This window comes from Monodelphis domestica, chromosome 7 (genome assembly GCF_027887165.1).
Source record: "Monodelphis domestica isolate mMonDom1 chromosome 7, mMonDom1.pri, whole genome shotgun sequence".
Classification (NCBI taxonomy): domain Eukaryota; kingdom Metazoa; phylum Chordata; class Mammalia; order Didelphimorphia; family Didelphidae; genus Monodelphis; species Monodelphis domestica.
The window spans coordinates 25,566,023-25,854,380 of record NC_077233.1 but is presented as its reverse complement, the minus strand read 5'-3'; the positions used below and the strand labels follow the sequence as shown (position 1 = coordinate 25,854,380).

General features: G+C 43.1%; 5 protein-coding genes across 10 annotated transcripts in view; 3 read left to right on the top strand and 2 right to left on the bottom strand.

The window, feature by feature from the left end:
- Positions 1–55,010: 55,010 nt before the first annotated feature.
- On the top strand, positions 55,011–63,762 carry PSMD6 (proteasome 26S subunit, non-ATPase 6). The gene is made up of 8 exons (XM_001363365.4): positions 55,011–55,298; positions 56,466–56,671; positions 57,937–58,082; positions 58,536–58,755; positions 58,866–58,974; positions 60,539–60,707; positions 63,263–63,340; positions 63,497–63,762. The coding sequence occupies exons 1-8, from the start codon at positions 55,154–55,156 to the stop codon at positions 63,591–63,593; spliced, it is 1,170 nt and encodes a 389-aa protein (XP_001363402.1). The 5' UTR covers positions 55,011–55,153; the 3' UTR covers positions 63,594–63,762.
- Positions 63,763–69,390: 5,628 nt separating this feature from the next.
- Positions 69,391–168,363, bottom strand: ATXN7 (ataxin 7). 5 transcript variants are annotated; one of them, XR_008913353.1, is made up of 14 exons: positions 168,270–168,363; positions 138,789–139,050; positions 133,384–133,500; positions 131,919–132,332; positions 131,655–131,723; positions 115,799–115,903; positions 86,254–86,509; positions 84,759–85,021; positions 83,817–83,899; positions 79,258–79,538; positions 77,889–78,087; positions 77,293–77,414; positions 71,216–74,717; positions 69,391–70,661 (listed from the first exon to the last, which is right to left on the bottom strand). XR_008913353.1 is itself a non-coding variant. In XM_056804369.1 (14 exons), the coding sequence occupies exons 4-14, from the start codon at positions 132,319–132,321 to the stop codon at positions 73,102–73,104; spliced, it is 2,766 nt and encodes a 921-aa protein (XP_056660347.1). In that variant the 5' UTR covers positions 132,322–132,332; positions 133,384–133,500; positions 138,789–139,050; positions 168,270–168,363; the 3' UTR covers positions 69,391–73,101. The 5 variants fall into 5 exon arrangements, 4 of the variants coding, with proteins under 4 accessions (XP_056660347.1, XP_056660346.1, XP_016279915.1 ...); XM_056804369.1 differs by having other exon boundaries at positions 69,391–73,119; positions 73,751–74,717; XM_056804368.1 differs by having other exon boundaries at positions 69,391–74,717.
- Positions 168,364–168,383: 20 nt separating this feature from the next.
- On the top strand, positions 168,384–177,630 carry THOC7 (THO complex subunit 7). 2 transcript variants are annotated; one of them, XM_001371436.5, is made up of 8 exons: positions 168,384–168,599; positions 172,271–172,388; positions 173,214–173,341; positions 174,321–174,407; positions 175,247–175,304; positions 175,779–175,845; positions 176,522–176,591; positions 176,947–177,630. In XM_001371436.5, the coding sequence occupies exons 1-8, from the start codon at positions 168,581–168,583 to the stop codon at positions 177,012–177,014; spliced, it is 615 nt and encodes a 204-aa protein (XP_001371473.1). In that variant the 5' UTR covers positions 168,384–168,580; the 3' UTR covers positions 177,015–177,630. The 2 variants fall into 2 exon arrangements, with proteins under 2 accessions (XP_001371473.1, XP_007500083.1); XM_007500021.3 differs by having other exon boundaries at positions 168,549–169,379.
- A 16,594-nt stretch (positions 177,631–194,224) lies between these two features.
- On the bottom strand, positions 194,225–214,062 carry C7H3orf49 (chromosome 7 C3orf49 homolog). Its single transcript, XM_007500019.2, has 5 exons — positions 213,938–214,062; positions 209,383–209,705; positions 206,794–206,918; positions 200,106–200,219; positions 194,225–196,472 (listed from the first exon to the last, which is right to left on the bottom strand). The coding sequence occupies exons 1-5, from the start codon at positions 214,060–214,062 to the stop codon at positions 196,275–196,277; spliced, it is 885 nt and encodes a 294-aa protein (XP_007500081.1). The 3' UTR covers positions 194,225–196,274.
- A 22,787-nt stretch (positions 214,063–236,849) lies between these two features.
- Positions 236,850–288,358, top strand: part of LOC103096880 (cadherin-related family member 3) — a 100,359-nt gene continuing 48,850 nt past the window's right edge. Inside the window, exons 1-4 of the mRNA XM_056806262.1 lie at positions 236,850–236,922; positions 238,193–238,389; positions 255,582–255,753; positions 256,806–256,894. Of these exons, the coding sequence (XP_056662240.1) occupies positions 236,850–236,922; positions 238,193–238,389; positions 255,582–255,753; positions 256,806–256,894 (531 nt within the window). The remainder of the gene's footprint in view (positions 236,923–238,192; positions 238,390–255,581; positions 255,754–256,805; positions 256,895–288,358) is intronic.

Below are 288,358 nucleotides of genomic sequence, written 5' to 3'. Positions count from 1 at the left end.
TGCTCCTCTTCTGTCCTAGAATTGATACTTAGGCAAAAGGTAAAGGTTTTAAAAACAAGATAATATAGGAAACCAATTCTAGATGCAGCTAGGTAGCATGGTGGATTAAATAGCCAGCCTGGAGTCAAGAAGACTCATCTTTGTGAATCCAAAATCTTGCTCCAGATACTCCCTGTGTGACCTTGGGCAACACTCTTAACTCTATTTACCTCAGTTTCCTCATCTGAAAAATGATCTAGAGAAGGAAATGGCAGCCCATTCCAGTATCGCTGCCCAGAAAACCCCAAATGCAGTGACAGCTAGTCAAATATGACTGAAAATGACTAAAAAACGGATCTGAGAAGCATCTGCATGAAAAGATGAATTCACAGAAGCTGTTGAGATTCCAAAGTGAAATTATACCCAAGAAGAAAAGATGACGGTTCAGGCCTGAGCCTTGGGACACCTACCATTACCGGCAGTAACCTAGATGCAGATCCAGCAAAAGAGACTAAGGAGACACAGAGGAGAACTAGAAGAGAGCAATGTTCCCAAGGGAAAGAGAGAGATCAGTAACGGGAGAGACTGAAGAGAAGTCAAAGGGGAAGGAAATAAAGAAAAGGCCATTAGATTTGTCCATTAAGAGATCATTGGTTACTTTGGAGAAGCCAAATGGCGAGGCCAGAAGCTAGATTGCAGAGAGTTAAGAAGAAAGTGGCATGAGAGAAAGTGGAAGTACTGAGTGTAGACAGTCTCCCTAAGGAGTGTTCAGATCCAACCTCAAACCTGCGTTGGTTATGTAACTATGGCCAAGACTCAATGGCCCCAGGCAATTTTCCAAGATTCTAAATGGCAGATGAGCTACAAACCTGCATTAGTAGAGAGAATTTTTGGTAAGAAATCTTACACTGAAGAAGTTTCAGGCAAAATTCAAAGAAGCATCTTAGTCTACTAAATAACTCCATAATCCAGATATAGCTATTTGGTTAATTAAGACCAAAAAGAGGAGGGAAATAAAACACTTTAAATGTCTAAGCAGCTGAGAGAAAGAATTTATTTTCTGATGATGTTCTCTGCTGTAAATCCCATACTTTATTCTGCATGTCCCTCCATCACTGGTGAATCAACAAGTATTTATTACTTATTATGTGCCAGACACTGCATTTAGGAAAGGACATACAGCAAAGTACCTCTAAGTGACCAGGAATGGCAGACTTTTTAAAGAAATGAAGATGAAATCTTAAGTATGAAAATGTCTTCCTCTTATTGTCTCAACTATAGAATCACCCCTATTTATCCTGTGATTTGCATTGGCCTGGGCAGCTACTTTGCTCCAATACAGACCTGTAGCAAGTACCCCAGAGCTATACACTGGAAATGTCTTAGGGGGGGGAGGGTGCATAATCCAAGGGTGACCATCTGAGGAGCTTCCTAAGGATGGACAGAGTGGTTCATTGGAAGGGAAATACCTTGTGTCATTGATCACACCAATGATGCAACATGGCGGAAACAAGAACTTTAGTAGGAATAGCTTTGGTATAGGTACCCCCAAAGGATGATTAGGGATAGAGAAATGGCTTGGAGTTTCATTAATACAGAGAACTCCCAGGTGTGGAGACATCTTCTGTCAATGCACCTTTTCTGCAACTTATATGTAAAAGTTAGAGAGAGTTGCCTAGAGCCCTAAAGAATTAAGTGACTGGCCCAGGGTCACTCAGCCAATATGTTTCAGAGACAGGATTTGAATCTAAGTCTTCCTGGCTTGAAGGTTGGTTCTCTAGCTATTGTGCCATGCTAATCTTTCTTATAAATTTATGGAATAGAATACGTCACTCAAGATAGTTCATACTGCCTGATTATTCTACATTAATAATTAGTTTTTGGAACTCCTAGAGAACAAGATGAGGGGATGGTGGATTTAGAGCTGTAAGGGATATAAGGGGTAATTTTTCCTGGACTCTCACTTTCTAGATGAGCAAACTGAGATCCAGGAAAGTTATGATTCTTCCAAATGGAATTTAAACCCAAATCCATTGGTACCATTTGACTCTATGCAACATGGTTGATGCCCTGTAACAATCAACACAGGCCATCAAAAAGCAATGGTTAACCTACTTGCACAAAAATCTTTATAGAGTATTTTTTTTGCAGTGGCAAAGAACTGGAAACTAAGGTTGTCCATCAATGCTGGGATGGGATGGCTGAACAAGTTGTGCCATATGATGATAAAGGCATACTATTGTTGCCATAAGAAATGACAAACAAGGGGGCAGCTGGGTAGCTCAGTGGATTGAGAGCCAGGCCTAGAGATGGGAGGTCCTGGGTTCAAATCTGGCCTCAGCCACTTCCCAGCTGTGTGACCCTGGGCAAGTCACTTGACCCCCATTGCCTAGCCCTTACCACTCTTCTGCCTTGGAGCCAATATACAGTATTGACTCCAAGATGGAAGGTAAGGGTTTTAAAAAAAAAAAAGAAATGACAAACAAGACAATTGCAAAAGAAAAAAACAACCTGTGAAGACTTATATGAAGTGATGCAAAGTGAAGTGAGTAGAACCAGGAGAACATTGTATGCAATAACAGCAATAATGTATGATGATGAACTGTGAATGACTTAACAATGAAATGATCCTGAACAACCCCAATAGACTCTCCAAATAAAGCTCTCCATCACCATTGAAGGAACTTATGGGAGTCTGAAGGCAGGTTGAAGCACACCATTTTTTCACGTCATTTTTTCCATGAATTTTTTTCTAATTTGAGCAATATTTGTCTTTTTACACATGATGAACATAGAAATATTCATTGTATCACACATTTACAACATATATAATATTACCTGCCATCTTGGAGAGGGGAGAGGGATTGGAGGGAGGGAAAGAACATGAATTGCAAAATGTCAGAAAACAATCATTAAAAGTTTTAGAGATGTAAAAAAAGAAAAAAGAAGAAAAGTAAAAAAGAAAAGTAAAAAAAAGAATTAAATGAGATTTTTGGAATCAGCTAGAACTAATATGAATATGGACAACTGTGTAGTGGGTCCAGTGGAGAGAGTGTTGGACTTGGAGTAAGGAAAATCTGAGTTTGGATCATGACTCAGACACTAGCTATGTGACCTCGGGCAAATCAACTTCTTCCTAGGGTGGTAATGGGGAGAAAATGTTATGTGCATAAAGCACTTTATAAACACTATATAAATGTTAGCTGTTGTCATTATTATTACCTAGGCTCTCTGGGTTTCAATTTCCTCATCTGCAAAATGGAGAGAGTTATGATGCCTACTTTGGAGGGTTGTTTTGAGGACCAAAGGAAATAACAAATGTAAAGTACTTTGCAAACCTTAAAGTACTATATAAATTTTATTAATAATAAAAATTATACAAATAGAATCACGTAATATCCCACAGTAAAAGGTTTTTTTGAGCTAACTGGTAAATTGTTTCAGCCAAAGCTGAATACTCCATTTTAGCTCCAAGGATGAAAGATATTACATAAACGTTATGATTACTATGATGAAGATTATTAAAAATGCCTGGAGGAAAACACTTGGTTTATTAGCATGCAGCACCAACCTTGAATAAAATGAAGATAATAAGGATTACTGCAAGATACAGATCATACGTTCTTAGCTGTTTGAGTCAATGGCGATTCCGGAGTCCAGCCTTGGTAGATAAAATGAACAGAGAATGCAAGATGTGAAGACAGACAGATAACAATATATAACAGGAAAACTCAGTGATTCCAGCTGAAAGAGAAAGTCTTTAAAATTCTGAGCATTATCTCAAGACCCATAAAAAAAAGAAAAACTCCAGCTTTTGCTTCAAAGGAAGTACAATGGAAGATTTGCAAATCAGAAATGTGGAAAGTGTCAATAAAGAAAGCCAGTTTTGTGTTTGTGGGACAACAAGATTGATTTCTAATTAAGGAAAGAAGAGAGAATAAAAGGACTAGTTAAGGGGAAAATGCACAAATGGAAGAGAAAATAAGTCTGTCTGCATGCCTACTGAAGTTGTGAATTGATGGAGTAACCCAAATAATCTAAAAATAAACACTGCCTTCTTTCAGTTCCTCCATTGTGCCATGCCATCTCCCATGTCTGTGCATTTGCACCTGCTCTCACTCCCTCCTGGAATGCCTCACCTACTCACCTATTAGTTTTCCTGGCTTCCTTTAAGACTCAGTTCAAATCCCACCTTCTGCAAGAGACCTTTCCTGGTCTCTCAGATGCCAATGCACCATTGAGATTACCTACCACCTATTCTGTATATAGCTTGTCTGTAGTCGTAGTCATTTACACATTGTCTTCTCAGTTTGCAAGGGAGCTTCTTAAGGTCAGAGACTGGATTGGTTTTTTTTGTATCCCCACACTTAGATGGTATATGCATAGTAAATGCTTACTGATCAACTGACTATATAGTTATCTATTTATCAGTTTTATCTTTCTGAAACAAAATGAGGAGAAATGTTGTTATTCTGGACCTGGCTAACCAGCAAGAAAATAGGATCATAGACTTTGTACCTGGGAAGGGTCTGAGAAGTCATTTAGTCTATCTAATCATTTCACAGGAGAGAACACTGATCCTCAGAGAAGGTGAGTGATTTATCCAAGGTCTCACAGTAAGTGGGAGAGCTGGAGTTCAAAAGTAACCCCCTGATTCCAAAGCAAGAGCTTGAATTATGAGAACTTTGAGGTCTTAGGATCATAGAAGGGATCATAGAGGTCTAATCTCCTCCTTACAGTTTTGTTATTGTTCAGTCATTTCAGTCATGTCCTACTCTGTGACCCCATTTTGGGTTTTCTTGGCAAAGATGCTGGAGTGGTTTGTTGTTATCATCTGCAGCTCATTTTTCAGATGAGGACATTGAGGCAAGCAGGATTAAGTGACTTGTCCAGGATCCTACAGCTAGTAAGTATCTGAGGCTAGCTTTGAACTCATGTCTTTGTGACTCCAGGCTGTATTCTATCTATAGCATCACTTAGTTGTCCTTTATTTTTTAAAAAATGATTTCTTTATTTTCCCCTAACATTTGTAATCTACCTCCATTCCCCCCATAAACTGAAAGAGAAAAGAAAGAAAAAGAAAACTCTCCTCATAAACATGCACAGTTCAGCAAAACAAAGTCCCATTTTGACCACGGCCAGAATTGGGCATCTTTTTCTGCATTTGAAGTTCATCATTTCTCTGGCAGAAAGTGGCTGGAGTTTTCATCTTCACTCTTTGGAGCTCTTTTTTATCCCTCTTTTGATCAAAGTTCTAGACTGTTTTCATACATTCATTGCTTGAATTGTTTTCCTTGTTTTGCTCACTTTGTTCTGCACAATTCATAGATGACCCTCTTGTTTTCAGAGAAGGAGAAACTGAGACCCAGTGAGTTTGGGTGCTTTGTCCAAGGACACATAGGCAGTAAGTGGAAAAGCCGAAATTTGAAGGTTCTGGGTATGAAAGCAACACCCAATGTTATTCTCTCCTCCCCCATACTCCATATTGTCTTCATTGAACCTCTTGGGGATTTATGGCTGCTTTCCTTGAAGAACATGTTGTAAGGTCCTGATCCAGGCCAGTCTTCCAAGGGGGCAGGAAAAGGCACTGGATCTAACTTCTTAAATCCTCTGCCAGGTCCTAATTCTTCTCCAGTAATCCACAGAATGATCAGTTGAGCTCCATTCATGATAGTAGCTTGAGTAGTCTCATACTGGGTTGGAATGTGGTCTACACTACATCATGATGTGGCAATTTGGAAAAAAAAATCCTTAATCTTGTTTGCCTTGATTTCCTCACCTGTAAAATGAGCTTGAGAAGGAAATGGCAAACCACTGCAGGATCTCTATCTACCAAGGAAAACCCCAATGGCATCACAAAGAGTCAGACATGGCTGAAAAGACACAACAGAACAAGAGTGGTGAAATACTTTGTGAGAGACACGAAAAGGAATGTTGGAGATGACTGATGGTGCTCTTATAATTAAATTTTATGAAACAGACATGATAACAGAAATTGTGTCTCTATAAAGAGACAATGGGGGCCATGTTCAGAGGACAGGAGATCCTGGGTTTGAATTTGGCCTCAGATTCTTCTTAGCTGTGTGACCCTGGGCAACTTTCACTTAACGTCCATTGCCTAGCCTTCATTGCTCTTCTGCCTTGGAACCAATATACAGTATTAATTAATTCTAAGATGGAAGGTAAGAGTTCTGAGAGAGAGCGATTGAGTTTAATTTCTATTTCTGCTTATTTCTGAGCTATGTTGCTGCAGCCCCACAGATGTGGTCAGTTGAAAGATAACGCCGATTGCTGGATGATCAGAGAAAGAAGACAAGTAGTTATAGTTGGTGGCTTCCTGCTGAGGGGTGTTGAGGTAGTTATTTGTCATCCTTTTAATAATAACAGAGCTCTGCTCTCTTCTCTGGGAATGCATCCAAGATCTGACAGAACCTCGCAAGTTTTGTCAAATCAGATGAGTACTACCCACTTCTGGGGATTTGCATGGGCACAGATGATACTGCCAGAAGAAATCTAGAAATCATTCTACATATTACAGATTCTTGGTCAAGATCAGAGCATGGTAACATTTCACCACTTTTGTTGTTGTTTCATTTCAGTCATGTATGACTCTTTGTGACCCCATTTGGGGTTTTCTTGGCAGAGATACTGGAGTGGTTGGCCATTTCCTCCTCCAGTTAATTTTACAGGGGGAAACTGAGGCAAATAGGATTAAGAGTTGCCCAGCCAATAATTCAGAGCTTCCTGACTACCAGCTCAGCAGTCTATCTAGTATACCACCTACCTGCCCATTTCATCACTACTGCCAACCAAGGGCAAAGGCTTCAGAAGAGAAAGGCAGGTTTGAAAAGTAGACAATTGGTTGAAGATATGGTACCTGAGAGCAGATTTTAGATATATGGATTATGACTTAAAATGGAGAAATAATGGGTTGTTGGCCAGGGATGGAGTGTACCTAACAAGGCTAGATGAGATTTTATTTGTCAATTGTAAATATAATCAAACAATCTTTAAAATGAGGAGTATAACCCGATAACCTCTGAGAGGGTGGTGGTGGTGGTGTAGTATACATGCAGCCTCTTAGCAGCCCTCTAAAGCCATCGCCAACACCCAAGAATATGCTGAATGTCAATCATCTATTGGCTCTGCCCCTTGTATTTAATTCCCAGCCTCCATGTCACTCAGAATCTTGGTTCTACCTTCACCTAATAGCTATCTTTCCTTCGCTTCACAGCATATCATTATTCAAAACCCTTTATGCAAGCATTGCCATCTTAGTAAGTAGTTTAAGGATAGAATAAAAGATAATAAAAGCAGAAACATTATTTGCATGAACCGACTGTATCTTCCATAGACTCAGACCATCTTAAAGACAAGAACTTTTTTAGGTTAGAGTTTGTCTCCTCTCATTTCCCAGACACAACACCAGATAGGGGTTGAGAGCTAGTCTGGAAGTTCAGTGTCTTATTTTAGACTTCCTGTCGCCTCATGAAAGGAAGCCAGACACATGCAGTTTACTCACAACTAATTATCTAACTTGTGACTTGAGAGTGCTATGGAAGCTTTCAGTGATTCTCATGGTTGTAGCAGCATGGAAATTGAGAAACACAAGACCATTTCATGGGGTCCCAGGATGGCCTCTTCATGCCTTTGTCAGTCCTTGCAGTGTCCAGCACTGAAACAAACCATTTTGTCCCTGAAATAAAGGGCAAAACTGAAGCGTTACTAAAGGTTGACACCCATGTGGGTATCACAAATAGGAAGCTGATAATGGGAGAAGAGGGAAGGAGGAAGGAACAAATGTAGCTGTGTTGCCATGAAACCCTTATATATCGCATTCAAAAGCTGCTTACAGTCTTTTCCTCACATTACTGCTCTCCATCTGCTATCCATGTTGGTCCAGAAGGCCATAGGAGTAAATGATGGTGGGTCATCAGTGCATTATCAAAGAAACTAGACTATCCCCACTACAAAAGGAAACTATTAATATGGATATAATTCTCCCCAACCAGAGAGGGATTGATTATTAGGGTAAAGGATTGGGGGGAAAATCATCAATCCACTTTGGAATTTATAATAAAAAAGAGGAAAGTCAAGAATAACCAGATGTGCCCTCTAGATTTTGGTAAAACAGATTTTTGAAGAATCCAAGGAAAAATACATAGGATTCTGTGGATTAAAATTCTACTTAGGAGGACTGGGCATCCATCAAGAAGGAAATTCTGAATACACAAGGGAAACCATTCCAATAAGAAAGAAAAGACTTGTATAAAGAAATGGATGGCATTTATAGGAAAATGAACCCCAAATGTAGATTTTAAAGATCTGTACCCCCCCAAAAAAACCTCTACAGAAGATGGAAACAAGGGCTAGAAATAGAGAATGGATACAAAAACACATTACCATCCTGTAAGAACAGTGTCCACAGTGTTGCTGTTCAGATTGGGCCACACAAAAGGATGGTAATTTGTTTTGATGAGGTTTTGCTACATTCTGGGCTATTGCTTGAGACAAATGGGACAGTGATAACAGACAGACAATGAAGAAAAAGTAGTAGTGCTCAATTTTTCTTTGACTTCTTTTCTCTCAGCCAAGGAAAATGATCACAGGACTGGAAAGAACAGAGCCAAGATGGCAAATTAAGTGTTTATAGTCTAGAAATGAATAGGGAAACAGAAAGCACCGAACTGTCCTTGAAGGACTCGAGTCATCGAGCCCTCATGAAATTATTCTGAATTACTGAAAATATCCTTCTAGTACTGCCAGTACTGAAAGAATGAGTAGTTATGATTGTAGACCCATTGGCAGTGATCTTTGAAACACTATGAAGAGTAGGAGCAATACTATAAGACTAAAGAAGAATGAATGTCCCAGTTTTCAAAAATGCATCTGCAAGCCATCGATCAGTGAGCCTGACTTTGAGCCCTAGCAGAATTCAATAACAGAGTTTTAAAGATATGGTGAAGGAACATATGGAAAGGGAAATCTGAAAGAATTTACAGTTTCTATAACCAGTCATCCAAGGAAGATGGAAATATGGTTGCCATTGTCTCCAAATATGTGCCAGTTCAGTTGCCTTGGGGCATATCTCCAGAATGTGTAGAGTTGCATGTGCATGCATGACACACTGTCTATGAATAGAAGCAGCCTGGGTCTAATTGCCCATTTCTGTTATTTTATACTTTGCTATCTCCAAACCTCTCTTTTCCATCTCTGCTTTGGACTTTCTAGCATATTAGTGGGTGGGAAGAAAAGACATTGATTCTGTTATATTCAAAAAAGATTCTCCTCTCATATTCTAGAGATTTGCTTTGGGATTTTTCAGCTTTTTCATCATTCATAACCTTGTTTCTGGGATGGTCCCTTGGCATATAGCCTAGGCTTGTATGGCATTAACAAAACTTATATAATATAGAGGCCGAACAAAAATATGTCAGGAATGTTGCCAAGTAAGTGAGAGCTTCCCAGATTTACACACACATTTCTTTAGCTGGTTAGGGGGCAAGGGAAGCTCCCAAACTGGGGCATTGCCTTTGTAGTTGCATTGATCAAAGAAAAGCTCTCTTAACATGAAGTAAATAAACTATCTATAAAGTAAGTAGGAAGGAAGCAAGGGAACAAGCAGTGTTTTAATGCCTGTGATGTGCCAAGTACTATGCTAAGTGCTTTACAAATATTACTGCATTTGGTCCTCACATTAACTTCAAGAGCAATGGCTGCAACCGATGCAAACAGAGGTTGAATGAATTGCCCAGGGTCACACAGTAGTGTCTGAGGTCAGATTTGAACTCCTGTCTTCCTTATTCCAGGCCCAGCATTCTTTCCATTGTGCCACTTGTTTATAAGAATACTAAAAAAGAAGAAGGATTTCTTGAGCAAGGAAATTCATCTGTCATTATAAGCAAGCTATTAAAATATTTTATGATTCTTTTGGTTTTTAATTAGTCATCCCAAAACTCCGTTACAAAATTTGTAGAACTGAAGAATTTCATGTTCAAAGTTATGATGGAGGAGTAAAGGATGTTTCACTCATCCAAATCCTAAGGAAAGGAAAAAGGGAAGGGAAGGAAGGGAAGGGAAGGGAAGGGAAGGGAAGGGAAGGGAAGGGAAGGGAAGGGAAGGGAAGGGAAGGGAAGGGAAGGGAAGGGAAGGGAAGGGAAGGGAAGGGAAGGGAAGGGAAGGGAAGGGAAGGGAAGGGAAGGGAAGGGAAGGGAAGGGAAGGGAAGGGAAGGGAAGGGTTTGCCTCAAAAAAAAGGAAAAGCAGGAGGAACACATCTCCATGGAGTAAGAAGAGAGAGCAGCCCAAGGAGCACAGCATGCAAACACAGACCAGCCAAACATATTTCTATGTAGCCAGAGGCCTCAGAGGAGCCCAGCATGAGCCACTTGGCCCAGGTAATGAAGGCAGAGCACACTGGCAGTCAACTCACCTTCACATGACCTAAGGTAGTGAAGCTGCCAAAAGCAGCCAAGTGGCAGAGTAAAGACTAAAGAACCAACTAAGATTGGGCCACTTGGCAGTAGTTACAAAGAAGCAGATCAGGGACCTGCTCAGTCCACAAGACAACAGGGGAATAGATTGCATGGGGAATGGAATCTAGCTGGACAAAGCAGGGGGAAACCTCCTTACAGCAAGCCAGCATAATTAACCCCCAACAAACCCACTGTATGAAAGAAAAGTATCTTGGCTTGCCTCAAGTACCAGAGAAGGGTGCTCTAGAAGCTCCCTATCCTAGGGGGGAAATAATAAGGAAAATGAGTAAAAGACAAAGAAAAACCTGGCCTTAAAAAGTTACCTTAGTGATGGAGAAGATCAAAATATGAACTCAGAAGAGGACAATAATGCCCAAAGGAAATATATGAAGCCTCAAAAAAACACTGTGAAAGGATAATCTCAGACAAAGCAAAAATAAAAACTGAACTAATCAAAAGAGATAAGGAAGTAAATGATATCTTGATAAAAGGCACGATAGACAACGAAACAATACCAATACTAAACATATATGCACCAAATGTCACAGCATCCAAATTCTTAAAGGAGAAGTTTTAGAAGTTACAGAGGGAAATAGCCAGTAAAATGTTAATAGTCAAGGACCTTATCCTTCCCCGTCAGCCACAGATAAATCTAAACAAAACAAAAAAAGTTAAAGGGGTAAATAAAATTTTAGAAAAGTTTGATATAATAGACATCTGGAGAAATTGAATGAGAATAAAAAGGAATATACCTTTTCGCAGTGTATGTTGCACTTTAACAAAAATTGACAATATGAAAGGGAATAAAAAACTCACAAGGAAATGCAGAAAAGCAGAAATATTAAATGCATCCTTTTCATACCATAATGCAATAAAAATTATATTCAACAAAGGGCAGCAGAAAGACTAAAACATCATTGGAAACTAAATAGTTTTGTCCTAAGGAATGAATAAGTCAAAGAACAAATCATAGAAACAATCAACAATTGTTGACATAGAAAATACCAATGAGGAGACAATATAACAAAAGATGTGGGATGCAGCCAAAGCTATACTTAGGAGGAAATTAATATCTCTAAATGCTTATATCAATAAAATAGAGAGAGAGCAGATTAATAAGCTGGATAACTAAAAAAAGACTAGAAAAAGAACAAATTAAAAATACCCACTAAAGACCAAATGGAAAATCTTGAAAATGAAAGGAGAAATTAATAAAAATTGAAAGTAAAAAAGCCCATTGAACTAATAAATAAGACAAGGATCTGGGTTTATGGAAAATAAATAAGATAGATAACAATTTACTAATTTTATTTAAAAATTAAAGAAAAAATGAAATTACCAATATCCAAAAAAAAATTAAAAGGGTGAAATCACAACTGATAAAGAAGAAATTAAAATAATTATTAGAAGTTATTTTGCCCAAGGCACTTATCTAGAGAGTGTACCTTGTGGGCAGGGCTGTTCCAGGCCCAGAGCTTCAAAAACAGGTGGTGGGGAAGGAGCTGGAGAGGGAGTGAAAAGCAGACAGCCTGGCCACAGAGGCGGAGACCTCCATATTGCTCCAGCCTTCCAGGAGGTTTTGGCCTCAGGGCACATCCAGCCCAAAACAGCTGAACTTAATCTCATCAAAAGCCTTCAGAGGTCAGGGAAGCCCAAGCTCCAACACCCCTCCCCCACAGACTGCTGGACTTTAATCCAATCAAAAGCCTCCAGAGGACAGGGAAACTCAAACTCCAACACCCCTCCACCACAGACTGCACAGTGAGAGATCTTCTGTCAAAGCTCCAAGAGGGGAGACTGGCAGAAAACCCCATAACCAAAATAAAAGGGGGAGAGGAGCAAGAGCACAGACAAATACATGATGTAAAGAAGGGGTAAATGTGAGCAAACAACAGAAAAATAAGATAGAAATTAAAATAGACAGCTTCTATACAGGCAATAAACAAATGGAACAGAGGAGAAAGGACCATCAAACAATAAGTCAGCAATCCCAGCGAATTGAAAAACAGGCTTTGGAAGAACTCAAAATACAATTCAAAACACAATTAAGAGAGGCTGAAGACAATTGGGAAAAGAGCTTAAAAACTAAGATAAGTCATCTGGAAACAGAAAATAATGCCTTGAAAGCCAAAATCAACCAGCTTGAAAATGAGGCAAAGGAGATGAAAGATGAGGCAAAGGAGATGAGAGATGAGGTAAAGAGGATGAAAAATGACCTCCAAAGAAAATCAGACAAGAAGGAGAAGGATGACCAAAAAGCCAGGGATGAAATCAGTCTTTAAGAATCAGAATACAACAACTAGAATTAAGTGACCTCACAAGACAGCAGGACACTATAAAACAAAATCTAAAGAATTACAAAATTGAGGAAAATATGAAGAATCTCATTCACAAAACAGAAGACTTAGAAAATCGTTCAAGGAGAGACAATTTAAGAATCATTGGTCAACCAGAAGACCATGACAAAAGAAAAAGCCTGGACATAATACTACAGAAAATCATTCAAGAAAACTGCCCCGATATTCTAGAACAAGAGGGAAAAGTGGAGATTGAAAGAATCCATAGATCACCTCCTTAACTTACTCCCCAAATGACAACACTCAGGAATGTTATAGCCAAATTCAAGAACTATCAGACTAAAGAAAAAATATTATAGGCTGCAAAGAAGTCATTCAGATACCATGGAACCACAGTGAAGATAACACAGGATCTGGCTGTATCTACACTGAAGGACCAAAAGTCATGGAATATGATATTCTGGAAAGCAAGGAAACTGTAGCTCTCTCAGAGGGGAGAGAAGCCTCAAGGTAGGAAGATAGAGACAGGATAAAAATTTTAGATACCACGAGGGGGATGATGGAGTCAAATTAGAGATATGAGGTGGTCAGAATGAGTCTTTATTAATTATCAATGAGCCACAGCTAAGCTCTGATCAAAGGACCCTTCCGAAGGCTTTTACCAGTCCAGAGATCCATATTTAATACCACACAGGTCAGAGAGATGAATAGAGAAAGATTAAAGATGGAGCTTGGCCAGAGGCCAAGCTCCTGCAAGGACAGCCATCAGCTAGCCTGAAAGAGAAGGAGAGAGAGAGAGGCGGAGCTTGCTGGGCTACTTATACCCTCTGATACACAGTACATAGGGATGATCCTCATTGGTTAATGACAAGGTATAGGTGTGGTTTCTCTTAACCAGGCGAGAACAAAGAAACCTGTTTTCCCGCCTAACCTGGGAGAAGCTGGGTTCAAAGGTCAGAGGCCTTCCCAGCCATGAGCAATACTGAGCATGCTCAAGACTGAGCATGCTCTCTTCTAAGGCAATCTGCACATACCAGCCGTTCCCCTTGCCCATAGCTAGGGGTGGACTGCTACAGAAACTAAGTCTACAACCAAGAATCAACTCCCCAGCAAAACTGACTATATTCTTACAGGGGAAAGTATGGTCATTCAATAAAATAGAAGTATTCCAAGAATTTATAAAGAAAAGACCAGACCTAAATGGAAAATTTGATGTCCAAGTATAGAACTCAAGAGAATCATCAAAAGGTAATTAAAAAAGATGGAATAAAGACAAAAAAAACCCAACTTTTTTTAAGAGACTCAATTAGTTAAAATGATATGTATCCGTATAAGAAAAGAGGTCATTGGTAACTCTTCAAAACTGTTGTTATCACCTGGGCAGCTAGAAGAATTACACTTAGAGGGAACAGTGACAAAATGTATAGGATGAAATAACAAGACATAAATAGGTATATAGATACATATGCATAAATACATATACAACTAGAGCTAATAAAAGAGGTTAATACAAAAAGAAATGGGAAAAGAAATAAAATGGGATCACAAATATATATATATTTATGTGATATTTATTTATTATGATATTATGATATTATATATATTATGTGATATTTATGTGATATATATATTATGTGATATATAAATTTATATATCACAAAGAAGCTCATGGAGGGAGGGGGAGAACATCAGTACACTGGAAGAGTAAAGAGGTTGGAGACAGGAAATACTCAACTCTTATGTGCATTGAAATTGACCCAAAGAGGGAAGAACAATCCAATCCATTGGGGCAGAGAATAAATTTGCGCCCTATAGGGAAGTATAAGGGTAACAAATGAACTGGTGGGGAGGGAAGCAGTATAAGGGAGGGAGAGGGTGGGGGTACATTTAAAAAGACTGCAAAGAAAATAAGGGGGAATAAGAAGGGAAGGAGGTAGAAAGGGAAGTAAAATAAGGGGGGGGGACTAGGAGGACTGATTAAAAACAAATATTGGTTTAGAAGGAAATAGTGAAAGAAGAAAAGGCAGGAATAGGGGTAGAAATCAAAATGCTGGGGAATACACAGCTGGTAATCATAACTCTGAATGTGAATGGAAAGAACTCACCCATAAAACACAAGCAAATACCAGAGTGGGTTAGAATCCAAAACCCTACCATACGCTGTCTACAAGAAACACACGTGAGGAAGGTAGATACGCATAAGGTGAAAGTAGGAGTCTGGAGCCAAATCTATTGGGCATCAAGTGATAAAAAGAAGGCAGGAGTCACAATCATGATATCTGATAAACCCCATATCAGAAAAAGAAATTGAACAAAGAACTCCCTAAGAAAAAATCAACAGGTCCTGATGGATTTACAAATGAATTCTATCAAACCTTCAAAGAACAACTAATCCCAATATTATACAAACTATTTGACAGAATAAGCAAAGAAGGAATTCTACCAAATTCATTTTACAACACAAATATGGTACTGATCCCAAAACCAGGCAGATCAAAAACAGAGAAAGAAAACTATAGACCAATCTCCCTAATGAATATAGATGCAAAAATCTTAAATAGGATACTAGCAAAAAGACTCCAGCAAGTCATCACAAGGGTTATTCACTATGACCAGGTAGGATTCATACCAGGAATACAAGGATGGTTCAATATTAGGAAAACCATCCACATAATTGACCATATCAACAAGCAAACCAACAAAAATCACATGATTATCTCAATAGATGTAGAAAAAGCCTTTGATAAAATACAACACTCATTCATATTGAAAACACTAGAAAGTATAGGAATAGAAGGTCCTTTTCTAAAAAAAAAAATAAACAACATATATCTAAAACCATCAGCAAACATCATCTGCAATGGGGATAAACTAGAAGCCTTCCCAATAAGATCAGGAGTAAAACAAGGATGCCCATTATCACTATTATTTAACATAACATACTAGAAACACTAGCAGTAGCAATTAGAGAAGAAAAAGAAATTGAAGGTATCCAAATTGGCAATGAGGAGACCAAGCTATCACTCTTTGTGGATGATATGATGGTCTACTTAAAGAATCCTAGAGGAATCATCCAAAATACTAGTCAAAATAATCAACAACTTTAGCAAACTTGCAGGATACAAAATAAACCCACATAAGTCATCAACATTTCTATATATCTCCAATCCATTTCAGCAGCAAGAATTAGAAAGAGAAATTCCATTTAAAATCACCCTAGACAATATAAATACTTGGGAATCTATCTGCCAAGACAAACACAGGAACTATATGAACACAACTACAAAACACTCTCCACACAATTAAAACTAGATCTAAACAATTGGAAAAACTTTGATTGCTCATTGATAGGATGAGTTAACATAATAAAAATGACAATCCTGCCCAAATTAATTTACTTATTTCACGTCATACCCATTGAACTTCCAAAAAACTCTTTTACTGAATTAGGAAAAAATAACAAAGTTCATTTGGAAGAACACAAGATCAAGGATATCCAGGGAAATCATGAAAAAAAATGCGAAGGAAAGTGGTCTTGCAGTACCAGATCTCAAACTATACTATAAAATAGTGGTCATCAAAACAATTTGGTACTGGCTAAGAGACAGGAAAGAGGATCAGTGGAATAGGCTTGGGTCAAGTGACCTCAGCAAGACAGTGTATGATAAGCCCAAAGATCCCAGCTTTGGGGACCAAAATCCACTATTTGATAAAAACTGCTGGGAAAATTGGAAGACAGTATGGGAGAGATTAAGTTTCGAGCAACATCTCACACCCTACTACTCCAAGATAAACTCAGAATGGGTGAATGACCTGAATATAAAGAAGGAAACTATAAGTAAATGAAGTGAACACAGAATAGTATACATGTAAGATCTTTGGGAAAGGAAAGATTTTAAAACCAAGCAAGAGCTAGAAAAAGTCACAAAATGTAAAATCAATCATTTTGATTACATCAAATTAAAAAGTTTTTGTACAAACAAAACTAATGCATCCAAAATTAGAAGGGAAGCAACAAATTGGGAAACAATCTTCATTACAAAAACCTCTGACAAAGGTCTAATTACCCAAATTTATAAAGAACTAAATCAATTGCACAAAAAATCAAGCCATTCTCCAATTGATAAATGGGCAAGGGACATGAATAGGCAATTTTCAGTTAAAGAAATCAAAACTATTAATAAACACATGAAAAAATGTTCTAAATCTCTTATAATCAGAGAGATGTAAATCAAAACAACTCTGAGGTATCAACTCATACCTAGCAGATTGGCTAACATGACAGCAAAGGAAAGTAATGAATGCTGCAGAATTGGGACATTAATGCATTGCTGGTGGAGTTGTGAACTGATCCAACCATTCTGGAGGGCAATTTGGAACTATGCCCAAAGGGTGCTAAAAGACTGTCTGCCCTTTGATCCAGCCATAGCACTGCTGGGTTTGTACCCCAAAGAGATAATAAGGAAAAATACATGTACAAAAATATTCATTGCTGTGCTCTTTGTGGTGGTAAAAAATTGGAAAACAATTCAATTGGAGAATGGCTGAACAAATTGTGGTATATATTAGTGATGGAATACTATTGTGCTCAAAGGAATAATAAAGTGGAGGAATTCTATGGGGACTGGAACAAACTCCAGGAATTTATGCAGAGTGAGAGGAGAAGAACCAGGAGAACATTGTACACAGAGACTGATACACTGTGGTACAACCGAATGTGATGGACTTCTCCATTAGGGGCAATGCAGTGAACCTGAAAAACCTGGAGGAATCTACGAGAAAAAACACTATCCACATTCAGAGGAAACACAGTGGAAGTAAAAACACCGAAGAAAAGCAACTGCTTGAAAAATGGGTCGAAGGAATATGATTGGGGATGTAGACTTTAAATCAACACCCTAGTGCAAACAACAACATGGAAACAGGTTCTGATCAAGGACACAAGTAATACCCAATGAAATTGCATGTAGGCTGCGGAAAGGGTGGGTGGAAGGGAGGGAGGGAAATAAATTGATTATTGTAACAAAAAAATAACAACAAAAAAGAAAAATAGGGGGCAGCTGGGTAGCTCAGTGGATTAAGAGCCAGTCCTAGAGACGGGAGGTCCTAGGTTCAAATCTGGCCTCAGCCACTTCCTAGCTGTGTGACCCTGGGCAAGTCACTTGACCCCCATTGCCTAGCCCTTACCACTCTTCTGCCTTGGAGCCAATACACAGTATTGACTCCAAGACGGAAGGTAAGGGTTTAAAAAAAAATTAAAAAAAAAAAGAAAAATAAAATAAATGAATAAATAAAAAAGAAGTTATTTTGCCCCACTATATGCCAATAAATCTGAAAATTTAAGTGAAATAGATTAATGTCTTTACAAAAATATAAACTACCCATATTAACAAAAGAAGAAGTAGTATACTAAACATCATCAAAGAAAAATACATTGAAAAAACTTTAAAGAATTCCTTAAGATAAAGCCCTTAGGGCCAGATGAAGTCACAAGTAAATTCTACCAAACATTCCAACAACAATTAACTCCAATATTATATAAAGTATTTGGAAAACTAAAGGAAGAAAGAATCCTTTCAAATTCCTTTTATGACATAAATATGATGTTTATAACTAAACCAGGGAGAGTTAAAAACAAAGGAAAAAAAACTACAGACCAATCTCTCAAATGATCATCAATGCAAAAAATTTTAAACAAAATACTGGCAAGAAATACAGCATTATATCACAACGATTATACACCATGACCCTGTGGATTTTATATCAGGAATACAAGGATGGCTCAATATCAGGAAAGCTGTTAGGTAACTGACCCTATCAATAATAAATGGACAGAAACCATATGATTATCTCAATAGATGCGGGAAAAGCCTTTGACAAAATACAACATCCATTCCTTGTAAAAACATTAGAAAACAGTGGAATAAATGGAACTTTCCTTAAAGTGATAAATGACAGCTATCTAAAACCATCAGCAAGCATTATCTGTAATGAGAATAAACTAGAACCCTTCCCAAAAAGATCAGGGAGTGAAGCAAGAATGCCCATTATCACTACTACTTTTAATATTATATTAGAAATACTAGCTAGAGCAATAAGAGCAGAAAAATAAATGGAAGGAATTAGAATAGGCAATGAGGAAACAAAGTTATAACTCTTTGCAGAAGTATAATGGTATATATAGGGCATCCCAGACAATCAATTTAAAAACTAATGGAACTAATTAACAATTTTAATAAAGTCACAGGAAACAAAATAAACTCACACAAATCATCAACATTTCTATTTACCACCAACAAAATCCCACAAAAAAGATATAAAAAAGGAAATTTCATCCAAAATAACCACAGGGGGGTATACCTACCAAAACAAACTATTTGAACACAATTACAAAAGACTTTTGACACAAATAAAATCAGGCCTAAACAATTGGAAAAACATTGTTCATGCTTTGACTGAGCCTATATAATAAAAATTACAATCCTACCTAAGTTAATTTAAATATTCCATGTCATGCCAATCAAACTGTTTCCCTGTTAGACTTACATATAAAGTAACCAAACAAAACATAGAGAACATAATGAAAAATAAAATGGATAATTTTGATTACATTGAATTAAAAAATTTCTATACAAACACAATGCAACCAAGATTAGAAGGGAAACAATAAACTAGGGGGAAATTTTTTATAGCAATTGTCTCTGACAAAGGTTTCATTTCTCAGACATATAGAAAACAGACTCAAATTTATAAGACTAAAAAAGCATTCCTCAAATAATAAGTGGTCAAAGGATATGACAGGTAGTTCTCAGAGGAAGAAACTTAAAAAGAAACATATAGTCATATAAAAAATGCTCCAAGTCACTAATGATTAGAAAAGTATAAATTAAAACAACTCAGAGATACAACTTTACTCTATCAAATTGACTAATATAACCAAAATGAAAAATGGAGGGGATGTGGGAAAATTGGGATACTAATATATTGTTGGTGTAACTATGAACTGATACAATCATTCTACAATATGGAATCATGCCCAAAAGGGCCATAAAAGTATATATACCAACTTCCAGATAAACATGGTGGCAGTCTAGATGCAGAACACTTCTTCTCCTCACCTCACTGATACAGACGACCTCAAAAAGCCAAAAAAAACCAAACTCATATGAACGAAGGGACTCTACAGTAGGATGCAGCATTGAAGGTACATGGGATTTGGGCATTTCCACACCATAAGGGGGTGGAAAAGCTTCCACCAAAATATGAGCAGATCCACCCTCCCCCATCCCACCTATAGAACCAGAGCCAGAGCCAGAGCCAGCGTGCACTAGAATCAGTGAGTGAGTAAGGGGTATCTCAGGAGCAAGTGAGGGGCACCTCTGGGTCCTTGGCAGATGACTGAGACCACTGAGGACATACCCCTGAGAGCAGCTAGACCTGAGGCCCTAGCAGGCTGAGGAGCACAGACTGTGGGTGGCAGCAGGGAGATAGCACAGAGTTGGGCAGCAAGCAGCAGAAGCTGCAGAAACTCAAGAGCTGGCCTCAGCCAAAATCCTTGCTCTTTAGCTCCATACACAGAGAACTTGCCCTCCTCACTCAGATTTCTAACTGGAAAGGGAAGGAAAAACCACCACAATAATGGCAAACAGTGCCCAGGAATAACAACTTCCCAGAACCAAGAAAAACAAGAAGGTGGATAACTTTTATGTAGGAAAAATCCAGGCTACAGAGGAAATAGAAATAAATGAACCAAATCCTTCCCCAAAAATGGAAATTGTCCACAAGCTCTTGAAGAATTTAAACTGGAGCTTCTCAAAAAGATGGAAGCCTTCTGGCAAGAAAAGTGGGAAATAGTTTAAAAAGAAAATAACAGTTTAAAGGAAAAGAACTCCCAATTGGAGAAACAACTGGAAGCCACAAAAAAGCAGGATAGACCAAACTGAAAATGAAAGCCAGTCCTTAAAAGCAAGAATTAGGCAATTGGAATCCAATGATCTTGCAAAACAGCAGGAATTAATAAAGCAAAGTCAAAAGACTGACAAAATAGAAGAAAATATAAAATATCTGACTGAAAAGATGATGGATCAGGAAAACAGAGCACAAAGAGACAATCTGAGAATCATTTGTCTACCTGAAAACCCAGAAATAAACAGAAATTTTGGCATCATACCATAAGAAATTATCCAAGAAAACTGCCCTGATGTTCTTGAACAAGGGGGCAAAATAGACATTGAAAGAGTTCATAGAACACCCTCTACACTCCTCAAACGACAGCTCCCAGGAATGTAATTGCCAAATTCAAGAGCTTCCAAGCTAAGGAGAAAATTTTACAAGAAGCCAAAAAGAGACAATTCAGATATAAAGGAGCACCAATCAGGATTATACACGATCTGGCAGCTTCCACACTAAAGGACCACAAGGCTTGGAATATGATATTCAGAAAGGCAAGAGAATTGGGTCTTCAACAAAGGTTTACCTGTCCATCAAAACTGACTATATACTTCCAGGGGGAAAGTATGGGCATTCAACAAAATAGAAGATTTCCAAGTATTTATAAAGAAAAGACCAGAACTAAGTGGAAAGTTTGATATCCAAACACAACGATCAAGAGAAACATGAACAGGTAAATAAGAAAGAGAGGGAAAAGATAAAAAAAGTTTTTTATTCAAACTTTCTTCTTTATTTTTTTTATAGTATTTTATTTGATCATTTCCATGCATTTTTCATTAAAGACAAAGATCATTTTCTTTTCCTCCCTCCCACCCCCCGTGGCCGACGTGTGATTCCACTGGTATCATATGTGTTCTTGACTTGAACCCATTGCCATGTTGTTAGTATTTGCATCAGAGTGTTCACTCCGAGTCTTTCCTCTGTCATGTCCCCTCAGCCATTGTAGTCAGGCAGTTGCTTTTCCTTGGTGTTTCTATTCCCTCAGTTTGTCCTCTGCTTTTGGATAGTGTCAAACTTTCTTCTTTAAAGGCTTCAATAATATCAAATAATTTATATTAGTATATGGGGAAAATGATATTTGTAACTCTCAAAAATTATATTCACTATTATAGTAATTAGAGGAATCATTCACAGGAAGAGATTGAGGTAATAAGTACTATAAGATGATATGCAAAAAAAAAAAGAAAGACAAAGGGAGGGGGAAATCAAAGATGGCACCAAGAGATACTTGAAGAAATAAAATAAATAGGATAATCTTTATCACACGAAGACACACGTGGGAAAGGGAAGGGAAAGAATACTCTTATAAGAAGGAGAGGAAGAGAGTGCTAATAGGTAATACTTAAACCTTACTCTCAGTGAAATTAATTCTGAGAGGAAAAAGTATCTAAATTCATTGGGGTATTGGATTCTATCTTACCCTACAGGGAAAGTAAGAAGGGAAACCTAAAGGGGGTTGGGGGCAGGGAGTACAAAAAGGGAGGAAAAGAGAGGGCAAAGGGAACTTAACAGACCCTAAAAATATAAGAAGGGAACAAAAAGGGAGGAAGCAGAAAGGGAAGCTTATTAAGGGTGGGGATTAGGGGGATTGATTTAAAAAAGCAAACCATTGGTTTAAAAGGGTATTGCAAAAGAAGAAAGGACAGAACTAGGAGAGAATATCAAAATGCTGGAGAATACACAATTGGCAATCATAACTTTGACCGTGAATGGGATGAACTAACCCATAAAATGAAAACAAATAGGAGAGTAGATTAGAAATCAAAATCCTACCATATATTGTCTGCAAGAAACACACTTGAGGCGGGTAGACACTCACAAGGTTAGAATTAAAGGTTGGAGCAAAAACCTATTGGGCCTCAACTGATAGAAAGAAGGCAGGAGTTGCAATCATGATATCTGACAAAGCCAAAGTAAAAATAGATCTGATTAAAAGGGATAGGAAAGGTAACTACTTCCTGATAAAAGGCAGTAGAGACAATGAGGAAATATCAGTAATCAACATCTATGCACCAAATGGTATAGCATCCAAATTTCTAAAGGAGAAACTAGTGGAGTTGAAGGAGGAAATAGATAGTAAAACTATACTAGTGGAAGAACTAGACTTACCACTATCGAATTTAGATAACTCAAATCGAAAATTAAATAAGTAAGAGGTAATATATGTGAACGAAATCTTAGAAAAATTAGAGTTAATAGATATATAGAGAAAAAGAAATAGGGACAAAAAGGAATGTACCTTCTTTTCAGCAACACATGGTACATTCACAAAGATTGACCATGTACTATGGCATAAAAACATGGCAAACAAATGCAGAAAAGCAGAAATAATAAATGCAACCTTTTCAGATTATAAGTCAATAAAAATAATAATCAGTAAGGGTACATGAAGAGGCAAACCAAAAATTAATTGGAAATTAAATAATATGATTCTCCAAAATCAGTGTTAGAGAACAAATCATAGAAAAAATTAATAATTTCACTGAAGAAAATGACATTGATGAGACATCCTTTAAAAATCTATGGGATGCAGCCAAAACAGTACTCAGGGGGAAATTTATATCCTTGAGTGCATATATTATCAAATTAGGGAGGGCAAATGTCAGTGAATTGGGCATGCAAATCAAAAAACATGAAAGCGAACAAATTTAAAATCCCCAGATGAAAACTAAATGAGAGATCCTAAAAATTAAGGGAGAAATTAATAAAATTGAAAGTAAAAGAATTGGTGAACTAATAAATAAGACTAGAAGCTAATATTTTGAAAAAACAAATAAAATAGACAAAGTACTGGTCAATCTAATTTTAAAAAAAGAAAGAAGAAAACCAAATTAACAGTATCATAGATGAAAAGTGAGACCTCACGTACAATGAAGAGGAAATTAAGGCAATCATTAAAAACTATTTTGCCCAATTATACGGCAACAAATATGGCAGTCTAGGCGATATGGATGAATATTTACAAAAATATAAATTGCCTAGATTAATGGAAGAAGAAATAGAATTCTTAAATAATCCCATATCAGAAAAAGAAATTGAACATGCCATCAAAGAACTCCCTAAGAAAAAATCACCAGGGCCTGATGGATTCACAAGTCAAAGGACAACTAGTCCCAATATTATACAAACTATTTGACAGAATAAACAAAGAAGGAGTTCTACCAAATTCATTTTACGACACAAATATGGTACTGATCCCAAAACCAGGCAGGTCAAAAACAGAGAAAGAAAGCTATAAACCAATCTCCCTAATGAATATAAATGCAAAAATCTTCAATAGATTACTAGCAAAAAGACTCCAGCAAGTCATCACGAGGGTTATTCATTATGATCAGATGGGATTTATACCAGGAATGCAAGGATGGTTCAATATTAGGAAAACCATCCACATAATTGACCATATCAACAAGCAAACCAACAAAAATCACATGATTATCTCAATAGATGCAGAAAAAGCCTTTGACAAAATACAACACTCATTCCTATTGAAAACACTAGAAAGTATAGGAATAGAAGGTCCTTTCCTAAAAATAAAAGACAGTATTCATCTAAGACCATCAGTAAACATCATCTACAATGGGGATAAACTAGAAGACTTCCCAATAAGATTAGGAGTGAAACAAGGATGCCCGTTATCACCTCTATTATTTACCATTGTGCTAGAAACACTAGCAGTAGAAATTAGAGAAGAAAAAGAAATTGAAAGTATTAAAATTGGCAATGAGGAAACCAAGCTATCACTCTTTGCAGATGACATGATGTTCTACTTAAAGAATCCTAGAGAATCAACTAAAAATCTAGTGGAAATACTCAACAACTTTAGCAAAGTTGCAGGATACAAAATAAACCCATAAAGGTCATCAGCATTTCTATATATTTCCAACACATCTCAGCAGCAAGATTAGAAAGAGAAATTCCATTTAAAATTACCCTAGACAATATAAAATACTTAGGAATCTATCTGCCAAGACAAACACAGGAACTAAATGAACACAACTACAAAACACTTTCCACGCAATTAAAACTAGATCTAAACAATTGAAAAAACATTAACTGCTCATGAGTAAAACAAGCTAACATAATAAAATGACCATCCTACCCAAACTTATTTACTTATTTAGTGCCATACCCATTGAACTAACAAAAAACTTTTTTACTGAATTAGAAAAAAACATAACAAAGTTCATTTGGAAGAACAAAAGATCAAGGATATCCAGGGAAATCATGAAGAAAAAAGTGAAGGAAGGTGGCCTTGCAGTATCAGACCTCAAACTATACTATAGAGCAGTGGTCATCAAAACAATGTGGTACTATCTAAGAGACAGAAAGTAGGATCAGTGAAATAGACTTGGGGTAAGTGACCTCAGCAAGACAGTCTATGATAAGCCCAAAGATCCCAGCTTTGGGGACCAAAATCCACTATTTGATAAAAACTGCTGGGAAAATTGGAAGACAGTATGGAAGAGATTAGGTTTGGATCAACACCTGTAACAGTTAAATTAGTTTCTCTACTAAAAAATATTATATTTTATGAGATTCATTAAAGATTATTAGAAATCAAGGAATAAGAAAATACAAAATAAAAGCATGTGCCTAGGGCTGAATAGCCCATTCATAGCCACTTACTCTACGTCTTGCATGCCAGGTAGAGAGATGCGTGTGTTTAGAAGTGGAAGAAGAGGCTCTTGGGAGGCAGAGAGTCCTTTAAATAAAAATTGTGTTCTTGCACTCAGGTGAGATTATAGGGAATTCTGGGAAGTACCAAGGACTTCTGGGGATTGAAGTCTGGGGTTCAAATCTCCAATTTTACCTTCTCCCATTTGATCATTATTGGGAAACCAGTTTCCCCAAAAGGATCATGAAAGCATAATCAGTTTAAAGATTACAATAATTTGAGGATAAGAGGAAAAAAGAACAAAATCATTAATTGCTAGATGCATTGACATAAAGCCAGTTAGGGGGCAGTCCCCTTTGGCATGAAAGTATACCTACAAATAAATGTTCAATCAACCACACCCAAAGTTCATTCCTGATCTTCTTATGCAGCTTGTGGTCTGGAGGCATCTTTGTGGTGTCTTCTCCAAACAGTTCAGTTTCTGGATTCAGAGAGGTAGCATGTTTCTTAACCTAAAATTCTTCTCAAAAGGAATTTAAACTTTGCAATTTAAAATAATAATATTTTTACATTCCCCCCTTGAAGAGGGGGATTGAAAAACACAGGGATCTTTTAGGGATGCATGGCTGAGTTATGAGGTATAGTAGCTCTTTTTTGTATTGGCCAAGAAGTGGAAATTTAGGGGTTGTACATCTCTTGGGGGAATGGATGAACAAGTTGTGATATATAGTTGTAATGGAATATTATTATGCCATAAAAACTGACTAACAAGATGAATTCAGAAAAACCTGGAAAGACTTATGTGAACTGATACAAAGTGAAGTAAGCAGAGCTAGGAGAACAAAATATACAGTGACAGAAATATTATACGATGACCAACTGTGAAGGACTAAAACTATTATCAGCAAAGCAAATTTCTATGATATCCCCAAGGGAATCATGATGAATAATGCTGCTCAAAGCAAAAAAGGGACTGTTGGGGTCTTGTTGCATATCTAAGCATGCCATCTTTCACTTTATTTGCTTCATGAGTTTTTTTCTTCTATGTGTGATATGTGTCTTCTGTCATGGCATGAGCAATATGGAAATATGTATTGCATGAAAGCACTGGTATAACCTACATCAGATGATTTTCTGCTCCAAGGTGGGAAAGTAGGGAATAGGGAGGGAGGGAGAGAATCTTAATCATAAAATATCAAAAACAATTGTCAAAAATTGTTTATATGTGTAATTGAAAAAATAAAACTAGGAGAATTGACACATTAAATGAGATGGTATAGATCCATTAAGATGAGGACAGGCTGGACCACTGGGATAATCTTCTGCTCTGGTCCAAAAAATCAACCATTTAAGTGTTAAATGAGAGAAACGGGGCTAACTCATAGTATCTATGACAGGAGTTTTAGTAGATTACAAACTCAGAATGTGGTAATAGTGTGATGTGGTCATCTTTGGCTAGAGAGATAATAGCATCCCAGTTCTCTGTCCTGGTCAGCTCATATCTGGAGTTTTATGTTCAGTTTTTGTGACACATGAGGCCAAGAGTATCTAGAAGATTGGAAACTACCTCAAGGTCATGCCACACAGAAATTGGTGGAATGAGTAGGAACATAGGATGCTTTTCCTAATTTTGACAAAATATTGAAGCCACCAGAGCTCCTTCAAGTATTTGATGGGCTTCATGTGAAAGGATTGGTCTTATTCTATTTGACCCTGGTATATAGGAGCTACTTGTTGGATTTTGGGCATAAGTTATATCATGTTTCAACAAGTTCTAACTTAAATTCTAATTCTTATATGTAAGAGTCGTATTAGATCATAGAACCATAGATTTTTGCCTGAATGCTCTAAATCGGATCCAATCCCTTCATTTTACAGTGAGGGAAACTAAGACCCAAAGAAGTTGTGATTTGTCCAGGTAATAAAGACCTAAGGCAGGAATCAAATTCATGCCTTCCTGACTCCAACTCTAGCACTCTATGTAAGGGAAATTTTTCTAGTACTTAGAACTATGCAAAAAATGAAATGGTAATATTTGAGATGTTGTAGTTTGCCTCTCCTTCCCTAGAAATCTTCTAGCAGAAGTTGCATAACCATTTAGCAGGAAGGGAGTGGAAGGGATTGTTTTCTAGGCCCCAGTTGTGCTAAATGCCCTCTGAGGTTCCTAGAATCTAGTCTAGCACTTGGCACAGTCTAATTAGGAGATTTAACGATTCTCTTTTTCATCCTGTATAATTTCTCATCTGTTTTTCTGAAATATTGACATAAAGGCCCACTGTAAGGGCTGGAGAGTGTTAAATTTTATTTGTGGTTGAGACTGAAATATATTAATTAGGTGGTCGCCAGGGATTTAATTTCTAAATCCCAAAATGAATTACTGAAGTAAATGGAATTTATGGTAGTTTATTTACAATAGAACAGAGGGAAGATATTAAGGAATGAGAGAGAGAGAGGAAACTCTGTCTTCCTCTGATACCAGTTAGAAATTCTAAGACCCTAATCAGGAAAAGAGTCTCAAGCCATTTGTCCTTTCTCAGAGGTTTAGACCTCCAAGAAAGGCAGGGTAACTAAGTCAGCCCTTCACTAACCAACTGTGACCATCTAAAATGGAAAAGCAGTCTGAATGAAGTCTCCTGCACAAGTTCCTCCAGGGGTCCAGTTCCTCCAGTCCAACCCTGAGTCAGAGAATCCTCCATCCAATTATAATCTCAAATCGAATAGATCTTCTTCTGGCCTCTGGTCCTCTTTCAAAGATCTTTTTCTTTTGTGTCACCTACCCTAAATCTCACATCTACCAATCACAACAGATGCTCCTTTCCAGGACTTCCCACTCTTTTAGTTCATGACTTCTTTGGTTACTTAACACCTTTTTTTTGTTAGTTCACCTTTTATAGTTAGTTAACACCTTTTTGTAGTTAAAATGAGTAGATATACTTCAAATACTGAGTTACCACCTTTTTGTAGATGAAAATCTAAAATAGATTATGTATTACAATTCAATCTTCCCAACAAAGGAAGAGCTAAGTACCTTCATTGTTACAATCAGGGGGTTACAATTTAATCTTCACAATAAAGGAAGAGCTAAGTATCTTCATTGTTTTATCAGGAGATAGCTAAATCCAATCTTCACAGGAGCCTTCTCACTCAATCAATAAAATAATCAACAAATATTTGTTAAGCACATATTATATGCTAGGCATTGTGCTAACCCTGGAGATTGAAAAAGTGGCAAAAGGCAGTCCCTACCCTTAAAAAGCTTGCAGTCTAATTGGAGAGACAATGAATGGGCAAGCAAATGTATACACGCAATCAAAATGCAGGATGAATAGGAAATAATTAATGGAGGGAAAGCACTGAATTAAGAGGTTTCAGAGAAGTTTTCTTGCAGTAGGTGGGATGTTAGGTGGGAGTTAAATTAAGCCAGGGAGCACTCTAGGTATATTCCAGGCATGAGAGACAGCAAGAGAGGATGCCCAGGTCCCAAGATAACACACAAGATATGTCTTCTCCTTTCTCTAACACTGACTGACCCATCTCCTTTTTCTGATCACACAAGTCCTTGATTGGTCTTGATGTGTCCTTGACACACTAAAATTCAGCACAACAAAGGGAGAACATGGGTCCCTAATCTTTTTGAAATTGCACCAGAAAACTGTTTGTCTAATTTCCAGATGCCTGACATCTTGATATTTCTGTATATCACCATTTGATTTTTTTTTCAGCTCTTTATTGCAGTGGAGATTGGCAGTGCCTGAGGCACTCAGAGGTTAAGAGGATGGCCCAGGCTCATAAAGTTTGTCAGAACTGGTATTAAAATCCAGGTCTTCCTGACTCTAAAAAGAGCCCTCAGCCAACTATTCCACAATGCTTCCATTTAAACTTTTTGTTTTTTTAAGTTCAGAACTGAGGTTTTCCTGGTGTGGATACTTTTTTTACTGACCCAGATCTGAGACTTCTCTCTATGTTTTAGTCCTGGGGAATCTCCTGGGACATTAAAAAGTTAAGTGACTTGTCCATAGTCCTATACCAGTGTGGATCAGGGCTTTACTTGAACCAAAGTCTTACTGACCCCAAGTCCAGCTGTGTAACTAGTTAAGTGTAGTATTGTCTCTTGAGCCATTATGAGCTATTGTCACTTTCCTTGCCTCTTAGAGTAATTTTAAAAGATTTGGGAGGGTAAAAGGCTGGACAACTGATTTTTTTTTTTCCTTAGGGAACTTCCAGGTTGAAATTTCCTCTATCATTACATCTCAGCACCTTCTTTCCAATGTAGCTTAGCCTGGAATCTTGGATACTTAAATGACTTGCCCAGGGTCACATAGCCAAAGTGTGATAGCAACAAAGACTCAAACCTAGGTTCTTCTGACTACAAAGTCACCTTTTGTTTCCTAGGCTACTGCCTCTTAATTTGAAAGAAATTATTTCCATTTTTTCTCCGAAGTGCTTGTTTCCCAATTTTAAAATTCAAGTACTGACAAATACCTGCCCTCCCTCACCATTTTTTTCTAAAAGGGAGAGAAAACCCTTAAAACTTCACCTTCAAGAAGACATTCCAGGTCCCCCTTAATGTTAGTGCCTTCCTTCTGAGAGGATATCCATTTTGTCTTGAATGTAATAAAATTCATATACTGTATATATGTTTGTGTATATATAGATATAATTATAAATATAGATATAGTTATAGATGTAGATGTAGATGTAGATATAGATACAGATATAGATATGGATAGATAAAGATATAGATAAAGATATAGATAAAGATATAGATATAGATATAGATATAGATATAGATATAGATATAGATATAGATATAGATAGATATAGATATAGGGCAGCTAGGTGGCACACTGGATAAATACCAGGACTGTAGTCAGAAAGATATGAGTCCAAATCCAGCCTCAGACACTTACTATGACCCTAAGCAAGTCACTTAAACCTGTTTGCCTCAGTTTCCTCATCTGTAAAATGAGCTGGAAAAGGAAATGGCAAACCACTCCAGTATCTTTGCCAAGAAAATCCCCATGAAGAGTTGGACATGACTGATACAGCTGAACAACAATAGCAACAGATAGATGATAAATAGATGGATGGATAGAGATGATAGATAGATAGATAGATAGATAGATAGATAGATAGATAGATAGATAGATAGATAGATAGATGGATGGATGGATGGATAGATAGATAGATAGATAGATAGATAGATAGATAGATAGATAGATAGATAGATAGATGGATAGATAGATGGATGGATGGATAGATAGATACATGGATGGATGGATGGATGGATGGATGGATGGATGGATGGATGGATAGGTGGATGGATGGGTAGGGAGGGAGGGAGGTACTTGTGTACTGGTTCCCTCAATAGATCATGAGTTCCTTGAGAGTTGGGACTGTCTTTTGCTTTCCTTTGAACCCCCAGTGCTTAGCACCGTGCTTGGCACACATTGGGTTCTTATTAAATGCTTGTTGACTTTTTAACAACACCAACTTTAGAGAAATTAAGTAAGTTAAAATGAATTCATTCTAGGTATCTTGAGACATCCTTTCCCCACTCCAGAGATCTCCCCAAGCTGGGCTATAAATCATTGATGAAGGCAATCAGAGCTTTGCTTAACATTTAAGACTTCCCAGCAAGATCAAGGGCACTGGTAGCAGTTCCAAACCAAACAGGTTCCCAAACTAGGGTTCACTAAAGTAGAATGTAGATTTCTGTCCAGTCGGGGAGCTACTGCTGAGGCAAGAATGGCTGGGGGCTTTGTTCTACACATTCTGTATCTTCAGACTCAAGACATCTCATGTGACAAAAAAACAAAAAAAAATCAAAAAGCAACTGCTGTACAGTAAGTGGAGCGTGACTTCAGACAGATTCGACTGGTACAAACTTTCTTAAAATAAAGCAGAATGTGTGGCATTAGTGTTCTCCCTTTAAAAAAGAGAGAGAAGGAATTCTAAAAATTCCCAAGCAGTTGGCTGAGCTGCATGGTCCAGGAAATCTACCAGCAAGCTTGCCTTGGAAAAAAGAGGGGGGGGGGGGGGAGAATGAAGAGACCCTCAGCCCATTGTATGAAGGTCCAGAGCAGTCATTACTTGTCCTAAAAAAACATTCAACAAGAGACTATCTTATTAGAAAATAGACGCCATGAAATAAATTTGTCTTGCCACATTTTGCACGCTCTTACAAGGCTTGCATTTAGTGAAAGGAGAGAAATATGTAGCCCTTTAGGGAATGCTCACATAAACCTATGCCAGAAAAGCAATAAAAGCCACGGGGGACATTTTTTATTTTAAGATGCTGGTGGATCAGCAGGAGGACATAGGGACTCCTGTAAGCTAGAAGTCTAGAAATAGCTTCAGGGGAAAACGTCCCAGGTTTGCTGACCACTAGAAAATGGACCTGTAGCCAACATGGGCCTCATCATTTTGCAAAGGATGTGAGTCTCCTGAGAGGCAGCTTGGTGGAGTGGAGAGAGTGTTCGGGTTGGAGTCAGTGAAGACTTGGGTTCAAATCGGACCTCAGACACTTCCAAGCTATGAGATCATGAATGAGTCACTTAACCCAATTTGCCTCAGTTTCCTCATCTGTAAGAATAAATACCAACAAAGAGTCTCTAACTAGGTTGGAAGAGTCAAATGAGAGAATCTATGTAAAGCGTTTTGTGAACCTAAAAGCGCTTTGCAAATGTCAACTTTTACTCTCTAGAGGTAGGTGGTGGCTGGCCTCTATATTTGTTTAAGGTTCAATTTGAATGAAAAAGGAGACTCCTCAGAGGTGGGCACTGGGGGAGTGGCCTCCCTGCAGCCCGACTTGAAGGAAGCAAGTTCCTGAAAATAGACAGTGAGGAGAGCATACATCGCCGGCGTCCAATTTAGATACAGAAATGGAAACACACACTGGGCTTGTGCCTCCATCTCCTAATCCCCACCAAAAGCACGTGTCTACATTCCCGAATCAAAGTGCGCATTACTTCATCTGAGCTGCAGCTACTTTACTGCTTTTTCCATTAAATGTGCACTGAATCTTGCCTGAAGTCATGATTGCTGGATAATTTAAATTGGGCTAATTTTGGCTTCTCCCTGGGAGTCTGAACGGATTTTTTTATGAGCTACAGTCAACAAGCAGACATTTTATGCCCCTCTCAGTATTGTTTTATTTATCTCAAATAGATGTTCTGGGCAATGTAAAGACATATAGGAGGGCATGTGTGTATATACACATACCTGCACATACATGCAATTTAAACACACGCATGTGTATATACTTATATCAGTAACCAGGTTAGTATGTCTTGCACATAGTAGGTCCTCAATAAATGGTTGGTTGATTGATTGATTGATTGATTGATTGATTGAATTACATTGAATAAACCCTTTCCAAGTCTCTACACAATCCCACCTTCACCAGGAAGCCTTTCCCTCTTGATGATCTTAATTCTAGCACCTTCCCGGGGTTGATTATTTCCTGTTTATTCTGTAGGTAGCCTGTTTGCCCATGGTGGTGCGGGCTGTCTCCCCATAGACTGTGAGCCCTCCTGAGGGCAGCGCTGGAGCCTGGACAAAGTGCCGCCTCCAGTCAGCGTCACTTCATCCTTTTTATAGCGGCAGACACTAAGGTTCCCCGAAAGGTGAAGGGACTCCCTCTGATTACCCAGTTAATGCGGATTGGATCTGGGACTTCACTACAGCTCGGGGCTCATTCGCGCGGGACCTTGCTGCAGTCTTCCTCCCACTCTCCTCCAAGGGTGTGAATTCTGTCATTTTCCCAAGTAAACAGGAAAGGTAAAATCACAAAATCAAAGCATTGTTCACACCTCTGCCCCGCCGGATGTTTTGTCCTCTTGAGCAATTCCCACCTGTTAATTACAGTTTCCGTTTGAACCATTAACTGTGCTGGGTTTGGACCCCGCAGTCCCAGAAACTCCTTTTTTTTTTTTTTAACAGCTACAGTTTCCTCTATTAGACTGTAAACTCCTAGGAGACAGGAGCCAAGTCTTTGTACAGGTCACAGAGCCTAGGCTTTAAAAACAAAAATGCTCCCAGAATGAAGAAGGGAAAGAGGAATGAGAGGGAGGGAGAGAGGGAGGGAGGGAGAGAGGGAGGGAGGGAGAGAGGGAGGGAGGGAGGGAGGAATGGAGGGAGGGAGGGAGGGAGGGAGGGAGGAAGGAAGGAAGGAAGGAAGGAAGGAAGGAAGGAAGGAAGGAAGGAAGGAAGGAAGGAAGGAAGGAAGGAAGGAAGGAAGGAAGGAAGGAAGGAAGGAAGGAAGGAAGGAAGGAAGGAAGGAAGGAAGGAAGACATGGAGAAAAGAAGGAAGGAAGGGAGGGAGGGAGAGAGGGAGGGAGGGAGACTTTCGTGTTTTCAGGAACCCTAGGGTAGATGAAAAGGAAGATCTGAGTTCAAATATGACTTCAAACACTTACTAGTTTTTGTGCAACTCTAGATAAGTCACTTAATTTCTGTTTGCGTCAGTTTCCTCATCTGTAAAATGGGAATAATAACAGCTTATATATCCCAGGGTTGTTGTGAGAATCAAATGAGATAATATTTGTAAAGAGCTTAGCACAGGACCTATCATTATTAGCTATAATGAGGAGGAAGAAGAGGGTGTCCAAAGGTCCACAATAAGCCTTAGGACCCAAGAGTGTCTATCCACAAAGCCCCCTGTAGGCAGGAATTAAGCAGTGGGAGGCAGCTCCAGGGTACCATCTTCCTCCAAGGTTTCCTATTATCTTGGGTGTCTCTATTTAACCAATGCTGGCTGGACCACTGGTGATTTAATTGTATTTTGCAAGCCTTCTACAGATTTTTGTTCCCCTGCTGTTGGTCCACTCTGAGAATCTGACTGCTTCTCTCTTCCCCAGCTGGACAGGTTGGCTGGCCTCTAACCACTTCTGACGACTATTTGTGGGTGACCTACTGTCCGTTGCTGCCCTCTACTGGTGGTCATAAGAGACGCCAAACTCAAGGCTTGTGTAAATGCAAAACATTCTTAAAACGGGGCAAATATCATTTATAGGATCATAGATTAGAACTGGAAAGGACCTTAGAGACCATGGACCATAGCCTTCGCTTTTTACAGATGAGGAAACTGAGGCACGGGCATGTTAAGAGGCTTGTCCAAGATGGAATGTTGTCACTTGAACTTTTCAGAGGAAAAGCGGTCTAAATTAAGAAAATCATATTGATAATGAATATATTTCTAAAACTCCAGTATTAATCTCACCTCAGAAAATGTCTTGTTTCCTAAACATGCTGGTCTGTGCACATTAGAGAATTTTTAGCTCCTAGACCTCAGAAAGGGTTTCATCTTGGTTTTGGTATCCCTGGTGCCTAGTAAAATACAGTACTCAGTACATGGAAAGAACTTAATGCACAATTGTTTATTGATGGCTTTAGGACAGTAAAAACGTCACCAAGCACCAGCATCTCAGTCGGGCACAGTCCAGTTAAATAGCAGGCAAAACTATGGCTAGTGATTATATACAAGGGTTGGATTACTTGTTTGGTTTTCACAGGAACATACCTACCCGGGGTTCTTCCCTGGGCTCAGCCTGGACCCTAGGCAAGCGACAACCTCTTTGTACTCAGTTTCCTCATCTGTAGAATGAGATGGTTGGACTCGACCAGAGATTCTTAACTTGGGGTCTTGCAAATTTGATTTTCAAAATGTTTTGTCAACTGTATTTCAGTGTAATTGGATTCCTTTGTAACTGCATGTACTTTATTTTATTTATTTAAAAACATTCTGAGATGGGTACATGGACTTGTCCCAGGAGTCTAGCACACAGAAAAGCTTCAGAACCCCCCAGTCCCTTCCAGTTTGAGATATGATGATGATGATGGTCCCTTAGCATGGCATGGCAACCATGCTGTTTGGTGCCACTTCATTCATGACGCAGAGCAACATGGCAGCAGCGATCATCAACTCCCCACGATCGGTGAGATGATCTGTCTGGGATGCATTGATGTTTCCATGGAAGACCAACGAGGCAGACAGATCAGCTCTCAGTTCCCATGTGTGTTTGCCAACGCCGAAGACACTGGCTCGGAGCAATGTTAATATGGTCTTATTGGAGAACTCATTGGCCATTAGTAGAAAGAAGTCTCTAACATTTGGAAGGGGAAAGTAACAAATCAATAGCTTCATTTATACTGCTAAGAGATGGTTAAAAGTAAATTCAGTGAGTGAAGGAGGTAGTAACAATGGCCTTTCTTCTACTCTCAGGATATTTTATGTGGATTTTTATGTGCTGCTTCTCCTATTAGGATGCATGCTCCTCCAGGGCAGAGACCAGATATTTGTCTTTCTCTTAGCCCAATGCCTTGCACTTGGGAAATACTTAATAAATGTTTGCTGATTGAATCGTTGTGCTTTATATTTCCTTACTTTGCTGCCTAAAAGTTGAGTATTTCAAATGTAAAAGTTCTCATTTTACAGACCGGGAGATTGAGCTTCAGAGATGAAAAGTGACTTACCCACAGTCTTACAGTTAGAAAATATCGATGTTCTAATGAGAACATACCTCTACCTCTTCTGGATGCATCTTTGAATATTAAGAGATAGATGAACGAAACAGAACCACATATGTCAAAAGATATTTACTGTGCTGTAAGTTGATAATAAAAAAGCCGTTAGATAGCATAATGGATAGACCCTTGGGCTTGGAGTCAGAAAGACCTGGGTTCAAATCCAGCCTGAGATATTTACTAGCTGTGTGACCCTGGGAAAGTCATTTGAACTCTGTTTACCTTAGTCTACCAGAGAAGGAAATGGAAAGCCATTCCAGTGTCTTTTCCAAGAAAACTCAATGGGCAGCATTAACATGCCATGGGGACACAAAGAGTCAGATATGACTAAACAACAAATATTAATATTATTATTTATATGATACATATTAATATAATATATTAATTATTTATTTTACTTTACAATTTGCAAAATTTTGTACTAAAATTATCACATTTATCCTCAAAACAACTATGGGAGATAGATTATTATCCCCGCCTTTTGTTGTTCAGCTGTTTCAATGTTGGACTTTTTGTGACCCCTTTTGGGGTTTCCTTGACAGAGTTACTAGAGTAATTTGGCATTTCCTTCTCCAGCTCATGTTACAGAAGAGGAAACTGAGGCAAACAAGATTAAGTGACTTGTCCAGGATCCCACAACTAGTATGTGTCTGAGGCCAAATTTGAACTCCAGGCTTGGCACTCTATCCACCATCCTACCTAGCTGTGTTGGATGTGACTGCTTTGATTCTAGCAAATATCTTTCCTGAGTTGTGAGTATTGAACCAGATGTCTGGGAATGATCTTTGTGAATGATCCAGCACGGGTGGCCCCTATGGTAGAGAAACCTTATCTCTATGCACATATCTGGATGCTCTTACACGCATGCATCCCTGTACATGTATGCGTAGAGTGCCACACACTCCATATTTTATGTCATCCCCCAAAGTGAAACGGAGTATAAATGTGTGGCTCCATCATAAGGCAGAATCCAGTCTAATTCTCCCTCCCTCAGTAGGGTTGTTTGATAACCTGGGTTCTAACTCTCTTGGAAGAATCCAATGAGCTCCCAATTGTTGAGGTAGAGGATTGTCCCCCTTCTGACTGGGCTGCTGTCCATGGTCTGGAGAGCAAAGAAGCCAGGAAGACCTCCAGGTTGTGAACTTGGGTGACTGAAGGATGGGTGGTGATGCCAACAGAAAGAGGGAGGTGCCGAGGTGGGATGGGACATAGAGGGAAAGCTACTGAATTCTGTTTTGGACAATTGAGTCTGAGATCTTGGCAGAGATGTCCAGTAGGTGGTTGGAGATTCAAAGGATAAAAAAGACAAAAAGCTTAAGAGAGATGAGGCAAGTGGTGTAGACTAGGACTCAGCTAAGGGTCTAACAGGTAGCCCATAATATTCCCACATGAGGCCAAACCAGATGAAAATGTAATTGGGAAAAATTTAACAAAATAAATTAAAACACAATAAAATGTTGTATTATAACATCGTAAGACTAAGTTGATATTAGGTCTCTTTCCCCTAACCATCATGGACTGTTTCTTAAATTTTATATTTTAAAATTCCATTCTTTGTGGCCTTCAGGGATTCTTAGTACCAATTAGTGACTCCACTTCCATTTGAATTTGAAACCATTACTGAAGTGGATAGAGATGGAAACTGGAAAGGGGAAGACATGAGTTCAAGTCCTGCCATAGACATTTACTAGTTTTATTAATCTGAGCAAATCCCTTGATCTTGATCAACCTCAATTTCCTCATCCACAAAATGGGGATGATAAACCTATCTTAGAGGGTTATTGTGAGGGTCAAATGAGATGCCATACATAAAGTGTTTTATAAACCTACAGGTGAAATGGATAGGAACTATTGGGCCCTATTAGGCCTTTTAACATCTGCTTTGGTGTTCCTGAAAACACACAAGCAAGTCATTCTTTCCCTCATCCATCCATAACTTAAGACACAATATAAATGTTGTTATTATTATTAACATTTTCATTTTGCATCTAGAGGATAGTTGAACCTTTAGGAACTGATGAGATTGCCAAGAGAAGAGAGCTCAGGACAGAAAGTTACCAAAAGTTACCGGCACATCACAAGAGATTGGTGACCCAGGAAAACAAACGAAGAAGCAGTCGGATTGGTAAGGGGAGAACCAGAAGACAGCCATGTCAGGAAAACCTCGGAATCGGATACGCAAGCAAAACCTCGAGTGGCTCTTGGGCGATATTTAGCTTTAAGTATTTAAAGATATGGGGTGTATGGGGTGCTCAGGGAGGGGTAGTATCTCTGGTATGGAGGGCTTGTCGTGCCTTCCTAGGGCAGCTCTCCAGCCTCTGACCCCGCACCTGACACCCAGCTCTCACTTGTGGCTCCCAGTAGCTGCTAGCATGTGGCAGCGGCCACACCCTGGGCAACGGCTTCAACAGGCCGGCTAAACCTTGTGAGGGTAGCCATCGGGTCATGGACCCCTGGTGAACCAGGGCTTTGCTCACCCAGCATGTGAAGACTGCTTCGGCGGAACAGGCGGAAGAAACCAATAAGAAGGTTCAACGGCTGAGAGGGCGACGCAGCAAAGGACTGTGGAGTGCTCAGGGCGTGTTGGAGCACAAAGGACAACACAGCCATCCAATGCAGCTGAGGAAGTCTCCAGGTGTAATGACTTTTCGTGCCACTGGACCCAGGCTTCCAACGCCGAGAGAGTGGGACTGTCTCTGTGCATCGGCTTTTCCACTTAAATCTCTTTCACGCACAAGTATCTTTGTGCACACTCATCTATCCTGACCCCGTCCACCCTCTTCAAGACCTGCGGCGATGAGGGAGTGGCGACGCAACAGGTGGAGGTGACCACTGGCAGTTGTAGTCACGATCCTGCATGTAGGTGGACCACGGACCAGTGGTCGCTCTGCCCTGTGGGCAGCAGGGACGTTCGGCAGCATCCTGGGCGACTGAGCAGCCCTCTCTAGGACAGCACTGCTCACCCTAATCAAGGGAGGGGACTAGAAAAGGTGTCCCAAACATTGCCTGCCCTACAAACACCCAGTCAGCACACTGCGGCTGGCGGGTCATCCCTTTAAGCAGCCGAAACCAAAGGAAAAAAAAAACACAAAGAAACTCCTACTAGGAGCATGGAACATCAGGACATTACTTGACAGAGAGAATACCCCAACACCTGAGAGAAGAACAGCTCTAATCAGTAAAGAACTGGCACGATATAACATCGACATCACAGCCCTAAGCAAAACACACTTACCAGAAGAGGGATCACTCAGCGAACCCACCACTGGATACACCTTCTTCTGGAAAGGTAGAGACTCAAATGAAGACAGAATCCACGGTGTTGGCCTGGCTATCAAGACCAGTTTGCTCAAACAGCTGCCAGACTTGCCTGTGGGCATCAGCGAGAGGCTCATGAAGATCCGTTTACCTCAGCAAAGACTGGTATGCCACAATCATCAGCGCATATGCCCCAACACTGACCAGCACAGAGGAGACCATCGAGCAGTTCTACTCTGACCTGAGTGCCGTCCTGCACTCAGTGCCCACAAATGACAAGCTGATACTACTGGGAGACTTCAACGCCCGCGTTGGCCAGGACCATGAAAGATGGAAAGGAGTGGTTGGCAAACACGGCGTGGGCAAAATGAACAACAACAGCCTACTGCTACTCAGCAAATGCTCAGAGTTCGAACTCACCATCACGAACACTATGTTCAGAATGGCAAACAAATATAAAACAACATGGATGCACCCACGATCAAAACAGTGGCATCTCATTGACTACATCATTGTATGCCGGCGAGACATCCAGGATGTAAAGATCACCAGAGCCATGAGAGGAACTGAATGCTGGACAGACCACCGATTGGTTAGAGTGACTCTTCAAATGTGCATTGCGCCTCGCCATCCAAAACGCACCCAGACAGTTCGCGCATTTTACAACGTGAGTCGTCTTAGAGATCCATCTTATTTGCAAACATTCCAGTCCTGCCTGGACGACAAGCTGTCTGCCAAGGGACCACTCATTGGAAGCTCAACCGAGAAATGGAAACAGTTCAGAGACGCAGTGAAGGAAACATCAAAGGCAGTCCTAGGCCCAAAACAATGAACCACCAGGACTGGTTTGACGAGAACAACACTGCTATTGAAGACCTGTTGAGCAAAAAGAACAAAGCCTTTATAGAGTGGCAAAATAACCCAAACTCTGCTCCTAAAAAGGACAGATTCAAATCTCTCCAAGCCATGGCGCAGTGCGAGATCAGGAAGATGTAAGACCAATGGTGGGAAAAAAAGGCAGAAGAAATCCAGCGCTTTGCTGATACAAAAAGCTACAAACAATTTTTCAGTGCCCTCAAGACTGTCTATGGGCCATTAAAACCCACCACCACTCCCTCTGACGGTGACACTCTCATAAAAGATAAAAAAGGCCTCAGCAACAGGTGGAAAGAACACTTCAGTCAGCTTCTCAACCGACCCTCTTCAGTCGGCCAAAGAGCCCTTGACCAGATCCCCCAAAACCGCACCATTGAACAACTTGACATCCCTCCTTCAATAGAGGAAGTCCAAAAAGCCATCAACAAATGAGTGCAGGCAAGGCACCCGGTAAAGACGGGATCCCAACCGAGGTGTACAAGACCTTAAATGGAAAGGCGCTCCAGGCATTCCATATAGTGCTGACCAGCATATGGGAAGAGGAAGACATGCCCCCAGAACTCAGAGATGCCTCCATTGTAGCCTTTTACAAGGACAAAGGCTCACAAGCAGCCTGTGACAACTACAGAGGCATCTCACTCTCTCCACTGCTGGAGAGTTATACTCAACAGACTCCTGTCATCTGTTTCAGAGCAGAACCTGCCTGAATCACAATGTGGCTTCCGACCAGATTGCAGCACCATCGACATGGTCTTCATGGTGAGGCAAATGCAGGAAAAATGCCTTGAGCAGAACCTAAGCCTCTACATTGTCTTCATAGACCTGACAAAGGCGTTCGACACAGTGAACAGGGATGCATTGTGGGTGATCCTCAGCAAGCTCGGTTGTCCAGCAAAATTCGTCAAACTGATCCAGCTCTTTCATGTCAACATGACAGGGGAAGTCCTATCTGGGGGAGAGACTTCCAATCGCTTCAACATCTCCAATGGCATGAAACAAGGCTGTGTCCTCGCTCCGGTACTATTCAACCTACTTTTCACCCAAGTATTACGACATTCTGTGATGGATCTAGACCTGGGCATCTACATCAAATACCAACTGGATGGCTCACTATTCGACTTTCACCGCCTGACTACAAAAACAAAGACAACAGAGAGACTCATCCTGGAAGTTCTCTTTGCAGATGACTGTGCTCTCATGGCCCACCAAGAAAATCATCTCCAAACCATTGTGGACAGGTTCGCCACCACAACAAAACTGTTTGGCCTGACTATCAGCCTCAGCAAAACAGAGGTGCTGTTCCAACCTGCACCAGGGAGGCCAACGAACCAACCGTGCATTACAATCGACAGCACGCAGCTTTCTAACATCAACACTTTCAAGTACCTGGGCAGCACCATCGCCAACGACGGGTCCCTAGACCACGAGATCAATGCCAGGATCCAAAAGGCCAGCCAGGCACTCGGGTGGCTGCACTGCAAAGTCCTCCAACACAGCGGTGTAAGCACTGCGGCGAAGCTCAAAGTGTACAACGCGGTGGTCCTCAGCTCGCTCCTGTACAGTTGTGAGACAGGGACACTGTCCCGGAAGCCCATGAAACAGCTGGAGCAATTCCACCAACGCTCCCTCCGGTCAATCATGAGGATCCGATGGCAGGACCGAATCACCAACCAGGAAGTCCTCGACAGAGCCAACTCCACCAGCATCAAAGTCCTGGTCCTCCAAACCCAGCTACGATGGTCTGGACACGTCATCCGCAGGGACCCACAGCGAACACCAAGACAGCTATTCTATGGTGAACTGTCAGCTGGACTCAGGAAACAAGGCCGACCAAAGAAAAGATTCAAGGATCAGCTAAAGTCCAACTTGAAGTGGGCTGGCATGACACCAAAGCAACTAGAACTCGCTGCCTCTGACAGAAGCAGCTGGCGAACCCACATTAACCAGGCCGCCACCACCTTTGAAGATGAACGACGTTAATGTCTTGCCGCTGCGCGTGAACACCGACACCAGGCCACAGCCGCACCTCCGTAACAACTGGCGTCCCATGCCCCGTGTGCCACAAACTGTGCACCTCAGCCTTTGGACTCCAAAGCCACATGAGGGTACACCGTAGATGAAACTGCACAAAGACAATAGTCATTCTTGATCACTGAGAGACTACCACTACTATTTAAAGATATGATAGAAATCGTGGAGGCTGATCAAAACTTCTTGCTCAGCTGAAAAAAAAATAATAACAAACCTAAAGACATTTCCCTTTCTGGAAAAATCTTACTTTATTCACTAAGAAACTATAAGTCAAAAATATGTCAATGTTTTGGTTTGCTTTTATGCAAAGGACCTGCCAGCCCATAATTTAAATCAATGAAGATCATGGCTACAGAAAACAGCTCTCCCTCCCTCTCCTGAGTCAAGGTTTCATTCCAGATTCCAGTTAATGCTTGAAGATGTACGTGCTCCGTTGCCATATGGTGCTGGTTTCCAGCTTAGCCATAGATATGTGTCCATGGATAGATGAAATGATTTTAAAATGGGAAGAAAGTAGGGGGCTGTAAGACTTCTCTACTAATCACCCATCAGTAGACTATTAATAGAACTCAAGGATGAAGGATTCCAGTGCTTTGTAAAGAACTGAGACCACAAGATCATACCAAACCTTTATTAAATAGATGACTTAATGTTGTCCTCCTTCATCCTCCTCCTCCTCCTCGTAGCTAACATTTATTTGATGCTTTAACATTTACAAAGTGTTTTACAATTATTATCTCATTTGATCTTCACAGCAATACCAGGAGGGAGGTACTATTATTATCCCCATTTTGTAGACGAGAAAACAGAAGCAGAGGGAGGTGAAGAGATTTGCCTAGGTCACACCACTAGAGTTTGTTGTAGGATTTGAACTCAATTGCTCTTGAACACAAGTCCAACATTCTCTCCCGTGTGGACGCTTAGATGACTCCAGTTATTTATGGCAATTAACAAGGGCCACCTGGCAAGAGAAACCGAGCCCAAAGAGGGTAAAAGTAGTCATGTCTGATCTGGAGATCTCTCTCCAAGTACTTGAACCTCCTAGCGTGTGCCAATGGGAAAAGATTTCTTGAGTACCATTTATCACTCCAGAGCGTTCCTTTGGAAAGGCATCATTGAGGGGAAGGGGGGAAATGAGCGTGGTAAGCCAATTGATCATTATGCTACAATAACACTGAAAGTCTGTGAATTCCAAGCAGATGTTCTATTTAAAGATCCCATTCTATGTGGTATAATCAATAACTGCCTAACAGGAAGGGTGCTGAAGTGAACAGAGATAACCATGCACACAAAACATTCTTGGACGTATGCAAGGAAACTGTAATCACTGCCTCTCACATAAAGTCTTAGAAATTCAATGAAAAAGCTGAAAGTGCATGTAATTAAAAGTGTGCATCACCATAGCAAGGCTGATAAAGTTAATTATACAGTAAGAAGAACTTTTTTTTTTATGCAAGGAATGTGGTGGTAATCACAGGCAACAGCCCAAAGGTCCAGCATGAGGAAGTCGGCTACATAGGGAACACAGTGAAAGAAAGCCATTTTTTGGAACAGTGTATCCTTTTCAACCCAAATTACCTAAAGCAAAGAGAAAATAGGAAGGCTTAAAAGAAGGGGGAGGCATGATCTGCTTGCAAGGATATCTAAATAAAACCAGGTTCAAGTGGAAATTGGCTTGTAACACTGCAAAAGAAGGAACAAAGCCCAATTTTAAATAGACCCTAGAATCAAGGACACTTGAACCGCCAAGAGCTTTAAAGCAGACAAATGCTTGCACTCGGTTAACCCTTGGCCTTTGAGGATAAACACATTTCCATTTCCCTGGGACTGTCTCAGAGAAAGAAGATGCTCCGTATTTTCCTAGAGCCTAGAATTCATTTCCTCTTAAGAGAAGGAGACTGAATCCTTCAGCTGGGTTTCTAGCTTTGAGAACAGTCTCTGTAAAATCAGTTAATCCATTCAGATCTGTTTAATAGTCGGAATTACAAAACTGACCCGATGGACTGTTTTCTGGTCAATAGCAGGACAGTCAATCATTTACAAGCAGTTATTTTGATCAATAAGACAATCCAATCAGAACAGCTCTTCAAAATGCTATTGATTTCTTGGCAATTAGTGGTAATGATGACTAAGAAAACCCCAACCAGATTTGATCTGAAAATGGTCTAAATGAGCAGTGTAGACAGATAATAGGAATAATAGTTGCCATGATCTGCTGTGTCTCGGGGGGATTTTGTTGCTGGACCCTCTTTGATTTAGGATGCTTTCTAGTGTTAGCTAGAGATGAGAATCTGTCATTTACATAGGGCGTCCCCAAAGCTTTTAGGGCTTAAAACTATACGAAGAGTTTGGGGACAACCTCTCTAACCTCAGCCTGCTGCAATGGTAGGAAGGCTGGGAAAAACTGCAAAATAACCTACGTGATTAAGCCTTGGAAGGGGAGCGAACCAGCACAGTGGACAGAGCTCCAGGTTTGAAGATAGGAAGATTCATCTTCAAGGGTTCAAATCTGGCCTCAGACACTAGCTAGGTGACTCTGGACAAGTCACTTAAATCTTATTTGCCTCAATTCCTTCATCTTGTTAAGATTAAAATTTTGGGGAAACTGATAGAGGTAGAAATTAGTTTCTCTCTGCAAGGAGTATTATATTTTTAGAGGTTTTATTGAAGATTAAGGATTAAAGAAAATACAGGATAAGAAAGCATGTGTCTAGGCCCAGGGGCCTAGACAACCTCACCTACATTACGAAAAGAGACGTGTCTGCTTGGAAGCTGCAACAGGAAAAAGAAGAGCCCCCGCCTACGGCGGAGACCCTTTAAATCATAATCTGCTCTCTGCCCAGGTGAGAATTCAGTGAGATTAGAGGGCATTCTGGGGAAGTGGAGCAAGGACTTCTGGGGATTGAAGTCCTGGATTCAAGTCCATTTTTACAATCTGTAAAATGAACTGGACAAGCGAATGACAAACTATTTCGATATTTTTGCCAAGAAAACCCCAAATGGGGGTCACAAAGAGTTAGACATGACTGAATGACTCCACAACAAGAAACCTTGTTAAATACTCATGTTAGCCTAGTACTCAGGACTCTGTACTAAACCTTCATATTTTTTTGAGATACCATTTTAAAAATATACATATAGTCTCTATAATGTGTAACATAACATTCTTTGTAATAAATATGTCATAAGTTACAATAAATGTGCTTATCCAAGAGAAACAAATTCTAAGTCTTATATAAAATTCTATTAGTAGGAAGAGTTTTAGCATATTCTGCTTGGAAACACTAATACCCAAAGAACTCCAATGGACTGACTTGCTTGTAGTGGCCCAACTGTAAGTCAGAATCTGTCTGATATATCTTTTGCCACATGGATATTTCCTGGTGTTTTTAAATATGTATATTATATAAATAAATATAAATATATAAATAAATATTTGTTTTAATATATTTAATAAGATATCTAATATCTAATATATTATTAAATATATAGCATATAAAACATTATATTAATAATGTATATAATTCATAGAATAAATATGTTGTTTATTTATATTAAATATAGTTATATACAAATTATTATATATTGTATATGTTATATTATAATAAATAATAAATATATTTAAATAAATATATTAATTAAAGATGTTCTATATTATATATACTATATAGCATATATTGAGCTTCTGGCATGGAAAGGGCCGGCCATGAGCAGTTATTGTGCTCAGCACTGTGGATACCAATACAAGCTAACAAGAAAGAAATCCCTGACCTTAAGGAGCTTCCATACAAAAGATGATCCAGGAAAGGAAGCTGAAAAGATGGCGGGGATGAGAGGAGTTTGTGGGTGGGACAGTGTCCAGCGCAGAGACACAGCCTTGAAGTTCAGAAAGTTAATAGAGATCCTAAGAAAGGGAATGAGGTCCACCATCCTGGCCCTTACACGGATGAAGGCCCCAGGAGGAGATCAGGCTGGGGAGAGAGAAGGGCGCTGGCCTGACAGAGGGATATTTCAGGGTGAAGGCCACAAAACCAATGGGATGTCCCAGGCCAAAGGAGTCCCAGGCCTAGAGGATGTCCTAGAATGAGATCGCAGCCAAGGCAAGGTGATCGCAGTCAGGAGGAGAGGGCAAAGTGCTAATGGCCTAGTGGAAATCACTTTTCCATCTTTAGATGCTCACTTTAGGGCTCCAGGAGATCAAAGTAGCCTTGCTCATCAGAATTCAAGATAAATGTTTAACTCCTTTGAGCGGGTGTTTTTAGCCTGATGTCTATGGAGAGATTTCAGGACATCCATAAACTGGAATGGGGGGGAAATTGCCTGATTTTCACTAACTTTGGGGTTCCTTTGTTATCCTATGCATTTCTATTTTATGTATTTAAGAACATTATTCAGGGAAGGGATCCATAGGCATCACTAGGCTGCTAAGGGGATATAGAAAAAAAAGGTTAAAAAACCCTGATATAGACTAAAGCAATGGAATCTTATGCAAGAAGGCACCAAAATCTGTTCCAGACATGGCACATGAGAAGTATTTGTGGCATATTTGTCAAGCTCCGAAAGAGAGTGCTATTGTACGTGGGATTATACAATTTGGACATATTAAATATTGCTGCTTTATTTGTGAGTGGGACAGCAGAGATGGAGAAAAACACATAAAAAAACCCACACACAGTAGGACTTGGGGAAAAAAAACTGATTCAGGGGCAGCTAAGTAGCTCAGTGGATAGAGAGCCAGACTTGGAGTGAGGACAACCTGGGTCCAGATTTGGTCTCAGATACTTGCCAACTCTTCCACCCTGGGCAAGTCACTTAACCCTAATTGCCTACCACTCTTTTGCCTTAGAATTGGTATCAATTCTAAGACAGACGGTACCTCTGACAAAGGTCTAATTTCTCATATTTATAAGAAGCTAAATCAATTGTACAAAAAAATCAAGCCATTCTCCAGTTGATAAATGGGCAAGAGACATGAACTGGCAATTTTCAGAGAAAGAAATCAAAACTATTAATAAGCACATGAAAAAGTGCTCTAAATCTCTGATAATCAGAGAGATGCAAATCAAAACAACTCTGAGGAACCAGCTCACACCTAGCAGATTGGCTAACATGATAGCAAGGGAAAATAATGAATGTTGAAGGGGATGTGGCAAAGTAGGGACATTAATATACTGCTAGTAGAATTGTGAATTGATCCAGCCATTCTGGGAGGCAATTTGGAATTATGCCTGTAAAAAGGAATTCTTTATTCCTTTTTTAATTTAACGGGGAACCTGGAGGTTCTCTTACCATAGAGATATGGAGGAATTAACCAGCCCACAGTGACAGGAAGTAGAAATCATAGAGACAGGAAGAAGAAACCATAGAGACAGGAAGGAGGAACAATATAGATAGGAAGTTAGGTCAAAGAGGGTATAAAAGGGGGGGTGAGGGTCAGTTGGTCAATCTGGCAGTTGCCAGGCTGCTGGGCATGAGTTAGTCTCTGGGGGGTTGGTTGCTGGTGGTGTGTTGGGTTGGTGGTTGCCGTTTAGTTGCTGGAATATAAAGGTGGGCCTGAGATTACTGAGAGGGCATTTTGGCTTTTGCCTTTTGGGCTTTTGGTTTGGGCTGTTAGGTTTTTTTCTTTCTTAAACTTTTTGGAAGGTGGCTGGTCTTTGTTGACAGACCTAATTGGCATTGGATTAAACACCGATTGGGTTGGTTTTTGATTGGGTTGAAACTTTGTGGGGTGGTTGTTAATTATAGGTAGATATAGGCAGTTTTAGGGAGTAATTATAGATAGTTATAGGATAACTAGTATAGATTTTAGGAAATTTTCTTTCTCTACCTCTTTCCTATATTTTTCTCCTTTACTATATTCATTTTACTACATTCTTTTACTATTTATTTTAATTAAACTAAATTATTAATAGTTAAAAGCTACTAGAAGATATAAATGGGGAAATAGACTCCAAATGAACATCCTATTGCAAATACCAACAACATGGAAAGAGGTTCTGATCAAGAACACATGTGATACCCAGTCAAACTACACGATACACAGTCAAACTGCAGTTGGCTATGGAAGGGGTGCGGGAGGGGAGGGAGGGAAATAAAATGATTTTTGTAACCAAGGAACAATGTTTGAAATTTAAAAAATTAAAATTAAAAAAAAAGCTACTAGAAGTTTTCTTTTCTCTTGATTTAGAGGGATAATATTAATTTACAACTCTAATAGATTCTCATTAAAATTTAATTATTAAAAGCTGCTCTCTTATTTTGTCAAAACTCGTAATTTAACCCTTACATGCCCAAAGGGCTTTAAAAGAATGCATACACAGGGTCAACTAGGTGGCTCAGTGGATTGAGAACCAGGCCCAGAGACCAGAGGCCCTGCATTCAAATCTGACCTCAGACACTTCCTAGTTGGGTGACCCTGGTCAAGTTATTTAACTCCCATTGCCTAGCCCTTACCACTCTTCTGCCTTGGAACCAATACCCAGTATTGATTCCAAGACAGAAGGTAAGGTTTTTTAAAAACTACATACCCTTTGATCCAGCAATACCTCTACTAGGTTTGTACCCCAAAGAGATAATAAAGAAAAATGTTTGTTCAAAAATATTTATAGCCCTTCTCTTTTTGGTGGCAAAAAATTGGAGGGGTTTTCCTCAATTGGGGAATGACTGAACATATTGTGGTACATGATGGTGATGGAATACTATTGTGCTTCACGGACTGATGATCTGGAGGATTTCTATGTGAACTGGATGCAGAATGAAATGAGCAGAACCAGTAGAATATTGTACACAGAAAGTAAAACATTGTGGAACTATCCAATGTAATAGACTTTACCACGAATAGTAATGCAATAAGCCAGGACACTCCTGAAGGACTCATGTAAAAGAATGCTATCCACATTGAGAGAAAGAACTATGGGAGTAGAAATGCAAAAGAAGAATATATGACATCACTTATCACATGTATATATGAGTATGTGATTTGGGGCTTTGGCTTTAAAAAAATTGCTCTATAGCAAAAATTAATAATATGGAAATAGGTATCAAGTACATTTGTACAACCTAGTGGAATTGTTTGTTGGTTCTGAGAGTAGGGACAGAAGAGGGGAGGGAAAGGAAATGAATTATGTAAACATGGAAAAATATTTAAAAATAAAAATAATTTAGAAACTAAGACAAGGTAAGAGGAGGAAGAAGGAAGGAGTTATGGAAAAGAGGAGAAGAAGAAGAAGAAGAAGAAGAAGAAGAAGAAGAAGAAGAAGAAGAAGAAGAAGAAGAAGAAGAAGAAGAAGAAGAAGAAGAAGAAGAAGAAGAAGAAGAGGAAGAGGAAGAGGAAGAGGAAGAGGAAGAGGAAGAAGGAAGAAGGAAGAAGGAAGAAGGAAGAAGGAAGAAGAGAAAGAAAGGAAAGAAAGGAAAGAAATAAAGGAGGAGGAGGAGGAGGAGAAGGAGAAGAAAAAAAGAATTCCATGAAAGAAAAATGGAGAAAGTCAAGTATTAGTCCTGAGAAAACTTCTCTTCCTAACAATGCTGTACTGGACTAAATGAAATGTTTTATTAAATCAATGGATCAAAATGTTTAAGGTTTTTTTTAATGTAAAAATAAATTTCTAAGAAATAATGAGGTTAAAATCAAAGGGAAAATATTTGAGGATCTTGAAATGATGAAAGATAAATATTTTGATGGGCAGATGAATGATACTGAAGGAACCACATGGAAATCCTTTAAAAAAGTGATTGAAAAAAAATTTTTTTGAAACTACAAGGCAGAAAATCACTAAATAATTGTCAAATGATGTCCTCAAAGTCTACAATCAAAGGAAAGGGACAGGTCCTAAGCTGATGGTCTCCCTGGTATAGGAGACCCTCTACTGAGGATATTCCTTCTTCCAATGCACTGACTCAGCACCTTCTGTTGTTAAGACAGTTGCCTGAACCTGAGACATTGTGCTTTCCCCAGGGTCACACAGATATCATCCACCAGAGGTAGCACTTGAACCCAGGCTTCTGCTTTAAGGCTAAGTCTCCTTTCACCTCATTTACCTTCTACATTCATCTTTTTTGTTGTTCAGTTATGTCTGATTCTTTGTGATTTCATCTGAATTTTCTTGCCAAAGATCCTGGAGCCATTTCCTTCACCAGCTCATTTTATAGATGAGGAAGGGAGACAAACAGGGTCAAGTGACTTACCCAGGGTCATGTAGCCAGAATTGAACTGGGGTCTTCCTGACTCTCAGCCTGACACTCTCTCTGTTGTGCCACCTTTCTGCCCCTTCCATTCGTTTTACAGGATGCAATCTGTCATTCAAAATCAATCTCTTCAGTTCACTTTTGGATTTCTCTCATAACCTAGTGATGAGTGTGTTACCTTTTAGAAATAGCTGGATACCGTTGAAAGTTGCTTCTGGAGTCAGGAAGACCTGGGTTCAAATCCTGATTCAAATATCTACTTGTTATCCAACGGGGAGCATCTCACTCAACCTTTGCCACCTGTTTCCTTATCTGTAAAAGGAAGATGGAAAGTATTCACTGGCTTCTAAAGCTGTTTCTAGATCTCACTGATTCTGTGATCCTAAGAAATCTGCATTCTATTTTACAAGCAGGTAGAAGCAGTTCAGTGGTACCAGGGATAGGGCACCCATCTTCCTGAACCCAAATCTGGCTTCTTAACTGTTTGACCCTGGGCAAGTCACTTCACCCCATTTGGTTCAGTTTCCTCATCAATAAAATGGGCTGGAAATGAAAATGGCAAACCATTTCCATATCTTGGCCAAGACAACCCCAAATTTGGACACAAAGATTGGACATACTTGAGATGATTGAACAACTATTAACACCTACTAGTGGCCTTGTGATGGGCTCAAGGAATAGAAATCAAAGCAGTCTTTGCCTTCAGAGTGCTTACATTTAACTGGAAAATTCAGCAGGTTCACAGATAAGGAAATATGGGTAGTTTGGGTGGTAACAGCTGAGGGGTTGAAGAAAGGTTTTCTTTAGGAAGTGCTGATGGACCTGAGTTTTGAAGGCTTTGGGAAATCGATGAGGCTATGGCAAAAGGTTGAATCCTAGATGTGGGAGACAGACTTTGAACAACATGGTGGCAGGAGATGAAATGCCAAATCAGAAGACTAAGAGCCCAACCACTTTATTTAAAGTGGAGAGAATGTATAACAGAGGAATGTGAAATGAGTCTGGAAGGGTAGTCTGGAGCCAGATTGCAAAGCTTTGAAATGACAAACAGAAGAATATTTTTGTTTTAGAGGTTAATGGGGAGCCACAGAAGATGCTTTAGGAAGATGGCTTTGGCAGCTGAGTATAGGATTCACTGGAGAGAGGAGAGACTGGAATCAGGGTGAAAGAGTAACAGGCAGAAATGGGTGCAGGGGAAAGTTCATGAGAGTCAGAGTGAGGATATTGGTTGTGTGAGGGGGAAAAGGGAACTTTTCCATGATGGAAGAACAAAATTAAAACAAATAGATCTAGGCAACTTGTCTGACTTGTTGGATCCTGAGGAGGGATATTCCTTGGGTGAAATACAGTCAATAATTAATTACTGAGGGGCAGCTGGGTTGCTCAGTGGATTGAGAGCCAGGTCTGGAGACAGGATGTCCTAGGTTCAACTGTGACCTCAAACACTTCTTAACTGTGTGACCTTGGGCAAGTCACTTAACACCCATTGTCTAGCCCTTACTGATCTTCTGCCTGGGAACCAATTTACACATTATTGATTCTAAGATAGAAGGTAAATTTTAAAAAAATTAAATACCCATTCTGTACCTAGCACTTGCCAAATGCTAAGAATACAAAGAAAGGCAAAAGAAGTCCCTGCCCCCAAGAAGCTTACAGTCTAATGGAGGAAGACAGTACATTTTTAAAAAGCTGAAAAGTTTATCAGGGGTAGTGCGTTCAGGGGATGATGGAATCAGAGAAGAACATTAGGATTTGGAAATTATGAGATGGCTTAAAAGGAGGATCTGGTAAAAGTCCAATCCAAGCAAAGGAAGGAGGGACCTCGTCAATAGGTACAATTTAGGTGATTTATATGAGTATAGTCTTATTTAGAAAGAAAAAATTATTATAACATAAAACTACGATACACATGAAAATAGTGGGTGATAGTCAAAATGAAATGTTTTCAACAATAAGGGATGTTGGACTAGATGGTCTTGAGGCCCTTCCAGCTCTAGATTCCTGGTCCTATATAAGTACAAAAAAATACTGTGCAATTCACTTATTTGGGGAGGGGGATGAAACAAAGAAACAGGAGCTTTTTGGGTGGCTAATGTTAGTTGGCCTTTGATTCTTTGCATATGCCCTGGAGTCATGTTCCCTCCTTTGTTAGGAATAGAATTCCCTTTTTTCTAATTCATTCATACTTTGGCTTCCTCACCTAAGCTACACTCACTCAAAATCTCATTCATCTGCTGGAAATCTGGGAACACCTATACCCCTGATCCTCTGTGTGGGGGACAGCTGAGTCCCTATTGAAGTGATGTCAGTTTTTAAAAATCACCCAAGCTCTCGGTGCCAAGCCTCAGCTGGGCCTTCTCTGGCACCAGTTCAGTTAGTGGTCTTCTAGGAGCCAAATACATCAGATGACAAAGATCTCATTACAAATTGTCCTAATAGCCTCTGAAAGGCCAGTTCTAAGAATAAGGGTCAGTTCACACACAAACTTCACCAGCTGTCTTGGCTTCAGGACAATTCTCATAGGCAAGCCTATCCTCTTGTCATTCTGACATGTTGGAAACGACTTTCTAATTTCCTTAAGTAGAAATATGGCAGCATTTAATCAAATTTATTGAGTCAGGGGACGTCTGTGATCCAGTGAAATTGACTTCTTCACAAACACACCAAAGTATGTATATCCATGTGAGCATCATCCATCAACTGGAGAGTCGAGGAGGAGCCCAGAAATGGGCATGCCAGGCAATGGTGCTTTCAGAGACTTAATCACCGAGAAATCACTTCCCTGATTCCCTGCTACAGCAATGAAATGAGCTTTCCTTCCTCTGGACTCAGAGCATGTTGCCTCTATTTCTCCTTTTATCACAATTGTCTGTGTAGGGGTAGAGAATAAAATCCACAATGTTACTGGGACAGGGGATTCCTTCATGAGCCAAAGCAGCTCAACACCTTCTATGCAATTTAGAATCTTGATTAGAACATCAAGAAATTGCATCTGCTCAGGATCACACAGTAGATATCAGGTGGGACTCAAATTCAGGTCTTTCTGGTTTCTACTGTCCCATACTTCTTCTAAGTCTCTTCTGAATTATGATTTTAAGGACATTTCTATCTCTGTCTGTCTGTGTCTGTCTGTCCATCCATCTATCAATCTGTCTGTCTTTCCATCCATCCATCCATTAATCTATCTGTCTGTTTATCCATCCATCCATCAATCTGTCTGTCCACCCGTCTATCTATCCATCTATTCATCTGTCTGTCCATATGTATCTGTCCATCTAGCTGTCTGTCTGTCATATCTACCATCTATATCTAGCTCTCTCAGTCATAAATCTCTATCTCTATCTTTCTATCATCCTTTCTCTCTAGCATTATCATCTATATCCACTTATCATATCTATATCTCTAGGGATGTATCATCTGTCTTATCTATGTCTCTCTTTCTCTCTCGAGCTTTTTTTTGTCTGTCTGTCTGTCTGATCGTTACTGCATTACTAGCTTCCTGAGGAACAAGATCAAATCTATTTATTCTGATCACTCTCAGTAAACAAGCTGCATTAGTGGGTCCCCTCTTCCCCCAATTTAATTGAATTGTTGGCCTGAAGGACAGATTCCCGGATTTTTTGAGTTGACATTGGAGAGTGTCTTTTTGCCTTTCTTTGTCTTTCTAGCAAGTAGCATGCTTGGAATATAGAAAGTATTTAATAAATGTTTATTAACTCACTGACTGACCTAGATATTGATGGTCAAATTTCTACCAGAAACCCCACTAAAACATGGTAGGGTTATGTAATGCTAGACAAGAAATAAGACCTTTTAAAGGTAAATTTTTATTCATGTTTATGAGGCATCATCTCTTTTCATACAGGATTGGGGGGAGGGACAGTCCGAAGTGCAGAGAAAATTTAATTTTAAAGACAAATGAATAAAGCGCCATCTGTTGGAATGACCTTTCTCTTTGGTTGCTGCCTTAGGAAGACAAATGAAATCATGAAATCTTTGGCACTTCAAAGACCATCTCTAGTCCAGATTCTTGTTCTGTGCAGGAATAGCAGCTGTACAACCTGTTGGTGGTGTCATTTGCCAAATGCTTAGGACTGTCAAGACCGCTACCGCGCCCCTCTTTCTCCCATCCCTTTCCAGCCATATGACTTGTCTTCCGACTCCATTCATTTTGGTAGATGGCAACTTCTGGGGAGTGGATGCCTTCCATAAGTCAAGGAGGTAGTAAGGAGAAAGGCAGGATTGGAACTCACATCCTCTTGTCCCGACGCTGTTAGCTGGGTGAACTTGAACAAGTCATTTAACTTCTTATCTGAAAAATGGGGCCAATGCCATTGGTTCTTCAAGCTCCCAGGGAAGCCTAGGAGCCAGTTCTGATGGGTGGAGTGAGCCTCCATGCAATGGGGTCGGGGGCGCCCTCCAGACATACTGAGCAGCTCCCCCAGATACCAGCGGCTGGGCAGGTGGTGGGGTCGGGGGCTGGGTCTGGAGGAAGGCTGGGAGGTGAGCTGCGGAGTCTCAAGGGGGTAAAAGACTGTAGCTTCTGCACTGCCTTTTGGCAGACTGCCCTGTCGCCTTTAGGGGGTCCCACTCGGAGGGGATTTAGGAGGAGGGGGCTAGTGCAAGAGTCTTGTGTAAGGTGAATTAATGGGACTGAAAGCTCCTGGAAGCAGAGACTGACTCGTTGGCTTTTCTTTGTACCCCCAGCGCAGGTAAGCTGGCTGCGGGGTAAAGTTCTATCCTAACTCCGCCTGGGGGCTGGGGGCCGGGGCGGAGCGAGCGGCCCCTACGCTGTCCCGGCGATTCCCTGCAGGAGTCGCTGCAGGCTACAAGGTTCGGCCCGGAAGTAGGGCCGCTCTCCGTTTCCGCTTCCTGTATCGTCCGCGGTCAGTGGAGGTCCCGGCTCCGCCACTGCCTCGGTGTTTGTTCTGGTTGTTGTGGAGCCCCGGGAGCCGCCGCTGCGATGCCGCTGGAGAACTTGGAGGAGGAGGGTCTTCCCAAGAACCCGGACCTGCGCATCGCGCAGCTGCGCTTCCTGCTTAGCCTCCCCGAGCACCGCGGGGACGCGGCCGTGCGTGACGAGCTCATGGCTGCCGTGCGCGAAAACAGTGAGCGAACCCCCGCCCCGCACCGGCCCCTAAACCCAGGGCCCTCAGCCTGGCCTTGTCACCCAAGCACAAAGCCCGGCCTGACCCGTCACCCAGGTCTCCGGCCTGGCGCGAAGGCTCCGGCCTGGCTTTGTCACCCGAGCCCGGGACTCACCCGAGGCCTAACCCGGCCCAGCCTTGTATCCTGAGCCTAGGGCTCCTCCGAGGTCCCCGGTCTGGCCTTGTCACTTGAGCCCGGTGCTCCGCCGAGGCCCCCAGCTCAGGCTTCGGCCACTCCTGACTCAGCAGTTCCTGAGGCCTGGCTCCGCCCAGGTGTGCGGGCGCGCGCGCTGTCACTGACAGATGGAGAAACTGAGGCGCGGAGCTCCGATAATCCTCTTCTAGATGCGGCAGTGGAGCTGGGAGGCAGCAAACGGAGGCCGGGCTGCAGTTTGGGGAGACTTGAGGCCTGGCGTCTCGGCCAGCCTACCTTGTACAGATGCTGCCGACCCAGACAGGCACAGGGTTTGTTAACTGATGGATTGACAGAGCCAACCTTCGAGATTCTCCTTCCCGATTAGTCCGGGCCCAGCTGTAGCGAGTTCCCAGGAGATGTAATCCCAAATATGTCTCTCCCTGCCTGAGCAAGCTGGGGGTCTGGCTTCTGGCTGACGTTTCCCCAAGCTAACCTTCCTCCTCCTGGCACCCACACTCTTTAGACTTTTGTTTGGGCAAAAAGGAAGCAGAAAGAATTTCTCCCAGACACCTGAGAAGAACCTACATTTTCCCCAGAAGGTCCATCTCATTGTGTGAAATGAGGGAGACCCAGTGAAGGAATGGAGGATCCTGGAGGGCAGCACCTGACTTGTATTTTAGTTTGGGGGCCCCTCTGTTTAACACATTTAACTTAGTACTTAATAAATGTTTATTAAGTTGACCTGGTTGCCTCCCTTGATCATAGAGCTGGAGAAGATCCCAGAGGTCTCCCAGTTTAATCTTCTCCTTTTATAGAGGAGAAGAAAGTTGATATGTTTAAGGGAATATAGGTAGAGACAGAACCAGCCATGATTTGAACCAGGGTCTTCTGACTTCAAATCCACATTCCCTTGCAGTGGACATCTTTAGATTTTAGGGTTTGGAAGTCCATAAGCAGCATCCCTAATGAATTTCTCCCTTGTCCCCTTTCAGATATGGCCCCTTATTATGAAGCCTTATGTAAGTCTCTTGACTGGCAGATGGATACCGAACTGTTAAATAAAATGAAGAAGGCAAATGAAGAAGAGTTGAAACGCTTGGATGATGAACTAGAAGATGCAGAAAAAAATTTGGGGGAGAGTGAAATCCGGGATGCGATGATGGCCAAGGCTGAGTACTTGTGTCGCATTGGAGACAAGGTCAGTGAAAAGGTCCTTCTTCTGTCATTTAAAATTGGTGATCTTTTAAAACAGATTGTCTGAAAATATGCATCTGCTTTGAGCCACAGGCTAATTTTTTTGTGTATGATGCCAATAAGAGTGTTAGCAAATAGGGATCTGTCTGAAAACACTTGGAATATGGATATTACAGTGTGAAAGAAAGTGATTTTACCTGGTATCTGTTTGGGTCCAACACAGTTTTTTGGAAAGAAATGAGTAGAAAGACTATTATTAACTTCATGGCACATAGGAAGTTGATGAGGTAGAAGTTTCACACAAGAAAACTTTAAGAGAAATAGAGACATACTCACACCTGGTTATTGGGAAGTGGACAGTTTTAGGTGTTGGTTAACCCCCCCCCCCCCATCCAATTATTTTAACTATACCATTTTATTTTGAGATTTAGTATATTATTCAAAATTTACTTAGACCTTTGGGCAGGAGATGGATATAATATAAAGCCTTATGAGTATTTGCAAAAGTTAGCAAAATAAATTAGTAAGGGCCAAATTGTTTCAAATAATTGTAGTGGAAATAGTCTATGAGTCAAAGATTGTCCCAGTAAGCTAACCTGATCCCTTTATTGTGTCAGTGAGGAAACCAATGCCCAGACAGTCCATGACTTGGCCAGAGGCATCCTGGCTATAAGAGGCAGGGCTGGGAATCCAGCTCAAGAGACCCTGGATTCTTAAGTCCAGTGCTTCTTCCAGGGCATTGCCATATTCTCTCATGATGAATTCATAGTTTATGTCAAGACCATAAAATAGAAACAATACATTAAAAAAATGTGTTTTAAGTATTATTTTTTGGAGAAAACGGCAGCCCCCTTTCCTTTTACTTAAGGGTAAGATAGGTAATCCCTGTTCATGTCTGGGGCTTTGTGCATAACAACAATAATGTTGGTCTTACAGAGCTAGACAACTATTAAGAAAGTGTCACTTTAAATTCCATGTACCAGTCTTTGTGGGACCCGGAGATGGAAAGGTCTGATCTGCATTACCCCGGAATGTTATGTTGGTGACCCAACTCTTTGTTTGGTGATTTTTCAAGAATCACTTTTCAACACAGCATATTTTGAGAATTCTGAGAGTATGAAAAAAAAGTCAGTCAGAATTGTGAATTATACACGGTGGTTAAGATATCTTTGACTTTGAAGTCATGATAAACTTGTTCATTTTTTGCTCTTATAATGCATGCCTAGTCAGTGTTTGATTATAACCTTAGATTAATGGTCTATTTGACAGGAAGGAGCTTTGACTGCCTTTCGCAAGACATATGACAAAACTGTGGCTCTGGGTCACCGATTGGATATCGTATTCTACCTCCTAAGAATTGGCTTATTTTATATGGATAATGATCTCATCACACGAAACACTGAGAAAGCCAAAAGGTATCAGTTAGACATGGAGGCTATATTGGGTTTACCATCTAGCAACTAGCAACTCTTCTGTCATGGTTTGAAAAAGTGACCATGCTTTTATTGGGAAGCAGGGAGTGGGATGGTGGGAGTGTAGAAGAGGTTATGGAGCTCTCACTTTCTGGAATCTTGCCTATTTTCTTTTACATGAAACTAATAAAAGTAAGGCTCAGAAGCATGAGACCAACCCACTTTTTCTACAGAAGCTTAATAAACTTATACCATTAAGATTCTGACTGGTAGTCAGAAGGAATCTTATCTTTGTTTTATACTGTATTTTAAGAGTCAATATTTTTTCCAAGGTGCTCACTTAATTAGACTAGGTGGCATAAATTTTAACTTTTAGCAGCCATTGTGGAACTATTAATTATTTTCTCCTTTTAAAATCTCTTAGTGGATTATAATCTCTTAATTTTTTTTTTTAAGCCTAATAGAAGAAGGAGGTGACTGGGACAGGAGAAATCGTCTAAAGGTGTATCAAGGTCTTTATTGTGTAGCTATTAGGGATTTTAAGCAGGCTGCTGAACTCTTCCTTGACACCGTTTCAACATTTACATCCTATGAACTTATGGATTACAAAACATTTGTAACATACACTGTCTACGTCAGCATGATTGCTTTAGAAAGACCTGATCTCAGGGAAAAGGTAAATGAGAATGCCTGCTTTTAAAAGATTTTGTAAAATGTCTTTCCCTTCAAATCTGAAAAAAAGCTAATGATGGTCAGTAAAGCATAAGTTTGCTTTACTCTTTTTAGGTTATTAAAGGAGCAGAAATCCTGGAAGTCTTGCACAGCCTGCCCACAGTTCGACAGTACCTCTTTTCACTATATGAATGTCGTTATTCAGTCTTCTTCCAGTCATTGGGTAAGAATGTAGTTACTGATTTTGGTCATGTACCATCATTCTGCTATTAGTTAATTCTATAAGCAGCCACCTTAAGATGACGGGTCCAAAGAATCCTGAATTTGCAATTTTCTTTATGAATCTTTATGGAATCTTTGTTCTACTTTTATGTAGTAGAGACTGTGGAGCCCATAGGAAGTGGCAGTAGACTCACAATTAGATTATTGAGAGAATTCTGGTTATTAATATGCCTTTTGAGGGAAAGAAAAGGGGAAGTCCTGAGTCTTGGTGGGGAGGTTGAAGGAACTCTGATTTATTCTGAGACTGGCTTTCTATATTGCTTTGAAACATGTTAGGTTTTAAATAATATTCAAGAATAATACTATAAAAATTACCCATCAGTAAACATTAATTTAGCCACTTATCTGTTGTGTTTGTAGCATAGGCATAGTATTCATATAGGTCTCAAAGCAAAGAATCTCATTGAATTTGAGCAATGTATTGTGTTAACTTGGGGTAAAATTATTTTGTAGTTGTATTAAGTAGTTTTATTTCTTCCTCCAGATAGTGTTCATCCTTAAAGTTTATAATGGTGTGGGGATTTTTACTTTTATCGAATAGCTTCAGATGCTGTGGTGTTTCTTAGTTTTCATTGGTTTTTATATTTTGCCACTTCCCTTGCTGTCAGGTTTCATGAAATTCTAATTGCTATCAGTGGGCAAGATGTTATTGAGAGGTAGGATGATTAGAATTAACAGAGCACTGAGCCTCATTTTGTCTCTGCCATTAACTGTGTGATCTTGAGGTGAGTAAGTTAACCTCTCTGGGCCTCATTTTCTTTATTTAGAAAATTATTTCTCCGTGCCTTCCAGAGCTAAGATTCTGGTTGCAGTGAATCTTAGCTGTCCCCTATCATTGGCCGATTGCCAGGAGCAGTGTGAAAGGACATCAGACAAATGAGTGACTTGTTTGAACCAATTTACGAGATTCATCCCAATTTGACTTATTTGATTTTGATCGACAAGGGAGACAGACTTTATTCTCATGTGCTGCCTGCCAGGCACCTCAAAATGTTACCTCTTATTCTCACTAATTCAGCCTCCTGTTATGCTCTTTGACTCTACTGTGCCATTAGTTTCCATGGAGGTAAGAATCAGGAGCTGAATTAGAGAATTTTGAGTTGCTTAAGCTACCAGAGAAACCAGTCTTTGAATGAAGTAAAAATGTTGAATTGGAACAAGACAGTGTTCAGATCTTGGTCTTGTTCTTCTCATCCAAATAGTTGGAGGAGGCTGCCCATTAGTAAGACTTGGTTCATCTTGGAGGCTGGGTCTGAAGTGTGTGTTCTGAGCTCTGGGACCCACAGATGCTTTTAGCTTATTTCTTACAAGCTTAGACAGTGTCAGCACGGAGCCTCCTTTTTTTTCCCCAACCAAACTAAACACAGGTTGCTGTCTTATACTCCTCCTGCTGCTCCGTCAGCCAACAGGCATGAAGGTCATCAGAAGTACTGGGCCTCCTTTTTTGCTTCATGTACCTGTTTTTCACTTAGACTTATTACAATATCTGATTCTTTTTGTTCCAGCGATCGTTGAACAGGAGATGAAAAAAGATTGGCTCTTTGCTCCTCATTATCGATACTATGTTCGAGAGATGAGAATCCACGCGTATAGCCAGCTCTTGGAGTCATACAGATCACTGACACTTGGCTATATGGCAGAAGCTTTTGGAGTTGGTGTGGAGTTCATAGATCAGTAAGCAAGACTACTATATTATGAACCAAGGCCATTCACTGCAAATTAGTCAGAAATGTTTAAAATCATGTGTGCCCTTTGGCTTCTGAAGCCCAATTATCTCTCTGCCTCTAATTTTGAGAGAAAAATGTAAAATGGGTTCTTTTAAAATAATTTGCTTAGTACTTGGAGACTAAAAAAACAGATGAAAACGCACAAAAGCAAAGTCATCCTCGGTTACCGAGAGACTACTACTACTACTACTACTACTACTACTACTACTACTACTACTACTACTACTACTACTACTACTACTACTACTACTTGGAGACTAAAAAAAAGAAAAACAACAACAATGAATCAGAACAACTCCTGCTGTTAGTATTCCAATTTTATAAACAAGTAAATTGAATTCCAGAGAGTTTCAGACTTGTGTTCAATGGCTCCCTAGTGTTAGATGATCAGCTCTCTGTTAAATCACATTGCCTCTCTAGTAATTCTCTCCCTCCTTTCTTGCAGTACACACTTGGCTGTGGTCCTGAAAACTCATCAGACTTTAATATAGCTGGATAGCACAATGGGCAGAATGCTGGGCTTGGATTCAGGAAAGCTGGGGTTAAGGCTGCCTTCCTGACCCTTCCTAGCTGTGTGACCCTGGGCAAGTCACTTCACCTGTGTTCACTTTTTCCCTTATCTGTAAAACGGGAATGGCGATAGCATCTACCTCATGGGGCTGTTGTGAGGATCATCTTAGAGAATACTCAGAAAGGGCAGTGCTTTATAAATGGGCTTAGGACTATTCATGGTATTCGTGTTAGTTGCCAGAAGGGCATAATGAATTCTAGTGCTACCCAGCCATAGGCATCCCTTAGAGAGCTTCTCCCTGCAATCAGTGCCAGCCTGATTAGGAGGCCTGGCTTCCTTCTCAGTGATGCACTGGTTTCATTACTTTAGGTAAATCCCTTCGTTTTGTTTATTAGAGCAAGGTGGTCCTGTGAGCCTTGCCTACTAAAAATATGTTCTGAAAATCAAGTGAGAACTGAATGAGAAACGGATTCCTTAGTGTTTCCTATAATTCAGCTCTTGGCCATGTTCTACAAACACGCTGCTTGTAATGCTCATTTCCCTGATGCAGTTTGGAATTTTGGTTGATAACAGGTTGAGATGTGAGGTATATCTTGGGGTTCAAAGCTTTTCCTTTCAACCTAGAAGACACTGGCTTTTCAGTAAGAATGAAAATGAGATACAAATATGAATTGATGGTAAAAAGGAACCTGGTAACTCTTGGGTTAGTGGAGAAGGGGCAGGGGTTTGGCTGGACAGGGATTGTGGGCAGTGGCAAGCATTTTTCTGCCACTTTCCTGGAGTGGGAAGGAGAGCATCTCTTTATCATTTGTCACTTTGAATTGTGGCAAGTTAACTTTTAGTTTTTTGCTTTTTATGTGGCTCTGACTCTTCCTGAATTGAAACTATTGAGAGATTTTGCTTTTGATTTTGCTTTGCTTTTGATTTGTGCTGGGTTACTTAGTTATGGTGACAGTTAAACCTAGCCACAGGGAAGGTTCCTCTACATCCTGTTCCCTATGTGCTTTGAGCATAGAAAAATATCTCTAAGTGAATTTTTCCATTCTGAGCTGACCTTTTGATGTTAGCTAGAGTTTAAAGTGTGATTCAAAATAAGTTATCCAGAAAATGCAGTGATAGAAATATTAGTATTAAAGTTTTGTAATATTTGAATAATGTTTGAGGAATTAGATTTTTTTCTAATGTAAGAATGGGACAAAACATTATTATAAAATGCTCCCCACCCCAATATGATTGTGTTTGATTCCTGTGGGGGCAGATTTAGCCTACCAGGGAAATTCCTCCCTTCACCACAGACACATTCATTTCAAAAATTTAATTTAATTTTTTAAAACCCTTACCTTTTGCCTTAGAATCAGTACTGTGTATTGGTTCTGAGGCAGAAGAGTGGTAAGGGCTATGTAAAGAGGAGTTAAATGACTTGCCCAGGGTCACACAGCTAGGAAGTGTCTGAGGCCAGACTTTAATCCAGGACCTCCCGTCTCCTAGCCTGGTTCTCTATCCACTGAGCCACCCAGCTGCCCCCAACACCTTCATTTTTAACATTGTTCTGAAGTCCATTTTAATTCCTGGACTCTAAATACCTCAGAGAAAGTTCTTACTGTTACAAAGGGTCTTCACTGTGAAGACCAACCTGTATTGCCACTTGTTTGTGTGAGATGAGCTAGTATGTTAGGAAATGGGGCCACTAGAGAAGCGGCGGCAAAGTGTGGGCCCTTTGGGGGCTGAAGTATGTTGGAAATAACAGTCACGGTGTGTAGTCTACATAGAAGCATGTAGTATTTTTATGTGGTCTTTTTCCTTAGCTATTCCAAACAGAGTTTATTAAGGGGGTCAGGATTGAAGATTGTCATTCTTCAAATAGTTTTAAAGGCAACTTTTCTTGATGCTACAAACTGAAATTAAATCAGGAAAGTCCTGTTTGATACAGTGCAGTCACTTTTTTAAGAAATGTCAGCACTCTGGATTCATGCTCATTTTTCCTCCACCAGGGAACTTTCTAGGTTTATTGCAGCCGGGAGACTTCACTGCAAAATAGATAAAGTCAATGAAATTGTGGAGACCAACAGGTAATGTGCCCTTCTGTGCTCTGTTCAGATTCTGTTTTCCATGACCTGTAGAGAATAATCAGGTCATTTTTAATGACAAAAAGCTGTTTTCATAATATGATATGATATGATATGATATATGATATGAGAAAAAAGGTTATTTTTGTTTTTGAACAGACCAGATAGCAAGAATTGGCAGTACCAAGAAACTATCAAGAAGGGAGATCTGTTGCTAAATCGAGTTCAGAAACTTTCCAGGGTCATTAATATGTAAGACTTCAGAAGAGCATTGACATACAAGGAGCTGGGATCATTTATAAGAACATTTTGGAAATCTAACGATCTTGTTGGAATCTTCAGTGATAAAATACTTGGAAATTTTATAGTTCATTATGTAAACAATTCAACTGTAAAAAATAAATCATACATTTTGGGTTTCAGAATTCCTTTGAGTGTTTGTCTATTGATATTTTGAAAGGTATGTTTTAAGTTTAATAGGCTAAATAGAACCATTCCCCTTCAAATGTGGGCATAAGGAGAGTTTTTTTTAAAAAACAAGATACCATTACTAAAACCAAATGCAACTAATTCCTACTAGAAAGGCCCCTCAGCCTTACATCTTCAGTCAGATAACCTGATTCTGGTTCAAACCCTGGGTCTCTCACTTGGCCTCAGCCTCTTTGCCTCTAAAATGGGGTTGGACTCGATTATCTCTTTGGTAAGGGCCAGCCCACCCCCAGATCTGGTGCTTTTGGAGGTGGCCTCCATTGGCCTTTTTGGCTGTAGGTGAAACATTGCTCAGCCCCTAAGGAGTCGTTGGTAAAAATAGGTTTGAAACTACCCCCTGCATGAGGTATTGAACCTATTTTAGTGAAAGATGTGAATAATGAAGTAAGGCATACAGGGAATTCTGTTGCTATGTTCTAGAGGAGATAATTGGCCATTCCTCTTCTCCAGATTGGGTGGCTCAGGAGGAGCCAGGGCACCTTGACTCCTCAGCATATGTTGTAAGCTTGGCTTCCAATGACCTCTTTGAAATCTCCATGAAATAAGGCTGTTAGGAGCTTGGTGCTACCCTAAGAGGTATCGTGTGATTAAAAAAGCCTTCTAAGTTTGTTGCCTGGGGATGCATCAAGTATTTTCTCTGTTGACAGAAGGCGGTTTTAACACTACATTGAGTGCTATTTATCTGGACAGTTACTTGAAGGAAGGTAAATAGCATTTGTTAAGGATTGACATTTCTTGGGAAAATCTGAATTTAGGGACTGTGCCTTAGATCTGCCCTGGACCAATGAATTCTTAGGGCATCATCATCCTCTCCAAAGGGAATGAATGGTGTGAGCCTTGATGGATCCTTGGGGGGAATTTAAGGCAACCAAGTCCTAGAACCTGGAATCAAGAAGATCCAAATAGATCCAGCCTCAAGGCTCACTGTGTGCCCCTGGATGAGTCACTTCACTTGTTTCTGTCCATTCCCTCATCTGCAGACTGTAAGGGGTAAAAATTAGGGTTGTTGACTAAATATATTATACTAGTGGTTGCCAGGGATTAAAATTCAATCCCAATAAAATAGTTTGGGATTTTTTAAGATGGTTTAATTACAATAGAGGGAAGAAATTAAGAAGAGAGAGAAAGGGAATTGAACTGCTCTGGCAAGCCAGATAGAAGTTGGAGGTCAAGGAAAGGAGGAATCAGTCACCTCACCAACAAGCTGCAAACACCAAAACCCGACGAGTTGCAAGCACTCCAAAACGCCGCCCAGTGCTCCTCACGCTGCCAACAGAGACCAACGTTGCGAGTGAGCCCAATGTCTCCAAGCAAGAAAACCCAAGAAAGAGGAAATGACGTGAAATAAATAGACCATTCTTTATATCACTTCCTGCATCTCACATGTACCAATGGTAGCTTAAGCTTGACTTAGGACAGCCCAGGGGATCTGTCAGTTGTCTCTTGTCACTTGCTAGCACATGTTGGTCATAGGCCATCCTCCTCAACACTTAATCCTTAAGTAGGGGTGTATACATTCCTGGTTGCTAGAATTCTAAGACTAAGCAAAATGGAGAAAATCTAAAATTCACAAGAATGAAGTGAGCAGCCGCCTAGCTGCCACAGGCCTGAGAGGGCTGAAGGAGAGAACACAGGCAGTGCTTCACATACTGTATGAGCATTGGCCAGGGGCAGCTGTGAGGCCTGGTGCCGAGGGGCAGGAAGGGGCCTGAAAGCCACCGTGGGAGGAGTAGCAGACAAAGGGTCTAGAGGACCCTGGAATTGTGCTCTGTTTAGTGAGCAGCCTGTGGCTAGGGAGACAGATGGCCCTATCCATACCAGGAGGCATAAAAATTGAACCAAATGGGGTGAATCAGGGGATGGTTTGCACCCAATTGTGAAAAAGCTTTGTTCAGGGCCCCCCTCTCCCGGAACAGACAGAGTAATGGACTTTGGTACAGGATCTCCTGAGCATCCAGAGTGGCTATGACTTACCTCAGAGCCTGGCCTTTGCTGGAGAAGAGCCTCCGACACCACAAAGGAGGCTGGTTGCTGACAGGTCCTAACTCCCTATGGAAGTTAGCTGGGTCATAAACAGACTCCTTGGGGAGATTTTCTGCCTTTATCCCAACTGGGCCAGCAGTTGGGAGCCCTTTGTACAGCCTGACCTGGCCCTGCAGTGCCCCAGTCTTCAGGCTCCAAGAAGAGAACCTCAGTGGCCACTTCCTTTGGTTTCCCACTCAACTGCCCATAGTCCAGGTTAGTTCTTAAAAACGATGCGTCTTCCCTCCCTGGCACCATTCCCATGCCAAAGACCCAGCACGTGCCATTTCTTGGACAGAGCGTTCCCTTAGTGGTCTAGTTGATAACAAGCAGGGCGTTCCCCCAAGTTAGTGGTTGGTGGACCCGATGGAGGTGTGACCACAATGCCCCTGAGCATGTCTACCCCCAGGAATGCTGCCATTCAGGGCTGTCAGCCTGCCTGCCTTCCAAGGCCACAGAAAAGGGCTCCAACCCAGGCGGTGATGGGCAGGAGATGACCAGCAAGACCCTCTGAACCTGCCTCTTCTATGGGCAGATGCTGCCTGGGCCTCCCTTGTGACCCCCAGAGTCCTCCCAGGTGTCCACCAGCTGTTGCTCCCTGGTGTGTCCAGTGTGTGTGGATGGGCAGTGTCACAAAGGGCAGCTACTGAGCTTGCCAAGCTGCTGGCATCGACAGGCCATGGCATCTCTTTCTCTCATGGAAAACTGAAGTAAATAGCCCTAACAGCTTAATGAAGAGGAACTCTTCCTATAGATCTGGGCTAAGTAAGGTCAGCTTGATTCAAATTCATCTGTAATATGATCAGGTAACAGGGGAGCACTTGCATTAAACCTCTGAATTGGAAAAGGAAAATCAGCTGATTTTCCTCATTTGGAACATTTTCCTTTTCCTTATTCGGAAAAGATCATAAATTGAGAATGAGGCTTCCGAGACATAACCTAATGACTCAAATGAACTGAATTCCTAGTAACTGCAACAACAGCCGGTTCGTTTTCATCCTCAGGTTTAAGAGAGGAGGGATGCCGACCACTGGAAAGGAGGAGGGTTGCCCCAGAAGGGAGCCAACCTCAATATTCTGCTCAGCTCCAAGTGGTTTTCATGTATTCATGTCATAGTGGCCTTCCAAAAAGACTCCTGAGAAATGACAGAGTTTCATTGTGAATGCCCAGATGCCTGGTCATCTTCCCACTATAAGGTGGCAAAAAGAGGAGATTCACTTCATATACTTGGCTGTTTTTCTCTGAATACTCAGAAATGAAACATAGCACATTCTCTAAAGTCTCCATTGCTTTGATGCCATACAAAATGGAAATGGGTCAGTGAGAAATAGCTGTAAATTAAATGCCTGCTTCTAGACTGAGATTCTTTTCGTTATCATTTCAAAAAGGATAGACTTAATCTAGCAAGATTAATCTTGCTAGATTACTTCCTAATTTGTCAGGCCTGGAGTCAGGAAGACTGATTTCAATCTGGCCTCAGACTCTAGCTGTGTAACTGGGCAAATCGTTTAACCCCATTTGCCTCAGTTTCCTCCTCTGTAAAATAAGCTAGAGAAAGAAATGGCAAACCATTCCATTATCTTTGCCAAGAAAATCCCAAACAGGGTCATGAAGACTCAGACACTACTGAAAAACAACTATTACAACAAAATGTGTTTCTGAGTGCCATTTCTTCTCAGACTCACACTTATTCTTGTTAATCATGCTTTTTTAAGAGATCATAGCTTGTCTGGAAAACATTCATAAACCATCGTGAGATATTCCACGTAAGCCAAAGGCCATGACTCAGATCCTAGTGCACAGATTTTTAAGATAGTGCTTGAAACAGGCAGACCCAATTTAGGTTCTGAAAGTGTTTGTTATGCAAAAGTCAATAAGTAATCCTTGGAAAATTAAATGTCTGCCTCTTTCTCAAAGTCTCCTAGCTGCCATTTATCAAGATTTCATTACAGCTAAAAACTGTGCCTAGCACATTCACTAAATTTCCTCATGCTCTAGCTTACAGGTCTTTGTTCTTCAACCAAGATGGGCAAGCTGTTTACCAAATTCATCTTGGACAAAGAGAGCCTTCCCCAAAAAGATGTTTAGTACACTTCTGAATTTAGTCATTGCTATCTGCTGACTCAAGAGATTCCACTGCTAGGCCTATACCACAAGGAGGCCACTGATTCAAGTTCCCAAATATGTATATACCCCCCAATACTTAAAGCAACACCTTTTGTGAGAGCAAAGAAATGGAAACCAAAAAGATGGTGCCCACTGATTAAGAAATGAGGTCATGGGACAAAGATGATGATGAATGTGAGGCCTGGGAAAACCTAGACAAACAGGCAAGATCACAGTTCACACAGTCTCCAAGAGAAGCAAATTCAAAGCAACAACAAAAAAAATGGGAGCATTGCCTAATTATCCAGAAGCAGCGGCAGGAAAGCCGCCACCCTGCCCACCTAGTCCTTGGGCCGAACTGGGAACATCCCATGGTGTAACTGCCCGTCTGTCTTCAGATTTTGCAGGTGACTCTTTGGTTTTGCTGATTGTTTTCAATATTTCTTTGTGGGGTGCCTCCAGGAGGTGGGGAGAGGACAGGCCAGGGAGTTTAGGTATCCTTCCCTGTTGTGGGGCTTAGGGATATAGCACCCCCTTGATCAGCAACATACATGTCAGATGTTATGGCCCTCTCTTTGTACCAGAGAAGATATCTGAATGTTTTTCTTTTTGGGGGTGTTTACTGTGTGTACTTATGGCTTTTAAAAATAAAATATGTTGATTTTCTATCTATATATTATGCATTTGAGTTCCTAGACTTTTTCTGTGTAGTCTGCTGACTTTTGCACAAAACTTCCCCCAAATTCTCATTCAGCTTCTTATTCTGACCCGAGATACAGGGAAACCATGATGGGGAAAGCTGCACAATGTAAAAACCAAAACTATTGGTGAAAATTTATTTTTTAAAAACTTTCCCTTGTGATTCCAACAAATGGTTCAAGTCTGTTAGTTCCAATTTGGTATAGCTGTCTTTGCCACTCTGGAATTCATGGAGCAGCCTCAGTACTGATTCTACGGTTTTAGAGATTTTATTTACAGGGAGTATGTATGCAGGCAGATAAGTTTAGAGGCTTTAAGAAAGAACAAAAAAATTGCCAAGCCCAGGCTAACATGAAAATAGATTTCCACCACCTGAAAGCAAACCACACAGAAGAGAAGGGACATTGTATGAAGACTGCTGTCAATCAATGTCCAAGAATTGACTGGGGCTAATTTCCCACTAGTACAGAGCTATATTTCTTAGCCTACCCCATTTTTGTTGTTTCTTTTGTAAAAAATTTAGGGGGTGAAAAAAGTAAAACGATGGTCAGATAACTCATGCTTAAAAATTGTTTTTTCCATATGAAAATGCCCTTCAAAAGTATTTAGCAGAAAACCGAGGTACTGCTTTACCTGTGTGGTTGAGGCTGAGAACAAAGAAAGCCGGCTTTCGGATTTTAAGACTCCTTTGAAGAGTAAATGTTTGCTGTAGTATAATGAAGCAGAAACATGTAAAATGTATTTCATGTAACCAACCTTGTTTATTGAGAAGTCCTCATTTTATTGCCTGGTTTAGTAACAGGTTTGTTCCACAAACTAATTTTTCATAAAGCAAAGCACAACTTTTTCTTATAAATAGTATAAATTATTTTATTTACAGAAACTTGTTACAAAACAAATAGACTATATATTTCTTTTCTTTTAAATATCCAAAGTAATTTTCTATCCCATGACATTTGTTCATGTACTATACAGCAGCCAACCCAAAGTCCAGCTGAGATGCTCTTTGTCTTGTGTACAAATGATCAAACTAGTCACACACTTTACACGGGAGATTGCTTTTAGAACCAGGCTCAAAACCGAGCAAGATGCTTTCCAGGCCCTACATTCACATCGACAGCGCGTAGTGCTCATTGGAAATGATCTGAAAACATAACATGTTTTGCACAAAAGGTCAAAATGATTATTCTCTGCTAAAGAGCAAACCCTTTAACAATCATCTCTAGTCCAACTCTTTCCCTGGGGCAGGAGGAGAGACAGCAGGGACGCCCCTTGGCAAGAGAACTCTTAGAGGAAGACTGTGGCCTTCAGTTACACTTCTCAGATCATGTTTTTCCTTCAATGTTCTCAGAGGTACTTCTTTTTGTTAGATTTTTGGAGTACAAAATATTTTACATATTCTATTTTAAATTCTGCATTTTATGAGTAAATTAACAAAATGAGACATGTCTTATAAAACTGCTGGCAGAAAAAAGATTCCAATTCTTGGCATTGTGGGACACTTCATCACCCACCAGGACTGTTTTAAACCCCCAAAAAATCTCATTTCAAAATACTTTATCCAGTTACCAGCTTAGGTAATGTTTTTTAATTCCTCCCCTAAAATTTGGAAATGTTAAGTGGAAAAAGCAAGCCCCCCTCCCCCCAAGAAAAGAAAGAAAAATCAACTTAACATTCAAGTCTTTTAAAGGAGAATCTGTCTACACAGTCCAAGCTTAAACTAGTTATCAGGCACTTTTCAGGTATTTTTTTTCCATTAGTTTTAAACCACAACATACTAGTGGCTTACACTCACACACACATGCACATAGATACACACACACACACACTCTCTCTGAGTGCACAGACACCCACAAAACACAAACAAAGGAGAAGCAGTGCGTCACTTAACTGAATGTAGTCTTCTGGGGAATTAGACAATTTAATAGAAGCAATGCCCAGTTGATCTCTATGAATCCACTCCCAAGACATTCAAAGGGACATAGACTTTCACGAAACAGAGGCATCCCTTAAATTGTAAAGTAGGCAAGTTCTAGGACTATTGGCTTGGCAGTGAACCACTTCAAATTAGAAAAAGGTATTTTCTTTTTTATTAATTAATAAATAAATACTAGATGATCTCAATTGTACCAAAACTGGATATAAGAAAAAAAGACCTGTGCAAAAATACATATTTAAATATGTACAATCAATTTTAACAAAATATGTTTTCTGAAATAGGGATACTTCAATATTTATAATAGAACAAGAAATTCCAAAATAAAGATACAAAAGTAGGTTTTGTATAATTCTTTGTTCATCATTGCAGCAATTTTTTTTAAATAGGTTAAGAAAACTGCAGGAGTTGTCATCATGAAATTCTATGGAAAGAATATAAAAATTGTCTTGGTTTTAAATTAATACCAAAATCTGTCTAGAAACAACCCAACCACTGCAAATTTGGTTTTGCAAGTTAATTTAATCCGAAAAGTACTTGTGCTACTGTTTTAAATTACCTTAATTATTTAGAGTACTAAAATAATTGTAGGAGAAAATAAAAATTCCAAGAAAAAAACAACCCACCAGTCTCCAATGCCATAGCACTGTGTGAGCAGGTCTGTTTGTGGCAGGCAGGTTTCAAAATGGCTAATTTCCTAATCCCGATGGTTTATGTATGCACTACCAGGAGACATAATGAAAATGGAATTAAAAACCCCAATCTAAAAGAAATCCAAATGATCAACACTTGCTATTCTAAATATCTACATTATTCGGAATTAGCTCTGACTTGCCAGCAGGTAGCCTTGGTACTGACTTCTTTTTTTAGAGTAACATAATCTCTGACAAATTCTATCACTTTGAACGGACTCTGTGGGCCTCGCTCCCTTCTTGGCCGTGAAGTCGCCCTTTTGGGGGGCCGGCCTCGGAGGCAGCGTGGAAGTGGCCTCGGTCATTTGGGGCACTAGGCCTCTCACTTGGGGAGATGAGACGCAGCCCCAAGCCTGGAGGAGCTCTGGAGGTCGGCGACTCTTTCTATTCATTCTGGGTTCTGCAGCTTCCCCAGGTGCACCTGCCTCAGTTCCCCTATTTTGTCCTAAAAACATTTGGTGACTGTTTGCATAAGAAACGACGGTGTCCCTCCCCCCTCACACGGGCCGGCTCTGGTCCAGAGCTCAGGGCTTTGGAGGATGAGGCTGGGCGCACGATGTCATCAGGCCGCTGACCACCTGCGCTTTGGGGTGATAGTTGGTGGACTTCAGAGTTCCCTGAAATGGTCGTTTATGACCCAAGAGTGGGAAGAAAAGGGGCTGGGGCGGGGGAGAGCTGCGGAGTGCAGCCGGGGGCTCCCCACAGGCTAAGTGGCCAGCGGCGCCATCAAGCCCTTTAGAGACTTCACTGGGGTGGGAAGCGTCCCAGGAAGCAGAGATCCTGGAGAAGCGAGGGGGGCTCCCCACCCCCAAATCCAACCAATGAATTCTCTTGAGTGACATAAAGGGGGTGGAACAAACAGGGTTGGGTCAAGCTGATGTTCGGAACTGATTTCTGTTACGGTATTCAGAGAAGACTGAGGAGAACCCGTCTCGCCTCCCAAAACATTAAAAATATGAATGTTCGCTTCTGTGGTATCCTATTAATTTCATCTTAAAAAGGCAATTTTTAGAAAATAGAACGAGGCTAGAAGGTATAATCAACCTACTTTGATATGCTGTTTCAACGTGAAGACTCTATGGAATACCCTTGTGAAAGAAATTACATTTCTTTGGAAATCTCGGCATAGGGTTTTCCCCCTACAGTGATTTTTTTCATTTGGCTTTCCTCTATCAGAACGAGTTAGCATTTTTCTCTTCCTTTTCAGTTGCATCTTATTAAAAAGCACACAGAATTGCTTTTGTACCATGAAAAGAACTCCTCCAAGATCTTTTAACTTGCTTTCTGGGCATCGATGGCTTAGTTTAAAAGGGACACTCCCCGGACAGCTCCTGACCCCAAAGGACTTGCAAAGGCTGGCCGATGGCCTGTTGGGTTCTGCTGGGTGGGGTGATTGTCCCTAGTCTTGGGCCGCAACAAGAAAGCCACGTTCCCTTCTGGGGGTCCCAGTCCCTCCCAGAGGGGCCTCCTGGCCTGGGGAGTTCTGAGGGGGGAAGGAAGCCCGCGGAACGCTCTGCCCCCCTCGTGGCCCGGCCCGGCCGGATCTGAGAGGCAACAGGACGTCTTCCTGCAAGTCAAACGTCTTACAGAGTCGCAGCGAGCGGCCAGGCCACGTTTAACACTGACCAAAGCAACGGTGTGGCCGGACGCCGCTACAGACAAGGCTTCAGGGAATTCCTTTCGGAAAGGACAGACAGTCCAGCAGATGCTACACCTGAGGACCCAGGAAGCTGGGGTCAAGTCAAAGGCAGCGTGCGTGGATCCAGAGGGCCGGCGGAGGTCTGACTAGAGGGCTGTCCAGTTCCTGCTCCCTCGCTCGGTCAGGGCCGCGCCTTGGGCTTGGGAGGGAGACACAAAGGGAGAAGGGGGGTTAGCCAGCAAGGAGCGGCCCCAGCCCCGGTGGGGGCCGTCCTGGGTGCTCCCTGCAGAGGAGAGGGGAGCCCCGGCCTGCCCTGGAGAAGGCTCCCCGTGGAACAAGGGATTTCAGGCCAGCCAGCCCCTGGCTTCTCCTGGGCTCCAGCTCCCGGCCCTTCCCGCAGCACATGAAGATGGGAACATGCTGAGGCGGGCTGAGAAGTGTAAGACTGACCCCTGGGGGTCACCATCCCAGGAGGGTCCGGACAGACCCCACACCAGCCTTCCAGCACATGCCCCCGAGGTGGGCTGGGGAGGGGCAGGATGGCACCTCTGAAACCCAGGCAAGTCCGGGTGGGACACAGAACCCTGAAAAGCCCTTTATCGTCCCGGCGATCTGGTTCCGGCCAGGAGGGGCCCAGCTGCCTGTAGGCCCAGCCCTTCCGGGCGCGTTAGGCCACTGCGGGCCTCAGTCACACCAAAGGCTCCTCCCAGAGTCTGCACCCTGTCCGGTCAGCATCCAGGCCGCATCTAGAACCACCCGGAAGAGGCTGCCCAAGGGGCCCAGGAGGCGGCCCGGCAGGCCTTCCCCCAACTCACGGGGTCCTCCCTTACCTGGTGAAGAAGAGCGCTGCTGGCCAGCCCTGGCGGCGCCGGGAGGGGGCCGGGGTGCTTCACGCTGTTCACCGGCGGCAGTTTGGCGACCTTGCCGGCCTGGCCGCTGTGCTGCACGGCTGCGCCGCCAGGGGAGCCCTTCCTCTTCTTGCCCAGGAGCTTGTCCAGAGGGGGCGGGGGGTGGTGGGCGTGGGGAAAGGCGTGCGCGCTGCTGGCGGCCATGACGAGCTCGCCGGGCGAGTGCACGAAGGGGCCCAGGGACAGTGTGGAGTCGCCGCTGTTGACCATCACGCTCATCCTCTTGATAGACTCGGCCGGGCTGGCCGCCAGGGGGCCCCTCCCCGCTTGGTCGTGCCTGACGCCCGCTGCGTAGGCCCTGTTGCTCAGGCAGTTGAGGCCCACGGTGGGGGGTGACGCCATGGGGGAGGGGTGGGCAGGCCCGCAGTTGGCGGGGTTGGCCACGCAGTTTTTCCTAAGTGAGTCCATGGAATGAGGAGAAGAGGAGGAGGCGGGGTGGGCGGCCAAGGGGGGGCTGGTTTTCCGTTTCTTTCCTGATCCTGAGCTGCCGCAGCCCCCGCCCCCGCCCCCAGCCCCGGGGCTGATACAGAAGGAGCTGTTTGCTGGAGGCTCCTTTAGCTTCAAGGACTTGCTGGATTTCATTTTGGGAGGCCTTCCGCAGCCTGGGGAAGGTACAGAGGAAAGCGCCGCCCCTGCTGGGGTCAGCGGGGCCGAGGACGCCTGTCGGGGGTCCCCGGGGGCCGGGGGCGCGTTGAGTGTGGTTCCGTGGGCCGGCGCAGCTTTGCTATTCAAGGGGAGGCAGGAGGGCGAAAGCAACACTGGCGATGGCGAGGCTGTGCAGGAGGCGGCGGAGGCCGGGGGGCTCGCGCCATACGGGGACAAGGGCCCCGGATTTGTCCGCTGGGGAACGCGCGCCGACACCGAATGACCAGGAGCTGGAGGGATTTTCCTGCAAAGAGAGAAAGGTGGTGAGAGCGTGGCTCCCGGGCTCTAACCTCCCGGTGCCCCGGGGCAGGCGGCAGCAAGGATCACACCCCCAGAACTGGCGCTCTGCTGACCCCGCCTTCCTACACTCCTCTCTCAAGTGGAAAATGGTGGCCGTTGGGAGAGGTCCCAGGGGGTGCCCCAGGGCACCTCGCCCTCAGGCCCTTCCCGCTCTAAGGCCTCACTCTCCAGGGCTTGCTGGTCCCACTGGCTGCGGCCAAGGCCCACACTCTCACGGGTGCTCCTGCTTCGGTGCAGTGCTCCAAAGAGGCCACCAGGTGGCTCCAGGAGGACCTGCGGGTAGGGGGAGCATCCTTGCCTACCAGAGTTCTAGGGCCAAAAAGGCCCTTGATTATCCCAGCAAAGGCCAAAGGCCTGGGCCAGGCACATTTTCTGGGGCGCCCTGATCCCTCCACAAGCTCCTACTTGGGGAGCTCTGGCTCCGTCCCTCTGGGCCTCTGTCCCTCCCAGCTCTGCATCTCCTCCTCCCTCCCCAGCAGTCAGAGGCAGGGCCTCCCCTCGCCTCTGCATCTCCAGCCCGTAGGGCACAAAGCAGGCCCCACATCCACGGAGCACGAGTCTGGCACATCCCGGTCCTGTTTCTGCCGCTGCTTTTGCCCATTTTCTACGCCTTTCTCGGTGACTGAGCCCAGCATTCAGGCCTTACCTTCCAACCTTTCTTACTCTCTGGGCTCCAGCAGGCCCACCCTCAGCATGCCTGACCAAAGTCCGAAGACACACATTCTGGAGGGGCCCAGAAGTGGCGCAGAGCTAAAGGCCAGGCCCAAAGGCTCTTGGGGTTTTCCGTGGCCATTAAAAGATGCCACTCGATCCCAGCTTTTCCTGTCCAAACTAAAGCTTGGTTTCTCCTCACCCTGTACTGCAGGGAACATTTGATTACTAATTAGGAGTGGGCAAGAAGGGCCTCGGCCTCCTCTCACCTCCCGTCCCAGAACAACCAGAGGGAGTTGGATTGGCCCCACCAGTTCTCGAAGAACTTACTTAAGTGCCACTTTCTTAAATGGCTGCATTCCTTGGAGAGAACATTTCTACATAAGTAGAACTACAAGGATATGGGGTAAATTAGCACCCACCCTCCCAGCTGGCTGTCATCTCCAAGGTCCCTTCAACCTCCAGATCCTACAAAAGAACCAAGCTCTGGGGGCAGGGAAGAGAAACTGGAAAATGTCAACAGCAGGGTCTGAGGGGGGAAGATGTATAGAACCTCAAAGACTTCCTCAATTGGGGGGCAGCTGGATGGCTCAGTGGATGGAGAGCCAGGCCTAGAGACGGAAGGTCCTGGGTTCCAATCTGGCCTCAGACACTTCTAGCTGTGTGACCCTGTGTAAGTCACTTGACCCCCACTACCTAGCCCTTACTGCTCTGCCTTGGAACCAATCGTAATTGATTCCAAGACAGAAAGTCGGGGTTTAAAAAAAAAAAGATTCCCTCAATTAATCCACTGTTCCTACATGAATGAGGAACTGTGAGTCAAGTGATGCCAAGAAAGAGGCACTGAATGCCCTGCTGGGGCAGATGGGGATGTATTTTCAAATGACAGGAAAAACGGGTTCCCTGGGCCCTGCCTGACTTCTTCCTCGGCCTGTCATGCTGAAGAGCATGCTCACTGAAGGCTTAGGAAGGCACCTCAAACAGTTATCCCTTCTCTACGGCAGGGTTAGAGGAGCAGGGCCCTGCCGTCTGGAGAATGCCCATAAATGTTTGGGCGCTCCCTTCATACCAGAGAAGAAGTCTGACTTTTTTCTCTCTCTTTTAGGGGGTGCTTACAATAAAAGTAGTGTATATGGCACTGAAAAATAAAATATATTGATATTACAGCATACGAAGTATACATATATTTTATGCATTTCTAAGTTGCGAAACGTCTTCTGGGTCATCTGCCAGCCTTTGCTTGTCATTTGCAGCTCCTGCCAAACTACCCCCAAATTCCCATTTAATTTCTTACGACGATCCACAATACAGGGAAACTGTGATAGGGAAAGTCATGAGGTGGAAGGGATACCCCGAACCACAAACTAGTGAAACTACTCTAAAAAAAACACAATATTATTGTTTCAAGGCAGAAGAGTGGTAAGGACTAGGCCATGGGGGTGAAGTGACTTGCCCAGGGTCACCCAGCTAGGAAGTATCTGAGGCCACATTGGAACTCAGGACCTCCTGTCTCTAGGCCTGGCTCTCCATCCACTGAGCTACCCAGCTGCCCTTCAAAACGACTTCCTTCTTAACCAGTTTTGACAGGTCTCCCTATTAGGGTGTAGAGATGGTCAGCTAAAGTACAATTTGAGGATTGCCCTCAGTTTTCAGAGAACCCCAATGATCCTGATGACCATTAACACAGATAATGAGACATGGGCTATGATAGCTCCAAGAAAGCTTACTTCTCAAGGATAAATTAACTTGGTATTTGACTTTCATTTTAATGACAATGCATACGGCAAAGGAGATTCAAAGAAAAGGAAAACAAGGGAAGAGCCCCTCACCCTTCCCCTCCCAGGCAATGGAAAGGAAAAGGCACTCACTTCCACATTTGGGAATTAAGATGCTTGTCCACCATAAGGTTAAGGGCACATCGGATGTGGTTCCACCTCTTATCAAAGACGAAATAGCCCCTTCCGATCTGTCGGCTCCCAAAAGTGCAAAACTGCAAGAGAGGAGACGATGCGTGTTTGCTGACGTCATTTCCTTAGGACGGCGCTGACTCTTCCAGACACCGCGTGCCGCCTGCCGCGTGGGCCGAGGAACCCCACGAGGTGGAGCAGAGAAAAGAGGCGTTTCCCCCCCGTGTGGCACCAGGGAGGAGAAGCACCCCTGCAACGGCCTGGTCACGAGCACCGGCTTCTGCTCTGTCATAAACAACAACTCATCTTGGAGGCTTTAGACTAAACGTGGAGGGAGAGAAGGAAGAGGGCATCCCAGCCTAACTGCCCAACGTCTCCGGCCGCCTCGCCAGCCTTTTCAGCCGAGGCTAACGCCGTCCCACAAAGGACACCACATGACTACGGGGTCCTGCTCCATGTGGGAGCCTCCCCTGGATGGGGCCCGAAACCCTTCATCCCCGCCCGTAGCTTCAGTTTGTCCGTCTGTCCCACAAGGGAGGGCCGGACATGGAACTTACGGATGCTGGCTGAGGATGATGGGCTGAGTAATGACAATCCAGTTTTTCCACAGATTCTTCCTTTTCATCGCCTTCTCCCTCGTCGCTGGATCCCCGAGATGCTGGCTCAGTTGAAGGCAGGGGAGGGTGCGGAGACTCGTTAGCGGCCGGAGAATCGGAGGGTGCGTTCCCACTGGGCAGGGATGGGCAGCCCGGAGGCCTGCAGGGGCAGACAAAGCACGTGTGAGCCCGGAGCACAAGGATGGCTGTCTGCCTCTCCCGCACTGCCACACCCCGAGGATCCCGAGTGTCCCAGGAGCTCCCCGGCAGGGCCCCAACATGGCCAGCCTGGACTCGGCCTCGAGCCTCTCTCTTGTCCCACCAAAGGAAGCTTCCAGGGAATGAGGTCTGACTCACCTGCGGGCTCCAAAAACCTGCCTCTCCCTCTCGGTATTGGGGAACCCTGGCCTTCCTGAGCTCAGCTTGGGCCACCTCTTCCCTCCCCCCCCACCCTGAACCCCTTCCTGGCCTCTCGGGGCTCCCAATGCAGTGCCGGCACTTGCTGAAATAAAGGCTGTTTCAGGTCCAGGGAAACCATTTCTGTGTGGCTAACAACAGGGTGGACCACAGAGATCTCGATACACGTGTGCACCCACACGTTACACCCCCAACCCCCCCCACACACACGTGACTCCTGACCTAACACATCTCTGGCTTCCTTGAAATCAGCGGCCCAGACAGGCTCCGTCACCCCGGCATGGTGGCGGCTTTGGGGGCCCCCAATCTGAGCTGCCTCGGGGGGCAGCCCCCCTCCCCTGTCCCCCGTCTCTCTTCAGGAGACTCTCCAACAAAACTGGGAGGAAGCAATGATGTGGCCGGGCCTGCCAGCTCCAAGCCCTCGGCATGGCGGCATCCCTGGCTGCCCAGCCTCGGGACCGTCTTTTGGACTTGACCCAATCACTGGCTCAACATTTTGCCAGGCCTTTGGCTGAGGGTTCGTCCCCACCGCCTCGGGAGGCTCTGGAGCAGACGGAGCCTCACCTGCGGGGCACAGTGCCCCCCCCCACTCCCCTTTCTATCCTGGCCGCCTAACCCTGCGGCCTGCTCGCCTCCTTGGCTGGGCATCTTCCTCCTCCGCGGGCCGTTGACGTCCAACATCGTCCAACATCGCAGGCCCCGCGCTGAGGCCCCGCCTCCTCCCTCCCTGGCTGGGCCCGGCTGCCCCAAAGGCTCGGCCCACTATCTGCTCACACGGGCAGGCCTTTGTGGAGGCCAAGCTGTGTCTGCGCCACGGCCCAGTGCAGATCTACACACGTGGACGGGCGCACAAAGCCAAGCATCTCCTGGCTGAAATCTGGCCCCCCGGCCCTTGCCGGGGGGCGTCACTGACCTTGGAAGACTGGGCTGGTGAGGTCTGGGTTTGCTGGAGACGAGCGGCCGGGGCTCGGCGGGCGTCCCCCCGAGAGAGCTGTGGGGCGGCTCCGGGAGTGACCTGGAAGGCGAGGCCTGGGGTTCCCTGAGGAGGGGGAGCGGCGGCGGTGGCGGCGGCGGCGGCAGCTCACAATGGCGGAGCAGCTCCTTTTCCCTGGTTTTGTTTTTGTGCTCGGCCAGCAGCACGTCGAAGCGCTTTCTGCGGCCCTGGACGGCCCTCCGCTGGGTTAAGGAATGTGTCTGCAAGTCAAACAGAAGGCAAAGCTGTCCTCAGGTGCACAGCGAGGGCTGAGGCCAGGCCGCAGGCGCGAAGTGGACCCATCAGGAAAGATTCGGGCCCTGAGCTGGCCAGAGGAAGGCGACGGGGCCTCATCCAGGCCCTGAGGCTGAGAAAGCAGGTCTGGGGAGCCAGGCTGGGGGGTGGCGGTTTTCCGATCAGGCCCACACTAGAACCCCCTGGGACCTCCCCTCGCCCAACCCCCAGAGCAGCCGGGCCCAGGGAGGAAGAGACCAGCCTCAGGGCGAGAGGAGGAAAAGGAAGGCAGGTACACCACCACCTCCCCCTCAGGCCACTCGGAAAGAAGGTGAGGGGATGCTGCTGCCCAGTGGGGACAGGGACAGACGTGGCGGTTGGGGGGTTCTGCTAGGGCAGCGTCAGCCCCCTCAGAAAACCCCTGAGTCTCGGGCAGCTACCAGCCCGGGGCTAACCCAGTGTCAGATGTCACCTCGCATTCGCCTAGGGAGGCAGTGAGGACGGACCATGATCTACACCCCGGAGAGGACCTCCTTGGAAACCACACGGGGAGGTCAAGGGTTCCGAGCAGCCAACTGTCACGAGGGATCGCCCTTTCACAGACAAGATTCTCTCGCTGATCTCCAGCCCGGGAACCAGAGAACCTCGTCGTCCCGGAACCACCACAAAATCAGGGGGTAGAAGGGTTACTGGCACGAGAAAGGGGGCGGTGATCAGGAGGCTGGCCTGGACGAGGAGGCGCCAGATGCCAATGAGGGCCGGCACGACCAGATGAAGAAACACTGAGGGCTCCTGGCAGGATGAGGAGCCACGAAGGAAAGGGCGATGGAGAGCTGCCCGCCCAGCGAGCACTCAAAGTAGGAGAAAGTGGACCGAGGAGGAGTGGATGGGCAGTGCCATCCCTCCATTGGCGTCCGCAGCCAGGACCATCCTGGTGCCCAAAGCACTCCGGTCACTCCAAGATGGAGCACTTTTTTTGGCACAAGCCTAAACTTTCCCTTCTTCGGCTTCCACCCTCTTCAAACAAGCTCCATCAAATTCCTCTAATGGGGGGGAGTGGTGGCGGCAGGCATTTATTAAGGCCTGCCGCCTTATTGGGGGGCCCACACCCCCCAAGCATGTGGCGGCTACCACATCCACCCGAGGCAGACACTGTGAGTGACCGTCCTCTTCACAGTGCTCCAGGCCCTGCGCCCTCTCCATCCTCTGCACCTCTCCAGGAGAGGACTTTCGCCCCACATATATGCTGCATCCATGCAGGAGCCTGACCTGGAAGAGAAGCGAGGCCACGGCCGCCTCCCTCAATGCACTCTGGGATACCCTCATGGCCTCCTGGCCAGCTGGAAGCCCACTAAGGTCCCAGACCTTCTCCAAACAAATTCGCATCTGGCCGTGGATGGGTGAAGCCTCAGGGCAGATGACTCCAACAAGCCCCATTCTAGGAGGGCCGTGGATAAGCCCGGGGGATGGCCTCCTTCTGGTCTCTGGGCTGCTGCCTGGGCCTTCTACTTTGCTTATGCCTGTACCCACATGCTATCTCCACTACTGACAGACAGCCAGAACTTGGGCCACCTTTGTCCCCTGGATTTATCAGGGCTTTGCCTAGCCTGGAACAGTCATGAAGTGAATGTAAGCTCGCCCTTCCCATGGCCACCCTGACCTAAATCTCCTCCTTCTGGACAAGCGTGGATGCTCACTCATTCAGGTCCAAGTCCACCTGACTCAACACCGCTGAGCCCATGAGCCTTCCTCCAGGGCCTACCTAAAACGGAGCTCCATCCCCAACGGCCCAGCGGGGAGTCCTGGCAAAGACCAAAAGAAGGTTAGTGCAGCGTGGCCTGTCCTCGAGGAAGCCCAGCACACACTTCCTGATAACTCTTCCTCCTGGGGCCTCACCAACCATTTCTTGAATATGTTTGAGAATGTCGTTTCAGAATTCCATTCATTTTCTTTTTTCAAAAATCAGAATTGAAGGATCATCGACTTAAAGCTGAAAAGGACTGCGGAGGCCCGTTTTACAGAGGAGGAACCCAGAGCCTGCTTGTCCTGAGTCACAGAGTTCAAGTGTGAGGCTGCGTTGGGCCTCGAGTCCTCCTTCCTCCGAGGTCAAAGGTCCCCAAGTCCGGGGAACGTGCCCCTCTAGTTCAGAGGCTCCTCCCAGCGCCCCCATCCCGGCTGCCGAGTCTTTTAGATCTCGGGTGGTCGGTCCATCTGGGCTAGGGACATGGCTGCCGTGCCTGCCATTCACCAGGAGCGGCTGGGGCTCGGTGACCACCACCTGGTTTTGTCCTGGGCACAGGAAAGGGGAGCCAGTCTAACCCGAGTGCCTCCGCCGGCCGCTGTGGCTGTCCCTGTGTGAGGATGGGATTAACTCACTCACTTTTAAATGCAATCACCCTACAATGCCTAAGTGGGGGACAACTCAGAAGGCACTGCCCAGGGCACAGTCACTCTAAGCCAAGTTACAGACAGCAATTGGTCCCCGTAAAGTGGAGGAAGGGACAGGAAGGGACATGGAAAAAACACTATAAAAACCCTGAACTTCCTGTCCAGACTTGTCTCTTTCTCCTGGGAGGAGCTCCGGCCGGGGATCTTAGACTGCTTCTGGATCTTCCCTGTGGACCTCCCCCACTTAGGCATTAAGTGCCCGTGAGGCCAGGGGCTGCTCCCTCTCTGTCTGGGGGAGCCCCAGGTCTGTCCCAGCCCTGGTCCACGGGTGAAAGCAAACACCCAACATCCACCACCGATCAATGCTGCCTTCCAGCAACAGCAACAGCAACAAGGGCCGGTCAGCAGCATCAGAGCCCAGAGGAAAGGCAAGCAGGGGTGAACCAAGAGACACCAGCTTGGTCGGTGCAGAGGCCACTAGGGATGAGCAGGAAAGCGGCTTGTCAGAGGCGATGGGAACCTCTGCACAGGCCTGGGAAGAGCACAGATTGGGGGGGGGAGGGGGAGCCTCCTCTAGGATGTCTGTTATAAAGGGCAGATGGGTTGAGATGGTCCAGCAGCTGAAAGAGGCCAAAAGAAGGTTTCCTACAGAAAGGGCCGGGGAGACCCGAGACGAGAGCGGACAGTCACAGCTGACACATTCCTGCAGGGGACGGAGGCGGTCGGAGCAGGCTCACTGCAAGCTACAGAGCTCCTTCCGAGGGGGAAGCAAGCTGCTCAGATGCTGCAGAAGGCCTGGAAAGTGGCCCTCGGCTGGTGGAAAGGGAATTTTGTGTGTGCACGATGAATGACTGAGCGGTGGAGAAGGGTCTGCAAGGCAGACACAGAAGGCTCAAGGAAACAGGAAATGAAATCGGCCAACGAAGTTGTCAAGTATCCGCCTTCAGAACAGTCCAGGGTTATGGGATGAAGGAAATGAGCCTCCTTGGACAGTGTTTGCCAGAAGCGATCAAAGCAAATGCATCCCAGTTTGAGCAGAACAACAGCCTGCCGTGGCTCCTGGCGCCCGTGCTAGTACCAAGGGAACCCATCGAAACAGCGTTCCTGACTGGGTCACACACTTGTCCTAGAGCTTTCAGCTCTGTGACTCACATCCCAGCTACTCAGAGAGAAAACCAACACTTGCACAGCCAAGAAATGTCCTTTCTGCCCTATGGAGAAATTCTGGCCATCTCCTCTACTGCAGTGTCTGATCCTGGGGATCAAGATGCTCTTCAGACTATGAAATAGCAGAGATGTTCTCAGGAACAAGCCAACCTAGTACAGGCCTTTCAATAGTGTTCTAACATTAAAGATGTACTTAGGGGGTAGACTTTGGGGGGAGGTTTGCTGGAGTTTGGATCGGGGCTATAAGACAAACATTCAAGTGTGAGGAGAAAAACATGGCCTTACGTTGAAGGAATCATCTTAGGATCAATTTGCAGGCCGCAGGGCAGTTGACTAAAAACTAGTGTAGACTGAAAAGAATTCAATTTTGTGAGTTAAGGGAATCTTCATGTTCTTTAAAAATCGATCTTGAGCCATGAGAGCCTCACATTTTTATTTACACAAAAAGGATTCAAATGCTCTGAAAATGAAAGCATGGGAGTGAGGGGAGAAGGGAAGGGGAGGAGGGCAGTCTGGCCTCGCTTCTTTCCTGGCTGCATTCTGCTTAAGGTGGTTGCTCTCTGGACCCAACTCCTGTGCTCCGAGATACGACTCACCATGAGTCACAGTCATTAAACCAAAGTGTTAAAGAGGCGCCTGGGAGAGAAGCGGGGTATGCATGACCAATAATGGGCAGCACAAGGGCATGGTTTGGAGGAGAGATCGCCTACCTTGCATGTCAAAGACCTAGTGCAGGGCTTCTTGGTTTCCACATCAATGACACCACAATATATGTCAGGATCAAACTCTCTCTCTGTCAGAAAGATACAGACATTACAATGACCCCCGGAACACACCTAGGTTTGGTTTTTGTCCCCTTCAGGGATGACTGGTTACAATTTAAATGAGCAATTCCTCTATTAATACACAAAATTATAAACGAATCCATCTACCATATATTAAAATTGATTTAAGGAGGGGGAAAGAGTTGTGATTTTGTTTCCTCCAAGGCTCTTTCCCTCTCTTGGCCTTCATTTCCCCATCGATAAATTAAGGGGGTTGGATTTGATGACCTTGGAGGTCTCTTCCTCTCTATGATCCCTGTGAAGTACCTGAAGGGAGAGGAAGCATCTCTGAGGGAGGAGGGGAAGGTCTTTCTCTCAAATGAGCCTGGAGAACAGGTTCTGAAATAGTTTATCCTCATCACTATAAACCCACTGAGAACAAGGTTAAGTCAGGACATTCTTCATATTTTGTCTTCTAAGAGCAACCACAGAGGGCCACCACTGGCGTCACAAGACCTGGGTTCAAAGCCTGTGAAGTCCCTTAGCTGTTCCCTCCATCTCAGATGGAAAGGAACTGCTGTCTACATCAGTGGAGAAAGGTTTTACAAAGGGAACTTCTCTCTGCTGATGGAATAACAGGCCCCAACCAGAAAACAACAACAGAAGCCCACAAAGGCCCCGAGAACACAAAAACTGAAAGCTGAAGACAAGTCCTTTAAAGCCAAGAGTCAAGGTAAGAAACGTGGGATCCCCGAGTCGCAGTGAGGGCTCAACTGGAAGCTACAGAAGGGTCTGTGGGAACTCCCTGAGTTCAATTCACCCAGACAGAGAGTATCCCTACTTTTGGAAGAAAAAGTAGTACCAAGATAGCAGCAGATGAAAAGTTACCTGATAATCTCTTATGTAAAAATTTCCTATTATTTGAATTATCTTCTGGCTTCTTTTCCAAAATTGGAGGGGTAGGAAGAAGACCTTGACCATTCAGTATCTGTCCAGGGGAAGGCAAGGGTGGCTTTGGTATTGAGGGACAATTAAGGCCAGTCTTGATGGAGGAACTCAGAGCAGCAGAGCCAGCCGAACCGAGAGCAGTTTTCAGTAGTGCCCCGTCCATCTTTGGGGGGATCTTTTCCACCTTGATTGAAGGGGTCAAGCTACCATTGATGGAGAGAAAAAAGAAGACAGGCACCTCAGAGCCAGGTAGGTCATGGGGGATCAGTCCAGAGAAGGGCTCTCAACCAGAGGTTCTCAAATGTGTCTGGGACACAGGACATGGGGATGAAGGGAAAGGCCCTGGTGCCACAGGCACAAGGCAGTGGTACAGTGGGGGGAAGGCTGGCCTGGGAGGCCAAGCCTAAGCCTCTGACATCTCACATCAGTTCTCATGGCCCAAGGCAACTCCCTCAGACCATTACAATGAGTTGCCCACCTACATTAGGAAGGCTTCTGCATGAGGAATTTGTAGATCGGGACAAAAGTCAGACAAAAACACCAGATTTATAAAAAGCCAGCAAGACCACCTGGAAAATCCTCATGGGAAAGACTTTCTTAAAGATACTGTTCTTAAAAAAAAGGATAAAAACAAAATATAAAAATGCTCCCAAATTCAGTGCATCTGGAAGAAAAAGTCCTCTTAAATACAGAAGTTTGCAGCATTAGAGCATAATAATTCAAACTAGGCTAAGAGAATCTTGCCAAGAGGAGAGGTCCTCTGGGAGACTGCTAGCAAAGGAATAGAAATAAAAATGATTTTCAATGAGCGTATCGACTGACCATAAAATCATCCTTCCCTGGTTTAGCAGCTTTGTCTCCCACAGGTTTCTGATAGGGATTTACAGAAAGGTAAACTTTAGCCTGTTCTGGGCAAATGTCAGCAGTCTCAAGCAAGCCTGGTCTATGTGGATGAAGTTTTCCCCAGGCGTTAATCGTGCCTGTGCTTTCCCAGGCTGTGACTGCCTGGATCACTCGGTCAGCATTTTGCTTGGCTTTCTGACCCCCGTGGCTGCACAGTCCTGTGGGGCCGGGGGTTTCTCCAGCTCGGCAGCATGACGGTAAGGGGATCTCCCGAGATTAGGATGTGTGGCCTGCCCCAAGATGGGGAAGCCAGAGAAGAAGCTGAGACAGAGATGGGGCCATCTACACTCCGCCCTGACTGCAGGAGCCTCCTGCCCCCCACAGCCCGACCTGGCCTCCAGCCCAAAACCTGCCCAGTCTAGCCTGCAGGAGACGGGTGTCGTCCTCCCCTTCCCACCACGGGACATGGAGACTAGCCCCAGAGCCCCCACCTCGGAAACAACCAGCAGAACAACGGTTTTCCCGCAGGGAGCCTCTTCTGACTCCTTACGCTGCCCCAGAGCCCCCAAAGGATCTCCGAGAATGTGCTCACATTTTGTCATGGGGAATTCGGCCGTGCTGCATGGGCTGCATGGGCCTACTATTTCCACTGAGCTGTGGCTTGTCTTTGGGTGGCTTCAACAACCTGGAATTGGACGAGGGCGCACCAAGAACTCCTCCGCCGCACGCACGGCTGCTCACTCCTGCGCTGCTGTTACCTTTGCTTTTTGACAGAGAAGAAAAGAAGGAATACATGGAAGAGGATGACGCTGTCAGAGGTGTCTTGTTGGAGGAGCTGTGTCTTCTCTCTGAAAAGCAAAAGACAAAAACAACTCAACTCAGTGGAGGATATTTTCCCATCAAACCTTGCCCTGAAAACTAAGAATTTTAAAGAAAATCCCTCGACCAGTCCCCAAAGCCTGGTGCGCTACTCTTAGATCCAGGAGCATTTGTCCTTCTCCAGGCTAAAAGGGGGTCTTGGTCCTCCTTTTCAGCCCCCACCTGCCCCAGGGCTGGCAGCAACCTCTTGGGTCAAATGCTCTTTGCCAGGGAGTCAAGTCTCCTGGTTTACCTGCAGGCATGCAGACGAAACGACTGGAGGGCTTTTCTCTCTTCTTTAAGCTTCGGAATAAAGAAACTGTACTTGAGAAGTTTTCTCACATTTCTATCACTGACCACTAACAGGGACACCACCGAAAATGTTTCTGAAGTTCTTATCACCATTCCTTAAGCATTTGTACTGGAATTTCCCAGGGAAGCATTTATGATCTGACCAGCTCTGTAGGTCTAGAACAAAATACCACACGTGGAAAGCGAAGTAATTCGGAATTAAGCAGGGACCACACAGGCTTATCATTGAGAAAAGATCTCAAAAATGAACCAGACCACAGAAGTATCAGCTCTTTTCCACAAAGGCTGTCCTTTGCATTAGGAATTGCCATTAAAAATACAATTTACATAAGCAAATTATTCAATATGTTAAAGATAGTAACTTGTTATTTACCATCAATCAATCTCATAATATTGTCTTTAAAAATATGAATTTGTTGTATACTATTATTGGGCACCAAATACTTCTCATGTTCTAGGTAAATTCCTAGTTTTCATAAGAAGCAAAGTAATATCTCAGTGTCTATAAGAATCACTCCAATCTAGAGACTCTAAATGAACACTCTAATGCAATTACCAACAACATGGAAATGGGTTCGAATCAAGGACACATGTGATACCCAGTGGAATCGTGCGTCAGCTATGGGGGTGGGGGGAAGGAAAAGAAAACGATCTTTGTTTCCAATGAATAATGTTTGAAAATGACCAAATAAAATAATGTTTAAAAAATAAATTTAAAACAAAACAAAAAAGAATCACTCCAATCTCCCTGCCAAATGTCTTTTTATAGCAGTGACTGAGTCTTGATCTTTGGAGGTTTTTTTGGTCAACAATGCTCTGAGATGTGAAGGGGCACACAGTGACCATGACTCAATGAGGTCAGCCACAGATGCAGCAAAGTCCCAAATTTATTCCCCAAACACCACATTTCCAACACCTGTCACTTCTGTCTGAACGTCAGAGATGGGTGATTTGCAAGAATCATTCTACTTTCAAATCACGGTTTTTGTTTCTGAAATGAGCTGACATCTAATGAGTCTGCCAGAAGCACCCGAAGTTAAACAAAGCCAATCTTTGGAAGCTGGCACCAAGCTCAATCTCATCGTGATCTTGCCCCGTTTCTCTTGGGCAATGCTATCGTGAAAAATTAAAGGAAAGCTGCTACTACCACTGCCCGCGTCAGGTGAAAGTTCCAGGAGATGCTCCCAGGAAGGAGGGGATGGGAACACTCAAGTGGATTCACAATTGTGGGATAAGCCATTCTTGGTTGGCGCAGGGTTAAAGTTCCTGACACGGAAGGAAAGGGCTGCTTTCTACTTCCTGTATGCTGGATTCCAGCAGGCTCCTTTCAGGGGCCAGCGTGTTCCATGGATCTCCTTATCAGAGCGTGGACTTTTTGGATGGAACCTTTTCAGTGTTCCAGTTAGAGGACGTTCTCCTCGCCCAGTGCTTTCCCCACTAAGTGGTTACCAAACTCTCCTTTCCTTTATATTTCTCATCATAGAATTTAATTAAATTCATTCCCACTCTCTCAAGATACTGCACACCCTCCCGCCCTGCTGAAGTGGCTGCAGATGTCGCCGATTCGCTAGGAGGTCGGGGCACCGGCCGCGCCTGGAAAGCCCCTCCTCAGACATCTCCAAACAGAAATGGCGCATGTTCATCTGACGCGGTGGCCGGCCTCCACAAGAAGGGCCGTGTCTGCTGGCCCCAAGGAGCCCACTGAGCAGTGCTGAAGGTCAGCTCAAATCAAGGCAAAGGAAACCCCCGACCTGCTGACCCCACTCCATGCTGGGCTTCCTGCCGAGGGCGACAGACACAGATGGGCCCCAGGGTACCACCTTGGGCCAGAGGTATGAGACCCAGAAGGGAGTCCACGTGGTCTTCTCACGCACTACGGTAGGTCTCGGCTAGTAGACCAGAACCCTCCAGAGTCTGTGAGGGAGGAAGAAAGGCCTCGAGCCCTCGGGAGGCCTTCCAAAAGGGAAGGCAGTGAAGAGAGCAGCCTGCCACGGGAACTCATTTTAAAGTCCTTTTAAAAATTTCAAGTCACCAAGGCAAAGCCAGAGCAGCCTGGCTAGCTGCTGCTCCTCCTGCAATGGCGTCACGGGAGAGCCAGACCTGGAGTTAGGGAGGGAGTCCAGGGACAAATCCCAGCTGGCTGGATGAGCCAAGTCCCCTTCCTGGGTCTCAGGCCATCCCTGCCCTCCTCTGATGCCGGGACCACCCGCAGGAGCACAGTTCTTCTATCAACCCTGGACACTGAGGAAGAGTCTTCTGGGTGCCAGGCACGGTGCTGGGGGAGAGACGGCTCCTGCCCTCTGTTTACCTGCTGCAGCACGATGGGCACGGAGTAAGCCCAAACTTTAAAGTGAACCCATCAGTGCCACGAGGGGAAAGGCTGGCCACGACCTCACGGGCACAAACAGTGCCTGGAAAAGCAAGCTGCCTCCCCCCCGGTACTAGATGGGCATCCCAGAGCCATGAGGTCAAACTCAGTTCCAGGTCCCTACGGCCACATGACGACACAGTAGAACAGACGCTCGCTGTGTGCTACATGATCTTTGCTAATGTGAAACATTTCCCAATTCCATGTTAGCCTGGCTCAGGTCCTGCTGGGGAAGGCTGGGGGCCCTGGCACATGCTGGCTCCCCTCAGCTTGGGCGCAGAGGGGTTAAGGGGCTCCCCAGGACCCCGCAGGCAGCCAGGTTTCATGGTGGCTGGAGCACAGCCATGGCATCAGGAGCCCCGAATTCAGCCCCCTCCCCCAGCCATGCACCTGGCTAAGCAGCCACACCTCTGTACCTTGGTTTCCTTGTCTATAAAGTGGGCGGGTTGTGAATGTTGCATAAATCATGTGTAAAGGGCTTTGCGAGCCTACTAAGCACCCCCCACCCCCCACGATGGGGAATTGTGGGTGACTGCGGCTCCCGCGGCCTCTTCCAAAGACCCAAACGCCTGCTGGCAGTGGCTGGCCTCAACTTTCCTTGAAGAATCTTGAAGCGGTTTCCAGTAAGGCCTGCCACAGCTCGAGCCTCCAGCATCCTTCCTAGCCTCACCTCCCTCCAGCCAGGGGCCTGCATGTCTGGGCTCTCTCCACAGGTGGTGCCCGGGGCCCAGACCTGTCACTTCTCCCTCCTCCTGAAGGCTGCTCGGAGCCTTCCCTGCCCTCAGCCCCACACCAGATCTCTGGGGCTTTTGTCTCTCTCTCTGGATGATCTCCATCACAGTCCTTCCCGCTCCCTCCCAGGCCCTAAGCCAGGTCCTGCCCCCTCCCTCTGCTGGGCTGCCTCTCCCATTCAACCCTCTCCAAACAGAAATCTTTCTCCAACAAAAATGGCCCCTGGCTTTGTGGTGGCCAAAAATTGGAAAACGAGGGGAAGCCCATCAATTGGGGAATGGCTAAGCAAATTGTGGTAAATGTTGGTGATGGAATACTATTCTGCAAAAAGGAATAATAAAGTGGAGGATTTCCATGGAGACTGGAACAACCTCCAGGAAGTGATGCAGAGCGAGAGGAGCAGAACCAGGAGAACATTGTACACAGAGACTAATACACTGTGGTATAATCGAACGTAATGGACTTCTCCATTAGTGGCAATACAATGTCCCTGAACATTCTGCAGGGATCAAGGAGAAAAAACACTATCCATAAGCAGAGGATAAACTGTGGGAGTAGAAACACCGAGGAAAAGCAACTGCCTGAATACAGCGGTTGAGGGGACATGACAGAGGAGAGACTCTAAACGAACACTCTAATGCAAATACTAACAACATGGCAATGGGTTTGAATCAAGAACACATGTGATACCCAGTGGAATCACACGTCAGCTACGGGGGGTGGGAGGGAGGAAAAGAAAATGATCTTTGTCTTTAACGAATAATGCTTGGAAATGATCAAATAAAATATTATAAAAATTTTTTAAAATGGCCCCTGGCAAATGGCATTTAGAGCCTCTGGCCAGTCCGACTGGGCCCTCGGCCTTCTCCCACTCTTCCTCCTCCAGTGGACAGTAGAGATCAAGAGGATCTCTCTTTAAGCCCACGGCAGCTCTCCCTTCTCCATCCTCCAGATGACTCGTACTCTGGCCTCTTTATCTGCCTGCCTGACCAGGCCTCGCTCCCTCTCTGCCTGGGCGACCAACATAGACTTCTTTTTAAGAAATAGGTTTTATGGAAAGTGCTTTACAGGATGGCGCGTGTAAAACCAGTGTTCACCAGCATTTCGTCTCAGGGACAGGCACGAGCGAAGGAGGGAGAGAATTTGGAACTCTGCGACTTAAAGAAAATGAATGCTTAAAAACAGTTTGTATGTGTAACTGGGGAAAAATGAAATACTTTGAAAAATAAAGCAGAAGGTAAGGATTTAGGGGAAAATGTATTTTAAAATAGATTTTGGTACAACCCAACAGCCAAGCAAGGCCCCTTGAAAAGTCACCACAAAAAGGTGCGACGGGCTCACTGAGCAGCCTTCCCCCTCACCCACACCACTGGCCAGGCTCTCCTTCCCCACACATGCCCTTCCACCTCCTGTCCCTGCCTGGCCTGCACTTCTTCTCTCCCTCAGCCGTTCTCAAGGACCGCTCGGCTGCCCTTCCTGATACCCTCCCCTCCGGCCTTTATCCTGATTCTCTGGGTACATGTTTCTGCACCCCTCCTCTCTAGCTCCGGGGCCAAGTGTGGTGCCTGCACGGGGCGGCGTCCACGTGCAAGGATGGCCACATTGAGTCACTTGGTCATGATCTCCGCCGTGGCTTTTGTCTCTCTTTGGACAATCTCCATCGCAGTCCTTCCCGGTACAGCTCGAGAATGAGAGACAGTGTGGATGATGGACGAAGGCCGGCCTGTGTTCTAGCCCTCCTCGGATGCACCCCTGAGACCCCAGGCCAGTCGCTAATGTATGCGCACAGCGCTCTGGGCCCATTCTAGCATTATGTGGAAGCTGCTGCCATGGACTGACAGGGATTTTCTTCAACAAGCCACTTCCTCCACCAAATCCATCCCCTGTGCGGCAGCCACATCACCCCATTTACATTTATTCAACCATTCTGAGATCCCAGAGCGGCTTTCTGTGACCATAAATAATGCTACAAATGGGCTTTTCCTCCCTTCCGGGTAACGGGTCTCCTCCCCTCCCCAAAGAGCTCCTCCTTCTGGACATCAGGAGCTTCACAGGCCACAGGATGAGTCCTGCAGACAAAACCTCCACTGGTCATCATCCAGACATCCCGGAATCTCCAGCCACATCCCAGGACATAACTCCAGGGGCCTCAGGGTGATTGGAATTCTGTTCCCACAGAGGCTAGGCTTGGGCCATAGCAGAGCAGAAGGAGTTATCCTTCTCTCCGGACGCTGCTCCTGCCTTTTCCACAGATCCGGACCCTCTCCCTCCCTGACAATCGGCCTCCCCTGCTCCTGCTCCATGTGCCGAGCTCCAGCCGACCCAAGACAGTGAGGCAGCGCAGCCGTTGTCCAGCCGTGAATGCCCTCTCTCCAGCCACGTCTTGGGGTTGACTCACATCTTGGCACCAAGTGAGGGCCTAAAGATGGACCGTGGATCGTTTAGTCTGCGAGGGGTTCATGAGCTTTCTCACTCACACACATGCGTGCGCACACACACACAATCATTATCAGAGTCCATAGGATCGAATGGACTCTCAGAAGGGCCCACGTCACCAACAGGATGAAGAACTCTTGCTCTGGAGCCTGGCTCTTCTCTCTGAATGCTGGCTGGAAATGAGGTTTCCTGAACAAAAGGCCATCCTTCTGGATAGAGCCTCCGGCAGAGTCCTCGGCATGATCTGCCCTCACTCACAGCAGCACACAGGCCCACACCAGTCGCTGCAACTGGATCCTCTTCAGGAGGCTCCATGCACTGGGGGGGAAACCTTCTGTGACTGCCTGGCCCTCCATCCCCACCACTCCCCATCCGAGAAAGTCTCAGCATTGCAGGGCTTCCTCCATGGGGCCCTGGCTGGCTTTTCTGGTCGTAATCCAGCCCTTTTCAGGCACCTGCCTTCCAGGGGATCCCCAAATCCACTCTGGGCCCCTCACCGCCCGGCTCTACCCCTGAAACACTGCTGGCCCTTTGAGGCTTGGCACACTGTCGCCGCCATCCAGTTTTCCTTGAAAAGGGCAGCCCTCCCCCCGCACTTGTCTCCACTCAGCCCTGGGGCCTGTAGCCCCTGCAGGGAAGAGCTGAGGGGGCCTCCAAGAGGCCTAGTCGGACCTTGGAGCCCCAGGCTCTCAGGCGACGAGGGGCACGGCGAAGAGGCCAATGGAGCAAGAAGGGAAGAGGGCGACGTCCTGGCCAGGGCCTGGGAATACGCAGCACGGGTCAGCCTGCAGGTCCTGACTGTGCCGACTTGTGCTTGTGAGTGCCACCGATCGATGGGTGGCAGAGGAAGTCCAGGCTGTCTGGGGTCCCATCTCTATTTTTCTGACGTGAATATCACAGAAAACAACTATATCCTCCCTGAAATGAAATAGCCGCCGGAGTCCGAGGCAGAACCTACTGACCACAAAAAATTAACAGAGTTCCGTCGGGGGTTCACTGGCATGCCGGGCTCTCCCAGGGAGCCGATGCCCTGCGCTGACTGAGATGAGCCCCTCATCCTCTGTCTAAGTCTTCCAGGGCTGCCTTAGCATGAAGAGGCTCCAGGTGCCCAGCGCGCTCTGCTGGCCTGTGAGGAAGGCAGGACTTTCTGCCTCTGAAGCCAGGGGCTGCCTCTCCTCAATGTTCTCAAATCTCAACATTTCAAAAACCGTTCGGAATGGATTCAGGGGAGAATGGCGAGCAAAGCCAAAGGAGTGAGGGGAAGCCTTTTCTCAAAGGGAAGAACATTTGAAAGGCCCCTTTACAAGCAGTGGAGCCTGGCAGAAAGTGCCTCCTCAGAGGGCCGGGGAAAGCCCCCTCTAAGCAGCAAGAGAACAGGGCCCCCCTGACCTCTCATCTCGGAGCCTCCCCAACCTTAGCCTCCGTTTCCTCAGTCATGCAAAGCAGTGTTTGGCCTGGAGGAGCCCTAAGGCCCCGTCTAGCTCTCACTCTGGGATCTTATGGTTGCTATTTATAGCTCTGAGCACGCAGAATGGAGTGGCGATGGCTGGGAGGTTCCTGCAGAAACGTGGGCACCTCTCCTTCCCCTCAGGAGCGAGGGTCTTAGTACACAGGAAGGATCGCAGGCAGGCCGGAGGTGAGGGTCTGAGGAACATGGTCTGACCCAACAATATTAGAAAGCCAAACAGGAATTTAAAAATGATCTTGTTCTAGGCTATCTGAACTCTGCATTCCTTGCCCTTTGCCCATAAAACATTCTCCCCCAGCAAGACTGACAATTCCCGACCTACACAAGGTCATGCTCTCTCAAATAGATGTGTGTACACAGGGAGGAAGACCCGAGTTCAAATGCTGCCTCAGATAGCTAGGTTGTTCCAGGAAATTGCTCTGAACCTCAGATGACAGTTCAAAGCCACAGGCGATAAAGAATATGATCCTGTGATCCTGTGCCCCTACTAAGGAAGTCACAAATCATTAAGCACTAACACAGAGATCTAGTATTTCTTCCAAAAAGAAAATACTTAAGAAGAAAACACTGACCACTGACAGCTAAGATTTCAACCAGCCCAAAGAAAAAGATCTCCCGTGTTGGAGGAAGGGCTTTGTATTTTGTGGCTACTGAGGCAGATCCTAGTATCTGGGATTTAGAGCTAGAAGGGACCTCAGAGGTCACTGAGTGGGAAACCTTCATTTTACAGTGGAGAAAAATGAGGCTCCAAAGGCAAGTGACTAGGCCAAGGTCACATGGGCTTTCAATTCAATAGGATGATTACTCGGGCCAAGTTCCCACCCGGATGCCTTGGTTTTCCTGACATTATCTGAGTTGCTTTTAAAGGCAACATATTGCAATACGGGGATCAAGTCTCATAAAACCTGTAGTTAAACTAATTCCTGAAGTTCTGGGCAGTATGAAAGCGATTCCTGCCAATTCTAACAAATCTCTGGTTAACAATGAAGAAAACACTTTCTGATGAATTCAGTCAATCAAGACATAGTAGCTGAGCCTTTTTAAAAAGGTGTGGAGAAGCTTGCCATTTCCTGGATTCTCTCTCTCCCTTTGATATTTTTAAAATGCTGCCCATGTGAACCTGGTAAGCATGAAGAAGCGAGGTATTTCCCCCCTTTCCACCGCCCCACTCTCAATCGAAGCAAAGCCTCGTGGATTCTTTGGGGAATCCCAAAATGAGTCTTTCTAAACACCTACTGAAAAACGGCGCCTTCGTTGTTGACTGTCACTGTGGTCCATTTTATTTAAAACATCACCTTTATAAGGACGTGTCCTTGTCAAGACACGGAGTCTCCCGGCCTCAAAGGGACCCCTCTTGAGCCCCCACCTTGAACTGTTCAGTACCTTGAACTGACCCTCCTGCCTCTGTCTGCTCCCTGACCGTTTTCTGGGTGCTTCCATGTGTAATCCCTCGGGGCCGAGTATTGTCACGGCCAGGAGTCCATCTCAACGTGTGCAGAGCACATCACACAATATTAAAAGAGACCCAAACAAAAACACTTAAATTAAAACTCAACACACTTCACTAGAGGGAAAAATAAACAACAAGTGGAAACAGCCACGTCCCTACAGGTAAGGGACGTAATTACAGGCCTGTGGCGTTGCCCCCGCTGGCCCTCACTCTAACTGGGAAGGGCAAGGAGGAGAGCCGTCAGTGAGCACTTCCCTAAGGGCGTTTGAGGAGCCCAGCTTGCCCAATGAGGTTCCCGAGTCCTCAGTTTGGAACTTCACCGCTGAAGCGGCCTGGGCACAGCATCCAGTTGTATCCCATTCACATCAGCAGCATGGAAAGGCCAGATGACCAGGGGAACGATCTTGGTGGGGGGAGGGCGGCTCCATGAAAGGACTGCCAATGGCTCAGGGGGCAGCGGCCGCCCAATTTCGCACCTTTATGTAGGCTCACAGCTTTGGAATGGGAAGGAGCTGTTGGTCTGTAGGCAGCCTGCTGATGATTTGTTGAAAGGCACTGGTTGCCTTCTCCGTCTTTCTTTCAATAAAGCTTTACAGGAAAATTCCAGTTGTCTCGAAAGGAAAACGAAGAGGGGCCAAATGGTCCGATATTCATTCTAGCATTCAGGACGTCACTTTATTTTTAAAAGCATCCATCATTTTGCTTCCTTCCATTGCCAAATGACACGTTGTTCTGGTCACGAATCTTGATGTAAGAATCCTGGGTGCTTTCAATCTGCCCTGGTAGAATTCCAAGCGCAGGCTATCTTACCGGCTCATCACAGAGAAAAAGGCACTTGAGGCGCACCTCCGGCCGCTGAAAGCCAGGCTTTGTGTCCCAGGGCCTGGTCGCCGACAGGGACTGACCTGTGAATGTGTCAGCGAACGTGTCGTCCCTGGGTCTGACCCACTTGGCATCTCAGTCCTGAGACTGCATCCGGGTTTTAGAGTCCTTCCACTTTGGTAACAAATCTAAAAGAAACAGGATCTCCTTCCTCCTCTGTGTCCCAGCTCAAGAGCCCACATGGGCGGGCTTGGAGAGACGTCACGACCCTGCTGGAAACCCACAGTTGTGTCCTCTCTGAACAGACCCCTCCTGGGTCATTTCCCCTTTGGGCTGGGGCTCAAGGAGCCAGCTTTGAGTAATATCTGCACCTTGAAGTGTCAACAGAGGAGGAGGAGAAACAACATAAAAACCCCTACTTGCTCTGCACCCAGGGCGTTGTGTCCCCTCAAAGCAGGTATTGCCACTTCCATTTCAGCTTTCCCCATTTCCTGTACCAACCACGTCCAGCTCAAGTACCAAAATGTCCCCAAACAGTCATTATACAAAAGCAACTCTCAAGCCACGTTTTGGTTTCTGTTCACAGCTTTCAAAAGGTGAGGAAGCCGGCTCTCATGAAACTTTTCAAAGGAGACTCCCCCAACACAGCACAGATAGATAGTATTATTATTGTTGTTGTTGTGTTTCTATTTGTCTGGTCTGAAAAAAGAAACAACCGGCAAAGGGGGAGTAAGAACTCGCTGGGGGGGGGGGGGGGATGGAAGGAACTTGATAATTCAATTAAGAGCCATTTCTCTGAAAAGTCAGTCCTGGGAAGGAATGTCAAGCAGAGAGAACAACCTTTTGGAGGAGGACCGATGCGATGACAGCACCATCTGTTGACTCTCCTGCTCAGTGATTTTAGTCCGATTCTTGGGGCTATTTTTCACTCGTTTCCCGCTTGCCTGTTTGTTTTCGGTGGCACATCAGCCTCGAGAGCTCCCCAGCACATACTAGGAGAGCCATCACGCCATTGCCACGGGCCAACCTAACCAATGTGGTCAATGTTGACTCCATACAGTCATCGGAGTAATTTCAGTGAGCGAGATGCTACTATCCCAGTACTAGAGGCTGACAACCATTTCAAGTAAAGCAACCACAGCCTATCGTAGAGGAAAATCCTCGGAGACAAAGGTGAGCAGAAGCCCCCCCCAGACCGGAAATCGAGCCCTTCTGCCAGCCCACCCGCTCCATTTAAAACTCAATGCAAGCATGATTTGGAAAACAATTGGAACACCGCCTCTAAGCTGTCCCCTCACTTCCGGTGGGTACCCCAGCCCGAGTCCTTTCTAACCAAACCCAGTCGGTTCTCACACTTGATCCGAGGCACTCGATGCCTGGCAGGTCCCTGCCGCCCGGCGGCTCAGCACCCTTTGAGATCCCCGGGAAAACGGGTCCAAAGAGTTCCTGTAACAGATTCCCCAGGAAATCCTGGGAAGCGACGGGCCCAAGGCCGCTAGGGCAAGCAAGATTAAGAAAGCAAACAGAACGTGCTTCAAAAGAAGTCGCAGCATGACTCCATTTTTAGACAACTACGTAAACCCTCCCGTCTCCAAAGGGGACATCCGCGGAGAAGGCACCGCAGGAGCGCTCAGCCCCAGTTAATGGCAAACCCAGCTCCCTTCTGCTTTTGAACTTTGTCCAAATCACCCCATGACATTTCGGAGTGGCTTATGTGGGCCGCCTGCAGCCATTCCTCTGGGGCTCCGAGCGGCGCCCACCCCCCAGCCCCGCCCGGCACCCCCAGGGCACACACACCCCACGCACGCGCACACTCCCTCCCCCCTCCAGTCCCGCACCAACCTCCGGCAGCAGGCTCCATGCAGAGCTGGGCACCCGGCCAAGTCCAGCCTCTGACAACGGCACAAGAAAACTTAGCCAGCGCTCGGCGCCTGCTCGGCCAGGGCAGGGGCTGCTCCGGGAGGGCTCTGGCTTCACCGCTTCCATTCAGGGCCGGCGGCCCGGCCTGCGGGCCCCCTCGGGGCTGCCCAGCGCCTCCCAGGACGCTCCATGTTTGGGCTTATGTAACGTTTGCTACTACAGTAGGAGCACTTGAATTACAAAGGTCCTGGCAGATCAACAGAAGCAGGAGGTGGAGTCTCATTGATCTAATATGGTCAGCCACGAGTCCTGGCCGATGGAAAGTGATCCCGACTCCCCAAGGCAGGCTCCAAAGCAACGTGGGAGATCCATTCCTGGCAGGCTCAAGTCTAGGAATACCCCGGAGGTGGTGTGCAGGGGAGAGGCGGCGGGCCCCGCGTGCACACCTCCCTTCCACAGGGCTGCTGCCTTTAAAGGGGCGTCTCACTGTCCAGGAGGCGGCAGCATCTGGGGTAAACCTTTTCATTTTTTCCTAGGAAGAAAAAAGGACCAGCCCCGGCCTGGGCACACGTTCTGGGAATAACCCGCACCTGCTTCTGGGCTTGGTATTTTTCCAGCCACAGAAAGCGGACCAGCAACACTTCCTCCCCTCCCTCGGGGTGATGGGAAATTCTGGCAGCCTCCTCTTCCCCTGGAGAACTTCGTTTTGGTGTCCCCATCCAAAGGTCCGTGGGAGGCCTGCTCCGCCGGCCTGGGCCTCTCCTCTCTCCCTCTGGAAGACTCCCCTCCGGCAATCACAGATCCTTTCTTATCCACCTAAACCTGGGAATTCTTGTTCCCAAGACAAGGCAGGGCAGAAGAAAGAGGCTGAGCAAATACTTCCGGCACCAAAAAAGGCCCCCAATCTCAGGGCCTGGGGCCCCTGGGGGGGGCTGACACGCCCAGGCCGGAGGCATGCCCTGTCCCATCCCCTTCCTAATCCCTCTCAAAAGCCAAGGAGCTTAAGACCACGAAGAGAGGGCGAAAGCTCTGGCAGAGCCGGGGCTGTGGCTTTCTTCTCTCTCCCTCTGCAGGACATCACTGACCCAAGGGCCTCCTCGAGTCACCAAACTCAACCAAGGGGAGGAAGGGAAACTCCAAGGGGAGCTCCGTGCCTAGTTTCTTCTCAGGCTGCCACCAGCCTTGCCCAAAGAAGGGGCCGAGAGCAGAATCCTGCTGGCCAAAGGACAACTGGAAAGGGGGCTGAATGTGTGGTGGCAGTCACAGGGCTGGTGAGCCTTTTCAGGTCTAGGAAGTGCTTTACAAAGAGGATCTCGGTACTCTTCACTGCTCCAGGGAGGCTGATGCTCTTATTGTTCCCATTTTACAGTGAAGGAAACTGAGGCAAACAGGTTAAGAGACCTTGCCCACGGTCATCAAATGCTTATGGCTGAGGCCACATTTGAACTCGGGTCTTTCTGACTGCAGGCCCAGCCCTCTAACCACTGTGCCACCAGCGACCTATGCCCAGAAATCTTCCCTTCGCCCAGAGGAGGAGCGGCGTTGGACAATTCCCATGAGTTCTCCTCCACCCTGCTCCAGTGCACTGGGGGAATCTCTACAGGCCTGCCGAGCACCAGGGCCCAACGGCTCCTTGGGGCACCCAGCTGGACATCTGCCAAACTGACAGACATGGCCTTTCCTCAGCTCTCTGGGTGAAGCCCGGCGCCTCTGGCTCTGTCCCATCTCAGTCTCGTCACCTCAGGCAGCCCAGCTCTGAGACAGTGTTCTCTGGATGGCGCTCTTGGCGACCCTGAAGAGGCACTGTGAGAGGAGGCCGAAGCCTGAGCCTCCACGTGGGCCCTCTGAGCTCTGGGTCCCTCTCTGGAACCCGGACAGTGATGGGTCCCACCAACAGGCTTCTCTCCTGTCACAGGGCTCTTAAGCCCAAGGCCAGGCCCCAACCCCCAGGGGACAGAGCAGGAGCCGACTTCTAATCCAGCAGCAAGTCCTTCCTCACTAGGGAACCTCAGCCAAGTCCCCCCTCTGTAAAATGGGGCCAATGACTGGGCGAAGGTGGTAAGAGGGTTGTACACAGCAGGCAGTATTCCATGAGACACCTTACCAGTCTTGTCTTCCAGGAGTCTCCGTCACCCCCACCTTGCATGTTGTCACAGAGCCGGAGGTTCTGGGTTCCAATCTGGCCTCAGATACTTTTTAGCTGTGAGACCCTGGACAAGCCCCTTAACCCTGTGGCCTAGCCCTTACCAGTTTTCTTGGAACTAATACACAGCATGGATTCTAAGACAGAAGGTAAAGGGTTCAAAAAATACTTTTCCCACGTCATTTAGCAAAAAAATCACGTCTCAGAGTAAAGAATCTACTCTCCCCACCCCCCACCCCCAAAGCTGGAGGTTTCAGGTCGGAATAACTGTGTAAAGCAGCTCAGCGTTGCCAGGGACACTTCCCCGTGGAGTGACCGTGGGCATGTCATCTCTAACCGGGCAGCCTCCTGTCACTGCATACTTGAAGGCTCCGGGAAGCGGCAGCTGCTGTTACTGTGTACACGTGTGTGTCCATGTATGGATCCATGTGTGTATGGGGGCGTGCCCCGCCAAGCCAAGCACCCCAACACGGGCCCTTGATCTCATACCAAAGGGAATGAGGGAGGTTCAGGCGGCATTCAGGGCTGCCAGAGCTCTTCCGGTTTCCAAACAATAAAACAAGAGTGCACAAGTGCATGCACAGGCCCGACAAGCCCACGCTCACCACCTCCCCCAACCAGAAAGCCCCTCCAACCACAGCCTGGCCAGCCTCTGGTCTAAAGCCCTCAGGGCGCCCAGACAGGGAGGGGCCAGAGAGAATCCGGAGAGCAAAGGAGGATCTGAGGGACATGGCAAGGCCTTTAGGAAACCCCTTCCAAGCTCTTCTCTCTACTGTTCTGTGGCCGCCTGGCCATGGACCTACAAACTCTTGCCTCCCAGCATGGGCAGAGAAGGGCTGGCAGGCACACAGTGAGGCCTAGCTCTCCAGCTGGGGCCTTGAGGCGGTCCCGAGGTCCTTCTGCTGTCATGGAGGCCCTCCCAGCCTCCCCATTCACAACACTTGGCACTTCCCAAGAGATTGGGGCCCGGGGCCAGGTGGGTGGCTGGCACAGGAGAGCCCGGAGAGGACAAGAAAGGGGACGCAGCGCGGCTTCAGGGCCGGAGGAGGCCGTGCAAGTTGTAATTGGCACTTAGGAGACCTTGACCGTTCCTGTCCTCGGGCCAAGTGACCCTCAGACGGGGGAGAAAGAAGTCTCTGCAACTGCAGCTTCAGGACCAAAATGGCTTTGTCAAGTATCTCTATTATGTGGCTCTTCTTTAAGACTGTCTGACAGCGAATAGCGCCCCTTCTTCACTGAGGGATCCAGGCAGCCAAGAACTGGGAAGCCCTCTGACTGCCTGTTTCCTGGGCTGTCAAATGGGGTGGATGCCTCCAGGGCTTGGCTGTGAGGACCGAACCAGTCACCCTCTGCAGCTCCTGAGGCCATCAGCTGCGTCAGGGGGGCTAACCTAAGGACATTTCCAGGCAGATCATTCTGTAGGCCAAGGAACCCATTGAATTGTCCCAACTGCTCAAAGGCAGGCAAATAACATCCCTCCTTGTGCCAAGCCCTTGTACTGATCCCCAGGATGTCCGGAGATAATGAGATGGCTGATCCCAACGCTCTCTTCTCAAAGGCCCTCCCAAAGACCACAGGTTTTACATGGCTTACCATGAACTGCCCCAAAAGAACAAAATTAACTCCCTGAGCCAAGTTTCAAATCACATGAAATGGAAATTTCCACAAGGTGCTGGTCAGAAGAACCTTATTATGGCTGCAGTGGGCTTTGGAAAAGATCAACAAGTCACTCAGTGGTTCACATCATGGAATAGAGAATCCCAAAGCCTGGCCTTCCTCACCCTAATCTAGGGGACCCGGAGTGTTCACATACACTGGCAGAGACTGAAGGCACAACCACTTACAAAATAAAAGTGCCAGAAAAACAAACCCACTGGAAGATTTCAATGCTCCAATCCCAGACAGGCCTATTAACGCTTCTACTTTCACCGAAGGCTGCCTAATACCTTCCAGGAGTATGAATTCAACAGTCACCCTTTGAATTTTTTTCTTCAAGTAAGTAGCTGCAAAAGAAGGTTTATGATGCATGAAAATCTGGCTTCAGATCTTCCTACCAACCTCCTTCCATGTCTTGTTGATTTCAGCCATCAGTTTGACCCAGCAGATTTCCCATCACACACCACCATCTGGCACTTTAAGAGTTTATTGTCTGCTCAGAACTTAAAACAATCCAATAATCTTATTCTTCACCCCCCCCCCTTTTTTTAAAAGAGTTTGAGTATATGAAGGGCAGGATGGCCTCTGTTTATTTAAGAGATCTTTGAAAGACAAAAGCCACTCTGAAGCTGTTGGAGTTCTGGTCTGTACAAACCTTTCCAGAAAGCATTTTATCTTAATGTCCAGACTAGATGGTATTGGAAAAAAGATCACATATACTAGTAGGAACAAAAATCCTGTGTTGTTCCATAAAACATAAAACAATTCTTTAAAAAGACAATTATGTTTCCAGCCATGAATTTCACATAATAGAGGCAAGTTAACATCTTTCCTTCACCTTTCCTTAAGAGGTGAATTACATGAGGCTCTGTTCCCCATTAAAGTATTTCAAGTGAGATGGACAGAATTGAGACCTATTGCTTGAATTCTACTGTATTTCAAATGACAAAAATGACTACCCAAATCTTTTCCCCCCCTCTTTACACACCTGAAAAATGGATGCAATTTAGTCATGTTTACCAATACAGTTTCACTTTTTTTAAAAAAAGATACTACCGTTACAAGCTAGAGACAATCCAGCTTGGAAGGAAATGACTACATTTATTTTAAAAAATGCGAAGCCCATCTGTCTGCACAGACCTGGCCTAAGTGACTAGGCCAAACTGGCAGGTGTCGATAAAAAGCCATATTAAACACTCCCTCTTCTGGTCATTGGCAAGACCACATCCTAACAAGTTTACTTATCAGAGGGTGGGCGGGTGTGTACAGGAAGAACTGAGTTGCCGGGCAGAAATAACGACAGATCAGAAAAAATATAACTAAAGTAGGAGATCACACGGATAAAGTGCTGTCCCAATCTTAACGTGCTAAATAAATGCTAGCAACAAGAGGAATTGACATGCCATCCAATTGCTTCTTTAGAAGCTGAATCAAAGTCGGCTGACTGGATCCAATCATTAACAAGCACAGGAACCCAAATCAACAAATCCTGTTGTCTATTAATAATTACTAAATGTTAACAAATGTGTAGAAGGCAATGGGGGTAAAGAGACCAAAACCCATCAGTTCCAGCTCTCTAGGGAGCAAGAGAGATGTCAGATAAAGAGAGGGGAGGGGAAAGGTTTCCCCAGTTATAAAACCTAAGGCTTCAAGTGGAAAAACAAATATTCCTTAGGATAAAAATGAGGAAGGCATTGCCTTAGAGACAGGAGGTGCCCAGGGCAAGAAGGTCAGATAGCAGGAGAGACCCTGCCTAGACCCCACCTTGGGCCATTTTCTAGCTGCGTGACACTGGACAAGGCTCCCTTAAATGCTGTCAGCCTCAGTTTTTTCAGCTATAAAATGAGAATAATTATGGCTCCCAACTTGCAGATTGTTGTGAGGATCCAATGACCTAACATTTGCAGGGCACTCTGCAAAGTGCACTCTATGAGCGTGTTCATCATGACAGGGACTGATTTCATCACATTGCTCAAACCTGAAAATGGGCCCTGCCTCAAGCTGGGGGCAGGACTGAGAGCCAGGTGGGAGTCTTTTGAACACCCCCCCCCATGGCCCCAGCCCAGCAGTATCTATACATGCTCACACCCCGATCCCTTTCCTGGGGAGAGTAGGAAAAGCCCAGTCTGGCTGCTGGAGGACCCTGGATGCCAATCTCTCCCCTGCAGCTTCCAGTGTAAATGACTTCGGATTTCTCAGCTGTAAAATGCAGGCTGGGGGAGATGAAGCTGACGCCAAGATCCTCTCTGGTTCCGCTGCCTGAATTTGATGGCATTGCTTTCATTGACATTTTAAGTTTGAAATAGAGGCCGAAGCATGTGGCGTTACCATCACGGCCTTACCTATTCGAACTCCTTCCTATCCTCGGCTTACTTAGATGATGCAGAGTGACACCATGATCCCATGTCTTTAATGCCATTCGTGTCCCAAAACAAAATCAAGCACAGAAATCACTATAGAGGCGGCCCGGATCCTCGATCAGGGCTTTTGTCGCTAGCAATGACAAGCACGCACCCTCGAATGGTGCCGCAGAATGTGCTGGGGAATCACGAGAAAAAACATTTTAATACCTATTTATGGGGAGGAGGTTTGAAATAAATTTCTATTAGCTGAGGCATGCATAAACTAGTCTGACATTACTGAGAGACGCAGGGGGAAAAACACATTTTTTTAAACCTTTATCTTTTGTCTTCAAATCAATGCCATATTTTATATCCAGTGCAGATGAGTGGTAAGGGCTGGCTGGGCAATGGGGGTATAGTGACTTGCCCAGGGTCACAGAGCTAGGAAGTGTCTGAGGCCAGACGAACCCAGGATCTCCCCCCTCTAGGTCTGGCTCTCAATCCACTGAGACACCTGGCTGCCCCCAATTTGTGGAAAATTTCATTGATATTAATCAGCTTATGGTGAAAGCAAAATTAACTCATGGGATTAATTTTGCATTTCAATACCGAGTGATGCAAATTACTGATCAAACAGTCAACTTTATATTTTCTTTGGGAATGAAAATAATATTACCCTTGAGATTTTTTTCCACTTTGCATGTCAACAGTTTCATGACAACTCTTACAGCTCTGGGTTATTTACATCCAATAGTCACTGAAATATTGTTAATAATAACATTCTACTGGTAATGCCTGTGCAAAGAAGCCAGTCCACCTCCTTCCTTGAAATAAAGCTTGCATTTTTACAGCTCCAGAATAGTGCCTACGTTTCTGCGCTTATACTGGCTAAATCTCTAAGGAGCTGTGCGCCGTCAGACGGTTAAACCAGAAGCAGGTCTGCCTCTTCGCAGGCCTCGCCAATGGAAAGGAAGAGACGAGAAGTGTGCAGTGCAACATCTAATCCACACTGCCTACGCAAACACCACTGCCTGCCTCTCCCCAAAGGAAGGATCGGCTCCATGACAACAGGTGGTGGCGTACCACGAAGCTCCGCTGAGAGCTAGGGACGTGCACGTGCTTGTGGCCACTGGATCTGTGGGAGGAAACAAAAATGAGGGGAAATGCTTCGTTCTGGCCATCCTGAAGGCCAGCCTCTGGACTGAGCACTCAGTGAATGGCAGGGAAAAAATGGAATCTGATGGCTCTCAGCTGAAATTGGTTAACCCTGCAAATAAAAACTTAATTTTCCATTCAGTCTTCAAACCAAACTGAAACGTTACTTTTTAAAAAAGCCTGACATGACCAAATTCTAATAAGGGGAAATCCCGTCCCCGAATTCTCCCAAAGACTTTTACAAATAGCAGAAACTTGTTACTGAATATTCTGAAGCTGATTAAACGTCTTTATCTGATGTTAATTTAAAACTCATAAATAACACAATTTCTGTACTTCAAGTATTATGTAGGATGGAAATTCATGTATTAACCAAAATACCCCATTACACTTAGAGAGAATACAACGCATTTTACTCTGACACTTACATATTCTGAAACAAATTAATTAGCTCACGAGGTATGAGTAATTTCTGTTTACTCATCCTCTGATGAAAATGGCATTTCAAGGAGAACATATTCTGTGCTGGCACCTTTCTGTTTTAAGGAACATCAAAGCACCCAAAGTAAGCCTTCCAGGTTATGTGAGCAAGAAAATGGACTGGGCATCGTCTTGGAACCCCATGACCTCTCCAACCTCTTCAAAATAGAAACCATGTGCCAAAGTTAAACCAACTTCAGCTGCCTCTGTGAATCCAAAGGAAGTTGTCTGTCTGTGTGTCCGACATCCCACAAACTGAGGCTGAGCTCACTCAAACCCTCCCCACTAGCATCCCCCTCTCCCTCCTTCCATGTTGAGGAGACCCTGGCTCCAGGCTGCACAAGACTGCACAGACTGCAACAGACAGGCAAAAGTCCGTCAGAAGCAAAAACCCTGGTAGGGTGGCAACTTCATGGCACCAGTGCTGCCAAGCTGAACGGCCAGTGCCAGGCCAGAGAACCGAGGAACAGAGGAGGCAGGACGGGACGCTTAGCCAGAAAGCCATGTGTGAGGGATGCTGGAGAGCATTGTCCTAAGCCTGAGAGAAGGCACACAGTGTCCAGCAGGGGCCAGTTCTGAACACCCAAAAGGCACTCAGGGCAACAAGCTAGGCTGGCGAACCAAGAATTGTCCCGTGTGTGAGCCAGCTATGAGAGGCTTTGAGATTCAGCCTTCAAAGAAATCATCATCAGAGGGAAACAGTCAGTAAATGAATAGGGGAATATTAGAGGGGAAAAAAGACAGGAAAAGGAAAACTCAAAGACCTTGAATATGAGTGGATAAATGAGAAGGAAAAACACCTTATGAACCAAAGGAAATATGGCCTCTAGATCTCCTAAGAAGTTCAGTCATCTATGAATAAAAACTACAAAATAAAGGAAAATGATACATTAAATGAGGCACGACCCCAGAGAATATCAGAAGAACATGGAATCATGTGATGCTGTTCCTGAGTGGTTCAAAAGAAGTGAAAATGATGATATAAAATTTGCGTCTGGGCAGAACAAAAATAATGGGCAGAATAGAAAAACTGCAATCTCCGATGACAAGCCTCTCCAAAGAACAGAGAAAACAATAAACTAGGAATGTAAATAACAGAAGTGAAAAATAACCAAGAAGAGAAACAAAAAGAATAACTTTCAAAGAAAACTGCTCATGCTGTGGGCAGAACATACTGATCTCAAAAGCAGATGTGCAGAGACAACTGAAGAACATGACAGGCTGAAAACCTTATGCCATAATGGTGGAAATAGAGAAGAGACCTGCCCAGGAATTCTGAACATATAAAATTGATATTCCAATTTAAAGAATTCACAGATCTCCTTCAGAAAAATATCCATGGCTACAAACGTCCAAGGCACATAGTGGTTTAATTGAACAATTTAACAAATAGCAAGTTCTGCAAGCCAGTGGAAGAAAAACCTTCAAATACAAATCTAAGGAAATTTTTTTAAAATGAGGGAATAGGATAATGTGCTCTGAAGAACAGCAGATTTTCACTACTGTCTCTTGTTGATACATCTATCCCGCTACGACTTAGTTTGCAGCTTTTAATCTATTATAGATTGGGAAACGAAATAATAAAATCTGTTAGAAATTAAGTAAATTGTAAAGACTCTCTGGGGGCAGGGCTCAGAGGGATAGTCTCTTACAGAATATTGTCTATGAGCTTTATGACATAGTGTTTTAAACAGAGAGAAACTTTTAGCTTCTAATTTTGAAATAGTGTGATATGTTTGATATTGCTGAAACTTTCTGATTGGGATGCTATTGTATTATTAAACATATGTGTTTTTTTCCCTTTCCAAATAAAGCGTAAGCCCCTTGAAGACAGGGTCTATCATATATACTTTTATTTTCCTAGGTCCTAGCAAAGGTCTTCTTTGCACATAGATGGTACTTAAGAATTATTTGTTGATGATCACTAATAATTAAATAACTATCTTCTTGTTTACTAAAAAAAAAAAGACAGTGGAACTGGGGAGGCAGGCTGTCCTGCAGTTCTGAGCTTCACCACACAGATCAAAAGAGGGGTGTGAAATGACAGTTTGAAACATTTTTAGAAAGAATACCAGAATTGAAGAAATGGTTTGCTCTTAAACACCTCCAACAACAGAAATACAGGTGTGAGGTGTGAATAAATAAATGTACCCAAGGGGACGGGTGAAGGTGGAAACCTAGCAGAGATATAAGTAAAGAAGTTGGCATGGGCATAATGGACAGAACCTGGGGACCCCCTGCTTCTTCTGGAGGACTATGTTATAATAGACACATAAAGTGGTTGTAGGAGAAGAGGAGGAGAGGGAGTGATGTACAGGGGTTAAATCATGGGCTGTCAATGAGGGGGTGGTGACTTCTGTGGTTTTGAAAAGAGAAGAGCCTGCAGGGGACTGGGAGAGGGGAATGGGGGGAAGAAGGCCTTATCTTGGAGGTGGGAAGGGAGTTCCCCTGGGGAATGCTCCTATGGGTAAAAAAAGATGAAACACCTTTCACTGGAAGAGGCTGAAGGGTTTTGGTGCCTGAAAAGTTGACCTATCCTGGAAGGGGGGAGGAGCTGGGGGCAGCAGGTACCAGGGAAAGTAAGGGAACTTGGACATAGGAAAGGTATTCCCAGGCTGCATAATCAGGGAAGTACTGGAGAAGGGGGCCTGGTATGGGCACTGTCCTCTCTAAATCCTGCTTTAATTGGCTTTGTTCTGAGAGTTTGGCACAATGAAAATGAGAAATCCATAGGGCAAGCCCTATAAGGCAGGAGCAAAAAGAGTCTCAAAGGTATCCCTTTAGAAGCTTTAATGGCATGAAGAAGCAGCGTCAATAATAAATGCATACACTCTAAATTTCTTAGTATCCAAAAAGAACCACCTGAGTTTTAAGAAGACAAAGAGAGCAACACAGTGACAGGAGACTTTGATATTCCTCTCTAGGTTTTATATAAGTCTAACAGAAAGAGATGATAGGGAAAATATGAAACCGAACAAACTGCTGGAGAAACTAGAGCATCTTCTAAACAGCAATTGAATATTGATAATTCTTGGCACCACATAGAATTTTTATAATAATTGACCATATTCTAGGACACAGAAATACTGCAAACAAATGTAAAAAAGTAAAAAAGTAAAAAAGGCAAAAAAAAATAAAGTTATCACCCCCTTTACAGACTAAAATGCAATAAAATTAGTCACTAGTTCCAAGACCACAAACAAAAGATATGGACCTTGAGGGTGACTTAAAAATGTTATCCTAAAGAATGAATGGATCAAAGAACAAATCATAGAAACAACAACTGTGTAAAAGAAGACAACTGGGATAAAACAACATAGCAAAAATTTTTTGATGAAGCTAAAGTAGATCTCAGAAAATCATATCTTTACAAATATACATAAACAAAATAGAAAAAGAGAAAATTGGGGGCAGCTGGGTAGCTCAGTGGATTGAGAACCAGGCCTAGAGACAGGAGGTCCTAGGTTCAAATCTGGCCTCAGCCACTTCCTAGCTGTGACCCTGGGCAAGTCACTTGACCCCCATTGCCTAGCCCTTACCACTCTTCTGCCTTGAAGCTAATACACAGTATTGACTCCAAGACGGAAGGTAAGGGTTTAAAAAAAAATTTAAAAAATAAAAGAAAAAGAGAAAATTAATAAACTGAAACAACACTAAAAATTTCTTGATGTGGCTAAAGCAATCCTCATGTAGAGGATTAATGAATGAATATGCATAAAAAATGAGAAAGTCAATGAATAAGCAAATCAAAAGAAGCACAAAAGAAGCTATCAAAGAAGGAAAATAGATATATTGGAAACAAAAAAAATTCCACATAGAAATGATAATTAAAACTAAAAGCTGGTTTTCTGAAAAGGCCAATAAAATTGATCAACTTAGAAAGTCTGACTAAAACGAGAGCAGAAGTCAACATTTAAAAAATGGTATATGAGCAAGGTGAAATCATAGCAAAATCAGAAAAAATAAAAAGAATACATTGAATACAGCATGCTAACAAAATTGAAAACACAAAAGAAATAGAATACCTTCAAAAATATAAAATACCTATGCTATCAAAAGACCAAATAGAGATCTTAGATAACTCAATATCTGAAAAGTAAGTAGATTTAACTGTAAAGGAACTACTAAAGAAAAACTTCTGGCCCTAACAGATTTATAGAATTTTATCAAACTTTTAAAGAACAGTTAGTACATGGACTTTACAACTTATTCTCAAAAACTGAGAAAGAAAGCACCATACCAGAATCCTTTTATGAGAGAAATACAGTTCCAATACCTAAGCCAGAGAAAGATAAAAAGACGGAAAGAAAATTAGGATAGGCCAATATCATTAATGAACATGAACTCAAACATTTTAAACAAAATCCTGTCAGATTCTAGTGATTCACCTAAGAAACGACTTATTATAATCAAGTAGGATTTATACCAGGGAAGCAAGAATGGTTCAACATCAGAAAAGCAACCAACATAATTAATCATATTAAAAATCAAAATATTTAAAATTACACATTCTGAACAGATGCAGAAAAAGCCTGTGACAAAGTACAACTCTCTTTTAGGCTAGAAACTTTACAAAGTATAGTCATAAAGGAACCTTTAATAAATACCATAAAGAGCATATGCATATCGTATGCAATGGGAAGGTAAGACAACCTTTTTCTTTAATTCAGGAGTGAAGCAAAATACCTATTTTCCTCACTACTTTTGGATACGGTTCTCGAAAAGCTAGCAATAGCAAAAAGACAAGAGAAAGAAATCAAAGGCAGAAAGTCAGTTAAAAGGAGATAAAACTGTCCCTATCTGCTAATGATATGCTAGTTAACTTAGAAAATCCTGGAGAATCAGCAAAGATAACAAAATAATTAAGAGCTTCTGCAATGTTGCAGGCCATAAAATAAGTCCTCAAGAAGGAACAGCGTTTCTCTATGAAAGGACTAATGATAAAAAGGGAAATCTCATTTCAACTAACTGCAAAATGCATAAAATATTTGGGCCTCTATCAAAACCCACAAAAAACGTATAGATGCAAATACAAAGTGCTACTTGAGGAAATGAACAACTTTGTTGGCTAAAGGATATCCCCACTAGACTGTCAGCTCCTCCAGGGCAGACGTCCAGAGACAAAACGTTTTTGGCTCCCTGAGGCTTCATGGTAGGCACTTCATACAGGGATCCTGATTGTCTGATTTCCTTTCAAGTTGGCTCTCAAAAATACAACAGGCTTTGACCAGGGAAAATTGGGAAAGAGACAATCTCAGTCTGTTGACTGACTCTATGGGTTAATTACAAACTGTCCAAAGGTTGAACAGATAGCATTAAGTATATGACTATTGTGGATTATAAACTGTGAAATGTTTCAAAATAACCATTACATTTCACTCTTAAAGTAATGTGCTTTTTTTTTAATAGTCCTATTGTTTTGGGGGGAATTGTATATAGGATGGTATGATTTTTCATTCAGAAGACCAGAGATTTACAGCTGAAAGGGGCCTCCTTATGCCTTGACATAACACTTTAAAAATGGACAAATTTTCACTGAAGGTAAGAAAATGCATTTTCCCTCTAATCAACATGAATACTTTTCAAGAACAAGTAAGGAAACTGCCCGGAGTGACAACAATTTTCAAAGTTTTGTGGTTTGTTTTTGCAGGTACACAAAACTCTTGGTGAGAAGCGGCGTCCGGGGTGTGAAAAAGTCCTAAAGGGGTAAAGTCACTCAGACCCAAAGATGAGCTCTCCAGAGAGAGAGACAGAGAGACAGACAGAGAAGAGAGACAGACAGTCAGAGTCCTCAGGACACTTGCTTTTAAGGGGTAAAACTCAATATCAAACGAATGCAACCAAGATTGGAAGAAAAACAAAAACCGGGGGAAGATGTTTGATGGCAGGCATCTCAAATAGAGCGATTTGTAAGAACACGAGGCACTCCCCAGTGAAGACCGGGACTGGAAAGCACTCAGAGAAAGGCAAATTCAAACAAGCCCGAGGGGCGGGAGGCCCACGGTGGGGGTGAGCACTCCTGGGGGAGCCACGCGGGCTCCAAGACTGCGCCGGCACCCCGTGACCCAACACAACCAGAGACCAGAGATGGAGGAAGAACCTGTGTGGACTCGTTCCGCAGGGCCGGGGCGCAGGCAGGCTCCGCCGCTCACAAACAAGGCGATCACAAAGCAGGAAAGGCTTCTCCAAAGTGCGGCGAAGGGCGGAGAACGTGGTCCCAATCAGCAGGAGTGGACAAGAGCAGCCGTGAAGGACTCAGGAGCAGCGCAAGGTCCGGACGAGCGGGGACAAAAAGGGGTGGAAGGAGCTGAGGAAGTCTGAATGTGGCCCGGCCTTCTGAGTGGGGGGGATGGACGGCTGCGGTCTCTCCTGAGGAGGCCCCACCCAGTGAAGGAGGGGATGAGCGGCCCGGGAAGGTTTGGTCCAGGAAGGAAGAAGAGGCCCTCCGAAAGGTCCGGAGACAAGGCCGGCCTTGGACTGATGAGGAGCCTGCCCGGCCCCGCGCTCAGACCGCATCCTCTCCAGTCGGCCAATTTGGGGGGCGCCCGACACTCACAGGATGTGCTGCGTAGACCGGGGCAGCAAGGACACATGAGGGATCACGGATGGGCAGGCCGGGCCCACAGGGACTGGCCCGAAGCAGGAGGGAAGAACGGGCTCGCCAGCCAGGCGGCAGGGGGCACCCCTGGCTGAATGGGGACGAGGCAGGCGAGCAGGGGACCAGGAGAGGAGCCACAGGGCACGAGAGCCGCGGCGGACACGGGCCAAGGACCGGCACACAAAAAGTTTCACGGAGGGTCCGGCCTGCTGCCCGGGGCCTGTGTGCCGCTTTATCGTGGCATAATCACCGCTGCCCCATGCGAGGCCAGGGTGTGCCGTCTCATGGTCTTCGGACCAGCCCCAGCCAGGCCTGGGCCACCAGCTGCTGGGCCTTGCTGGGGGTGCCCCTGCGGTCCAGGTTCTGATGAGGAAACCCCAACTCCACACGCCTGTGACGCACAATCCAGGGGGGCCACCCTGTGCTGCCAGCGGACACCACCCCTGCCCTGTGCTGGCTCTGCTCGATTCACTCGGAACCCCCCGGCTCCTGTACAGGCAGCCTTCCTCCATGGACTCTGCCCCCCCCCCCCCCCCCCCCCCCCGGGCACTCTTTCCCTCTGGGCTCCCTCCAGAAACTCCTCTGGTCTTGGGCCCCTCCCATCCCCCCCAGCCCAAGCACAGGCTCTCAGGCCTGTCTGCACTGTCGCTGCCACCGCTCGGGGCCACAATAATAATCCGTCTGCAACATGTCCTCACCACACTGCAGTGAGACAAGCGACAGGCGCAGAATGGCCCCATTTTACAGGTCAGCAAATTAGGTCCCAGAAGAATTCAGCCCCCCTCTGGGGCCCAGACCCGGGGTGCCCCCTTGGAGGCCAGCTGGAGCAGGGGAGGAGGGCCGCTCCGGGGACACCGGGGCAGGGAGAGGGCAGAGGGACGAGCTCCACAATGACCCGACGGCATCCCAGTGTCCGGGCCGGTCCCCGTCACAGCAGCCCGCATCACGTAGTGCGGGTCGTCCCTCCGGCGGACAACTGTTTCGGGTAAAAGGATGCTCTGGTTTTGGGGCTCTGGCCATCTTCACAGCCAAGCGTCTGAGCCACTCGACAAGACCTCAGAAGACCCAGCCGGTGATCACCCCGGCCCCTCCAGCTCTGGAAAAGGCCCGTCACTTGAGGGAGCCTGTGAGGAGGATGTGGGTGAGGGGACCCCCGGAAAAGGTGACAGAGGGCGGGGGGCGCCCACAGAACAATGCCACAGAGGAAGAAGTGAGCTGACATCATGGAGGAGGGCAAGCGGAGGCAAGGCTGGGCCCAGGGGGTGAGACCTCTTGGTGATGCAGCGCACAGAGCTGGGAGTTGGGAAGACCCGAGTTCAAATCCAGCCTCAGACACTAGCTATGTGGCTCTGGGCAAGTCACTGCACCCCATTTGCCTCTATTTTCTCATCTGTAAAGGGGCTGGAGAGGAAGATGACAACCTCTTCTGGGGTCTTTGCCAAGAAACCCCCCCAAAAGGGACCCCAAGTCTGGCACGCCTGAACACCCACCAGCAGGCCCAAGTTGTGCTCGGGGTAGCCGGAGTCTCTCCTGGTCCCCCACCCAAGAGAGCATCCTTTGGTTCCGGAGGGCCTTTCTGGCCGGCCTCCTTCCCCTGCCCGATGGCCGGCTAGCTGTGCACACTGGCTGGGAGTCGGCACTGTAAGCAGCAGAAACGGGCTGCCCTGTGAAGAGCGAGGAGGCTGCTCTGACCCCAATGGCCGCTCCACGCACACAAGGCTCTGTGGCAGATGCCTCTGTGGCGCGATGGCGACCTCCGTCACGGCCACCATGTGCGGCGTTTCTGGAGGAAAGTCTTCCTGTTTGGGTCTGTGCACGTGACAGGAAATCAGAACAGAAACGGGGGCCCCCAGGCCACCCCCCAGAACCTGTTTCTCTTCTCTCTGCCGCCGGCCTCTGTCTGGTGCAGGCCGGAGAGAAGGGGACGTGCCAGCCTCCTCACTCCGTGCGAGGGAAAGGCCGATGCTCGGATGGAGCCCCTCGTGGCATCAGGGATCCCCTCTCTAGGCATCGGAGGTCTGGGAGCGGCCTCCAGGGATGGTGGCCAGCAGAACAGCAGCGGCAGAAAGCTCGGGCCTCCGGTCCACAGTGCAGCCTGGCGGCCGCTCAAAGGCCTGGGTGAGGCGAGCCTCTCTCTGCAGTGTTCTCAGGCCTCCATCATCCTCCCGCCTCAGGGACTTGACAAGAGCGCCATCTCCACCGGCAGCTCCGGAGCTCTTCTCCCACCTCGGCTCTCTCCCAGGCAGTGTACGCGGCCTGCCCTGTGGCACCTGACGAGGTTGGCTGGGCCTCTGCGGGTCTTTCCCGGCTTTGCCGCTCTCATGCCCCCTTCAGCCTCCCCACTTCGGCCCCACGTCGGGGCTCTTTAAATGGGTTTCTCGCCATTTCACAGGGCGCCGCCGCTCTTTCTTGGCCAAAGTTTCCATTCTGCACAGGCATCGCCTTTGGCTGCCATCTTTCTCCATGGGGTGAGTCAGTCCAGCATCCCCTCTGGCAGTTTTTAGGCTATTTTGGCTTCCTTGAAACCAGAATCCTGGCCTCCGTCCCACGGAGACCCATCAGGCCGGGCCATCTTCCTCCTTTCAGGAATTTCGATGGCAGCTCCAACATGGCGGCACGGATGCACAAGCCGGCTCATCAACTCTCCGGGGTGACGTGTCTCTCTTCTCATTTCAGCTTTATCCCCTTTTGGCAGATCACCCATGGGAGATGGAAGGCCCAAGGCCGGGGGAGAAGAGACACGTCTCCATCTGTACAAGCAGTCAACACCCGGGAAGGGTTCGAACCCTCCCGACAGGGTCCTCTGCATGTGGTGTTCTCGTTTGGGCTCCCATCTCGGGCCGCCCCCTTCATCGGGCAGCATCCCTCGATGCCAACGCCACACGCATTATCATCTGGCGGTCCTTTTGCAAATGTGCACCCCAATACCGCAACAGCAGAGGAGCCTCCCCTCGACCTGTGGCCGTGCAATCAAACCGTTTCTTCTGCCCCTCCTTGCTTTTCTGCCTGGCCCATTGGCCATCCTTCCACCATCGACACCGTTCTTTGGCTGCCCGGCTTCAGGCGTGACGAGCAGAGCAAGCCCGAGAAGCTCCACGTCTTCTGCGGTCACCGCCGGCCTCTGTGCCCTCCCTCCCCGCGCCTCCCACTGTCCCTGCAGGATGGGAAAGGGGTCGCCCGGGGCTCCAGGCCAGTCTGGACTCTGCCTCTCATCAGAGTGGACACAGTCCGGCCCAGGGCCATCCCCGGGACCCTCCACGCCGCAGTGATGGGTCAGAGCAGGATGAGGCAGGGACGAAGGCCCACCTCGGGGAAGCCTTCCGAGACGAGGGGCTCGTCCTGCATTTCGGCCCTAACCTACTTTGGGACCGTGCGAAGCATCAGGGTGCTCTCCTGGCCAGGCTTAATCCCGCTTTCCCTCCCCCTTCATGCCGACTTTCCAGGGCTAAGCACTCACCGTAATGGGATTGGAATGCCTGCGGCTTCACGACCTGATTACAGTGGCTACACATCACCAAGTAGAAGTCGTCGTGGGCTGGACAGAGACCAAAGATGGGCATATCTGCAAGAGAGGAACAAAGCGAACTCAGTGCTGGGCCGGACGCTCGGGAGCGACCCCAGAGCCGCGAGGACGGGACCAGGCCGGGCCGCCTCAACAAGAGAAATGTCCCTGCCCAGCTCCAAAGGGAGCTCTGTGGAAGAAGACCACGATTCCGTCCCCCCAAACAGCAGCCTTCGCATTGAATTATAAATGACAACAAACCACACGGTAACACACATCCCCAGCAGAGAGAGAGGAAGCCTCGGAGGTGCCCTGCGTGCTCACAGCATCCCAAAGCAATCCTAGATTAAACCCGAGCAACCATAGTAAGTGCATCATCGCTTAGAAAGACGCATCATCTAATGGTTTTATTTGTTTAACTGAGCATTATATGCCCGCCATCTGCTACCTGGCCCGCGAAAGGAATTCTTACTGAAGAGTCACAGCTCATGCAAATTTTATGGATAAATCTGCCCGCGCTCCAGAATTGTTTACATAGACAATTGTCTGATACGATTTTTCAGGGCAATTCTAGTCATGTAATTTAAAAAAAACTATTAAGAGTAATTGGTGAATAGACTTTTGAATTAAAACAAATATTATTATATACCTATATCACAAATTACTTAAAATAAAACCTCACATTTTATTGGTAGAGGCTGAACTACACGAATATATTTGACAGTGACGTGGATAGTCTTGATTTCTACACTGGGTTAAAAAACTGACCATGAACATGTTATTAACCACAAAAGAATAACTCCAAGCCCCCAAACAAACATTTCTATAAATTTTCAGTATTTTACAAGGTAGTTTTAGTATTTTGAAACTTTGAACTCTGTAAGTTATCTAATTTAATCAAACAACTGAATATTCATATTCAACATTCTTAGATAAAATAAACATTTTGGAAATTAAAACTACAATTAAAAGGGGGAAAACAGCAAACAGAAATCTCTATTTACATTTTCCCTCCATCCAGGATTGAGTGTAGACTCAGACTTACAGGTTTTATTTTTAAGTCAAAGGGAGTCATCATTCTCCAAACACGAGTTTTCTGAAGATTAAGTCCAAACATTATCATTAAAATATTCTTCAGACTCAAATATGCATGAAAATCAAGGTAGGTTAAACTAAATCACATATACCACCAGAAAGTTATCCGGTCAAACACTTTATATTGAACAGAGGCTAAACTCCGCTTTTATCTCAATAAGTAAGGCTATGCAAAGCCTTTTGTTCCAAGGAGGAGTCTATGGAGCTATGGAGTTTATGGAGGGGCTCCTAGATGGCTTCTCGTGGCCATTGCCTGAGTCCTGGGAAAGAGATGAGGGACCGTGTGTGGATGATCTAGGGGCACAAGTGAAGGGAGATGGCATGAGTTCAAATGCTCCCCCTGAGCCTTTCCCTGGAGCTCACAGGGGCCCCTTCTACAACAGGAGGCTGGCTCAGAGCCCTTCCAACTCGACATCCCGGGACGCTTGGGCTTCTGGCGGAAGACTGACTTCTAATTAAGATAGTAATAACGAAAACCAAAACAGAGTGAGTGCGTGCCTGCACAGCGCCATGGTGGAACCGAAAGCCTGTTAGGAAGGCAACGATCGGCACTTGATAAATCATCGTCCATAGGTCTCCTGTCAAACCACTGCAATTTAATTTCTAAAATGGAATATTGATCTGCTCCTGGCTTCAACATTTTAATAAAGCTCTATTAGCAAGAAATAGGCAAGGAAACCCAGAAGTATTATTTAAAACAACCAGCAAGACACGAGGCTTGTCCGGCTCGCCCGGCACCATCTCTGAACATCAGAGACAAAGTTCAGGACAAACGAGTTTTATAAATAGCAATCAAAGGAGCAGCAGGTGAATGGCCTCGATTCTTTCTAGGCCAGGTAGGCCCATGTGCTCGTTTTCATAGCGCCTGCAACGCTGAGTTGGAATCAATAATGTTCAAAACACCACTCGTTTGCATTCTCGTGACATCCGGCCACCCGGTTTTATACAGTGGAGTTTTTGAGGACAAAAGTGATGCAAAGGACCAAGGAGTGCATCTGCCATGGCAAAATTGCTGCCTGCCGAGCCGATCTCAAGTTCTTTTCTCCTGGGCATTTGGCTTTTCTCATGGCATACGTGAATGGCTACCGTCAGAGAAAATAATGCAGAAAATAATTCCATTTAGTTAGAAAGAATCTGAGTCGATATAACTTTCTTCAAAAATAAAATGATATGCGATTAATATCCCCAAGGCCTTATCTCTCCCAGGAACACTCTGTGTGTGTGTGTACTTAAATGTATATTCTTAGGAATTCTTTTCTGTGAATGTCTTTGTTAAATGAAATAATGGTATAGACAGAAATATTATTTAACTGCCTATCTGGCATTAAATTTGTGAAAAACTAGAATTTCTTCCCTTTTGTCAGCCCAGAATCCGGGCTGACAATTTACCTAAGATATCCCTTACTGCAGCTGGCCGAGCGCACGCACGTTGTGCGCGTGTGTACGCATGTGCACGTGCATTTTCTGTGCTGTCACATTCCAAAGAGCTTAGCAACTGTCCGAGCTGGGATGGAATGTTGTGGCCACAGAGACGCGGGACGGCTGCGTGGGAGCCACGTGCATGTTCATGTGTTTCTTAGGGCTGACATTCTGAAATGGGTCCAGTGACACACAGATCGTCGGGGTTGCCCGAGCCAAGGGAAGCCGCTCGATTCTGGCCTTTGAAAAGAGTCAGCTAAGAAGAACTACAAGAACTTTTGTTCAGCTCAAAACCAAGGCAGGAGCTTCTGCAGGGGAGAACACAATGAGATGGCAAAATTCGTTCTCTTTAAGGAGACCGGCTCATTCATAAAAATAAAAAATAAATAAAGCGCTTTGAAGTTCATTTTAAACTTCTGAAAAACAAATTTCTGGCCTCCATTGTTCTTGGAGCTGGAATCAAGTTTTTCTCCTCTCTTGGTTGGCTCATCTGCAAGTGGCTCCACCTCTTGCTGGCCAGGCGACTCGGACCCTAAAGAGGGGCGGGATGAGGCCCAGTGCCAGGCCCACGGAGGTGAGTCACAGGCTGGAAGGCTCAGTGGGCGTCGAGGGCTGCCTGGTCACCCAGTGTCCATCTGCCCTCTCCAGGCTGGCTTCTGCATCCTGTGCGGTGCGGACTGGGAATCCTCCGGCCACCCCGACTCTTCTGGACATCAAGAGGTTCAAGGTTGCTGTGCAGAGGCCTGTGGGAAGAGGGCCGGGGCTGCAGGGAGGCCTGTGTGGACACGTGCCGGGGCCAAGGCCCCTCTCATCTCTCTGGGAAGGCTCCCACCAGAAGAGGCCGCCGAAGGCTAATGCGTTGGTCCCGTTTCCTGTCACGCCGCCCCACACAGCGGGTGCCATCGCCCGGCACGTGACCCACAACAGGCCCCGGGAAAAGGCTGGCCATTGAGAGGCGCCAGGCAGGGGCACCTCCACTGTCGGGGAGGCTCTCCCAGCTCCTGCTTCAGCTCCCCCAAAGCAGGCACTGAGTCCACCTCAGAAAACAGATCCCAATTTGGGAAGCCACACAGTGAGCCCAAAGCTGAGGAAATGGGATCGTGCGAGCATTGAATGCGGGTGGCAGGAGAGCGCAGAGGACCGAGCCCCAGGTCGTGGGCACAAATCCCCATTGTAGGAGTGAGTGTGGGAGCCTCGGGGCACGGACGACCCCTTCTCAGCTCTGGGAATTTCCCACAAGCCTCTGAGTGAGAAAAGAAGTAGGGCAGCACGATGGCCAGAAGTCAGCCAGAAACCTCCCTCTACAGACAGGAAGAGCTTTAAGAGGAGCTTCCGGGTGGCTTTGGTCTTCCCTCAGAGCTCCGGGTTAGAGAAGTTCTCTATAAGCAAGATGACGCTCAGAATGGAATTTCTTAAAGGGATTTAGAAAATTCACCATTTAAAAACCATCCCTCCCTGATGCATCTTTTCCTGGCACTCTGTCTGCTTCTAGACCTGCTGGAAGCCGGGCCTGGGGCCTCCCGATTTCGAGGTTACAATCCAGAAATTGAGGCTGAGAATTCTGAAGGAGGTTTGGAGTTCCTATGAAGCGTCTACACGGCTTTCCCCGGATTCGGGGCTCTCACTCCTGAGGTTTTGTGAGGAGTTCCCGAAGAGGAGGAGGGCCCTGGGCAGCCTCAGGAAGGGACTCCCCATCTCCTCTCTGGCCTCAGGAATCGGTCCTGAACCGGGGCTGTGAGGCTTCCGGCTGGCAGCGTCCCCTCTCTGGGCTCTGATCTTGCCTTCGGCTCTAGGCGGCGCCTACCCTGGGCCGGCACCATGCAGGAGGCCGGGAGGGCGGGCTTGAGAACCTCTCGCAGAGCACCTTGAGCCCCCTCAGGCCAAGATGGCCCCCAATACATCCACAGCGTGAAAATGGAAACGATGCCCCAAAGACGAGCCTCCGTAGGGGCTCTGGACCGGCCTGGGACCACCAAGCAGGCGCAGGCTCGGGGAGGCCTCGAGGATCCCTCACTGGGGATGGAGCGCAGCCTGGGGTCAGGGCTCCCGTCCAGCCTCACACCCCGGACGAGTCCCTCACCCCAGCCGCCCGGCCCGACGCCTTTCTGTGCGGGCCCGAGAAGGCTAAGTGCATCCAGGTTGGGTTCACGAGATGTCTCGAGGAGGACCGGGAATGGGCAGTGACGGCCCAGAGGACCCCCGAGGGGAGGCGCATGCGTACCCCAACTTCACAGAGGAGGAAACAGAAGCAGCCGATGGAGAAGGGATGTGCCCGCCTCACAGCTAGCAAGTGGCAGAAGCGGAATTGGAACTCGGGTCCTCGGGGCTCCAGGCCCGGCTCTCCCCACACTGACCACCAAACCTGGAAGGATAACCATCGTTCCGGCCCTCGCTGGTTTTTGAGAAAGCTGACAGGACGCTGGCGGTCACCGCGAGGCCTCCATTTCTGAGGTCTGCAGGCAGGTTCCCTCCCCGCAGGCTTCTGCGAGCGGCGTGCCGGGGCACAGGGAGACAGGCAGGGCCCTCCAGGCCGGGAAAGCCCCATCTGTGCCGCCGGCCGGCGGGCCCCAGCGCGGCCTGGGCTGGAGGGGACCCTCGGAGGCCCCGAGTGGACGCCAGCTCGGCGGCTGAAGCGGCTCTGACAGGCGACGCCCGCAGCTTCCCCAGAGCCAACCAGACCCGTGAAGGGGGTTCCCTGAAGCGCAGCCCCAAAGCAAGGACGGCCACCCGGGGACGCTACTCTCAGCGCCGTCCGTCCGTCCATCGGTCCTGGCGTGCCCCCAGCGAGACGGAAAAGGGCGCCCCGACTCGAGCGGCTCCTAAAGCATCACTCTTGGGTGGCCTCAGAAGGAAGAAGGCTGCCAGCGGGGAAAGGCTGGCCCAGCAGCCCCTTCCCTGACGCTGTGTCTCTGGGATGGGTGGGGACCCCGGCCATCCTCCTCACGCCCCGCTCTTCCCTCTGTCCCTCCCCTGGCCGCCCCCCCCCCCAGCCCCGAGGGATGGCGGGCAGGAGGCCTCCTTCACGGGTGCCCGGACAGGGTTCCCGAACCAGGAAGCCGGGGCACACAGGCTAAAGGGACTCGCCAAGGTCACACAGCGAGAAGCGTCTGAGGAAGAATTTGAACTCGGGACTCTCGCCCAAGTGGATGGCGCATCCCTGGTGAAACAGAAAACAACAGCGAAAGGACACGGCGCCCCTTCCTGCTTCTTCTCTCCCCACCAGCAGCAGCAGCCAGGGCTGATGCCAACAGAGCCCACGATGTCTGATGGGAACCACCTCCTCCAGGAAGGCTGCCGGGACATCAGAGCATCCACAGATGGAGTCAGGCCAGCCCAGCTCGCTTTCCCCTAGGCCAGGCCCCAGCAAGGATGTGGGCGGCTCGGGTGGAGCTTGTGGGGCAGGCAGGGCTCTGGTGAGATGCCACCCGCGTGACCCTGGGCGAGTCGTGGGTGAGACACCAGAGCGCTGGGCTGGCGCAGAGTGAGTGGCGCCGTGTCTGGGTGATTCTGGGCGGCCACTGGGGGGCGCTGTGGCCCAGCCCCATTCAGGCCCCACAGCTCTCCGGTGGGCAGCGGCTAGCTGGGGATCATTAGCCAAGTGCCCTCCCCGCCCCCACCCCCTCTCCAGGCCAGTGATGGGGGGGGGGGGCGAGTAACGGGGCATACCAGGCTCAGGCCCTGCGGAGGTTTGCAAAGCGCAGCTGTGACCCTCTCGGACAGTCCTGGGCCCTCTGGGGCAGAGAAGCCACGGGGGGGGGGGGGGGGGGGGGGGGTCTGGAGCCACCTTTGGGTCCCACAAGCTGGGTTAGCCGCAGCCATGACCATCTGGGCTCCCGGATCTCCCCTCGCCAGGGGCTGGCCGCAGCCCATGTGGGCGCCCCCTGCCAAGGGGAGGTCCGGAGGCCGCCCACAGGGGGAGCCCACGAGGAGCCACGCACTGAGCCCTGGCATTGGCCCCCGCCGCGCTCTCGGGCCTTGATTGGAGCCCACCTGACGCCTCTCCTGAGGGCGAGTGAAGCCACCCCTCCTGGGGAAGGCCCTGAACGCCATCCGCATCCAGTGAGCTCCTGGGCACCCCTCGGGGAGGCTCTGCCATCCTCGGGGCCTCAGAAGGAGGCTGCGACTCCGGGCGAGCTCCGGCCTCTCGCCTCGTGTCAGAGATTCTCTCCCGCCCGTCCCACCCCATCTCTCGGCAGAGGGCGCCGTCCGGGGTTCCGGGGAGGCCTCAGACCCTTCCCAGCCGGGCTGCCTCGAGGAGAAAACAAAGCCAGGACGCCAGCGGCCGGCGGCCCCCTCGGCCAGGCCCGGCCCCGTCTGGCTCCCAGGCCTCCCTCGGCAGCGGCTCGGCGAGCCCCGCGAAGCCCCTCGGGGGAGCCGAGCGGGCCGGCCCGGCCCAGACAGGGACGCAGAGACGGTCGGGCAGACAAGCGGAGGACGCCGGGAGAAGGCCTGGCACGGAGGCTCCTCGACGACACGGCCGGGCGGCCCTGCCCGGCTCTGGCCTCTGTCATCCTGCACAGAACTCGGCCGGATGGCATCTCCGGCTTCTCTTCGAGGCCGCTGCCCGCCGAGGCTTCTGTTCTCCCGCGGCAAGGACAGGGACCTTTGCTGTAGACAGCCGTCATCTGAGAGGAACCCGGAAGGCTTCCTGAAGGAGGTGGCCGTCGCGGCAGTCTCCTGGGCGAGGCGGCTCGTCTGCAGAAGGAGGTGACACCGGACGGTCGGCCCGAGGCCTCCAGGAGCCCTGCCGGGCAGTCACCAGGGAAGGCCGGACAGAGGGCCGGCAGAGGCAGCGCAAGGGCAGGCAGGCGGCACACAAGGCAGCGGCAGTCTGAGGAGACGCAGCCTGGAGACCCCTGCAGCAGCCCAAGTGGTCAGCCAGGCCCCCTCGGACCTCCCAGTCCATCCTGAGTCCGGCCCAGAGTGCCGAGTGCGGAGGGGCTTCTGAGCATCCACGGCCCGACTGTGGGCCTGACAGGGAGGTGGGACCGTCAGGCCATGCACCCCTTTGCCTCCTTCTGCCTCAGTCTCCTCGGCTGTAGAATGGGGACAGGCATACCTCCAGGGGCTGCCGCCATGGGCTCCCCCCGCTCAGGCCCCCCCAATGCAGATTCCTCTCTTCACTCCCTTCTGTCCTGGGGAGGGCGCTGATAGGACTGTGCTGGAGTCACCGGCCAGCCGGCCGCCTCTGAGGCCACCCGGGAGCGGCTCCTCCTGCCTCTGGGGGCCCCAGGCCAGTCGGGAGCATCCGGGGTGATCTCGCTGTCCAAACTCACAGTTCTCTGCTCCTCGCTGCTCCCCCCAGTCCTTTTCACATTCTTGGTCCACAGAGCTGGATCCTCCGTCCTTCCTGCTTGTGTCCAGGCCTGCTCCGCATCCTCTCGGTGGCCAGAGAGCCGGACGCTCGGGGCTCCTCTGTGTTCTGGAGTCATCGTGAGGGACAGCGGGGCTGGGACAGTGGGGGACAGCGGGGATGGGACAGCGGGGGACAGCGGGGCTGGGACAGCGGGGGACAGCGGGGGACAGCGGGGATGGGACAGCGGGGGACAGCGGGGATGGGACAGCGGGGGACAGCGGGGATGGGGACAGCGGGGGACAGCGGGGATGGGACAGCGGGGATGGGACAGCGGGGGACAGCGGGGATGGGACAGTGGGGGACAGCGGGGGACAGCGGGGATGGGACAGTGGGGGACAGCGGGGATGGGACAGCGGGGGACAGCGGGGCTGGGACAGTGGGGGACAGTGGGGATGGGACAGCGGGGGACAGCGGGGGACAGCGGGGATGGGACAGCGGGGGACAGCGGGGGACAGCGGGGCTGGGACAGTGGGGGACAGCGGGGCTGGGACAGCGGGGGACAGCGGGGGACAGCGGGGATGGGACAGTGGGGGACAGCGGGGCTGGGACAGCGGGGGACAGCGGGGGACAGCGGGGATGGGACAGTGGGGGACAGCGGGGGACAGCGGGGATGGGACAGCGGGGGACAGCGGGGGACAGCGGGGATGGGACAGCGGGGGACAGCAGGGGACAGCGGGGGACAGCGGGGATGGGACAGCGGGGGACAGCGGGGATGGGACAGCGGGGGACAGCGGGGATGGGACAGCGGGGGACAGCGGGGATGGGACAGCGGGGATGGGACAGCGGGGGACAGCGGGGATGGGACAGTGGGGGACAGCAGAGGACAGTGGGGGACAGTGGGGATGGGACAGTGGGGGACAGCAGAGGACAGTGGGGGACAGCGGGGGACAGTGGGGGACAGCAGGGCTGGGACAGCGGGGATGGGACAGCGGGGGACAGCGGGGCTGGGACAGTGGGGGACAGCGGGGCTGGGAGAAACTCTGCTTTAGTACTGGGCCGGCGCAGGGAGCCCTGCAGAAACCTCTCGTCCACTCGTGGGGACGCTCCGTCCGTGCGAGCTCCTCAGAGGCGACGCCACGCGGCGGGCACACCTGGGGCAGATCGCGGGCATGTCCCGGCGTTCAGACAGAGGAGGGCCGGGCGCAGGCTCCCGGTCACTCAGGCTCCCAGCAGAAAGGCTCTGCGGAGCCACTTCCTAACAAGGACGCTAACCTGGAATCGGATGTCCAAAAGGGAGGGAAGCCTCGAGCGCGTCTCCACGGCCGCCCGCAAGGAGGGACGGGAGCGGCTGGGCCGGGCCTGGCCAGAGAAGCCCCGTCAGGGGCAGCAACGGAGACAAAACTCCAGGAAGTCCCTCTGGCCGCCCGCGCCGTGGCCTCCAGAGGCAGCGGCTGCCCTTTGCCGGTCCTGACCGGCAGCTTCGGGCGGGTCGATCCCAGCCGAACATTCCGGGCCCTCAGGAGCCACGCTGGCAGTCCTGGTGCTGACCCCGCAGGGCGAGGGCCAGGGAGAGTCTGCTCTGGTCCTGGAGGAGCCTCCACCGGAGGCTGGGAGCAGGCCTTGTCCTTCCGTAGCTGCGCCTCGGGGAAGGGGCCTGGTTCCTCCATACTCCTGGCCAAGGATGGGATTCCCCCCAAATCCCCCCAAAAGCTGCAGCTCTAAAGGGCAGAAAGAAGGCAGCCGAGAACCTGCCCTCCACGAGGCGTCAGGAAGCAAAAAACTCACAGATGCGTCCAGCAGAGACACAGAGACGTCCCACCTGCCCTGGACAAAAGCCCGGAGGCTGGAGGCTGACCTCCCTCCGTGGGACTGGCCCGGGGCTGGAGGCTGGAGGCTGGGCCTGACCTAGAGAACAAACAGCCATTTTCTTGGCTATCATTCAAGGGGCCACTTCCAAGAACACAAATCACTCCATCGAGGATAGACGTAAAAAAAGAGAGAAGCATCGGTGTGGCTCAAGCCTGGCTTCCCCCCCATTCAGGGCAGGCCGCGGGCACACCAGACACCCCCCTCCCACAGTGGGGAGCAGCGTCAGGAGCCAAGGGGAACTCGGGGCGAGCTCTGGGCAGCTGCCGATGCTGCACAAGGGCCGGCATGTGTAGTATTGCCCGACAGGAACGTTTCTTGTCTTTTAACGCCGTAAATCAATACGATTTTTTAAAAGTTTAAGTCAGAAGTTAAAGTTTGCCAAAAGATCAGGGAAACTGTCAGCACCCCGCCAGGCCCCGCGAGGTTCAGTCACTGGGAAACGCAGAAAGTGCGGCTCCCCCCGCCTCTCCTCCAGTTTGCTTTTTGTTAAATGTGATTAAAATGTTCTTTTTCCTACCGAGCTTTCCCTCCCCTCCCCACTGCCCCCCCCCACTCCTGCCAGGTGGCGCCAAGGGCCGGCCCAGCCTCGTAGGCCCGTCCTGAATTCCGTTCGGATCAGGCCGTGTGGAGCCTCCTCATCTGGGGACCTCACAGCACTCTGGGCACTGCGTCCCTCCCATTAAACTGTGGGAACCAGACAAGTGGGGGCGGGGTGGGGAGGGGGAGGGCAGGAGGGATCTTGTACTCTAAAGGGGGGCCAAAGCGGAGCAACACCATGGAGCCACGTGGCATCTCCAAAGCGCCTCCCCGTTGCCCCAGGAAGGGGGTTGGGGGAGGACACGGAAAGGGCAGTTTGACGCGGACTCTGCCTAGGGAAGTCAACACGATCATCCCCATTTTGCAGATGAAGAGACTGAGGGTCAGGGAAGTGACTGGCCCAGGTCGTCAGTATGAGGCAGGACTTGAACGCGGCCCAGCCGGTCAATCCTCTCGGCCTGAAATCCAGCTTCACTGATAAAAACTAAACATTCCGAGGGTCCTCACCAGAGCCGGAGCCTGGGTGGCCCCTTCTCTGCTCTTCTCTAGTCTAAAGAAGGCTCCCTGCGGCCAGAAGGAAGAGTCTTCTCAGCCCTGGGCGCGCTCGGCCGTGCCCTTCTCCAGCTCCTTTTAGAGGCCACCAGGGAGAAGTGACTCGCTCAGGGTCACACGGCCCCTCGTTGGGACGCCAGACCAGAAGCTCTGGTCCACTTTGCTCCAGTCACCCGTCTGTGGCTATACACACGAAGGGCCCCAACAAAAGGCTTTTAAGAACAAGGAAATCCCAGCGGAGGCTTCCCACGGCACCATTAGAACCCGGACGCTTCCTTCCACTGCCCCAAGGCGGGAGAAGCCCCCCTGGGCCACCTCCGGAGGCCGGCCTGGGGTGGCGGCAGCCATGCTGCTGGGAGGGCACGCAGTGCCCCCACGACTCTCTCCTCGCTGACCGGCCACCATCTCTTCCTTCCTCTTCCCTGGGGGAGGGGTGGGGGCCCTGTGACTGGCCTGGGGTTTCCCCCCTTTATTCTCCTTGTACAGGCTGGCTGGGGGGAAGGGGAGGGAGAAGGAGAACTAAAGGTCACCAAACAAACTGTATCAGAGAAACTGGTTATAAACATTCTTTCCCAGCTTGTTTCAATCTAATCTTGGTTCCGTTTGCTTTGTTTGTACAAAAGCCTTTTCATTCAATATGATCAAAAATCACTCGCTGGACGCTCACTTTGCCCTGGTGGGCTCATGGCCGCGTCCCCTCTGCACAGAGCTGCCGCCAACTCGTCTGTTCCCTTCATTCGCTTCCGAGGGTCGGGATAGGCCCGGTACCTGCCGCCGGGGCTCATCCACCGCCAGGCAAAGGAAGGACACACGGGTGGGCCACCCTCGGCTTCGGGCCCAGAGAGCACAAAGGAGAGCCTGGGCCGAGCCTCGGAGAGTCCGGCTCACAACGGGGCCTCCCGGACTCGGTTTCCTCATCTGCACACGAACCCGATGACCTCTCCGGTCCCTCCGGATCCGCATTCGATCCTCGTGCCGGCCCACCTGAACCGCCCGCTGCGCGCGCAGAACAAAAAGCTGCAACCTCTAGTGTTTAACTGTTAAAGACATCCAGCCGGGGCTCCTTCCAGGCCGGGGCCAGCAACCCGGAAAGGGCCCCGCTTCCATGGCCCGGGGCCGAGCCTTCCTGCCGGGACACGCCAGGGAGAATCCGGCCACAGGAGGCGGGAGACCCAACGGGAGGAAAAACGGCAGCCGAGCCAGCGTCCCGCCTGGCGCAGGCCGGTCCGAAGCTCAGAGGCAAACGGGAATTCTGTCCCACAGGCTGAGAGGCGAATCCACTCCTCGCTCTTCTGAGTACGACATGTGAGACAGCGCAAGCCAGCAGTGCCCAAGACTGGATGGGAGCCGCGCTCCAAGGGGGCGCTGGGGCTCCTCTGGGTCCTCTCCGCGTCCCAGCGACCTCGAATGGGCCTGGCTGGATTCTAGCGGCGCCGGCTCGCCTCGGAGCTGCTCGCTCTGCCCGAGCCCAAAGCCAGCCGCCTTTGTCCACTGAAAACGAAGAGGAATCCATTCTAACGTTTCAGAACGATGCAGACACAACTGGGTGCTCTTTTAAAGGCGATTCGTGCGTCGCTGCGCCCTCCAGGAATGCCCGGGACCCCCTGAAGGGCAGGACAGAGTCCGTGACCGAGAGCGGCCCACACACACAGCACGACCCGACCCCAGGAGAGGCATCCTCGAGCCTACACTGTTACTCAGGCGGCCCCGGGATCCAGAGGGAGGCAGAAGATGCTCTCCAGAAGCTCCCGGGCTCCGGAGCCTGCGGCACCAGCCTAGGCGAGTCACTCAGGAACAGGTCTGACTCCAAGAAAACAAGCGGAGGGCAAGAAACAGGACATGAGGCCCCGGCCGGCCCCCAGACCCCCACATTCCACAAAGGGACACTTACATTTTGCCAGGCTTCATTCTGTCCCTCTTTGATCCCAGTGCCGAGGCGGGGGGGGGGGGGGGGGGGGGGGGAAGGGGAAGGTCCCCTCCCCACCTTGGGGTCTCGTGCTCCAGGCTCTGGCTGCTTTAACTGGAATCAAGGTGGAGCTACCCCTGGAGATGGTCACCCATCCCCCTCCACAGGGCCAACCCGACGGTCTCTAGCCTTCTTTCCAAAACAGAGAAATGAGTTAGAAGCCGGGCATCCGGTCAAAGCAGAGCCTCTGAGGGACCTGAAGCTAGTGGAGCCATTCATGCTGAGAAGTGCGCGCCAGCTCACCGGGCAGTACCTTGAACCCCTCCCAAAGGAGACCAATGAAGGTCCCGGAGAAGCCGGCTGGCCCGAGGCCTCACTCTCCCATGACTGGAGGCACAAAGCTCTGCGCCCCTTCGGCCTCGTTCCTCAGGGCCGCGCCTGGCCCGAAAGGCCTCCCAGCGAGGCCAGGGAACCCATTTCAAAGGTAACTGGGAACTATTTAATGAGAGGAATGAGAAGACGAGGGAGCCTAGATAAAGTGACTTACTGTGTGGCTTTCTGAGTGGAAGTGCAGCCCAATGGAGCCTTCCTTATGGTTTAGCACTGATGTTACACCCCCGGATTAGAGGGTCCCCGAGGTCCCTTCCGGCTTTAAAACTAAGGACCCTAAGTCACTTCCTCAATGTAAAATGAATGGACTGGATTATGTCTAAGCTTCCTTCTGGATCTAATATGCTAGGATTAACATTCTTCCTATTAATTGCATATAAAGTTAATTTGGGTAAAATTCAGTATTTCATGCATTATCCTGGTTTTTTAAAATGACTCAGGAGGATAGTCATCTTTTCTTTGTAATGCGTTCATTTCAAAATATAAAAATGGGACATGAAAATTCCTACGGAAATCACTACCATCATATGTCATTGAAGATTACAGCACAAAACGAAGGTGAGGTTAAAAAAAAAATCTGGATGTGCTGAGAAAGGAAGCAGAGGGACCTCCAAAAGGCCCAAATAAATCCAATTAATGACTACAACTAACTGGGAATAATCTGTGCGAATGGAGGGAGTGCAGGTGGGAGCAGAGAAAAGGGTTCCTATGAATGAACACACAGATCACTGGTGCTCTTGGAAGTCAAGTTTTCACTTTTTTCCCTGGGAAAATGCTTGGTGAACCCAGTGCAGTTCCCGTCCTGCCTCCAGTTGGTGGGTCGCCCTTTTTAATGCTCTTTGGGGAAATGCCCGGAACGCCCTGCCTTCATCCACCTTCCTACCCAGCTGAAACCCCAATCTCAGCTCCAACTAACCCGGAGCCTCCCCACCCCCTCGTGGAGGGCCTTCCCTTGGCGGATGGCTCGCAGGACCGTCTCCCTCCTGAGGCTGGGAGCTCCCCAGAGCAGGGCCTGCACGGTGGTGGTCCCTGAGGAGCCTCTTCTCCATGGCTCACAAAGGCCTGGAAAGCAGAGCTGGTGCGGTGGGTGCTGAGCCCCAGGAGAGGCCCTCAGAAGATGGACAAACGGTCTCGGTGTCAGGAGATGCAGTGTTCTGGTTAATCCAATCTCCTTCTTAACCACCTTAAGGTGTACATGTCATAGGACTATCAGCTGTCAAAGAACTAAAATGCACCCCATAAAAGTGACCTGAACAGAAACGATCTTTGAGGATTTAGAACACGGCTCCGCCTCTTTCTGAGCGCCTCCTCATTAATAACCCGGCAAATGACAGGAGACCCAACAAGAGCTTCCTCTACTCCTTTCCAGAAAAGACAGTCCGTTCTGAACGCCGTATGAACGAAGGAGCCCAAGTAAAACGCAATCCCAAATGCCACCAATTGAGACTCAGACCCCGCAGGTGGGAGCCGGCTGCCAACAGGGTATACACCTCAGGTCTTTAATTAGTTGGCAGGAAAGAGCTGCAGATAATTTGCATTTATTGAGTGCCTACCATATAGCAGCCCGGCCTGAGGTAGAGGAAGATGCATCAAGCCAGCAGCTCCAGAACTCAAAGACCAGGGTCAGGAATACAGAAACCCAAACCAGGCATTCCAAGGGGGTCCTTCCAGGAGGATCCCAAAGGGGCATCGGGTGGATCAAGAACCCTTCCCGAGCCCCTACTTCAGGCTTTCCTAAACAGCTCCCCTGTTTGAGGATCTCCAGAGAATATCCCCCACAACAACTTCAAGTTTTTAACACTGAAGCTGGCTGCCAATTCAGCACCAAAACCGGACTAACAACTGATTTTTTCCTATTGCAACATCTCTGACAAGGGCTGGGCTTCCTTCTCTCCTTTTTCATAGCAATTCTCATTTGAGAATCAATTTATTTGTTCTGCTATACACACCAATCAGAAAATCTCAATTGCCTGGGTAGTGCTCCAAACTCCACAAGTGGCACCATAAACCCCAGTAAAAGCTCCAGGCAGCAAAAGGTGACAAGAGGCCAGTCTGGCCTTTGAAAATGGCACGCAGGCACCGGGCCTAGAACCTGGGGTGGGGGGGAACCAAGGAGCTGGGGAGAGAACACTCAGCTCGGGGCTAGACACCAGGGGCCCTTCCCTCTCCTCCCAGGGAGGGGGCCTTCAACTTGACTGGGAGCTGGGGATTCCTCACACCTGTTCCCTTCGAAGAGCTGCCCTTATCAGAACAGACTCCAGCAGAGCTAGCAAACGGCTATAATAACTAGATTCAAACCTAATTACTGGCCCTAAAAATAGGTTTGGGTAGGTGGACTTCCGGCATCTCACCCCAAACTTGTGCACATAAATCCAACAAGTTTCCACTATTTGGGTGTCTTTTTTTAGTCCCCAACTTGGTTCGGAAATGACTTCTGAAACACTCTCTACTGCAGGGTTACGGGAGACCCAGCTCCTTGGGACACCGGAGTCGTCCGGTTTCCGGGCAGCCGGTCCCTAAGGGACAGGACCCCACCACCACGTCGGGGCAGAGGATGCTCAGGAGCTAGAGGAAGTACCTCGGGAAGTAGAGCCTTCAATTGCTCCAGCCCCGCCCCTTCCCCACCCCCACCCGGCCCCCCGGGGTTCCCCGGGCACGGCGGGGAAGGGGGGGCAGCCCAGCCAGGTGAGGGAGGCGAAGTTCTGGCCCCGAACTCGCCCCAGGCAGCTCGGACTAGGAGAACTCACCTTCTCGGCACAGCCGCATTACTTCGCGGTTTTTCCCAAACTCCTTCAAACTTTCTTCCAATTCGGATCCTAAGAGAGAGAAAAACAGACAGCGGCCGGAGCGGCGGGTCAGTGGCGGGGTGCGCGCGGCGCACGCCGGTACCCAGCCCGGGGCAGGGCAGGGGCGACCCTCCCCGGGGGCAGGGGCTCGAACAGGGCAAGGGCCCGGCCGAGCCGAGCCCGCAGGGCGGAAGGCAGGCGGGTGGGGGAGGAAGGGATCCTCACCTTCCTTCCCAGGAAGTTTCGCAGCCTCTACCCAGTGGTTCCACGGCTGTCCGACCATCGCCTCCGGACTGGGCAGAGACCTGCGCTCCCCGACGGTCGCCATTGTGGCTGCGGAGGTGGAGGCGCCGCCGCCGCCGCCGCTCGCGCCGCCTCCGCCGCCGCCGCCGCCGCCGCTCTCTCCTCCCAGCTGGAGCCGCGGCGGCGGCTGCTGCTGCTGCTGCTGTTGAGACTGCTGAGGCTGCGGCAGCTGCTGGGGCGGCCGCTGTTGCGGCGGCTGCTGCTGCTGGTGGTGCTGGTGCTGGTGCTGCTGCCTGGCGGCCGCCGCCGCTGCTCCTCCCGCCGCCGCCGCCGCCGCCGCTCTGCGCGGCTCCCCTCTGACGTCATCCGCGGCCCTCTCCGACATTCTTTCCGCTGCTACAATGTAACAAAAAAAGGGGGAAAGAGTCGCGGGGCTTCTTAAGGAGGCGCCGCAGAGTTGGAGCAGCGTGCGCGGCCCGGGCCAGCTGGGGCGCGCTGACAGCTGCCCCCGAGGGCCGCCCGCCCACCCCGCCTTAAGCCCCCGGGGCGGCAATTGAGGTGGGAAGCGAGCCGGGCACAAAGTCCGGGGCGGGCGGCCCTCCCCCGCGCCCTGCCGTCGCCGCCCCCGCCCGGCGTTTGCTTTCAGTTTCGGATCAACCTGCCCCGGGAGCTGCCGCGGTAGCTGGGCCGCCCACCTCAGTGGCCGAGCTCGCGCTCTTCGCCCCTCTGGGCTCTGCTGTAGCCCGCCCCCGCCCCGTCCACGCTGGCCCCTCAGCGACCCAGCAGCCCGCCCGCGCCCTCCCCAGGAGCTCGCCTGGCTACTGTGGCGCTCATCCCCGGGCTGGGCCCGGGGCCCTGCCTCCCGTCGGTGTGGAAGGTGGGCCGGCCGCCCAGCCGCCCGCTCCCCCGCTGCCGGCTCCCTTAAGCAGAGGCGCCTCCCGCCGCCGCCGCCGCCGCCGCCGCCTCCCCTCCCCGCCCCGCTCCGCTCAGGCGAAGTTTGCACGTCAAGCCCCGGGAGTGGAGGCTGAAGTCGGGCAGCGAGGCGCGCCGGGGCCATCCCTCCGCCCCCGCCCGCCCGGCCGCGGGGTCACCTCCGCGCGTGCCGCTCCGTCCCTTTAAACCCGGCCTGGCCAGAGGGGAGGGGGGAAGGGGAGGAGGAGGCCCGGCGGGGGGTCGCTGTCCGGCTGCTCCGAGCGGTCGACAGCGCGAGCCCTGCCGGGCCAGCGGCCGTCCCAGCTGTCAAACGCGTGAATGGGGAAGCCCCAACAACTCACTCGGGGCGCCCGCCTGGAGGGACTGCCCGAGGGGAGCCGGGAGGCGAAAATCCCGAGGCGACCCTCGGTGCATGCCTGCGCGTCTGACGGTCACATGCGGGAGAGACGGAGAAACGTTAGATTGAGTCTTTGTATGTGCACAGGCACCGGGAGACGCCGAGCCAGCTACCTACCTCCCCAACAGCGCTTAACCCCTTCTGGGCCGGGGGGGCGCGGGCCTGCACTCGGGCCTCATCTCTCTCTCTTCCTCCGAGGACAGGCTGGCTAGGATTGGCAGGGCTCGGGAGGCACTACGGAGACAAGAGGGCTCGAATCAGAAGCGCTGGGAAGGGGGGAGGGTGCCTAATTTCAGGAGGAAAAGCCTAAGGAAATACTTTTATTCTTAGCTGGAGTACTGGGGGTGGGGTGGGAATCATGGCGGGCTCTTGGTTGCCACAAGATTTAGCACTGGATGGAGGATCCCTGGAGAGCTGGGCGTGCTGCCTGACCTACTACTGCGGGCCTCAGTTTCCCCATCTGTAAGGTGGAGCTGCTGGCTTAGTGTCTCAGGTCCCTTCGATCTCTGAATCCTGGGATCCCCAGAAACCCAATGAGGTCAAGTGAATTTCCCAAAGTCATCCGGGCCCAGGAGTGACTCTGGCGGAGCTTGGCCAGGGCACCTCTGCTTTCTTGACTCTAAGGTCACACTTGAGGCTGAATTTGCCTCTTGGGCTCCGCAGGAAAGTGTTTTTGTCTTATCCAGTGAGTTAATATTGGAAAACAATCATACTATTTGGAGAGACTAAATAAGGGATTTAGTACAAAAACAATGATTCCATTCAAAAAGTTTTACCTCCAGTGATCCTTATGGTAGCATAACACTTTCAGAAAGAAAAAAGTGTGTAATGAAAGCACTCAAATGAATAATGGAGGGCTTCTCTGGAGGGCGGCTGTTTTGGGTCCTGACAGAACTTTGGGAGGCTACTTTTAAAATAAATAATACAGGCGGGGGTATGGGGGGGGGGCAGGGATGGTTTCATGTTTTGACTGATTTCTTGGATAGCTTGCAAACAAGCTGAGGTTGGAGGAAATGGACCCCGCCACTTGCCTCACCCTAAATAAGTCCAGAAAATAAAACAAGTTCCTCATCAGAAACCCAAAGTAGAATGAAAATGATCCAAAGTATGGGTTGTGGAGAATCACAGAGGCCCTCCGAAGTCTGGGGGCCGTTCCCATGTTCCCAGGCTTGAGCCGAGCATCCTGATCTGTGTGCATGTGCTTGTCACAAACACCACCATTATGTTTTGCTATTTATAATTACTCCTGGGTCCTAGGCTGCTGGCATGACAGGGAGCTGCAGTCACTGCACAGGTGACTGGATCCCCCTGGCCTACCAGTTTGTGGGGACCAGCAGAGTGACTGAGGATCTCCTGAGGCTCCTTCCCAGGTAAAACCAGGCAGGTTTCAAACACCCAGGACTTAGATGGATGCAGAAAGCCCCCTGGAAAATCCCTGGCAGGTGGCAGCCATCCATGCTTCTGTGGATAACTTCTGGTGACTGGAGAGGAAGAGGAGTCCTTCATCTTGGATTTTGAACTACTGTGATCTAACATCTTTTATTAAATTCAAATTCACTTTCTCTAATTTTCTCCTGCTGGCCCTAGTTCTTCTGTCCCCGCTTACTCAGAATAAACCGAAACCCTCTTCTACTGGGAAATTCTAAAATACCCTGATACAGTAAGGAGCCCCATTGCCGCTCAGGAGCAGACAATTCTTTTCTAAATCTGTCAAAAGAGATACCACATAAAGGCAGTGTGCAAGCCCTTATTACTGTTGTCTAAGATGTTTAAAACTGCCTAAGGGCTAGATAGGATAATCCAGCTATTTACAAGCATAGCCAGTGGACTAGAAGCAGCAATTTTTCTTCGTTAAATACTTTAGACTTCTCATGTAGATTCAGCCTGCTATTTACAGTATGAGATTTAAGCACACTGATAATTTTCTAGTTCTACATTTAATAACATCAAAAACTAAATTTTGGAGCTGCCTCCAAATGCCATGTTTAACTGCTAGCTCCTAGAAGTAGTATCAAAAGTACGTATCAAAGCATGGTGGCAAATGCCTTAAATTCCTTCACATACAAGACAACGAGGTCAAAAACCCAAGGTTGAAGTGGCGAACAAAGGCTCTATGACAGTGAGATGTAACCAGTGAGCACTACTTAGCTGACCTTGTGTTGTCCATATTTTTGTTGTGGGAGTCATGATTCAGTGAATTATCCTCTAACTAGTTATTCAATGTCAGTGGGGAAAAAATAAGTCATTTGTCCTAATTCTTCAATTAAACCAAACGCGTTGTCAAGGAGAATCATATACACAGGTGTATATATTAAAGTTTAGGCCAGTTTATAAGATAGCATGCATAAGCACTGCAACATGTGTATCATCTTATATGATAAATAATAAAAATTATTTTCTGATGAATGCCATTAACATATCCCATCAAACAATTTCAAGTAACACAAATGAGGAGGACCAAGGGGAACCAGCTCCCGTTCCTCCCAATGCACTCATCAGACTTGTCTAAAGTAATTTGTAGGGGGCAGGCTGGGCGTATCAGGAATGAAAGCCAGGCCTAGAGATGGGGGTCCTGGGTTCAAATTGGCACTTCCCAGCTGTGTGACCCTGGGCAAATCATTTAACCCCCATTGCCTGGCTTTGACTGCTTTTCTTCCTTGGAAGCAATACACAGTATTGATTCTAAGATGGAAGGTGAGAGTCTAAAAATAAATAAAGTAAATTGTTCCATGAAAAGGTTTCTGATGGTCAGGCTTTCCCCAGAAGTTAGGAGTTGTTTGGATGCTGGTATCTAATTGGGAGTTTCATTTTTAAAGCATTTTACACAGAACACAGAGCAGTAGACATTCAGTAAAAACGTGTGGAGATGAACACTGGGGTTTTGCCCTCAAACCTGTGAACCCCATGACCTAGAATGGAAACTGGGCCAAGGGCCGGGTTTAAAAGGGCCTGATCATTTCTCTTCTTCATTTAACTAGATTTACTATCGTGCAGGACTATGTCCACAAGACATCCATGAATGGGTTGATGTCCACTGATGGGATTTCCTTCCCGTTCTGGAAGTTCTCAGTGTGTGGATGCGAATCCAAAGACAAGTTTATTTCCTGATTGTGTGTTCGAGAGTCTGGACCAAGACTCATCCAAGGAGTCCTCTGGAAATGGCCGCCGTCCCTGCCAACGAGGCTGCGTGCGGCTGGCCCTCCGTCTGAGGCCTGCCACCTTCCGGGGCTGCTCATCCCTCTGAGGATCTGGTGAAGGGATGCTCTTATCTCACCGTCCAGACAGAGGGATGCTCCCATTCAGCGCCTCAGTTTACAAAGCAGATTCTCTGCGTTGCAGGTTCCCTTTTAAATGTCTTGTTCAGAGACGGACTGTGTGTCAGGAGGCACCAAAGAATGCTTTTCCTCCTTTAGAGCCAGTGCATGGCCAAAGGCAGGGAAGACTTTGCAAGGAATCAGTCCTGGAGAGCGTCTTGGAGAAGAAAACCTGACCCACGTCCAACAGCTCCCACCTGTGTGCTACAGGGTGGGGACGCCCGATCCTCCCTGTCCACAGAGGGACACGGCTCGAGGCCTCCTCCGGGGCCGCCCTCTCTCGCCTGCTTCGGGCTCTCAGGCGGTCAGTTTGCCAGGCTCTTCTCTGGCTCCACAGCACTACTTTGTAGTGAGTGCTGGGGACAGGCCGGCCTCTGTGGCACGAGGCTCCCCCAGTGCAATCTCTTCACAGGGTGGGGGCGGGGGGGGGGTGGCGAGGGGCAGTGGCAAAATGAATTCATCAGCTCGCTGGCCAGGAGTGCTGACTGTAAGGCACCAAACTAGGAATAATGAGGTCAGCGGAGAGACGAGGGACTAAAAGTGGAAGGATAATTATCTTTCTTATGACCTGACCTGAACAAATGTGCATTCTTTAAAGTGAACAAATTACCGGTGATTCCAAACCCTTCCCTTTTTGCCCTTTCTTGGTTACTCAGACCCAGTTTTCGGATTACTCCCCGCAAAGATCCACATCAAGAAACTGTTTGCAGTATTTAAAAAGGGAGAAAACTATTTTAAAGAAGCAAGAAACAAAGAGAAAGGCTCTAGCCCCCAGAGCAACAGTCGAATGGCTTGGGGGATTGATAGGAGGAGGTCTGCAGAAAGGATGGCCATGGAGAGTGGACAGAAGGAAGGACTCAAAGGCGGGAGCCAGCGAGCCTCCCAGTCTGTCCATCCCTTCCCTGTGTGGTCTTGGGCCAGCGGCTCCCTTTCCTTAGCTCTACGAAATGAGGACCTTGGTCTAGATAACCTCCGGGGTCTCTTCTGCCTTGAAATCTGCTCATTCCAATGCTTTATTTCCAACTCGTTTGCCCAGCAGAGAAAAGACTTTAGAATGGAAGATTAAAAAAAACAAAAACCCAAACACTTAGCTCATTAGTTTAGGGAAATGGAGATCCATTTATAAGCCTGATACATTTAATTTCAATGAAAATCTACATCCATATTTTAAGAATTCCTTATGACATTTTCCCTATAATGAAGCTTTCGGCACAGTTATAAATATAATCCTAGCTGTCTGCTGATGAACATTGAGCCAAAACTAAAATCATATGAAAAGCAACCTTTATTCAAGCTAAGTCTCTTGGTCCTGGTACTGATCCATATGAACAGACTGTCTGGGTCCGACCCCCCTCACGGTTTAGAAGTCTCCCAAAGAAGCCGCCTGTGCCCCCAACGGGAAGGGCCGAGCGGGGACACGGTGTCAAAAAGCTCTAAGTGGTCCGTGTGGGGTCCAGAGAACCATGCTCTAAGGAGGACTCCAATGGCCCGAGGCCTCCCCAAGCCAGCACAGTGCTGATGGGGGGGGGGGGGGGGACTCGACATGGCCCAGGCCTTCTGGAGTCCAGTCATCTCACTGGACTCTTGGTGGCCCTGTTGGGGGGTTTTCCTGGCAGAGACACTGGTGTGCTTTGCCATTTCCCTTTCAAGCTCATTTGACAGATGAGGAAACTGAGACCACCCGGGCAAAGTGACTCACCCAGCTAGAAAGGGTCTGGAGTGGAGTCTTCCTGACTTGGGGCCTACACCTCACTGACCTCTGGCCTAGGCACACTTGCCTTACTTCTGGGGAGGGGGACAAAGACTTCCAGGGAGACATTGGAATGGCACAGAGGTTTCTGCTGGGCACCTTCTTACCTCCCTTTGGTCCCCCTCTTGGAGCAGCTAGGTGGCAGAGTGGCCAGAGGGCAGGCCTGGAGCCAGGAAGACCCACTTTCCTGAGCTGTGGGCGGCCCCAGTCTTGTGCCAGTTGTGGGGCTGGGTGTCATTTTACCCTGCATGCCTCAGTTTCCTCCTCAGTAAAATAAGCTGGAGAAGGACATGGCCAAGAGCTCCAGGAGCCCTCCTCCAGTGCCCTCGCCCATCCAGGCCTCTCCCGGCCCTTCAGATGAAGAAGGTGGGACGACTGATGGCCTCCATTCTTCAGAGACAACATTGGCATTTTTCAATAAGCCCCTCCTTCGTCTCCTACAGTTTATTCATTCCTACCTGGGAGGATTTCGTCCAGGGCACAAAACGAGATGAAAAAACGGAGGGAGCAGCAAAGGCCGGATTTGGAAGCAGGCAGAATCGGGCCTGTGGCTGGGGCCAGGCAGTGACTTCTTCCCTCTCTCTAGAACTCCATCCTTCTGTCTGCTTCAGAACCTGGGCAGAGCTCTGATGGCAGCAGAAGGGGAAGCCTGGGGCAAGCAGGAGAAACGGAGACCAGCCGCTGTCTGTTTCTGTGGATCCCTGGCAAGGAGGAACCTCCCTGGAGAGGGAAGAAAAAAGCTCAGCACCGTGGTCTTTCCTGTGTCTGGTTGGATCTCTACCCACATTGCTTTCTTCTTTTTCCCCCAACCCCTGACCTTCCATCTTGGAATCAATACTGTGTAGTCTAAGGCAGAAGAGTGCTAAGGCCAAGGCAATGAGGGTGAAGTGACTTGCCCAAGGTCACACAGCTAGGAAGTGTCTGAGGTCACATTGGAACCCAGGACCTCCTATCTCCAGGCCTGACTCTCCATCCATGGAACCACCTAGCTGTACCCTCTACCCACATTTCTTTATCAGTTATTATCAACTTTTAAAATTCAGTTGTTTCAGTAAGGCACTTTTCTTTGCACCTTCAGTTGGGGTTTTCTTGGCAAAGATACTGGCGTGGGTTGCCATTTCCTTCTGTCTCATTTTACCGCTGAGGAAACTGAGGCAGAGTTAAATAACTCACCCAGGGTGCACAGTGAATCAGTGCCTGAGGCTAGAACTTGAGAAAATGAGTCTTCCTGTCTTAGGTCCAGTGTTCTGCCCATTTTTTTACCTCTAAAAATGTCATAATCCTTAGTTTGAATTGGTGATGCTCCTCATCCTCCTTTCCACTTTTAGAAAGGAAAGGAAAAGGAATGAGGAGAGACGAGGAGAAATTCTGATGAGACTACCTGAGATCTCGAGAGAGCTGCTGAGACAGCAAAGCCAGGTTCGTGAGCTTCATTCTGGGAGCACCATCTGCGCCCCAAGCTGGGCTTCTCAGCTGAACTCCTTGGGGGAGCAGCTCTCCAGGAGCCGGGGTACTCTCACCCGCTGCTATCTTACACACCAGACCCCGGCCGGGGCTCTGCGGCCTTTCTCTTCCCTCCTCTGCTCCCCCCCTGCCTCGATGTCCTTCAGCTACCCCACCGATGCTGGATCAATGCTCGGGGACCATTTCCCTCCCTCCCCCTCTTTGGGGGCCAGTGCCAGCCCTGCCTCCTCCCAGGATCCCCCCTGGGCAGCCTCGAAAACAGTTTCCTGAATGCCTGTGGCGTCGCCAACTCCTAGCGTTCATCTGACATTTACTGTCTAGTGTCATATTATCGTTATTTATGAAATAATGTTATTGTTATAATTATATCACAGCTATCTGTTGGTAAATCTGGACCATCGTATATGCTTTACTTGTCCAAAGGATGGGCTGCAGAGCTTTGCCCCCCCCCCCCCCATGGTGCCCATGCGTATATGGACATTCCTGGAGCACACAGAAGGCCCCAGGAGCTCCCCAGACTGAACGCTATGGAGCGCTCCGTCCTTGCTGATGTGAAAGGCCTCCTCCGGCTCCTCTTTTGAGGCTCCCTTCTGGATTCCGGGCTCGCTAGACCTCCCCAAAAGCCTCCCGGCTCCCTCTCCAGTCACTTCCCTCCTGGCCTGAATCGGATACCCATTGCAAGGACAAAGCGAAGATTCACACCTTCTAGTCGTTCTCTTTTCTCACCCAAGTGCCTTCTCTTAAAAGAACCCTCGAGTTCAGCTCCAGGAAGGCATCTGAATGGCAGCTCTCTCCGAGCGGCCTTGCTGAGGGCGGCTCTTCCTCCCCGGAAGGCCCACCCGAGGGCCCAGCGGGGGCACCTGAAGCCCTCCACAGCTCTTCCTTCATCCGGCCTCGTTCCCCTCATCTTCCATCTTTCCTCCACCTTTTTAACCTGAGAGCCCGCTCCATTTCTTTGGGGAGTAGATTTAGAATAAACCATAAGCAAAGTAAACAAACGATTCACCCTCTCTGCCATTAAGCATCATCTTCAGAGGACAGAAGACAACAAATGCTTACAGATGAAAGGAGAGAGAGAAGGCCGCGTCAGGATCCGAGCTGCTAAGCCTCCAGGACCTCGCGTCACCAGGCTTGATCACAGCCCCCATCGTGCCAGCTGCTTATAGGCGGGACCCCAACCACCTCCCGTGTCACTGGCTTGTCTCAAACTCCACCCAAGAAGAGTCCTTGCTTTGGGCTTCTCTTAAAATGTCAATAATGCCAGGGACATCTCATGAACGACTTCACACTAAAGGGCCAGTGACTTACAGGGCAGGTTCTCATCCCCAAAGTGTTGATGGAAGCCTGGGGGCCAGGCAACTGACAGGGAGAGATGGAGAGGAAAAAGGGAAGAGGAAGGAGGGGCCTGGCCTACTGCCTGGGGCGACTGCACCTAACTGCCGCCAATTTATGGTGGAAGGAAAACTGGAGGATCACGTGCTTTTGGGGCTCTCCCAGGCCATGGAGATTCTCTCTGAATCCGCCCTGTTCCACACCCACTTAGCCATTTCCAGGGTATTCAATACTGTTGGATACATGATGAGAATAATCCGCACTGGATATCACCTTTTAAGGTGGACAAAATACCTTTCAGATGAGGGAAGTGAGGCTCGGCATGCTTACATGACTTGACCAGGGTCATACAACCAGTAAGAGAAGGAGCTTGCCCATTGAGTTGAATATCAATCAATGGTCTTGACCCTTGGTTCCACTCTGGTGCTGTCACTGTATTCATCCTATATATAGCTATATTAATTACCCATTACCTTTTCTTTATAGCAAAGTTAAACATCTTGATTGACTTATCAGTTGCTCATCATCTTTGTGGACTACAAGAAGTCTGTTTAGATCGGGGTGGGGTGGGGTGGGGTGGGGGGGGGTGGAGACTAGTACCACAAATCTAATCAGAAATCTACAATCTTATTAGCTACCAGATGTTCCAAAATTAAAATAATTGCTTTGAAATGTCAAACTGTTAAAAGCACTTTACCAATTTTATACCAAATGCAATTTGGTTTTTACAATTATCTTAATTGGATATATTTATAGTAAACTGAGAACTAGTTAATATTCAATGTGTATATCAAGCAACTCTCCTGGTGATTAAAATCATTGTAAGTAATTGGCCACTAATGAGTTTTCACTTAATTTAAAAGGACTATTCAGATCATTTTCTCCTAAGAAACCAAACAGAAACAGATTTTTAAAAAATATATATCAAATAAGGTTGTTATTTACAGATTCTCCTTCATCCTTTACCACTTAGCTGGTCACAAGCAATCATTTTTCAAACAGAACAAAGTCCCAGTGATCCATGCTTCTGAAAAATCACTAGTAAAATTGGTAGTTCCCTTTTCTATAACAGACACACAAAGGAAAGATGGAATAGTGAAAGGTTCTAATTAAAGTCAGCTTTTTTTGGGGGGTGGGGGGGATAAGAATCAATTAAGACTGAGATTAAAAGGGAAGTGAGCAACTTAAGATGGCTGTCAGAGAGGCTAGAAACGGAAGGGACTGCAGAAGGAGGGAGAGAGATTTCAGTGCCACCCATGACAATAAATACCCCAGGGCCAGTGCTTTCAAAGTACAAGGTGCTAGAATTGCCCAACACATAGAAAGCGGATCTTCTACAAGGAATCCGCTTCATGTAGGGTTCTCTTCCTATAATCTTCAGAACTTATACACTAGAATGAAGCCACAGCTATGCTTTTTTCCCATAAAGCACCTAATGATAAGCACCTAAAATAGTAAGTCAGAAATTCCTATATTTGTCTCTTCCTCAAAAATCTGTAAATAAAATTCCACACCACAATTTATACATATATTTGAAATATTTTGACTATCAAGCTTATTTCTAGATTATTAAACACAAAACAAAACCTGGCTTCATTTTGCACAACACTACTTAGAATTTTTCCTATAATTCTTAGAATTCCAGATATTTTTCTCTCCCCAGATTCCTAATTCCATGCCCTTCTCTTCTACAACTTTCTTTTCCTTTAAAAAAATTGCCTGATTTCCATTTTAGCACTCAACTTTCTTGCCTAAAACCCAATAAAAAAAAATGCTATCTCCTTTAATCCATCTGAACTGGGCTAAAATTAATTTAGATGGCTTATACCCTAAAAACTAAATAGCTATGCAGTCATTGAAATTAAAGAGCAAAGTGCAGATAATCAATATAAGCACACCCAACTGGTGGTGATTTCTTCAGCCATGACTAGAAGCCCACTGACATAAGAACAGATGAATCTCTTCTCCTGCTCAGATTCACTAAGTAAGTCAGCCCTCTTTTCTATGATCATTCGGGACACCCCAGTTCTTTCTCCCAGTGTCAAAAGCTCTCAGATGCTGTGAGAGCTTCTCCAAGACAGTAATTCACCATCTACTAACCTGCTCACATGAAAAGAGTTAGTGGAAATACTACTTTTTTCCCCTTTATTTATCTTAATAACAAATTTCCACATAAGTTTTCCAAAGTTGTATTGTTGTCTCCCTTCCTTCTTCCCTTCCCCCTCCCAGAGTTGACAAGCAATTCAGTCTGGGTTATACATGTATTATGGAAATACTATTTTTAAAGAATTGTTATAGTGATAAGGAAAATGAGTTCTCAAAATAATCACCAACTGAGGTACTTAGACTGGGAATGAAGAACCTCTCTTATTATAAGCCAGTGGGGGGAAAATGAGGATCATTAATAAAAAACAAGGTAATTGAGGGGTTTTAATTTTAGTATACATCCATATATGTGCAATATATTCTCTCTTTCTTTTTTTTAACCCTTAATTTCCATTTTAAAATCAATACTGGGTATTGGTTCTAAAGGCTAGGCAACCAGGATCAAGTGACTTGCCCAGGGTCACACAGCTAGGAAGTGTCTGAGGACCTATTTGAATCCTGGACCTCCTATCTCTAAGCCTGGTTCTCAATCCATTGAGCCACCAAGCTGTCCCCAATATATTCTTTAAATACAAAAGATTCTTAATGTAAAACATGCATAACATTTTAATTAAAAATAATGAAAATATCTTAAATATTTTTCATTTCTACATCAAAGTCAGTTATGGGAGAAGAAAGGACATGAAGGAGGGGAAGAGAATGAAGGCAAAGAAAGAAAGACACATCTGGAGTGTTTTCTAAACCTCTGATGACCAAATAACTAAATTGATAGATTTGATTAATTGCTAATATATTTTGAAAAAAGTCTTCAGGCAAATGTGCAAATGTGTTAAAAATGTTTTAATCCTTAAGATTTGGAGGTGCATGCCTTTTAAAATTCTTTTTTCTCTTCATTTCCAACATTCTGCTCTGCAAAATAGTTACTGTCTCATTTCATTTTACAGAGAAAATGGCCTATTTTCATGGATTAACAACTCCATCTTATGTCTTTTTATAATATGACTGTCAAAGACTTTTGAAGGCATATTGAAAATTCAGAACCACGGCACGCATGAAAGCCATCTCTGGATATTTACTTGCCCTACTGGCTGGATTAAATTAAATGGAGGTCTCAGGGGTTGAAGGTTTCCCCAACCCTGACTGAACAGATAAAGGGGGGAAAATCATCTGGGGACAGTGAGGCAGCTCCTGTTTTGTGGAATGACTAATGATGGCTCCTCTTTCCATAAATGATCTTTGGGAAGGTCTGTGATTCGGCAGAATGTGCATGCCCATGTGGGGGCATCTCCATACATGTGCCACGCAGGCCGGACTGAGAATAAGCTGGAGCAATGAGACGAGGCCTTGGGGGCGAGTCCTGCGTTTCTAAAGTCTTGGGGATGGTTTTCTACAGAACTGAGCAGCATTCCTTACTGACAGGCCCTGCACAGTGCTAGCAGAGAGGGCACAAATGGGTTGGCACCAGTCAGAGCCATGGAATTAAGGGGATCCCTGTGCCAGGTGCTGGCTGAGCCCTGGCACATGATGGAAGCAAAAGGCCCAGCCCTGCCCTCAGGGTTCCCATGCAGAAGAATGGTAAGGGCTAGGCAATGAGGGGTAAGTGACTTGTGCAGGGTCATGTCGCTAGTGTCTGAGGTCACATTTGGCCCCAGGACCAACCATCTCTAAGCTTGCCTCTCTATCCACTGAGCCACCTAGAGGCCCCAAGTGGCCCCATTTCTTTCTGGATGACTAGATGACTTCTACAATCCTGCAAGCTCCAGGCATTGATCCCAGGGTAGCCTCCCATTTGACAAGCAGGCCTTCACCCAAGTTACTGATAACAAAAGGAGCTCAAAAGGGAACCTGTCCCAGAACAAACCAGCTGCCTGTGTGGCTGAGCCAGGCCCAGACCCCCACGTGTCCTTAGTCTTTGTTGCCCTGGAAATAGGAACATTTTTCTACATCTGAATACTTTATCTCAAACATTCTCTCTTTCCATTGCTCCCATTTTAGTTGCTTTTAAAAAAAATTCTTTATATTCTGTCTTTCTGGGGGACAAACTCTTTAGAGGCCAGCCATCAAGCTTGCTTCCGTTCTCCTACTTTATTTAGTGTGGGTTTGCTTTATTCCTTGTTGTCCCACCTCATTCCTCCTCTCATTCTCCTCATTAAACTGCCAATTCTTCTCCCTACAGACACCCCCAAAATTGGTCCAGAAGGAGATCCCAAGTGGAAAGCATCCTGCCATGGCAGCCCACCTGGTGGATTTGCGCTTGACCTTTTTGAGGAACTTTGGGGAAACCCAAGTGGCCAGTGGAAATACCTTTCAACAAGAGACAAGAGCCAAGTGCCTGCTGTGAGGAGTCCTGGAGCTGCTGCTTAGGCCAGGCCCCTCTAGGCCAAACTGGAATGGGAACAATGAGTCCTTGGGCTGTCTGGCCATCGTGCAAGGGCCCCAAGGAGCCAATGAATGGGTCCCCTTCCTCCATCCTGGCCTGAAAATATTCTGGTCCTTCTAGTCGATTTCTCTGTCTCCCTCCACAGACTTCCCCAAGGCCACCCACAAATCAAATAGGAAAAGGTGGAAAAGTCCCTCTTCTAACATTAGGCATGGCAAAGCCTTTTCCACCTTGGCCAGGTCTCCAGTGCAGGGTCCCTCTGCTTCCCAAGCTGCTTTCTTATGACAATGGAGGCATCAATTTCCCTCTGTGGCAAAGCTCACCCCACAGCAGACAGGCCCCCCCAGAGCAGAGGTCCTGCCGGCCAAGCCTGTCCTCACTCACCTCACTCACGAGGTCCACGTTGGGTTGGGGAATGACCTAGCAGGCCAAGAGAGGGCAGAGCAGGTCAGTGATTTTTCCCCCTGCCTTCTGCCTCCACAGATGACCAAATATTATTCCACCATGGCAAACTGCACATAGTAGGTACTTAATTTCTGTCAAACTGAAATAAATACTGTGACTCTGGGATCATAGGCAGGCCAGCCAGTCCAACTCCTTATTTTAAAAGTAATTAACTCAGGCCCAGTAGAAAAAAAGGGCAAAACTGAGATCTCTGACTCCATCTTTTCCATTCTTCCCTGCCATCCTGCCAGGGTCCACAACCACTCTTGGAGGAAAAGAATACTGAAAAATCTGTCCATGCCAAGGTGGCATGAAGTTCTCTTTGACACTGCTCTGGGGACATGTGATAGGGCTTAAAATCAACAATAATGAGCTTCCCTTAATTCTGTTTCCTTTCTGAAGTGAAGGCAGATCCTGCTGGAATAGGGAACAAGATCAGAGGAGCCCAGATCTGAGAAGCCCAGGATCTCCAAAGCCATCTAGTTCAATTCTTTCCTCCTCTTAGAGAGGAAGAAGCTTGGGGAGATGAAATGATTTATCCACACAAGTAGTAAGTAGCAAGAGGTGGGATTTGAACTCAGTGCAACTGAAAGAATCTTTCTTTATGCAACACAGCAGAAGACAGTGGACCAAATGCTGCTCCAGCCTTTAAGAGCCCTCCTCCTCTGCCATATGAAACAAGGCTCCCAAAGACTGTCCAACCCAGAGGTCTCTCTCTCTCCTACATCACTTTATGGTCTAGACCACACTGTACTTTGCATGGTGGGTGTCAATTGATCTTTGTGGGTCCACTGATTAAAGTAGCATAGTTATATTTTACTACTGCCTTAGAAGCTTTATGTGGACTCGTTGGGAAGAGTTTTGAAAAACAAACATCCTAAAAATGTCTATTCATCAAAATATCAACACATCAAATTCTCCTTTTTTGTTATTGTTCAATACAACTTCTAAGTGGCCATAAAAATTGCATCCCCTAGATGTAATAGTTTGGTATGCTGCCTACTAAAGACTCCTTCTATAATGGGTTATTAGAATTAAAGTATTTGCAAATAATGTTGTAATAGTTATGCCAAGTACAGACAAGCTACCCAAACACATGAGAAATGCCAGCTAAAACCAGGCTTAGTTTTGCATTACATTTACAGAGGGCCTTTTCACTTTACAAAAGAACTCCTTTGAATGACTGCCCCTGGTGGGTTTAAAAGTTTATTTATAGGGGGAAGAGAAAATTAAAGCTAAGGGCCACCACCAAATGAACATCAGTCACCAATGAGAAAATAATTCCATTCATAAAAATCTAATTGATACCCAATGTTTCAGGAAGGCATCCCTCACAGAATCTGAGGAGTGTGTGTGTGTACCCTGTCAACGCCTTCACTGGTAGTAAGTCACAGACCAGTGTCTTGAGATTTGGCTTCTATTTTCTCTGTTCCATAGGTTTAGCCACATGGGACACCCTCGAGCTATGGTATCATTATTTGTAGTCCAACACTCACACGCTTTCCCTGGGCTCCTGGAGTATTTCCGAGGCTTTGTTAGCACACAGCTCCCCACAATCTGAACGAGAGATGTCAAACCCTTTGTTTCTTCTTTGTCCTGCTCCTTCCTGCGACTCAGTTTCTGTCTACTCAAGACTTCTGTTGAATGCTGTTATGGTATGTGTATGGGATTCACTGGTAATATTTAACATTTATCCCATATGGTAATTTCTTTCACACAATCTGCACACTAATTTAATAATGTAAATATCCCAGCGGCTGCTCGTTTAAAAAATATCCCAAAAAGTCTTCCCTTCTCTATAGGGCTCGTAAAAATGAACACAGACATGGTGCCAATTAATTTTCATGGAATTAGAATACAGATACATTTGGGCTTTTTTTCCCCTTTCAATAGGGTCGATATTCTCAGTGAATTGTCAATTTTATTGTTCATTTCCACATCTCTTCCTCCACAGTAAGAAACGAGGTTAACGTACACTCCCTCTTCAACAAGGCTCAAACACAGCCACATCAGGGATAAGTCACCTAAGGGCTGGTAAATGGACATTTTGGAAATCACTGAAACAAATTTGGGGCTCACTTTCCTTTTGAAATCACCTTGTGCATTCTGGGAGAGAGAGCACAATATATCTTATGGCAATTTATAGGAAATATGAAAACTCAGAACATAGCCTTTCATAACACTGAAATCCATGCAAAATATTCCACAGTTTGATTTTCCATTTTGTTCAGGGTTGAACTGCTGAATATCTTTAGGGAAACAAGGTGGAAATGGATGTGTTTTTAAGTGCCTTTTGCTGCCAAAATATTTCTTGTTGATCACAACTTCAGAGAAACAGGAGGCATTCTAGCAGCAAATGCTTGAAGGGGAACCATCAAAAAACAACAGGCCGAATACAGTCTGTAAAAAAGTTCTTAGAATACACATGCTGGATTTCTCATTTCTTAAAGTCTATACGCTGATTTTTAAAAATGAAAGGAGAAAGACACATTAGTGTCAAACAAAAGACTAAAGACACAAGTTACAAATAGAAAACATACTTTGTGGTTTCTGTATGCTCATTAAGATTACATACAGCATGATTAGATGGCATTTGCAAACTACATTACAGGGCCTGTGAGCTTACCCCACAGTAGCTGTTTTTGGTTGGTGGTGGGGTTTTAAGACACATGGCAATGGTTTTCACAATTGGAACATTTTTCTGGATAAATTAGTATAAATTGTTGCAACCTGTCAATAATAGAATGAGACACACACGTATGTCATTTAGTTCACACCTACTGCTGAAGAGTTATTTTCACGCAGGCAAACAACGATCTTATAGCACTGATTAAAAATTAACAGTCCTTGGAAAATGTGACCCGCTAATCCCCCATCTCTCATCTGCGAGGCTTGCTCAATACGGATCGGCGCCTCGGACTCAGAATCGAGGTTTGCAGCCTGAAGCGCAGGCTAAGGATGGCACTGCTTTCCCAATACCTTCCTGTTCATTCCTTTCTCCAGTGATGCAATTTGACCTACATTTCCAATGCCCACTGAAACAGAAAGTGGGAGGGGGAGGAGAGGGGTTTTTTCCCTCTTCTCCCACCCTCTGATTAACTAGGACAGCAAATGCGGCTGAAGAGACTGCTACTGGGCAGAAGCACAGGAAAAAATCATGCCAATGGGAAATTCCACAGGAGGGCATTTGGAAAGCCAGCGTTCCTGTGACCCTGGGAACAAACTGTCAGGACTTCACAAATGGAGCTGCACATCATGCTACATACAGTTTTCTACAGTATATGTTCCGGACTATAGGGGGCCATCTTTCTTTCTTTCTTTCTTTTTTTTTTTGACCTGGACTTCTCATTATGAAGGATGCTTCAACTTGAATTACAAACATTTGTCCTTGCCACCGTCCTAAGAAGGTTAGACAGGCTCTTTCTCTTGTTTAATTTGTGAAAATTCTCGACCAACCACACCTATTGTACCAGAATACTCTGCTCACCTTTTGAAAATCATTTCACTCCGTATCAATGACTTAAATCATAAGGGAGAGGCTTTTTGGTTAATGTAATTTTGTCAGGTTCACTATCTTTGAGAGATTCATTATGATGAATAATAATGAGTTTATCATTCATTAGGTGCCTTTCCATGCCATCAAGATATCAGGAACATTCTAATTTCTTCTGTTTTTTCATGATTAGAAACATTATTTTGTGTACATATATATATATTATACATTACATATGTATATATATAATATGTATATATATGTATAGTTCCCTCCTAAGTCCCACCAATCAGATCACAATTATTTGAGGTACTAAAAAGCAGTCTCCAAAAGAGTAGATAATCCCCAAATCCATTTCTATTTGGCTTTGGAACCTTAAGTAAAAGAAACAAAAGGAACCCTCTTTGAGGACAGAAAGGGCTCTACAATGTTTGTATTTGTGTACTTTTCAGAGTAGGTATGTTATGCATTTTGTGTTGAATAATTATTTTTAGAGCAGTTTTGCCTTCCTAATTCTATTTTTATGAGCTAAGGTTAGAGAGGAGCTCTGTGGTGGCCTAGATGAAAGGGCAACTTCCCCAGGTCCAGACCCGCCTCTGCCTCTCACCATGTTAGTCAATAAACATATATTAAGCACTGACTGTGGATGAGGCTCTCAGCCAAGCTCTAAGATTATTCAAAGAAGGACAAAAAACAAACAAAAAATAGAAAACCAGTCTCTGAGCTTCCATTCTAATGGCAGAGACAATGAATCACTAAACACATACAGGACATGTAGAGGATGGAAGACAATGTGGGAAGGGAAGGCCCGGGCTGCTGGGGGACTTCCTGTGACATTTGAGCAGAGCCTTGAGGGAAGTCATGGAAGCAAAAATGTGGGGATGACGGGAAAGAGTCCAGGAAGAAGGGAGCAGCCAGAGAGGGTCACCCTCAAGGAACAGCCAAGGGCCAGAGCATAGGACACTCCTCAGTGACCAGGATGAATCACTTAACCTGTTTTTTTTCATCTGTAAAAGGGGCCTCATGCCCCAGGCATTGAGGTGTGGCAGACAGAAAGCTGGCCTCAGAGTCCTGCTTCCAGCATATCCTGGGTCAGAGGGTTGGGTCCTACACACATGGATTTTCCCACCTTTGCCAGCTTGCTCAGTACCAATCCCTGAGACGACCCACAGCACCAGAATTGCTGGTCTGCCCTGAGAGAGGAAACTGCCTCAGATGGAGGCCCTCTTTGTGAGAAGTGCCCCAAGGCCAGTCCTGAGCCCCCAAACTCAGTCATTATCCAGGCCCCCCATCATCAGTGCGGTGCCCAGAGGCTTCTGTATGTGCATTTTGTCTCTAAATCCTTGGTGTTTTGTACCCAGAAGGTGCTCAATAAAAGTGCCCAAATCCAATCCCCTCCTTTTACATTAAGAAACTGGGGCCAAGAGAGGTTTAATGATCACACCATGATGGCATAAGGAAACGCTAGGTTTGAAAGCTGGATCCTTGGATGGCGAAAAGGAGGTTTTCAGAGGCTTCTTCTGCCAAAAGGTGGGGGAGGGGGAGTGTCAAATACTCATGAGGGGAGGGGTCACATGGTCTGAGGAGTGTTACTGCCCAGAGGCCTTGGGGATTGCCCTTTCTGGCCTTTTCTATCTCATTTGGGTGGATGGGAGGCTTCAAGCATGGAGGGGGCACGTGGTAGTGAGTGAAGGAGGGGGTAAAGTATCAGGTAATAGCTGAGGGAGGAGAGAACAGGTCCAGAATTGACTTACTGATTTTTTTTTTTTTGAGGAAAGGTGAATCCTAGGGAATCATTTGAAACCATTAACAAATTCAGCAAAGATGCAGGATATAAAATAAGCCCACATAAATCACCAGCATTTCTATATATTGCCACCAAAACCCAGAAGCAAGAGATGAAAAGAGAAACTCCATTTTAAAAAACTGCAAACAATATAAAATACTTGGGAATCTAGCTGCAAAGATAAAAATTAAGACTACATGAACCCAATTAAAAAACACTTTTCACACAAATAAAGCCAAATCTAAAGAACTGGAGAATGTTCATTGTTCATGGGTAGGCAGAGTCCATATAAGAAGAATAATTCTATGGAAGTTAATTTACATATTCATTGCCCTACTAATCAAACTACCAAAGAATTATTTTATAAAACTAGAAAAAATAGTAACAAATTTCATCTGAAAACACACACACACAAAGCCAAGAATATCAAGGGAATCAATGAAAAGAATATTAAGGAAGGAAGCTTATCAGTTCCAGATTTCAAACTGTATTATGAAGCTATGATCATCTAAACAATCTGGCACTAAGAAACAGAGTCGTGGAACAGTGGAACAGATTAGGTACACAATTATAAATGGCCATCATGGGGTAGCTGGGTGACTCAGTGGATGGAGAGGCAGGCCTAGAGATGGGAGGTCCTAAATTCAAATCTGACCTCAGACACTTCCTAGCTGTGTGACTCTGGGCAAGTCACTTAACCCCCATTGCCTGCCACTCTTCTGCTTTAGAACCAATACACAGTAAGGTAAGGGCTTTAAAAAAATAAATAAATGGCCATCTTATATAAACCAGTGTTTGATAAATCTAAAAATCCAAGCTTTTGGGGTAAGAGCTCAACACTGACAAAAACTGCTGGGAAAACTAAAAAGCAGTTTGGTAGAAACTAGATGTAAGACCAATACCTCACACTCTTTGCAAAGATAAACTCAAAATGGATAAATGATTTAGACATAAAGGGTGACATCACAATTAAATTAGGGGAGCACCTGGGAGATCTATGGCTGAGGGAAAAGTTTACAACCAAACAACCAACTATTAGAAATAAAAGATAACTTTGATTACCTGAAATTAAGAAACTTTTGCACAAATGGACCTAATACAAGCAAGATTAGAAGGAAGACAGTTAATTGGGGGGGGAAATTTATGTTGAGTTTCCTTGATTAAAACCTCATTTCTCAAAAATATAAGGAACTGAGCCAAATTTATAAAAATAAAAAGCCACTCTCCAGGGGACAAATGGTCAACGGATATGAACAGGCAGTTTTCAGAAGATATCAATGCTATCAATAGTGACATGAAAAAATGTTCTAAATCACTACTGATTAGAGAAATGCAAATTAAAACAATGTTGTTGTTGTTGTTGTTTTTAACAACTACCTCTCACCTGTCAGATTAGTAAAATGACAGAAGGGGAAAATGTCAAATGCTAAAGGGAATGTGGAAAAATTAGGATGCTAATACACTTTTGGTAGAGTTATGAACTAAATAGCCCAACCATTCTGCACAACAATTTGGAAGTACACCAGCAAGGCTATAAAAGTGTGGATATCTCTCAATCCAGAAATACCACTATTAGGTCTGTATCCTGGAGAAATGAATAAGAGGAACAAAGGCCAAATTGTACAAAAATATTTATAGTACTTCTTTTGGGTGTCAAAGAACTGGAAATTGAGAGGATGTTCATCAATTGAGGAATGGCTAAACAAATTACCTTACATGATTGTGATGGAATCCTATTGTGCTATAAGAAATGATGACAACAATAGTTTCAGAAAAACCAGGGAAGACATATGAACTGATGCAAAGTGAAGTGAGCAGAACCAGGAAAACATTGTGCACAGTAGTAATAATATTGTAAGAATGATCAGCTGTGAAAGGTTTGATTATTCTACATAAGACAATGATCCAAGACAATTCCAAAGGGCTCACGAAAAATGCCATCTCACATTCAGAGGGAAAACTAATGAATTCTGAGTGCAGATTGAAGCAGGTTATTTTTTAAAACTTTATTTTTATTATAATACTTTGTGTTTTCTCTTGTTATTGTTGTTTAGTCATTTTCAGTCATGTCCAACTCTTCATGACCCCATTTGGGGTTTTCTTTGCAAAGATACTAGAGTGGTTTGCTATTTTCTTCTTTCAGCTCATGTGACAGATGAGGAAACTGAGGCAAACTGGTTTAAGTGACTTGCCCAGAGACACACAGTGAGTGTCTGAGACCAAGGTTGAACTCAGGAAATTGAGTCTTCCTGACTATAGGCCAGGTGCCCAATCCACCTAGCTGCCCCTGTGTTTTCTTTTGCAACATGGCTAATATGGAATTTGTTTTGAATATGTTTTGAATAATTTCATATGTATAATCAGCATCAGATTGCTTTCCTTTTCAAAGGGGGGCAGGAAGGAGGGAATTTGGAACTCAAAATATTAAAAAATGATTCTTAAAAACTTCTTTACATGAAATTGGGAAATATTTAATGAAATAAATAAAAATAAATTTAAAAAATATAGGAAAAGGAATGCTGAGCATTGTTTGTGGGCCCAGGAAAATAAATCAGTAGAAATAGATTGCAGAGAAGGGATGGGAACAATACAACAGAATGGGTGCAAGGGTTCAAGAAGAGTCATATTGGTCACTTTCCTTTCCTCACTCAGGACGATTCTCTTTTCTAACCCCTCACATTGCTTGTACCTTTCCCCTCTCTTTTAGTCTAATTCAGGAGGCATTTAAATGCTTATTCTATGTCCAATACATATTGTGTACCACCTGGCTGACTCTTTCCTATCTTTTGTTTACATTATTTCCTAGGCTTGGCATTCCCAGCCAGCCCCTGCCCCACAGATCTAGGTATCTAGGTACAACCCCTCTCTCCCTTCTGCCACTCTTCATGGCAGTGTCTCTCTCTCCAGCTCTCCCCTTCCTTCTTGGGTGCCCCTCTGAAGAACCCACTCAGAAGGTGGACGTAGCCTCAGTGTAGGAACCAGCCACAAACTTCATCAAAGCGATGTGAATACATACACACAAAAGAGGAGTTCTTGCCTTGTTCAAGGCATTTTTACACCCAGGGCCCTTCCTATGAAATCTCTGGGCACAATGAGACAATCCTTCATCATCCTTCTCTCCCCCCTTTCTGGCTCTTCATACCCAAGGCCTTTCCTCGGAGCAGTCTCTCTTCTCTATGAGCACCCCAACTTAGGTTTCTACACTCAGAAATCTTAGATCTATCTCCCCCCAAAACAGCTTTTCCAGATTTTCTTCCTGATAAGCTGTTTCTTAGGTTTCTGTTTCATTTCTCTAATTCTTCTCCCAGACAGAGTACTATTTGTCTTTTCCACTATTGCTGATGCCCTTCTGTCCTTTCTGACTCACAAATTAGTATTCACACATATTTGTGTATTTAGCATATGAGAATAATTCCTATCTGGGCTACAAAAGGGACAGAATGAAGTAGTCATATAACTATGAAGAGGAGTCATTTAGTACACAGAGGGATGGCAGGTGCTTCTTGAAAACGAGAGCTGAGGAGAGAAAGAAGAGAGACAGAGACAGAAACAGAGGAGAGACAGAGAGAAGGAAGGAAGGAAAGAAAGGAGGGAAGGAAGGGAGGGAGGGAGGAAGGAAGGAAGGAAGGAAGGGAGGGAGGAAGAAAGGAAGGAAGGAAGGAAGGAAGGAAAGAAGGAAGGAAGGAAGGAAGGAAGGAAGGAAGGAAGGGAGGAAAGGAAGGACAGAAGGAAGGAAGGAAGGAAGGAAGGAAGGAAGGGAGGAAAGGAAGGACAGAAGGAAGGCTGCCAGTTGACCCCTGTAATAATAATTGACATTTCTCTAGAATATCAGAGGTTTGCAAAAGTGTTGTTCCTGGCATCTCATTTGATTCTCTCAGATAAGGAAACCAAGCCCAATGGAAGAAGTGATAAACCAGTTTGGGTCTAACTAACAACAAAACACCCCAAATAAAACTGTCAGTAATTTCCAGCCTTTCGAGAGCAGATCAGATCCTTCCCTTAAATAACTAACTACTTTGACAAGCCTGGGATAAGTACCTCGCATTATTGATATGAAGATGATGTAACTGAACCTTGTCAGGAGGTCTGAGCTTCACATTTTTCCAGAAATGATGATGGATTTGTACTGGGTTCTCCGGACTTGACCAATTCCTGACGTGATTAACGCCCATATCTGCAAGATGGCTGGGATGGGAAAAGAGGTTTTCCTTTGTACAAAACTAATTGGCCCATCCTCGGGCTAGAGGCTGTATTTCTTCCACAGCGGCCTGGCCCTTCCTACCACCTTTTTTTTAGAATGTATTTGTAAGGTAGGAGCATGGTTTGACATCTGCAAACACAGTGACAGCACCCACGGGGTAGGTAAGAAGAGCTTTAAAAGGTCACCCCACTTTGACATTCTTCTAGTGGGAACACTCAGGTAGAGAAGGAAGTGAGCAAAATGGATTGCGTTGGCGAATCATCATTGCAATGACCTCGCCCCCTTCCCAAGAGTCCATGCTGCTTCGGAGAGCCAGTCCCGATGGCCGTGCCCCAGAGAAGTCAGATGCAGCACCTCGAGCCGCTTCTCCCCATGGGCTCTGGAATCAGTGTCTCCCTCCCTGGCGGGTGTGCAGCCATGCTCCTGATTATTCAGAAAGTCGGCGCTTCCCTGAGTAATTCATTCCCACTCAGCACCACATGGAGCCACTTAAGACCATCAAGGAGAAATGCCGGCGTCTAACCTAGCCTGTGTGCTCTCCTCTCGAGGCACTTCCAGCCCTGCACACAGCAGCCTGTTACATGTCAGAAATGAGATGAGGAGAGGCCGCCTTCTAATGCGCCGTGGCTTCCTCTCCCAAGCAGCTGCTCCTCCAAAGCGGCATCGTATTTTCACACTTAATACTAAACCAAGAAGTCTCACCACTGCAAGGGGAAATGAAAGCTGGTTTCTGCCCTTCTGCCTTCCTTTTCCTGGTTTCTCAGAGATGACAATTTGTTCAGGAGGGAGGGAGGGAGAGAAAGGAGAAGCACTTGTTTAGTGACTGCTTTATTTCCCCCAAAACCCCTCACCTTCCATTTTAGAATCAATACTGTGTATTGGCTCCAAGGCAGAAGAGTGGTCAGGCAATGGGGGTTAAGTGGCTCGCCCAGGGTCACACAGTTAGGAAGGGTCTGAGGCCAGATTTGAACTTAGGATCTCCCGTCTCTTTCCTCCATTCACTGAGCCACCCCACTGTCCTGTAACTGTTCTTTACAAATCCTGGCTTATTGGGTCTTAGTTGGCCTTCACAACAATCTTTGGAGGTGGGGGCTATTATTATCCTCAGTTTAGTTAAGGAAAATGGGGCAAGACGAGGGATTTGTCCCACATGGAAATGACTTGGCCAGGGTGATTATGCAACTGCTGAATGACCAGGCCACATCTGAACTCCAGGCTTCTGACTTGGGGGCCCCCGTCCCCCATGGCAGAGGGAGACAAAGTGTTAGCAGGTCCCCAGGTGTCACTGTCCAACCACCCTGGATTGATCCTTCTTTCCTTATTTTGCTCCAGGATAATCTTTCTACTCAGCTAAGGCAACAGATGAAGAGGATGAAAAAGATGAAACCCAGCTGTGGTTCGTCTGCCTCTTCTCATCAGATTGGACCAGATTAACCCTTTTCCTTCGCCCCCCCTGAAGCACAGAGGCACGGGCTTAGATCCTAATCTGTGCTGAGCTCCTTTTCTGAAGCCCTCTGGTGCCTGGCCACCGGCCTGCAGGCAGGTGTTCCTGGGCATCACCTGGGAGCATCCCCCCTGCGCACGTGTGCCTGTCTCGGATGGGAGCTGCATGGAGGAATTCTGCAGTGCTGATGCTAAATGCCTGTGTCTTATGTCACTGAATCCATGTGCACCTCGCAGGCATTCTAGAGCTGCCGGGGCGCCCAGAGAGGCAGAAACTAGACAATTTCTTACTTAATGTTATTGAGCCCCCTCCTCAAACCACTTCTGGGAAGGATGAAGCAGCAGCCGTCCAGGCCAGGAGTCTGAATGGAACTTAAAGCAATTTCCATTTTCCTTCCTCTTTCTGCCATTCATCATTATTCTTATGTTCAGTTTTCAAACTTCAAAGCTATTCTCAAATTATTTTTTTCTTACCAAATTAGATAATCCAGGTTTTGAGTTTACCTGGGTTGAGCGATTATTATTGTTTCTTGAAATCCCAGGTCTGACTCTATCTTTACAAACTTCGTTCATGCTCAGATTTTTCAGAGGGTCGATCTATAATATTCTGCTTTCATGAAGTATAGTGTTGCTGGAAGGATCCATTGAGATAGTGCGGGTAAAAGTGTTTTATAAACCTTAAAATGGTATATAAATGCCAGTTATTCTGCCATTCAAGGCTTAAAAAACACTAATGTTTGGTTTTTTAAATCTCGTGCTACATGTGATAACCTTGGGTTGAATTCTTTTAGACTCTTCAAAATAAAAATTTATCATTCTCAAATAAAATTACACCTCATACAAATAAAGGATAGGATGGTTTCCCTTCGTAGGATATCTACACATCAGAGAGATCTGATGCAGTTCTATGCCTAAGACACCGCAGATAAACTGGGGTTCCTTCCACTCCCCACGGTGGCCGATAAAAACTTTCCATCCTCCACCCTCCCGCTGATCAATGGAAGGCGAGTCAGTGGTTCTTGGCTGTTAGCGTCAGGAAGGCAGAACTGATACCTGGACTCCGCCTGACCACACTACGCCGGGGGTGGTTTTTCCTTCTTGAGCTTTAAAAACACGAGCTGGATCTCGGACCCCGGACCCTGCGAGCGATTCCTACTTCCTTCTCTATGGCGGCCAGACAGGTGTAAATCATTTTCTTAGGATGAAAAATCTTAGTAGGGAATCTTTAAAATCATGAACATTTTTACTAGCTTCAACCAAAAGCTGCTGAATGTAAACAAGGGATTTATTTTAAATTTCCCTGATGGAATGGCGAATGCTCTCTTCTCACTCCGACATCCCGATGATCTGTAGTCATGGCTCCCAAGCCAACAATAGCCACAGTTAAGAGTTTGCAAATGTTCCACATAGATCCTCTTATTAATCCCTACAAAACCCTGGGAGGGGGTGCAGTAATTACGCCCGTTTTACAGAGAAGGTAGTGGAAGCAGACGGACTTGCCCAGAGTCACCCGGCTAGGAAGGGCCTGATGAAAGATTCACACTCAGGGCTTCCCATGCCCAAGTGCCACGAGCCTCACTTGTGCCCATCAGGGCCCACCCGGCTCCTGTAGGTGGACATGATACAGCAGCCAGTGATAGAGGCAGCCTGAGAAGTACCAGGACGCGGGGGAAGCTCCTCCATGACTACCCCGCCAGCCTCTACATTGGCTGAGAGGGGGAGGCTCAATGGGAGGAAGTGGCGGCACTTCAGAAGAACGGCTGTTACACTCAGTTGAATTCTCCTGGGAAGCCAGATGGACAGCTTCGGGCCCTCTGGGATCCATCCGCAAGGAAGCCCTTTCCCTCCGTCCTAGGCTTCTCGCACTCAGAGCCCAGGCTGGCACAGTTCTCCCACTGCAGGCTTCCCTCAAACCCCCTCGACCCAGATGTCTCCTGCATCCTCCTCACTGCCTCTGGACACTCTGGGCCTTCCCTGAAGGCTGGACTGGACAAGCAGCTGCCCTTCACAGGTATCTTCCTTATCCTCTGTTGGGGGCCTCATGCGGCTGTCCCAAAGGGCAGCAAGGCTGGGGAGCTCTTGGCTCCTTAATCCGGGGGGTCCAGCAGGAGGAGGTGAGACTGCAGCCTCTGACCAGGATGGACACCGCCCCGGGCCCTGCAGCCAGGACCTTCCAGGCCCTGTCTTCATGCAGGGAATGAAGCCCAGACACGGCCTCGCACGGGAGCCAGAAGGAAAGTCCTTTCCCCCAGCCCCAGGCTCACGTCAGGGGCAGAGAGGGCATGCAGGCAGTAGTCACTGGGCAGCAGGACACCCTGGCCCTGGCCCTGTGCCTGAACCACGTCCCTGTGAGGCTTCTCTCAGCCAGGGCCTAGCACGGAGCAAGCCTCAACAAGCATGCACCTCGGCCACTGAAATGAGCCCTTTGAGGATCTGTTCTCAAAGGAAGGGCCTGGCCGGGGTCAGAGCGGCTTGTCACGCGCCTGAGGCAGGGATCTCCCTGGGCCTAACCACACAAGCTCCTCCTTTATCTACACCTTCTGGCCTGGGGTCTGGATCTGGGCCCAGACACAAGCACAAAGTCTGACCCGCGCGTGTCCTCAGCTCTGTCTTGAACCCAGGGCAGCTGTCCCAGGATCCCAGAGACCCACCATCTTGTCCCAGCTCTGCTGCCCCAGTATCCAATGGAGGAGCTTGGTGACCTGAGAGGCATCAAATCCGGGTGTGTGTCCTGCAACCCTAGTGACCTCCTGTGGGACCTCAGGCCGGTCCCAAGCTCTCTGGGCCAGCCTCCTCTTCTTCAGGAAAGCAGGGGCCGGCCTGGCTTCTGTCCGAGGCCCTTTCCAGCTCCAGGTTTGCTGTCTTGGGAAGTCCCTGAGCTGACTCTGTTTCCCGGGAGGTAACACTGGGATGACAGCAGCCCCTCTTAGCCTTGCTTCCTTCATGGGGGGGGGGGGGCTTCTAAGAGTGAGAAAGCAGCTCCAAACAGAAGCCATGACAATTGCTGAAAAGCCCCAGGACATGCTGAAAGGGGCAGGGGCAGTCCTTGGGGGCAGCACTGAGGCCTGGAGCCAGGCACCATCTGGTCCTCAGGGCCCCCCAAGGGCCTCTGGGGTTATTCTCCTGCTCTAATGACCAAGGTCCTCCCTGGGCTCCTAGCTGCCCACCTCAGGAGTGCCTCCATCATCTCTACGCTGAACCATCAAGAAATGGGTCTTGTATTGGGTACATTCAGGAAATCCAGTTTTGAAAAGTCCTGTCAGAATTTAGACTCTGCAGCTCTGGGTTCTGAGGCTCACTCAGGGCCCCCATGGCCTCAGTTTCCCCACCTATAGAAGAAGACTGGACAGCCTCTGAGGTTCCTTCCAGATCTAAACCAAGAATCCAAGAGCATCAATTAAAAACAATGGAGCCTTTAGGCTGCCATTCTGATCAATGACATGAATGAGCAGGACATGCCAAGGCTAGGAAGTCCGGAGCCCACATGCTGCCAGCCGGTCACCTCCAGACTGGGACAGCTTCTTCAGGACTATGAAACAAAGATGAGCATGTGAATCTCCCTTTAGATGTGCACCATCTTTTATGTGATGCTGCTGCTGCATTTCCTTCCTCTCTCTTCTTCTTCTTCCTTCTCTCCTCCCTTCCTTCCTTCCTTTCCTTCCTCCCTCCCTCCTTCTCTTCTCTCCTTCCTCCCTTTCTTCTTTCCTTCCTCCTTCTCTTCTCTTCCTCCCTCCCTTCTTTACTTCCTCTTTCTCTTCTCTCCTTCCCTTTCTTCCTTCCCTCCTTCCTTCCTTCTCTCCTTCTTTCCTTCCTTCCTTCTCTCCTTCCTTTCTGTCCTTCCTTCCCTCCCTACTCTCTTTCTTCCTTCCTTCCTTCCTTCCTTCCTTCCTTCCTTCCTTCCTTCCTTCCTTCCTTCCTTCCTTCCTTCCTTCCTCCCTCCCTCCCTCCCTTCCTTCCTTCCTTCCTTCCTTCCTTCCTTCCTTCCTTCCTTCTTTCCTTCCTTCCTTCTTTCCTTCCTTCCTTCTTTCCTTCCTTCTTTCCTTCCTTCCTTCCTTCCTTCCTTCCTTCCTTCCTTCCTTCCTTCTTTCCTTCCTTCCTTCCTTCCTTCCTTCCTTCCTTCCTTCCTTCCTTCCTTCCTTCCTTCTTTCCTTCCTTCCTTCTTTCCTTCCTTCCTTCTTTCCTTCCTTCTTTCCTTCCTTCCTTCCTTCCTTCCTTCCTTCCTTCCTTCCTTCCTTCCTTCCTTCCTTCCTTCCTTCCTTCTTTCCTTCCTTCCTTCCTTCCTTCTTTCCTTCCTTCCTTCCTTCCTCCTTCCCTTCCTTCCTTCCTTCCTTCCTTCCTTTGCCACCTTAGGATCAGCTCCATTTTATTCTACAGAGTCTTAGAGCTCTGGGGGGGGGCCTCCCCCAAGTAAAATCAAGTTCTCTGAGTACAGGGACTGTCTGACCTTTAACTCAGTGCCTAGCACACAAGAGGTGCTTACTGCATGCAAGTACATGTATTAATGCTAACCACATGCAAGTGCATGTGTGTGATGTATGTGTGTGTATACACATACACTATATGTGCACAAACAAATGATTGTCTGATTCTGTCTTTAAGAATCCTATTATTCTATCATGAGGGCAGCTGGGTGGCTCAGTGGATAGAGAGCTGGGCCTGGAGATGGGAGGTCCAGGGTTCCAATGTGGTCTTAGATACTTCTCAGCTGGGTGACCCTGGGCAAGTCACTTACCCCCCAGTGCCTAGCCCTTACAGTTCTTCTGCTTTGGAACTGACACTTAGGATTGATTCTAGGACAGAAGGGAAAGGGTTTCATTAAAAAAAAACAAAGAAAGAAAAAGAAATCCATTTTGACGTCAAAGTCAAATTAAAAAGGGGGATACCACTTTGTATGGAAGGAGCCAGGGGGACCATTTGAATACTAACTTATAAAATGGGATCTTATGAATTTTTATTTATTTTTAAGTATTTCCCAATTCCATTTTAACCCACTTCTGCCTTACCGGAGAGCACTAGGACGGAGACGTCTTCTCTAACACCTCTGGGGGAGGGCAGATCAATGAGGTTTGGGCTTTCTATGCTTCACTTTTTCAATGCCTCGCTCTGAAAGGCACACTGGAGAAAGCCCAGGTCACTGGCTCAAGAAACCTTACTTAGCAGTCCCAGGACCAACACTGCCTAAGCTCTGTGTGTGTGTTGGGCAGATACGATTTAGCGGCTCCATGCCTCAATCTCCTCCTCTGTGAAATGAGAATAACGATGCTTTCATTACCTGCCTCACAGGATTGTTCCTGCCAAAGCACTTTGTGCCAACACAGTGGGTGCAAAACCTTAAAAGTCATTGTAAAAATTACAAAACACAAACCCAGGCATGAATTTCACAATACGAAGGATCTAAGCCTTTGGCAGGATTCTTCTTTCCCTCTGCTGAGATAACCTCTATAGAGGAGTTCAATGGCTTTCCAAAGTTGCTAGTGATGAGCTCTCCCAAACAATCTTGGCTGGACCTTAAGCTAGCACCCACCAGACATGATTTCATCCTTTTTTGTTCCTCAAGTTTTCTTCCACTACATGGACTTCCTAGAACTTCATGAGATAAACCAGTAGGTCCAATATCAACATCCAAGAGGATAAAATATAAATGGCTGAGTTCAGAGAGGAAATTTTCATTCCTCATTGCTAGTCTAGTGTTTCTCACTACATAACTTTTAAATGAACCTCTGCCAGAACTTTAAAAAGAAAACAAAAGTGCCAAAAGAATCTAATTGAAACCCAGTGAAAATCTTGAAAATAATTATAGTTAAACCACAAGGGTGCAGGTGCATACTTCAGTTAAGTTCAAGGCAGTTAGTTCAAATCAACAAAAATGGCAGAATCCCTTTCATTTATTCAAGAACCAAAAGGAAATCTCCCTTTCATCTTTTCACAAGTTCTGTCCTGAGTATTTGGACCTCTTGCATGTTTTAATTACAGACACAAAACCAAACCAAACCAAAAAACCAGCAAAGAAATTCTCCATCTAGTAACACTAGTAACAAGACAACTTTTTTCTGTCTACACAAGCATAGATTAAAAAAAAAACCAACAACAACAAACCCTCACCTTCAAAAAAATATAGAAGAATAAAAGAGATGGGAAGAAAAGGAATTTTTCCACCATCAATACCAATATAAGAAATTTGTGAGTTTTTTCTTCTGGAAGTTAAGAATTTCGTTACTGCACATTATTATTATATGTTAACATGGCCAGAAATGGGAAAACATTTAAAAGACTACAGAAGGAAGCATATTCCATTACTAATTAGGTACAGCTAAGTGAAGCAAAGAATTTAGACATCTCAGGAAAGGCCTCTAAGGAAGAAGTCAATTGATTTGACATTTTATGCTAGAAGGAACTGTAATAGATCAGCTTTCCCATTTCATAGGTGAGGAAACTGAGACCCCAAAATATGTTTTAAATGATTACATTTAAGTTTTTAAAAGGGAGGCTTAACATTTTGAAGGTAGTGGTAAAATGCCTCTCCAATGCTAGAGGCCTCATAATGAAACATGCTCCCCATCTCCTAAAAGAGAAGGGAAAGGCTCAAAATGAAGAATGACACATTTTCTTGGGCATGACCACTCCAGCATGGAAATTTGTTTTGATTACACATTGTTTCCATGACTTTTGCTTTTCTTTTGTCCTCGGTTTGGGGATGGGGTAGAATGGCAATAAGGAAGATTTGTATTGCCTAAAACAAACTCTAGTTTAATGAGTAAATGCTTTACCCGAGATAGCGCGCTCCTTCCTCATGTGCAAAATGAATGAACACAGATAAACTCAAAACTTGCACTTCCAAACAACCTCTAATGCAGTGCTCTTTTCAACTTTCCATTTGAAAATCTAGTCCCCCCAAAGGGCCAACAAAACAAAATTGTTTTATAAAAAAATTAAGCGGTTTAAAAAAAGGGAAGGACCAAGCATGCTTGGTTTCCTTCCTGAACGAGCTGTCTTCTATAGACATAGTGGTAAAGAGAGAGAACTGGGGGAGGTTGGGAGAGGTGAAACTCAGCCCTAAAGGAAAAGACCAGGAGTATATATTTCCAAAACGGCCTTGATTGATGTTTTAACGTGAGGGAAAAACCGTAGAAGGCAAGGTCACACCTACTTGGGAAAAGTGGGCGGCTTAGAAAACTGGAAAGGATCATCCAACTGGAAAGGATCACCCAGAATCGGGTTGTGGTATTCTTCTTTCAGAACAGAAGGCCCCCTCCAAGCAGCTTAGCTCTTAGTGAGCATCCCAGAGTGGCCGGGGTCACTAACTGGGCAGAAAGAACAGCCACCACCGGGAAGGCTTCAGGGGTGTGAAAGGCCAGGCGGGCTCTGGATGGTGGCATCGCTGGCCAGCAAAGCTGGAGAATCACCCAGGTTCTTCCAGACCAGAAAAGATCCTGGCCGGGGTACCAGGCGTGTGCAGGCCTGCTGGCCCCATGACACATGCAGGGTTTCGACACAGCCCACTCAATACTAAGAGGGACAGGAAGAGAATGGGCTGGGAAGAATTCTATTTGATTCAGTCAAAAAAATGAGCTTTATAATTATGTGCATATTTACATACATGTATATGGCTATACATGTACTTTTGGTGCCTATATCCACATTGCATAGATATAAATGAATTAACATTATGTCAGGTATATTTTATGTCTTTGCTGTGTCCCCCATTAGAATGTAATCACTGCAAGTAGGAATTATTTCCTTTATTATGCTTATACCCCCAATAAATATTTATTAAGAACTCACTATATACTCAACTACTGGGGAGACTGGGAAAGGCAGGAGGCAGTCCAAGTTCACCAAAAGATCCCAGATACGTTTCTAGCATTTTGAGAACAAGCCAGTTCTTTCCCTAAAGGAGGTTAAAATCCAGAAGTGAAAATGTTCTAGGTCTATACTTAGGTCACAAAGGGCAAAGGTGTTCCATCGTCCGTGACTCAGAAAAATGACAAATAAAATTGGTGGCAGAGGAAATTACTTTTAAGGTAAACCATTTTGGTTTCCCTGTCCAGAATCCCAACATAGGTACGAGGTCAAAACAGGGCAGGTGAGAACCAGTACCAGTTTTTTTTTTAAAGATATTAAAAAATTAAGAATCTAACTTGTTTCATGGCCTTGGATAAGAAACTATACTTAGGGTCACACAGCAAGTATATGTCAGGAAGGCTAGGAAGTATAAACTCATTACCTCAGTTCTGCATTTTCAACTGAGATCTCTTATTTTAAATGAGGGAGGAAGAAAATATTTAAAGATCTGGCTCTTCCTACTTTAATAATAACAATAAAATATTTATGTTAAATATATATTACATTTAAAATTTTATGTATTACTTAAAAGTTTGCAAACAAAGTCTAGTTTCATCCCTACAACAATCCCTACAACAAGATAAGTGCTATAATTATCTCCATTTTATAGATAAGAAAAAGAAGTTATGTGACTTGCCCAGTAAGTACTTAAGGCAGATCTTCTTGACTCCAGGTTAAGCTTTGAATCTCAGTACCACCTAATGGCCTATATGTTAACACAAAATACTGATAAAGGAGCCTAAACTGCCATTTCCAATTGATTACACAGAAAGAGGAATACTTTCCAAAAAATTATTTCATATAATTTTTTTCACTTAACTCCATAATATTTTATGAAAAGGGTAATTAATGAAAACCAAGAGTTTCTTTAAGCCTTCCCTGTGGTGGCTTCCATTTTGGGAACCTGGCAAAGTGCCTTCAACCCAGCAGCAGCTTAAGAAAGGTTTACTGCATTCAATGGTCACATTAATGACCACATAGCTGAGATAATCCAATCAGATTAAATTGTGTGGCCCATAAGGCTTTAGGAGAGGAAGAAGGTTAAAATAATGATGCTGAATGCAGCCACTTTACTCAAGAGCCATCAAGTGTGTGTTGTGTTGAGTCTCTCACAAATTAAAGGTTCCTCTAATCAGTCCCTTTAACTCCCTTGAGCTAAACAAAGCTAAAAGGCCTAATACAACTGAGTATTGGAGATTACTTCCCACTTACAAAAGAGATATGACAGGAGAATATTTCCCTTCCTATTCTCTTTCTTTTCAAAAAACTCTTATTTTCTATTTTGGAATCAGTACTGTGTATTGGTTCCAAGGCAGAACAGCAGTAAAGGCTGGGCAATGGTTAAGTGACTTGCCCAGGAAGTATCCAAGGCCACATTTGAACCCAGGACCTCCCCTCTCCAGGACTAGCTCTCAATCCCTAACTGGCCCCCTTCCTGTTTCTTAAAGATAAAAAACACCACTTCTACCCCCCCCCCCCAAAAGGCTTGTTTTTTTTTCATAATGACAGAAAATGATATTAACTTTACATCTTTCCCTACAATCATTCCAATTAAAATATTAGTAAAATATATCCCTTGAAAAGATATGAAATATCAAATTTACAGTCTGATTATTAAAATTGAAAGTCATTTTAGTCTAGGTTGGATATTCTTTTGGGCTTAATGAAGTGAGCAAGGCTTAAGGACAAACAGGATTGTCTGGCTCAAGATTTTTTGAATTTAAAATCAGAGTTCTGGGTTCAAATTCTAACTCCTCCCACTTAAAATCTGTAAGTTTTTGAGCAAATCACTTATCCTTGTGGAAACTTAATTTTTTATCTGTGAAAAGAAAGGAGTCAGAATAGATGACTGTGAAAAGCTCTTCTAGGTCTACTCTTTTTTTCCATCTCCCAGGAAAAGAGAACTTCCAAGTACCTAGCCAGGGGAGTGATTTTTGTTCATCTTCAGCTCTTGGGGCAGTACCTGGCACATACTAAGCACTTAAATGCTTCTTGACTGATTGCCTTATTGAAGGATGACTGATTTCAACTCAATACATAATATAAAAGTAAATGTAAATTCCTTCCATCTTTAGTCAAGTTGTTTTGTGCCAAAAGGTTTGTTAAGCCTCAAATGTGTCAGGATTAAAGCTATTTTTCTCAAGCTTAAAAAAAAGCATTAAATATCTATACTTATTTCCAGTTACAGTTTCAAAGCCTCCAGTATTTTCTTTCTTTTTTAAATTCTCATCTTCCATCTCAGAATCGATCCTGTGCATCGGTTCCAAGGCAGAAGAGCAGTAAGGGCTAGGCAATGGGAGTTCAGGAACTTGCCCAGGGTCACACAGGTGGGAAGTGTCTGAAGTCTGATTTGAACAGAGGATCTCCCCTCTCTAGATATGGCTCTTTACCTCTTGAGCCCCCTAGCTGGCCCCCTGACACTATTTAACAGAATTCCGTTATCAGCTTTCCTATCATGGATTGAAGCAATGGGATACTCAGTAGAACAAGCCTGATATGCCTCCCAACTAAATAAACTGGGGATTTCTAGATTTCCACGATGATAGCTCTTAGGGCTTTACCCAAACAAGTAAGGTGGGTATATGGTTCAAATCAAAGGAAGAAGCATTTAGGAAGTACTCTTAGTGCTAGGCAGGGGCACAAACGCAAAGAAAGAGAGGGAAAAGTCGGCTTTGGTTTGGGACGTGGCTCTTCCTCACTTAACTAATTAGGGAATTTGGACACTGAGCAGACAGACACGCTCTCGGTCCGAGATGACGAAATGCGGACGAGAATGCCCAAACTAGCAATAGAGTCAATTGCAGTTAGTCCAAGCGGGAAGGCTAGAAGGTGATCCCTACGTACTAATTAAATTAACGTTGTGGCCCCGGCAAGCAGAGCTCCCATCAGCTACGACACTCGGTCACAAGCATCCATACTGCCCCAGCTGGGAGCCAGGGAAGCTGGCAAGCCCGGCCCAGGAGGTGGTCCCAGCAGGGGGCCCCCGAAGCGAGTCCCCTCCCCTTCCACCTTTAGCATCCCTTAGATAACGAACATGGGAGCAAGGACAGGTTGGAGCCTGGGATCCCGCAAGAGCCACGCCTCCACGCGTGCATGGACGGATGCAACTACCCCACCCCCAGCAGACCCCGCGATACAGAACACGGGCTCGGGAGCCGGTTCCCGCGCGAACTTTGCAGGTAGTGGAGGCTGGTAGGAGGAGCGCCGTAGCCCCGCCCCCGCCGCGCGCGCGCTCTCGCGCTGCCTTCCCCCCGCCCCGCGCACGCCCGCGAACCCCCCGCGGTGACCTTCTCTTCCCGGCCCCTCCCCCCTAGCCCCCAGGCCCCGCAGGGGGGCTTGGGGAGCCGCGGCCCCGTCCCCCCTCCCATATCCCCCTCTCGGGCCCGCGCCGCGTCTGCGCGCGCCGCCTCGCCCCTCCCGCCCAGCCCGGCCCCGCGGCGGCTCTCACCTGGCGGGCGGAAGCGGCGCGTCCTGCGGCGCGGGGCGGGGCCACAGGGCGGGGCCACGGGGCTGGGCGCGCTCCGCCCCCCACGGCCCCGCCCCAGCCTCCTCCTCCTATCCTCTCCCCCCTCCCCGGAGGGCGGGGTCGAGCGCGCGCCGCTCCACCGGCGGCTCCGGCGGCAGGGCCCGCCCCCTAGGCCTCCATGGCTGTTTGCCCGGCTGCATTGTGGGAGTTTGACCCGTGCCGCTGGTGGAGCTGTAGTCTGATCCACCTCGGGACGTGGGTGACGAGCCGCCGCCACCGCTCACGAGCGCGCCATGGGGGCCGTGACGGATGGTGAGGAGGCCCCGACGTGTGGAGCCGGAAGCTCCTCGAGCCCCCCGCCCTCCTTTTCAGGCGCCCCCTGGAAGGAGCGGTGTCCTGGGGCCGAGTAGGGGTGGGGGAGGGGTGCTTTAGGCCCAGACCCCCAACAAAAGGAAGGAAAAGGGGGAGTCGTGGGAGGGAGGGACTTGGACCCTTGATACTTGGTGCAGGTCGGAAGGAGGGGTCCGGGTCTTCCACGTGATCTAGCGCCCAGCCGCCCGGCCTTTCAGCTCCGCTGGGGGCCTCAGACACTGGGTAGCGGGCTGGTGGGGCCAGGGAAAGCGTGTCTCCATTCCTGATCTATGGGTGCAGGGGTCCGGGGTCGGAGGGAGCGCCCGCGGGGGCACGACTATGCGTCATCTCCTGAGATCCGGGGGCTCTCCTGGGGTACCGGTGCAGCCTCCCTGCCTTTGTAACGCCGCAGCCTCCAACTCCACGGGCAAAAAATTGAAAGCCCATTTTTGTGGGATTTGGTAGACCGGGCCAGTCTTTTGTGTTCCCGGGGCCGGCACAGACCTGACACGTACGAGGTGCCTGCTTAGTGTGTGTTGGATATTTTAAAGCGAAGGCCGAGCAACTGGGAACATCCTCCTTCCTTCTTAAAATACAATATACCCCGGCATTTAGGGGACTCAGAGGAGGTCCTGGTTTCAAATTTGGCCTCAGACATTACATATTTGTGTGACCCTGGGCAAGCCATTTAACTCCCATTGCCTAGCCCTTACCGCTCTTCTGCCGATTCTAAGATGGAAGGTAAGAGTTTTAAAAAAATGCTTATATACCAAAGGGGTGGAAAAAGAACAGAATTTAGGATGTCATCGAGCTAGAAAAACTCTAGGTACTAGCTCATCTTTTACTGGAATTAACCGTCTCCAGAAGTATCTCCCAGCCGAGTTGTAAAGCCCAAAAGAACTTGAGCGATCGTTTTATAGGTAAACTGAAGACTAATACATAACTAGAATCGGTGATGGTCAACTCATTATAAATCCTGAAGGAATTTTAGTTATATTTTACTTGTCTAGACAAAAGCATTTCTTTTGTAAGGCCTAAGACTTTTGCTCCTGGTAGTTTGAATCACCTCTATTGGATATGTTGATTAAGCTTTGACTAGTTCTTTTCCACAAAGAGTGTTTTGTTCAGGATTTATATCCTTAAATATAAGTACTTAAGGAATAATGGAGAATTGAATCCCAAAATTCCGTGACTATATTGTCTGTGAAAAGGAGGAGCTAGAATTTTTAAGAGAACAGGATTTTATGATCTTTCAATTGTGAGGGTTCTAGTAAATTTAATGTAATGCCAAATAAGGATTGTTCTGTCTCTCTGATGTGATTGCAACCCAGTGTCAGAAGTTGCTGACAGGTCTATGTGGACATAGGGCTTCCCTCTGAACTGAGAAAATTAATCAACAATGAAAATAATGCCCTATTGTTGTCAGGTTTGTAATGTATGCCCAGCAGAAGAATGCTAAAGTTCAAAGTATAGCTAAAAGTTGTTTAGGGGAGAGTGGACATAGGAGTTGTTTTAACATAAATTTCCATTTTACCAAGTTCCATTGAGATTTTTTTTGTAAAGTCTTCTTTTTGTAGGCCAACTTTTATTTGTGTCTTCAGTCCCATATTCCCTCCACCCTCAGGAGTAACCCCACCAGGAATTTACCCTCTTACAGTTTACCCTATAATCTAATGTGGGACTCCACCACCACTCGGCTAAGATGAGAATTGACTGCTTGCCTGCTAAATCTAGTGGTCTTTTCTTAGCTCTTATCTTCATAGATCTTGAGCTAAAAGGTACCTTAAAGGACATATTGTTTACCACTACCAACGCCCCCCCCCCCAATTTTATAGATGAGGATGCCAAGAGCTGAACCGGTTGGGTAACTTGTTCAGTCACACAAGTAGTAAGTACCAGGCCCAAGTAGAGGCTCAGGTACTTTCATTCGAAATTCCATGTTCCTTCTACTGTACTTTGTAGCTTTAGCTACTGTTGACCAACCCCTCCTTGTGGACATTCTTGCTTTTTATTGTTTACAATTCTGTGGTGGCTGGTGGTATTAAGAAGAGCACTGGGATGGAGTCAGGAAGACCAGAGTTCAATGTGATGTGAGATACTTCCTTAATGTATAACCCTTGGGCAAATCACTTAACTTCTGTCTCAGTTTCCTCCTGTGAAATTGAGATAGTAGTAGTAGGATTTCTTCCAGGGTTGATGAGAGGATCAAATGAGATAGTAATTTTAAAGTGCTTATGCTGGTGTCTGGCACATAGGGGGCTAAATACCTACCTATATGACTGTTCCTCAGTTCTTTTGCAAAATATTTATTCATTTCCTGCCTGCTAACCTGATTGTCCCTCAAAGATCTGTGTTTTGCTTTCTTAGCCCTCTCACAATAATCCCATCTGTTCTCCTGGATTTGGTTATTGTCTCTATATAAATCACTCCTAACCCTAAATCTATGTATCCAGCCTAATCTCTCTACACTGCTCTACTCTGAACATATTATCAATTGTCCACTAGACATCCTTACCAGACTTCAAATCAAGGCCCCTTTCTTGCACCTTTTCTCTTTAGATCCATTTTAGACACATTGGTCACCTGATTAATTTTTCCCAAATCCCACTGGCATGTTCTTCTCTTTCTTTTTAGTATTTATTGTATCCCTAATGCCCACAGTAAATGTAATTCAAATTTATAAAACATTTAAAATTTCTCATAATTACCCTGTATTGTAAGTAGTAGAAATATTATCACCTCATTTTACAAATGAGGAAACTAAGACTTAAGGATAAATTGAGAGGTTAAAATGATTTGCTTTTGGTTTCACAGCTAAGAAGTGTCAGGGTAAACACATGTCATTCTGACTAAGAGTCCAATACTCTACTGTGGTTTTATCTTTCTTATATCTGGAAATGTTTTAGCAGGCAAGCTCTTTAAAAATCCAACCCATTTCAGATAAATTGGAAGGTCATAACTCAATAGGGGAGCTTCTCTTTAATTGCTCTTCTTTGTATCTCTTTTCCACCCTTTAAATTACAATGGAGCAGAGGGAAGAGAATTTGCCAGAAGTACCAATTGAAGGTCCTTATGAAATAGAAACTTTTAAGGATTTGGAGACAGCAAGTTGAAGTTTATACTGTATTGAAAACATCTCATACCTTTTTTCCTTCCTTCTTTCCTTTGTCAGTTCCTCCCTCTTATACTATGCTCTAGTTCTTGAGTATTCTCACTGCCTCCGACTTCCAGTGGCACCAACAGCACCTATATGTTTAGCTTATAGGGGACTCAGGCTAAGAGATCACTGGCTTCACTTGTGACTTGGGCGATTTATTTTGTCTGGATCTCAAGTTTCTTATTTGTAAGATGACAGAGTTGGACTTGATGACTGTGGTTCATTCCCATTCTAGGCTAATAATGTATCAGATGAGGCACAAAATTTCCCTATCAAAATTTCCTAAAGTTATACTCAAGGATTATTAAACTAATTCCTTATCAGTACCTGGAATTTCCCTCCATTTGTTAGGAATTTTAGCAAGAGTAAAATATTGCTGACAGATTTGCTTTTCATCATCTGTTCACCTGAACAGAACACAATTACAATTAATCCATTGGGCCATTTTAATATTCGTTACTGTTCTTTCTTTTAGATGAAGTCATAAGGAAGCGTCTCTTAATTGATGGTGATGGTGCTGGTGATGATCGAAGAATCAACTTATTAGTGAAGAGCTTCATTAAATGGTGCAATGCTGGATCTCAGGAAGAGGGGTGTGTTAGTTTATTGTTGTTTATATGCCACTTTTGTCATTTGATTTAGGCCATAAATATTTTGCTCATTCTCACTTTAAATGGAAATATGTTAAATTCATCCTGTTTTATCTTAAATAAGACAATGCGCTAAGCAACTCAAATAAAATGGAATAGTGTTCAGAGTGTTTCATTTTGACTTCTAAGGAGAAAAGTCCTCTCAATTAGAGCTTTCCTGAGGTGGAATGGACTACTTCTTCCCTGTAGGTCTCTAAGCAAAAGCCAGATGGTCTGCTTTATTGGGCATGTTGTAGAGGGAATTTGTTTTGTGGAATATGTTGGACTAGTTGGCAGCCTCTGAAATCTCTTCCAACTCTTCAATGGTTTTATACAGTTCTTGGGAGCCGATTATGAAAGGGATGAATAGAAGACTTAAATTCAGATGTGATGTGGAAAAGGGTGTGTTTGAAGTGACTTTTTGGGTTATATTTATTTTCTCATCAATGATATTCCATAATATATCCAGAAGTTAACTATACGTTAAAACATTGAAATTTATATCAAAATTTCTTGTAATGTTTATTTAAATTAGCTTTCTTTAGGCAAAAAACATAGTAAGGTGAAATGAATAACAACAGAGTTAAAGGTTTGACTATTAGGTCAAATAAATATAATGTATAAATGTATAAAATACATTTTGAAGGTTTGACTATTAGGTATTTGTATAAAATTAAGTACATTTTAGATGATAACAAAAGTATAATAGTAAAATTTTCATTACTGACAGCCATATATTATCTTTAATAGTTTTCTCTATTTTTAAGATCTTTTCTTCATTATTTTTAGCTATAGCCAGTACCAGCGCATGCTGAGTACATTGTCTCAGTGTGAATTTTCAATGGGAAAAACCCTGCTTGTATATGATATGAATCTCAGAGAAATGGAGAACTATGAAAAAATTTACAAAGACATAGGTAAGTACAATTAATGTAATTTGAGTTTAAATTTATTCTTTATCAGTCTAAAAGTTTGGGATTTACTGCCCAAAGGGCCATAAAACTGTGCATACTTGTTGATTCAGCGATACTACTAGGTCTATATCCCAAAGAGATGACAGATAAAGCAAAAGGACCTATTTGTTCAATATATGTCTTTGTGGTGGAAAAAAAAATGGAAACTGAAGGGATGTCCATCAGTTGTGGAATAGATGAACAAGTTGTGGTCTGTGATTATAATGGAATACTGTTTTGCTATTATAAGTGACAAGATTATTTCAGAAAAACTTGTTTGAACTGATGCAAAATGAAGTGAATAAAACCTAGAGAACTTTGTATGCAGTAGCAGGAATATTGTAAGATAATCAACTGTGAATGATTCAACTGTTATCAGCAATGCAAAGTTCCAAGACAACCCCAAGGAACTTGTGATGAAAAATTCTATCCCAAGCCATAGAAAGAACTATCAGAAAATGAATGTGATTCAGACCATACCATTTCTTACCTTATTTCCTTCATGAGTTTTTTCTTACATGTGCCAGATATATGTCTTCTTTCATGACATGAGGAATATGGAAATGTGTATGCATAACAACACTGGAATAATATGTATCAGATTATTTAGTATCTGGGGAAAGGGAAGAGGAGAGGAGAGAATTTGGATTTCAAAAGGTCAGAAGACGACTATTAAAAATTGTTTCTACATGTAATTGAAAAATAAAAAGGTATAAAAAAAATAAATGTTTGAGGTTTAAAATCTGAGAGAGTGTTACCTAGAAATCGTTGGTTCAAAAAACATTCCCATCTAATGTTTTAGGAAAAAAATAGCTATTTTTAAAATGGCAACATCTTATTGGCAGTTGAAAATTTAGTTTAATATATTTCAAATTGACCTAGTAAAAAATTATGACTGGTGACATTATAACTTTTTAAAAAATTGTTTTCCATTTTTATATAGAAAATAGCATAGCTGGAGCACATGAAAAAATTGCTGAGTGCAAAAAGCAGATCCTTCAAGCAAAACGAATACGGAAAAATCGCCAGGGTAAGAATTGTGTGGTATAATATGCTCTGAGGTGAGACCTGTAATCAAAATTATGATGCATTTCAAAAAGGAACTCCTGTATCTTAAAAATAGCTCTTGATGTTGATAACAAATTTACACTGGCTATGATTAATTCTTTACTAGGTTCAATTGGCATTGTCTTAAAATGTCTACTACATTCCTTGTAAGGACTTTTATGCCAAAATTGGTCTTTTTGCAAATGGTAAAGGGGACTGGTACTGAACGGGGAAAAAAAAAACCCACTTGATTAACAGTGTAAAAGGCAAAGTACCTGCCTCCATATATATTACCATATTGATCCAAATCTAGGCCACCCTCAATATAGATTACAACACTCAAATGAAAAATCTTTGAAGCATACGTTATAAAATAATATAAAAATAACATGTTAAAACAAACAGCTGCTCAAGAATGCTGTTGGAAGGGACTGACAACAGTAAGTAAACACTGTCGCCACTTCATCTTTTCCCTTAAGAAGAGAGAAGAAAGATGTTGTCTTCTAAGTGATTACCTAGGGATACTTAGGGGCCAAACAAACAAAAAGCACTTGTTTTGATTATAGGTCGAACTGTGTTTTACATAATTCAGAGTTGGGAGAAGCTTAGCCTTCATTTGGATCAATATGTAGAATCTTAGCTGATTCTTACCATCATCTCAGAGAGCACAAGTAGTAATTTCCTTGTTTTATACAAAGCTTAAATGACCTATACAAAGTAAAGCCAAGCTTTTGGATAGTGTCTTCTCTGCTGTACTGGCCAGTCTTACCCAGGGAAAAAATGTCTTTGGTAAGCAGCAATGGTAGTTTTTATGTCTTTCAGAATATGATGCTTTGGCAAAAGTCATACAGCACCACCCAGACAGGCATGAAACATTAAAGTAAGTTTAATATTTTACTTTCTTATAATTAATATATGCTTATACTCTAAGGTAATAGTGATCTTTTTTTTCTTCTTAGAACTTAAGCGTTTGCAATTATTCTGAAAACATATTTTTATTTTTTATTTAATATCCCTAAAAGTGTGGCACAAAAGAGCATGTAACATTTGAAAAACTTATACCAGATTGAGTCACTTATGAAATTAAACATCATTCTGAAATAATGAGAGAGAACAGGTTGAGTCCTTAATATTACATTTTATTTCATTGTCTAGAACAGTTTTAGATTGAAAATGTACATTATTATTTCAAAACTGCCAAACAGCTGTGTAAAATATTCAGATATGGCAGCCTAGTTATTATATTCTATTTTACTCTGCATAGGTACTTGGATTTTTTACAAAGTAATTTGATACTGATTCTTTATCAAAAATGGACAAACTGCATATTGCTCATTTTGGTGTTCTTTTTCAGGGAACTAGATGCTTTGGGGAAAGAATTACAACACCTTTCTCATATAAAAGAAAATGTTGAAGATAAGGTATGTTTATATCTGTCAATCAGGTATGAAGTCCTTATTTTGTGCACACTCTGTACTAAGTCCTAGGGCTAAAAATAGCCTGCCTTCATGAAGGCTATGTTCTAGAAGCGGGTAAGCAATGCATAAATCACTGTTGATACAATATTATATATAGGTAGATGAGAGATGATGGGGGGAGAGAGAAGGAGAGAAGGCACTAGCATCTGGGAGAGGGCTCCTTTGAAGGGGAGATTGTAGCTTTGTCTTTAGGGAAGCTTAGTAAACTGGAAGAGTATTACAGGGACTGGCAGTTTTAATACAAAAGTGTGGAGACTCCTGTTAGGAGGAGCAAATAGGAAGGGAAGTGCTTTCAGTGCTAAGTGGAGCATGAGTTTGAGTAAAAGGGCAATGTGATCAGACTTGCCTTTTTTTTTTTGGCAGAAACCATTTTGGCAGCTGGGTGAAGGATGGATTGGTATTTGGCTCGGAGGCTTAACTAGAAAGCTCTGGCATTCGTCTAGTTAATGGGGGATGAGGGCTTGAACTCGGGCAGTGGCCATGATAGTGGAGGGGAGAAAACATGGGCGCTTTAAAGATAGAAACATCAAGATTCTGTCTTTACGTGTTTTTCAACGTGGATATGCTTATATTTGTAAATCACCTTACATTTAAACATTTTCTTTTCCTTTAAATCAAGCTGGAACTAAGGCGAAAGCAGTTCCATGTTCTTCTTAGTACCATTCATGAACTTCAGCAGACATTAGAAAGTAAGTGCCTTCTATTAAAACAAATAGCATTTTAATTGAAGTAGGCTGTTTTGTTTTTTCAGTATACTAGAACATTGCATGAACCTAGTGTTGTGCTTGTTTCTGGGAAGGGGTATAATAACTTGTCAGGTAGATGAAGGCTAGAACTCCTGAACCAGCTTCTGGGAATGTTCTTACTAGGTGAACACTGCATTTTGAGATTCTATAATTTTTCAAAGTGGCTGAGATTCCTGGAAATATTTTAAGATTTGCTCTTAAGTTTTGTCGTTGCTAGATTCATATCAAACCTTTTATTTGGGTTTCATCATGTTCGTCACTAGCAGTAACTAGTTTTGCATATACTTCTCCATTTCAGATGATGAAAAACTCTCAGAAGTGGAAGAGGCTCAGGAAGCAGGCATGGAAACAGAGACTAAACAGTAGGCCAACACAAGTCTCACCAGGATGGAGAGATCTAAATAGCTCAGGTTCCTTCCACATGGCTAAGCATAAATGTTAAGTCATTGTTGCTTCAGTGAAACTAACAGACTGTGGATGATAAATTTTTATTAATTTTTTCAAATGTCCAACTAGGTAAAGAAACTATTTTAATGAAGTTTGTTTTTATGAAGTTTTTTATTCAGATGTTTTCAGTTTGTATTTTCGTGCATATTTTGGTAATTGTTAAAATGATAAAATTGAATTTGAGTCAGATAAGTTGTATTTTACAAGGAAGCACTAATAGAATATACACATGGATTATATATTGGAATATGTCTACTTTGGATGGAGTTTCCTTTCCCCACCTTGGACACCCACACCATTGTAGTGAAGTCCTCGGAACTGTATGAGGTACAGAAAAGTGATGACTTGCCCAGGCTTTTGAAGCTGGTGTTGAAGGAGATTTCTAGCCAAGTCTTCCTGAATCCAAGACCAGCACTTGACCACAATTTCTATGTCACACTTCTATATATGGGGAAAAACACATGAGCAAATAATGCATCCATTTCTAACCTAGAGAAATGAGTTGTTCACTTTTAAATAAATGAAATTTAACCAATTTGATCATTAAGGTTGTAAAATATTTCTGAAAGTATGGTTCTGCATTTGATTTATGAAATCAAAGCCTCTTGAGTGTTGGATGTGAACACATGACCAGGAAACCTTTCTGGCCTCTTTGGAAGTGGCCCTCCCACCTCTGCTCTAAGACCTTCTTGAGGGGAACAAAGAATTCCAGTGAGCACATGATAACATTGAATCCAAAATGAGCCCATGCATAGTTGTCTTATAAAGAAAGCCCTGATAGAAAACAACCTGTATGATGTTCTGCAAACGGTAGGAATTCAGTAAAGAGGGAACATACTGGGGTACAGAAGTAAGACAAGTAGCCACCATGCCAGGATTCATTTTTGTTTCCCATCTGCCACAAAGGTATCCTAATGTCTTGGATTCACAAAGCTGCCCCCCCTAGGCTCCTTGTCCCTGCTTCTCAGCTCTCCCCAAGGCCAGTAAGTCCCTGAGTATGAATCTGTTACCAAGTGCTAAGCCTTGAGAGTACAAGTGCCCAGACTAGGGGCTGCTTTCCCGAAGTATATGTTTCAAATTAGTAGTGGACCTTTTTACTTGCTCCTCTTTTCCCCCACCCTAACATTTTTACCTCACTCGACAACTCCCAGTTATGTTCAGGGCTGGTAGAACATGCTCAATATGGGTGGGAAAAATGGGATGTGGCCCATTCAACAATTAATGAAAGGATAATTAGTCAAAGGCAAACCACACTGGAGTAGGAAAAGAACAGAGGAGAAGGATTATGGGAGAAAAAGGTCCAGAAATCCTTGACTTTCACTTCCCCTCCCTATGCATACCCTTGAGAGGAGTCCAAGGTCTTAACAGTCAGGTCCATATGGTCCAGGGAGAGGCCAGATTGTTGCAGCTGAGGCGGGTCTCTAAAGTGGGAAGCATAACATTACTGGGAACATCAGGTAGGGTGCCAGCAGAGATGATGGCACTGACTGCAGGCACCAATCCTCATAGGCCTGGGACTTTTCTACTTAATGTTCCCTGGTCTACCAGCTGGGATATCTCACCTCCCTGGGAGCCCTGTGAAGGGTTTAGGGGTGCGATGGGGAGAGGAATACTGAATCCAGGCATCAAGAGACCCTCAGAAGACTGCTCCCTTAATTGGGGACTTCTGAGTAGATAATTCCCTTTCCTATTATTGCTAGAAAGCAAACTCCCAATCAGACCACTACTTGGCTGGGCCCCCAGCCCTGACTGAGGAGGAGCCAGATGATGGCTTTGGGTACTGTGTTGCCCACAGTTATGAAGAAATCCATCTGTTCTGTCACCCATGCCAATGTCCACTTTTATGCCCCTGGGTTTAATCCCCACTGGACCCCATGTCTGCCCACTAGCTACCACCTCTTTGGAGCCTTATCTGCCTGCTGGCCCCCACAATTGTAGCCTGTCTGCCAGGCTGCCTCACTGCCAGGGCCAGGACTGTCCCAGGCCCGACTGCCTTGTGCAGAGGGTTCCAGAGCATGGCAGACACTTTGGGGGTTCTCTTGCTTTTGCTTGACTGTTAAACCCAGAGTCTCACTGCTGGTCCATTGTAGTTGATGAGATCAAGAATTGCCACAAGGGATGGAGCTGTTGAGGCAATTCCAAAGGATTCTGGCCTATCATTCCAAAGCTTGGCTTCCCCTTCCTGTTAGTGGCCTTTTACAACGTAGGAAATTCCTCCTGCTGCTACTGAGATATCCTGATGTGTTGAACTCATAGGAATAGAGGAAGACAAAGCCAGAGCCTACTCAAGGCTAATACATGTGTTCTGTTTTCCATGTGCAAGAAATCATATCTGTCCTGTTGGGAGGAGGGCACCCAGGACCTGAGCGTTGTGCAGGGACCCTCACTGGAAGCTCCAGGGACACAGAATTTGAGTTCACAGTGCAGGAGCGAGAATGGAAACTAAAACAGACGCTGCACACTTGCCTGTCCTCAGCAAATTGACTGGAGTGCCATTAGCACATTTGACCTCTCCAATTCCAGAAATGCCTCTAGGCTCCTCTGAATTGTCCTTTCTACTGCCTGCCCACCATAATGGTTTGGACCAAAGAATCACAACAGAGTCTGTGTGGCACAATTCCAATTGGCCTCTTAAATGCCAAAATAACAAAACTACTTGTTTCAGGGCAGTCGCTAGACAGTACTAAAATTCCAGAATCTTAGTTTGTATCCTGTCACTGTTGGGGGTTCCTCTTGCCACCCCTCAACTTGCCCCTTCCTCTCTCTCTGTCTCTGTCTCTCTTCCCCCATCCCCCAAAATAGTTTCTGAGCTTGTCTTTTTATGCTACTTTTCACACTATTCTACTCTCTCTCCCCCTCCATGCACACATATTCATATACATATGAGACAAAGGACCATTTATTCATCTGCAATCATTTAGAAAAATTCAAAGTAAACAGTTCTTTCCTCCTTCACCCATCAATATGCCCCCCTTACAGAGGTCTTTCAGTAGGCTTCTGCAAAGGCAATTAGGTAATGATGACTCTTAGCAATAAAAAATCAACCAATCACAGCAAGATGAATCCAACCTCATCTATATTTGTCCTTTTTAGTAAGGGGGAAATAGCTTTCCGTTTCTTCTTCATCCTACTCCCACCTCAAATTACGTCAAATTAACACCTCCTCTGAAGGTAAATTGAGTTCTGAGAAAATCAGCTATTAGAACGTGGAGGACACTTCAATTACCAGGCTGGAAGGCACAGCCAGTAGGGCTGAGAGATAGTTTAAGACAACTGTCTTCAAGGTCCTGTTCTTAAGGATGTTGCCTATTCACCCAAGCCTCTCCTTGCTGGAATAGCAGTAAGACAGCTTACAGCCTAATCTTTCCGCAAACACCGTCTAGAGACGTCCCCAAAAGCCCCATCAAGGTTCACCTTCCTCTGCACTATCCATCCCTCAATTCAGTGTAATAATTCTGTTCTGATCCTACATGATTCTGGGATGGGCTTGGCTAAACCAGTACTCTGGTAGTTTATGGTGGATAATAGCACAAAATGGGACATTCCTAGTTCAGTGGCACAGTGGAGAGAGTGCTGCTGCACCTGCATTCAGGAAGACTTGAGTTCAAATTTGATCTCAGACACTATGTGACCCCGGGCAAATCATTTAACCTTTGTTTGCCTCAATTTTCTATAAAATGGGGATAATAATAGTGTCCACCTCCCATAGTTGGGAAGATCAAGTGAGGTAATATTTGTAAAGTGCTTAGTATAGTGCCTGGCACAGAATGGGCTTTCTGTAAATGCTTATTCTAGCCATCCAGCCCAAAGTTAGCAAATGAAACTTTACTTAGCCATAGGAAGAGAAGAATATTTAAAAGGATTTGCATAGAGGATGACTTTCGTTTAGTCAGCTAAATTGTTTCTTTGCTGGAGTCACTTGTTTTCCACCAACCAAGCCTCAGGAAAAAAAATGGTACTCCTCAAAGCTATTTTGTACTCTCAAGATCAGGAAAGGATGTTAAGAGCCTGAATCTTTAGGCCACTGAGTCCCAAGAATGGCTTCATTGCCTCTTAAGGTAAAACTAGCCTAACTTGCATGAGAAATAGTGGGAGATGGAAATTGTATATTACTTCGACCACTAATACTCTCATTTTATTTCCTCACAGTGCCTTCTCCCAGTCACCTTTTTTCAAATCTTCCATTGTCTAAAACAACTTGAATCTGTTTTTCCCCCTTTTCCTCTGAAATATGTTCAATCTGAACTCAGTTGCAAAGACCATTGGATCTGGATTCAGGACCTAGTTCAAATCCTACATCTGAAACCACCTGTTTGACTTTGGGCAAGTTGATTAAAGTCCTTGGACCTCTATTTCCTTATTGGTAAAATGAGGGGTTTGGACTACATGATCTCTGAGGTCCTTCTCAGAGCAATGATCTAGTGATAGTTCTATGACTATTGCATAATTGGAATCTGAACCCTAAAACTTCAATTCCCAGCAACCCACTTTCCTTCCCATGTTATATGTTTTTTGTTTTTTTTTTAAACCCTTGCCTTCTGTCTTGGAATCAATACTGTGTATTGTGTAACCAATAAGCTAACATCTTGCAGCCCAGAATCCCAGAGTGCTGGAGGAAGTTAATTTCAGCTCAGTTTTTTTTTTTTTGTTGTTAGAAGGTATTAATTTTTGGGCTAAATTGAGAAAGTTTAGCCTTATCTTACTCCTTGAAGTTTGCTCTCTCTTTAAGGCCTTTCCTAAACCCCCACATGGGTCTCAAGCATGGTAGCTGCTTAAACTCTTTTTGCTTTCCCAGACCAGCTCAGCTAAGGGGCTTTGAGGAGTTTTTAACCTTCATTGTGCCTAAAATAGAAAGCTTTTTTTGCTTTCCCTTACTAACTTAGCCTCGGCTAAAGCCTTTCAGCCAATCTCCATTCAAAGGCTGATTGGGGCATGTCTCTATCTACTAACTGTTGGGAGCCATCAAACCCATGCTGTTTGACATGGTCACAGGTGGAAACTGGGGATTGCACAGTGGCCCTAGGAAGGATGGAAACACTCACTCAGACCCCTTCTGTGTGCCTTCTCTCATGAACATCCCTTTGTTCCCCAGGAGAAAATAGATGAGAGCAACATGCTTGCAGGGTTAATACAGATGTTCCACTTTATCCCACCAGAATATCACCAGGAGATCGATCCCACTTACAAAATTAAACCTAAGAATTCTTATGTACCCACTTAGATGGGATCCTCTTTTCTAGGCATAAAACTTCTGGCAAATCTGTGCTCAGAATTCCTAACCCCCATGCACAGACCAGGAACAAGTTCTCCTGAGCCAATATATTAATTACCTCTCAGGGAGAGGCTGGCAGGTTATACTCCACTGATTGTTTAAAGCCTGTTTAAGATTAATTAATTAAAGATTGTTTAAGATCTGTCTTAGAAACCTTAGTGAACATTATATTGGAAAATTACTTAAATCTAGTATACATTGATTAATGTAGACTTGTCAACAATGTTGTGTGTTGATTGTCTCCTTGGAGATTTGATTTATTGTGTATTTGATTAAAGTAACGAATGATTATTCTTGGCTTAACCTGAGCCTCACAGGTTAATGAGGAACTGACCCTAGCCATGCTGCCTGTGATGAGAAAAACATCCATATGCTGTAAAAGCTTTGCGTTTGTTGTTAGAATCCATGGAATAAAAGTATGTGTATGTGTAACCACTGAAGGTATAAAAATAAAAATCAAGCTAGCAAGGGAGGAACAGATATGACACCTATGTAGCAGGTTGAAAATGAAAGCTGTTTCCCATCATTATCTACTACACCTAGTCAAGGATGCCCGAAGCCGCGGACAGGGTAGGCCCCGAACCCACGGTAACTAATCTTGTGAGTTTTTACTCCTACCCAGTATATACTAGGGTAGGGTCACCTACAAACAGGAAGTAGATTTGCAACCAATTTAATAAGTAGAATTGCAAGCAAGGCCCAGTTTCCTGCTTATCTCAAACAGCTTCCATTCCCAGAGAGCCTCACTGAGTTCCCACTGCTCAAAGTTTTGGGGTATCTTTTCTTGCTACCATTCCTGGGTGTACTGACTGAATACCTTGCTGTTGATAGCTTGAGTACTCTGGAGATTCAGGGGGAAGATTTATCTCCCTACACCCCCTAGCTATTTTGGCCTGCCCAGTCTCTGCAACACATCTAATATGGGGTTGTCCACACTATGCCCAGTGAGCTTATAGGGAACCCCAGAGGTATGACCAAAGGAATCTAGATGGATGATGATACTAGGGAGGGGAAGGAACCTTAAAGAGTCTGGAGATCAATTTTTAGCTTTTCAGACTCCTTTGCTAACTGTTTTGGTTTGATCCCCTCCAAAAAGTGAAGAAGTCTCTGTAACACATCTATTGGAATTGGAGAAAAGGACTCTTGAATTCTGTGCCTGTATCCTGTCACATATATTGTATTTACTGATTGTTTTAAGATTTAATTTTATTTTTTAAGTTCACATATTGATCTAATCTAATATATTCTGTTACACTTTATCACTTTCTACTGCTGTGTTTTGGCCATTAGTTATATATGCTGTTACATTGTCTTTATTTGCACCTCCCCGTATGGCTGGACTGGAGAAAATACAGTTGTAAAAGTCCATAAACAACTTGTGCAAATCATTTCTCATGGCAAAACCATAGGTCCTTATGGATACTGGGTTTGTCACCAAATCCATCAAGATCACATGTTGCCTAAATAGCCTTTTGTTCCTTTTTACCTTTGTTAATTGTCACATAGATGATGAACTTTTGGTGAATTTAATGACCTAAAAATGTAAATTGATTTTAAGGGGTCTTAATAAGTAATTTTTCAGGATATCTAGGAGCACCACTACCTCTGACTAATCATTTGCCTACCTTTGAGTTGTTTGTAACTAAAGGTAAAGGGTCCATTTAGTAGTTGAAGTGAAGTAGTTGAAATTCTATAGCACTATTGTATTTCCCACCTCTGCATTTATAAAAATATAATGGATGAGACATATAAAGACATGCCTTTTACAGTTGTTACAGTCTCATCCAAGAAGTAGGAAAGTTTTCCTAGGGGACATGGTACCTCTGGATGACTCCTGATACAGGAGCATTACCCATGTTGCCTAGTGTCTTCTGGATGGTTTTTATATTTGTAACTCTCCAGTTTACTCTACCCTTTGTAAACCTCAAAATTCCTTAGACTTATAAATGTTGGAAATTTCACCATTGGGATATTTCATACTTGGAAAATTTCTTACTGATAGTCTATTGGAATGGGAACCCCATTGGCATGGGAGGTTCCTTCTCTTCCCTTCTTAAGATTACTTTAGGACAGAAACCTTTTGCTGAACAATGGAAAGGACTTTGACCTATGCTTAAGCATAGAACAGGAATTTCTTTGAGTCATGATTTATTTTAGAATTGATACAATGGAGATACTTGGAATCAATCTCCACCCTATTCAGTCCTAACAGGATTGAGTAAGGGCTGCAGCCTAGATCAAAATTTAATTATTCCAATCTCTACCCTACTCAGGTTAACAGGATTTAGAAAGGGCTGTAGCAAAGGATCAAAGATTTAATTATTTGAAAATATGACCTTCAACAGACATGTGCAAAGCCTCTGGGCGGTTCTGGGTTAAGCTAGAGCCTCCATTGGCACAGAGAAATTGATGGACAGTGATTGGTAGATGTGAGAACTGAGGGGAGGCAACTTGAATGGTTTCCTTAAAGATCAGGGGGGTCTGAAGACTCGAGGTGGTTGAGGAGTTGGTCTGAGTGGTGGCAGTGTACTCTGAGAAGCTTGCTCTGAAGGAAGCTGAAGGTGGGGGCCTCTGAGACTGTTTCTCCATTTTGGTCACGTGAGTAATAGGGACTGATCTCTTTTCTTTGCCTCAGCTATCTAAGGGCTTGGGCCTTTTGGTCCAGCCTAAACAGAAGGGGTATTTAAGCCCTATTCCCTTCTCTCCCTTTTTCTCTCTCTCTATCTCTAATTCCTTTCTTCCTCCTATTGAAATTAAACTCCATAAAAGGTTGACAGCTGACTTGAGTTTTCATTTAGGAATTACATAGCTGAATTCCTTGGCGACCTTAAATTAATATATATCAGTCTTTTAAAGTGATTCCCTTGTCACACCTTCCACCAGAATGATCTATATTCTTGGTAATATTTTAGACCCAAAAGGTTTTCATCAGCAGTACAGAGGTTTGTGTTTTTTTTCTGGGCTCTCCTACCAAATTTTGGAATGATGGCAGTAATGGACTTTGTTAAAAATATCTCAGCCAACGTTGAAAGATTGGCTAGATCTGAAGAACTTGTGACAGGTATCCATGAGATTCAAAGATTTTTTTTTAAATGTCACACAGCAACTCATGTGAATCCTATATGATAGTGAGTTTGTTTGCTCTTGTCATTAAATGGGCTCTTATGATTTTTGGGATTTGGATACTTCTTTGAATGTACATTACCTGATATACTACTGTTTTATAAAGCTGTTACTTGGTGAAAATCATTTGCACTCACACTGTGGATCATGCCAAGGTAAAAAGGAAATTGATCTCATTTTTGGATGAGAAACCTTTGTAATCTGCCTCTTCTTGGGTAACACAGTGTGTCACTGGTTGTGAACTGTATATTTTTAAAAAATGTATAATTGTTTTTATTTGTATGTACAATAGAGTATTTGAGTTTTCTTTTTTCTCTCATTTTTTGTACTTGAAGCACATTTTATCAGTATTAATGTTTTTTTTTTATTTTGTACTAATATAAGTTTACAATATCCATTAGCCCTAATATTAATGCATACTCAAAAGCTTTAGACTATGGAAACCTGTCACTGATTGTTAAATATTATGGGACTTTGATTAATGATTGTGTCTGATAACAGATGAAGGGTTCACAAAACAGCTTATATAGTGCCTATAAGCACAGGGTCGAGGAGACCAACCAATCCTAGAGGAATTGATGAGAATCTGCCCCAAGACAGAGGTCTTGTTTTGAGGTTCAAGGAAGAGGCTGTTCAACAATGTCAGATACAGGATTTTCCTGTGCCAAATTCAGACAAAGAACCTTAGTTTGGTTGCAATTCTGGCTCCCCTATCCCTGTAAGTGAAGGCAAAATCAGACCAAGGGAAGCTATTTCCCACTTGCTTTAAAGTCTAGGCCTTCTTTTTTCTCTTTCATAATGTGGCAATTTTCTGTAGTCATGGCTGCTGATTGGGTAAATGCATATTGCTGCAATGGTCCTATAGACTTGTGGGACATAAATCACTTTATTGGGCCCTGATTCTAGGACCTGCTATGGGCTTATTCTTGCTTACTCAGAATTTTTATATACTATTTAATTTGGATTTTTTTCTTTTCTTATATATTTTTTGAAAATTTTATTTAATTAGTCAATTTAGAACATTATTCCTTGGTTACAAGAATCATATTCTTTCCTTCTTCTACCCTTCCCCCTTCCCATAGCTGACGCCCAATTCCACTGGGTTTTATATGTGTCTTCTATATGTTTTTTTATGTTTTTGACTTCCTTTTATCAAATGATTCACATGCCTCATAACTCAGCCATGTATCTCAGGGTGATCCGTATTTATCAACACCCTCCTCAGGGCGGATTGTATAATTGTCATAAAATTCTACATTATATTTATACATTTTTTCTTGTTTGAGAGTAATTTTAGGATAAGAAACTTGCTACCTCCCCAAATCAAGAAAGTGATCTGTTTGGAGAAGGTGTTGTGGAGATGCCTGCAGAAACCTCACACTGCACCAAAGGATCCAGAATGAACTTTGGGATGTAGTGAAATTGAACTGTGGGGAAGTCGAACTCATTTATTTTGAATGTAAACGCTTATGTCAAAGGGGACTGCCACCTAATCGGCTTTTTGTCAATGCACCCAGCAATAATTAGTTTTGTTCTCTTTCTCTTTTATTTCCCTCTTATTCCCAAATTATTATAATTTCCCCTTAGAAAGTGCAATAGTGTATGCACATCCAGCTAAAGATCTTTAGAGCTATGTAAAGGCCAGATTATAAATTGGTTATGTGTACTGATTCCTTGGGAAAATGAGGCATGTAAATCTGGAAGATTTATACATGCTTATTTCCCAGGGAAATCACAGGGGGCGATTGTGTAATCAGAATCTGAACCCTAAAGCTTCAATTCCCAGCATCCCACTTTCCTTCCCACTGATGCTGATATAGGGAGGATATAAATTTTGTGTAACCCTGAAAAATCTTCTCAGGTTCACTTATCAGACTTAGTGTCCTTGTCACTGTCATTTCCCTGTGCATTAGCCTTTGTTTTCTTTGCCTTTCTGTCTTTCTCTTTGGGTGTACTATCTGCCTGGCCATGTCACTTATCCTTAATCTGGTCGAGTCCTTTAGCCTTGATAAATTCTTCAAACGTGTTCTTAATAACATTTTCCAAATTAGTATCCACTACCATTATCTTTACTGCCTTTTTGGGGATTACAAATCTCTAGATGTTCTTCAAATAAGTCAGTGTCTGTATAGCAGCCATGGAAATGATATAAACTTGAGTCATAATGTGCCAGAAGACAGTTTCTTTTTGGAATGGCCACTGTAGTATGAATATCGTGAAGTAGCCAAGGTATTCCACCGAATCAGCAATCATGGTGGCCATTTTACTGTATAGGATGTTATAAATCCAGTAAGCCATAATGGCTGCCAGCACAACTATCCCACAAAGCACTTGATTAAACATCTTGCTGTTAATTTTGGAGATTGTAAAGTCCAGTTAGTCTGAGGTGCCAAATTGTAATAGATAATATTGGAGAGGGTATATTTGATGGGTACTTGACAACTAATAGATCAGGCAGCTATCTGTCTTTTGCCTACCCTCCTCCCTCTTCCAATCTCCCTCCCCTCTTCTTCAACCTCTCTTTTCTTCTCTCCCCACTCATGGTGAGCTATGATGTTTCAGAGGAAATAATCTTTTCTCTTCTTTATCTCAAGTAGAGGTTTATTGGGGAAAACAGGAAAAGATGGAGAATGGAGGTAAGAGGGGTGGAGGTTTCCCTATTATCTACAGTGAGTCTTAGGTTGGAGGATATTGAAAGAAATGGCAATTCAGTCACTACCATGAAGCAGAGCAAGTCAGAAAGAGACATATGGACTATTGTCCTTCTTTTTCTGCCTTCAAATCAGTCAGGCTACCTCCAACTTGATTATCCCAAGTCCCAGAGATAAACCCAGCTTCTTCTTTCAAAGTCACCACCATCAGCCAAGAAGCCCAGAAATCAGCCAACAGTTGGCTCTTGCCTTCAGCTGTTTCCCAGTAACATTTGAAATGGAATCTTCCTTTGATTGACAGCTGATCAACCTCCAGCCATTTCTTCTTGTCCTTTTGCATGCCTTATAATTTCTCTCTTCCACACCCTGCGCCTCTCTCTCTCTCTCTCTGTCTCTCTTCCTGTGATCAGTGGCTGACTGAAATGGGCTTTTGGGGAGAGGTGAGAGAACTATTCACGTGGTTTTATTTTGGTTAGATAACTACATTTTTATACTTCTATTTCTTTTTTATTCCTTTACTTTATGTGATTATCAATAAACTTTATAAAATATAATACTTGGAATATTGGGCTTTAATTTAAATCTTACACTATCTTCCCTCAGTCATCTAAAGGGAGAAGAAAAGCAAAGTGATGGGAAAGGGCTGGACAAGGAGAAGAAATCATTGTTTTAATCATTTGTACCATTAATCACATCTCTTTCCCATCCCATCACCCCAGTTTCCAGAATAAAGTAGGAGACAGTATGATACATTAAGAAGTGTTTTGGATTTGGAATCAAGGGGAACTTGGGTTTAAATCCAAGCTCTGATGTTGCCTTGTGTGATCTTGGTAAAGTCATTAGCTCTTTAGCCCTCCATTTCTTCAGCTATCAGATGAAAGAACTAGAGCAGTGGGATCAAACTTGGAGAAAAGAAGGCCACTAAACTGTCCGTGAGGATCCTTTGTTGTCTTAGAAAACAACAAATCCACATAACCTATATTTTATTATATTTTATTTATTTTGTTAAATATTTCCTAATTGCATTTTATTTTTTTATTTTTTTAAATTAATTTTTTTAGTCAATTATTCCTTGGTTACAATAATCACATTATTTCCCTCCTTCCCCTCCACCCACCCTTCCCACAGCCAATGCACAATTTCTTTGGGTATTACTTGTCCTTGATCAGAACTCATTTCCATGTTGTTGGTGTTTGCACTAGGATGTTCATTTAGAGTCTACCTCCCCAGTCATATCCCCTCGACCCATGTATTCAAGCAGTTCTTTTTCTTCTGTGTTTCTACTCCCACAGTTTTCCCTCTGAATGTGAATAGTGGTTTTTCTCATAGATTTCTCCAAGTTGTTCAGGATCACTGCATTGCCACTAATGGAGAAGTCCATTCCATTCGATTATATAGTGTATTAGTCTCTGTGTACAATGTTCTCCTGGTTCTGCTCCTCTCATTGCATGGGAACTGGTTGTTCCAGTTCCCATGGAATTCCTCCACTTTATTATTCCTTTGAGCACAATAGTATTCCATCACCAACATATACCATAATTTGTTCAGCCATTCCCCAATCGAAGGGCATCCCCTCATTTTCTAATTTTTTTTGCCACCACAAAGAGCACAGCTATGAATATTTTTATACAAGTCTTTTTCCTTATCTCTTTGGGGTGCAAACACAGCAGTGCTATGACTGGATCAAAGGGCAGACAGTCTTTTAGCGCCCTTTGGGCATAGTTCCAAATTGTCCTCCAAAATGGTTGGATCAATTCACAACTCCACCAGCAATACATTAATGTCCCAACTTTGCCACATCTCCTCCAGTATTCATTACTTTCCATAGCTGTCATGTTAGCCAATCTGCTAGGTGTGAGGTGATACCTCAGAGGTGTTTTGATTTGCATTTTTATGATTATAAGAGATTTAGAACATTTTTTCATGTGCTTATTAATAGTTTTGATTTCTTTAACTGAAAATTGCTATTCATGTCCCTTGCCCATTTATCAATTAGAGAATGGCTTGTATTTTTGTACAATTGATTTAGTTCTTTATAAATTTGGGTAATTAGACCTTTGTCAGAGGTTTTTGTTATGAAGTTTGTTTCCCAATTTGTGGCTTCCCTTCTAATTTTGGATACATTGGTTTTGTTTATACAAAACCTTTTTAATTTGATGTAACCAAAATTATTGATTTTACATTTTGTGATTTTTTTCTAGCTCTTGCTTGGTTTTAAAGTCTTTCCTTTCCCAAAGATCTGACATGTATACTATTCTGTGTTCACCTAATTTGCTTATAGTTTCCTTCTTTATATTCAAATCATTCACCCATTCTGAGTTTATCTTGGTGTAGGGTGTGAGATGTTGATCCAAACCTAATCTCTCCCATACTGTCTTCCAATTTTTCCAGGAGTTTTTATCAAATAGTGGATTTTTGTCCCAAAAGCTGGAATCTTTGGGCTTATTATAGACAGTCTTGCTGAGGTCATTTACCCCAAGTCTATTCCACTGATCCTCCTTTCTGTCTCTTAGCCAGTACCAAATTGTTTTGATGACTGCTGCTTTGTAATATAGTTTGAGATCTGGGACTGCAAGGCCCCCTTCCTTTGTATTTTTTTTTCATTATTTCCCTGGATATCCTTGATCCTTTGTTATTCCAAATGAACTTCCTAATTGCATTTTAATCTGGTTCCTCTTGTACTGGGGATTGTTGAAAAGGCTATACTCTCTTTTTGACACTTCTAGGCTAAATAATTGAAAGTCTTTTCCATTTCTTTTTCTATATCTGTGCTTTTTTAAGAAAAGTTGTGAGTTGCTGTAGTGGATCAAGGATGGTTATTGCTAGAAGAAAGAAGTGGTAGCAGTGGAAACAATGCCAGCAGGTTACAGACTATTGACAGGGAAGTCATTTGGCACTACTGAGGTGCTCATTCTCTCTCTTTTTGAATTTTCATTTTTATTCTGGACTTAACGTATCAAATAAAGGGAACATTTCTTTAATTTGAAAAATTTTAATTGATTTAGGATATTTTTCCATGGTTACATGATTCATGTTCTTTCCCTCCCCTCTTCCTATCCTGGCTCCCGTAGCCAATGAGCAATTCCGCTGGGTTTTATATGTGTCATTGATCAAGACCTATTAAAGGGAACATTTTAATATTAAAAAAGCAGAACATACATGAAATGGCAAATCTCTATGTCAGATAACCCACTTTTCCTTTTAAGCACATATTAAGTTTAATGTGTTACATTCAAAGTTGTGTATAGGGTCCCTTTTTGCCCTTCCTTTTATTCTCTTCTCTGTGTTTTAAAAATGTTTGCGACTTTTCTTTTTTTGGTTACTATATCATACTCTTCTCACTCTCCCCTCTCCTCAGAAAGAAAAACACAATTTGTAAGACACATTCTTAGTCAAAGAAAACACATTTTTATATTGGTTGTGTCCAAAAACTGGGGGGAGAGTGGGTGTCAAAAGGAGGCACTTAGATTTGTCAGGATCAGGACTATCACAGCAACAAATGACAGAATTAAAACTCTGTTACTGGGAACAGTGAAGCTTTTTAAAGCATGTATCATACCTAAACTTGTTAATTGGTTCTTTGAAAAAAAGATGACTAAGGGAAACAATGTTATAGGGGATAGTTTGTTCTAGAGCAACAGTGTTACAAAGGGAAGCTCCATTCCTGGAGAGCCAAAATCTCTATTATAAAAGCCCAGCATCAGATTGTTACAGGACTGGAACTGTAATATGGCTGAGTTAAATAAGGGGCTTCCTGGAGGCTAAAAGTATATAGACCTGATACATCAAGGCATCTAAGGGATTTCTGAAGCTTGTGGAGAGCAACCACAAATATATATACCCCAGAGGGAGGATAGCAGACAAAGATGGAAAAAGGGGATAATTCATCTCTAAGTGTCTTCTACCAATAATGATGACAGTTAACATTTATATAGTGCTTGTTATGTGCCAGGCACTGTGCTAAATGCTTAACAAATATTATCTCATTTGGTCCTTACAACAACCCTGAGAGGTAGGTGCTATTATTACCCCCATTTTATAGATGGGGAAACTGAGGCAAAGAGGTGTAAGTGAGTTGTCCAGGGCCTCATAGCTAGTCTGAGACTGGATTTGAACTCAGGTCTTCCTGACCCCAGATCCCAAGTTCTATCCATTGCCCCATCTACTTGGCAAATCTATTTTAAGGTACAGGTTGAGATACCAACTTTCACATGAGTTATGATAGTATTTCTTTGAAAAAAATCTATTGTTCATAATGGGGGAACCCAATGCATTATCCTTTTTTCCTTTTCCTGAAATTTCCCTTCTCCTTTCTTTCCCTTTCCTCCTTCTTCCTTCCCCTTCTTAGCATAAATCCATATTGCTTTCCAGAATGGTTACATCAATCTACAGCTCTACTTATGTATCTATGAATAATGTTCTATCTTTCTCTGTCTCCTGAACCATGAACTTTTCACATTTTTTTCATCTTTGACAATTTGTTGAGTATGGAGTTGGACTAACCCTTTTTTCTTAAAAAGAAAAAAAAAGGTGATCCCCATTGCCTAGCCCTTACCTCTCTTCTGCCTTGGAACCAATGCACAATATTGATTCTAAGACAGAAGCTAAGGGTTTAAAAAAAAAAAGACAAGCAACAGGGCAATTAATGAATCAGTAACTTTGAAGAAGTTGAAGGGAAGAGCCTTGTTCTTTTAAACCTCTGGCTATTTTGTATTTTGTTTTTGTTCGCCTTGTGTTCCAGAAGCAGTTATCATTTAACTTTGTACCTTTTTGTTTGTTAAAGGAACTGTTAATGATAAGATCCAAAGGGATCTATTACTTCTTCAGAAACCTACTTGTAAATGTTTAATAATCAGCTCTCTGGGGGGGGGGGAACTGTATGCAGGACACACCTTTAAGTTTATTCTGCATTATTAATCACTGTCACTTTCTTAAATCTAGACAATCATCAAAGGTTCTGATTTGTAGCATTTGAACACTGAATGCTGACAGTGAAAATTTAACAATTGACTCAAGCTGGTTTGAGCTGGTTCTATGCCTACTTCTACTAGATTAGCCCAAATAGGTTTCATTTAATTCCATACTCTCCAGCCATTTTCTCAGCTAACTGGGAAATCTTTTGACCTGCAGACCACAAACCTTGCTTTGGTATTTTTAATTTTTTCACTTCTGGAACTTCTACCTGGTAGACATCACTGCCATGATCTAGTACTTGTCCTTCCTGTGGTTTGATGCATTTATTTGGTCATTTGCCTGGGGAATCTGGCAATTGCCTTCTCTGACCCACTGTTTCAAGCAGAGCTGTTGTGGCTGATCACTTTAATCTTGTATGTCCCACTAAGTGCCAGAAACTGTGTTCGTTGCTAGGTATACAAAGAAAGAAATGAAGCTGAGAGAAAATAAAGAGAAAGAGGAGGGATTGTGATCTAGGGTCCCTTTGAGGAGGAGAGAGGAAAAAATAACAACCACCAGGTTTTTGGATTGTTGATATATAATCATAAAGTAGGATCAGTGGCTCAGTGAGTAAAAGAAGCAATGGAATCAAAGAAGTATGCCTATTTCTCTGCCAGGAACAATGGACCTGGGTCATGAGGGAAGCTGTTGAAAAAAATTAAGTATTCTCATGAGCTATATAAGCTTTTGAAGTTTGGGTTCTAATCGCCATTAATAATATTGGTTTTCTGGGGAAATGGCTGTCGTTCCAAACGACTCACTTAGAAATCCTGTCTCCCCTCACTCCTGCCTCTTATATTTTCTTTTTCAAATGACTATTCATATCCTAATGATTTTGACCAATCCCTTTCTATTTCTCCTCTCTCAGTCAAACCCTTTCTTATAATAACAAAGAAAGTACGTATGTAGTACTGTTTGAAACTTTGGGGATGTGGGAGCATGAGCAGGGCATTGCTTGCACATTTGTGATACTAGAACAATTATTTTTTTTCCTTTCAGTTTGTGACTGGTCCTCCAGTGATGGAAAGATCCTAGAGGCCAGGGCTTAGAGTGAATTGATCCTTGGATGTTTGGTGAATGGTTTTGCTCCAGTAAGCAAGGCAATAATAACACAGCCCAATAGCATTGCCATTTGTATTTATTTTGCTAGTTTAAAGTGTAAGTAGAATTTTTTTTATTTTGGAGAATAAACTCTTAAAGTTAGTTTTGGATTACTAGTGTGAAAGATTTCATTCTTTTTCTCCACATGAGGAAAGAGCTCTACCAAATACAAATTGTTTTCAGAAAGAGTGGTAAATTTGGAGTCAGAGGATGGGGTTAGACTGTGGTCTCTGATGCTATTTTGTGACCTTGGGCAAGCCATTGATATCTCTTAGGTTTCCTCATATGTTAAATGAAGGTTGTGGACTGATATCCTCTTGGGCATCTTCCAGATCTAAGTGGATGATAGTATGAATAATGATCACACCTGCCTCTTAAATACTTGTATCAAAGAATTTGCAATGGAAACCTGTTAAGAGATGGAATTAAAGTCCCAAGTTCTATCTCCAGTCTTCTAAGTAATTTAGAGCTATAGGACATTCTGATCTAAATGGGGTTGAGAAAAAGCACTATAAAAGGGCTCCCAATAGGTTACGGTTCTAAGGGAATTGAGTAAGATCTTTATATGAGACCCATTCCCCTCCTCATTCCATAATTGTTTATTTAATATTCTCTACAAGGCACCTTGCTGGATTTTAGTGCAAAGGCTGAAATGAACCAGCCCCCACCTTTTAAAGCTTGTATTCTAAATGGCTGGAAGGGAATGGAACACAGAAAAGGAAATACAAAACGTATGCAGAATAATATAAGGTGGTTTCTAGGGGGCAGCACCAACAATGGAGGGTTCACATCAGGCTTTCTGTATGAGGTGAGATGAGCTGAGCTTCAAAGAAAACTGTTGCTTCTAAGAAGTGAGGATGAGGAGAGAAGATTCTGGGCATGGTGGCTAGTCTACTGAAAGGCAGGAGGTTGGAGATGTTCAAACAGCAAGTGGGCCAACTGAGTTGGAATGCAGTGTATGCAGGATGTGCCATAAATGTGGTTAGGGAGAGGATGGAGAAATGCTCAAGGCAGAATCTATTTTGAAATGGCAGGGAGAGGCAACATACTGTAGTGAATAGAGGACAGGATTGGCCATTGAGTCAGGAAGACCTGAGTCCAAATTCTGTCTCAGCACATATTGGCTGTATAATCACAAGAAAGTCAATTAACCTTTTAGTTACCTAGGAAACTCTCTAAAATGGTAAGTTACAGAATCTTGTCTACATCCATGACAAATATATATACAAAATAATTTATTGATCCTTAGCAGCTAAGGGGATCTGCAAAGGCCTATCATGCATAGGAGGGAGAACCTTAGGGTATCCAGGATCATTAGATAATAGTTTATAGAGCCAAAAGGGACCTCAGAGATCAAGTTTGACCTCTTCCTTTTATAGATGAGATTCAAGCACAACAAAATTAAATGACTTGCCTGAGGACCAAATAGGTACTAAGTATCTAAGATAGAATTAGTCTATAAATCCTTGAGTTTACCTGATTCTAGTCCAAAGCCCTATCCATGACTCCCTTTTGGGAAGCAGAGGTGAAGAGGGACAGCATTCTAGGTTGGAGAGTCAGCTTATGCAAAGGTAAGTAGATGGGAGATATTTGTGGTATAAGAAAATAGCAGTTTGTAGAGTATTTGGGGGGGGCAGGCAGGAAGACCAATCATATAGGAAGATGTTGATGCCAAGGTGTGATAGATTTCAGTACTACCCATAGGTGTTTGTATCTGATCCTAGATGGAAAAGGAAACTTCAGGAAGTGGGATGATGAACATAGATCTGTGCATTAGGAATATCAGTTTTTTTATACTATCAGTGTTACTATTGTTCAATCATTTCACTTGTGCCCAACTCTTGATGACCAAATTTAAGGTTTTCTTGGGGAAAATACTAGAACATATAGAGAATACTCCTCCAGTTCATTTTACAAATGAGGAAACTGAGGCAAACACAGTTAAATGACTTGTCCAAGGCCACACAGGTAGTATGTATCTGGAGCCAGATTTGAACTCAGGGATATGAGTCGTCTTGACTTTAGGCCTGGCACTCTATCCATTGAACCACCTAGCTCCTGATTATACCTGTAATAAACTCAATAGCAGCAGCAAGTACATGGAAAACACACATTTTTCAGTTTATATTTCCTCATGGTTCTCTTGGAAACCCTTTGGAACTGCTTGGATGACTGAAGAATCTCATCTCCGAGAAATTCACAGTGTTGGAGTTCTGCATGTCTTTGGGCCAGGAGCTTCCTGGATTTTTCTGTCATGGTTTCTATGAGGTCATCCACCTAAGTGGACAGATACAAAGAAACAGGATGGCACACATGAAGGGGAGGTTGCTTCTGAAGAAACATGAGCCAAGAAGTTTGGAAAATCAAATCCCTGAGCATCAGTCTAACTTGAGTCCTGGGCCTCATTTGAGTGAGACCTTGACCAAAGAGAATTTTCTTCCCTGTGGCAAAAAAAATCTCTCTTTTTTCCTTTCAAACAAACAAGCAAACATCCCCTTGTGCCTGCATTCATTATAATTAAGTGGCCTTGACCCTAAAATCTATTGTATTGGGCCTTGTTTTAGCTGCTAGGCCATTCAGGTTGTAAACCTTAAAATTTCTTAGACTTATGAATGTTGGAAATTTCCCCATTGGGAAATTTCATACTTGAAAAAATTTCCTACTGATAGTAAGAACTCTATTGGAATATGAAACTCCTTGGCATGGGAGGATCCTTCTCCTCCCTACTTAAGACTACTTTAGGACAGAAACCTTTTGCTAAACAATGGAAAGGGCTTTGACCTATGCTTAAGCATAGAACAGGAAGTTCTTTGAGTTATGATTGATTTTAGAATTGATACAATAGAGATACTTGGAATGACAGAATCAGGTCTTGGAAACTACAATCTCCACCCTACTCAGAGTAAGAGGATTTAGGAAGGGCTGGAGCAAAGATCAAGATTTAATTATTTGAGAATATGACCTTCAACAGACATGTGCAAAGGGGGCAGACCTCTGGGCGGTCCTGGGTTAAGCTAGAGCCACCATTGGCACAGGGGAGACATCGACAGTGATTGGTAGATGTGAGAACTGAGGGGAGGGAACTTAGATTGTTTGCTTAAAGATAGCGGGATCTGAGGACTAGAGAAGAGGATGCTCTGAAGGAGGTCTGAGAGGAGAGAGGTCCTGGAGGGAGAGCTCCTGGAGAGGTCTTGAAGGAGGCTGTGGAAGGAGAACTCAGGAGGAGGATTCTCTGGAAACATTTCTTGAAAGGAGGCTCTCTTGAAGGTGGAGCCTGAGGTTGGCATGAGAAGCCTTACCTAGAGAGATCTTGGGTGAGTAATAAAACAAACTGACTGATTTATCTCTTAGGACTGAGGTCTAGGCCTTATTGGCTTGAGGCCCTTCATTCTTATTCCTTTCTTACTTTCTCTCTTTTTCTATTGATTAATCAGTGTATTATAAATTAAATTTCTCTATAAAACCCAGTTGGCTTGGGCATATTCATAAATTGGGAATATATTCCCTGACGACCATCTTATATTTATATAAAACCAAGACACAGTAGAAAACATATTTCAGCGGTCATAATTGTTATATATATTTCCCTTGCTCCCAAACATTTTAATTATCACAGTTTATGGCTCCCACTCTCTTATCTACAACTATTTAATGCTCAAAACTATTTTAAATCTAACAAGGTGACCCTTATATCTAGGATTCGTTAATTCTTATAATCAATCCAATTCCATATCCACATTTCCATTTCAAAATGCTTTCATAAGAACTTTAGAAGAAGTTTAGATGTTTCTAATAATCAAAGCAGGACTTTTCCTTCTTTTTTTAAACCCTCACCTTCCATCTTAAAATCAATATAATTGTATCAGTTCGAAGGCAGAAGAACATTAAAGTCGAGGCTATTGGAATTAAGTGATTTGCCCAGGGTCACACAGCTGGGAAGTGTCTGAGGTCATATTTGAACCTGGGACCTCCCGTCGCTAGGCCTGGCTCTCTATCCACTGAGCGACCCAACTTCTTTAAGGCATAAAATTTTTTTTTAAACCCTTACTTTCCGACTTGGAGTCAATACTGTGTATTGGCTCCAAGACAGAAGAGTGGTAAAGGCTGGGCAATGGGGGTTAAGTGACTTGCCCAGGGTCACAAAGCTGGGAAGTGTCTGAGGTCAAATTTGAGCTTAGGACCTTCCATCTCCAGGCCTGGCTCTCTGTCCACTGAGCTACCCAACTGCTTTAAGGCACAGACTTTTAATACCAGTATCCTACTGGTGCTATTGTAAGACTACAAACTATAGTCTCTAAACTTGAAAAGGAATATTCACATTCAGAGGACCATGAAGAAACATGTGGCAGGTACAAGTAGGCTGTAATTCTTTGAAATAATAATAATAACAGATAATAATTATAATAACTAGCATTTGCATAATGATTTCTGATTTGCCACATACTCTACATATATCCATTTGATTCTCATAATATCCTAAGAGGTAGGTGCTATTGTAATCTCCATTTTACAGATGACAAAACAGGATGATAGCAGTTCAGTGACTTGCTCAGGGTCACACAGCTAGTAAGTATTTAAGATATGATTTGAACTCAGATCTTCCATACCCCAAGTCTCCTGTTCAATCTTCAAAGAAATGTGTGAATAGAAGGGAAAATGGACTGGGCACATGTCAGTTGCAAAGGGTACTGGATGGAAAGCCATGGGTGACTTTTTCAATCTGAGTTTTTGAAAGGATCTACATCATACCAAGATTAATATGATAAGACTGCAGACCCATTTGCATGTTTGGATATTAGAAGCTCAGCATTTACCAACTAACAATAACACACAACTAAATATGCTTAGTGATGATTTAAGTTTAAATTAATCAATTTCAGTGTATAACCTATCATAATACCCTCCCCCCCCCCCCCCCAACCAGAGACTCTAAGTCTCTATAAGGACTCTTAGGCCATTCTTCCCTATCATTTCTGCTCCTTCAATAACCACCTCCTACATGAAGCCTTTCCTGATTCACTTCACCCCAACTCCTCCCCCAGCCCCAAGCTTCTCAAGCCCTCCCCTCCTTTCCAGTGACTTTGCTGGAGGGCAGTGGTGTAGTGATTAGTACTGTGGTCTTAGAATTATAAAGACTTGGGTTCTAATCCTTCTGACCCTTGCTAAGTGAGCAACCTTGGGAGCTCTTATGTCCTTTCCAATGGAAAAACCTATGATTCTTTTTTGTATATCCCCATATTTGTACATATATCTTCCTGATAAAATGGTAGCTTATTGAGAGTAGGGATTATTTCACTTTTGCTTTTGAATTCTTAGTGCCTAGCAGAGCATCTGGTGTGTGAGCCACTTCATAAATGCTTGTTGTTTTTTGCTTTCTTAATTCCCATCTCCTTGCCCTGTGCCCCCCCACATACACACCTTATTTGATGGTAGGAAGTATATAATGGATCCATCTGGTTCTATTTCTCCACTTTTCTTTTATTTTCTTTTTTTTAAACCCTCACCTTCCATCTTGGAATCAATATTCTGTACTGACTCCAAGGCAGAAGAATGGTAAGGGCTAGGCAATGGGGGTCAAGTGACTTTCCCAGGGTCACACAGCTAGGAAGTGGCTGAGGCCAGATTTGAACCTAGGACCTCCTGTCTCTAGGCCTGGTTCTCAATCCACTGAGCTACCCAGCTGCCCCCTATTTCTCCACTTTTCTGCCAACACACACACTGAATTATTTTCCAAATGTCTTTCTCGGGGTTTTCTTTGTGTTCCTCACACTTGCCCATCTTAATTGCATTCTAATTAATGTTAATATACAAACATTTCTTTAAACATTCCCCTTTTGTTGGATATCCATCATAACCATCCTCTTCCATCACCTATACTAGAAAAGCAAAGCAAAAAGCGTAGTCTGCTACCTGCATTTGAAGTTTTCCTACTGTCAAATCCGAGGCACAAAGGATGTTTTCCATGTTAGCTTTCTTTTTTCTAAGCACTGGGAAATGCCGTCTCTTTTTTGATAAATATGAGACCTGGTAAAAGAATTGAAAAAACAAACTGATAAGGCAGAGAGAGCTACTAGGAGCCCTCCGTTAATGTTTAAGTAAGGATTTCCCAAAGAACAATAACTTACAAAATGCATTTGCTTATAAATTATGAACATCTGCCAGGTAAAAACATTTGGCAGCCATACATAGTCATATCATTCTCCACGCCCTATGGTTGTGCTTTGTGAAAAGAGCTTCCTTTGAAGAGATCTGTAGGATACAGAGAAACGAGAGGGCTTGGCTCTGAAAGAATCTACAGCATCGAGCGAGAGAAAGCAGGTCAAACATAAGGAGAAGAGGGAAAATTGCCTCTGGAACCACTGAGCGCAGTAAGCGATCTCAGCTTCCATGGACCAGTGCCTCCTAAAGCTCATTATTACTGGATCAAGCCATTAATTTAGTTGCACCGTTCACACTTTCCTTTATTCTGATGGCTGAAGAGTCTGGGAACACATGAAAAGAAAGCCCTGGGCTTTTTCTCCCCATGCATCGTACTTCCTTCCCCTCACCCTGGTTTGCTAGTTAAAGTACTTGCCCTAGAGATTGCCATGGGAAATCATTCCAAGGTCATGGCTCCTGGCTAATGAGCTCTGGTTTAATTTTCTCTTCACTGTGCCTTCCTTATTCACTGAATAATCAGATCCCCCATCTTTGTGTAAGTCCTGTACAAAGTTGATGCAGTAGCTGTCCATTCCCTACACCACCTCAATTGGTTTGGCTAAACGTGTTTACGAATGGGGTCTGAGAAAATGTGGCAGAGAAAGCAAAATTCCAGACCTAATCATGAGAGCCCTCTGATCATGGAGACCTATTTGAAGACTTAATTTCTTCCCGGACAGTCTACACGCTGTAGGGCAAAGGAGAAAATTGAAGTGATTACCACATCTGGATAATTCAAGACAAATCTCACTAACCTAAAATCTCCAGATGAGTGAGACATAATTGATTTGGGCTGTGGAATTATTCCAGAAAATTGGCCCAGTTCTCCACTCCAATTCACATAGACTTACAGACGCATAGAGTTCCACAGTAGGACATCTTCCATATGCAAATAGAGGAAGAGACTGTGATTTCCTCACCATGGGGAGTCTCAGCATTGAAACTCCTTCTACTAGCACACAACAACCTTTCTTTGACAATAAATAAGTACTAGGGGGTTGCTGAGGTACCTAGAGGTTTTGTGACTTGTCCAGGGTCACACAGCATGTAAGCTAGTTTCTTCTCCTCCTCAAGATGCCTCCATCCTGGAACATGTTCTCTTGATTGAATCCCTAGCTGGGACCACCATTTCATGAGCTCTCCCGGTATCTTTCAGTTTCCCTGACCTTCTCCCTTCTGAGCTCTTCTTTATATCTTGTTTTCTCTTTTTAGAATGCAAGATCCTGGAGAGTGGAGACTGTTTTGTTTGCTTGCTTGTATTTCTATCCCTAGTGCTCAGCACAGTGCCTGGAACATAGTAAGCATCTTAAATGCTCACTCATTTACTCACTCACTCTATCCATCCATTCACCTTTCTCTCTCTCTCTCTCTCTCTCTGTCTCTGTCTCTCTCTCTCTCTCTCTCTCTCTCTCTCTCTCTGTCTCTCTCTCTCTCTCTCTGTCTCTCTCTCTGTCTCTCTCTCTCCTTCTTTCTGTCTCTTTCTCTGTCTCTGTCTCTCTCTCTCTCTTTCTCTGTCTCTCTCTCTGTCTCTGTCTCTCTCTGTCTCTCTCACTCTTCTGTTTATCTATCTGGCTATGAATTCAGCTCCTACTCTCTATCTGTCTACCTGCCTACCTATCTTCCAAAAGATTTGAACCCAGGGCTGCATTATTCCAATCTCAGTATTCTATTCTCTATCCTGTGCTGCCTCTGTAAAACTACAGAATCAAAACATCTTGGATTTGGAAGGGACCTTAAAGGATAGCTTTATCCTATCCCACCTATCCTTTACCATATCCACTTTCAAACATTTATGACATGCAGTATCTGAACCATCACAGATTAACATGACCAATTCTGTTTCTTCAATGTTAGTTTCTCATGAAAGTTAGATCGACTCTATAAGTCTATGCCAATGAGTAAGTTTCAACTTGAGTTTGAAGTTGGAGGTGGAGAGTGGCTAGACAAGTCCTCTGAAAGACAACCAGGACATAGGGTTATTGAACTCAAAGTGAATCAACAGTTTGTCATGGAGAAAAAAAAAAGTCAAATTGCTGTCTTGGGCTTTATGTGACATTTGAGATAGAATAGTCTTTTGGCATTAAAGAAACTCCTGAAATGGCATGTTAGGTTGTTTCAGATCCAAAAGGCCTTTGGAAGCAATTTTATTCTAAGGTCACATTGATTAATTTCTGGCTTTTATTGAAGAAGGTCTTGGGAGAAGGATGGGAAGAAGAGTGGAGAACTTAAGCTGAATAAGAAGAAAAAGGAACTTGTATAAGTGATTTGGAACACAGATTGAATTTGAAGAGAAAGCATTTGGGAGAAATTAAAAGAAGAACCATCTCAGGCTTACATGTTGGACTAAATTTTATTTCTGAGGTGAAAGAAGAGAATTAGAGAAAAATCAGAAGTATGTAAAAGCCCTTAGAAAGGGTGCAGCTAAGTGGCTCAGTAGATTGAGAACCAGACCTAAAGATGGAGGAGCCTTGGCAAGTCACTCAACTTTCATTGTCTAGTCCTTACTGCTTTTCTACCTTGGAAACAATATAAAGTATTGATTCTAAGACATAAGGTAAGGATTTTTTAGAAGTACTTTGGAAAATGAAGACTCAAGGATGGAAGAATGGAAAGTAAGTTGGCAAGACAAGGAAAGGCAAATAAGAAAAAGTAAGTGGAATAAGTAGAGGTGTAAAACAAGTTGGTAGATTAATTGATGGATGGGGCAAATTAGTGAAATAGACCAGAGAAGGGCAGAAGACTAAGGGAGAGATGAGAATAGCTGAGGTACCAAGACTGAGGAAAGTAAATTAAGTGATGCTGTCAACTTATTAGAAAGTGGGGGAAGCTGGGTGGCTCAGTGGATTGAGAACTAGGTCTAGAGACGGAAGGTCCTAGGTTAAAAAACTCAGACACTTCCCAGCTGTTTGACCCTGGGCAAGTCACTTAACCCCTATTGCCTAGCCCTTACCACTCTTCTGCCTTAGAACCAATATTGATTCTAAGATGGAAGGTAAGGGTTTAAAAAAACTTATTAGAAAGTGTTAAATGAATGTTAAAGTTTAACTAATTGCTTATGATTGAGGAATAAATATAAAATATTATATAGAATATTAAATTAATAAGTTTTTTAAAGCAAGACTGAAAAATCTTAACCAGCATAAAGAAGAGGAATAAATTGTACAGTGATTTGCATCTAGTATGTAATGTAATTTCTGCAGCAGAAAAGTGGCTGTCATCCAGGTTCCAAATGTAGGTTGATCTCTCAAGTGGAGACAAAATAGAGATTGAATGTTTCTCCAAACTCTGGAATATCAGGGCGAATGAAGTGTTCTTAAAGGAAACAAAAGTGAGGCTTCAACTGGAAAAAAGGAAGGGAAGAGGCAATTTGAAATGCAAGAGGACTGACTATCCCCTTATCAGAAGGTTGATGTGGAAGAGTGCTTCACAAATAAGAGGAGGAAGGAAAGGGCAGTGGTACTTGCAATGAGAATTTAAAGACAGAATGAAGACTCTTCTTCAAGAGAAGGGAGCTGGATACTCTAAGAAAGAAAAAGCTACTTGTCCTCCCAAGAAATATCTAGTAGAACTTCAGAAACTGTATCATGTGAGATATCATCTAGTCAATGTTACAAGAAGAAAAGAAGAGTAAGAGAGTTTGGTGAGTCTTTGTTCTGGCAACTATTGGTTGATCTGATAACAATAGTAGAGATGTCATCTCCCTAGTGCATGTAACTGAAGCATCACAGAACATCTTGAGTCTTATAAAAACAGAGGTAGGTGGTAATATTATCCCAGTTTTATAGTTAAGGAAACTGAGGCAGAGAGAAGTGATTTATTCACATAGCTAGTAATTAAATGTCTGAGACCAAATTCAAAATTGGGTCTGATTCCAGGCCCAATGCTCTATCCATTGTGCCACCTATCTGTCTCTAATTGAAAAAAAAAACTAGATATATTTAGCCTGGAGAAGAGAATATTCATTAGGGATATGATAGAAGAGAACACACTCAATGAGGACATGAGTACTAACCAAATATTTGAAGGGCTGTAATGTGTGAATGAATTAAATTTATTGTTTTGTTTATTAAATTTGTTTTGTTCTTAAATGGCAGAACCAGGAATAATGGGTACAACTCCTAAAAAAGCAAATTTAGACCTGATTTCAGGAAAAAAAATTTCCAACCATTAGAGTTTCCTAAAGTTCTAATGATCTGCTACTAAGGATAAGGAGTTTTTCTTCCTTCAAAGTCAAAGGAGGATCTGGATAACTATGTATCATAAAGACTATAATAAGGATTCTTTTCATGAATGAGTTGGACCAGATAACTACTGAGGGCTTTTCCAACTCTTAAATTCTATGATTCAGGTGTATATAATACTTTCAAATTCTTTGGGAGAAGGTTGAAAGAAACAGAAAAAAGATTAATATGTTTTAGGAAAAAAGGGTCAAGGAGAAAGAAATAGAGAAGATAATTGGCAAGGCAAGGTAAGTAAGAAAGGTGGGGGGAAATGGAGTTTAAAACAGTTTGATACAATTAGATTGGTGGTTGTTAAAGTGGATAGAAAGTTAGAGAGAAGGGAGGTGGGGAATCTTTGTGGAATTATCTTTGAAAGTGACATCAAATTATTGAGGTGATAATTAGCTGTAGAGGTTATGAAAAGAATTTGAGATGGAGTGTAAACAACCACAAGTAGTCTAAAAAATGAGGTCCAAAATCACAATCCATGTAGAGCGTAGGGGGATTTTGTAGTGACTTTCATCAAAGGAGCAGTGTTTATATTTCTGATACAGTTAAGTATCTGTTATTTGCCTACTAATTGTAGACTAATTTCCCTTCTGAAAGAAGTAAAGGTACTCCACACAGGTTGAGAGGGGCCTAAAGGAAATGGAAGTGGGGATTAAATGAGCAAAAAGGGATTCTGGGACAATTGAGAATTTTGACTATTGTCAATTTCCTTTTTTTTTTTAAGGGAGTAGAAGAATGATACATAAAGCAGAAAGGTTATACTTTGAGCTTAAAACAAAATTGAGATTCTTCTTGAAGAGGAGGGAACTGAATGCTTTGACAAGGCAAAAATTGATTGTTCTCCAAGAAATGATAAAGTTGAGTCACAGAGTGTGCTAAATGAGAGGCCATCTAGGAAGGGTCAAAGAAGTGAATGAAGTGAAGAATAATGGTTATTGGTGACTTTCACAAACAGAGGCATTGTCATCCTCATAACAGCAATGGAAATTTCTGCGGTCTGTTGCGGGGTATTTATCCAAAACATAACAAAGAACCTAGCAACACTTATCAAAATGGATGACTACCATTCATTTCTAGTGATTCATGTTGGCAGAAATGATGGTTATAGGAAACATTAAAAATATTGCCAAATAGTATAAAGTCTCAGGCAAGACACTGGAGATTCTAGAGGGACAGATTTTTCCTCCCCTTACTGTTGCCCATTAAAGGTAAAGAATGCACAGGAGAAATATTCATTTGGTAACTGAACAACTGGCTAAGAAGCTGGTTCTTTAGAATGAGTATTTGGGCTTTTGGACCATGATGAAAACACACACATCATAGATTCCTGGTCAAGGACAGAATTCACATTATAGACGCTGTTAAGAAAATATCTTCTGGCTCTCTGAAAAATCAAATCAAAAGGTTTTAAATGAAAATGGATGAGTGAGGAAGAAAACTCCCTATGTGTATCCTACCATAGCTACAGTGAAAGAATTGAAATTGAGTCACTCATAAATTCACAGGAAAAATAAAATCTAAGAAAGGAGCCAGGACTAAAACCCACGACCTTGTGTCTATACACAGATTCTCAAAGTGTGGATAATACCAATCTGGAATGAAGCCATGATAGAATGGTGATGAGAGATTCCATTATTCAGACATCTTCCAGAGCTCTCTGACAAAGACCAAACAATTCTTGACTTGCTTTAATGATAATGTCATTCTTCAAAATGGTGGAGGAATCAACAAGGGGATATTATATTCTGGACCTGATTTTCACTAGCAGAACAGAACTTTTTGTTAGGGTAGAAATGATGGCAGGGAAGCTTAAAAGCAAGGGACCACTCCCTTCAAGAATTTAACCTGGAAAAAAGAAGACTCCAGAGAGCAGACAAGGTATTCAACTTATTTTCTTTGGTTCCAGAGAACAGATTCAGGAGAAATGGTCAGGAAGTTCAAAGAGTCAAACATAGGCTTGATTTCCTGACAAACTTCCCAGTAATTAGAGCTGCTGCCAAGGGAAATGAGCTGTGGGTTCTCCCCATTAGAGTTATTCAAACAGAGACTATCTGACCACTTTTCTCGTGTGCTGTGAGTGGGGATTCCTTTTGGGGTATGAGCTCGTCTGTCTAGATGGCATTCATGGTTCCTTTCAACTCTAATTTCTGTGATTGTGGAATCAGTTTTACCTTTTGAAGTCCAGAAGGTAGAGAGGTCACAGAGAAACGTCTTGTTGTCCTTCTGGCTCGAATGAGGGTATTTCCCCCAGTGATCTCTTCAGTTTCTGCTTCTACAACATCCAGTTGAATAGTTGCTTTAAGAAAGGGGGGGAAAGTGAATGAGACTTACAAATATGAATGCTTTATTCCTGCCAGACATTTTCTAGTGAAAAGAGTATTGAATTTGAAGTCAGAGGACCAGAATTCAAATTGTGGTTGTTTCTTATTTCCTGTCTGGTCTTAGACAAATCACTTATCTTTTTTGTGTCTCAATTTCTTCCTCTGTAAAATGAAGGCATTAGCTTAGATGATATCTCATGTCTCTTCCTATAATCCTATATGAATCTCTGATTTCATTGATGTAGACCAGGTGTCCCCAAATTATGGCCCACAGGCCACATACGGCCCCCAAGGCCATTTATCTGGCCCCCACTGCACTTCCGGAATGGGCACCTCTTTCATTGGTAGTCAGTGAGAGGAGCACTGTATGTGGCGGCTGCTGCAAAGCACAGCGTCGCTCACTTGTACAGTACTACTTCCAGTGACATAATCCTTTGCATGGTGCCTTAGAATGAGGTGCCATGCAAAGGATTATGTCAGCGGTTCTCAACCTCTCAATTTGTAGCAATGAGAATACATAATGCATATCAGGTATTTACATTCTAAATCACAATTGTAGCAAAATGACAGTTTTGAAGTAGCCACCAAAATAATTTTTTGGTTTGGGGTCACCGCAACATGAGGAACTGTATTGCGAGGTCACGGCATTAGAAAGGTTGAGAACTACTGGATTATGTGGCTGCACAATGGAAGACATCAGCATGGTGAGTGGCGATCTGGGGGAGGGGATTCTGCACTGTGTATACTGCTGCCCAGTTAGGGTTAGGGTTAGGTTTTTATAGTCCAGCCCCCCAACAGTCTGAGGGACAGTGAAGTGGCCCCCTGTGTAAAAAGTTTGGGGACCCCTGATGTAGACAATACCTTCATCAGTGAAGACTGCAACCTCTCCACACATTAGTAAACAGTCTTTGTGAGTTGTAGACAAAAGAATCATTACTGAGCAGCCAAGCTTCAGATGATGAGCCACTCTAAATTTAGCAAGCCTAGCCCTTCCATGAGAAGTCAAGATATTCTAGTTCATTACCAGGCCTATGCTCAAAAGCTTTTCTGACTTCAAAAAAAAACCCACGGCCACTTTTTCACCCTAGAGAGGTGTTAGAATATGACTTGAGAGAGAAGATGAAGAAGGCTTATTGTTGGAGAAAACCACTTCAGAAGTCATTAGTGATGACCCTTTGGTGGAGGTAGATATTTCTGAACCAGCCTTTTCTTCTCTCTTTTGCCCCTATTTTTTTTTGTCACCCAAATCTCTGTGGAAACCAACTCATAATGGAGTAGGATCACCTCTTCTCCATGCCACTGTAAACCACTGTAAAGCCTGATCTTTGACCCTGTAACTGAAGATGAAGTAGAGGTGATAGTTCATCTTATGGGACGGGGTGAGGTGGGCAAGAATATGTCATGAGTGTTTATGGTTGAGAGAGAGAGATTCTAGGCAGTAAATTGTTATTGATGCAAAAATGCTTTCAATATTACACTCTGACTAAGAAGAAGAAATTAGAGCTAGTCTGTGGATTTGGAAGTCAGAGGAGAAATCAGCTCTCCCTTTGTTCCTGACTCCTCACCTATCCCCGTTCACTATGTCTAAGTAAGTCAGATTAATAGCATGTTTCCCTTGTTGCTTTTGCAATAGAAATGTACAGGTCAGTCCATGCCAGGTTATTACAAGATGCTTGGATGCCTGTGTTAGTGCTTTTTTTTTTTTCCAGTATAGTGAGTTTATCTGAAAGAATAATCAGTCAACTGAAAAACACCAGATTTATTTATGAAACACAAACACACATACATAGATATAGAGAGGAAGGTAGAGAAACAGACAGACAGACAGTTTTTAGATTATTTGTCATGTACACTCTGCATATACTAACAGTATAAAAGATTTCTCTTTTCTTCCCTTCCTTTGTGTCCTTCTTTCCCTCCCTCCCTCCTTCCCTCCCTTCCTTCCTTCCTTCCTCCCTCCCTCCCTTCCTCCCTCCCTCCCTCCCTCCCTCCCTCCCTTCCTTCCTTCCTTCCTCCCTCCCTCCCTTCCTCCCTCCCTCCCTTCCTCCCTTCCTTCCTTCCTTCCTTCCTTCCTTCCTTCCTTCCTTCCTTCCTTCCTTCCTTCCTTCCTTCCTTCCTTCCTCCCTCCCTTCCTTCCTTCCTTCCTTCCTTCCTTCCTTCCTTCCTTCCTTCCTTCCTTCCTTCCTTCCTTCCTTCCTTTCTTCCTTGGAAAAAAAAAACAAAACCCAAACTGTTTAAGTCAGATACTTCCTTATAGAAAATGGGGGTTTAGTAAGAGATAGAGACTTGCCCAAGATTGCATTGGTAGTAAATGAGCCCAGCAGGGACCTTAATCCTCTAATTCCAAATCCACCATTCTTTCCCCTTCATTACTTTATCTCACTTCACTCCTCCACCCTGTCCTTTGCACTCTGTACAAATGTCCATTCCCTTAGTTACCATTTTGTGGAAGCTTTCCCATTTGTGGCTTGGCAAATAATTTAGGAGATGGCAGCTCCTTGGAGACTCTTGGAAGGAGACTCTGAGTGTTTGAAAAGAGAGTTTCCTTACGGTTTGAAGGGCTGCTGCTGCAGGACCTTGCTATTTTGACTCTGCAGTGGTCAGGCAGGGTTCTCCTGAAAGCAGTCTTTATTTTCTTCATAAAATTCTTCTTCTTATTTTCTGGACTGTGTTGTGATTCTGGGTCACTCCCACTGGAAGATTCCTCTTTGGGGATCAGTACATTTTGTTTAACTAAGTTGGTTGACACAGCTCGATGCCACCTGAGCAAAGAGAGGAGAATGGTAATTAAGGTCCTTTAAGTAAACAGAATTGGAAAAATCATGAAAACAAGCTTTCAAGGGTTGACCACAGCTACCCAGTGCTCACACAAATGGCTCACTGAATTAACTAGGTAGGGAAAAAAATGCCATTTTTAAATTTTATCGGTCATTTGGACATTTGTAGATAGCCAGGTGATTGATTCAGTTTTTCATTTTTAAAGCAACTGTTTGGTCTTAGATATACCCAGGCATGTGGTCAGTCGAAGTTATGGCAACCATCCAGTTAGGGCCTGTAGGACTCCGAAAAATAGAATGTCAGGACAGCCATTTAGTCAACATTTATATGCTGTTTTAAGGATTTCAAAGTGCTCTATGAAACTGAAATCCTTGAAGGAGCATCTGGGCCAGCACCTTCATGTGTCTGAGGAGGAAACAGGGATCACTGAGGCAAAGTGATTTGCCAAATACCTCCTAGCTACTTAGTGATAATATTTTTTAGAATACGTTTTTATTGGTAGATTTAAAATATGATTCATATTTCTCTATGTATCCTTTTCCATTCCCTCAACTTAGTAGCAGTAGTGTATTATTATTCTAAAATGCAAAGTTCAAATTCTTTTGAAAGTAATTTTAGGTTAAGAAACATGCTACCTCTCCAAATCCAGAAAGTGAAGTGTTTAGAGAAGGCACCATGAAGATGCCTCCATAGACCACACGCTGTACCAGAAGATCCAGGGTGAACTTTGGGATGTGGTGATTTGAACTGTGTAGGGTTGAATGCATTTGTTTTGTATGTATACTCTTATGCCAAAGGGGACTGCCCCCAACTGGCTTTATTGTCAATGTGCCTAGCAATGATTGGTTTTGTTCTCTTTTCCTTTTATCCCCAAATTATTGTAATTTAAAAGTTGGTTATGTTTACAAGATCCATCGGAGAGACCAGTCTTCCATGGATCTCAGGGGGGGAATGTATAACTGAAATTCTGTTACCCTAAAAACTACCTTTCCCAGGAGCCCAATGACTTCCTGTCATTACATACTTCCTATAGACAAGGGATAAATTCAGTGGGTGTTCCTGCTCTGGAGTCTCTTTACTTCCTGTCGCAAGCATGGTAGTGGTAAGCATGGGGATTTTGAACAGGCTGATTAGCCCTGGGCATGTTATTTTTTTTTTATTTTGATACCTTTTTATTCCTTTACTTCTAATGATCACTAATAAATCTATTAAAATATAATATTTTATTATTGCACCTTAATTTTATTTTTATAGCAGCAGCAGTCAGAAATAGGGGAAAAGAGAAGGAATAAGCATTTATTTAGTGCCTACTATGTAGCACCCAGGCATGATGCTAAATGCTTTACAAATCTTAATTTACAAATATTATATAGTAGTGGCAACACATATAACACTTTTAAGTTTGAAAAACACTTTATGTATCTTTATGTATCATTCAATAACATTTAGTAAGTGTTTACCATGAATCAAGCATTAGGAACAGAGACAAAAAAACCCAAGTAGTCCCTGCCCTCCAGGAGCTTACATTCTATCAGTAGGAAACAATGTGAACACATTTGAAACACACAAAGTAATATAATTTATGTCTCATAGTGTCCCTTCTACTTGCCAAAGACTTTGCCATTAAGGACTACTCATTTGAAAAATGATCATTCAAACACAATTCTTTCTATTTCTAATCCCCACAATCAGGCCAGAGGCCTGGAGGCCTTGAGATTAAGGAGGCCCAATAAGAGGACAAAATCATGGTAGAAGAATTGGTGTGGTAGCCTCATCTTACACAGATTCTTCTGATTCAATGAAGAGTAATTGGAATTATTGGCATGGTATACTGGATAGAGCATTTGCTACTTAGAAGCCAGGATGACTCAAGTTCAGATCCTGCTTGCAAGGACTAGCTGGCTACCTGACAGTCTGCAAGTCAAAGTCTCAGTGAAATGGTTGGATTAGTGACCCTAAAAGTCCTGTTCAGATCTAAATTTCTGATATAACTCTCCAATTGCTTTCACAAAATGATGTATTTATATGCATTACCCATTTCAGCTAGGTGAAAATGGGGGGTTAGGTGGCAGTGAAAAGAGAGCCAGACTTGGTCAGGTTCAAATCCTGCCTCAGACACTGACTGCATGACCCTGGACAAGTCATTTAATACCTCCCAGCCCCAGCTTATTTATCTGTAAAATGGGAATAATAATACCTATTATTGTACCTGTTATTGGGAGGGTCAAATAAGAGAATAGATAAAGTACTTGAAGAAAACCTTGAAGCATGATATAAATGCTATTATTATTATTATTATTATTATTATTATATCAACCAGGTCTTTACATTTGAACTCAATTACCATGAGGTTTAGATCTCCATGGGGAAAGTGCAAAGGGCAATTGAGAACAAGGCAGGATAGGGAGACAGCTTTGGTCAGGTGCCTCCTTCTAGCTTTCTGGAGGTCTAATTGACTGTTGCTGCATTGTAAGGATGGCTAAGGAAGTAATAGACTGCATCCTTCACTGGCAACCTCTTTGTTTTTCAGTTAATGACTGAATAAATCCCCTTTCTGAAATGTTTTTCTTGAAGACTCAAGAAAAAGATCAGTGTCATCACTTTCCAAAGGCAATTTGAATGGTACTATTTATTCTTAAATGTGCATTTCCCGTTTTAATATCTCGCCCAGTAGTTAGCTTATTTTACTTGCACTAATATTTGTCCCAAGGAGCACATTGCTATTTCTTAGCAAAGCAATGAAAACTAAAATATTTATGGACAAAACTCCATAAAAGTTAATTGTTGCTTTCTGGTCCTCATGAAAAGATCTTACTTTACATATCTGAAATCTCCCTCCTGAAGGTTGCTAAGAGGGCCAAGGAGCAGCCTGTATGTACAGATTAGGGAACAGCAGGCTCTTTAGAATGACCAGATGAACTTTCCAAGTTCAAATACAGTATGTGGGGAGTACCTTGAAAGGGTTACATTCATTATTTCAGAGAGAGATCCTATTTAGCACTTTAATTGGCCATTGATGATATTCTTTTCTGTCTTTCAAGGCTTTGTACTTAGCAAAGAATGTTAATTACAAGAGAAAAGTTTTTTTTTCCTCCTTTAAACTCTTATCTTCCATCTTAGAATCAATATTGTGTATTGTTTCCAAAGCAGCAGATGGGTTAGGGCAAGGCAATGGAGGGTAAGTGACTTGCTCAGGGCCACACAGCTAGGAAGTAGCCAAGGCCAGATTTGAACCTAGGACCTCTCATCTCTAGTTCTGAGCCACCTAGCTATTCCCCCAACATAATATTTTAAAATGTTGCATAAAAGATACACAGATGCAAGATGGGGGCTACATATTTTAGCAGGCAAACACACACACACACACACACACACACACACACACACACACACACACACACAAAGCTAAAGGTTTCCAAGAAACTGATGAAAAAGCATTTGGTCAGTGTCATATGGAATGTTTTCTTTTCATATTTCTGAATCTTGTGGCTTATACATCATCTCAATGCCAAGGGTTTTTTTTTCATTCCTAATCATAGAATAAATGCCAGAGTTTAGGGAGGAAGTATTGGTTTTTTCTCTATAGGATCTGAGACTATTGCAGATACAAAAAGATTTTAAAGTAGGAAGGGAACTGAGATATCATCTAGCCCAAACTTCTCATATTCAGAAACTGTGGCCTGGAACAGGGAGGGGTCAGAAACAGAATTTGGACTCTCAACTCATAACTCTCAAGTTAAAGCTGTTTCCATTGGACCCCTGCCTTTTTCTTTCTCCTCATCTTTTCCTCTCCACTTCTCTCCCTGTCCCTCTTTCTCCCTCTTCCTATTTTCTCCTTCCCTCTCTCTTTCTCCCTTCCCTTCTTCCTTCCTCCCTTCCTCCCTCTCTTTCTTCTTCTACCCTCTCTCCCCTTATCTCTCCCTTTCTCTCCCCTTATCCTCTCTGTCTCTCTCTTTCTGTCTCCCCTTGTGTCATCCCTGGAAGGCATATGGATGAAATCACAGATTGGATCTGTAGATTGTTGGGGTTGGGCTTTATACTTCTTGAAACATGAATTAGGATAAATGTCTCTTCCTCATTGTTAAAGGTTAACATGGAATACAAAAAGGTTAAGACCCTGCCAACAAGTATGATTCATAATCTATGCCATATAACAAAAGGATCAAGAACAAACTTCATTTGTTAATTTTAAGAGAAAGGAATTCTGGTTACTCACCTTTCAATTCCTTTCCTTTTGAGGGGGCCATGCTTCCTTTTGGTTGGTGGAAAGGTCCTAGGCTGCCGCCCTTTTCCATAGGCAATTTTAAAAGATTCAGAAAAGTATTTTGGGAACTGATACATTCCTGCTGAAATCACTCCATTTAAGGCTCTCTAGCTTTCTGAGACTGGGTATATTTTTATGCTAAGCAGAGGGACTGAGACACAGGCTTCATCTTCTGGTCTGCCCTTTGTCAACAGCCTTTAGGAATTTCATAGACTCTCCTCTGGTTTCCTTGCAAGTGTTACATGCATTATTTCTGGTTAGGAATCGTATTTGGCATTCCCATTGGCCTCTGATGATGCACTTCTCAAAGACATGGCACATTCCTTGGTCCCTTTCTAAACATTTGTGGTAAATTGCTCCACAAAGTGGGTAGAAAAATTATGACCTCTTTGTCACAGTTTTTGAATTATTCCCATTTGGGCCAATATTAACTTTTAGTAATTTTTAAATAATTAGTAAATTTAATATTTTTAGTAATTAGCAAAATTTAGTTTAAATTAGCATTTTCTTATTGTTCTACCAGTGTGGATATTTGAGTTCTCAAAAAAAAAAAAAAGAACTATACATTTTAGTGTAAGGAGGCAGGGAGGCTTTCTTGTTGGCTAAGATATAGCCAAAATATATAGTTCTGCTTCTGATGAAAATATATAGTAAAGATAGGAATGTGACATTGGTGAGTAGAGAACAGTAACCTTATCTTAGATGGAATCTTTGTTCTGTCTCAAATCCATTTGTATGTTAAGCTGGGAGTTTCTAACCCTAAATCAGGTATTGAGGTGACAGCTGGAATCTCTCCCCTAGAGGTTGAGAAGAAAGAAACCTGAGATTGCTTTTCCTGAGTTCTGTTAGCTGAGTGTGATCTTGCTATCACTGATTACCACATTCAACCAGTAAATAAACATTTATTAAATGCCTACTATGTGCCAGTCATTGTGCTAAGCACTAGGGAATATGAAAAAAGCAAAAAGATAGTCCCTGTTCTCAAGGAGGTCACAATCTGAAGGTGAGATAGCTGGTGTGAAGATTGGATTTGACTCTCTCCTGATTGTAACAATGAAGGTACTTAACTCTTCCTTGATTGTGAAGATAAAATTGTAATCCTCTGTCTATTTTTAGATTTTAATCCCTAAAGTACTTAAAGTTGAGTATGGAGATCTACCCATTTTGGATTTTAACAAAGGTATGAACACCCATTTCATACAATGAGTGGGAAGTCTGTGACCCACGTGTGAAAGACTGGACAGTCCTGGAGTGGAGCATCAGCTGTGATTGGTAGACATAAAAGGTGACACAAGAGAAAAAGGTCTTTAAAAGTGGCACAGACACTTGAAGAGAGTCACTTGGAGGAGAGAGACTCTTGGAGTGAAGACATACTTGGAGTCTAGCCTGCTGGAGTTGAGGCTGATAAAAGAATCTGCTGATTGAACTGACAGTGAATGTGGTGAGTGTAAAGGCTGACTTCCTTGCCCTTTTTGGAGGCATGGGGAGGAGACTCCTTTCCCCTGACTGGGGCCTTAGAATTTCTACCTGGCTTAGAGGAAGCTCTTTCTCCTTCCTTCCTTCCTTCCTTCCTTCCTTCCTTCCTTCCTTCCTTCCTTCCTTCCTTCCTTCCTTCCTTCCTTTCTTCCTTCCTTCCTCCCTCCCTTCCTCCCTCCCTTCTTTCCTCCCTCCCTCCCTCCCTTCCTTCCTTCCTTCCTTCCTTCCTTCCTTCCTTCCTTCCTTCCTTCCTTCCTTCCTTCCTTCCTTCCTTCCTTCCTTCCTTCCTTCCTTCCTTCCTTCCTTCCTTCCTTCCTTCCTTCCTTCCTTCCTTCCTCCCTTCCTTCCTCCCTCCCTCCCTCCCTCCCTCCCTCCCTTCCTTCCTTCCTTCCTTCCTTCCTTCCTTCCTCCCTCCCTCCCTCCCTCCCTCCCTCCCTCCCTCCCTCCCTTCTTTCCTTCCTTCCTTCCTTCCTTCCTTCCTTCCTTCCTTCCTTCCTTCCTTCCTTCCTTCCTTCCTTCCTTCCTTCCTTCCTTCCTTCCTTCCTTCCTTCCTTCCTTCCTTCCTTCCTTCCTTCCTTCCTTCCTTCCTATTGAAGACAGAAAGTGGTAGCTGGGAGCTCTATCCCACAGGGACCCTGAGACCTGTTGAGAGACATCTCCTGCAGAGACCAGAGAAGCACTGGAAATTGAGAGAAAAGAGAGAAAGCAGCAGAGATACGCTAGCTGGTGTGGAGCAGCAGAGATATGATTTGGAGGACCAGTGAGAAGCAGGTGAGATGATATCATCAGATGACTTCTGAAATGTCCCCTCTATGAATGGGTGCTATTTTCCTGTGCTCCCTAAGGGTATGTGCCCTTTGGGTGCAATCTCTATGGATGTCCACAAAGACCCAATCTTTAACTCTCTCAAACAGATTTAAACCTTCTTCTTTTAAACCCTTATCTTCCACCTTAGAATCAACACCGTGTGTTGGTTCCAAGGCAGAAGAGTGGTAAAAGCTAGGCAATGGGGGTTAAGTGACTTGTCCAGTGTCACCCAGTTGGGAAGTGTCTGAGGCCAGATTTGAACCTAGGACCTCCTGTCTCTAGGCCTGGCTCTCAATTCCCTGAGCTACCCAGCTACCCCCAGATTTAAACCTTCTACTACAGAGCCTCCAAATACCACTCCTTTGAGGATCATGTTTTGAGACTGATCTGTGATACCTGACATCAAGTTCTCATCTGCCCCCAAATCTGTGATGTTTACTCTAACCTCATCTTTGTAATATTTCCTCACCATTAGCTCCCTTATTAATTCTAATGCTAATTCTTTGAAACAATGCAACTGATAAGAAAATGCTGAATAGGTGCAGATGACCACTAGGTGGTAGCAAACTCTTGGTTTTCTTTCCCTTTCACTTCTATTTTCTTGTGGCTGAGTTATTGTGGCATAATATGAAAAGCTAATAATAATACAAAAAATACATCATTATCCCAAACTCTGGTTCTGCTAGTTCCTCAAAAGGAACATATTCTTTCATTTAGAGAAAAACCACAGATTTCCAAAATGCAGGGCAAATGCATTTTCCTGCTTGTCAGTATTAAAAGATCTTTTACACTAGAGGAAAGGACCAGAAAGTCCAGGAGACTCATCTACCCTTGGAACTAGATCTCACTGGATAGACATTGAAAACAGTCAGACTTATTTCTTGCAAATTCCTTGAATGACTTCTTATATTTTGTTTAACATCAGTCCTTTTTATTCAGTTCTTTCATAATAATAATAATTACTAGAATTTATATAGAGATTTATACCAAATCATATTTATATATCATATATAATATGTATTTTCTTTAGACAGATATATATGCAATCTCTCCTTTTGATGTGATATATAATATTTTATATATAATGTAACATGTATAATATATAAAACATACATCATATATATAATATAACATTATGTACTATACAAAATACACACCTATATTACATGTAGCATAACATCATATGTTATATAAAATACACATATAATAAATTAGACGTATTATATAATATTAGCATTTGATCCATAGACTTACCATGGAAGATAGGTGTTATTTTTATCACCATTTTACACATGAAGAAATGAGGCACAGGCAGTTTAAGTGACTTGCCCAGTGTTTACAGAATTAGCAAGTATCTGAGGCTAGATTTGAATTCAGGTCCTTGCGACTCAACATCCAGAATTGTGTTCATATTTCACTGGAACCAAGAGCAAGCTACCTAAGTTCTGTGAGCCTTTGCCTTCTGCAAAATGATGAATAAAACAATAGTATCTGTAGTCACCATCTCGTGGGGTTGTAGTAAGGATGGAATGAGAAGATGGCAAACAATAGTCCAATGAAGGAGGTCCTATCATTATCCTTGTTTTTACAGTGTAAGGATAATTTTAGTGTTTTGACTTAAATGTAAATAATTGGTCGCCTCTCCATGGATAATTCCCAAATAATAAAATACCCAAGTCAGCTGGGAATTATGGAGGTTTTAATGGCCTACCTGAGCCTAAGGGTAAGGGAGTCAGTCTTATAACTCACCATGAGACCATCTCCAAGATGGGTTCCAGTCCTCCACTGAACTCAATCTCCTGAACTGAGTTCAGAATCATCTCTTGAACTGACTTTTAGCTTTTTAAAAAAAAATTTCTCTTATGTCACCTCCCCTAAATTTTTATGTCTACCCATCACAGTAGATGCTTTTTTCCAGGACTGCACATTCTTAGTTCTCACCACTCTTTAGTTCTCACCTTCTCTGGTTAGATTATATCTTCTGAGGTACTTCACACTTCTTTGTTTAAGTTTGCCTTTTGTGAGTTACTTGACCTTTTTGTGATTAATTTAACCTTTACAGGTACTTAGCACCTTTTTGTATTAGATCTAAAAATAGACCTAGCTCAAGGTTCTAGATTCACTATAGGGTATGAGTTAAGTACATTCATTGTTCAATCAGGAGTTTACAACTTTATCTTCCCTTAAAGTATGTCTAATTAGGGTGGAGTAGTTTCCAAGTTCACAACAGATGAGAAAAGTGAAGTTTAGAGAAATGAAATCTCATATCCATGATTTTGCAGCTAGTATGTATGAGAGACTGAAATGGAACCTAGGTCTCTCCTGACTCCAAAACACCAAGCTGTCTATCTAATGATGTAAGCAAAAAGTAAAGTACCATATAAATGTAAACTCTTAATTGTTGCTTTACTTTGGCCATGGAAAGCTGGTCCATCAGGCAGTGTCCAATTATCCCTATTCGATTATAAGCACTATGAGAGCAGGCACTATATTTCACTTTATTTTTGTATAAACCTAGTATCTGAGAAAATATACATAGTAGGTGCTTTGATTTGTCTGTCACAAGTCTGAATACCTGTGGGAAACAAGCACGTGATGATAGAATCAGAAATTTAGAGCCTCAGAAGTCTTTTAGTTCACTTCTTTCATTCTGTAGATAAGAAAACTATAACCCAGTAAAAGGAAGTGAGAAGGTCACACAGGAAGTGATTAATTAATAGTCATCTTTATAGATTTAAAACTGGGAGAGACATTGGAAGTCATCAAGTCCAGTCCTCTCAGTATTGCAGATGAGAAAACTGATATCAAAAAAAGCTAAATGAGTTATCCAAAGTGACACAAGTAGTGTCAGAGGTGGAATTTGAACCCAGGCCCTTCGATTCTAAATCAGGGGTCTGTCACCTTTTTTGTAACATGGATCCCTTTGGTAGTCTGTTGAAGCTTACAGACCCCTTCTCAGAGGAATGCTTTTTTAAATGCATAACATAAAATATACATAGGATTGCAAAGGAAATCAAAGCTTCAAGAAAATAAAGATGGAATTTTATTTTCACATCCAAGGTCATGGAGCCCCTGAGCCATGATCTATCTCCTGGTTAACAGAACCAAGCCTAGAGATGGTAGGTTTGGGGTTCAAATCTGGCCTGAGATTTCCTATCTTTGTGATCCTGAGCTAGTCACTTGAATTGAATTGCCTAGCCCTTACCACTCTTCTGTCTTGGTATTGATACTTAGTATTGATTTTATGGTATAAGGTAAGGATTAAAAAAAAAAAGAACCCTAGGTTTAGAGCCTGTATTCTTTCCACCATTATTTCAAATTAGTGTAATGAGGTCACCTAGACCTGGCCTATGGCTTCTTCATTTGGCCAATAGTGAATGCACTTGTACCAGCCCTCTTATTTGTTTAGCTTGCAAACTGTGTGAGAGAGAAAGGATGGATCCTATTTCTATAGGAGCAACACTTGCTGCCAACACAAGCTTCCCTGGTAGCCAACCAGAGTTAGGTTGTAACCTAACCTAGGCTGTTAGGATGTAAGTAGATTCAAGAATTGAGGTCAGGTTAGCTCTGATTTTCTTTTTAAAAAGTGCATTTATGCTGAAGTCTGTTCCTGAAAAGTGGTGGATGAATTAAATTCAGGCAAATATGATCATGTTAAATGTCCTGGGGGAACTTCCCCTTTAAACTGAACTCTGGTAAAGTGAAAAATAGTGAGCTGATCATCCTCTGGGAATGTCCCACTAATTTGTGTCTTCCAAAACTTCCTGAGGAATCCCCAGACAGAGGAGTCTTTGCAGGACACACAGTGCATCTGTTGGTCATTTTGTCCTGCTCGGTGCTACAAAGCAAATCCCTCCGGAGGTTTTTTCTCTCTTGAGAAATAAGGGTGTAATTTTTCAAGCATCAGCTGCCAGAGATTACTTTGCAAGTGCTATGCCATGGGAAAGTTTACAGAGAGCACCTAGAAACCAGAATGTTTCCCACAGAAACAATTTCATAAGCTCCCAGAGGAGTGTATGCCACTTGCTGGTTGACAGCTCAGGGCCAGGATTGCTCCTGGAGAAGAAACTATATCTAAAATGATGCTATTTGCCCATTTTATTGTTTTATTGGTTGCTGCCTCAGGTCAGTATCTACAATTTTATTTTCAAATTTGGATGCCTTTGGAATACTTTTCATCCCAATTTGAGCTCTAGATTTTTTGTTACAATTGGTAGCACTGATATAGGAAATTACTTCATCTTTACATTCCTAGTGCCCATCTAGTGCACAGTAGGTGTTTAAAAAATCCTTTTGGACTTACTGGTTGATTTGAAATTTGCAATCACTTTGGAGGGGAGACCTTTCAGCAAATTAAGCATCAAAACATCCATTAAACTCTTTTTCTTTTTCACAACTGAAGGCAGTTCATTGGATGCTTTTCTTTTCTTACTGAATTGGTTGAGTTATTGCTTTGGTATCAGGCAGTCTTGATTATAAAAGTCTGGCAGTAATTTTAGGAAAGAAAAAGTTTTGGAAGGTAGAAGAAACTACCTAAACCTAAGTAGCTTCTCCTAAATCCAAATGGTAAGTGGCATATTGAAATCTACAAACATATTATGACCATTTCTAATTGGATTGATTCAATTTACTTTAAAGCATTGTGTTAGGCATGAGAAAGTTGGATTTTAAATTTAATTTCAATGTAATTTCAATAAATTTAATTTTATATAAATTTGCATGTTAATGTAAATAATATATATTATTTATGTGTAAACAATATAAATAAATATAAATAATAAAAATAATTATATAAAATTAATTTTAATTTAATTTAAATTTAAAATTAAAGAATTTTACATAGCCCCTGCCTTCAAGCAGTTTATATTCTATTTAGTTGAATGTTTGAAGTGTCTAAGACAATTAAGATCAAATCAAATCATCATTATTGAAAACTATTGTAAAAATAAACTCTTTTAATCTGAACTATTTTCTGGGACACTTAAAATTCTTATTTGAAGAAATCATTAATATGTTTTGTTTTGGCACAAGATGTAGACACTTTCCAACTAACATTCAAACATCAGTTAAGTAAATTCAAATAATAGTACCTGTTGCTTTTTTAGCCTAGGAACAATATAACAGCCTTTGGATCTGCTCTAAATAATATTTGTTTATCTCTAGTTAACCCTTATTGTTCAGGCATTTTTCAGTTTTGTCCAACTTTTCATGACTCCATTTGGGGTTTTCTTGGCAAAGATATTGAAATGCTTTGCCATTTCTTTCTCTAGCTCATTTTACAGATGAGGAAACTGAGGCCAACAGGGTTCAGTGATGTGCCTGGGGTCATACAGTCACTAAATGTCTGAAGACACATTTGAACTCATGAAGCTGTCTTCCAGACTTCAACCAGGCACTATATCCACTGTGCCACTTAGCTACACATTAACTCCTGGCCTCATTAAATAAAATGGGTGAAATACAGTATATTACAGTGACTATCCTGGACAGAGAGACAGTGAGAGGAAGTTAGGGAGAGAGTAGACTTTGGGGGGAACTTCCCTCAGTTGTTGAAGAGGTGAGTATAATCAATAGCTTTGGTTATTTCTTATATTTCTTAACAATTTGCAGATAGAAAGGGACCAAAGTCTCTTTGAGAGAAGGTACTCTGCATTTGGAAGTAGTTGGATGTGACCTAGTGAAACAATTGAATGGAAATTTTATTTTCTCCACAGCCATCTAAGCTATTAATCAGGAGACCATCAGAACATCTACTCAAGTAGAAAGAACCCCCCCCCCCCAAACAAATAAAGGGTTAGCTGACAGATAAACAGATGAGTAGGGAAAATATTCTCAAAATAATAGTAATGAGAATAATGACAACAACAATAATAGCTAGCATTTATATAGCGTGTTAAGATTCTCAAAGTACATTATATATGTCATTATATATGATCCTCACAATAGCCCATTGATTTAGGTAATATTATTATCCTCATTTCATGGATGAGAAAATCAAAATTAAATGAGGCTAAGCTACTTTTTTTTAGGGTCAGGAAGTGGCTAAGAATAGGAATTAAATTTTAATGGTTTAACTAAAACATATGAAAATTATAAATAATATGGTAGTCACCAATTTAAAGTATTATTACTCAGTCAAAATTACTTTTAATAGCTTTGATTTACAAAAGAGGTGAAAAGAATGAAAATAGAGAAATACAGAAAGATAGAGAAGACATTTAGCTTATTTATCTAAATATTGCTCCAGTGCTCAATTCAGCCAGGACTTGTTGACCTTCAGCAGGGATTAAACTCTCTCCAGAAGACAGGAAAGGAAAGCCAGTTATTCACTCACCCAAGTTCCATCCAAGAGGTAGGTCAAGATGATGACTAGAGCTGAAGAAGACTTCTAAGGCCAACTTTCTTAATGAAGTCCACTTTCTTCTTGAAGCCCACTTCCTTCTTGAAGTTCCCTCCCCCAGCCCCAGAAATCCAGGGCCTTTTATGGTGGCTTCTTGTCCCTTCCCCTCTTCACATGGGCCAATCACAGTTTCCAAATTGTCTAGACACTGCCCAGGGGGGCAGTGTCTGTGGGATCCACTTCTCACCTTCTGGAGGGGTAAATTCTCATCAAAAGGGTTCACATATTCCTGACTGATTGAGTTTCTGAGGATGTGAATTCTCTAAGTAGTTTCTGAGTTCCTCCACCTAATTCAAGCTTTTGTTGATTCAATCAAAAGGTAGACAAAGGAGAGTTAGTCTTGTCTTCACAATCTATTGAGGTACTAAGTAGGGGTACTTAAGTTGCTGTTAACCAAAGTGTTAACTCCAACTAGGCAAAGAGAATATAAGGATTCCCTTTTTACAAGTGTAAACTGAGAATAGACAAAGGGAACCAACAATTTCCTTTCACATAAGGCTGGATTTGATCTTAGGTCTTCCCAGATTCAAGTTCAGTACTCTTTTTTTATCAATCTACTTGTTTGTCCATCTGTCTATCAGTCTATCTATCTATGTATCTATCGTTAAAATTTATATGTTTGGATTGAATATTTAATTTGTGGTCGTCAGGGATTTAATTTCTAAATCCGAAAATGAATTACTCAAGTAAATGGAATTACTGGTAGTTTATTTTTACAATAGAGGGAAGATATTGAAGAAGGGAGAAAAGGAGAAAGAGAGAGAGAGAGAGAGAGACAGAGAGAGAGAGAGAGACAGAGAGAGAGAGAGAGACAGAGAGAGAGCTCTCTGGCTTCCTCTGAACCAATTAGAAATTCTAAGGCACCAGTCAGGGGAAAAGAGTCTCAAGATGATGGGCCTTTCTAAGAGGTTCACACCTCCAGAAAGGACAAGGAAAGAAGTCAACCTTTACACTCACTATGGTGACTGTCTAAAAGGAAAGCAGTCTGAGGTCTTCTGCACAAGTTTCTCCAGGGGTCCAGTTCCACAGCTAAGTGTCTTCACTCCAAGTCTGAGTGTTTGTCTTCCAGGGTCTCCTCAAGTGTCTGTTTTTCCTCTAGCTCAGAGTGACTGTTCTCACTCCAAGTTCAAGTGACTCTCTTCCAGTCCAACTCCGAGTGACTGAATTTATCTGTGTGTCTCTGTTTCCACTATTTAAAGACCATTTTCTCTTGTGTCACCTCCCCTAAATTTTACGTCTATCAATCACAACCAGTGCTTTTCTCCAGGACTGCCCACTCTTTCACACGTGGGTCACAGAACTCTTACTCAAATGTATGACATGGGTGTTCATTCCTTTTGTGGTTAGTTCATACCTTTTTGTAGTTGGTTCATACCTTTTTTTGGTTAAAATTGGTAGATCTACTTTAAATACTGGGTTAACACTTTTGGGAATTAAAATCTAAAAATAGACAGGGGATTACAATTTAATTTTCACAATAAAGGAAGAGCTTCATTGTTACAATCAGGGGAGAGCCAATTCCAATCTTCATACCATCTATCTATATGTCTGTCTATTCATCCATCCTTCTATGCATCTGTCTATCTATCCATTCATCTAACTCTAAACACAGAGCCCTGATGATTTTGTTTCTGTTGGGTCCTGCTGCTGGTTGTGTTGGCATTTGCTTGAATCTCTTGTTCCTCTTATCTGTGGTATTCTGACTGACTTTTTGTGCAATTGCAGATGGATTTTTTGATCATTATTTAGTCTTTATGGTTTTGCTAGAGGAGAGGGAGCTTGGTGGCCTGTTTCCTGTTCAGATAATTATCTTCAGGTTAATTTCTTATCATATTTTTACTCCAAGGTGAAGATTTATTGAGTGGGATGACCTGTAGAATAAACAGTTTTTATGAATTTTTTTCTGTCTGTCAGTTTGCTTATCTGTCCTTTTTGCTTAGCTTATATAATTGAATTCATTAATAATTTGTGTTCTTTGTTCTTATCCCCTTGATCCCCTTGATACAACACCCTCTGAGGTTCCAGGATCCTCTGTGAGTTTTGGGAAGTATCTCCTTTCTCTGTTATCACTTTGAGTCCCTAGCAGCTCTGTTTCACCCATTCTTGGGGACCTGTGACTAGTACTCCAGTTCCATTTAAATACTTAACATTTTAACATCCCATTTAAATAACTTAAATGCTTAAAATGGACCCCTGTTTACTTTTGTGAGGCAATTAAAAATTGTCCTAATTTAATCTATTTCTGTTTAATAGTTATATTGATCTGTTCTTAAAGCAAAGAAATGGGTTAATATGTAAAGTTTTCTGGGCATCTGGTTCAGATAATTTAATAAAACCTTTACTATCTATACCCAGGAAGCATACCACATTATCTAATTAAATGGAATCTGTCACTCTCTAGAGCAACTGGCTATTTTTGGTGCTTTGACTTTGTTCCCCCCCCCCAAACCCCCACATACACCACAGGTATGAATTTGCTGGATTTCTCTCATTCCTTTTATTTGGTTTCAATAACTTACTACGAGAAAGTGTAGAGTCAAGAAGAAAGCAAACTTTCTTGGAAAAGTATGATAGGATCATTGAGTATACTTCTGTATAAGTTTATGTACTCTGAAAAAATCAACTCCAATTTTAAGGATCTTATTATATTTGAGGTAATTGAGCTGTTTTTCTCAGAATGTTCCTCTACTGAAACTCCAAGGTATTCCCAAGTTTCTCAGTGCATAAGAATGCATTTGAGAAGACCTAACCAGATTTCTTTTGTATAGTTTTGACAGCTAAGAGATTTTCATCAAAGATAGAAAGCATTCATTATTATTGTGGAACAACTTTGGAGGGAAGGGAAGGAAACTTTGAACAGGAGAGCAGTCTGAATTATAAAGTACTTTAAAAGATATTTTGTGATAGAATAGAATTTTGAAGCTTGAAGTGGCCTTGGAGGTCATTCATTCCAATCTTTCAATTTACAGCTAAGGAAACTTAGGCCCAGAGAAATCAAGTTGTATTGCTTTCAAGCACATACAATTTACTGTAGTCTGACGCTGAGATAGACACTGCCCCCACAATCTTCTAGTTATGTATGTTTTGGAATTCCTGGGAAGGACTGATTGAAGACTTCTGGGAATGCTTTATGGAAAATTTTGGGAGAAAAATACTGGAAAAGGAAAAGACAGGGCAATATTAGAGAGATCAGAGTTTGTCCTCCATCTTGGTACTCCGTAGACTTTTCTGAGTAGAGCATAAATCCACACACTATACTTGACCATGGAAGTTTATATGGCACCAAGATGGAGGACAAATGTGGAATTCTCTTTTTTTGTGGGGGCCTGTTTCCCTAGGACTCTCTGGAAAGCAATCATCCAAACCTTAAAATAATCCTTCCCAGGAATTCCAGTTCTAAAACATCAGGGGCTGGTTGTTTCCATGGTCAAGCAGGGTTATATTACATTGTATCATACAGAACGACAAGTAAATCCTATTAGATTTTTTCAGTTGACTTATTTATGATTGACACTTGTTTGCAAATGGATGTAGCTCAAAAAGGGATTATAAACATTTGTTTCCCCAGGTGGAATGTGATCTCTTTAGAAGGGAGAAGGGATTACTTTTTATTTTGTTTTTGTATCCTTAGTAGCTAACACAGTGCCTTGTGACTAGTGTTTAATAAACGCTTCTTGAATTAAATTAAATAGATAAAAAGCCATTTCTGTACTATGTTGCTTCTACTCTATTGTCATTTTCCATCTACCTTAGACCTCAGCCTTTGACTCTGCCCCTGAGATTCTGGCATCTGAGCGGTGAGCTTTCACCTTATCTTGCCCAGGACTAGGCCTCTGCACCATTTTATGGTCATTTTCATACCATGTTGGATCCTTGTTCTCCTTTCCAGCATTCCTTTGTGGGTTGTCTTCCTCTCAGTGAAAGGTAAAGTCCTTGAAGATAGAGGCTGTCTTCTTGGGTGTTTTTGTCCTTAGTAATTGACACTGTGTCAAGTATAAAGCAAGTGCTTAATAAGTTCACTCTCTCTCTCTCTCTCTCTCTCTCTCTCTCTCTCTCTCCCCCCTCCCTCTCCCTCTCTCTCATTTTCTCTCTCTCCTCTCTCTTTCTCTCCTCCTCCCTCTCTCTTTCTCTCTCTTTCTTTCTCTCCCTCCCTTTCTCTTCCTCTCTCTCTCTCTCTCTCTCCCCCCTCCCTCTCCCTCTCTCTCATTTTCTCTCTCTCCTCTCTCTTTCTCTCCTCCTCCCTCTCTCTTTCTCTCTCTTTCTTTCTCTCCCTCCCTTTCTCTTCCTCTCTCTCTCTCTCTCTCTCTCTCTCTCTCTCTCTCTCTCCCCCAGCCTACCCCTTTTCCTCTTTCAATATCCCTATTCCATCATATCAATTGACTTTTATTTTTCCTCAGTAATATAATATATGTAAAGTGCTTTACAAACCTTAAACATTTATAAAATTATTGATAATTGTAGCTATTATTATTCCAATTATGATGAATTACATACTGAATTAGTGAGGAGAGGGAGAAGTCAACATTAAAATGGAATATTTTTTATTGCTCAATTTCTTATGTGCCATAAGAGATAATGAATATGAAGAGAACAGAGAAGCATGGTGAGACTATTATGAATTTATGTGAAGTGTAAAGAGAACCAGGAAAATGATATATACAATAGAGAGAATGATGTAATCAACTCCAGTGGCTCCCTATTGCCTCCAAAGTATGGTAGTTGAGGATCAAACATAAAATCTTGTTTAGACTAAATCCTTCCATAACTTGTCTCCTAGGAAATCTTTTTGAAACCCTTACCTTTTTATTGATATTAGGTATCAGTTCCAAGGCAGAAGAGTGGCAAGGGCTAAGCAATTAGGGTTAAATGACTTACCCAAGGTCACACAGCTAGGAAATATCTGAGTTCAAATTTGAACCCAGGACCTCATGTCTCAGGCCTGGTGCTTTATCCAGTGAATCTGTCCTGCCCACTCATCTTAATACTTTGCCCTTCTCCAAATACTCTATTATCCAAACAGTGACCTCCTTAAAGACACCCATCACTAGACTTTGTATATTTTCACCAGCTTTCCCCCATGTCTGGAATTCTCTCTCTTCATCTTTGTCTTTGGACTCTCAGCTAAAGTTTGATCTTCTACAGAAAGCATTTCCAACTCCTCTTAGTGCCTTTCTTCTGTCATTAACACCAAGTTATCCTGCATGTATTTTGGTTATTTATAGTTGTTAGCATGCTGTCTTCCCTTTAGGATATGAGCTCCTTGAAAACAGGGCCTGGTGTGTTTTTTCCCCCTTTCTCTATACCCAAAGTGACTAGCACATAGTAGTTTCTTAACAAATGCTAGTCTACTCATTGATTCCAAGAAAAAACAGAATGAGGAATTACTAGTACTATCATTTCATAGTATCATTCATAGTACTATGAAATGATAACAGCCAAGTTTGGTCTCAAAGAAGATATTTGAGAAAGCACTACTCCATATGTTTTTTGTATAGGTAGCTGACTATTGTATTATAAAGGGGAGGTTAATTTGTATTTGAGGAGTATAGAGAGGCTGTATAGTATAGAGAGGCTGAAAGAGTGGAGAACTTCCTGTCTAAAAAGCTGGGTACAGGGGAGACAGCAGATGTAATGGGTTAGCTCAGAGAGAGGAGAGGGGATTTGAAGATTTTTCTCCCTTCTGCCTTCCCTCCTTAGTTAAAGCTGTTCCTCCCAATTTGCTTTTGTCCCTCTTGTCCCCTCTCCACTACTGGAAACCAAAGGGTCTCCCCTTGATCTGTTCACTCACACTCAGCTTGAGGAACAGATAACTTTTAATGTCAACTCAATCAGGTAATACAAAAGGAATACTGGGCAGGGAAGAATGGGAAAAGGAAAGTGGTAAAAAGGGATCCCTGTCTCTATATAAACCCTTTCCCCTCCCTCCTAGAGTTTCCAGGGAACTCAGGCCTTCGCAGCCTGAGCCACCTGAGAGAAAGTCAGGTTGACTTCACCCTTGGGCAACAGGAACTAAGGTAAAGTCTGCTCAGGTTTCTCTTCAGAAAGTCCCTTCAATTGGGAAGTGTTGGGGGGAAAGATTTCCAGTCACCAGTAGGAAAAGTGGGTAATCCTCAGGAGAAAGTCTTTTCCCACCTGCTGTCTTTGGCTTCTCACGACTGAGAGAGAAACTCCTCTACCAGCTAGTCTTCTCCTCCTCCAGATTCCAAACTCTTGGGGCCCCTCCCCATTGAGATGATCAGTTTCACACACTCTTCAGCCTGGCACTTTTCTTATGTGCTAGCCTCTGTCACACTATGGATATAATAATATTAATAGCTAATATTTATATAATGATTTAAGGTTTGCAAAGTACTTTATAAATATTATCTCATTTTAAATTTACCTTTAAAGTGCTTACGTTTTGAGCTTCAAGTAAGTAATGTCTCTAGCCCTAGGATTATAAATTTGGTATTAAAAAAACCATTTACCTCAGCCATGTCCTTAATGATTTTACATACTTTGATCATATCCCATTATCTTTTAATTGTGAGAATAAAATCCCAATTTCACATAGTATTCCTAAATTGAAACGGGCTTAAGAGAGGAAGAGAAAGGAAAAAAGTATATACTAAGTGTCTACTATGTGCTTGGCATAGTTCTAAACCCTTTAAAACATAATCTCATTTGATCCTCACAACAATCCTGGCAGGTAGGTACTATTATTATTTCACAGTTGAGGAAAATGAGTTAAGAAGAGGTTAAGTGATATGTCCAGGTCCTTCAGCTAGTAAACTTTGTGAAGTCAAATTTGAACTCAGCTCATCCTCACTCCAAGTGATCTCCAAGCCTGATCTTACCTAACTGGCTTGTGGCTATGGAACATTGCATGTAATATCAGGACTTAGTTGACATGTGTATTGCCTTTTAAAAAATTCTTTATTGGTCTTTGTCATAAGAGATGGATCTCTGGAATGGGGAAGATGAAATATTTTAGGAAATGAAGTGGTCCAAGAAATGTTTAAAAAGGAAAAGAAGATGCAATCCCGCTTTTTTTTAGAAGGGGGGGACTTAATATGGATTATGGAATATGAAGTAGTGAATGGAATATACTAAGAGATCTGCTGAAGTGCTGGCTGGTTTTGCTGAACTGCTTTTAATCCTACAAAACATTCTGCAAAGTATGGTTCTCAGGAGGGGAAGAGGGAACATATTGGATATTGAAGGTGTTCTTAAACCAAAGGATCTCAACAAATTAAAAACAGAAAGATAATGAACCTCTCTTCTTTGCAGAGATGAAGGGCCCTTTACAGGATATGGCATACATTATTAAGCTGCATTAGTGTACTAGTTGACTTAACTGAACTGCTTTTTTCTATTTTTTATTCTTCAAAGTATGACTTACTGGGGGGATGGGAAGCATATATTTGGAAATGAAAAAAATGTGATTCAAGAACAAAATTTTCCATTTTTAAAAAAACACTACACAGTGTCTCAAAGGCCATACAACCTCCCCTTCCTATTCAATTCTGAGTCCAGATAATTTTCCATTTGAGGTAACTGTCCATGGTACATGTGTTGTTCAGTTGTTTTTCAGTCATGTCTGATACTTCATGATGCCACTTGGAGTTTTCTTGGCAAAGATACTGGAGTGGTTTGCTATTTCCTCCTCCAGCTCATTTTACAGATGAAGAAAGTAAGGCAAATAGCGTTAAGTAACTTGCCCTGAGACACACAGCTAGGAAGTATCTGACACCAGATTTGAACTCAGAGGATAAGTCTTCTTGACTCCAGGCCTGGCACTCTGCCCACTGCACCACCTAGCTGCTCTGGCATAATATATACCATTGGCTTAAATCTATCATCTGCCCAAATCAGAGTTTGGAAGTAGATTTTTTTTTTATCCATCCATGTTGAAAAGAGGAGAAAAATTTGTGACTATACATATAACATGATTGCTCCTATAATAGCATCCTTGACTGTTTCATGTATTTCAGTGTTTTATAACATGAGTCTCTCTTCCTTCTTTTAAGCCTCTTGACCTCAATAACTAGGGAGCACAACCATGGAAAGCATCCTCTGACTCTAATAATGACAACAACTCATATTTATATGGAACTTTACTGCTTACAAAGGGTATTTTTTATGTTGTTATTGAAGAGGGAATAGATGGATGACTTTCAGGTTAAACTAAACAGCTCCAACTTCCAGTCACTGTTACACTTACAGCAATCCTGACTCATTCTTTGTCCTCCTGATTCTAAACTCAGTATTCTTCCAATTCTCATTAGAATTTAAGCTCCTTGAGAATTGGGATTGTTTTATTCTTTATATTCATATCCCTACTACCTATCACAGAAAGTGATTAATATACTTATTGATTGATATCTCACTATATATATTTATCTCTCTTATCTTACTCTCATTTATCTATGTATCTTTATCTATTTATCTTTATTATTATTAGTGCTCCTCTATCAAAATTTAACTTAGATTTGTATATTTTTGTTTATTATCTGTTTCCATGCTATTTCCCTCAATAAAATGCAAGTCCTTTCAGGACAGCTAGTCTTTTTATTTATTTTTTGTCTTTGTAAATCCAGGCCCTAACAGTAATGTCTGACATACAGTAAATCTGGGCAAATCTTCCATTGTTATGACTTATGAGGTGATGGAGGTCTAAGAACATTATCTCAATTCCTGCTAACTTTTATGTCCAGTCTACTTTCTGCCCCAGGCAGTTTAGAGATAGAAGTAGAAGGCATTCATTTGGCAATGATTATTAAAAGGCTAAGGTGAAGGGGAGAGAAGTAGACTATAGTCTCAGGCATGGAATCACTTGGTAGCATTGATGATAGCTCTCACCATTTTTTCAAAAGGAATGGATGCACTAACCTGCCACTGGTTTCAAAATTTTAAAAGAAGTTTGTACATTTTCCAGGTGTTTTGTTTCCTTCAGGATTATTAAAAGACAAAGAAAATAGCTTGCACACATTTCTAAATTGAGTAAACATTTTGTGGTCTTTTAGCATTCAATTTTCTTCACTCTGAAATTTGAAAATTTGAAAATGCAAAAACAATCTTTAAGATATAACATGAACACTTTTTTTTGAGAGTACCAGACATCTTCCTTGTGCAAAGAAAGAGCCATAATATGACAAGAGGAGATTGGGTCTCACTCTACTGAATCATTTGTCCAATATTTAAAGCAAAATGGAAATATTTATTATCAATTAAATAAGTAGGCTTGCAATATTTTCTCTAAAGATGGGGAATGGCAAAGAGTAAAGTGGACACTTTGTACGACTCTGCCTCATTTCAGTCCAGTTCTCTTGTCAGTCAAGACCTCATACCGTGATATCACTGGTCCTCTTGCAAATGAAAGATGGACAATAACAATAACAAAAGATCTAATGTCCTATTCTTCTATGGCCTCTATTATCTCTCATAATTCCCAAATCCCTGACCCTAAAGTTTTGTTCTGGTTCTCAATATTCATTTATTTCTTTTCTTTCCTCATTTTTAAACCACCCATCCTCTTTTGGTCACTAATCCATCCTAAAGTGAGCAGACACTGTGTGGAGATTGGATTTAGCTCTCCCCTGATTGTAACAATGAAGGTACTTAGATCTTCCTTTATTGTGCAGATTAAATTGTAATCCCCTGTCTATTTTTAGATTTTAATCCCCAGAGTGTAAACCTGGTATAAAGTAGGTCTACCCATTTTAACCACAAAAAAGGTATGAACCAAACACAAAAGGTGTGAACTAATCAAAAAAGGTATGAACACCCATTTTATACATTGAGTGGGAATTCTGTGACCCACGTGTGAAAGAATGGGCAGTCCTGGAGAAAAGCATTGGCTGTGATTGGTAGATGCAAAATTTAGGGGAGGTGACACAAGAGAAAAAGGTATTTAAATAGTGGAAACAGAGACACATCAGATTCATGATCGGTCACTAGGGCTTGGACTGGAATCATCAGTCACTTGGAATTGGACTGGAAGACAGTCATTCCGACTTTGAGTGAAGACACTTGGCTGTGGAACTTGACCCCTGGAGGAACTTGTGCAAGAGACCTCAGACTGCTTTCCTTTTAGATATTCACCATGTTGAGTGTAAAGGCTGACTTCTTTCCTTGCCCTTTCTGGAGGTGTGAACCTTCAAGAAAGGTCTATCTCTTGAGACTCCATCCCCCTGACTGGTGCCTTAGAATTTCGAACTGGTTCAGAGGAAGCCAGAGCTCTCTCTCTCAATCTCTCTCTCTCTCTCAATCTCTCTCTCTCTCTCTCTCTCTCTCTCTCTCTCTCTCTCTCTCTCTCTCTCTCTCTCTCTCTCTCTCTCTCTTTCTCTCTCTCTCTCTCCCCTTATCTCTCTTCCTTAATATCTTCCCTCTATTGTAAAAATAAACTACCAGAATTCCATTTACTTGAGTACTTCATTTTGGAATTTAGAAATTAAATCCCTGATGACCACCAATTTAATATTCAGTCCAACCATAAATTTAACAACTGTCTTCCTGAAATCTTATCTCATCATATTTCATCATTTTTGTTCTTGAATCAATTTTTTTAACTTTTAAAATATAATTTTCTCATTGCTCCCCAGGAAGTCATACTTTGAAAAATAAAAAACAGAGAAAAAGCAGTTCAGTTAAGCCAACCAATACACTAGTAGAGATGAACAATGTATGCCATATCCTGAAACCTTATCTTATCGTCCAAATGAATTAACATTGATATATGTGACTTATAAAGCTTAACATATTGGGTATGTCCACAGAATCAGTCTGTCTGAGATAAAAGAGATAATGCAAATTCCTTATCTGAAATTATGTGACCTCCAAAATTAAGTGATTTGCCTGAGGTTGCAAAATTACTCAATGCCAGACCTAGGACTCTACCTCAGGTCTCTTGACTCCTAAACCAGTGTTCTTTCCAGTATATGACATTGCCTTTCTTAAAATTGACTCTTGGTTGAAAAGGAAAAAAAAATGCTGGACCTGGTGGTGTTCGTCTACAGTCATTATTACTGGGGAAGCTGAGGTAGGCGGATTGCCTGAGTATAGGAGTTCTGAGTTACAGTAGTATTAAAGCCAATTTGGTGCCTATACTACATCTGGCATCAATATGGTGAACCCCTGAGAGTGCAGGGAAATCTGTTTGCCTAAGGAGAGGCCAACCAGTTCAGAGCCATAGGTCTGTGTTTATATGTATAATGGGGCATTGGCCAATGACACCAGTCTCTCTGAGAATACATAGAATTTGTGTTGTTTACACAATTTCCTCAGTGGAAGAGTTGAAGAACCTGTTTCTAGGGGAATCAGGGACACAGAAGTCTCCTTGGTTCCAAGGGTCTCTATCTCCTATACTATACTTTTCCTAGAATGCCCATGGAGATTTTGTCTATAATCAATAATGCAAACGAGAATATGAAGGTATAATTCACATGAGCATTTTTGCATAATGGATAGAGACATGAATGGACTTTGAGTCAGGAAGAGAGAGGTTCAGATCCTGCCTCTGATACCAACTGTGCTTCCTTGGGTAACATGGAGATCTCTTTGGTCTTGAGTGTTTTCCCTAGCAAAATGGAGACCAAAGTGCTTGAAGTGCCTACTTTACACATATTTTTTGTTTGGCTTAAATGTGACATTGCATTTAAAGGGCTTCAGAAACCCTAAAGGCTACTTAAATGTCACATTTTAGAATTCTAACTCAGCTTTTGCTTCTCCCGCAAAGAAAAATAAGAGAATTGCAATGGTACTTATGTTGCCTTAGAATCACAGATTTAATCCTGTCTTATATAGAAAGTAACAAGAGAGAGTGTTTACCACTGACAATGTGCTTTTACTCAACAGTCAACAAAGGATTCTTTCTGAAATGTGCACTTGAGTGTTGATGGCAGACGTGGGGCTGGAGTTGGTATATGTTTGGTGTGGCCCAGGTTGCTGGGAAAGGAATCAAAACACTTGATTGATAATAAGAAAGATTTTCTGTCAGTCTCCTTGTAACTACAACCATAGGATTATAGATTTAGAACAAGGAAGGAAACCATAGGCACGATCCAACATCCTCTTTTTATAGATGGGGAAACTGAGATCTATCAATGGTTCAGAAACTTGCCCAAGGTCACATAGGCAGGCAGTGAGTGGCAGAACTAGAATCTGAACTCAGGCTCTCTGACTTTATATATAGTTAATTTTCCCTTTCCCAACATTTAGGAGGCCCTGGACATCTATTGCTTCCTTTCTAGAACCCGAAGATTCTTACCTATTTCTTGATTCCTCTAATACTTTGCTAGTGTCTCCTCCTCAATTACCTGGCATTTATTTTGTATTTCCTTATAAATGTGCATAATATCTCCTGTAATGGAATATCATAGCTGCTTGAGGATAGGAACTCTCATTTTTGTTTTTATTTTCCCAGAGTCTAGCACAATGCCTGGCATACAGTGGGTGCTTAATCAATGCTTGTTGCTTGACTAGCATAGATGTATTTTTTTACATGTATTATACACATTGCTTTCTCCTGTAGAATGCAAACTCTTTGAGGGCAAGGAATGTTTCATTTTTGTCTTTTCATTCTTAGAGCCTAGTGCAGTGTCTGGTACATTGTAGGAGCTTTATGCATATTTTATTGATTGATTAGATCTTCTTTGGCCTCAATTGGTACGAATTGCCATATTTTGGGTGAACATTAATTTAATGAAAAGTTGCAACCTATTGTTATAGGAAATGTAGGACTATTTTATATCAATTAATTATAAATCCTATTAGACATGACACATGAAATGGGAATGAATAGTTGTTTTCTTAATGACATTTTTTCTCATACAATATACATCTAATCCTATAGGGTCAGGAAATTACTCAGTGTTCAAAGTCATAATGTAGTCAGAGACTAAAATCATTCATTATACACATTGCTGAGTTGGCCCACTTTCTCTTTCTCTGTCTCTCTCCTGCCCCACCCCCACCCCCTTCTGGCCTTTTGTTGCTTTCTGCCCATAGTAAAAATGGAGACTTGAATCCAGGACTTCAATCCCCAGAAGTCCTTACTTCACTTCCCCAGAATGCTTTGTAATATCACTGAATTCTCACCTGGGCTGAGATCAAGATGGGGGTATTTAACCTAATTGGAAAGGCTTCTGGGCCTCTTTTTTCTTTCCTGTTTCTGCTTGCAAGCAGACGCGGCTCTTTTCATAATGTAGGTGAGGTTGTGTCTAGGCCTCTCTCTGGCCTAGACACATGCTTTTCTTACTTGTGTATTCTTAGGTTCTTAATCTTAAATAAACCTCTAAAAATATAATACTCCTTGCAGAGAGAAACTAATTTCTACCTGGCTCAGCTTCCCCCTAAATTTTAACTCTTATAGTTTTACTTTTCTTTTATGGTGGCAGTCATGGTTGATATGGTAGGACCCATGGGACTATCTTTCTAAGGAAAAACAGAGTGAGTAGGGTCTTGATCCTGAGTTTTAATGGCGCTCACAGTCCGTCTAGTCTAATCCTCTCTGTGCAGTTGAGGAAACTTGCAGGATAGGGTTACTTGAAAAGATTTTGATGTTTCGTAGAATCACAGCACTTCAGACTTTGGAAGGAACCTCTAAAGCTATTTATTCCATCCTATATTCTACTATTGCTGACAGGCAGTCATGTAGTCTCTGCTTCAATATTTCCAGGAAGAGGATTTTATTACTTCTCAATAAGCAGCCCATTCTACTTCAGAAGCAAGAGCTACTAAAGAATCTTAGAACTGCAAGGGAACTCAGGTTTCTCATCTATAAAATGGAGATAATACTTTTATCTACTCTATAGGACTATGATGAAGAAAGTGTTTTTTTAAACTATAAGATACTCTATAAATATGAGTTATTGTCATGTAACACATGGCACAGAACCACAGTTCCATCTTTACAGGTATAATGGGGGATTGACCAATGAGGCCAGTCTTTATAAGCATGGATAGACAGTTATAATTTCCCAAGTGGCAGAACTAGAGAATTTGTTTCTAGGAGAGTCATGATTTGTATGGAAATGCTTTGGAGAGATTTTAAAATATGGATAGATATGGCTTATATGTCTATGGATCAAGAAAATAACAATAGATTGAATAGGAATTTCTCAACTGGTTATAGCTATTGAGGTGGAATTAAGAGGCTCTCTTTCTCTTGGCTTGACTTCTCTTTGGCTTAATTCTTGCTTGATGATCTTGGTGATAGACAATGTTATAAAAGTAGAAGTCTTGGTCTCCATCAAGACCACCACGTGGCTTATGAGTATAGACTTTGATATTTTGCCTTAGCATTTGTTCTGTGTTTTAGTTGAAATTAATTTGGAGGTGATAACCTTGTGAGTTTTGGAAGTTTTCTGGTCCTAGAGGCTGAGGGTTGAGTTCATGCTGGGTTTGGCAGTCAACTCAGCTTTCAGTCTCCAAGGAATGAAGAATAGCATTCAGGACCCAACCCAGTGGTATAGCAGGATGAATACTACCTTGGACCAGAACTTCATGGAGTCAATGCTGGGTAGAAGCTGGATTAGACCTGAGCCTGTCCTCCTCAGAGATTGAAGTATATATGAAATAATATGTCTCAGAAATATTGGGGTTTTGATATCAATATATTTTTGTAAAGGTTAATAGATATTAAGTGGTTAAATGAAAACAGGATGCTAGACACTGATGGCTAACAACATGGGGAACACACCCAGAATAGGGACTTGAGTCAACTGAATTTGAAAAGACACCCAAACTCTACAATATCCTAACTCTGACCTAAAATGAAAGAACAAATCCCAGGACAAAGAACCAAGATTTAAATCAATCCCAGGCCATTTGTTGGCTTCCTTAGCTTTTTGGGACTTCCATATCTTATTAAGCAGTGCCTTCAGACCTCTAGGTTTTTCCTTATCTCTTCTGTCTTATGAAACTGATCTTCCAAAGACAGTTTAGGGTATCTATTTGTCCCTATTACATTTTTTCTTGTTACATTCAGGGCATTGTTTTTAACTACTGAGGTCTTTTTGGATCATGACTCTTTATAACAAACAAAACATTAAGTGCTGAGATTGCAAGTAGAAAAGCAAAATGATCCCTGCTCTCGAGGAGTTCATAGTATAATTGGGGGGACAGCCTTGATAGAAGGGTTCTATCTTGATAGAAGGTGTACATAAAATGGAAAGACCCAATGGTTGGGAGAACATAGTGGCTAGGAAAGATGGTAACATCTGAGGATCTGGAGAATGTATTAATAGGACAGACATTATTGGGAGAATAATAGTTGACTTGCTCATTAAAAGAATGGAAATGCCCAAGCCTGGTTCATTTGGGGATGGGAGAAACTGGATGGACTCAAGGAATAGACTCCAGAATGTAGAGAGGGAATGCCAAAAAGCTTTCACAAAACTTAGTCTGTTCCATATGCTCCAGGGTAGGGTCTAGATTTGGTTTTAGATGGGAATGGAGAAATCTGACCAATTTCACTTTATATCTGGGGTGGGAATGGACTTTTTAGACAGGGAAATAAAAAAATCATTTGTGCTTTTTCTCAGGATGCCTGGCTTTTTTGAATTTAACTGTAGAAAGGGCCAGGCCTCTTCTGGAAAATGCATCAGAGAACACACTGGTTGCCATAATCACTGCAGCTGTTTCCCGTCATGACTCTCTTGTTGGAGATCCTGTTATTATTAATTCGAACCCTGTCGTCCATCCATTTGTGGTATCTCATAAAGCTGCAGATCAGTGGGAAGTAAGTACATAGCTTAAGTGTATATTTACTTAGAACAATAAGTCTTTGCAATTAACCCCACCATTTCCCTTCACTACTCTCTACTGTATATTATAATGTCCAAACTCTATGGATGTCAGAGAACATTTTAATAGCCACCAAATTGCACTTGAACATCCCAATCCACATGTGAGTCAGGAACAACCTGGGTCCACTCTGAATCTGGTATTACTTGAGTTTTAGGGTATTAAAGTATTGAAGTGTTAAAGTCTAGGTATGAAAGAGTTTTAGGACTAAAGAGGGACTTGTTGGGGATGTCCAGAGCTACATCCCAGGGAGACATACTAACTTTTCAGTAGAAAGGTAAAAACAAAACAAAACAAAACAAACAACCCCCTACTATTTTTTGAAAGATTCACTAATCAAATCATCTCAAAATGTAGACCTACCTGGAGTCTGTGGTACAATTTCACATTCAATGTGTTGAGACTTTGAAATCTTTCCAGTCCTCATTTTTTTTTTGTTTGGAGAGTGGATGATGACTGAGGAAGGTTAGTTATTTCAGCTTCTTCACCCACTGGAAGAGAAGGAATGTGATGAAAGAAAGAGCTAAAGCAACTGATGATTACTTATGAATTCAGGCTCTAACTCTACAGAAAAGCTATCCTTTCCAACCATGTTTTGACTTCATTGTTGTTATAAAGAGTTTTATTTAATTTCGCTTTGTTGCCTTAGGAGCAGAAATTTCTATATAAGAGAGGTTATTTAATTTCACTCTGTATCTTTAAGAGCAGAAGTGTTTTGAATCTCACACTGTCTCTTTAAGAGCAATTTTTATAAGGACATATTTCAGTTAAGAGGGATTCCATTTTCTCTGTCTTCCTAGGGAGCAGCAGTTCTGGGGTTCTGGGGTTGTTCTCTCAGTCAAGAAGATCTGAAAGTTACTTTTGAGAGTCTGGGATATAGATACCAATTTGAGAAAGAGTCTGTCTTGGAGGGTTTTTCCCCTCTCAGTATTTTAAGGGAGAAGGATCTGACTTATAGGCCTCTTCTCCACAACAAGCTGTAGTGCCCTCTGTGTCTGTGTGACAGGCAGTTTATAACTGACAGTTAATAGAAGAATTACTTTAAGGAGTTTGTTATTGATTTAATAATCATTGGTTAGTTAGTTAAGATAGATAGTAAATTTATTATTAGGTAGTCAGAGTAGATAAGTTAGGTCTGCTTTGTCAGGCAAGAAGATTCTTAGATACAGGGTTTTCAGAGAATTTAGTATAGGATTAGATTTTAAGACATAGTATAAAAATTAAGAGATCTACTATTCTATTTCCTCTCCTGTGAATCAATAGGTGTTGGTGGTGTACCAAACTGATCTCTGCAAATTTTATCAGACTCCTATCAATATTTGTTAACTATAACACTGTCTTATGATGAGGGATTCAGAAGTGGCTGGGGTTTGTCATCTCTATATTGGAGAATCCATCTTCCTTTTGTCTTCCTCTGTATAATACCACATATCTCACTAACATCTTCAGGTTATCCAGAACCAGTCTCTATCTAGCCTTCATTGAGTTGGATGCCTATGACTAAGCTATGCACATAAAAAGTTTATTTCCTTACAGCAGGACAAAGTAGGGACCTGGGACAGTGGAGAGAAAGAGTATTATCATTATCTTGTTTCCTGAGTATGTTCACAAATTGGTTAATAAACTTTGCAGCACTTTGTAAGGAGGCTTTATTTCTGTTCCTTGAAATCTCCAATCCAATCATAGTGGTATTTTGATTGCTACCATGGAGAGAAGATTGAGGATGCTCTCTCTCTCTCCCCTGTCCCCTCTCTCTCCCCCTTGGATGGAATAGAGTATTTGAGTTGTCTGATGAATTGGAGTGAGGTAGGGAAAGTTCCAAAATGTTAATAGAGTGAAAAAGACTGAAAAAAAGTAGTTAATACAGTGCCAAACAATTAGTGGGAATATATTTTTATAGGGTAAATAAAAATTGCCTGGAGATGTGTGGGAAAAAGGTCTCAGGAGACCAGGTTCCAATCCTACCTCCTTAGCTTATTTAGCTCCCAAATTTGGTCATGTCACATCCTCTCTCAGCCTAACCCAAGGTTCCTCATCCATAAAGTACAGATAATAATGGGAAGGGGGAAGAAGTTTGCTGTCTCCCTGCTATGGTCCCTATGCCTTGTTTTCTTTGCTTGCCGTGACCTATATTTCTCCTCTCTCATTGATTTGTTCTCCCAACATTGCTCTTCCTCCCTCCTGCCCCCTTTCTACTTCATCTTCTCCTGAGCTTTATGAACCTGGGCAAATCATTGAACCTCTGTCTGCCTCAGTTTCCTCATCTAAGTGAATAAAACTAGCATCTTACTTAGAGTTGTTATGAGGACCAATGGAGATAATATTGATAAAGATAATATTTGTTCAATTTCCCCAATAACACCTTTTATGTACATGCTATATAACTGATGAGAAGAAAAACTCTTTTAGGTCTTTGACTAGGGTTGCTTTTCTTTTTTCTTTGTAGCTCCTTTCACAATTCAAAGAATACAATGATCCTTAATCACAGTGATCCAATGTCCTAATGGAACTGACAAGTACATATAGAAACATATGAAGTATATATGAAGAGAGAATAAATACAAAAATGTATAAAATAATTAAATACAAGTTGTTTGTGAGGGAATGAGTGGTTGGAGAAATGGATCAAGAAAGTATTCATGCAGAAGATGGTACCTCAATGCTGTCTTAAAGGAGAGGGATGCAGAAATGATGGAAAGAGGAGAGTGACTTGCAGGCATAAGGGCTGGCCAATGCAAAGACATGGCAGTGGTGGATGGAGAGTCATGTTTGAAGAACTGAGACAAGGATCACTTGTATGTCTTACCGAATATGGGATGGGGAGTAATGTCTAGAAAACTTGAAAGATAGGTTGGGATTAAGGATAGATGGGATAGGGCTAAAAAGAAGAGTTTATATTTTGTTCTAGAGTCAGTAGGAAGCCATTTAATTTGGTTAAGTGGAGAAGTCATAGGGTCAGCTCCATGTTTTAAAGAAAATTATATTGGCCATCGTATGTGGGATAGACTGGATGGTGAAGAAAGAAGGAAGAAAGACTGGTTAGGAGGCAGTTCAACAGCATAGGTGAGAGATGATGAGGATCTGAATTGGAATGATAGCTGTGTAAGTGGAGAAAAGGTGTTAGATAGGAGAGATGTTGGGGAGGTAGAAATGTCAAGATTTCAGTCAGTCAATAAACTCTTGTTAAACCTTATTGTGGACAGATAGATGGTACAATGGATAGAGTGCTGGGCCTGGAGTCAGGAAAATTCTTCTTCCCAAGGCCAAATCCTTCATCAGACACTTCCTAACCATGTGACCCTGGGCAAGTCATTTAATCCTGTTTGCCTCAGTTTTATCATCTGTAAAATGAGCTGAAGAAGAAAATGGCAAACCATTCCAGTATCTCTGTCAAGAAAATACCAAATGGAATCAGTAAGAATTGAATATGACTGAAAATCAACTGAGCAACAACAAAACCTTACTGTGTGTATGTGCGTGCACGTGTGCCAGCCACTAAATTAAGCACTGGGAACACAAATACAAGTAGAAAGAAAGACAATTCTTGCCCCTAAAAGAGTTTACATTCTAAGGGAAGACAACTCATACGAGGACATTGCAAAGGTGGGACATAGGAAACCTACTTGGAGAGGAATGATTTGGTATGTGGGTTAAGGGAGAGTGAGAAGTTGAAGATAATGTTCAGATTATGAACTTGAGAAGAATGTTTATACCTTCAGCTGGCATAGGAGGTTGAGATGAGGGCTGCTTTTGTGGGGAAAGGTAATGAACTCAATTGTAGATATGTTGATTTTACGACAGTTCTGGAATGACTGGCTTGAAATGTCCAATAGTTAATTGGTGATACAGAATTGAAGCTTGGGGGAACAGATCAGGGTGAGATACAGTGAATTGGGAGGCATATCCATAGAGATGGTAATTGAACTCGTGGGAGTGGATGACGTTTCAAAGAAAAATCAGTGCTTTATAAATATTATCTCACTTCATCCCACAAGATGAGGTATGTGGTATTATTATCCCCATTTTACAGTTGAGGAAACTGAGGCAGGTGGTGGATGTGACTTGTCCAGGATCATACAACCAGTTAAGTGTTTGAGGCCATATTTGAACTCAAGTCTTCCTGATTGGGCCTAACACCCTATTTACTACATCACCTGTATTAGGGGTCGAACCATGAAAGAGTAGTATTATGAACATCCAGAGAAGAGAGAATGTTCTGGAGAGGATGATCAATAGTGTCAAATGTATCAAATAGGTCAATAATGATGAGAACTGAGGAAAGGTCCCTGTTTGGTTGATCAGTTTTGAGGCTCCATTGGAATACTATCTTGGAAAATACCTCACAGACTGCAACATGCTAGATAAATTCCATTTATTGACATTATTAACTATCATCATCAATTATATGGATGCTGATTGAGGAAAATGATAGACTTTGGAGAACTAAAAATGAGTATCATCTGGAGGGCAATGGAGAGACTCGTGGTGAGTATGAACAGAAACATATACCTGATAATTATAATAATCACCATCAACATCATTACTAGCATTTATGCGGTAAATATAGGTTTTGCAAAGTACTTTAAAATATTGTTATTTGAGGAAGAAAAATAGAAGATGTGGTCCATGAAATGTATGATTGACTAGGGAGGTGGGTTGGTACCATGGAGTGGAGTAACTGATGAACAGTGCTTGTTCTCCTTCACATTGATATGCTCTCTACATCCAGGGAGAATGTGTGGAAGGCCACCAGGACATGGGGTGGACTTTCTACTGCGAAGTTATGGAAGAACCAGAACCCAGCCTGGGCAGCTATGAACAAGTTGGGATCTTAATTGTTAGAAGGAATATTTACTACCGTAACTCACTTGAGTCTTTGAGGGTTATTATGAGCCAATCAAATCAATGAAAATAACCAGTTAAGCTGGTTGTCCAGTGCTGTTGAGAAAGAACTAATTGAAATTTCCAATAAAATTTTTTTTGAGGGAACAATGTAAGGGTATAGGGTGTGCCTGCCAAAAAGCTGTGACTCATCACTGCATGAGTTGAATTTTTATTGCTTTAAGTAAAAAAAAAAATGAGTCTCTTGATCAAGGTTTATTACCAGGCTCTGTATTGAAATGATGACATTTTAATTATCTAAAATAATATACCCTCTTTCAGATTCTTTTATGTCACTAAAAAAATCCATATAAAAACTAATGAAAAATGATTTCCAAAAAAAGAATCAAGTTGCCCTTTCCTGGAAATTTCAGTTTATTCACCTTTTAGGACTTGAATATGTGAAGGTTCCTTTAGTCCAAGTTCTATGATTAACTTCCAAGAAACAAGCACTCTGGCATTTAAAATCCTTCCTAATTATCCTGCAGAGTATCTTCTCAGCTTTAGTGTACATGTCATCTTCTCCTATTCTATATTCCAGCTCAACTTGCCTATTTCCCATTCCTTGTGCCTCTATTCTTTCCCAGCCCTGGGCTTTGGGGTTCCCTGTCCCTTAGGTATGGAGGTCATCCCCCTCTCACTTTGATTTTGAAGAATGCTAAGGTCCTTTTATGACTCAGTTGGAATGCTACCTTTTACATGAAGCCTTTCCTCATGTCCTAAGTTATTTATTCTCTTCTCCCCCCTTCATTATGATGTTTATGTTTTGTATTTGCTTATCTGTATGCATATTGTTTTCCCTCAATAGAATATAAACTCTTTAAAGGGATAGACCTATTTTGTTATTGTCTTTGTATTTCCAGCACATAGCACTAGTTCCCTGTAAGTGGTAAGTGCATCTAACTCAGGCTTTTCATTTATCTACTTGACCTTTTTGTGTTAAAGCAATCCAAGCGGCTTATTGTTTAAATGTGTGCACATCTATAGTGATCCTTTGGTCACACGTACACACAGGTTTGATCTTTTAGACTCTATTGATCAATGAGCAATCATGTTAGGTCAAATTGTTATAGTGGCGGGGCATGGAAACAAAGCCTGCTATTATTCTAGTTTGCTTTCTCCTCTCTTTATAATCTACCTATCTATAAGTACCTCCCAGGGTTATTGTAAGGCTCAAATGAGATAATCATTGGAAAGCACTTTAACAGTGTCTGGCACATAGCAAGTATGATTTATTTATTTAATTCAATAAACATTTATTAAATGCTTAACATGTGCCAGGCATTGCACTAGACCCTGGGCATACAAAAAGAAGCAGAAGACAGTCCCTGCTCTCAAGGAACTTATAATCTATATAAATGTTAGCTATTATTGTTGTGATTATCATTATTCTTCTCGGCACTATAGTAATAGGTGATATGTTGTACATATCCCAATTTTTAAAAAATCTAATAGCAAAGAAGAAATGACAATGTGATAAAGTGTAGGGCACAGGACTAGGCATTGGAAAACCTGGGTCCTAGTCCCATTTCTGTCATTAAGTCGGTGTATATACGATCTTAGGTAAAAACAGAGTTGAAGTTAGGATGGAGTAATGGGGCTATGTCCAAGGGTACAAAATTCGAAGGGCAGTTATTAGCTTTTTTGGCCCTAAAGCAGCTAGAAACAATAGAACTTACCACAGCTAGGTGGCATAGTGGATAGAGCCTGGAGTCAGGAAGACCTGAATTCAAATGTAGACTCAGACACTTACTACCTGTGTGACCTTGAGCAAGTCACTTAATCTTTAGTTAACTGCTTGCCACAGTTTTTTTCATTTGTAAATTGAGTTGGAGAAGGAAATGGCAAACCACTTTAGTATCTTTGCCAAAAACCCCCGACCCAAATGGGGTCTTGAAGAGGCAGACATGATCGAAACAACTGAACAACAACAGATGGCATTGTTGTGGGAATACTCTTCCCTTGCTCTACCCCTTTCTCTCTTCAGCAACTTTTTTTCTGTTTGTTTTTGCCATCTACCCTGCCACTGAATATAACCTTTTCTTCATCAGTGGATTCATGTTCACTCCAATTCCCCACATGGAGCCTTTACCTGGTTCCCTTCTTCTAATTCCCCTCAACCGAAGGTGCTCTTCTTCTACCTGGCCTTGAGGACTATATTCCTAGTTACAATTCTATGTTCATTACTATGTTCTCTGTTCCAGTTTTCTTATCTGTAAAATGGTGACATAGAAACCTTTTAAAAAATATTTAATTGGTTAATTAAGAAAATTTCCCCATGGTTACGTGATTCACATTATTTCTCTCCCCTCTCCAACCCTCTCCAGTAACCAATGCACAATTCCACTGGGTTTTACATGTGTCATTGATCAAGATCTATTTCCATATTGTTGATATTTGCACTAGAGTGATTGTTTAGAGTCTGATGTAGAAACCTTTTATGTCTACTTTACAGAGTTGTTTTGTTAAATTTAATAAAGTTCAATATGGAGACATCACCTGGCAAGGAAAATACATCTCAAAATAAAGACAAAAATTCATTTGTTAGCATCTCTCTCACTGATTTTACAGGCATTAAGAAGTGCGTATACCTTTCTATTTTGGTTTCAGCCTATCATTACCCATTGTTGAACTTCCTTCCTTCCATGGTATTTGCTCGTTGGGCCAACAATTATGGTTCTTGTTAAGGAAGGGTGACTGGGCAAGCAGTCAAAAAAAAAAAGCCCAACAACTAGCTTCATGGAGAAACAATAGTCAAGTCTTGAAATGAACTGATTATACAGATAAATCTATGTAAATGAGACAAGATGCATCCTGGTTATATAATCTTGAAATTGCTACCTGTCGGAAGGCTGATGAGGATGTACTACCTAAGTTGTATTGAATGCACATCAGGAGAAAATGAACCTAAGTGACCTATTTTATACATGTACATGTTTCCTGTTTCATGAATGCTCTAATCAAATCAAATTCAAAATTAAAGAGTGAAGCAAAAACTCAATATCATTGGACTAGTGTTATCAAGTTCAGGTCAAGTGGAGTGTGTCAAGGGAACTCAAGACCATGGCGGGGGAAAAATCTGTGCTGAAAATCATCTAAAATGGCCAGATATTCTTCCTATAGCTTTGTTTTACTTATGTACAAGACCAAGAGCAGATTTGCATATATCATCTTATGAAATGCTCTTTGGACATGCTCCATTACAGGCAAAAATTTGTAAGACAGTGTATACATCTCTCTTAGGAGGAAATTGTCAACCTGCTTCATACTTAAGTGCTTTACAATAATGGCTTAGAGAACTACATGATATGGAAGTATTGATCCAATCTGGTCCATTGGATTATTCTCTCCATAATTTCCAACCAGGTGACATGATATATGTGAAAAATTTTGCAAAAACATCAGCAACAAAAGAGAGTTGAGTGGGCCCTTATACCATTGTGTTAGTTTCTCCATCTTCAGTAAAAGTATTGGGTAGAGATTCATGTTATCATTGTTCCCATATCAAATTAGCTCATGGAACTAATAATGAAAATGTACAAATCATTGAAGAAGAAGTTGAGAAAGAATAAATTGTGGAAAACTGAGATTCATCAGGCAAATAGAGTCTGCAGTCAAAAAGATCAGTAAGGAGAGGACCATTCCAGTGGAAGAGGACATAGAAGAGGAGAAGTCAGGAAATTGATGGACATTTTTAAAAGACTGGAAAGACATAAATATTAAGATAAAGAATGTGTAAAGAATTTTCAATGAAGAGGATCATGTGAGTAATGGACTAATGGGTTTAAGAAATTTGGGATAATGTAATTTAACACAAAACAACATAACACACATTTATAAACATTCATAAATACATTTAATACCATGGATTTGGAGAAGAATTCTTCAAACAAGATGTGATGAGAAGAGAAGGAAAATCTGAAGTTGTGGTAAGTATGTTGCATGCAATAATAACACAAATACAACAATAACACAACATTAACATAACAGTAACACTGACATAACACTAACAAAACAATATAACATAGCATGAAAAACAATATAACAAAACACATATATACAAAAACATGATTAGGTTACATTGAATCACTAGTTGAATGAGTGAAACAATGTTTAGCTATGGTACTAACAATGTTATACTTAGTTATAAATTAGTTACTAACAAAATTAGATGCTTAGTTTAGTATAGAAATATAGATAGGTGAGTAGTTTTAGGAGATTTTAGGAAATAGGATTTTAGTTAGATCAAATTAGAATTTAAAATTGATAAGATAATGAATTACATTACAAAATTGCATTATAACATACATGACAACATAGTTTACATAGCAAAAATAGCATAACATCATATATCACACAAAATTGTAAATACATATGTAAATATATGCAAAATAGTGTGTATTATGGGGTGTATGGGGTGCTCAGGGAGGGGTAGTATCTCTGGTATGGAGGGCTTGTCGTGCCCTCCTAGGGCAGCTCTCCAGCCTCTGACCCCCACCTGACACCCAGCTCTCACTTGTGGCTCCCAGTAGCTGCTAGCATGCGGCAGCGGCCACACCCCAGGCAACGGCTTCCCGACAGGCCGACTAAACCTTGTGAGGGTAGCCATCGGGTCGTAGACCCCTGGTGAACCAGGGCTTTGCTCACCCAGCATGTGAAGACTGCTTCGGCTGAACAGACGGAAGAAACCAATAAGAAGGTTCAACGGCTGAGATGGCGACGCAGCAAAGCACTGTGGAGTGCTTAGGGCGTGTTGGAGCACAAAGGACAACACGGCCATCCAATGCAGCTGAGGAAGTCTCCAGATGTAACAATTTTTCGTGCCACTAGACCCAGGCTTCCAACACCAAGAGAGTGGGACTGTCTCTGTGCATTGACTTTTCCACTTAAATCTCCTTCACTCACAAGTGTCTTTGTGCACCCATCTATACACAATAGATGAAAACGCACAAAGACAATTGTCATCCTTGGTTACCGAGAGACTACTACCACTAGTGTGTATTATAGTTAGGATTATAAAATTGTATTCTAGTGTATGTACATGTATATGTAACATATGTGTACACATGAAGTACACATACATGTATATGTATAACATGTGCAAATGTATGTGTTATATATGTACATATAATTTATGTAAATAGATCACATATTTAATTTTATCTATTATTATATATAGTTTGCATAAGTGAATTTGATGGTTTAGTTTAATTTTCTTTGTAAAACGTATCCAATATTGTGTTTATTGTAATTTTCAAAAGTTTTTTCTTTAAGTTTGATCTTTATGCATTGTAATAGTAGAAGTTTCTGGGGGCAGCTGGGTGGCTCAGTGGCTTGAGATCCAGGCCTAGAGATGGGAGGTCCTAGGTTAAAATATGGCCTCAGACACTTCCCAGCTGTGTGACCCTGGGCAAGTCACTTGACCCCTATTGCCTAGCCCTTACCACTCTTCTCCTTGGAGCCAATACATAGTATTGACTCTAAGACGGAAGGTAAGGGTTAAAAAAAAATAGTAGAAGTTTCTGTATTAGTTGATAAGAGTAGTATTTTATGATTTTAATGTTTGCATGAAAGTTGTGTTTATCTTTTGATTTTGATGTTATTTGCTTGTGCTTTTGCATATGTTTAATCTGTATTTTGAAATTTGTAATCATTTATTATTTAATTCCCCTTTTTCCTTTCCTTGATTAAATCCCTAGATTAGGATAGTATTCGATAGATTAAGATAGTTGAGTGTAGATTGTTTGTTAATTTGGGTAGATATTTTAGTTTAAGTAATATGTAAATAAGTTGGTGGACAAATGCCAAAACAGTGTTTTTAACACAATTTCAGCTTTGTGCAAAGGGAGGACTGTAGCTAGGGAATTTGCAAAGTTGATTGACAGCCCTCAGGCCAAGATTCTGTAGAGCTGTCTGGGTCAGGATTCTAAGTGGTTGGGCAGTTAATAACTGTCTCTCTGAAGCTGGGATTCAGACACAGAGGCTGTGAGTTTGAGAGTCTCCTGAATAAATTTCCTTTGAAACTGCCTGCCTTGGATTATCCTCAAGAAAAAGGTTGAGTTTGAGTTCCTCATTCACTATGATGGACAGAAGTGATTTGACTGTTATCTCCTCCCTTTTCCAGAATCTTATGAGAATGATACAGCTGGATTCTTCAGTCTGACCCTACCAAGGACTCTGGAAGTTTGTGAGAATCTGGACTCTCCTTTTGGACTTTATCTTTTTAGTTTAGTTATAGTTTAGTTGGGTTAAGCTTAGAGTAGAAACCTCATTGAGTTAACTATCTGGGTGGGAAATAGTCAGTTGGTCCATCATCCCCTATCATCCCCATCCCTTTTAGCTAATAAAACTATTTATCATTTACTTGCATGTATTCCCATCCTTAAAATCCTTCCCTTCCCTTAAATTCCCCTTATAACACAAGTGATTCTCAAAGCATCACTCATAGCATGAAGGAATTCTCCTTCAATTGGTCTTTTAATCAACAATCGACAAACATTTATTAAGCACCTACTATGTGATATGCATACTGCTAAGCCCTTGGGACATAAGCACAAAAATAATTTGTTATCAACCAGAAATATGATATATAAAATCGCAGGTAAGAAGAGATCTTAGTGACCATTTAGGCTATCCCATATGCCAGGAACTGGTATATATTTAACAACTAGCTCTTGGAAACAAACAAATATATATACACATATATATTTTCTCACTTACACTTACGTTTACCCTATATTATTAACAGTTTCTTAAGACTAGAAATCAATAAAACAATAAACCAAGCCCCAATCTGTAGCATTTTTTGGGGGTATAAATGTTCACACTGAAAATTAATAATTGGTTCTGGTCTAGCATAAACTGACATACCATGATCACATATCTGAACAGGGAATGCCATAACATTCCCCCAAAGTGGTCAGTCAGCTTCTGCTTAAAGATCTCTAATGAGGGGGCATCTCCTGCTTACTTTATCTTCTGCACAAAATATGAGGAAGGTTTTCTTTATGAATGAAAAATGAATGGGAAAACACTTACTAAGTGCTCTGTATCAGACACTGTGCCAAGTGCTGGGTTAATAAATACCAAAAGTGATATAGTTCCTGCCTTCAAGGAACTTATATTCTCATAGGGAAAGACAACCATATATGGAGGAGTGGTGACTAGGGAGGCAGTTGTAGTCCGAGAATCCTTAGGAATGGTAGGGCATAGGAATTGATAGGATGATTTGTTCATTTATCCTTTCCAGAAACTATAAGGGTCCTGCTACCTTGAATGAGCACCAAGGGTTGATTAATGTGTCCTAAGCAAGAACTAGAAAATGGAGTTGGGAAGAAGGTATCTTCAGTGGCAGGGTAGACAGAAAGATTACTCAGGTAGATGGCATGTGACAAATGGTCCAGTCTGGGAGAAGCTAGATAACATAATCATGGACTCAGAGTTGGCAGGGATTTTAGAGGCCACTGAGTCTAATTTCTTCATTTAATGGTTGAGGAAACTGAGGCTGAGAGATGTTAGGTGATTTGCTCAGGGTCACAAATTAAATGTCCAATTCAGGACTTGAATTTAGGTCTTCTTGATTCTAAGCTCAGCATTCTATTAAATTTACCACCTGACTGCCTCAAATACATAGGGTGTCCCAAAAGAATGAGTGCAAAGTTAAGCTACTTAAACTTTTAGGACCTTAGGAAATCAATCAGCCCCAGGGTAGGGGTTCCAAAGCTGAGTGAGTGAAGTTCCATTCCATCTAAATTTGCCTCTCTGTTATTTCTACCCATTGCTCCTAATTTTGTCCTCTGGAAGACCAACTTAATCACTTTTCCTCATGAATCCTTCAGACCCTTGACATTAGCTATTGGGTTCTCTCAAATCTTTTCTTCAGGATTAACATACCCAGTTCCTTCATGTGATTATCATATAGGCCTTTCTATATCCTTTATATTCTCCTCAGAAAAAATTTCCACCATATCTATAGATGGACATAGCAACTGAGATATGGTATAATGAAGAATAATTCTTCTTGGACATTATACTTCTGAATGCTAGTGAAAATTCTGTATAGTCAAAGCTATGGTTTTTCTAGTATGACTGGGAGAGTTGAACTATAATAAAAGGCAAGTGCCATAGAATCAATGCTTTTGAATTGTGGTGCTGAAGAAGACTTTTGAGAGTCCCTTGGACAGCAAGGAGGTCAGATTACTCAATACTTAAAGAAATTAATTCAGACTATTCATTGAGAGGACAGATACTAAAGCTAAAGCTTAAGTACTTTGGCCACATATTGAGAGGACAGGACTCATTGAAAAAGACTTTTGGGAAAGATTGAAGGCAAAAGGAGAAGGGGATGGCAGAGGATGAAGATGGATAGATAGTGTCATGGAAGCAATGAACATGAACCTGAAGAGACTTCATGAAATAGAAGTGGTTGGAAGGGTCTGGCATGCTATGATCTTTGGGGCCACAAAAATTGAACTAGATTATAAGCAACAAGACTCTCTCATATGTTGTGTATGATTTGATAAGAACCCAGTTGCGGGGGCAGCTGGGTAGCTCAGTAGATTGAGAGCCAGACCTAGAGACAGGAGGTCCTAGGTTCAAATCTGGCCTCAGACACTTCCCAGTTGGGTGACCCTGGGCAAGTCACTTAACCCCCATTGCCTAGCCCTTACCACTCTTCTGCCTTGGAACCAATATCTGTTACTGATTCCAAGACAGAAGGTTAAAAAAAAGCCCAGTTGCTTTTCGCTAGTTATGCCTTCCCCTTCTTATACTTGTGACATTAATTCTTTGATCCCACATAGAACTTTACATTCATCCCTAGTAAATTTCAACTTTTTTGAATTGGCCCAAATTTCTAGTCTATTAAAATTTTTTCAGTATTTGACTTTGTCATCTAATAGATTAGTAATCATTTAAGGCTTTGGGTCATTTCCAATGAGAGAAGCATACCATTTATGCTTTTGTTCATCAACTCTTCTAGCATCAGGTGCAGATTCTTGGAGCATGTCTTTATAGATGTCCCTCTTAACTGACAAAGGAGTATCTTTTCAGTCTACTCTTTCAAGTAGGTCCAGATCCATCAAACCATTGTCATTTAGTCCTCATCTCTTTCCCATCTTGTTCACAAAGAAAATATGAGACTGTCCGAGTACTTAGCTGAAATCCATTATCAAGTAATCAGTAAGGTACTATTTGTTGAATTCCTTCTGTGAGGTTGGAAAATTAGGCAGGGATAAGGCCATAAGGAGCTTTAAACGATGAACAGTGTACTTAACTTTTTATCCTAGAAGCACTAGGGAATGACTGGAATTGGTTGAGTAGGGGAATGACATGGTCAGATATGTACTGAAGAGAAATCACTTTGGCATCAGTATTGATAGACTGAAGTGGAGAAAGACTTAGGGAAAAAGACTAATTATAAGTCTATTGTAATAATCTAGATGAGAAGTTATGAGGATCTACTCTAAGGTGGTAACTGTATGAGAAGAAAAATGTTTATTTGTCCTTCATTTCAAAGAGGATCAATGAAAACACAAGGTATTGTTTTGGCTTGAGGGTGAACAGGATTTAAGGGAGGCAGAGTTATGCAAAGTTGCCAGCCACACTCTTTTTTTCTGGAGTCAGTAAGTCCAATGGCAAGACAGAAGTCAGGATGACTGATGATGGAGAAGATGCTGAAAAGAAGAGAGAAGAGGTTAGCTTTGAGAGATATTCCAGAGGTAGAAACAGCATGATTTGGCTACTGATTGGTTATGTGGGATAAAGGAGAGTAAAGAGTTGAGGATAATTATGTAAACCAATATTATGAACCCAGGCAGATTAAATTAGTTTTGTTTGACTTATTGAACTTGAGATGTCTTTAGGACATCCAGTTTGAAATGTCTAATAGCCAATTTGTGATGCAGGATTGAAGCTTTGTGAAAGACTGGTTAGATCTATAATTCTGGGAGTCATCTGCATAAAGACGATAATTGAATCTGAGGATGAGGTTATGAAGAGAGTTAAGAAGATGGGGGGAGAGGGAGCAGGGCAGAATCCCATGAAACATGCACAAATAGGGGACATGATGTAGCTGATGAGTTAGCAAAAATGACAAAGAATTAGAAGTCAGATGGATAGGAAGCAAACCAGGTGAGAATAAACTCTCTATGAAAATGAAGAGAGAAGAAAGTATCCAGGAGGACAGGCTAATGGTGTCAAATACATCAGATAGATCAAGAACAATGAGAACTGAAAAAGACAATCAAATTTGGTGAATAATAGATTATTGGTTTATTTGGAGGGCATTTTCAGGCAGGTGGCAAGGTTAGAGTCAACATTCTCCTGGTCTACCAGTCTAGTGGCTTTTGTCCTGGGCAGTATGCCACAGCAAACACAATTACTCTTAGAGTAGAAAACTTACCTGATTAAAAACATACTTTAAGCTTTCTAATACAATTTCTCAATGCCAACTAGTAGGTCTAGGTAGCACAAATATTATTAACCTTTTATACATATATATTCCATTGAGCAACTGGGATTCACAGAAGTTAGATGATTTTCCCAAAGCCATAAAATGAATAAATATCAGACCTGGAATTTGAACCCAGGTCTCCTGACTTTAGAACTTTTTCTCCCTTTGGTTAAATAGTATGTTTCTCTCTGTTGCTTAAATATCATACTACTCTGCTATAGAGTTGTACTAAGGAACAGAGAGAATACTTTTCATAATCAAACTGTAGTTTCATTATGCATCATCAGTGTGATGAAGCAATCAAAAAAGTTAATTAAATCTTGGATTGCAGTAAGTGAGCTACAACTTTCAGGAATAAGGAGTTTATAGTCCTTCTGTACTTTGCCCTAGCCATACTACATTAAAATCATTGTATATGTCTCTGGCTACCATGATTAAGCATTGATTAGGAAGAGAGTGCCCAGAAGAAGCAATCAGGATAATAAAGGGCCTTGAGACCATCTTAGATGATGATCAGTTGAAGAAATTAAGCAAATTTAACCTGGGAAAGAGAAAACTCAGGTGGACCTTGAGAGCCATCTTTAAGAAATTGAAGGGTTAGCATGTGGAGGAGACAATGGATTTGTTCTGTTTTGTCTCAGAAGGCAGAAGAAGGAAGAACCAGTGGAAACTGCAAAGAGGTCAATTTGACATGTAGAAAAACTTTCCAACAATGAGAGATTTTCAAAAATGAAAAAGGAAGTCTTGGGTTAAAATCTGGCCTCAGACACTTCCTAGCTTTGTGACCCTGAGCAAGTCACTTAATTTCCACTACCTAGTTCTCACTGCTCTTCTGCAATACACAGTATTGATTCTAAAAAATATAACAACACTTATATGGGAAAAACTTTCTATAGCTAGTATCCTATTTAAATTAATATTCTTTTTATAATCAATTGCTGTTTTTACCATCTGTATCCTGTTTTAATTATGTATGCCATGAAATCACCTATAACTTGTTAGGGCAGATGTTTCTTGACAATCAATTTGTTACTCTGTACTCCCATGTATTGTTGTAAGCATTTTCTTTGATTTTTGTGATTTTTCTGTGCTAAAGGAGCCCTCTAGTAAAATTAGATTTTTCCCTCTTTCTGTGCCATTTTCCTTGCATTACAAATAATAATCTATTTGCTAATTATTTTATTATTATTTAATTTATTAATTTAATTGATTAGTTAGTTACAATATTTAGGCATATTTTTCTTTTAAGTTTGAAACATTTATTAAGCATTTACTGTGTGCCAGGCATTCTGTTAAAATCAGGGGCTGCAAACACAAGCAAGCCAGGCAGTCCCTGCCTTCAAAGAGCTTACATTCTAATGGGGGAAGATAGCGCATAAAGAAATTGTTGGAAGGAGAGGGCATATAGGGGCATGGTGTGGAGATGACATGGAATTGAGGGGATAATCTAGAAGGATAAGGCAAAGATTTGTTTATAGGGATTGATGAACAATCTAGGTTTCCTGTAGGAAGGAGATGAGGATAATGGCAGGAGGCAAGAAGGAATGAGTTGACAGTACTCAGGTCCAGGAAATCTTCTCAATCCTCTTAACAAGGTTTTGCTGGGCATTTCCTGCCCTTCCTCCTCTCCCAGCACTACATTCTCCTGAGTGAGATATAATTCCAAACAAAGACTCATCTCTACCAGAGTAATATGACTGATGGAGATGCTTTTGTCTCCTCCAGTTGTCTCTATCTTTTGATCAGCCTTTTATATGAAAAATTTTACAGCTTGAACAATCTCTTTTAATTAGCTGATAATGACCAAGGAACCTAAGCTGGATTTTGAAATGGTGGCTTTCTACACTTTGGTAATCTTTGCCCAGGACAGTGGAGACAATTCAGCATCTCAGACCATTTTGATCCAGATTGTAGATGTCAATGAACCACCAACTTTCATTGGATCACTTGCTCAAGTTGACCAAGGTACAGAGTTTTTTATTTTTCAGAAACTATCTGAATGACCCTGTTTATGCATATCAGTACACTCATATTAAGTACTGATCCTCGGTGAAACTCTGGGATTATCCCATTTTTGATGCTATCTATGCTTTTGTTTTCCTTATTTACCGAGTTATGTAGGAGATCACATTCTCTGCAAATGAAAGCTAGGACTATCTATTCAGGATCCAATTTGTAGACATTAGCTCTTCTTTTTTCTTCTTTGTGACCAGAGGCACCTAACCAGTTAGCCAGTCTGATCTTTATTTCCTGCTGAGACACAGTTTCAAAGGTATGGGTAATCTTTTCCTGAGTGACAGAATCTCAGAGCTGAAAGAGATTACACTGGCCACCTGGTATAACCAATGGTTGAAAACCCATCCTACCATCAAGAAGCTTATATTCTAATGGGGAATATAGTACATAAAGTATGGGTCTCTAGGTAGTACAATGGATAGAGCATTGACCCTGGAGTCAGGAGGACCAAAATTCAAATCTAGTCCCAGACACTTATTCCCTGTGTGACCTTGGGCAAGTCACTTAACCCTGTTGGCCTCAATTTTCTCATCTGTAAAATGAGCTGGAGAAGCAAATGGTAAACCACTGTAGTATTTTGGCCAAGAAAACCCCAAATGGGTTCATGAAATGGCATGACTGAAAATGACTACACAAACAACAACAATAAAGGGATATAAAGAAGTGCTAGTGATCTGAGGCTGAGGGGCAAAGAAGAAGCAAGAAGATATTGTAAGTACATGAGAAATAGCTAACTAACAGAGCTTTCAGGGAGCTTTGCTGTCTTTATAAAGGAGCAAAATGCAATAAGTACATAAGGAAATAGACCCAGAGCTAAGTATCAGAATCAGCCCCAGAATTCTGGTCTTCTGTGTCTTAATCTAATCCACTGGATATTGCACTGGATGTTGACTGAATGCCAATGATGCCCTTCATGTTACCTAAAACGTACTCTGCTTTTTCATACTTAGAGTGGCTTGTGACACTAGACTTATGCTTGAATGTTTTACCTCTCCTGGCAGTTACAGAGATTTATATTCCAGAGGACACTGCTGTGGGCACAGTCCTTTACAAAGTGAGAGCCAAGGACCCAGAGAACGCTGCCTTAAAGGTAATTTATGTTGTTTGGACTAAGAACCATGAAACTGTATTGTTCCCATCTGAGGCTATATTCACACAAAGTAAAGAAGAAAATCAGTGCAATCATTCTGGTGCATTTAATTACAGGGCATCGTTGAGCCCTGAAGCTCTGCCAGAGATTGCCTTGGCTTTGCTACATTTCATTCTCTGTACACAGATAGCTTCAATTGATAATGATGGTTCTTTTCTGAAACAAAATCTCAATCCTTTCTATTTTGTTCTCTTGTTTGACAGAACTAATTATCATTGTTATTATTGATTTTGTAATGGACCGGATATCTACATTCCCCACTCGCCACCATCATTCCAATCCCTAGCCCATAATTTAAGATATTAGCAGTCTAGCTAAACATTGAATGGTAAAAAAGTATATCGTGTTGTGGATGATATTACATTGGTACTATATGTTCATTATTTTCCCCAATTACTTGGACTTGGAGTTAAGTCAATCATCTTTGACTACTCACTTTTCTTTATCTCTAATAACCAAGTTCTCTTATTGATTCTTCTTCTATAAAATTTCCCTCCTATAGGTCCTTCTTTCATGCCTACTGGTAAAACCATGGTCCTCAATTAACTGCATAATTTCTTGATTTTTTTCCTCACCTCTAATTTTCTATGTTTCCTCCTCCTCCTCCTTCCTCTTCCTCTTGCTTCTCTTCCTCCTCTACTTCCTTCTCTTCCTCCTCCTCCTTTATCCATTGTGCTATCTATTTGTCCCTTTTCTCCATCTTCTAATGAAATCTCCATATCACTGCTAGATTACCTTACCTAGTTCACAGATCTGAAGTCATCAGTTTACTCCTCAAAAACTTTCAATAGTTCCCCATTTCCTACTGAATAATTCCACAGTTCTTTGTCTAGAATTAATGTCATTTGCCCTCCAGGGTCATCCTGCCTTTTAGCTTTATTTCTTACTGTATCTCTTTTCATTCACCAGAAATGTCAAACACTTCAGCCCCATAATTTTCCCAAGCACTGCCTGGAACCAGATTAATCTAATTGGGAAATGCTTAACAAAATATACAATAAAACACAGATAATATGAATATGTGGTTTTCTAAGTCATTATACAGCCTACAGGTACTCTTATGCATGGTTTAGTTGTCCCCATTCCTAACTGATTTGAACACCACTGCTCTTTCCTCCAGGAGAATGGAATTAATTAATGTTTCATGAGCACATCCCACCCTTTCCTTCCTCCCTACTGTCCCTTGTGATGTTTCCAGTGCCTGGAATATCCCACTACTCCCTTCCTCTCAATTTCTCCTTTTTAATATACATTACTCATTCCTTAAAACTGAAATCTAGTCACTTCCTTCCTAAAGCTCACCCTGATCCTAAGTAGATGAAAGAAGATATCTCTCCTTTTTTGTAATATTCACTTAGCATGGAGTATAAATGTATAATGTATAAATTAATATGTTTAAATTTATATAAATGTGCATGTAAATATATATATAACATATACATTTATGACATTCTATTTACATGTTAGTTTCTTTTCTCATATTCTCAATGACATCCTAAGTTCTTAGTGGGCAGAAAATATGTTTTCTTTATCACTGAATCATTCATGGTGTCCTGTCCACTGAGAGAGGGATTGAATCCATGATGCAATTTCACTGGTATAAAGAACCCCAGCCAGGAAGGCAGTCAGCCAATGCATATTTATTAAATGCCTGCTTTGTGCCAGGGGCTGTCCTAGGTTCTGGGGATATTAAAAAAAGGGGGCACAAGACAGGCCCTTCTCTCAAGGAGCTTACCATCTAATGGAAAAACAATAGTCAAAGAAATAAGTATGATCATCCTGATTAGAGAAAGAAACTTTCTTTACCAATGAAGGTCAGGATGATCAGAGCTGCCCAGAGCAGCAAGAAGTTAAGTGACTTGCCCAGGGTTACCCAGCCAGTTGATTGAGGGTCAGAGGCAGAACCTGAGACCAGATCAAATTCCTGATTTTAAGGCCAGCTTTCTAACTACTTATTGTCTAGCTTTTAGTAGGTACAGAAGGCATGTATGTTGAATGAATGAATGAAGGAAGGAAGGAATGAATAAATGAATGAATGAATGATACGATTTTCTTTTACCTTATAAGTGGATGGATCAAGATATCCCTCCCATCGGTTTGTTAGCATTTATTTAGCATGTGCTGTTTCCCCTAAAATGAGGAACAGATATAGAAATTTCTGTGTCGTCAAATTATCACCAAGCTAGTATTAGACTGCTGGTATTCATAGTTCCCCAGTAGCTATTCTTTCATATGTTGAGGGGCCATGTTTTTCTCTAGTAAACCATTGATATTAGAAACATTCAATGCTACTTTTTAAGAGCATTGAACAAACCCTGGTGATTACATAAAGAAACAGCAACATTTTGTCAGGCTCCCACACAGTCTTCTCACCCTCCTCCCAATAACTCAACACCCTATCTAAGAGAGGATTGGAAAGGTCACAGCTTCCTTTATAATGTATAATTAAGTCGCCTAATCATGCATATTGCATCAAATCAACATGTACGTGATAATAGTTTTGAACTCACCACTAGGCAGATCTATCTGCATGCGAATCAGATGTCACATTTCAACAGCTCTCCCAGTGTTCTTGGTTGAGAATTATCTACTCTGTTGCCCTTTTCTCCAGGGAAAAACACATCGTAGCCAACTAGGTAAACTTGTAACACAGCGTGCAATCACAATGGGTTGCTAGCCAATTAATAGCCCTAACTCATTGGAGATTAAGGCCATCCTATGCTTTCTCATCCTGACTCAGTGCTGCTGGCTGAAGCCCCTATATTTTACTCCAAAGTGGGTTGGCTCATGGACCATAGAGAGGAAGGCTCACCTGTCAAAATGTTTCTTAAAATTTCACTAAATGAGGGATGACTTCAGTGGTGATGAGATATATGGTACCCTGTATTTAATCACCCCTCAATACATCTAGACTAATTTTGTGAGTCAGAAACTTAGTATGGTTTCTAAGTAATGGGTCTCTTTTCTTTAGACCTTCATTTAGTTTCTCTAATAAGCTGGTTCCAGTTTCAACCAATAACTTAGTCATGAGGAGAATAGGGCATAGTTTTAAAATCCCCTGGAAAGCTAAGTTTAATTAGTTTTAACTCATGAAAAATATAAGTTTGGGTACCTAAAGCAAATAACTCTCATATCAAATGGAAAAAAAAAATCCCTTACCTTGCAACTTAGAATCAGTACTGTGTATTGGTTCTAAGGCAGAAGAATGGTAAGGGCTAGGCAGTGGGGGTTAAGAGACTTACCCAGGGTCACATAGCTAGGAAGTGTCTGAGGCCATTGAGCCCAGGATTGGGTCCCATCTTTGAGCCTGACTCTCAGTCCACTAGCCACCTAGCTGCCCCCATATTAATAAAAACAAAACACCTTACCTTCTGTCTTGGAATCAATACTGTGTATTGGTTCCAAGGCAGAAAAGTGGTAAGGGCTAGACAATGGGGGTAAAGTGACTTGCCCAGGGCCCCACAGTGAGGAAGTGTCTGAGATCAAATTTGAACCTAGAACCTCCTATCTCTAGGCCTGTCTCTCAATCCATTGTGCTCCCCCATATCAATTTTTAAAGATAAATTCCATTTCAAGAGAGACCCTAGGATATATGGCTAATGGGGAAAGAGACCTTGGGACAATGTACTATAAGGAGCAAGACAGAGACCCTAGGATACTGGCCTACATAAGAGAACCCTGGGATACAATGAAGCTGCAACTGAGAGGTAGGAGTTGGTAGCAATATAATCTGGAATGGAAGAAAAACTTTCCTGGGGTAGAAGCCACCACTGGACTAAAGTGAGGGGGTGAGGAGGTAGAATCATTTATAGAATCAGATTTAACTCTTTCTTGATCATTTCAGTTGCTTCTGTACCAGTGAAAAACTAAGGGTTGCCAGCCTTCCAGAGTGTAGTGCTCTGGGATGAAGCTTTGGCTACCAGACCTTGGTTGTGACTTTGGCCAGGAGATTTGGGTTTGAATCTAGGGTCTGATACTTACTAGTCATTCATTTATGCAAATCTCATCCCTTCCTTTTATGGAACTCTAATTTTTTTTACCTTATGGATGCTTAGATTCCCTCTGCTGTTTTTGGAGATTGTGCTATTTTTTCTTAAACTGGCAAGAAAAAAATAGATGTTATCATTTGGTTGCATTGTTATCAAAATAGTATGAGATCAGTGCCCTTTGGAGCTTTCCATTAATAGTAATGGAGACTTACTCAGGAGAATTAAAATCATATTTGTCTTAAACAACAGAGGGGACTATTGACACTGGAGATACTGTCCATATTGTTTTATTTTTAAAATACTGAGTAAATTCTAGTAATTACATAAATGAAGAGGTGCTCTGGAGTTGATCCTCAATTCAATGCAACAATCATGTCTTAAGTGACTAGTATGTGCCACTACAAAGATAAATATGGAAGTTCTTGCCCTCAAGGAGTTTACAGGAGAGTAGAGAATAACTACTCTTAGTCCAGGGCCTGGCACATTGAAAGTGTTTTATAAAACTAGTTGATTGATAGCTAGTTGATCAACACAGCTGAGTAAATATAAAATATATGTAGAATAATCCATTTCAAGGTGTGGAACACTAACAGCTGAGGAAATCATCAGGGCATCTTGTAGGAGATAGCACTTAGACCAGTGATGGTGAACCTTTTGGAGACAAAGTACCAGGTTCCATCCCCACTCTATCCCCTAGACCAAGTGCTGTGCTGGCCCCGCACCAGAGACTGAATTCTACACCTCATCTCCCCCCAGAGACCAAGTGCCACCCCCCCCCCCACCCCAGACAGAGGAAGGAGGAAGTATTCCCATTGGGCTGCTGGGCAGAGGGGAAGGTGATGAGAGGCTCATGTGGAGAGGGGGAGGAGATTGGCCCATTCACTCTGCTCTCCTCCAGCTCTGCCAACTGTGAGCTGCCCACCTTATCTCCTGTGCACTCATATTGGGCTGTTGGGCAGGGCAATGTGAAAAAAAATGTCATTAGGTGTGGTGGAGAGGGGGAGGAGAGCAGCTCTGCCTTTTTAGTAATGAACTCTGGGGGTGGGGGTTTGGTGGGGATGTTGGCCTTCATGCCCACAGAGAGCACTCTGCTTGCCATCTTTGGCACCCATGTCATAGGTTTACCATCACTGACTTAGGCTCATAGATCTAGAGCTAGGAGGCAACTTAGAAGAAGTCTTTTAGTCCAAGCATTAGAGACCCTTGGGCTTAACTTCAAAGGTAGTTAGGGATGCTAAGAGATCATCATAGATGAAATGACAACTTCTGTTTCATAGAATCATAGGTCTAGAGCTAGTAGGGGTCCTAGAGACTAGTTAATCCAACTTCCTCACTTCACTGGTGAAGGAATGGAAACTCAAGGAAGTTTAATGATTTCCCCAGTTCACATGGAAATTACTCTTCAGAATGGCTGGGTCAGTTCACAACTCCATCAACAATGCATTAATGCCCCAAGTTTTCCATGTCCCTTCCAACATTTGTCATTTTTCTTTTCTCTCATTTTTATATATAGAGTATGCATTTGCGATACTTTAGCTGAGTCCTGAAGGGAGTTTGGGATGCTGAGAGATAGTGTAAAGGGGAAATTTAGGTCTCTGGGAGAGGGTTATAATATTGTAATGGCTAAAATGTGGCTACAGGATTTATGTAATATTAAACAATGGCCACCAAGGAATTTACTTATGAAATTCCTAAAATGAAACACTCAAGTCAGAATGGAGTTTATGGAGGTTTAATCACACTGGGAGTAGGGAAAGGAGAGGGAGAGAAGGAGAGAAGAGAAAAGGGAAAGGGGCTACTCAACCTCTGACCAAGGCAATTTCTACCATTACAATAGATGGGAGAAGAGAAAATACTCCAAGAATGAGGGACAGCCTGGGCAAGGGCACAGAGGCAGGAAATGTCATTTTATACATGGAGGACAGCAGATAGGCTTGGAGTATAGTAAGAGCAAATGAGTATGGAAAAAATAATTTGGAGTCAGACTGGGAAGGTAATGCTAAACAGCAGAGTTTTTTATTCTATCCTGAAAGCAAAAGGAAGTCTGAAGTTTCTCTAATAGGAGTGACATCATCAGACCTGAAGGATCAATCAATGAGTTAAAAAGCATTTATTATGCATCTACTTATTAAGCCAGGCATTCAGTTCAGTTTTGGGAATACAGAAGGCCAGAAATCAGTCCCTGTCCTCAAGAAGATCACTTTTAAAAGTCCTTTTTACAAAAAACAATGATTACTCCAAAGATAATCAGGTAAAAGTACTACAATTCCATCCCTTTCTCCACCTCAGGGGCCTAACCCACCCTGCACCATCTTAGTCTTGGGGAAAGGTGGATTAGTTTCTCAATTTAGCTCAGTTCTTCTGAAGCGTTGGTCTCACTAAGTTCTTTTAAAGCCTGCATTGCTTGTCAGCTAGTCCCAGATCCTTGCTCCGTAGGGTATTACTGCTGCAATACCCAGACTTGATTCCTATATCTCCAGACGTCTCACCCTGTCCAGTTAGGAGACAAAAGAACAATGGAAAAGGCCAAGATCCAGGCCCATTTCTCAGGGGGCCATATGGCCTTGAGGATGGTCCCGTGGCACAGCAATTCTCTCACAAGAAGCTATTAGAGGAGTTAAAACCCTACCTCAGAAGAGAATGCAACAAAAACTCAAGTTCTAATGAGGAAGACAACACTCAAACAGCTGTGTTTTGTTATTTTCAGTCATGTCCACCTCTGTGAATCTATTGGCTTTGGGAGTGATTAGCCATTTCCCTCTAGCTCATTTTACAGATGAGGATACTGTGACTTGCCCAGGGTCATATAGCTACTGGGAGTCTGAAGCCAGATTTGAACTCAGAAAAAGAAGACTCCATGACTTCAGACCCAGAGCTCTATCCACTGTGTCACCTAGCTGTCCGCTTAGTTGCCCTTCCCCCAAAAGTTTACTTCTTTGACAGAGGGCTAAGGTGAATGAATGAATGAAGTGTGTATTGAGTGGAAAGCACTGTGCCGAGTTCTGGAAATTCAATAACGTTAGCCAGCCCCTCCTCTCAGTGTGTTGCCATTCCAATGAAGCAAGCACATGCTGAATGTTTCAGCTGTAGGTCAATAGGAAGGTCCCCTAGGCCTTAGCGTGCAGCGTCAAAGCAGATGGTACCATTTTTGCTAATGTCATTTCCACTGATAAAATCTTATCATTTTCTGATGCTCAGCCATTTGGCAGTGACAAGGACGTCAGTGGCAAGAATGTTTTGTTCATGGAACATGTCTTTAAGACGCCTAAAATCTTTCCCTGACAAATTTCATTTTTCTTCATCTTATGGCAGTCACCTGGGTCTGACACTTGTTTTTTCCTCTGGTCTAGACTCCCGAGCTGTTGTCTGATTGATTAGTGTCTGGCGTGGATTGGCAGGTGTGGCAAACTCCACTAGGACATGCTTTTATAAATGGAACTAATGGCTATTTAAATACTGGGGTGCAATGTTTAAAGAACTCAATATGTAACAACAACAACAACAAATCCAAGCAACCAGTAAGCTGGTCTGGGGGGGTGTTTATGTATTTGACCATAAAGCTATTTTGGCAAAAGGGTTTATTAAAAGTTTTCTTTAGCTAGCCAGATCTCTCTAAAGCATGATTGAATTACTGAAGTTCATCATAAGAACTCACATTTAAGAGCTAGCATCTAAAAAATAAGCTGGAGAAGGAAATGGCAAACCAGTCCATTATCTTATCCAAGAAAACTCCAAATAGGCTCAATAACAACAATAAAAAGATATGTGTGTGTGTGTGTGTATGTATGTGTAGCTAGCATATATATACATATATATCATATAACATAACACTTAAACAGTTTACACAGCTCTTTATATATGTGATCCCATTTGATCTTCATAAAGACACTGGGAGGACAGTGTTCTTATTGTTCCCATTTTAAAGCTAAGAAACCGAGGCCAGGAAAGATTTAATGACTTGTCCAGTGTCACATGTTTAGTCAATGTCTGAGGTGGGATTTGAATTTAAGTCTTCCTGACTTCAAGTCAGCCATCTGGCTGCCTCATTTTGCTATTTATAAAAAGTTTTCCTAGCACTAGGCAGACATGAGCTTTACTGAGACATCAGGAATGCAATCAGAGATGCTAGCTCTTCCTTTTCCCCTTTTAGTGTTTCTAGTGCCTTCTATCCATTGAGTAGAAGACAGGGACCAGTCCCCTATATTATACACAAGTTTGGTTTCCAAAAATGGGAGAGGCCATGACTGTATCCTATGTGATGCAGGGAGGATGGGAGTAGTTGAGACACTAGTGGACAGGATCTATTATGTAGATATGAAAAAAGTAAGTTAAACATATAGGAGATCTGTGATTTGAGTTGTGTAAAACCTTTTCCCTTGCATATGGAAATGCTTGTTTTATTTGGATTTGTAAACATTTGGAGTAATAATAAAAGATAAATAATAGCAGAAATAAAGGGGGCAGCTGGGTAGCTCAGTGGATTGAGAGCCAGATCTAGAGACAGGAGGTCCTAGGTCCAAATTTGGCCTCGGATTCTTCCTAGCTGTGTGACCCTGGGCAAGTCACTTAACCACCATTGCCTAGCCCTTACCGCTCTTCTGCCTTGGAATCAATGCACAGTATTGATTCCAAGATGGAAAGTAAGGGTTTTAAATTAAAAAAACAAACAAACAAATAAAAAAACCAAAACAAAACAAAAATGAAAGAGGGAGTTTGGAGAGTTCAGAAAGAAGAGGCGGAAGAGAAATGATAGTTGCTTAAATAATGGCTCAGTTTAACAAATGTGGGGGGTAATGAGTGCTCACTGCATGTTCTCCTCAGAATCTTTAGGGCTAAAGTATGACACTACCACCACCACCACCACCACAGTATACACACTAACACTCACACACATGCACACGCACACTCACACTCTCACACACACACACACATAAGCTCCTAATGTTCAGTCTTGGATCCCAGTGAGGAGGCACCACAGAAGAAGGCTTCTGATGAAAGAGAAGAGAGAATGTCTCACTGTCTCTTGCTCTTTTCTAGAGTTCCATTTGGGGTAACTTGCTGGCTTAACCAGGCTGGGGGAAGAGCTTGGAAAATCAGCAGGTTTCTAGCTACCCCACCTTGAGTAATTTGGATACTGGTGGGGTAAAGGAGCATGTGGGGTGGAGGAAAATGGGACGATGCTTGGGCTGTACCCAATCTACTCCTAGAGGCTGGAGAGGTGGGAGGAAAGCCAGCTGGAGGCTCAAGAAGTGTCAGAGGTTCTGTTGCTTGGAATTATACTCAGAATTTGACTCCCTGATGTTGAGGACCTCCGGTAAAACCATATGAAATCCTCTGATCTTCTGCAACTTACCCTCACAGCAGTGTCAGATAACTTTTAAATGATAAAAGGTACTTTATATCCATCATTTGTCTTGCTCCTGTTCTTGGGTCATTGTATTGCTGTGAATAGCTAAGTTATTCACAGTTGACCATCATATAATATTGCTGTTACTGTGTACACTGTTCTGTTTCTGCTCACTTCACTTTGCATCAGTTTTAGAGAAGACTTCTCAGGTATTTCTGAAAGCATCCTGCTTGTCATTTCTTATAGCACGATAGATAGGATACCATTGCAATCATATAACACAACTTGTTCAGGCATTCCCCAGTTGATGGGAATCCTCTCAGTATTCATTTCTTTGCCACCACAAAAAGAGCTGCTTTAAATATTTTTGTCATAGAGATCATTTTCTTTTTTCTTTGATCTCTTTATGATACAGACCTAGTAGTGATATTGCTGGGCCCAAGGGGATGCACAGTTTTATAGCCTGTTGGATTTGGCTCCAAACTGCTTTCCAGAATGGCTAGATCAGTTCATAATTCCAACCACAGTGCATTAATGCTCCAAGTTTTCTATCTCCCTTCCAACAGTTGTCATTTTCCTTTTTTCTCATATTAGCAAATCCAATAGGTGTGAGGTGGTACTTCAGAGTTGTTTTAATTTGCATTTCTCTAATCAGTAGTGATTTAGAGCCTCCCCCACCCCCATATGACTATAGATAGCTCTCAAGGCCACTTGTGTGATCTTTCTAATTAATGGAGAACAGGAAGAAAGTTGAAAAAGCAAATGAAAACAGGCTATGAATATTTATCCTCAGACTCAAAAAGACTCAGCAGGTATCTTGTTTGCAACTTGAGCTAGAGGAAGAAGTGAATGACATACAGATGTTCTTATTTAACTAGGAGTAAGGGCTAGGGCACCTTCCTTTAAGTGGAGATGAGCCTACAAGTCTTACAGTCCTAGAGGCAGAGGAATCCTTCTGGGCACCATTAGAGCTAAAAATCCATGAATTAGTACTGAGACATGTTGGTCCAGGTATATGATTTCATAAAACATTTTAAAATTTTCTAACTTAAAAAAAAATCGCCTTCATTTCTAAATATGACTATCCCACCCTTGTCCTCTGGTCCATCCTGAGAATCATCCTTTATGACAAAGTGTAAACAAAAAAGGGGAAAAAGTGTAGTTTGGCAAAATTAGGCAATGTGTTACCTGGGTGTTATGATATATAAGATGTTCTGCTTCCATAGTCCTCTCCTTTTGCAATGAAGGCAGGGAAGGAAGTCAGATGGCTCACAATAAGGAAGATGACATTTCCTCGAAGTGACCAAGGATGTAAATTGCAGAGCAGAGGGAGAGACATTTTAGGATGACAGTTATGGAGGCAGAGGGCAGCAGGCAAATGAAAGGAGCAGCAAGGGAATTTCTGGACCACACCGGCTGCTGGTGGAGGGAGCTATGTGTACTTAGGAAGGTCAAGTCTGTAAAGTATCCTGAAACATCTATTCTCTCTTATGTCAAATGGCAAGTTTCCTAAGGATTTTATTGGGAAGACCTTAAACCCTTCTTCACTGGTCTGTCATTTTGAGTATCAATTTATTCCTTGATTTTTCTTTGCCATTTTGCTAATTTTCCCAGTTAGCTACTTTGCTAGTTGGTTTTTGGTTCTATCTGGTCTGGCAGTATATCTGGTCCTAGATGAGGGATTAAGCCAGTGTTGTCTCCTCTGGTAGAGGGGCCTGGATACTGGAGGAAAGGACACCTAGGAGAAGACTGAGGTACTCTCTTCTTCCACTCCCACTAGAATATTCTCTGTGACAGCATCATAAGTATTGTCAAGGTCAAGAAAACTTTTTTTTAGCAAACTCTTCCATGCATGGGCAGAAAATATCACAAGGATGGTCCTACATCCCTTGACGTTGAATAAATGGTAGAGATAGGAGTGCTTGTGTCAACTACTACTAAAACACAGCACGTAGGAACTGCCTACAGCTGAAACAGAAGTGGGTGGGGTATGAAGGAAGAGAGTTCAGGCATTAGTGAGGTGAGGCACGGCTGGAGTCTCTCCTAAAATGGTGGCCCCTGGAAGGGTATCATCAAGCATCATAAGAGGGCACTGGGGTAGCATATAGACAGGGAAGGAGGAGGAGAATGATTCCAGGGAGAAAATTCTTTTATTCATCCCAAGAATACTCATTGAAATGGAAGATACCATTACTATTTTGGGATAGTTCTAGAAGTTCTTTTAACTAAGAGAATTTAAAAAAAAACAAACCTCCTTAATCATCACTAATTCTCTTCATGATTCTTAATCCCAAGCTATAATTAGCCTCCTGAAGGAAATTCATTTGAAAGTAGGTAGAGTGATACACAGGTTTCTAGAGAGATGGGCAAACTAAGGATTGTCTCAGGAGAGGGAACATGATTTCATTCTCTGATCTCTGTCCTTCAGCCCAGGTCCCTTGCCCTTTTCCAAGATTTTCTTTCTCTTACCACCCCCTTAAACCTCTGTGATACACAGGCCAGCAGAAGACTGCAGAGCATGATTTCTGGATGACTGTGCAGAAGTCCACCACCCATGTCAGCAGCTTTGACAAAACTCTAGTTGTCCTGCTGTCATCAGGATTTATCCTTGTTTCTTAATCAACTGAGGTAATGGCTAAAGGAGCTACCTGACACGAGGAAGAGGCAAGCTCTTGTCTTCGACCCCTTTCCCAACTATTTCTTGGGGAAGACTTTGAGCAGAGCTACATTTTCATAATGCCTCATAGTGCAAATCCTTGAATGAATCATCTGAATACAGTGTATATATAATTCACAAATGACTTACTCACCTTGAACTCTTTCAGTGTTCTAAAACTTGGATTGTCTTAGCTTAAAATAAACAGGATGTCAGGCCTAGAGACGGGAGGTCCTAGGTTCAAGTCTGGCCTCAGACACTTCCCAGCTGTGTGACCCTGGGCAAGTCACTTGACCCCCATTGCCTAGCCCTTACCACTCTTTCTGCCTTGGAGCCAATACACAGTATTGACTCCAAGACAGAAGGTAAGGGTTTAAAAAAAAAATAAACAGGAGTTCCTTTATTGGGTTGGTTGTCAAGCATCAACTTCAATGGCCATTTGGACCTTGAAAAATGACCTCGGACTATTTTGAGTATAGAAACTCTAGTGACTGTTAGGATTGTATGAAAGTTTTGTTTTATTTATTTATTTATCTATTTATTTGTTTATTTATTAAAACCCTTATCTTCTGCCTTAGAACCAATACTTAGAACCAGTTCCAAAAACAATACTGTGGATTGGTTCTAAGGCAGAAGAGTGGTAAGAGCTAGGCAATGGTGATTAAGTGAATTGCCCAGGGTCACACAGCTAGGAAGTATCTGAGGCCAAATTTGAACCCAGGACCTTTCATCTCTGAGCCTGGATATCAAGCCACTGAGCCACCCAGCTACCCCCGAAAGTTCATTTTTTTTTAATCATTCAGAAGTAAAATTTTCTAAGACAAAAGGCTGATATTTGAAAGAAATATAGTTCATATTTGTAGAAAACTTCAGATTTGGAGTCTATTAAGAAAAGTAATTCACCCATGGTTCTATGAGATGGATTCCTTTTAGATTCTAATCTCAATTCCAGTTATTAACCCAGAGGCTGTGGACAAGTCCCTTAGAATCCATGAGTAGAAGGCTCCTCATTTGTAATAGGAAGATAATAGCCCTAAATTATACTACTTATTTCATGAGGTTGTTGTAATGATCCAAGAAGTTATGGAGGTGAAAGCTCTGAAAAAAGTGAGGCATTTTTGTAATGATTATTCAGATCTGGCAATATTTGCAGCACTTTACAACCACTACACATTTGAACCTCACAAAGAGAAGGCCCATGTGATAACACAGGACAAAAGTAGGGAACTTGCTGCTGACTTGAAACCATCCTGAGTTTGAATTGTAGAGTAATGAGGATTGGCATGTGTCCAGAGAAAACCCTGATGGTGTCCTTCTTATGGAAGAGGATGGAGAAGTCTCCTTCCAGGAGGCTTGTAACACTGGGTTGAAGAAGAAGCCAGGGTCGTCCACTGCATCCTGGGCCATTGCAAGTTGTCTTGACTTTTGTCTTGCTACTTGACTTCAATGACTTTGGAAGAGAGAACGAGGCTGATGACTGCACAGTTCTGCCTCACTTAAATCTTATTTATGCATAATCAAAAGACATAATCATTGGTCCTCTTAGAGTATGAAGGACAACTGACCAACCAACCAATGATGGGTAATAAATAACGGAAAGATAGTGGAGCATGTGTAGACATTCAGTAACTGGTTCTGATTTGCTAATCATTTGACGGACAGCAACCTCTTTGAAAGGCTGTAGTTGAGAAACCCAAGCTGGGAGCACCTTCCAAAGGCCTTAGTTGACTTCTAACATTCTTTTTTGTGACCTTCTGTTGATTCGACTCCTCAGCTGATGGTATTTGATGAGAGACAGTGCTGTAAGGGGGAGAATCCTTGGGTCTTATTCCATCTAAAGCTGACATGTGGCCTTGTGAAATTAGGCCTCAGTTCTTTTGCTTTGCCATTTATTCTTTTCCATTTTGGTGAAGGTGATAAATATGGGTACTGATTCTGTGAGTTTCAAAAGGTCAGGAGAGTGAAGTGTGAGAGTTGAAACCAATGCTGAATTTTGCTGCCAAACTAGCATTGTTGTTTTGAGGAATAGAAATTGGCTTCCAGGAATAGCCTTGAGACCCAGTCCAGTGTACCTGAAATAAGGGCTCATCTGTCAGTCATGATGCATCTGGACCTGAACTTGGTGGGGCCAAGGCTATTTAGATGCCGCTAAGTTTAAGATCATTTCCCACATAGCCTGAGGTGGTAGAGGAGAGAGTGTGGCCCCTGAGATATTGGAGGAAAATGTTTATATTTTTGTTATTACTAAATCTTCAAAGGAAATTACTTTTATTTTATTTTTTAAACCCTTACCTTCCACCTTAGAATCAATACCATGTATTGGTTCCAAGGCAGAAGAGTGGTAAGGGCTAGGCAATGGGGGTTAAGTGACTTGTCCAGGGTCACACAGCTGGGAAGTGTCTGAGGTTATATTTGAACCCAGGACCTCCTGTTTCTAGGCCTGGCTCTCAATCCACTGAGCTTACTAGTTGTGCCCCCAAAGTAAGTTGCTTTAAAAAAAAAGTCAATTGATTTCAAGTGGATAAGTGAAATTTGAGAGTTACTTATTGTGCTTTAATGATGAAGAACATGAATGGTGGAGACTTGAGTCACTAGCACTTCCCCCCTAAACCCTTCTGCTTTTCCATAGAACTCTAAAAGGGAGATGTAGCATCCTGGCTCTGGGATAGTGGATCAGATGATACTTGCTACACTAGCTATACCATTTACTACTTCTATTACCTTGGGAACCTTTTTCAACCTTAGTCTTCTCATCTGTCAAATGAGGGTGATGAACTTGATGACATCAGGAGTCCTATTCTACATTAGATATATAAACCTTGTGAGGTTAAGTGTAACTGGTATCCTTCCTGTTTTATAGAAAAAGAAATCATAATCAGAGAGATGCAAATCAAAACAACTCTGAGGTATCACCTCACACCTAGCAGATTGGCTAACATAACAGCAAAGGAAAGTAATGAATGCTGGAGGGGATGTGGCAAAGTAGGGACATTAATTCATTGCTGGTGGAGTTGTGAACTGATCCAACCATTCTGGAGGGCAATTTGGAACTATGCCCAAAGGGCGACAAAAGAATATCTACCCTTTGACCCAGCCATAGCACTGCTGGGTCTGTACCCCAAAGAGATAATGGACACAAAGACTTGTACAAAAATATTCATAGCTGCGCTCTTTGTGGTGGCCCAAAACTGGAAAACGAGGGGATGCCCATCAATTGGGGAATGGCTGAACAAACTGTGGTATATGTTGGTGATGGAATACTACTGTGCTAAAAGGAATAATAAAGTGGAGGAGTTCCATGGAGACTGGAACAACCTCCAGGAAGTGATGCAGAGCGAGAGGAGCAGAACCAGGAAAACATTGTACACAGAGACTAATACACTGTGGTATAATCGAACGTAATGGACTTCTCCATTAGTGGCGGTGGAATGTCCCTGAACAACTTGCAGGGATCCAGGAGAAAAAAACACCATTCATAAGCAAAGGATAAACTATGGGAGTGGAAACACCGAGAAAAAGCAACTGCCTAAATACAGAGGTTGAGGGGACATGACAGAGGATAGACTCTAAATGAACACTCTAATGCAAATACTATCAACAAAGCAATGGGTTCAAATCAAGAAAACATCTAATGCCCAGTGGACTTACGCGTCGGCTATGGGGGGTGGGGGGGAGGAAAAGAAAATGATCTATGTCTTTAACGAATAATGCTTGGAAATGATCAAATAAAATATATTTAAAAAAAAAAAGAAAAAGAAATCGAGACTCAGAGACTTAAGCAGCTGGCCCATACTCACATAGCAAATAAGTGTCAGAAATACAATTTTAACTCTGATCCCAAGTTTTAAACCAAGATGTACATACTGAAAAGTTAAAGCTTAGGTCATGTATGGTAGCTTTTTAGAGGAAGAAATCTAATTTACCCACTGAAGATTTTACCATAGATTTCTAATCCAAACACCATATTCAAATCTGGTTAAAATATACCATCATTCCACCAGCTACCATTTTGGAGGAGGATGAGTGTTTTGGGCCAAATAGTCAAGGAGCCTGGTTTTGGGTCTTCCTTTCAAGGTTTATAAATGTCTCTTCCAAGGTCCTCTGAAAGTCACTGGCATATCCAAAGATGCCAGCTGCCATTTCACTCATGAACTTTTTTTGCTTTTAATGGGGAATGTAATAGCCTCAGGATCTAATCAAATAATGAACATTTTGACAACATGTTGGACAGATTCTAAAAAAAGAAATCCAGTGGAGAATAATTTCTTAAAGTTTCAGAGGCATCCAAAAAAGAAGAGATAACATATCAAAGGAAAAGAGCCACCTACTCCAATAAGTTTCAGTACCTCCCTCCCCTCCAGGTGTAGTAATAAACTGGTTCTGCCCACAGGAGATGAATGTAATCTTCCATGGGCATAAACACCATTTTCTCTTGGGCAAGGACAGTGCCTGAAGAGTGACAATGATCAATTTGGGAGGAGAATGTGGTATTTGGAGATTCTGAGGGGAATAATTAGTCATATACATCATCAAAAGCCTTCCCAATTACATGGTAGTGAATGAGATGGGATTAGTGCCAATAATTATGGGTCTGAGCATTTTAATTATATACCCTTCTCTTCAGAGGTTTATAACTCATCTGTAAAACAAACATTAAAGGGGGAAAAAGATGAGTCTATTAAATGGGAAAGCAGTGCATGTAAATATGAGTTTCAGAATTTGGGGGGATCTTGTTTTTATCAATCATCTCAAAGTGTGGCCATCATGTAAAAGAGGTTCAGTTTATCTCTCAGACTATACCCCCCATTTTCCAAATTTCTATTTTTCATGTTTGCAGGTATTGGTTTCATCTGTGGTCAAAACATATCAAGTAGTTGCATAAATTGAGATTTTCTGGAGCATTCCATTTCTTTTTCTGTATTTTATAGGCAAAATTGAAAGGTTAAATATTATTTTGACCATGGTGTTCTAGTTAATCACCATGACTCTCTACACTGAAGTCAACTGAATAATTTCCAAGACTCCATTCTTTTGATGCCGGGCAGACACCATCTTTTTCTATTCTATAGCAAACAGATTGCATTGACTTCAAAATAAGATGATCCTTTTACAGCTAGAAGGTCATTTAAAGATGGTTTAGGGGAATACCAGTGGCATAGTGGTTTTGGAATTGGAGGGACTGGGTTTGAGTCCTGCATCTTCCATTTTCTATGTGACTTTGGGCAAGTCACATTACAGAGATTCACATCTCTGGGTCTGTTTTCTCATCTGCAAAATGAAGGATTGATTTTGAACCTATAGGTTACCTCTAAACTAGAGATTTATAGTCTCTGCCATTTCATAGACTCTTTTGGCAGCCTGGTGAAGTCTATAGATACTTTTTCAGAATGTTTTATATGTATACAAATATAATATATAAAGAATACAAAGATTTACAAAAGAAACCAATTATGCTATATAATAGCAATTATATCTATCTATCTATATTTATATGTACATCATTTATCTCTATATAAGGTCATGGGTCCTAGGTTAAGAATTAATGCTCTAAACCCTCTTCTAGTTTTAAATCTATGATCCTTTGGAACTGTCTCCCATTTCCACCTCCATCATCTCATTGATGAGGAAACTGAGGCTCAAATCATTGCTAAGTGATTTGCTCAAGCACATGCAAATGATGGATGGCCAAGCTAGGATTGAAACCCAAGTCCTCTACATTCTAAATCCTTCAACAATTTTGTAGAGTTTTTAAAACTATTTTTAAAGCTATTTTTTTCTGTTTGCTAAACTTTGCTAAACTCTATTATGGCCTGAAAAAATGTCAGAAAAATATATTCATCTCTTAGTAGGAACACTTTAACAAAAGGAGTCTGACTATAAATAAAACTGTAAATCCAACAGAGAGATAGCTAGGACTTTTTGCACTGGGGCAAATAACACAATAATCATTTCAGATGAGGGGAAAAGATGAGACTCTGCTCAGTGAGAGTAGTCAGAGATCCTGGGACTCTGGTGTAGGGTACTTTCAGGAATGCCTATGGAATGGAAAACATCATCAATGATGATGAGCAGGGGGAGGAACTGCCATTTAACAACTTTCTATTTTAATTAATTATTCTTCCTAGATAGATATTGTCACTTTGTTGGCTCTATACTATGGAATAATTGCAAGTTATGCTTATGCCCTCTGAATTAAGAACTCTAAGGCAAAGTCCTACCTTAGTTATATCTCTGATCATTGAGCCTTTTGATCAAAAAATAAATAACATCAGAATAATTTCAGTTGCAGATGGCTTTTAAAAGACAGAAAAGCTAATGATAACAGAAGCCATTTCTTTGTAAAATTTTTGATGAAGTATTTAGTTATCATGTTTCACTTTCAATAATATTTTCCCTACAAAAAATAATTGAAAATGACTTTGAAACTAATGTAGTTTGTTTTTATCATGAAAAAATAATATAGATTCATCCATTCAAGGATGAATATGGAAGAACTATAAATAGATGAGAAATGAAAAGAATTTACAAAAAAACATTAAAAAAAACTTTCAAGATAGAGGAAGAGCAAAAGCTGGAATCAGAACTGGAAAAAATGGGAGAAAAGGAGACAGTTGAAGGGCACCATCAAGGAATTTTGAGATAGAAAGAGAGAATGACCTGGTCATGTGGCAAGATGGAAGGATGACAAATGGACTGCTAGAATCTTCTACTGGTACTCTTACAATGTCTTATGAAGTAGATTGCTAGAAAGGTCTCTAGCAGATTGAATCAATCCATCAATAGACATTTTAAAAGAACCTATGTAAGAGAGAGGACTATGCAAAAGGTGAAATGGCGAAAGAGAGAAATTAGATCCACTAAAGCAAGAAGCAACCCATGAGGGGGAAGGGCAGAAAGGAAGAGACCCAGGATACCAAAGGGAACAGGAACTGGGAGAACTGAGAAACTACCAACTCCAAATCATTCCTTCAGCTGAGAGCCTGACAGGAAGATCTCAAAGGCTGAAGGTTCCCCTTTTGGACACCAAAGACTTCCTAGAGATCCTTGGAAATCTGTTACTCAACTCAATTCAACATAATAGATTGGACTTTGGAAAAAAGCCATCTATTAAGGAAATTCTCTCCAATGATTTTCTCCATCTCTCTCTCTCTCCCTCCCTCTCTCTCTCTCTCTCTCTCTCTCTCTCTCTCTCTCTCTCTCTCTCTCTCTCTCTCTCTCTCTCTCTCTCTCTCTCTCTCTCTCTCATTGTCCTGAACTTTAGCAATAACCAGATTACCTCAAGAATAGGGACAACCAGCAGCTGACCAAAAAAGGGGTCAAGGTCAGAGCCTGGACCCCAAGATTTGGGGATCAGTTTGTCAATTTTAGGGACTGCCCCCCCACTTTACTTATCCAACCCTCCTATTTCCCCTTCCCTGAGTGATTCTCCATTAGAGAATTATTATATAGATCAGGTCTGCCTACTTTCTGACATCAAGGAAGGGGACTGAAGATTTGGGGAGAATTATACTTCTCCCCAAAGAGGAGGATTAGCTCAAGACTAGGGTTGGGGAGTGAACCCAGATCTCAAAGGGAAAGTGGGAGTTGGGATATTGAGAGGATCGAGAGGCAGGAAATTCTGTCCTGCCTCTTACAGAACAGCTAAGACCAAGAAGGGAAGCAGTGGGTCATTTCTCTAACTATCTCCTCCAGTCCTTAACTTCTACCTCCCAAACCAAATCTCTGTGGAGGAATACTCTGTCCCTCAGGGAACAAAATGAAGTTGCTTTCACCAAAGGGAAGAGAGGGGAAGATCAACCCCTTCTCTCCCTCTCATTCAATTCACCAGTGTAGGGGGGAGTGACCCTCCTGACTGGCCCTATATTACACCTACTATGTGCCAGGTACTGTGCTAAGCTCTGGTGACTGAAAGGGGGAAAAAGGAGTCCTTTCCCTCAAGGAACTTGCAATCCAATGCAAACAAATATATACAAAGCAATCTTTATACAGGATAAGTAGGAAATGGTTAACAAAGAGAAGGCACTAGAATTAAGAGAGGATGGGATCCTATGTGGTGAACTGAGGAAGACATGAACAAGGTTCATAAAGGATAGACTGACATGGAAAGGCCATAATCTCCTTTATGGAGATTTATGTGAGGGAACACACAAATTGATGAGATGACTGATCTATTTTGAGTGCTTTGAGTTCAAGTGAGTACAGACATGTGGGTACCTGAAGCTCCCCAAAGGAAATTTTTTATGTAGTAAAGCTCACTCTGCTGTTTTCCTGTTGTGTAGACAATCACATTGCATGTGTCTGAGCCTCAAAGGCCAAAGTTTTTAGAGTTTGGTTCCTAATATTAATTTTGAGGTCTTACGCTAAATATTCTTTCTCATTCCACATCAGCAAACGATGCCAAGAGTAACAATATGCTTGGTCAAACAATAAAGTATTATGACTTATCTATCTGTGGCCACATGTTATTTAAGTATTGTACCAACTATCAAAAGGAAGGGGAAAAACTAATGAAATCCACTTTAGTTTAAAACCACCCCCAGATAACTGAGGCAAAAGGTATTTTCTCACCAACTATCTAGATAATGTATTTAATTCTCCAACTTTACATAGAGATTTGGGGCAAAAAACAAAACAAAGCAACCCAACAACCCTAAACAACATGAATATTAGGAAAACCTTGAATTTGAGGATCATTTCCCTTATGATCATAAAACTAGCTATATCATCCACAAGATGGCACACAAGTTTATAACATCCATAGCACAGTGACATGACATTGTGAAATCATCTTCAAAATTCAATCAAGATTGAATGGTTGTGAGAATGAAACTTACAGCACAGATTTTTACATACCCCCTACTATTCTGTTACTTATACTTTTAACTATTGTCACATAAAACTGAAAAGTTATTTTTGCTTTAGGGATCACAAAATTGCAATTGCTTTTAATTCTTTTTTAGGTAATAATAGCATTTATTAAAAAGCTTCATGGCTTTGAGGATTATATAAATTATCTTCCTCCCTCCTTCTCTTTCTCTCTCTTTCTCTCTCTGTCTCTCTCTCTGTCTCTCTCTCTCTCTGTCTCTCTCTCTGTGTCTCTCTCTTTCTCTCTGTCTCTGCCTCTCTCTGTCTCTCTCTCTCTCCCCCCAAATGATCATTTATTAAGCATCTACTATTTGCAAGGGACAGCTAGGTGGCTGTAGTGGATAAAGTGTAGGGCTTGGAGTCAGGAAGACTTGAGTTCAAATATGACCTCAGACACTAATTAGCTAAGTGACCCTGGGCAAGTCCCTAACCTTTGTCTCATATATAAAATGAGCTATAGTGAAAATTGTAGTATCTGCCAAGAAAGTCTCAAATGGGGTCACAAAGAGTCATCCATTACTGAAATGACTGAACAACAAAACCAACTATATGCAAAGGACTATGCTAAATGTTTTTCAGATATCTCATTTGATACTCATGAAAACCTTATGTAAAAATTAAATTAGTCTGTAGTAATAAAAATATTATATTTTATGAGGTTTATTATGGATTATTAGAAATCAAGGAATAAAGAAGATACAAAATAAAAACCATGTGCCCGTGGCTGATTAGCCAATTCAGAATCCCGTGCTTAGCTTACCACTAACGTCCTACATCATTGCAATGGCAGAGAAGAGAAGAGGGTGGGAGGCATTACTACCAGTTAAATACCAATTGTGATCTTGCCAACATCGAGCCTCAGGTGAGATTATAGGGAATTCTGGGAAATACCAAGGACTTCTGGGGATTGAAGTTTAGGGTTCAAAATCTCCCTTTTTGCACTTAGAAAGCAGATGCTATTATTGTTCCCATTTTATAGATGAGAAAACAGAGTCAAATAATGGTTAAGTGAATTTTCCAGAGTCACATGGCTAGTAAATATCTGAGGTCTAATTTGAACTCAGGCCTTCCTGCCTTTGACTCTAGTTTCTCTCCACTGTGCCACCTAGCTGCTTCTTAACAAGCTTGTGAGGCAGGTATGGTAGGTATCACTAATTCTATGTTACAGATGAAGAAACAGAAATTCAGAGATATTAAATTACTTGACCTTGGTGTCTTTGGTAACCAGGGGCACTTAAAATATTTTTTAATCTAATTTTCAAGTTGGAAGCTGTTCCTAGATACCAAAGGGTAAGAGGATAATGTAGGATTTGATTGTACTATACTGTATAAGCAACTGGACTGAGTGGATAGAAGGCAAGCCTTGGAGTCAAGGCAAATAGTTCAAGTTCTTTCTCTGATATATACTTGACTGTTATGACTCAAACTAGATACTTAACCCTAATAAACTCCCTAAGGTTGCAAGGTACAGAAGAACTGGTGATCATTATTCATGGAAGGAGTTTCTAAACTGAGATTCTTTTCACATATGAAAGTACAGATCCAATTAAAAATGGATTGAGAGGGCAGCTGGGTAGCTCAGTGGATTGAGAGCTAGGCCTAGAGATGGGAGGTCCTGGGTTCAAATCTGACCTCAGATACTTCCCAGCTGTGTGACCCTGGGCAAGTCACTTAACCCCTATTGCCTAGTCCTCACCACTCTTCTGCCTTGGAGCCAATACATAGTATTGATTCCAAGACGGAAGGTAAGGGTTTTTATTTATTTTTTTAAAATGGATTGAGTTCATACTAATGCCTTAAAAATATTAACTCAACAGGCTTCCTTAAGTTAAACAACACCACCAACAAAAAACCAAAACATAACTTCTAACCCTTTTTTTTAAAGCTAAAAAAGAGATAGCCATGCAGCTCAGTGGATAGAGCACCAGGTTTGAAGTCAGGAAGACCCGTGTTCAAATGTGACTTCAGACACTACGTGACCCTGGGGAAATCACTTAACCTCTCTCTGGCTCGGTTTTCTCATTGGTATAATAAGAATAATCATAGCACCTATCTCCCAGGGTTGTTGTCAGCACTAAATGAGATAATAATTATAAAAATGTGGATAATAATATAAAATGTGTAGCATAGTATTTGCTATTTTTATGCATATGAGATACCACATTAGTAAATTTTAGTTATTATAAAAATATTTTAAAGTAATTTTAAACAAAATTAAAAAATTATTTCCATTCATTTTTATTATCTTTCTCCTACTTCCTTTCTAATTCAATAATAAAAAATAAAGAAAACTTTTATAACAGATATGAATAATGTTCAGAAAAACAAATTTTCACTTCACATACTGCATTTTAAGGCTGTCATCTTTTAGCCTGCTTCATCTTTGGTCCTTTGGAATCATGATTTATCATAGCATTGACAAGAATTATTGTCTTTAAAAATTGTTTTGATATATAATGCTATTGTCATTGCACATTTGATTTGTTAAATTCAAGGAGGCTTTTACAGATTCTTCTGAAACTTTTGATAAAATTATTTCTAAAAAGATCATAGATAATGTTGGAAGGAACTTCAAGGCCATTGAGTCCAGACATCTCATTTTATAGATAAAGAAACTGAGACAAATAGAGGTTAAGTGACTTGCCCAAGGTTACATATCTAGTTAGATTCTTTACTCCCAGGTCAGTATTCTATCCACTATACCATGCTGCAGAAATTTTCTAGTTTTATCAACATTTCTTTTTTTTTTTAAACCATTATCTTTTGTCTTTGAATCAATATTGAGTATTATGTAATGGTAAGAACTAGGCAATGGGGGTCAAATGACTTTCCCAGGATCATAGAACTAGGAAGTGTCTGGGGTCACATTTGAACTCAGGATCTCTCATCTCTAGGCCTGGCTCTCAATCCTCTGAGTCACCCAGCTGCTCCCCCTTTTAATATTGGTCTTAATAAGTGCCTACTCTGTCTAAGAAATGCGTTGTCTCCATGCCTATTAGTCACTCTAGAAGTCGAATGAGTATGTGAGATATTCAGGGACATTCCTTTATTTCTTGTGGTGCCTTGGCCAAGAAATTGTCACCAAGTGGTCAACCTGGTGGTAAGAGTTTCCAGCCATGGAGAGGATGGATCTTGGAAAGCACATTTTCCTAAAGGGTGATGGAGAAGCACATAATGATTAAGCATAAAGTAATATGTAACAAGGCAGGAATTATGAAGAGCAGCCAGAATTAAGGATGAGAAATAATGCTCAGAGGGCACATGGCTTCTTTATTGTCACACAGCTAGAAGGTGGGATTTCAGCCAAGGTCTCCCGACACCATGTATGCAGAATAATAAGAAAAAGGCTGATCAAGTGGAGACAGTGGAGGGTAACTAATGAAGGGATGACTAGCTCAATTGCCCTATTGATATTCTTTGGCTATGAAGAGGAAAGAAGGAAAGCCCCCAAGATTTAAGGTCAACCTTCGGGGTGAATGCGGGGAGGAATATGGACAAGAATTGCATGAGATGAACAAATATGAATAGGGTGGGATTTGTATGAATGGAGGGAATCTCCTCAAAAATATATTGAAATATCTGAATACTGTGTGCAAGAAAGATACTGTACTAGTCATTGAGTATGCAACGTACACACACTCTTGTCTTGAGTCATAAATGAATCCTGAAATTGGAATTCTGCAACTGGTTTCTGGAGAATACCAAGCTAGCGTGATATTGCAAGGCAGACTTAACTTTTATCACTTGTGTTTAGCCTGAAATCTAGGTTTTGGCACTTTTAAATCCTCAGAGTTCCTAGACAGCTAATCATCCTTGATGAATAGCTCAAAGAGGGGGCAGAAATGGAGCCTCATCTTGACCCCACACAAAATGGGGGAAAGGATCTCACCAGAGGATAAGCTGACCTATAACATTTTCCTATTGTATATACTCTAAGGATAACATCCTAGTGGGTCTCTACTGTTATCTCATCAGTCTCTGATAAAAGGCTAATATTCACTGTGCATTGGAACCATTAGCCTTTGTAGGGATTTCAGCCTTGAAGAATGAACACAAGTCAACTGGCCCAGGCTTGAGTTCATTTCTGTCTGCTAATGTTGGCCTCTTTTGCCATCGATAATTCATTGAGGTGGCTTTTTATTGCTTTCCCAGCTACTTTCTGGTTGCTTAGCAACACAATTCTCAACATCACACATATGTAATCTCATAGGTACTGCATACTATCACTATCAATTGGGAGAGGTTAAAAAAAAGAGGAAGACCTTGTTTTATAAACTGCTAAACTTTCTAAATATTTAGCTGCTAAAATAACAACTTGCATTTGTGTAGCCCTTTACAGTTTCCAAAGTGTTTTCTCCATAATAACTCTGCCAGGAAGGTAGTCCAGGTAATTTTATATCTTTTTCTCTCTGTCTCTCCTTACAAGAGAGAAAAATAATGCTCAGAGGGCACATGGCTTCTTTATTGTCACACAGCTAGAAGGTGGGATTTCAGCCAAGGTCTTCTGACACCATGTTGTTTCTTGGACACCCTGCTGCCCTCTACATTGCCCCAAACATTGAGAAACATCTGATTTGTTGTAGCAATTCATTTAGATGCTATAAACATATACAGGGATGGCTGTGTCGAAGACCTTACAAAAGATATTTCTCTCTTTGGCTCTCCTTTCATTCAGAGCCATACCTGGAATAACTGTAACAAGGGAGATAGGATACCACTCCTATGTTGGACGTGACAGAAATCCCAAGGACACGTATGGGAATTAATTAGTGGGAAAATAAAGAGCAATGAGTGGATTTGTAGTACTGTTTGGTCAAGTGGTAACCATTAAATTTCACCTAATGAGTCTCATTGACTGAGTGCCGAGCTGTTGTGTCTAACCCCTAAAGAATAGCACAGGTGATAAGCATTCTCTAAATCTGGGTCTCTGAGGCAAAGCCTAGATCCCACGCACATTAAAACTTTTCTGGGGGGCAGCTGGGTAGCTCAGTGGATTGAGAGCCAGGCCTAGATATGGGAGGTCCTAGGTTCAAATCTGGCCTCAGCAACTTCCCAGCTGTGTGACCCTGGGCAAGTCACTTGACCCCCATTTTACCACTCTTCTGCCTTGGAGCCAATACACAGTATTGACTCCAAGACGGAAGGTAAGGGTTTAAAAAAAAAACAAAACTTTTCTGGTGGTAGAATTTCATGTCATTATTGTTCATTAAGATTAGACACTCATTAAAATCTGTTACCCTAAAAACTATGATTCCCAGGAGCCACTGACTTCCTGTCGTTATGTGCTGAAGTAGACAGGAGAATAAATAAGGTGGTCTTCCATGGCTAGCTCTCTTTGCTTCCTGTCAGCAACTGTGTTGGAGCGGGCTGTTTAAACAGGCAGATTAGCCATAGGCATGTGGTTTTATTTTGGTACCTTTTTATTTTGTTATTTCTAGTGATTATTAATAAATCTTATAAAATATAATTTTTGAAAAAAAATAGATTAGACACTTGTAATGTGGAATGGTTGGACCACAACCTCCCCTTCCTCCCTCATTAAGTATTCTTTATTTCCCTACTGATAGAAATGCCTTACCTCTAGAAGACCCATTTTTAGATAATCTGTTTTTCTGATATTAAATGGAAAGGAGAAAAATACTTAATTATTTAAGACTACTAAGAAATTCTTTTCATTCTAAGTTAGTTAAATTAAGTGAAATTATTTCAGTGTCCCAAGCTGGAATTCCATCTTCCTCTCAGAACAAACTTGAAATGAGAACTTTATGAAAGTAGCCACAGTGAACCAGTTTGAAGGCCTTCTTGGAAGTATGACTGAGATATCTCCTTGAAAAGTTGTTGGCAAAAAGAGCAATTATGAAATTTAGACACAGTAATAAAAGTATATATATATATATATATATATATATATATAGTAGAATAGTATATGAAAGGCCAAATTTTAAACAATAACTGTGTATAATCCTTTAGAAAATCCATTAAATTCTCCTTCTCTTTCTAAAAGAAGCACTTAAGCTTGACAGTGTTCTGTTAAGATTATTTGAACAAAATGACTTGGAAAAGGACCATAAAAATAAATTGACAAAATTTTATTAGTCATTATAAATCAGTATGTCCAATTGAAATACAAGAGACTAATATTATTGCACTATACTTAAAGTCCTTCATATAATTAGTGTTATAGTTTACAGTTTTACTCTGACCCAGAAAAAAAAAACAACTAGTCTTGTAATCCTGACCAGAGCACACAGAATCTCAATGACTGCACATAAAAAGATTATTTCTGTGGTCCAAATAGACTTCCATTATGTAATCTATACAGGTTATATTTTAGTGATTTTCACCCCTAGAGTTTGAGCTGGAAGGGAAGGAGTTAGGTGGTCCCCATCATCAATAAAATCCACTGTGCCACAGACCTTTGAAACTGATGTGATGATGATCATGCTGAGACATTTTTCACGGCAAATCAGAGCCTATTCTTCATGTATTTATACCTCTAAACTTATATATGGATTTATAAGTGAATCTATATTCATTTTGTATCATCAATAACATCTTTCCCAGCCCTATTTAAAACATAAACTGTTATAACATTGGTTATACTATAATATAGTGTAATTATGGTATTATATATGTCACATGCAATATAGTATTATATAACATATGACACATAACTTAACTATTAGAAACAAAGCAAAGATCCAGGACAACTCCAAGGGACCCATGATGGAAAAGACTCTCCACTGCCATAAAAGGACAGATGGAGTCTGAATGCAGATTGAAATATAACATTCTTTACTTTATTTCCTCCATGAATCTCTAGGGTAAACAATATGTGTCTTATTTCACAACATGAAGAACATGGGAATATTTGATAAAATATTCCTAACATACCACATTATCTGTATTCTTGGGGAGGAGAGAATGGTTGGGAGGGAGAGGAAAGAATAAAAAAATGAGAAATAGATTTTTGGACATAGCTATTATCAGAATTTATTTCTCTTGGATAAGCATATTTGTAACTTATTACATATTTTTAACAAATCATGTGTATTATATTATTATGTTACATAGTATATTTTATGTATAAAAATAAATAGTAAAAATATATGACATGACACATAATATATGTATTATGATGTAGTATAGTATAATAATGTAGTCTAGGAGAATTCTTTCATAGTTGACTAACTTGGAAGTTTCTCCCACTAAACTAGAAAGTTTTCATTAAAAATGATAAGAATGAGTATAGGAATAGGCAGTTTAAAAAATCTTTTTTATCTAAGGCCAGATTCACCATCAGAAACATGCTTAGCATTTGCTACTCTCCTACGGGCTTGATATCAGTTCTGTACAACTTCTATGACTATCTAGAAAAGGACTGCATGAATTAAAAATTTAATTATTATAAATAGAATTATTTACCATCAAATTGATTTATTACGAGGCCCCTAATCTGATTTTTGTGATACCTTGAAATTTCAAATGGGTTTAATCTTCACTATCAAAATATATTTTGATATATTAGATTCAGAAATATATTTCCATCCAGTTTAAAAAAAAGAGATATATTTTCTCTCATTTTTCCACCTATAATTGAGATATTTTTAAAACATGCATTATGGAAAGGTACTCTAATATTTAAAAAACCTACTAGTGTTCAGAGAAGTCACATTATTAGATGCAGCAGAAAAAAATACTGAATTTGAAGTCTCAGGAGTTTGAATCTTTGTTTGGGTTTAGGCAAGTCATATAAATTCTTGGTCATATTAGTTTCAATATTTGTAAAAAAAAACTTTTTGGCCTCAGTGGTTTCTAAGTCCTCTTCCTGCTCTAGACCTATGGTCTTGTGGTCGGTCATCTATAAGAATAAAATGAAATGAAACATGGACATTCATGCAGATAATCCAATTCCTCTTCTCTTCACTTGAAAACTTGCCCATATTAACATTATGTTGCTATTTAGGGGGAAGCATTATTTTAAGTAAGCTCTTTATTTTCCTTCCAAGAAGCATAATGGTCTAGTAGATAAAGGATTGGATTTGGAGACAGGAAGAACTGTGTTCAAGCATGCTGGTGACCTAGCCTGGCTGAGTGAAAGTGGGCGGATCACTCACACCCTTAGGGACCCAAGCAGAATTAACTATAAGTTCCAGAAGAGCTGTCCATCTTCTGGGGAAATCCTCATACCAATGAATATCCCACATCCAGACTCAAACCAAAACATTATGCTTTCCATTGTTTTAAAACTTCTCATCTTGTTGGTCTTTATGCTAGACAGATATAATCACTTTGTCTTTATTGGGTCAGAATCTCACACTCCCCCCTTGTTGTAGAGGAATAATCCAGGGACTTTGAAAGACAGAGACTGGAAGAAATGCAAAGGTTTCCATCCATAGTGAGGGATAGTTGAGAAGGCTTAGAATCTTGAGGGAAGATACCAAGAAGTGTGGCAGAAACCTGAGAAGAATAAGAAACAGCCCTAACAAGATCTCACGCAGCTCCTGTGTCACCCTGGGTCTGGACATTGCTCTGCTGTGACAAAGACCAGGGATCACAAACCTGAACCTCCCAGAGGCCAGGCTGTCAAGCCTGAGTCTCTCAACTTTGGAGGGAGGAAAGGGGGATTTAGACAGACAGAGACTTCCTTGCCCCCCTTTCCTCTAGACCCTAAACCTTCAGACCTCTTCCTGTTTTACCCCTGACAATTATTGTTAGAATAAAGATTGTCATTTATCCTAAATTGACTTCCTTGTCATAGTGGAAGAGGGAGAAGTTCACCTACAAGGCCAGTTATTAGAGGGGAGTAAAAGGCAAGGTTAAAGAGGAGACATATTTGAAGAAGACTAAAGGGGAGAATAATCCATCTCACCCTCCTTCTACCTTCTGGGGCATACATCATCAACTCCTTCTCCATAACACCCAAACCAACCCTCTAATGCATCCTCTAGGGATAGACAATAAACAATGAAGAAGAAAGGAAATCTTTTGGGTTGAAAAATATAGTCTTGTTCTGGAGCATTCCTGGAAATGACTTTTAGAAATATTCTTCACTTCAGATATCCAAACAGGAGGATTAAAAGTGTTTTTGGCTTTAATTAGTTGACATTTTTCCACTTTATAAAATTTTAATTAATGGGAAACCATGCTACATTTGTATCTGTACTTTAGGAAAATACACAGGGCACAAGGGAAGAGGAACAAGCATTTATTAAGCACCTACTATGTTCTAAACACTGCGTTAAGCATCTTTTTTTCCTTTAGTTTTAATTTTATTTCATCAATTTAGAACATTATTCTTTGGTTGTGTTAAGCATCTTAAAAATATTTTCTTATTTAATCCTCATAATAACCCTGGGAGTAGGTGCTATTATTATCCCCATTTTACAGTTGAGGAAACAGAGACTGGCAAGGTTGGATTAGATGACCTAAATCTAGGATTCTATACTTCATAATTTACATGTAGAAGTGGGATTTTCCTGAGTATCAAGAATTTAGCAGTCCTCTTACTACATTTAATTCCATTTTTACTTTATTCAGATTAGATGGGATCTGATAGTTATGTTTTTCCCCCTAATACAAACCCTTACCTTCTCTCTAAGAATTAATATTGTGTATTGGTTCCAAGACAAAAGAGAGTAAGGGCTAGGCAATAGGGGTTAAGTGATTTTTCCAGGGTCACACAGCCAAGAAGTTTCTGAGACCAGATTGAATCCAGAATCTCACATTTCTAGGCTTGGCTCTCCATCCACTGAACCAACTAGCTATTCCCTTATATAATACTTTGAGGTCTGTGAATAACGTCATCTTCCCAACAGTCTTGACATAGTGGTTTGTTAGCAATACATATTGTCAATTCAGTGGTATAGAGAGTGGTCTATGAAGGACTCCATTTTCCTGGAAGCAGCATCTTTGAAGCATAGAGGACCAGAAAGTTGTCTGGGGGCATTAAGAGGTTAAATATTTCCAGGGTCACAATCCAGTATGTGTCACTTGAATCCATGTCTTTGTTACTTTTATTGCAATTCTCTGTCTTCTCTGTCATGCTTCCATCCAATCATCTTCATATTCAATAAATAAACATTTTTTGAGTGTATATTTAATGTGACTGTTACATTTGGGGGAAATGGACTCACATAGTCTTAGAGTTGGAATATCAGGTACCATGTAATCCAGCCCTTATACTTGAACAAGAATATCCTCTATAAATGTCAATTAAAACAATGCTGAGGCACTACCTCACACCTATCAGTTTGGCCAATATGGCAGTAAAGCAAAGTGGTAAATGGTAGAGAGGATGGGGCAAAATTGAGACACCAATGCATTGCTGGTGGAGTTGTGAACTGATCCAACCATTCTGGAGAGCAATTTGGAATTATGCTCAAAGAGCTATCCAAAAGTGCATAATCTTTGATCCAGTAATACCACTACTGGGTCTGTTTCCCAAGGAGATAATTTTTTAAAAAGGGGAAAGGAGCTACTACTATATTAAAAATATGTAGAGGTTCTTTTTGTAATGGAAGAGAATTGGAAATGGAGGGAATGTT

What these genes read in the sequence shown, in the direction of transcription:
- PSMD6 (XM_001363365.4), top strand. Translation starts at nt 55,154, where the DNA reads ATGCCGCTGGAGAACTTGGAGGAGGAGGGTCTTCCCAAGAACCCGGAC. An exon ending in AACACTGAGAAAGCCAAAAG is followed by an intron (nt 58,083 to 58,535) that starts GTATCAGTTAGA and finishes TTTTTTTTTAAG; the next exon opens with CCTAATAGAAGAAGGAGGTG. An exon ending in GAAATTGTGGAGACCAACAG is followed by an intron (nt 63,341 to 63,496) that starts GTAATGTGCCCT and finishes GTTTTTGAACAG; the next exon opens with ACCAGATAGCAAGAATTGGC.
- ATXN7 (XM_056804368.1), bottom strand. Translation starts at nt 132,321, where the DNA reads ATGTCGGAGAGGGCCGCGGATGACGTCAGAGGGGAGCCGCGCAGAGCG. An exon ending in TTTACATAAGAGATTATCAG is followed by an intron (nt 83,900 to 84,758) that starts GTAACTTTTCAT and finishes TCTTTCTGACAG; the next exon opens with AGAGAGAGTTTGATCCTGAC. An exon ending in CTTAATTCCCAAATGTGGAA is followed by an intron (nt 74,718 to 77,292) that starts GTGAGTGCCTTT and finishes CTCTCTTTGCAG; the next exon opens with GAAAATCCCTCCAGCTCCTG.
- THOC7 (XM_001371436.5), top strand. An exon ending in AAAAATTTACAAAGACATAG is followed by an intron (nt 173,342 to 174,320) that starts GTAAGTACAATT and finishes ATTTTTATATAG; the next exon opens with AAAATAGCATAGCTGGAGCA. An exon ending in GACAGGCATGAAACATTAAA is followed by an intron (nt 175,305 to 175,778) that starts GTAAGTTTAATA and finishes GTTCTTTTTCAG; the next exon opens with GGAACTAGATGCTTTGGGGA.
- C7H3orf49 (XM_007500019.2), bottom strand. Translation starts at nt 214,062, where the DNA reads ATGTATCAGTTCCCAAAATACTTTTCTGAATCTTTTAAAATTGCCTAT. An exon ending in AAAAGGAAAGGAATTGAAAG is followed by an intron (nt 209,706 to 213,937) that starts GTGAGTAACCAG and finishes CTCTTTGCTCAG; the next exon opens with GTGGCATCGAGCTGTGTCAA. An exon ending in TAGGAAAACTTCAAATGCAG is followed by an intron (nt 196,473 to 200,105) that starts GTAGCAGACTAC and finishes CTGTCCACTTAG; the next exon opens with GTGGATGACCTCATAGAAAC.